Source organism: Bos taurus, chromosome 10, assembly GCF_002263795.3.
Source record: "Bos taurus isolate L1 Dominette 01449 registration number 42190680 breed Hereford chromosome 10, ARS-UCD2.0, whole genome shotgun sequence".
NCBI lineage: Eukaryota > Metazoa > Chordata > Mammalia > Artiodactyla > Bovidae > Bos > Bos taurus.
Genome location: NC_037337.1, coordinates 76,507,546 through 76,795,903, shown reverse-complemented (window position 1 = coordinate 76,795,903; position 288,358 = coordinate 76,507,546). Strand labels below are relative to the sequence as shown.

The window sequence follows — 288,358 nt, the reverse complement described above, 5'->3', positions numbered from 1 at the left end:
AGGAAACCCAGCAGAAATGCCTCATATTAGTGATTCAAGCTACCAGGAGGGCACGACTCTCTCTGAGCCCACCCATGTGTCTATCCACACATACTCTTTTCCTCCCAATAAACACTTTACTTGTTTCACTACTTTCCATCTCTATGTGGAAATTCACTTCTACACCGCTGACGGGCTAGGGCCTTGCCACTAGCCACTGTCCCTGGTGGTCTAGTGACCAGGATTCAGTGTTCCCTGCCGCTGCCTGACTTCAATCTTTGGCCAGGAAAACAAATCCTACTTCAAGCTGCTGCAGGCCGAGGCTACCTGAGATTGTTCCCACGATCAATTGCATCACCTCTCAGGTTCTGGGCTTCCTAATTGAGAAAATGGCTCATGTTCTAAATGATGTGGGAGCCAGGAGACCCAGATTGTGCTTGCAGACAGTAAAATTGTTCTCTACCTAATCTCCCAGACCTGTTTCCCTTTCAGCAACAGGAGAGGGTGCATGGCCAAGATTCCCTCCTGCTCCAAGATTCCTGAGTCTCTTTCAGTCCCAGTTGAGAAGCTCCAGGGAAACCTTGAGTGACCTGCTTAGGAGGCTGGGCTCAACAGGGCACAGACACCTCCTCCTGCCTCCCTGTTCAAAACTCTTCTGTGGTCTGCCTCCCCTTGAGGTTCAGAGCTTTTCATGTCTTTGTTATTTGCATTCACAGCCACACTGTAGGAGCCTCTTTTTCACTGCCCTGTGGGGTGGACCGTTTACTTTCTGTTCACACAAAGGCCCTGAACATGAAGTTGGTTTGGAAAAGGAAAGTTCTCTAGAAACCGAGAAATAGAGTTTCTGAGATCATGACCTCTGGAGTTAGACAGACCAGTCTTCAGACCTGGCTGTTGCTGCTCAATAGTTGTGTGATTTGGGGCAAGTTGCTCAGCCATTCTATCCTTGGTTTCCTGTAAAATGGGCATGAGAATAGTACCTATACCATTGGGTTGTGGTGAAGATGAAGTGAGAAGATGCCATGACAAATGTTTTGTTCATACCTGGTACATAATAGGTATTCTGGAATGTGCCCTGACTGCTACAATTGGGAATGGCAAGGTAGTTCACAACTGATACCTCACACAGAAATTTAGTATCCAAGTGTCTCCTTGAGCTTGTCCTCTACAATGACCCAAAATGCTCTTTGTCCCCTCTTTTCTTTTCTTTTTTCTTTTTGGCTGTACAGCCTGCAGGGATCAAACCTGGGCCCCAGAAGTGAAAGCACTGAGTCCTAACCACTAGACTGCCAGGGAATTCCACACCCTGCACTCTTGTTTAAAGATGTTCTTTTCTTTTGTAAACTACTTATTTATTTTGGCTGCACTGGGTCAACATTGTTTCTCTAGTTGCGATGCACAGGCTTCTCATTGCAGTGGCTTCTCTTGTTTCGGAGCACGGGCTCTAGGCACGCAGGCTTCAGTAGGTGCAGCATGTGGGCTCATTTTTTGTGGCACAGGGGCTCAGTAGTTGCGTCTCCTGGGCTCCAGAGCGTAAGCTCAAGTAGTTGTGGCGTATGGGCTTAGTTGCTCTACGGCCTGTGGGATCTTCCCCGACCGGAAGTTGAACTGGTGTCCCCTGCGTTGCAAGGCGGATTCCTAACCACTGGACCACCGGGGAAGCCTTAAAGATGTTCTGATGAAGCTAAACTCCCTTTCCCAAATTCCTCCAGGTGAGTCCCCATGGGTCCATGGACTCACAGTGCCACTATCAAGTCACTGGCTGGCATGGCCATCTGGGCTGAGGCTTTGGGAAAAGTGATGTGTGAGGGTCTACAGTAGGCTGAGGCCTCAAAGGCGTCCTTCACAGGAGCCAGTTCAGCAAGCAAGAGCTGGGAGGGCTGAAGTGTGACCTTGCCTGACACTTGGCTGTTTGCAGTTGGAAAATGAATAATTACTGCCTTTGCCCTAGAAATAAGCTACTGCTTTTGACTAAAACAAAAATAAAATCCACAAAAACATCCAGCAAACAGGCATATGGAATTGACCAGAAAGAGTACTAAGGTCTTAAGAACAAATTGCTTATTGATTGAAGCAAAAGGTCTTAACAAGAACTGGCTTCAGTACAAATACAGCTTTTGAGTCTGCAGCATCTCACTCCAACCCAAGTGACCTGCAGTAAGTGGTGGGGGCCATGGGGCCTATATAGACATGATGGTCAGGTATAGAGGCACTGGGCTCTGGTCACATGATTCACAAAGGGCCCCCTACTCTGGCTTTGGACATCATCTCTAGATGACAGGATTGAGAGACGTTGATGTTTGGGGTAGATCTCTAAGTCCAAGTTCCATCGCTGCCTGTAGAGCACTTCATGTCATAGATTTAAAATAAATCAGGGCATTACAGTTCAAAAGCATAATTACCTTTACTCTATTTTTCTGTGGCAAAAGTATTAATCTGTCAAAATTAAACTTTTAAAATATAGCACAGTTCCCAGCAACCTTTTGAGGGGGCACATTTCTTCACATTTTAATATTTGTTGTTGTTCAGTCACTGAGTTGTGTCTGACTCTGCCACCCCATGGACTGCAGCACACTAGGCTTCAATGTCCTTCATTATCTCCAGGGAGTTTGCTCAAACTCATGTCCATTGAGTCAGTGTTGCCATCCAACCATCTCATCCCCTGTCATCCCCTTCTCCTCCTGCCCTCAATCTTTCCCAACATCAGGGCCTTTGCCAATGAGTCAGCTACTAGGAACCTTAAAAAATTCACATAACTGCAGGTTACTCTCAACCTCTAAGTGGCCCTGGCCAAGACCTGCTGTTGAGAGCAAAGAATTCCTGCAAAAATGGTTTTTCCATTTTTCACATTGATTTTTCTCAGGACTTTTTTGCTTCTCGATAAGAGGAGACAACCCGGTAAAGGATCCGTCTCTTCTTCTCATTTAGAGGAAATCCATCTGCAAGAACAAGCCCTGAAAATTCCCCTTGTTCAACCAGACTGAAGGGCCTCTGAGCATATTCACACATGGAATGTCTGGCTCCCTCCCTACACCCACTCCACCAGGGTCTGAACTACAGACATAGCACATTTCTCTGTATTCCTGCCAGCTCTAAATCATGGCCTCACGTAGCACCAACTGGTTTTCTTTACCTCTTATGTAAATCTCCAAAGCCTGCAATAAAACACATCCAAATTCTCACTGGAGTACTTGCCACCTGCCCTGGTCCTCCTAAGATGAAGCTGTGATACTTGGCCTTGAAGTCTGGGAAGTTTTTGTTAATGTGACACACCTCAGAAATCAGTTTCAAGAAAAAAGGGTCAAAGTCTCCCTCTCGAACTTCCTCTCTTGAAGTTAATAAAAATGTCAGTGAGGACTATGTCCAGCAGGATTGCTGGCAGCCAATGCACAGTCGCAGATAAACTGCAGCCACGCCGTTTTCCCACACAGAGTGCCAATGTCTCACCCTTTAGAGACAAGCTTTTCTTAGGAAACACAGCTAGCACTAAAATCTCAAAAATCTGGGAGTTGATCCAGAGACCCCGGAGTTTCTGTTTCAGGGATGAACTGTTCACTCAATAAAGGTGTGTATCAGGAATTCCCTGGTGGTCCAGTGGTTAGGACTCCTGCGCTTCCAATACAGGAAACCCAGACTCGATCCCTGGTCAGGGAACTAAGGACACAAAAGTTTAGCATGCCCTCCCAAAAGGAAAAAATATGTATATTTTAAGGCAGAATTTTTAAAAGTTGGGGTACAATTCATATAATATAAAAACCATCACCTTAAAGTTTACAGTTCAGTGTTTTTTAGTATATTTCCTGTATTGTGCAACTATTACATCTCTCTAATTCCAAAGGATTTGGATTTGATTATAACAAAGAAATCTCATGTGAAGAGATTTTTTCTTTTTTTTATTATCTCCTCCCCCTACTAACCCCTAACAACCCCTGGGTTTTTTATGGATTTGTCTCTTCTGGACACTTAATATAAGTGGATTCATATAATATGCAGCCTTTTGTATATGGCTTACTTCACTTAGCATAATGTTTTCAAGGTTGTAACAGTACGTCATTACTTTTTATGGTTGAATAATATTCCGCTGTAGGGATAGACCGCATTCTATTCATGCATGCACGAGCTGATGGACATTTGGGTATTTCTGCTTTTTGGTTATTATGAATATTGCTGCTATGAACATTTGCATACAAGTTTCTGTGTGGACACATGTTTTCAGTTCTCTTGGGTAAATACCTAAGAGCAGAACTGTGCACACTATGGTGACTTTAACTTCCTGAGGAAGTGCCAGACTCTTCTCTCACTCAGTGCATGTTAACCAGCTCCCCTATCCTCTGTGCCAGGAGTCAACAGCACAGCGGTGGACCTGGCAACCCTGGCCACTTGCCCTCTGGGGTATGCAACTCAGCAGAAGGAGACATTAAACAGATTATTAAAAATAATGATAAAAAAAAATCACTAAAAAAAAAGATCACTTGTACACATTCCAAGAAGGGGAAGTTCATGCCACTATGAGACTCTAATACAGGGAGGCCTGACCTGAGGATTGAACCAAGGTCACAGGACAAGAACACAGGCACTCTTGAAACAACAAATTTGGGACCTGTGATACCAGAAAAACCTCCTAATTAACGAGAAATTGAAATGAAGAAGTTCTTGTAATTAAGTGGGGTTTTGAAATTTCTCACCATTCGGGGGCAGAGACGCTCCACCTGCCCCCATGGAAGGTCTGAAATGATTTATGGGAATATTTAGACATGGAAATGTGACAAGGGAACAGGCCAATAATGTTTGAGGATAATAATGAATAACCTCTCAGGCTGCCTTCCTCCTCCTCTTTAAGGCCCAGGAGAATTTTCTCCCTTCTTCACTTGTCCCTGCCTTCCTGACTCAGACCTTTGCAGCTTTCCCTTCCTGTGGCCCTTCCCAACAGCCACTTACAAAATCAACCACCTATTGTTTAAAGTAGCAGTTCAAATTCAGCCTCTCACAGGAAGAAGGGAAGCTCTGGAAATGTCAGCAATTAATTCCCAGGAATGTGAAAATTTAGTTTGATCTCAAGAGATGAACGTTGCCGTATTTCAAGTGGCAGAATTTTATGAAGTTTCGTTCCTGTTGAATGAATCTAAAATATGTGTACTGTGATCAAGGCACTGGGTTAGGTGCTCTAGGGAGATACAGAGAAACAGGGGTGTTGGCCTCAGTCCTGTCCTTAAGAAAGTGTCCACTGAGAGGGAAGAGCCTAATGAAAGATATACACCGCACATGTGAGTCCTGTGAGGCTGATGGATGATCCATAAGAGACAGAGTTATGTGGGGGAGGAAGAGAGGTCTCCTTGGGTTGTGTTGGGAACCCCAGACTTCACAAAGGAAGTGAGACTGAGGATAAACAAACAGGCTTTACACAGGCACCCAGCAGGGGAGATGACTTTCCGACCCAGCAGATGACAGGTGCAAAGGCCCAGCGGTAGAAATTTGAAAGATATGCTAGGTAAAACATAGAGCTTCCTGAATGATGTTTTGTTTTTTAAAGAAATGAAGACACCTTGAAATTTCTAGTTTTTATCAAATAGTCCCAGTAAGGTCTGAGGTTTCTCTTTCATCCCTGACCAAGGAAATATCAAACTATTGGGGTGCAACAATCAGAAAGAGAACACTGCTGGCTATTCAGTTCTTTTCCCTCGCTTCACTCCAAGTGTGGGAAACATCCCATAAGCTTAGGGTCCCTTGATGCAGATGACAGTGAATATATGCAAAAGCGCTCTCTTCCGGCTGATCTTGGCTGGTGGTGGTCGTTGGAGGAGCAGGGTGGGGCCTCTACCAGGGTCTCTGGGATAGGTTGGGATCCCTCCACCCTTCCACACGTGCATAGGTCTTACTTATCAGATGTGGCATGAGGCTTTTTGCCTTCCATCCTCTATTTTGTCACTGGTTGGTTCATTTCTGTCATCAGACAGAGTGCCTGATGAACTATGGACGGAGGTTCGTGACATTGTACAGGAGAGAGGGATCAAGACCATCCCCAAGAAAATGAAATGCAAGAAAGCAAAACGGCTGTCTGAGGAGGCCTTACAAATAGCTGTGAAAAGAAGAGAAATGAAAAGCAAAGGAGAAAAGGAAAGATATAGCCATTTGAATGCAGAGTTCCAAAGAATAGTGAGGAGAGATAAGAAAGCCTTTCTCAGTGATCAGTTCAGTTCAGTCGCTCAGTTGTGTCTGACTTTGCAACCCCATGAACTGCAGCACACCAGGCCTCCCTGTCCATCACCAACTCCTGGAGCCTACCCAAACTCATGTCCTTTGAGTTGGTGATGCCATCCAACCATCTCATCCTCTGTCGTCCCCTTCTCCTCTTGCCCTCAATCTTTCCCAGCATCAGGGTCTTTTCAAATGAGTCAGCTCCTTGCACCAGGTGGCCAAAGTATTGGAGTTTTAGCTTCAACATCAGTCCTTCCAATGAACACTCAGGACTGATCTCCTTTAGGATGGACTGGTTGGATCTCCTTGAAGTCCGAGGGACTCTCAAGAATCTTCTCCAACACCACAGTTCAAAAGCATCAATTCTTCGGTGCTCAGCTTTCTTTATAGTCCAACTCTCACATCCATACATGATTACTGGAAAAACCATAGCCTTGACTAGATGGACCTTTGTTGGCAAAGTATTGTCTCTGCTTTTTAATATGCTATCTAGGTTGGTCATAACTTTCCTTTCAAGGAGTAAGCGTCTTTTAATTTCATGGCTGCAATCACCATCTGCAATGGTTTTAGAGCCCCTCAAAATAAAGCCATCCCTCAGTGCAAAGAAATAGAGGAAATCAATAGAATGGGAAAGACTAGTGATCTCTTCAAGAAAATTAGAGATACCAGGGGAACATTTCATGCAAAGATGGGCTCAATAAAGGACAGAAATGGTATGGACCTCACAGAAGCAGAAGATATTAAGAAGAGATGGCAAGACTACACGAAGAACTGTACAAAAAAATCTTCATGACCCAGATAATCACAGAGGTGTGATCACTCACGGAATCCTGGAATGTGTAGTCAAGTGAGCCTTAGGAAGCATCACTATGAACAAAACTAGTGGAGGTGATGGAATGCCAGTTGAGCAATTTCAAATCCTAAAATATGATGCCGTGAAAGTGCTGCACTCAATATGTTAGTAAATTTGGAAAACTCAGCAGTGGCCACAGGACTGGAAAAGGTCAGTTTTCATTCCAATCCCTTAGAAAGGTAATGCCAAAGAATGCTCAAACTACCACACAATTGCACTCACCTCACATGCTAGTAAAGTAATGCTCAAAATTCTCCAAGTCAGGCTTCAACAATATGTGAACCGTGAACTTCCAGATATCCAAGCTGGTTTTAGAAAAGGCAGAGGAACCAGAGATCAAATTGCCAACATCCACTGGATCATTGAAAAAGCAAGAGAGTTCCAGAAAAACATCTATTTCTGTTTTATTGACTATGCCAAAGCCTTTGTGGATCACAATAAGCTGGAAAATTCTGAAAGAGATGGGGAATACCTGACCACCTGACCTGCCTCTTGAGAATCTGTATGCAGGTCAGGAAGCAACAGTTAGAACTGGACATGGAACAGTTTCCAAATAGGAAAAGGAGTACATCAAAGCTGTATATTGTCACCCTGTTTATTTAACCTATATGCAGAGTACATCATGAGAAACACTGGGCTGGAGGAAGCACAAGCTGAAATAAAGATTGCTGGGAGAAATATCAATAACCTCAGATATGTGGATGACACCACTCTTATGGCAGAAAGTGAAGAAGAACTAAAGAGCCTCTTGATTCAAGTGAAAGAGGAGAGTGAAAAAGTTGGCCTAAAGCTCAACATTCAGAAAACGAAGATTATGGCATTTGGTCCCACCACTTCATGGTAAATAAATGGGGAAACAGTGGAAACAGTGACAAACTTTATTTTTTGGGGCTCCAAAATCACTGCAGATGGTGACTGCAGCCTTGAAATTAAAATATGCTTACTCCTTGAAAGGAAAGTTATGACCAACCTAGATAGCATATTAAAAAGCAGAGACAATACTTTGCCAACAAAGGTCCATCTAGTCAAGGCTATGGTTTTTCCAGTAATCATGTATGGATGTGAGAGTTGGACTATAAAGAAAGCTGAGCACAGAAGAATTGATGTTTTTGAACTGTGGTGTTGGAGAAGATTCTTGAGAGTCCCTCGGACTTCAAGGGGATCCAACCAGTCCATCCTAAAGGAGATCAGTCCTGAGTGTTCATTGGAAGGACTGATGTTGAAGCTAAAACTCCAATACTTTGGCCACCTGGTGCAAGGAGCTGACTCATTTGAAAAGACCCTGATGCTGGGAAAGATTGAAGGTGGGAGAAGAAGGGGATGACAGAGGATGAGATGGTTAGATGGCATCACTGACTCAATGGACATGAGTTTGAGTGAACTCCGGGAGTTGGTGATGGACAGGGAAGCCTGGCATGCTGCAGTTCATGGGGTCACAAAGAGTCGGACACGACTGAACTGGACTGAACTGGACTGAACTGAACTGGTTCATTTCTATACTCCCCAGACTTCCTCACAGGAATCTTTGGAATTTCTGTGTTCCTTTCCCTTATCTGGGGCTTCCCAGGTGGCGCTGGTGGTAAAGAACCCACCTGCCAATGCAGGAGACATAAGAGATGCTGGTTTGATCCCTGGGTCGGGAAGATCCCCTGGAGAATGGCATGGTTTTTATTGAATAGTCCCAGTAAAGTCTAAGGTTTCTCTTTCATCCCTCCAGTATTCTTGCCTGGAGAATCCCATGGACAGAGGAGCCTGGAAGTCTACATTCCACGGGGTTGCAAAGAGTTGGACACGACTGAAATGACTTAGCAGGTAGGCACTTCCTCTACAGAACTGCTTCTCAATAGGGTTGCTGATGTCCTCCACGAGGAGTTTTGGAAAAGCATAGGTGCTGTTTTTGGTGGTCTCAATGCTGGAGAGGGCACTATTGACTTTTTAAAAATATTTATTTATTTTTATTTACTTATCTGGCTGCACCAGGTCTGAGTTGCGGCACGTTTTTTCTTGCGGCATGTGGAATCTAGTTCCTTGACCAGGGATCGAACTCAGTCTCCCTATATTGGGAGCACAGAGTTTTAGCCACTGGATCACAAGGGAAGTCCCCACTGCTGGGTTTTAGTAGGGATCACAGAGGCCAGAAGTCCTCCTGTGATTGTTGGAAAGTTCTGTAGGAATTGCCTTATATCTCCCATGACGTTCGCGTGTTCCCTGAGACATTCCTATTGGTAAAACAGCTTATTTATAGATTAACAATCTATTTCTATAGGCTTTGAGCTTTGGAACCTATTAATAACTCCACTTTACACATAAACACAATGTGATTTTGCAAACTTTTATATGCTCAGATTTCCCCCAAACCCCACCATCCTCCACCCCCACCCCAGGAATACAACTACCATGTAAACAGGAAAAATTGCACTTTGTCTTGTGTAGAGTTTTAGAGCGTTCACCATTTTGGAAAATCACACCACCCACAGCATCTCCACTTGTGCTTTTTGAGTTGCCCTTGGGACACATCTGTAGTAATCTGCACCTGTGCGGTTCACATTCAAAGTGATGCTGTGAACAGTGCAGGAATCTGACTTCTCTACTGTAACTGTGACAGCAGCCACACTGGAGAACTTACATTTTGAAAGACATAATACTTTATTATAAATTGGTTTCCTTTTCCCTTATATCACAGTTGGACATTTGTTACATCATATTTTCCAAAGATGCCACACCAATACATACCCCATGCCATAAGCGTATGCTTCTTACAACATGGTATTTATATCACTCTATTGAATTGGCAGCAGGGGGCATTCTGTGGTCTCTTCGTTTGTATTTGACTAAACCTTTGTAAAGACTTGACGAATAGAATGTGGTGGAAGTACACTGTGTGAGTTCTGAAACTAGGTGTAATGGTTAGTTTTACGTGTCAACCCGCTGGGCCACAGTGCCCAGATATTTGGTCAAACACTATTCTGGATGCTTCTGTGAGGATTTGGGGGGGATGAGATTAACATTTAAGTCTGCAGGCTTTGAGTAAAGCAGATTGCTCTCCATGATGTGGCTGAGCCTCATTCAATGAGTTGAAGACTCAAATAGAACCAAAGACTGACCTCTCCCAACAAGACGGAATTCTGTGTCAGACCGCTTTTGGCCTTGAACTGCAACATTGGCACCCCTCTCTGGATCTCCACAATACTGGCCTGCTTTGTAGATTTGGACTTGCAGCCTCCATAATCACATGAACCTATTCCTAACTAACTAACTAACTATATATATACACCCTTGAACACTGCAGGGATTAGGGCTGATGATCCTCTACACAGTTGGAAGTCTGCAGTTCCTCTGTATCCACAGTTCCACACCCGAGGATTCAATTAACTGAGGAATACTACTACAGTGTAGTACTGTAATGTTTACTCTTGAGAAAATATCCTTTTATAAATCCCTGGACCCATGCAGTTCAAATCCATATTGTTCAAGGGTCAGCTGTATATATATATACATACATACACATAGATATAGATATCTTCTAATGTTTTCTCTACCTCAATTACTCTGACAAACAGGTCATAAAAGGCAATGCAGCCTTCACCTTGCTCTCCCTGTTTCTCTGGGTACTTGCTTTTGGAAAGAAGCTGCCTTGCTGTGAGGAAGCCCAGACCATGTGTGGAAGCCACATGTGGATGTTCCCACCAACAGCATCAGTGAGGTTCCCAATTGAAAGCCAGTATCAATCGCCAGCACATGAGTGAAGGCACATTGAAATGATTCCAACCCCTAGCCTTCGTCAACATCTGCCATCTGAAGCCCCAGATATCACAGGGCAGAGAATAGTCATTCTCACTGTGTTTGATCTGAATTCCTAACCAATAGAAATCTTGAGATAATAAATAATTTTGCTTCAAGACTTAGTTCAAAATTTTAATCTAAATTATTCAGTACTTGAAAGACCAAGATGGATACGGTCTCTAAAGAGGGTAAAGATTAAAACTGCAAGGAAGGCTTTGCTCTTAAATCTGTGAAAACTAAATACACCCTCCCTAATCTACAGACACCACCACCCTCGGTGACTTCCTGAACGCGTGTTTTAAGTGATGAGCCAGAGTAGAGCCCAAACCACACCCTCCAATGTCCAGCTTAGAGAGATGCCATGTCCCCTCCTAGTGGCTACGCACCGGACCCTTAGGTCTGGCCTCCCACATGTACCTTCAATCCCCACCTGCCTACATTTGAGACACTGATGGCCAACCTTTAGGATAAGCCACTGGCCAGGAATACCTGGCTGCCTTCCAGAACTTCTGAAATGAGGAGATTTAGATGGGCCACCTCCGGATTCAGAGTGGAGCCCTCTGGATACCTAGAGGAAATCCAATCAAGCCCCAGGCTGTTCAGGAAGAGATAGATGCTTGCCCCAGCATGGGACAGGAAACCTGGACTGTGAAGCAAGAGCTCCATCCCGGGGCTTTGCTTCAGACTTCAGTGCTTTAGCCTGGGGATCTGAATTCAGGCCAAAGAAAATAATTCTGACTAGTGGTTGATCCCGAAGACAACAATGCCTATGATGATGGTGACAAGGTCTCAAAGCAGAGCAGCCAGGAGGGAACCCAGGAGGGACCCAGCCACAAAGCTGGAAAGCTAATGTTTGTACAATGACAGTTCTTCATCCCTCTGAAACATGTTCAGGCAATAAAGATAGCTAGAGGTTATGGAAGGCTTGCCATGTGCCAAGTATCAGGGTAAGCTCTTTACCAACATTGTCTTTTTTTTTTTTTAATTTTTGGCCCTATCTGAATTTCTCTGGTGGCTCAGATGGTAAAGAATCTGCCTGCAATGCAGGAGACCCGGGTTCCATCCCTGGGTCAGAAGACCCCCTGGAGAAGGGAGTGGCTACCCATTCTGGTATTCTTGCCTGGAGATTTCCACGGACAGTGGAGCCTGGCAGGCTACAGTCCATGGGGTTCCAAAAAGTCAGACACGACTAAGAGGCTGACACTTTCACTTCACTTCACTGTGGCATGGGGGACCTTAGTTCCCTGACCAGGGATAGACCCCGGGCTCCTTGCATTGCAAGGTGGATTCTTAACCACTAGACTACTGGGAAGTCCCTCATTGAATTCTTAAAATTCAATGAAGTAAGTAGAGTATTAGCTATACTTTACAGAAGAAACTCAGACTTGGTTTGCAAAGGAAGTCAGGTGTGTTGAATTTTAAAGCCCATCTTCCCACCCACTTTTGCTGTTATCCTGCTTTTAAAGGCGGAGCAACTGTTCCCCACTTAATTACTTGAGTGTGTTTCCCAAGTTCAAGGACACGCTGCAACATAACCACAGTACAACCATGACAGTCAGGAAATTGACACGGATTATCTCAAGGATATCGTCTAATCCACAGACTCATTCAGATTTCACTGCTCATCTCAGTTATGCTGATTACAGGTCCAGCATTCAAACCTGGATCACGGTTGCCTTCACTTGCCATGCCCCTTTAGTCTTTTTCAATCTAGGACAATCTCAGGCTTTCCTCACCTTTCATGACCTTGATATTTTGAAGAGCACAGGCCAGTCCCACTATGGCATGTTCCTCAATTTGGGTTTGTCTGATGCTTCCTCATGATTTATATATTTGAGGCAGGAATACCACAGAAAAATTGCTGTGCTCTTTTCAGGGCATTGTATTAGGAGGCGCATGACATCAATTTTTCCTCTTACTGATAAACACAGAGGGACTTTGAACCAAGGACTTGGAGTCCATATGAGAAGAAAGACTGCAAGAGCCTGGAATTCTGTCCCCCACAACGAACACTTCAATGTACTTTGACAGTGGGCCAACCGGACAGAGGCCAGACCTAGTCTGTGAGGGGAGCAATAGAATCACTTTGAAGTTATTAGGAGAGAACAGGTTGTGTTGGCCAGGACTCCACTCCTCCTAGGGAGGGAACCTGAATGGTTGGGAAGGAATTCCCCAAAAGCCATTTGGAGAAGAGGGTGAGGCCCCACAGGGTATTCTCACACAGCCAAAAGAGTCAAAAGCTACATTCTGGGTACGAAAAAGAATGAAGCTGATATAAGAGGGGAAAAGAAAACAGAAAGAGCAAGAGAGGAGAGTAATGGGAAGAAAACAACATCATCCAAAGGGCTCAGAGTATTTGCTTCATGTACCTTCATGGGTGTTTAAATATACATGCTTTGGAGAAAATCATAATTTGAAAAGGTGCAGGCACCTCAATGTTTATGGCAGCACTGTTTGCAAAAACCAAGACATGGAAGCAACAAAAGTGTCCACCAATTGATGAATGGATAAAGAATGTATACACAAAAACACCCAATGGAGTACTACTCAGCCATAAAAAGAACAAAATAATGCCATTTGTAGCAACATGAATGGATCTAGAGATTAGCATACTAAGTGAAGTAAGCTAGACAGAGAAAGACAAATATCATATGATATCACTTATATGTGGAATCTTAAAATAAATGATACAGATGAACTTGTATACGAAACAGAAATAGACCTATAGACACAGAAAAAAAAAAAAAAAACCTTATGGTTACCAAAAGGGGAAGCTGTGGGAAGGGATAAATTAGTCGTTTGAGATGAACAGACACAGACTACTATATATGATAGGTAACCAACAAGGACCTACCATTTGGTACAGGGAGCTATGTTCAGTGTTTTATAATAACTTGTAAGGGAAAAGAACTGGAAAATAGATATATACATACAAATGAATCACTCTGCTATACACCTGAAACTAACACAGCATTGTAAAGCAAATATACTTCCATTAAAAAAAGAAAAAGAAAAAAGAAGAATATACTTTATTTTGATGTACTTCTTATGCACTGGACTTGGAGCCAAACAACCTGTGTTAATCCAGAGCATTGGGTCAATTACTCAGTCTGGCCAACTCAGTTTTCTCATTTGTAAAGTGAAGAGAAAATACCTCCCAGGATCACCCCGAAACCCCGCCTCGTCACATATTCAGGCACTATTGATGGTGTGTCTGCTGTGTGACCCCATTGTTCCTTGGGCTGGGAATGCAACAGAGAACAATACAGAGAAGAATGCTTTTTTTTTGCCTCCAGGGAGCTGACATTCTGGGGGCAGCCTTCCCGAAAGTTCTCTAAACTGTCGGGCACTGCGCACAGTTAAGGAATTCCTGCTCTTCAGGTTATAGTGAGTGTGACCTGTGTGTTGCAGATGGGAACTAAGTCACAGCGGCAGTTTGAGCAATGGCGGCCCTTAGAGAAGAGAGGTCTCCTTCAATTCTGTTCAGACTGTGTCATCTGTAGAAGGAACCGTGCCCATCTGGAAATTTTTCAGAGCCGAGAAGAGCAGAAGAGCTCTGGAAGAATAGTCACCAAATTTCCCCTTACTCAGCCACAGTCACTGAGTCAGGAGCAAACTGGGCCTGTGTGTGATTTTGGGAGTCTGGAGACAGCGATCCTGTTAGGGGAAACATTCCTGCATTCAGTCTTTGGCTCCCTCTTGTCTTTCTGTCTCTGCTCCTTCCTTAAATCTGGGTCCTCGGGACTTCTCTGGTGTTCCAATGATTAAACTTCACCTTCCTATGCAGGGAGTACTTGTTTGGTTCCTGGTCAGAGAGCTAAGATCCCACATGCCTCGTGGCCAAAAAAAAAACCAAACCGTAAAACAGAAACAATATTGAAACAAATTCAATAAAGATTTTAAAGATGGTCCATATTTTTTTAAAAGATCTAAAAAAAATAAACTGGGTCCGCCTTGTGTGAAAGTGAAAGTGTTAGTCACTCAGTCATGACCAACTCTTTGTGACCCCCACGGACTGTAGGCCGCTAGGGTCCTCTGTCCATGGGATTTTCCAGGCCAGAATACTGGAGTGAGTTGCCATGTCCTTCTCCAAAATATTTTTTCTTCCATTTTATTGAGCTTAGTGGCTCAGTAGTGTCCGACTCTTTGTGACCCCATGGACCGTGGCCTGCCAGGCTCCTCTGTCCATGGGATTCTCCAGGCAAGAGTACTGGAGTGGGTTACCATGCCCTCCTCCAGTGGATCTTTCTGGTCCAGGGATCGAACCCCCGTCACTTATGTCTCCTGCATGACAGACAGGTTCATTATCACTAGCTCCACTTAGGAAGCCTCCCTGTGCCACACCACCTCTCTTTTCCACAACTCTGCTTCCTTTTGCTTCAGCTGTGCAAACTCTTATTTGGGAAATCTTTCCCATCCTTTCTAAACTTCTCCAATAGTCATGTGGTTTCCAATTCTGAAAGCTAAAAGTATTACACGGCACCAGAGGAGGCGGACATGAACCATGTAACATGGGAGAGGGCGAACACAATCCCACGGCTGAAGCATAAACTTGTTTCTCATTTTATAAAACATTCCATTAGTTGGTTCCCGAAATAGGAGCGTTGCTTCCTGGTTTCTATGGTGATTTAAAAAATTTTCTCAAACATTAATATCCATATGAGACTGAACACGAATTCAACAAACCAGAGCTCTGTGCTGGCCAGCTCTATTACTGCTGGTGAGGGACACTGCATCAGCCAAATGCCCGCCCAGCTCTGGATCGCAGCTGGCCAGGGGCACAGACTACAAGGCTCCTCTCCACCTGGGTTTCCGTTCTGATGTTAAATGAACCCAGCTGCTTGGCTTTACTCATATTCACTGACTTTTTTCTGTTGAGGATGTTATTTTATTTTTAAGGGCAGCTTTAGATTCACAGCCAAATTCAAAGGAAGGTACAGAGATGCCCTATATACCTCTTGCCCCTACAAATGCGTAGCCTCCTGTATTAGCCACATCTCCCACCAGAGTGGTGTATTTGTTACAACTGATGAACCCACATCAACACATCATAAGTACCCAAACTCCACTGCTGTTGCACATCCCATGGGTTTGGACAAATATATAATGACTTGTGTCCACCATTATAGTATCATGCAGAGTATCTTAACCACCCTAAAAGTCCTCTGTGCTTTCATTGATTTTTGGGGACATATTTCATCCTTCTCTAAACCAACCATCCTCAGAGGCATTGCAACTTCCCCTCTTCCATCCATGATCACCTTAAAGTACACTAGTGGTTTCTAGAATTTTCTCAGTGTTTTTCTACATGTGTCCGATGTAATGTATAGATTTTTCTGGGGAAGATCTGACCAATCTCCTCACTCAACTTTAATCCAATTCAACAAACCCTGAGGATGTGGTAGGGAGGATGGTCACAGACTCTAGAACAAGGCAGCCCTGGTCCACATCCCCGCTCTTGCTCTTGTCCTCCAGCATGTCACCCAATCTCTTTGTATTTCATATTCTTATCTGAAAAATGGGGATGATAATAATATAATCTATCTCAGTTACCCTGAGAATTAACTGAGTTAATACATGTATTGGTTCTGGGTAAATGTCTGGTATACATTGTAAGTGTTCAACAAGTAGTTGGCAAAACTGCTTACCCTAAGTCAGGCATTACCAGGTTTGGGGGACATAAAAAGGAATAAAAACACAGATTCTGATTTCAACAGCATTTTTCAAGGGAGCACCCCAAAAATACATACATAGAAAAGTAGCAACATTTTATACCCTTATCATGAATATTTCTAAACAAGCTAATACTACATCATTTTTGTGTTCCATATGGAAATTTGTTGCTATAGCATTAGCTTTGAATACCACTAAATAAAATAATTTTGTTTATAACTTTTAAATGCCACTGTCCATTAATTCATCAACATGCTGAGCATCTACTATGTTCTTAGCACTATAAAGGCACTTAGGATGTAAATGTGATAAAGACACAAAACGTTAACACATCATTCTTCCCAGCCTCCCTCTTCATCCTCTCTCCATGCCCCACTCAAAAGTCTTTGTGGCTGATACCTGGTTCCTGGGGCTTCAGAGTAAAGGGGAGAGCTGAGAATTAAGAGAAGTTGACTTAATCTACACAGTTGAGATGGGGGTGGGGAGAGGTGTGAGGATTTGAGTGAGTTTAGGAGAAGAGAGATTTTGGTGTGATGAGTAATAACTTTGGAGAAATATGTGAGTGAAGAGGAACTTTAGAACTTTTGATGGGCCCCAGGCAATATAATTCCGTCTTCCTTGCCTCTCATTGAAATGTCAGTAAAGACTGCTTTTTCAGTGCTTTTGAACGTGAAACTGGTGGCTCTTTTGAAAATGGTACCATGCTGAGACTGGTCGCACTAGCCAGCTTCCATGAAGGCCTCCAGGGAGCCTCATCTCCTGATATTCATGCTCTTGTGTCATTCCCTCCCACACTGAATAGGGATAAACTGTGACAGCAGTGCATGCTTCCCATACGGCACTAGCGGAGAAGAGACTGCCTGCCAATGTAGTAGACGTAAGAGGCATGGGTTCGATCCCTGGGTTGGGAATATCCCCTGGAGAAGAGTATGGCAACCCACTCCAGTATTCTTGCCCTGAGAATCCCATGGACAAAGGACCCTGGTGGGCTACAGTTCGTGGGGTTGCAAAGAGTCAGACACAACAAAACACGTATAACAACAGGATATTATAGAAAGGAAAGAGTGGATCACTTACAGTCGGGTAAGCCAGCTGCCATGTTATGAGGATACTTAAGCACTACTATGGGGAAGTCCATGTGAGTAAGAACCACCTCCCACCCCTACCAAGAACCGACACTAGAGTGAGTCTTCCCACAGTGCATCCCCCAGCCACCATCAAGGAACGGATCCTCCAACCTTGGCCAACAGTTCGCTGCAAGCTCATGAGAGATGCCCAAGTCAGAACCATTCAGCTAAGCCACTCCCAAATTTCTGACCTGTGCAAGATAGTAAGCATTTACTGTAATTTTTAAATTTTTAAGATTTGGGATAACTTGTTCTGCAGCAACAGGTAACTAAAGTGCTGAAGGGGAGGTGGTCCAGCTTTATTAAGGTTATGCAAGTGTGCCTGCGTTTCCCAACTCAGTCAATGAGTAGACACAGCAAGAACAATACTGGGATTTCACTGGTCTCTTGTCTCTTCTGCTGAGACCTGGGCTTACATTTCTTTAAATGAGCCTTTCCCCTGCCCCTATAGAAAAACAAAGAGTATGCTTGTTAATTGGGAGAAGAAGGATAATTCTCACAGGTGTTTATGAGCCTTCTTGTAAAAGGTTGCTGCTATGAGTGTGTGAACAATGCTGGGATTCCTGGCCTCCAGAGGAGAGGAATTCAATCCAGGGCCAGAGATGAGGCTTGACCGCTCAGTGCTTTTATGTAATAAAGTTTGAGAGTTGCACCAGGCCCCTCATCCACAACATGCATTTTGAGACAGCATTGGCACAGGGTGAGTCATCCTGGGCCATAAAACAATTGACATGAATCTTGAAGAGAGGCAAATTTCCAAGCAGATACATAGTTTCATTAACATAGCTGAAGAGAACATTTCCATGAGTAAAACATACTGGTTTGTTGAGCCATTATTGGTTCTGAGTCTTAGATGGAACCGACTTGAAGAAAGGCAGATTCTAAGGTAAGCACATAGCATTAACATAGCTTAAGAAAAATATTTCCATAAGAAAAACACACTGGTTAGCTCAAGCTTTGAGAAAAGTTAAGTTCAGGTGGAACTAGGTGTCGTCATAGCAACACAGACTTTTAAAAGAAACCTTTTAATTTTGTATCTGTTCAGTTCAGTCTCAATCCTGTCTGACTCTTTGTGATCCCGTGAACTGCAGCACGCCAGGGTTCCCTGTCCATCACCAACTCCCAGAGCCTACTCAAACTCAAGTCCCCAAGTATTGTTTCTGAAGAACTCACTGGACCAAAGTTGGGAGAAGCTCTGTGATGAAGCAGCAGGAAGATGCTTCTCTCCTCTTTGATGTTCTGCCCTTGCCCTGTAGTTTTATGAGGATTTTACTGACATAATTCCATTTGTACTCACAACCCTGTGTTCCCTTAGGTCTCAGCCATGTGCCATGTATTGGGTAGGGACACAATCAAGTGACAGCTGTTATTAGGATCCTCAGCATCCTTTAGTGATTCAAACTTTGTTACTTGGCTGGGCTAGGGAAGGCAGAGGATCCAGAGATCAAATTGCCAACATCCATTGGATCATAGAAAAAGCTAGAGAATTTCAGAAAAACATCTGCTTCATTGACTACACTAAAGCCTTTGTGTGGATCACAACAAACTGTGGAAAATTCTTAAAGAGATGAGAATATCAGACCACCATACCTGCCTCCTGAGAAACATGTATGCAGGTCAAGAAGCAACAATTAGAACTGGACATGGAACAATGAGCTGGTTCCAAATTGGGAAAGGAGTACATCAAGGTTGTATATTGTCACCCTGCTTATTTAACATATGCAGAGCACATCTTGTGAAATTCCAGGCTGGATGAAGCACAAACTGGAATCAAGATTGCCAGGAGAAATATCAATAATCTCAGATATGCAAATGACACCATCGTTATGGCAGAAAGCAAAGAGGAACTAAAGAACCTCTTGATGAAGGCTCTTGTCTTGGGCTCAGAAATCACCACAGACAATGACTGCAGCCATGAAATTAAAAGATGGTTTCTCCTTGAAAGAAAAGCTATGACAAACCTAGACAGCATATTAAAAGGCAGAGATATTACTTTGTCAGCAAAGGTCCATATAGTCAAAGCTATGGTTTTTCCAATAATGAGGTATGGATGTGAGAGCTAGACCATAAAGAAGGCTGAGCGCTGAAGAATTGATGCTTTTGAGCTGTGGTGTTGGAGAAAACTCTTTAAAGCCCCTTGGACTGCAAGGAGATCAAATGAGTCAATCCTAAAGGGGATCAACCCTGACTATTCATTGGAAGGTCGATGCTGATGTTGAAGCTGAAGCTCCAATACTTGGCCACCTGATTCAAAGAGCTGACCCATTAGAAAAGACCCTGATGCTGGGAAAGATTGAAGGCAGGAAAAGGGAACAACAGAGGATTAGATGGTTAGGTGGCATCACTGACTCAATGGACATGAGTTTGAGCAAGCTCTGGGAGATGGTGAAGGACGGTGAAGCCTGGCATGCTGCAGTCCATGGGATTGTAAAGAGTCAGACACAACTGAGGGATTGAACAACAACAACAAAGGCATGGCACAGGCTTCCCTGGTGGCTCAGACTGTGAAGAATCTGCCTGCAATGCAGCAGACCCAGGTTCGATCCCTGGGTCAGGAAGATCCCCCGGAGAACGGAGTAGCTACGCCCTCCAATATTCTCGCCTGGAGAGTTCCATGGACAGAGGAGCCTAGTGGGCTGCAGTCCATGGGGTCAAAAAGAGTCAGACATGACTGAGTGACTAACACTTCACTTTTCAGGCATGGCTACAGGCAGCTCTAGGTGAGATCATGCCTCACAATGTTTGGCAATGCTAAAGTTTGGCAATGCTGTGGAAGAAAATAACTCTCCAGGGAAGAGCTCTAATTAGTTGGGTGGGAGTCTCATGCTCACCTCTTGGGCTGTCATGAAGAGGAGACCAGGGAGCTGTGATAGGCAGTGCTGTGATCTGAATGTTTGTGTATCCTCAAAATTCATATGTTGCCATCCTAACCCCCAAAGATGACAGTATTAAGAAGTGGGGCCTCTGGGCGTGCCTCTATGGAGCCCATAAATGGGATTAGTGCCTTAGGAAAACTATCCCACTGGGATCCCTTGCCTGCTTCCACTAAGTGAGGGCACAGCTAGAAGGCAACACATGTGAACCAGGAAGCGGGCTCTCACCCAAACAGCCGTGCTGGCAGCCTCATCTTGGACTTCCAGCCTTCAGGAGTGTGCAAAACGCATTTCTGTGGCTTATAATCCACCTTATCTGTGGTATTTTGTTACAGCAGCCCAAATGGACGGAAACAACAGCTTTACCAGGATCACAGGGAGCTCGCCAAAGGAAGGAGGCATGCTCACCCTCAATGCAGTGGGGCCACTGCTGGAGGTCACACGGTACTGCCCAGGTAGGTCTGGAAACCGGGAGAAAGCCCAAAGCTCCACCACCTCATGTAGCCTGACAGAAAAATGCACTGTGGTCATATTACTCAGTTATAAAAACAGAATGAAATCATGCCATTTGCAGCAACATGGATGGATGTAGATATTATCATACTATTAACATACTGAAGTAAGTCAGATGGAGAAAGACAAATATCATACAATATCACTTCAAGGTGGAATCTTAAAAAAATTATGCAAAGGAATTTATTTACGAAACAAAAATAGACTCACGGGCTTAGAAAACAAACATGGCTATCAAAGGGGAAAGGGTAGGGAGGGATAAATTAGGAGATTGGGATTAATAGATACACACTACACACCACTAAATACAAAGCAGATAAACAATAAGACTTACTATATAGACCAGGGAACCATATTCACTATCTTGAAAAAGTGTGTGTGTATATGTATATATATAACTGAAACACCGGAGAAGGCAATGGCACCCCACTCCAGTACTCTTGCCTGGAAAATCCCATGGATGGAGGAGCCTGGTAGGCTGCAGTCCATGGGGTTGCTAAGAGTCGGACACGACTGAGCGACTTCCTTTTCACTTTTCACTTTCATGCATTGGAGAAGGAAATGGCAACCCACTCCAGTATTCTTGCCTGGAGAATCCCAGGGGTGAGGGAGCCTGGTGGGCTTCCGCCTACGGGGTCCCACAGAGTCGGACACGACTGAATCGACTTAGCAGCAGCAGCAGCAGCAAGTGAAACACTTTGCTGTATACCTGAAACTAACACAACGTTGTAATTCAACTGTACTCCATTTTTTTTTTAAGGCCTACTCTAATTAAAAATAATGCATTGTGGTCATGTAAAATGGTGCAATGAGCATATACCCAACTATATCCGAAATGTGGCGATTTTGTAGGACAAAGAGTCTGGTTTCTTCAACAAATAAGTGTGAGTAAAAGAGACGGCTCAGACAGTAAAGAATCTGCCTGCAGTGCTACGGACCTGGGTTTGATCCCTGGGTGGGAAAGATCCCCTGGAGAAGGGCATGCCCACCCACTCCGGTGTTCTTGCCTGGAGAATCCCATGGACAGAGAAGCCTGGTGGGCTTCAGTGCATGGGGCTGCAAACGGTAGGACATGACTGAGCAGGCATGCATGTGCACAGGGCTGAGTGCGTGTGTAAATATTTTCTGTGAAAGACCAGACAAGAAATATTTCAGGCACGTGGGTCACACGATTTCTGTCACAACTATTCACCTCTGCTGCTGGGATGTGAACACAGGTATAGACAATAGAAACCATTGGGAATGGCTGTGTTCCAGTAAACCTTTTTTTCTTTCCCCTGAAAAACAAGAGGCAAGTTGGTTTTGGCCATGGATTTGGCCAGGCCCAGCTCTAGTACAAAAAAAGAAGAGGAGCAGATAAGTGATAAAGGTTGGCAATGTTGATAATTGTTGAAGCGGGATGAGGGGCACCCAGTGGTTCATTAGACTATTTTCTCTAGTTTTGAATGTTTTGAGTATTTCCATAATAAAAAATCCAAGCACTCTGAAGAGATCCTTTTAGAAGGAAAGAACTATTTGCCTTTGACCTCTCTCCTTATCTCCCCACTTTATTTTTGCCTGTCTTTTTTTCAAATCTGTTTCACACGCCTACTCACACAAACACATTCCCATTCTGATATATTTTTAAATCAAAATGAACTTCCTAGACAGCCCAGTCCCGCAGAGGAATGCAGCGAAATTCTACGGCAAATCCTCACGGTGGGGTCTCATATTCTTTCCCAGGAGACTCACAGGCCTTTTCCTTTCAGAGGATTCGTGCTCGGGGAAACATTTTTCCTAAAATGGAGATTGCGAGGCAGGGCTGAGGCATACCGCCCTTAGGGAAGCACTGTTGTTTTCTTACTTCTCGGCAGGAAATAGGAATGTCCCGGAGAGGATTAGAAAATTTACCCGACGGCTCTGGTGAAGGGCTGGGAACAGGGACTGGAGGCTGGAATCTGGTCAGAACATCTGGGAGTTCAAAGAAAGAAACATTCAGCTATTCATCAGGCCCCATAAATTCTCTTTAAAAGCAGTTAATTATGAAGCAGAGAGAACAGAGTGAGCATGTTGTCAGAGCAAAGGAATTACATACATCTCACTTGAAGCTGCCTTGAAAGTCTAGGGCTGAGCACACACATCATTTCAAATCAGGGCCTGAAGATCTACAGAGGACAGAGGAGGTCTTGACCTTTCTGTTCCCAAATCCTTCAGCGAATGACAAAGTGAAAGTGAAAGTTAATCGCTCAGTCTTGTCCGACTCTTTGTGATCCCATGGACTGTAGCCTGTCAGGCTCCTCTGTCCATGGAATTCTCCAGGCAAGAATACTGGAGTGGGTAGTCATTTCCTTCTTTAGGGATCAGACCCGAGTCAGATTCTTCATGGCCTAAGCCACCAGGGAAGCCCAATGGAGGTAACATAATCATAGAATGAGATCATTTCAAGAGGCAAGTCCTGGAATTTAATACAGTTCTCTTAAATGTTAAAAACTATGTCTAATTATGTCTATATTCTGGCCAATATTCTGGCTCGACTAATCTCTCCCTCGAGCAACTGGCAGCCACAGGTCTTGGGTCCCGTGCACCCCGACTCTGGTGGCTGAGTTGCTGACGCTGGCACCAGTCAAGTTTGCGACTGGGTTTGAAGGGCAGGGCCTGCTGACATTCTCAAAGGGTCCAGCAGGTGGCAGTGTTTCCAACACCGGCAGAGCCGACCAGGGTCTACACTGAGGGGCTCTGGAAGAGAACAGAAGGACAAATCCACCAACCTAGATTGTTATTTTTTTAACTTACCTTTTTTTTACATTTTATTTTTTAAACATTTCATTAAAAATAAGAAAGGTAGGCTTTAGTGAAGATGATAGAAATAGGCAGGTTGCCTCCCTTCTCACGTCATTGGACGTCCTTGGATGCCCGAGCCCCCCTCTGTGTTGTTCCCAGTGGATCTGTCCTTCCGGAGACACCCAGGAAGATGATTTCCAACCCTTAACTTTCTCCACCTGTCCCACCCCAGCACCTACCATCAATCTGCTGCCCCACCTCTCTGAAAGCCAGCTTAGTGCTGTCCTTCTCAGCTGCAATTCTCCTGGGAGAACCAAGCCTCCTTCCTGGGGGAGGCTGTGAGGGAGACCGAGCCATCCGAGAAGAATCCTGGGGCCCCAAAGAGTAACTAATGGCCTACAGCTGTTGGCTGTAAGGAAAACCCATCAGGACTGATGGAGACTTTGCCAGGTTTGTGCCTGTGTGGCCCACCGGCAGCTACTGCAAGTTTAATTATTAGCAACAGTTGGGAAGTGTCTTCTCTCCCACCCACAGCCTCCATATAAATATTTCTTTCTACCATCTGTCACACTGACTGAAGTCTCCGTACTCAGATTTTGACAATGGTCAGGTTTTCAAGAGCTTCCTACTAAAAATGTAAATGTGGCAGGGAGATCATCAAACTGGACTATGAATGCTATGGCCATGGAAAGGGGCTGCTTCGGGGGATTGGTAACTGACAAGCATGTAGATAAATATGATAAGAAACTCCTTGGTAATTTTCCTAATGACAGTGGGAAACATTTTTATATACAAAAGCAGAATTAACTTTAAAGTTAATTAGAAAGTTGAACAGCCCCAGAAATTATGCTTTTAAATAGCAGTCCAATTTAAATAATGCCCCAAAGGCCAAAGTTTTTTTAAAAAATAATTGTACAAATTCTTGTTAAGTTAAACTATCTAAGCTTTGCTGTAATACTGATTTCTCTTCAATATGTGATGGTACAAGAACAAGGTTAAATGAAGGGGTAGTATTAAAAAGCAGAGACATTACTTTGCCGACAAAGGTCTGTCTAGTCAAAGCTATGTTTTTTGCAGTAATCATGTATGGATGTGAGAGTTGGACTATAAAGAAAGCTGAGCACTGAAGAATTGATGCTTTTGAACTCTGATGTTGGAGAAGACTCTTGAGAGTCCCTAAAGGACTCTCAAGTACATCCTAAAGGAAATCAGTCCTGAATGTTCACTGGAAAGACTGATGCTGAAGCTGAATACTTTGGCCACCTGATGCAAGAACTGACTCATTGGAAAAGACCATGATGCTGGGAAAGATTGAAGGCAGGAAGAGAAGGAGATGACAGAGGATGAGATGGTTGGATGGCATCACCAACTCGATGGACATGAGTTTGAGCAAGCTTCGGGAGTTGATGATGGACAGGTAAGCCTGACGTGCTGCAGTCCATGGGGTTGCAAAGAGTCAGACACGACTGAGCAACTGAACTGAACTGAACTAATTGCTGGGGAGTATTTTAAATTGCAGAAGTGAAAAATAATACATTTATAATTACCGTAGGCTTAAGTTTATTTTTATGGGGAAGATTTTTCTTCCCTAAAATTGTTTCTGGAACAGCAAGCTGTTTCCATTATTAAAAGTTGAAGTTGTTAGGAAAGAAGGAAACCTCAGAGATTTGGTTGGAGGGACAGACATCAGTGCTAGGAAATTTGGCAGAAGCAGCTAGGAAATTTGGAGGGGAAACTTTTAATGTCTAGCCTTTGCCTATTATCAGCTAACTTTTTTCTATATTGTTTAATGCCTACTATATGCCATGTGGTATGATAGATACTTTGTATACATCATTTTGTTTAGTAATGGGTCCTTTTTTGAATAAGAATCTGAAGTTTCACAAAGTTAAATTGTCCAAGGTCACCAAACTTAACGAGCACTGGCCAGGATTCACATCAGAATTCAAGCCCCAATTCAAGAGCTTCCTGCCCTTTCTACTTGGTCCCACCGCAGTCACACCAGAGTAACCCAGCATCACAAACCACGGGAAAGTGACCAGTGACTAGAGATTTCCAAAGATCCCCATAATACTATTTGTCTCAGGTCTTTATTGAAATGCAAGGACACAATTCTTATAATCCACTCTCCTAACTTCCTCGGCTATCAAATGCTCCCCTGTGAGAAATACTATACTTGGAAGGACTCTATATTTCTGTCCCCACAATCAGGACTAGTATTCTGACTTGGAGAATTCCACACAATGCAACACATTATTTAAAAGTAGGATTTGGCCTCTAGGACACGTGGTCATCAGAGCTAAGTTCTGATTCAGATTCCACGCCCTGTTTTCATTCTCAACACACAGAAGTTAGTACTCCTGGCAGCTCCCTCCACCTGACATACATATACAGGTTTGAGTGCCCACACACTTCTCTTGCTGACAGGCACCCTGGCTGTCCAGTGGCTCCAGGGAGGATAAGAGATGTTAACTAGTCCATCTTCAAGTGGTTACAAAGGGAATGCTGTTGTGTGCAACAAAGAGGCAGTTTGTTTTGCTCTCAGGCCTCGCTGAGCAGGGCCAGCCCACGGCATGGTTCCCATGTAATGGGGATGATATGTATTAAACTGGTATGCTTTCTTTCCACTTAAGTCATGATGTTCTGTGGCTCTCCACCCATTTAATCAACAGGTTTCTATGTTTCAGGGAGAGAGACCCAGTGAGAACATCCAGTTCATTGCTCAGCTTTGGCTGCCAAAGTCTTATTTGTTTGTTTTTTAAAGCAAACTCCTCTGTCCATGGAGTTTTTTTTAGGCAAGAATACTGGGGCAGGTTGTCATTTCCTACTCCAGGGGATCTTCTCAACCCAGAAATCCAGACTGCATCTCTTGCATCTCCTGCATTAGCAAGCAGATTCTTTACTGCTGCGCCACCTGGGAAGGCCATGTAATATATTAGTACAGTATTACATATATATATTTCAAAGACACACACATATGATACACATATATATCAGTGTATGATGACCTATGACCTCTGTCCATCAACCTATGACTCGATTTATGAACTCTTATCTATGACCTTTGACATATGACTTCCAAACTTTGACTCCGACCCAAACCATCAGCTCATGGCTTCTGACTCTTTGACCCTTGACCTATAACACCTGATCCCTTAACATATGCCTTCTGACTCTTAAACTATGACCCTTCACAATCATACCAAAAAAGTGAAATGACACAGCCACTGTGGAAGTCATTATAGCAGTTACTCAAAAACTTATGCATAGAATTAACATGATATGTTGATTCCTGACCTAAGACCTCTGAGGGTGAATCTATGACTCTTAACCTATGACTTTTCACTCTCAACATGTGACCCCTGATTTCTGACCCTTGACCCATTTCATCTGCTCCCACTCTGTCAGACATCTCACCTGTGACCTGTAACCTATGACTTCTGACCATCGAACTGTGATCCTTGAAACTGCAAGTGAAAGTGCAAGTCGCTCAGTTGTGTCCGACTCTTTGTGACCCCATGGAAGAGGAAAAGACCCCATGCTGCTGCCAAGTCACTTCAGTTGTGTCCGACTCTGTGCGACCCCATAGACGGCAGCCCACCGGGCTCCCCCATCCCTGGGATTCTCCAAGCAAGAACACTGGAGTGGGTTGCCATTTCCTTCTCCAATGCATGAAAGTGAAAAGTGAAGCACAGATCTCAATAAAGGCAGATAGAGGCCGGATTACAGAACCCTTAGAGTGAGCATGGGGCCCTTAGAAATGCTAAATCAGTGGCTGGACACCAGAATGTTGAAGGGTCAAAATCTGAAGCCCATCTTTAAGGGTGCCAGGTGTACATGGCCTCCACAGATTCTTACAACGGTACATGTGGGGCGTAAAACAAATACAACACTGGAAATCAATTCTATCCCAATGTAAGATAAAAATCAAGTTGAAAGGCAGAAAAAGGGGGAATGAAGAAACGCTGCTGCTTGTGGCTCTTTCCCCTAAGAACAATTTTAAAACCTGAGTTGATGGGCACTTCGTACTCATAAGGCCTGTGGGACTGTAAAAGACACCTGTCCTCAAGAGATGTCCTAGGGTAAACCATCGGGGAAAATTCAAAACAGAGCTGACTTTTAAGAAGCTGGCTTCAAGAAGTAAATTGTACTCACACTGTATAAGATTTTTTTAAAAAACACACGGAAAGACACTCCACTAACTATTAAATCAATGCAAATCAAAACTACAATGAGTTATCCCTTCAGACAGGTTAAATTGGCCATCATCGCAAAGATCTACAAAGAATAAATTCTGCAGACAGCATAAAGAAAAGGGAATCTTCCTGTACTTCTGGTGGGGTTGTAAATGGGTCTAGCCACTATGGAAAACAGTAGGCAGGTTCCCTAATAAACTAACATAGAGGTATCATGATCAGCAATCCCACTCCTGGGCTTAGATCTGGAGAAAATCGTAATTCAAAATGACACATGCATCCCTCTTTTCAGGGAAGTATCATTTATAAGAGCCAAGACATAGAATCAACCAAAAATGAAAGTGAAAGTCTCTCAGTCAGTCATGTCTGACTCTGTGACCCCATGGACTATACAGTCCATGGAATTCTCCACGCCAGAATACTGGAGTGAATAGCCATTCCCTTCTCCAGGGGATCTTCCCAACCCAGGATTGAACCCAGGTCTCCCATGTTGCAAGAGGAGTCTTTACCAGCTGAGCCACAAGGGAAGCCCAAGAATACTGGAGTGGGTAGCCTATCCCTTCTCCAGCGGATCTTCCCGACCCAGGAATCGAACTGGGGTCTCCTGCATTGCATGCAGATTTTTTTACCAACTGAATTATCAGGGAAACCGTAAAATGTCCTTCAACAGAAAAAGGAAGTCCAAGTGGTACATCTATACACTGGAATACTGCTAAGTCACTTCAGTTGTATCCGACTCTGTGCGACCCCATAGACGGCAGCCCACCAGGTTCCCCCGTCCGTGGGATTCTCCAGGCAAGAGTACTGGAATCGGTTGCCGTTTCCTTCTCCAGTGCATGAAAGTGAAAAGTGAAAGTGAAGTCGCTCAGTTGTGTCCGACCCTCAGCGTCCCCATGGACTGAAGCCTTCCAGGCTCCTCCATCCATGGGATTTTCCAGGCAAGAGTACTGGAGTGGGGTGCCATTGCCTTCTCCAATACACTGGAATACTACTTAGCCACAAAACAGAATGAAATAGTGCCATTGGCAGCAGCATGGGTTGACCAAGAGATTATTATACTAAGTCAGAGAGAGAAAGACAAATGTAAGATATCACTTACTGATGGAATCTGTAAATTCATACTGCTGCTGCTGCTGCTAAGTCGTTTCCGTCGTGTCCGACTCTTCTTGACCCCATGGACTGCAGCCTACCAGGCTCCTCTGCCCATGGGATTTTCCAGGCAAGAGTACTGGAGTGGGGTGCCATTGCCTTCTCCATAAATTCATACAAGTGAACTAATTTACAAAACAGAAACAGACTCACGGATTTAGAAAATCAACTTATGATTACCAAAAAAATTAGTTGGGGGATGAATTAAGAGTTTGGGTTTGACATATATACACTGCTACTGCTACTGTTAAGTCGCTTCAGTAGTGTCCGACTCTGTGCAACCCCAGAGACCGCAGCCCACCAGGCTCCCCCGACCCTGGGATTCTCCAGGCAAGAATACTGGAGTGGGTTGCCATTTCCTTCTCCAATGCGTGAAAGTGAAAAGTGAAAGTGAAGTCGCTCAGTCGTGTCGGACTCCTAGCGACCCCATGGACTGCAGCCTACCAGGCTCCTCCGTCCATGGGATTTTCCAGGCAAGAGTACTGGAGTGGGGTGCCATTGCCTTCTCGGGAAATCAACCCTACTCCAGTATAAAATAACAATTAAATTACCGGAAAAGTGGTGGTTGGGGGGGGCATGAAGAAATGCTACCACCTTGTGGCCATTTTCCAAAACAACAGCTTTAAAACCTGCACTCATGGGCACTTCATATTCACTAAGTCTGCCTGGCTGTAACTGAAAAACACCTACCCTCGGGAAATGTCCCAGACAGCTCATCGAAAAGAGTTCATAATAGCACAGACGGTCAAGGAGCCAATTTCAAGAGGTAAGTTTAACTCACACCGTTTTGAAAAAAATCACATGAAAAGATGTCAACATCGCTAAATATGAGAGAAATGAGTATCAAAACTTCAACAAGGTATCACCTCACACCAGTCAGAATGGCCATAGACAGAAACTAGAAACTGTACAAGCAATAAATGCTGGAGGGGGTGCAGAGAAAAGGCAGCATTCCTATATGGATGCTGGGAATGGAAATCGGTAACAGCCATGGTGGAAGACAGCGTGGAGGCTCTTTATACAATGAAAATGAGAATGCAATTAGGATACTTCCTGACAAAAACACAAAAGCAAACTCCAAATGGATTAAAGATGTAATCGGAAAAACAAATACCTTGAAACTCTTGAGGAAAATATAGGCAGAACACGCTTTGACAAAAATCACAGCAAGTTCATTTTTGATCCACCACTTAGAGGAATGAAAAATAAAACAAACATAAACAAGTGGGACCTAATTAACCTTAAAAGCACTTGTATAGCAAAGAAAACTATGAAATGAAAGAAAAAGATAACCCTTAGAATGGGAAAAAAATATTTGCAAACAAAGATACCTGCAAGAATTCATCTCCCAAACACACAAACAGCAATATATATATATAAGTTCGTGACATTGTACAGGAGACAGGGATCAAGACCATCCCCATGGAAAAGAAATGCAAAAAAGCAAAATGGCTGTCTGGGGAGGCCTTACAAATAGCTGTGAAAAGAAGAGAAGCGAGAAGCAAAGGAGAAAAGGAAAGATATAAACATCTGAATGCAGAGTTCCAAAGAATAGCAAGAAGAGATAAGAAAGCCTTCTTCAGCGATCAATGCAAAGAAATAGAGGAAAACAACAGAATGGGAAAGACTAGAGATCTCTTCAAGAAAATCAGAGATACCAAAGGAACATTTCATGCAAAGATGGGCTCGATAAAGGACAGAAGTGGTATGGACCTAACAGAAGCAGAAGATATTAAGAAGAGATGGCAAGAATACACAGAAGAACTGTACAAAAAAGATCTTCACGACCCAGATAATCACAATGGTGTGATCACTCACCTAGAGCAAGACATCCTGGAATGTGAAGTCAAGTGGGCCTTAGAAAGCATCACTATGAACAAAGCTAGTGGAGGTGATGGAATTCCAGTTGAGCTACTTCAAATCCTGAAAGATGATGCTGTGAAAGTGCCGCACTCAATATGGCAACAAATTTGGAAAACTCAGCAGTGGCCACAGGACTGGAAAAGGTCAGTTTTCATTCCAGTCCCAAAGAAAGGCAATGCCAAAGAATGCTCAAACTACCACGCAATTGCACTCATCTCACACGCTAGTAAAGTAATGCTCAAAATTCTCCAAGCCAGGCTTCAGCAATATGTGAACCGTGAACTTCCTGATGTTCAAGCTGGTTTTAGAAAAGGCAGAGGAACCAGAGATCAAATTGCCAACATCCGCTGGATCATGGAAAAAGCAAGAGAGTTCCAGAAAAACATCTATTTCTGTTTTATTGACTATGCCAAAGCCTTTGACTGTGTGGATCACAATCAACTGTGGAAAATTCTGAAAGAGATGGGAATACCAGACCACCTGACCTGCCTCTTGAGAAATCTGTATGCAGGTCAGGAAGCAACAGTTAGAACTGGACATGGAACAACAGACTGGTTCCAAATAGGAAAAGGAGTATGTCAAGGCTGTATATTGTCACCCTGCTTATTTAACTTATATGCAGAGTACATCATGAGAAACGCTGGACTGGAAGAAACACAGCTGAAATCAAGATTGCCCAGAGAAATATCAATAACCTCAGATACACAGATGACACCACCCTTATGGCAGAAAGTAAAGAGGCACTAAAAAGCCTCTTGATGAAAATGAAAGAGGAGAGTGAAAAAGTTGGCTTAAAGGTCAACATTCAGAAAACGAAGATCATGGCATCCAGTCCCATTGCTTCATGGGAAATAGATGGGGAAACAGTGGAAACAGTGTCAGACTTTGTTTTTCTGGGCTCCAAAATCACTATAGATGGTGACTGCAGCCATGAAATTAAAAGATGCTTAGTCCTTGGAAGGAAAGTTATGACCAACCTAGACAGCATATTCAAAAGCAGAGACATTACTTTACCAACAAAGGTTTGTCTAGTCAAGGCTATGGTTTTTCCAGTGGTCATGTATGGATGTGAGAGTTAGACTGTGAAGAAGGCTGAGCGCCGAAGAATTGATGCTTTTGAACTATGGTGTTGGAGAAGACTCTTGAGAGTCCCTTGGACTGCAAGGAGATCCAACCACTCCATTCTGAAGGAGATCGGCCCTGGGATTTCTTTGGAAGAAATGATGCAAAAGCTGAAACTCCAGTACTTTGGCCACCTCATGCAAAGAATTGACTTATTGGAAAAGACTCTGATGCTGGGAGGGATTGGGGGCGGGAGGAGAAGGGGACGACAGAGGATGAGATGGCTGGATGGCATCACTGACTCGATGGACGTGAGTCTCAGTGAACTCCAGGAGTTGGTGATGGACAGGGAGGCCTGGCGTGCTGCAATTCATGGGGTCGCAAAGAGTCGGACATGACTGAGCGACTGATCTGATCTGATATACACGCAATCTCAATTTTAAAAAATGAGTCAGAGATATCAATGGACATGTCTCCAAAGAAGGCATACAGATGACCGTAAAGCTTATGAAAAGATGCTAGGCATCACTAATTCTTGAAAGTGAAAGTGAAATTGAAGTTGCTCACTTGTGTCCAAGTCTTTGTCCCCGTGGACTGTACGTAGCCTACCAGGCTCCTCTGTCCTTGGGATTTTCCAGGCAAGAGTACTGGAGTGGGTTGCTGTTTCCTTCTCCAGAGGATCTTTCCAACCCAGGGATCGAACCCAGGTCTCCCGCATTGTAAGCAGATGCTTTACCGTCTGAACACCAAGGAAGTCCTAATTCTTAGAGGAAGGCAAATCAAAAGTACAATGAAATGTCACCTCACATTGGTCAGAATGGCTATCTCAAAAAATCTACCACAATAAAAGCTGGAGAGGGTATGGGGAGAAGGGAATCCTCTTAAACTGTTGCTAAGAGTGAAAATCAGTACATCCACTAAAGAGAACAGTATAGAACAAACAAACAAAAATAAATGGGACCTAATTCATCTTAAAAGCATTGGCAAGCAAAGGAAACCGTAACTCACCAAAACGGAACCTTCAAAATGGAAACAAGTATTTGTAAACAAATATACCAATGAAGAATTCATTTCCAAAGCAGACAAACAGTTCGTGCACTTCAATATTAAACAATTCATCAATCCAATAAATTAGGGGTGAAAGATCTAAATGGACATTTCTCTAAGGAAATGACAGAGATGACCTTAAGGCACAAGAAACGATGTTCAGCAAAGAACTGCAAATCAGAAGTACAATGAGGTATCACCTCACCCAGGTCAGAAAGGCCATCACCAAAAAATCTACAACAATAAATGCTGGGGAGGATGGGGAGAAAAGCGAACCCTCCTCCACTGTTGCTGGGAGTGAAAATCGGTACATTTGCTAGGGAGACAGCACAGAGCTTTATTAAAAAAAACTAAACGGAGAAGTAACATTGACCCAGAAACCTTGTATAACAGAAAAAAGATTATGTACTGCCAGGGTCCAGCCCCGGTGGGTCCAGGGAATTCGAAGCGGGGACGGCATCAGCAAAGATCAGGAAACAACTGCTTAATTAAACGTTAATTAAGGATATAAAGAGTAATAGAATAAGGATAGCTCAGTGAGGAAATTCAGTGGAGAAAAGACGCTGAATAATTCAGCCAGAAGGTGAGAGAAAGAACGACATGGGGAGACCAAGTTTCGGTGAACAAGGCCCGCACTTTATTTTCCAAAGTAGTTTTTATAGCTTAAGTTATGCATAGAGGATAATGGGGGAAGGGGTAGAGTCATGCAGTAAGCCAGACTTTCTTCCTGCAAACTTATCATATGCAAAAGTTTAGGTGATTTGCATCATCTTCTGGCCCGGAGGCCTGTTAACATTTTAAGACCCTTTCTTCAGAAAACTTATTTTTCTCTAAAGGTGATTAGTCAGGCGCCACCCTCAAAAGAATTAGATAAAGTTGCATTCCTACAGAGCAAAGGTGTGGTGGGCTATAACAAGAAAAAGAATTAACGCAAGGGTCCAAGGTTACAAACATTAAAGCTACTACTTACACCAATTATATTAATCATACACTGCCAGGGACACAGCAGGTAAGGGGTATGGAGACTTAGCAGCAAACATTGGCCCAACAAGTGAAAAACCCTTCACCAATACAATTTCTAATCAATCTTTTAACTGCTCAAAGGAATCTGTATTTAGACAGTTTAGAACATCTCATGCCTCTCACAGTTGGGAGGCTCTGAGCAATCACATGTGGCCGGAAAAACCTATTCAGGCAGGCTAGAGGACTTCCAAAGGAGTTTGTAAGTTGAAACACTCACACCCAGGAACTTTATTAACTGGAGCTGTAAGTTAACTCTTTTTTTCAGAGAGGGGTAGTGGGGGACAGCCCCCCGTAAAGTCAGAGGTGTAGGTGAGAGCAGAAAGTAGGCAGACTCTGGTTTTGGGGGTAGATGCTCGAGAATTTCCAGGGGGACTCCTGAGGCTCAATCCCGCCTTTGCGTGTGCCGAGCCTCCTTCCTCATGACCTTTGTCATGGGTGGAGCTCCTGCTCCCGGCAATGTACCTACAACCCCTTCGTGGATCACAGTCTTGTTGTGGCAAAGGGACTTGCAAAACTCAATGAAGCTATGAGCCATGCAGTGCAGGGTCACCCAAGATGGACGGGTCACAGTAAAGAACGTGGTCCACTGGACGAGGGATGTTGAACCACTCCGGTACCCTTGCCACAAGAACCCCATGGACAGTATGAAAAGGCAAAAAGATATGACACCAGAAGATGAGCCCTCGAGGTTAGAAGGTATCCGATATGCTACTAGGGAAGAGTAGAGAAATAGCACAAGAAAGAGATCTGGGCCAAAGTGGAAAGGACACTTAGTTGTGGTGAAAGTAAAGTCTGATGCTGTAAAGAACACTATTGCATAGGAACCTGGAGCGTTAGGTCCGTGTATCAAGATAAATCAGATGTGGTCAAGGTGATGGCAAGATTGAACATTGACATCTTAGGAATCAGGGAACTAAAAGGATGAGAGTGGGCCAATTAATTCAGATGACTATTATCTCCACTATTCTGGTCAAGAATCCCTTAGAAGAAATGGAGTAGCCCTCGTAGTCAACAAAACAGTCCGAATTGTAGTACTCGGGTGCAACATCAAAAACAACAAAATGATCTTGGTTCATTTCCAAGGCAAACCACTCAACATCATAGTAATCCAAGACTGTGCCCCAACCGCTGATGCTGAAAAAGCTGAAGTTGCTGGTTCTATGAAGACCTACAACACCTTCTAGAATGAACACCAAAAAAAAAAAGATGTCCTTTTCATCATAGGGTATTGAAATGCAAAAGTAGAAAGTCAAGAGAGACCTGGAGTACCAGGCAAATTTAGCCTTGGAGTACAGAATAAAGCAGGGCAAAAGCTAACAGAGTTTTGTCAAGAAAGCATACTGGTCATAGCAAACACCGACTTCCAGCAACATGAGACGACTCTACACGTGAACATCACTACGTTGCAGTCAGAGATGGAGAAGCTCTGTATAGTCAACAAAAACAAGACCTGGAACTAACTGTAGCTCAGATCATGAGCTCCTTATTGCAAAACTCAGGCTTAAACTGAAGAAAGTAGCGAAAACCACTAGGCCATTCGGGTATGACCTAAACCAAATCCCTTATGATTATGCAATGGTGGTGACAAATAGATTCAAGGGATTAGATCTGGTAGACAGAGTGCCTGAAGAGGTACGGACAGAGGTGTGTAACACTGGACAGGGGACAGAGACCAAAACCATCCCAAAGAAAAAGAAATGCAAGTAGTCGGAGTGGTTGTCTCAGGAGCCTTTACAAATACCTGAGGGAAGAAAACATGGCAGAAAGTGAAGAGAAACTAAAGAGCCTCTTGTTGAGGGTAAAAGAGGAGAGTGAAAAAGCTGGCTTGAAACTCAACATTCAGAAAACTAAGATCATAGCATCCAGTCCCAACACTTTATGGCAAATAGAAGGGGGAAAAGTGGAAGCATTCACAGACCACATGGTCAAAGCTGTGGTTTTTCCAGTAGTCATGTACACTTGTGAGACCTGAGTGCCAAAGAATTGATGCTTTTGAACTGTGGTGCTGGAGAAGACTTTTGAGAGTCCATTTGACTGCAAGAAAATCAAATCAGTCAATCCTAAAGGAAATCAACCCTGAATATGCACTGGAAGGACTGATGCTGAAGTTGAAACCCCAATACTTTGGTCACCTGATGCAAAAAGCCGATTCTTTGGAAAAGATCCTGATGGTGGGAAAGACTGAAGGCAGGAGGAGAAGGGGGTGTCAGAGGATGAGATAGTTAGATGGCATCACCTACTCAATGGACATAAATTTGAGCAAATTCTGGGGGACAGAGGACAGAGGAGCCTGGTGGGCTGCAGTCCGTGGGTTTGCAAAGGGTAGGACACAACTTAGTGAGTGAACAACAACATCTACAACACACACAACATTGTATAGCAATGTTACTCCAATAAAATTAAAAAACTATGGGGCTTCCCTGATGGTCCAGTCTTGAGTCTGCTTTGCAATGCAGGGGACACCAGTTCAATCCCTGGTATGGGAAGATCCCACATGCCCAAAATTTCATTTTTGTATGTGTGTGGTTGAGTAGTATTGAATCTTCTTTATCAGTTCATCCTTTGATGAGCACTTTGGTTACTTCCATATTTTGGTAATGGTAAACAATGCTGCTATGAACATTGGCATGCACGTATATTTTTGTATTAGAGTTTTAGGTCTTTTTTTTTTTTTTTTGGATATACACCCAGAAGTGGAGTAGCTGGGTCATATGGTAGTTCTATTTTAAGATTTTTAAATCTTTTAATATATTCCATAAGTGTTTATGATCTAATTACCAATGTATTTAATTTTTTTCAGTCACTTTTTAAAAAGCCATTGAGGTTCACAGTGAAATATATAACAGCCAAAAAAAAATAGCTTCCCTGGTAGCTCAGACAGTAAAGCATCTGCCTACAACACGGGAGACCTGGGTTCAATCCCTGGGTTGGGAAGATCCCCTGGAGAAGGAAATGGCACCCCACTCCAGTATTCATGCCTGGAAAATCCCATGGACCAAGGAGCCTGGTGGACTACAGTCCAGGGGGTCGCAAAGAGTCGGACATGACTGAGTGACTTCACTCACTCACTCAAAGTGAAAATATAATAGCAATTTCCCATATACTTCCTGCTCCCACACAGGCATGCTGCTGCTGCGGCTGCTAAGTCGCTTCAGTCGTGTCCGACTCTGTGCAACCCCATAGAAGGCAGCCCACCAGGCTTCCCCGTCCCTGGGATTCTCCAGGCAAGAACACTGGAGTGGGTTGCCATTTCCCTTTCCAATGCATGACAGAGAAAAGTGAAAGTGAAGTCGCTCAGTCGTGTCTGACTCTTGGTGACCCCATGGACTGCAGCCTACCAGGCTCCTCTGTCCATGGGATTTTCCAGGCAAGAGTACTGGAGTGGGGTACCACTGCCTTCTCTGCCCACACAGGCATAGTTCCCCTCATTCTCAATACCCCACAGAAGAGTGGTTCCTTTGTACCACTGGTGGATCTACACTGATATATCACACTAATTCAAAGACCATAGTTTGTTCACCTTATGGCTCATTCTTAGTGATATATATTCTGTGAGGTTGGTCAAATGCATAAGGACATGAATCCATCACTACAGTATTATACAGATTATTTTCATTATCATGAGAATCCTCTAGACTCAGATTATTCATTACCCCATCTCTGCAACCCTGGGTAACCACTGACCTTTTAGCAGTCTTATAAATATGACTTTGATATATAACATATATTTGGAATCATAATCATATACTATGAAAAACAGTTTGGAGATTCCTTAAAAAACTAGAAGCTACAATATGGTCTAGCAATTCCACTATTGGGTATAAATCTGAAACTTAACAAAACAAAAGCAAAAACACTGATTTAAAAGGATACTTAAACCCCAATGTTCATAGCAGCACTAGTCACAATAGCCAAGACATTGAGACAATCCAAGTTACCATCATCAGTCAACAGATTTAAGAAGATGTGGTATATACACCTATACAATGGACTATAACTCAGCCATAAAAAAAGAAAGAAAGAATGCTATTTAAGGCAACTTAGATGGACAGAGAGAATATTATGCCTAGTTAAATAAGTCAGATAGCGGAAAACAAATGTTATATGATCATTTATATCTGGAATCTAAAAAATAATACAAAAGAATTCATGTACAAAACAAAAATAGACTCATGGACATAGAAAGCAAACGAATGGTTTCAAAGGAGAAAAGGAGAGGAAGAAGGACAAGTTAGGAGTATAGTGCAGACTACTATTGGAGAAGGAAATGGCAACCCACTTCAGTATTCTTGCCTAGGAAATCCCATGGACAGAGGAGCCTGGCGAGCTACAGTCCATGGGTTTGCAAAGAGTTAGACACAACTGAGCGACTGAGCACACAAACTACTCTACGTAACGTAGATAAGCAACAAGGGTTGACTCTGCGGCACAGAGAATATTATTCAATATCTTATAACAACCTACAATGGAATGTAATAAAGAGAAAACCCAGAGGGGCTTCCCTGGTGTTCCAGTAGTTAAGACTTTGGCTTCCAATGCAGGGGGAGTGGGTTCAGTCCCTGGTTGGGAAGCTAAGATCCCACATGCCTGTGGCCAAAAAATAAGACATAAAACAGAAGCATTGTTGCAATAAATTCAATAAAGACTTAAAAAAAAAAATCCTTGTTACTCTCTCAGTTAGTTCCGCTCTCTCCTTCCCACACTGTGTACACTAGTCTGTTCTCTATTTCTGCATCTCCATTTTGCTCAGTCACTCAGTCGTGTCTGACTCTGTGCAACCCTATGGACTGCAACCTGCCAGATTCCTCTGTCCTTGGGATTTCCCAGGCAAGAATACTGGAGTGGGTTACCATTTCCTTCTCCAGGGGATCTTCCACACCCAGGGATAGAACTAGCGTCTCCTGCACTGGCAGGCAGATTCTTCACCACTGAACCACCAGGGAAGCCCTAGCTTCTACCAAACCATCCATATCTCCATAACATATCCTGGACTACTCTTCTAATCCTGCTTCCCTGAAGCGAGAGAATGAGGGAAGTCAAGGGCCCCAGATCTCCAGGACTGACCCACAAAACTCTGCAATCTTCTCTATAAACACCCCTCCTCCACTAGCTAATAAGGTATTTTAACTAGCTGACAAGCTGAGTTCTTGGGGCTTCAGCTCTCTTTGCATAGTGATGGGTGAAAAAAGTAGCACATGACCCCACTTCACATGCACTGTGATCGGTGCCGGGCCCAGGTGTTTCTGGGACCACAGTCAGGCTTGGGGGCTGAGCTGGGCTTGTACCCACCCATGTGGCCCTGGGCAAGTGATAATCCTCCCACGCCTCCGTTTTCTCATCTGTAAAACCCGGGAACAAGGGAGATGTCAGAAGTTGAATGAGCAAGAGATAGAGGTGGAAGTATATGGCTTTCAAAGTTACAACATTAATCAATGCAATATAGGGGAACTAGCAATTTAACTATAAAGAAGTGGGAGGGGTGTCACAGAGGTGGTGACATAATATAAATGCTTGCTTTGACAGTGGGACTCCAGATGTCAAGCATATTATTTAGAGATCAAGAGGTAGCCCTCGGAGGCAGTAAAAACATGACAGGTAAAAGCACTTACCTTTAGGGATCGGGATTCAAGGTAGGAAAAGACACAGCTGTAGTTTTTCATTGTTGGATTTTCCAAAGGTTTTGCTTTTTACTTTTACTTATTGATTAAAAAATTTGGGGGGATGCTGCACCACTTGGCATGTGGTATCACAGTCCCCTGAGCAGGGATCAAACACACACACCCAGCGCTGGAAGCATGGAGTCCTAAGCACTGGGCCCCCAGGGAAATCCTCCAAAGGTTTTGCTTTTTAATCCTGGTCATGTGTTACATTGATTTAACCTTTTAAAGAAGAAAATAGCTATACATTCTATGAGCTAGGTTTGTTACAGCTTGAAAAGTGAATTGGTTTCATCTGTTCTTTTCTCTGGAGTTGAATTTACATATCCTATGGAGACATTGGAAGGAGTTTATTTTTATAGCTCCTGAAACTGTAAGTTTCTGTAGTTCCTTGAAGTCTGTTTTGTATGTCTCGATTTATAATATGTTGGTAAATCATTCCAAATAAAGTCTCTTTTCTTGTAAAAATATGTAAAGAAACAGCACCAGATGACTCAGAGTTTGAAGTGGGTGTTTTCATCCCCGAGGCACTGAGCCGGGTGGCAGGCAGCCACGGCAGCCTGAGCAGCACCCGCTCTGCTCAGCTGAGCCTGGCCCTGACCTCAGAATCAGAATCTTGATCCCAGTCTGCAAATCCACCCCCACCCACACCCCAACCCCCACCTCCAGGCCAAACTGGAAAGCTTTGGCCCATGAACCTCAAGTCCACAGGCCTGAGGCCCCAGGGATAGGCTTCAAGGGACCCAGCTGTGTCAGTTGCTCAGTTGTGTGCGATTCTTTGCCACTCCCTGGGCTGTAGCCCCCCAGGCTCCTCTGTCCATGGGATTCTCCAGGCAAGAGTGGAGTGGGTTGCCATTTCATTCTCCAGGGGATCTTCCCAACACAGGGATCAAACTCGGATCTCCTGCATTGCAGGCAGATTCTTCTTCTTCTTTTTTAATTAATTATTTGGGGCTGCCTCAGGTTTTAATTGTGGAGCATGTGCTCAGTTGCCCCTTAGTATATGGGATCTTTAGTTACCCAACCAGGGATGGAACCCACATCCCCTGTGTTGGGAAGTGGCTTCTTAACCACTGGACCATCAGGGAAGTTCCAATGCGGGCAGGTTCTTCTTCTGAGCTGCCAGGGAAGCAACAAAACCCCAGAATTATATTTGCAATTGCATGTTTTTTCTGGAAAGGGTGTCCAGACAGTCTTCAGGTTGTCAAAGTCTTTGGGACCCTGGAACTGAAAAGGTTTTGCTGACTGTAACTCTCTACTATTCCTGATGAAGCAAGCTTCAGGGGTTTTTACACCATCATAAACAGAAAGGGTGATTCTCTACCCTTCCTTATGTTTCAGAGTGGTACCTAAGCACTCCAACTCTAGGTGAGAATGCCTGGATTGGAAGCCTACATCGACCATTTCCTAGCTGTGTGATCTCAGGCAAATTACTTAACCTCTCTGTGCCCCTATTTTCTCAACTATAAAATGGAGCAAATAATATCACCAACCTCACTGACTTGTTTTGAGGTTAAATTCTGGTGTCGTTTTTGGCCTTTATTTTGCATAAAGTCTCCTGTAACCTTCTTGAAGACAGGGGTCATATCTGATTCATTTCTGTATCTCAAACATCCGTCATCGTGCCTGGCATACAGCCGTGCTCAATAAATGAATGCATGGATCTGGAATTCAGGCTTTGCAAAATTTCTACCCTAACTCACCCCAATTACAACCTTTTTTAAAGCCTTTCATCCTTGATCGAGTGATTTTTAAGTGCCCAGTTCATCCATTTGCTTATCATCCATTCAATAAATGAATATTTATTTAGTCCCTACTTTGCGCACCAGGGATATGGCAGTAAAAAAAACAGCCAGGCCTCTCTAACTCATGAAATTCATATTCTCCTTTCATGGACATCATCTTTGTGGGGACCTCTGCCTGGCAGTGCCATTCTGATACCACTTGTTGGGAAAATAGTGGTGAAGGGCACAGACAAGACCTTTTAGATTTACAATCCTGATGGATAAATACATGCATGCTAAGTCACTTCAGCTGTGTCTGACTCTGTGACCCTACAGACCGTAGCCCACCAAGCTCCTCTGTCCATGGGATTCTCCAGGCAAGAATACTGGCGTGGGTTGCCATGCCCTCCTCCAGGGGATCTTCCTGACCCAGGGATTGAACCCACATCTCTTACGTCTCCTACACTGGCTGGCAAGTTCTTCACCACTAGTGCCGCCTGGGAAGCTCCAAATAAATTCATGGATATCAATAAAAGCTATTCCCACACTCAAATCAAAATACTCACAGCTCCCAGGCTGTTTGATAGTCCCAGAGCCCCTGTCTCAAGTACAGGGGCCCTCCTGGTATCCTGGGTTCCCTGTTCCCACGTACTGGGCTGCCTTCCCCTCCCCCTCCCCTTCCCTGGTTCTGACCCAGGGGCAGAGCCTGGGCTGGCTCGGGACACTCCAGTCTTGCCTGGGCTGTTGTTAGCACGGGAGTTAGGAGAGCCAGTACTGCTGGGGCGTGTTGGGTGGGGCAGGCAAGAGCTGGCTCTGGGTTAGCAGTAACTGGGACCCTCCAGGTCAAGTGCAGGGAGATACTGCAGAGGTTGTGAGATTAACCAGGGACCCAGGGTCACAGAGCTCACCACACATGTCCTTCCTGGTATTTTCTCTCCATGAACAGGTTTTTAACCATAAAATCCTTTGTAGCTATGGAAGGGAGGGAAGATACAGTCTGTTACATCAAATAAAATCTTGTTACTGGGTTATGAAGGCTCCACACAGAACCCAGAGGCTGAACAAATCAGCCCTTGACTCCTTTTTTCCAGTTGCCTCTGCCCACAGCTACAAGACAAACAGCTGTCTAGCCATCCAACCTCCTCCCATGACACAGCGGAGTCTCAGCACCGACCTTCAGCCTGTTTCAGCAGTTCCTCTGGGTCTCCCCCACCCTCTCATCTTCCACCCCACCTGACCTCGGGGCACCCAAAGCTATCTGCCTCAGTCTTCCCCTTCCCCCACCTCCTGCCTCAGGTTCTGTAATCAGCTATTTTTACTTCAGTGACTATATACACATGCATTGTGTTCCTTGGGACTGGGGTGGGGGAGCTGGGATTTAGGGGCTGCTTCACTTTCAGGAGGACTTCCCTGGTGGCTCAGCGATAAAGAATCCATCTGCCAATGCAGTAGACGTGGGTTCAATACCTGGGACGGAAAGATCCCCTGGAGATGGAAACAGAAACCCACTCCAGTATTCTTGCTTGGAAAATCCTGTGGACAGAGGAGCCTGACGGGCTGCAGTCCATGGGGTCACAAAGAGTCAGACACAACTTGGCAACTAAATCACCACGACCTTCAGGGGTCTGAATCAGAGCCGTCCAATCCACACCGACCTCAAGCAGCTCTGAGTCTGTAGAGCTGTCATTGTATATGCAACAAGTTCAGTCACGGTGCTGGGTGTCTTCTCCTGGGTTGGGAACTGGTTCTACTGGTTATTGGCCATGTGGGTCTCTGTGGAGAGTATGCTTGAGGGCAGAGTCTACACGGCGAACTCCTTGGGGACAGAAGCCAGGCCTCTACCTCTGGGAACCTCCCTCACCCCTTGGCATCTTGATGGTGAGTAGGAGGTATGGACGACCTTGCTGATGGATGGCTGATTAAAGCTGGGAACTAGCTGAGTCATTTGATTTCACCCCTGGTAAGAGAGGGAGGTAGTTGGCACTTTGGGGAGGGGCCCAGACCTTAATCATTCTTTGCTCCATATGCTGTCTCAGCAAAAACCCGAGGTTGCACAGGAATCCAAAGGAGTGGAAATTACAGGGAACGTCTTGCTTGTCTAGGCTCATGTTCCAAAGCGATGATAAAACATCCAGGTACACTTCCATTCACAGCTCAGAAACCGCAACAGACGGGGCCGAGTGTGGGCCGTAATTAGAGGCCACGGTGAGAGAGCAGAGTCATCCATCGGGCCCCGGAAAACCTCATCAAAGGAAAGCAACGCAGAATAAAGGCTCCCTAGGTTTGTTTTGGAAGAAAGGCTGGGATTTTATGTCCTGGCTCCTACACGTACAAGAGGCCTGGCACTGGCTTGGGCCATCCGAATAAGAAACCCGGTGATTATGTGCTGTGGGCAGGGCTGGTCTGGTTTCTCAGTGCCACATCCATTTCCCGTGGTGGGTGGCAGGTCTAGAAGGCACAGCGGTGCCAAGCTTTCTCAGCTCTCTTCTCAGTGTGGGGAAGTTAGAGTAAGGCAAAGAGCATAGTCTGGAAACGCACAGTGAGCCACTGTGAAGATGGTTTGAACAAGATGGCCAGGTTTCAACCAAAACTGCTAGTTCTTTACGAACAGAATCGAAGCCATGGAATATATATTCCAGTGGCAAAACCAGCCTGGGTGAAGAGGCACCGAAGGCAGGAAGACAGTGAAGAAGCACCTAGTCTGATCTGGGCCAGTGAATGTTTTGGCCAATTTTATTATCTATTCTGAGGACTGAGTGGAAGCACCCAGGAGTTTCTGAATCCTGTGAGAGGTTTAGGGTCATGGTCCCTGCTCTCTCCCTTGGCCCTAGCATCGGCACCCTCTGTTAAGGGAGAGGGCTCCTCTCCTTTGTCCCGCCAAACCAACTAAATACAAATGATCTAATTTGGTAAAAATGGTCATTGGATACCTGCACATTCAGGAGCTATGGGAGTGGGAGGTCCCCCCAGAATAGAACCTGGGGTCCCCACCATTTTGGGGCTCAAGGAAGGAGATGGTCACTGGGAAGGTCAGGGCTGGGAGGGTCCCACAGAAAAAAATTTGCACCATTTTGTAGTCCCACCAGTTGTGGATGAGTGTTCCAGTTCCTTCTCATCTTCATTAACACTGGGTTTGGTCAGAAGTTTTCATTCTAGTCATTCTGTTATTTGTTTATTTCGGCTGGGCTGGGTCCTTGTAGCTGAGCAGGCCTTTCTCTAGTTGCAGCAAGCTACTCTTTGATGTGGGCGAGGACTTTGCATGCTGGTGACGTCTCTTGTTGCAGAGCACAGGGCTCTAGGCACGCAGGCACGTAGGGGCACGCAGGCTTCAGTAGCTGTGGCGCAGCCGCTTGAGTTGCACCTCGGCACGTGGGGCCTTCCCAGACCAGGGATCTAACCTGTGTTCCCTGCATTGGCAGGCGGACTCTTAACCACTGTACCACCAGGGAAGCTGTCTAGTCATTCTATTGAGTGTGTCATTATATACAGTGTTTTTTATTTAACATTACATCATGAGTATTCCCCATGATAATAAATATTCTTTGGAAACACCAGTTTCTGTGGATGTATTATATATCATTATATGGGTGACCCATATTCAGGTTAAGTAATTCCCTCTTGGTGAACATTTAGCTTATTTGTTGTTTTCTCCGTAAACAATGCTGTTAAAACATCTTTATCAGAGTAAGTGGTTATTTCCTTAGGATAAATTATTCAAGTAATTCTTTCTTATGGTATAAAAATTAGTAAAATACAGAAGCAGAAAGAAAACATCATCTACAATTTCACCACTGTGAGAAAATCATTTTCAACAATTTGGGTTTCAATTTTCCAACTAACTAGCTGACCAGCTAGCACCTATACTTTTGAGAGTCCATTTTTTTTTTGTTCACTGCACTAAACTGCATCTCGAAATATGGTTAATTTTCTTCAAAGCTATGTCCATTTGAAAAAGTTATAAAGGAACATAGTCGAGAATGAACTTTATTAGGACTCGATACACATTGATACATGCATAGCATTTTGGTGCAAGAAAAAAGGATTCTAGCATTTCATCTGTCCAGTGGGCAGATTTGGATATTTTTAATTGAAAGGATCTGGCATCTGGTCCCATCACTTCATGGGAAATAGATGGGGAAACAGTGGAAACAGTGTCAGACTTTATTTTTCTGGACTCCAAAATCACTGCAGATGGTGATTGTAGCCATGAAATTAAAAGACGTTTCCTTGGAAGGAAAGTTATGACCAACCTAGATAGTATATTCAAAAGCAAAGACATTACTTTGCCAACAAAGGTCCATCAAGTCAAGGCTATGGTTTTTCCAGTGGTCATGTATGAATGTGAAAGTTCGACTGTGAAGAAAGCTGAGTGCCGAAGAATTGATGCTTTTGAACTGTGATGTTGGAGAAGACTCTTAAGAGTCCCTTTGACTGCAAGGAGATCCAACCAGTCCATCCTAAAGGAGATCAGTCTTGGGTGTTCTTTGGAAGGACTGATGCTGAAACTGAAACTCCAATACTTTGGCCACCTCATGCAAAGAGTTGACTCATTGGAAAAGACCCTGATGCTGGGAGGGATTGGGGGCAGGAGGAGAAGGGACGACAGAAGATGAGATGGCTGGATGGCATCACCAACTCGATGGAGATGAGTTTGGATAAACTCCAGGAGTTGGTGATGGACAGGGAGGCCTGGCGTGCTGTGATTCATGGGGTCACAAAGAGTCGGACACGACTAAGTGACTGAACTGAACTGAACCTTAAGGATAATCACCTACCTTAAGGGCGTGCTTGTGTGCTAGGTTGCTTCAGACGTATCTCACTCTTTGAGATACTATGGACCACAGCCTGCCAGGCTCCTCTGTCCATGAGATTCTCCAGGAAAGAGTACTGAAGTGGGTTGCCATGCCCTCCTCCAGGGGATCTTCCCTACCCAGGGACTGAATCCTTGACTCCAGCATCTCCTGCATTGACAGGCAGATTCTTTATCCCTAGCGCCACTTGGGAAGGCCCACTGTAAGGGCAATCCCCTACAAATCTCAGGGCATACTCTAGAGATATTATCTCTAAAAATCTCAACTGGGACTTCGATGGTCGTCCAGTGACTAAGACTCTGTGCTCCCAATGCAGGGGCACAGGTTTGATTCCAAGTCAGGGAACTATGAATAGATCCCACATGCTGCAGCTAAGACCTGAGGCAGTAAAAAACAAAAATAAATATATTTTTAAAAAGGAAGAATGAACTGCTAGACACGCTGTCTCTGGACCCAGGGAGAATTTCCTAAATGCTGGGGGTGTACTAAAAGCAGAGAGGCTCTGCTGGAGCATGGAGACAGGCCCTGACAGGCGAATGTCTCCAAGCCTTCAGGCTGGTGAGCACGCAGGGGAGGCACGAGGCAAAAACCACCACTCTCCAGAAGGGAAGAGGGAAGAGAAAAACCTTTTTTTTCCATCCAGGGGTTATAGCTATGGGAGTATAGATTCAAGCAAGCACTTAGAAGCAACACTTAGAAAATGTACCTGTGTTGCTTTTGTGACTCCCCTGGTGCCTCAGACGGTAAAAGCGTCTGCCTACAATGTGGGAGACTCGGGTTCGATCCCTGGGTTGGAAAGATCCCCGGGAGAAGGAAATGGCAACCCACTCCAGTACTCTTGCTGGAAAATCCCATGGATGGAGAAACCTGGTAGGCTACAATCCATGGGGTCGCAAAGAGTTGGACACGACTGAGCGACTTCACTTTCACTTTCTGCCTTTGTACTTCCTACATGCCAGGCACTGGATTCAATGCTTTATGTGCATTTACTCCTTCAGTATTCACAGTGGCTTTATGAAATCATTAATACTTTTATCCTGATTTTTTAGACAAGGAAATAGAGGCTCAGAGAAATTAAGTAACTTGCTTGAGATCACACAGCTCATATGTATGGCCTGAGGCTCTCAGACCAGAGCCCTAATTATATGGACCCACACAGCCCCGTAATTCCCAGCCCCTCCCCTGTCTCCCGTACTTGGCAGCTCTCTGACCTGGGCCCCAGTCATACAGGTAGCCTCTGCTCTGTTCATTGTATCCATATGTGCGTCTATACCTGGTCACACTGGTACTTTGGAAAGTATAACAGCCGGATGGAAGAAGTATGAGTGATTCTCCCAGGGCTCCCAGGTGAGGGAGGCAGCATTGTGTGGCACAAAGGGCATGGGCCTGGGGGTTAGAAGGACTGAGTCCTAGCCTGAGACCTGCCATAATAGCCTAATGACCACGGGTAAGTCATGTGCCTTTCCGGATCTCTGTCAGTTCCCCAGCATCATTTCCCCATTTGATTACAAGGCCTCCCTTGGGGTCCTTGTGGGGACTAGCTGAGACCATGTATTTCAGTACGAAACCCCTGGAGCCACTCAGCTGCCAGAGCAAACTGCTTGAATGGAGTCCATGGTCTGTCCACTTGCTGGTTGTGGAATTCTAAGTAATTTAACTTGCTGGGCTTCAATCTCTCCTCTGCAGAATGGACCCACCTCATAGGGTTACTGTACGGTCCAAAGAGATGATGCCTGGGACAGAGTGAGCAGTACATACATGCTGTGATTATATGAATAACACTGTAATCTATACCTGCGCCTACTTAGGCTGGTTTTCCCCCTGTCATGTAAGCCGCCATTCTGCCTGTGTCACCCATGATGATGGCATGAATTTCCCACAGGCCTCTGGTTCTCTTCAGAGGTTTGCCACAGGGCAAGACATGCTTGGTATTGTGGTTGGAAAGTGTTTAAACACAGGGCCAGGAAGAGAGCTGACTCCTGCTCACTGAGGTGAAAGCCTCCTGTCTCTTTCTTCATTGCACAGTGATTTTATTATCATGGGCAAGATGCTGTCCCAGAAATACTCCACACCACGATAGTGTCTAGGGGGCTTTTCAGGTGGTGCCAGTGGTAAAGAACCTGCCTGTAATGCAGGAGACGAAGAGACTTGGGTTCCATCACTAAGTTGGGAAGATCCCCTGGAGGAGGGCCTGGCAACCCACTCTAGTATTCTTGCCTGGAAAATCCCATGGACAGAGGAGCTGGTGGGCTACAGTCCATGGGTCTCGAAGAGTTGGACATTACTGAAGTGACAGTACACACGCACAGTGTCTAAAGTGAAATTCTATTGTGTATGTGTTCCTTCCCTGAAACCAGGGAAGAGCCAGGACTACATAGAGTGAGAGCAGGAAGGGAGGGCGCTGTAGAGACATTACTCATATGCTCTTCATTTTAAAGACTGCTGAAGGCATGGTATCCTTGCCCCTGTGTTTTAATAAAACAGCCTCAGTGGCACATTGCCTCAAAACCTGCAGGCAAATCACACTGATTCAGACCAGGTGGACTTTGTAAAATGTCAGCATTTTTGACTTTGCATTCAATTCAAAATATTTTCTAATTTCCCTTGTGATCTCTTCTTTGACCCATGGGGTACTTCCAGAAATCTTTCTTTTATTGATTTCTAGCTTAATTTCACTGTGGTTAGAAAATATACTTTGATGTCAATTATTTTTAAATTGCGAAGGTTTGTTTTTCAGGTCCAGGTTATAGTGGGGTATATCTCACGTGCACTTAAAAAGAGTGGGTGACCACCCTGGGGTGGAGTATCTTATAAAGATCAATTAGGTGAAGTTGGCTAATAGTTTTGGTCTTCTCTGTCTTTCTCATTTTTCTATCTGCTTATTCTTTCTTGCTACTAGAGAAGAGTCTTGAAATCTCCAATTATAATTATAGATTTCTCAAGTTTATCAGTTTTTATTTTAGATATATTCAAGCTCTGTTATTGGGTGCTACACATTTAGAATTGTTATGTCTTCTCAATAAAATTATTTTTTATCTTTATGTAATGTACCTATCCTTGGTAATATTTCTTATTTTTTAATATATTCAGCATTCTTTTGATTTATCCTTCTTTATCCTTTTACTTTTAAACAATTTGCATCTTTATATGGAAAGTATGTTTCTTATAGGCAGCCTACAGTTTGATCCAGCTTTTTAATTCAATCTGATAATCTCTGACTTTTACTAGGTGTGGCGTAGACTATTTATACTTGATGTAATTATTGCTATGTTGGATTTACATCTATCATCTTGCTAGTTGTTTTCCATTTGTCATAACTTGTCTTCATTTCTTTTCTCTCTTTTTCTCTCTTCTTTTGAATTAATTTAGTATTTTAAATTATTTCATTTTACCTCCACTTAAACCATCTTATGGAGAAGGCAATGGCAACCGACTCCAGTACTCTTGCCTGGAAAATCCCATGGATGGAGGAGTCTGGTAGACTGCAGTCTATGGGGTCGCTAGGAGTCGGACACGACTGAGCGACTTCACTTTCACTTTTCACTTTCATGCATTGGAGGAGGAAACGGCAACTCACTCCAGTGTTCTTGTCTGGAGAATCCCAGGGACGGCGGGGCCTGGTGGGCTGCTGTCTATGGGGTCTCACAGAGTCAGACACGACTGAAGCGACTTAGCAGCAGCAGCAGCAGCAAACCATCTTAATTGAAAGTGTTCTCATACATACTGAAGTCTTTTGACATACTAATTCATTTAATGCATTATATATTTTTTTTAAGCACTATGTTTTATTTATTTATAGCTCTACTGGGTTTTCGTTTGCTGAGCAGGCTTTTCTCTAGTTGTGGTGATTGAGGGCTACTCTCTAGCTGCAGCGGTGTCTCTTGTCATAGTCTTGTAGAGAACAGGCGCTAGGGCACAGGCTCAGTGGTTGTAGCACACAGGTTTAATTACTCCATGGCTTGGGAGATCTCTCCGGATCAGGGATCGAACCCAAATCTCCTGCATTGGCAGGCAGATTCTTCACCACTGAGCCACCAGGGAAGCCCTATTTTTAATTTTTTTTTGGCTGCTCTGGGTCTTTGTTGCTGCAGGTGGGCTTTCACTAGTTGCAGCGGGGACTGCTGCTGCTGCTGCTGCATCGCTTCAGTCGTGTCCGACTCTGTGCGACCCCATAGACGGCAGCCCACCAGGCTTCCCATCCCTGGGATTCTCCAGGCAAGAACACTGGAGTGGGTTGCCATTTCCTTCTCCAGCAGCAGGGACTACTCTCTAGTTATTGTGTGTGGGCCTCTCACTGCCGTGGCGTCTCTTGTTGCAGAGCTTGGGCTCTAGGTGAAACGGGATTCAGTAGTTACAGTGCTGGGGTTCAGTAGTGGTGGTGCACAGGCCTAGTTGCCCTGAGGCATGTGGGATCCCCCCAGACTAGGGATCAAACCTGTGTCCCTTGCACTGGCAGGCAGATTCCCAACCACTGAATCATCAGGGAAACCACCCCCTCCCTGCCCCCGACTTTTTATTTTAATTGAAATAACAGTGGACTTTGGAATTGGTCAAAGCTGAATTTGAAACTTGACTCTGCTAACCTGACTGGCCATCTGGCCTCTGTCAACTTAATCTCTATAGGATTCAATTTCCTCATTTGTAAAAGTGGATAATCATTACTACTCTTCTGAGTATGGTAAAAATCAAATGAAAAAAGTTTACAGTATCTAATGCTTACTTTTTAAAAAACGCACAATTTGAGAGTTGTAAGTTAAGTTTTATTTGGGGTGAAATGAAGTAATGCTCAAAATTCTCCAAGTCAGGCTTCAGCAATATGTGAACCGTGAACATCCAGATGTTCAAGCTGGTTTTAGAAAAGGCAGAGGAACCAGAGATCAAATTGCCAACAGCCACTGGATCATCGAAAAAGCAAGAGAGTTCCAGAAAAACATCTATTCTACTTTATTGACTATGCCAAAGCCTTTGACTGTGTGGATCACAATAAACTGGAAAATTCTAAAAGAGATGAGAATACCAGACCACCTGACTTGCCTCTCGAGAAATCTGTATGCAGGTCAGGAAGCAACAGTTAGACCTGGACATAGAACAGACTGGTTCCAAATAGGAAAAGGAGTTCGTCAAGGCTGTATATTGTCACCCTGCTTATTTAACTTATATGCAGAGTACATCATGAGAAACACTGGGCTGGATGAAACACAAGCTGGAATCAAGATTGCTGGGAGAAATATCAATAACCTCAGATATGCAGATGACACCACCCTTATGGGTGAACTCCGGGAGTTGGTGATGGACAGGGAGGCCTGGTGTGCTGCAATTCATGGGGTCGAAAAGAGTCGGACACAATTGAGCAACTGAACTGAACTGAAGAATAACTAAAGAGCCTCTTGATGAAAGTGAAAGAAGAGAGTGAAAATTTTGGCTTAAAGCTCAACATTCAGAAAACTAAAATCATGGCATCTGGTCCCATCACTTCATGAAAAATAGATGGGGTAACAGTGGCTGACTTTATTTTTTTGGGCTCCAAATTCACTGCAGATGGTGACTGCAGCCATGAGATTAAAAGATGCTTACTCCTTGGCAGGAAAGTTATGACCAACCTAGACAATATATTAAAAAGCAGAGACATTACTTTACCAACAAAGGTCCATCTAGTCAAGGCTATGATTTTTCCAGTAGTCATGTATGGATGTGAGAGTTGGACTATAAAGAAAGCTGAGTGCCGAAGAATTGATGCTTTTGAACTGTGGTGTTGGAGAAGACTCTTGAGAGTCCCTTGGTCTGCAAGGAGACCCAACCAATCCATCCTAAAGGAGATCAGTCCTGAGTGTTCATTGGAAGGACTGATGTTAAAGCTGAAAGTCCAATACTTTGGCCACCTGAGGTGAAGAGCTGACTCATTTGAAAAGACCCTGATGCTGGGAAAGATTGAAGGCAGGAGGAGAAGGGAACGATAGAGGATGAGATGGTTGGATCGCATCACCAACTCAATGGACATGAGTTTGGGTAAACTCCAGGAGTTGGTGATGGACAGGGAGACCTGGAGTGTTGCAGTCCATGGGGTCCCAAAGAGTTGGACACAATTGAGCGACTGAACTGAACTGAGGATTATAGCCCAGGAGATAATATTTCAGATAGCTCTGAGAAACTGCTCCAAACAATAAGGGGAAGATCAGTATATATGTGATCTTGATGAAGGGGAAGTATATGAAATCAAGCACATAGTTTTGCAGAAGGTTTCTGCTTGTCACAAATAACACCATGAAGGAATTCAGTGCTTTTCTAAATACAAGGAGATGGTAGAATTGGGCTCATAAAACCAGCTCCTGAAAATATCTATCTTAAGACCTGTCCTGCCAGTTTTTCCAGAACACAGTGTGCCTCATTTCTCCACCCTGAACTCCCTTCAAAGGGTGTTGAAAATCAGCAGCTGCAGCAACACATGATTTAATCCTTGTAGTGGTAGATGACAAGTACCCATGGCAAGTGACAATTTCCCATTGATTCTAGCATAGGCCTAGAACACAATAAAGGATTAATTAATGCTATTTACTTTCATTGTATTTGTTTTCTACACAGCTCTGTCTCTAAAAGAGATTTGATCTTTATTAAGGAAGCAAATGCATGCATGTGTGTTCAGTTGCTCAGTTTGTTCTACTCTTCTCGATCCCATGGACTGTAGCCTGCCAGACTCCTTTGTCCATGGGATTCTCCAGTCAAGAATTCTGGAGTGGGTTGCGATTTCCTGTGTGCCTGGAGGGAATCTTCCTGACTCAGGGATTAAACCTTGCATCTTCTGCATTGGCAGGCAAATTCTTTGCCACTGAGCCACCTGAGAAACGCAAAGAAGCAAACACCTGGCCTATTTACCACCACTCCTGTATCTTCTTCAAGCCCAGCGTACACGTTGCTAACAAATCACAGTGCTGTTTTAAATAAACAGCGCGTCCTTCCTTTTTTCTTTTTAATGTATAATCTTCCTTATTGTATCAATCAGTTAGAAATGGGCCAAAATATAGAATCCATCTACCACCAAGGACTAATCAACCCTAAAGTCTTTTCAATACATTTATCATTTTAGTTGGGTTAAATCCCCTCTTCCTCTGATGACTTTTTATCTTTGTTTATTTATTAAACATTTTGCTAAGGAATTAATGCAAGGGAAAACTTTAGTTAGTTCAGCTCCAATGATTTCAAATGCTGAATCAATGAGGTTTTTATTTGGCATCTGTGAAACCAGACACCGAAGAAGAGATGGAGGAGAAAGTAGAGTTGTTGGCCAGAGGTCAGGGGCAGGGCCTCAGACTGGCCCATCAGGCTCCATTTAGAGCCTGACACAAGCATGTGATGAGGGCGTGGTGTCTCGTGATGGGCACCAACTATTCTTCCTGGGGCCTCGGGTGTCACTTGGCTACAGATAGACAAAGAACAATCTGTCATTTGCTTTGAAAAAAGCCTTGACCTTGCACCATAGCAAAGCACCCAACAGTCCTCGTTCAGCTGCTTCTCCCCCACCCAGCCCTGAAAATAAAGCCTTCCTGTTAATGGTGCCAGGCCGTGTGCCATTCCAGGGACTTGCTGGTGCCCAGGGACAGATATGCAGCTCTGTCCCCTAAGGATCCTGAGTTTACTGGGTGGGGACCAGCCTGGTCAGTGGCGCCACTGCTGTCCTCCTTGTAACCCCAGGAAGGGCCTATCTTATAACAGGATTCAGTTATTGAGGAAAACATCAGCAAGAGAACAAACTCACTGCCTGGAGGGAGGTTAGGAGAGATCCCTGGAACCCCGGCTTGACCTCACTCCACAAGACACCTGTGTCCTCCTTCATGCTTTCCTTTCTCTCTTATTTCTTCTACTCTTCCTGTCATAGAAGCCTTCAGAATGAAACCAAGCAGGACCCTGTGGGGTTCCTGGGGCCTGGAAGCCTTTCCACGTCCTCCGTTTTTTGTTTGTAGGTCAACCACGGGTACATATAACAATACCTTTGAGCTCTTCTGCAGAACTAAAACCCACAACAAATGGAAGATGCTAACCACTTGAAATCATCCTCAGAGAAAATCAAGAGACAACTTGCAGTCGGATTAAAGAAATCAGACAAGCTCACCAGAAGATCACCTAGCCAGATTAAAAAAGGAAAACAGGCCTTGCACACACCCTGATCCTTATCAGCAACCCCACCCTTGAACCATGGCTACTCATTCTTTGCAACCCCATGGACTATAGCCTGCCAGGCTTCTCTGTCCATGGAGTTTTTCAGGCAAGAATACTGGAGTAGGTTGTCATTTCCCTCTGCAGGGAATTCTTCCCAACCCAGGGATCGAACCCAGGTCTCCTACATTGCAGGAGGATTCTTTACCATCTGAGCCACAATATAAAACTCCTCACAAAATGCCCCCAGGTTAGGACACACAGATTTTGAGGCAGTGCCTTCTGTGTCCCCCTTTGCCTGGCAAAGGAATAAAGCTATTCTTTTCTACTTCACCCAAAACTCTTTCTCCGAGATTTGATTTGGCATCGGTGTATAGAGGTCATTTTAAGCATTAGTAACAGCATGCAGAGGGGTGAGATTTCTGGACATTTCCCTTATTATATGTAGAGTGTTCTATGCTTTCACCAGTTTGGACCATAATGATAAAGAAGAGTGTCTACTCTTCATATACTCCTATGATTGGGCAGATGTGACCAGAACCCTTACAAATAAATGAGAATCCAGAAAGAGTGCCTTCTCTTCTTATTTATCACAGACAGGACTTCTTTATCTGGCATTTACTATTTAAAAATTATTTTGGTGCAAATGTAAAAGAATGGCAAAAAAATAAATAAATACATAGATGGATGCACACACACAAACCAAGATTCTTTTTTTTAACATTTATTTTGATTTATTCGGTTGCACTCCAACCCTATATTTCAAATCCTAAAAGATGATGCTGTGAAAGTGCTGCACTCAATATGCCAACAAATTTGGAAAACTCAGCAGTGGCCACAGGACTGGAAAAGGTCAGTTTTCATTCCAATTCCAAAGAAAGGCAATGCCAAAGAATGCTTAAACAATCGCACAATTGCAGTCATCTCACACGCTAGCTGGGAGAAGGCAATGGCACCCCACTTCAGTACTCTTGCCTAGAAAATCCCATGGACGGAGGAGCCTGGTAGGCTGCAGTCCATGGGGTCGCTAAGAGTCGGACATGACTGAGTGACTTCACATTCGCTTTTCACTTTCATGCATTGGAGGAGGAAATGGCAACCCACTCCAGTGTTCTTGCCTGGAGAATCCCAGGGACGGGGAAGCCTGGTGGGCTGCCATCTATGGGGTCGCACAGAGTCGGACATGACTAAAGTGACTTAGCAGCACACGCTGGCTTGGAGAATTTTGAGCATTACTTTGCTAGCATGTGCTGCTGCTGCTGCTAAGTTGCTTTAGTTGACTGAAGCAACTTAGCAGCAGCAGCAGCAGCACATGCTAGCAAAGTAATGCTCAAAATTCTCCAAGCCAGGCTTCAGCACGTGAACCGTGAACATCCAGATGTTCAAACTGGTTTTAGAAAAGGCAGAGGAACCAGAGATCAAATTGCCAACAGCCACTGGATCATCGAAAAAGCAAGAGAGTTCCAGAAAAACATCTATTTCTGCTTTATTGACTATGCCAAAGCCTTTGACTGTGGATCACAATAAACTGTGGAAAATTCTGAAAGAGATGGGAATACCAGACCACCTGACCTGCCTCTTGAGAAATCTGTATGCAGGTCAGGAAGCAACAGTTAGAACTGGACATGGAACAACAGACTGGTTCCAAATAGGAAAAGGAGTTCTTCAGGGCTGTATATTGTCAGCCTGCTTATTTAACTTATATGCAGAGTACATCATGAGAAACACTGGGCTAGATGAAGCACAAGCTGGAATCAAGATTGCTGGAAGAAATATCAATAACCTCATATATGCAGATGACACCACCCTTATGGCAGAAAGTGAAGAGGAACTAAAAAGCCTCTTGATGAAAGTGAAAGTGGAGAGTGAAAAAGTTGGCTTAAAGCTCAACATTCAGAAAACGAAGATCATGGCATCCGGTCCCATCACTTCATGGGAAATAGATGGGGAAACAGTGGAAACAGTGTCAGACTTTATTTTTTGGGGCTCCAAAATCACTGCAGATGGTGACTGTAGCCATGAAATTAAAAGATGCTTAGTCCTTGGAAGGAAAGTTATGACCAACCTAGATAGCATATTGAAAAGCAGAGACATTACTTTGCCAACAAAGGTCTGTGTAGTCAAGGCTATGGTTTTTTCAGTGGTTATTTATGGATGTGAGAGTTGGACTGTGAAGAAAGCTGAGCACTGAGGAATTGATGCTTTTGAACTGTGGTGTTGGAGAAGACTCTTGCAAGTCCCTTGGACTGCAAGGAGATCCAACCAGTCCATTCTGAAGGAGATCGGTCTTGAGTGTTCATTGGAAGCACTGATATTGAAGCTCAAACTCTTCAATACTTTGGCCACCTGATGCGAAGACCTGAAAAGATCCATTTGAAAAGACTCATTTGACTCAAAGACTTATTTGAAAAGACCCTGATGCTGGGAAAGATTGAAGGCAGGAGGAGAAGTGGATGACAGAGGATGAGATGGCTGGATGGCATCACCGACTCTATGGACATGAGTTTGGATAAACTCTGGGACTTGGTGATGGACAGGGAGGCCTGGCATGCTGCGGTCCATGGGGTTGCAAAGAGTTGGACACGACTGAGCAACTGAACTGAACTGAAAGTGAAAGTGAAGTCGCTCAGTCGTGTCCGACTCTTTGAGACACTGTGGACGGTAGCCTACCAAGCTCCTCGGTCCATAGGATTTTCCAGGCAAGAGTACTGGAGTGGGTTGCCATTTCCTTCTCCAGGGGATCTTCCCAACCCAGGGATCGAACCTGGGTCTCCCACATTGTAGGCAGACGCTTTACTGTCTGAGCCACCAGGGAAGCATATGGGATCTATTTCCCTGATCAGGGATCAAACCCGGGGCCCCCTGCATTGGGAGTGTGGAGGCTAGCCACTGGACCACCAGAGAAGTCCCACACACCAAGATGATTACTCTGAGTTGTTAGTGATACTTTTGAAATCTTTCTGCAAAGCAGAGGTACAACTTAAACCTATGACCTCTGAGTTCTTTTGCCTCAAATACTGCATCATGTTCATGTCTATCTAGAAATGTCACCGATCTTTGCCAACTTGACTTAGGCAAAGTAATAATGGTAATGTATAATGACAATCCCCTTGCCCCTGGATCCAGTAGAAACTGTCACTCTCTAGACCTCCTCTCAGCGTCACGTCAGAACTTCTCTCCCCTCCCCTCTTTCTTCAAAGTTCACTTAAGCGTCTGGGTTTCCGGGAGCCTTTGATGATTCCTAGGAAAAAACCATCAATCAGGCTCTGTTCCATGGCAGTTTGCACCTGAAATGTGCCTTCTGTCACGTAATATTAAAATGAACTCATTGTCTTCTTTTTCTTGTTAGACTGTGAGATCTCTAAAGGCAAGAGTAGTTTGTCATTCTAAAGGCCTAGCTACATCCTCAATAATGGTTACTTGAACTGAATGGAATTTATTTGAATTGAGTTAAAATGGTTCATTAACTCAAATTTTGGATATGGATTTATCTGTGGCTCAGCTGGTAAAGAATCTGCCTGCAATGTGGGAGACTTGGGTTTGATCCCTGGGTTGGGTAGATCCCCTAGAGAGGGGAAAGACTACCCAGTCCAGTATTCTGGCCTGGAGAATTGCATGGACTGTATAGTCCATGGGGTTGCAAAGAGTCAGACACGACTGAGTGACTTGCACTTTCATTTCACAGTATGACAGGAAGCCTATACGATAATATATCTGCAGTATCAAAAGAACAAGGAGCAAACATTCTCTTGTGCCGTGTCCAAGTTTGCCGCCCATGTGACTGTACATGCGTACTGTGGGCAAGACAGCCACATTGAATGCACGAGATTTATAATTTTGAGATACAAGAATGTGATAGAGTGAGGCAGTTTTGAAATGATGGCAAAAATACTGTGAGATGTTTTGCATAGACACCATGTGTTGTTCACAGAGTTGACTCAAACTAGAACCATAAATTTAACCATAGTTTGAGATAGCCTCAGAAAAGATTCATGGATCCCCTCCAGGTACATGTTCTAGAAGTTTTACTATCCTTAGTGGTCAACCAGTAATCACACCCTTCTCAGGACTTTGCCTGCATCATCTCATACTGTCCTCCCCACAACCTCATGAGGCAGACAGTATTGACCTCCTGCGTCTTAGATGGGCAAATGGAGGCAGATCGAGGGTAAGTTAGGCTCATAGATACTAAGTGGCCAAGCTGGGATCTAAACCCAAGCTAGTTCCAGAGTCCACAGTCTCTACATTCCAGGTGCTGAACACAGCTACCCAGTACAACTAATCTACCTCTAGCAAACATGTCCTTGCTTGCATGCATGCAAAGTCACTTCAGTCGTGTCCAACTCTGTGTGACCCTATGGACTGTAGCCCACCAGGCTCCCCTGTCCATGGGATTCTCTAGGCAAGAGTACTGGAGTGGGTTGCTATGCCCTCTTCCAGGAGATCTTCCCAACCCAGGGATTGAACCCACATCTCTTATGTCTCCTGCGTTGGCAGGAGGATTCTTTATCACTAGTGCCACCTGGGAAGCCCAAACATGGCCTTAGATCCAAGTTAATCCAAATTACTGAATGGTTACCTCTTGATTCACCAACTCGATGGACCTGAGTTTGAGCAAAGTCTGGTAGTTGGTGAAGGACAGGGAAGCTTGGCATGCTGCAGTCCATGGGATCACAAAGAGTTGGACAGGATTGAGCAACTAAACTGACTGACCTCTTGATTTCCAGTTGTGTCTTTAGTGCAAAAAAGATATTTAGCACTCTATAATCACACCATGAATATTTGAAGAGGGTTCTAAAGCTCTGAGTTTTATTTCTGCAGTTTAAATTAGCTTAATTTTCCTCCCAGAGATTTCCCCTCTTTTCCTATTTTATAAGTCACCCACATTTTTCAGGGCACATCTTAATTTTTTAGACAGACTTCCAAATTATGAAGGCCCAAACTGGATAGGAATATTTTCCAGTTAAGGCCCGATCAAGGCCATATGTGGGAAAAGTATTCAGTTTTGCTTATCTTTCCTCATTAACATTCCAGCATCATGTTGTTTTGTTTTCTCAATAGTTTCTCTACTACTGACTAATTCTGTGCTAGTGACATAGTTGCTAACTTTGAAAATCTCATCATAATTTTTTCACTATAGTTCTTGTGAGCCACTTCTCATCTTGTATTTGCGGTATGGCTCATTTTTTAAAAATGTGTCAAGGCCAATTTAAAAGGGTCATGGTGAGTTAAGTTCTCACTATTTGCTGCTGCTGCTAAGTCACTTCAGTCATGTCCAACTCTGTGTGACCCCATAGATGGAAGCCCACCAGGCTCCCCTGTCCCTGGGATTCTCCAGGCAAGAACACTGGAGTGGGTTGCCATTTCCTTCTCCAATGCATGAAAGTGAAAAGTGAAAGTGAAGTTGCTCAGTCGTGTCCGACCCTCAGCGACCCCATGGACTACAGCCTTCCAGGCTCCTCTGTCCATGGGATTTTCCAGGCAGGAGTACTGGGGTCAGGTGCCATTGCCTTCTCACTATTTAGGATGTTAGCAACTCCACCTAATTTGGTATCAGCCACCAACACAAGATGCTTATTCTCAACTCTATCATGTGGGTCACTGATAAAGTATTTATATAAGTCTTTTCCCATAAATATATTTTCTGGTTTCCAGATTGCCTGGGAGTGTTGAACTGAGTTCATGTTTTAATCCTTTCCAAGAACTATACTTGATTATCTGAGCTTTTTGCTGACTTATGAAAAAAAAAAATCATGATTTACTTCCAAATTGGAAGAAATACTGATGTTTGGCTACTGCTCAGTTCCTGCAAGACAACCAGAATTGAATTTATTCTAAATACAGGAGGGAAAGCAATGTTCTTTGGAAGCAAAAGCTTGGCCTGCACATCTGGAACTTCTTGTGAGGGCTCTGCTCTCATTTTGTTTCTAGACTGGCATTCCTTTTAGTTATTGCTAAACAGAGAAAAATTACAGTCTGGTAGCAAGCCAGGGCGACTATAAATTTAAGGATTGGAAGTCTTTAAATACAGGTTTTTATACTGTTTATTTTATATATTGTGTCCTAGAAAGGAGAACACAGGCCTTCTTTTATGAAGGAAATTTTATGGCTTTTTCTTTGTTTTCATGTTTGCAGGGTCAACTGATGCATGGCTCGTGCCAATAAATCCCAGACCTGGAGAACCACCTGGAGAGTTTGGAAAATTCACAGGGTCAACTTCTCCTTATATTTCCTGAATCTCCATCTTGTAGGTGGTGTGTTTTTTTGATCTTTCTGTTTTTGTTTCCTCTAGTTTTATTGAGATATAATAAACATACAGGTTTCCCTGGTAGCTCAACTAGTAGAGCCCACCTGCAATGCAGGAGACCTGTGTTCCATCCCTGGGTTGGGAAGATCCCCTGGAGAAGGGAATGGCCACCCACTCCAGTATTCTGGCCTGGAGAATTCTGTGGACTGTATAGTCCATGGGGTCCCAAAGAGTTGGACACAACTGAACAACTTTCACTCCACTTTCAAACATATGGCACTGCACAAGTTTAAGGTATACAGCATAACGACTCAACTTACATACAACATGAAAGTGTTATCACAAGTTTAGTGACCATCCATCCTTTCATATGGCTACAAAATTCAAGAAATGGAAAAAAGTATTCTTCCCTAGTGATGAGAACTCCTAGGATTTACTGTCTTAACTTTTACCTATAACATACAGCAGTGTTAAATACATTTATCAGGTCATACATTACATTCCTAGTACTTATTTATCCTTTAACCTGAAGTTTGTAACTTTTGACTACCTTCATCCAGTTCCCTGCTCCACCCATCCTACCCACCCCCTCTTCCGCCTCTGGTAACCACAAATCAGATCTTCTTTTTTGTGGGTTTGTTTATTCATTTTTGAAGTACAATATACTTGACCTACAACACTATATTAGTTCCTGGTGTACAACATATTGATTTGATATTTCTATATATTTCAAAATGATAAAATAAACAAAAAATAACCACCATGAGCAGTCTAGTTACCATGAGTCACCATACAAAATCTCAGGGTCTCTGGCTGTGGGACTCAAGGTCCCAGAGCTATTGCTGGCCTGCTGGTAGGTGGGGTCAGATCTGGACGGCTGGCCACAGGGCCGGGGTCCTGGGGCTAGCACTAGCCCTCTAGTGGGTAGAGCTGGGTCCCAGCATCTCTGGTTGTGGGGCTTTGGGAATCCTAGAGTTGATGTTGGACTGCTGGTGGGCACGGCTGAAGCTTAGGGAGTCCCAGGGCTGGTACCCCCTGCACTCTTCCCACTGATGGGTGAGCCTTTGTCCCAATGCTAGTAAGTCCAATGGTGGGCAGGGTGGGTCCCTGGGTGGCTGGGGGCTCAGAAGAGCCTGGGGCAGTTGACCTTCTGGTGGGCAGGGCTGTGTCCCAGTCCAGCTAGCTGCTTGGCTTGGGGAATCCCAGGACTAGTACTGGCTAGGTCTGAGGCCTGGGCTCAAGAAGGAGGATTCCAAAATGTCAGTTGCCAGCACCAGCATCCTTGAGACAGATGAGCTCCCAAGATGACTGCCGCCAGTGTGTGTGTCCCCAGGGGGAGCCCCACTTGTCTGTCTCTTCGGAAGGCTCTCCAAGGTCAGCAGGTCAGTTGACCCAGGCTCCTTTCAAATTCCCGCTTCTTCCCTGGGTCCCAGCGTGTGAGATTTTGTGTGTGCCCTTTAAGAGTGGAGTTTGTTTCCCACAGCCTGTTGATCTCCTGAAAGTAAGCCCCACTGGTTTAAAGCCAAATGTTCTGAGTGCTCATTCGCCCAGTGCAGGACCCTCTGGCTGGCACCCAGAGTAGGGTTTGGACCTTTCACCTCTTGGGAAGAACCTCTGCAATTGTGATCACCCTCTCATTTGTGAGTCGCATAGCTGCGGATGTGGGTCTTGACTATACCGTGACTCCACCTCTTCTATTCATCTCCTTGTGTCTCCTTTATATTTTTAGCTGTAGAAGATCTTCTCTGCTAATCTTCAGGTTGTTCTCATTGACAGTTGCTCTATAAAGAGCTATAATTTTGGTGTGAATGTGGAAATAAATGAGCTCAGGGTCTACTTACTCTGTCGTCTGGGCCACACTTTTGCAGGTGGTATTGAGGTATGGGGGAAGGACATCTCTATTTTTTAAAACCTCCCCAAACTGCTTAAATCATTTATAGTTAATCTATGTAATGAAGCAGTCATTTAAAAAGGGAATAAATCTACATGTACATATGCAGAAAGATCTTACATTAGCCACACCGAATGTTTCCATTTGACATGAAAGTAAGTTCCCATTTGATATGAAATTTGTCCTATATTTTTGGTATTTATATATACTTATATACATACACTTCCCTGGTAGCTCAGAGGGTAAAGCATCTGCCTACAATGCAGGAGACCCAGGTTCAATCCCTGGGTTGGGAAGACCTCCTGGAGAAGGAAATTGCAATTCACTCCAGTATTCTTGCCTGGAAAATCCCATGGACAGAGGAGCCTGGTAGGCTACAGTCCATGGGGTCGCAAAGAGTTGGACATGACTGAGCGACTTCACTTTCACTTTCATATACATACACTTACAATGTATATTGTGTACATTAAGATGCATCACCAGAGGTACCTGTTAATCAGACAGAATACCACATGTAGTATCAGAGCACCTGTTCCCAGTGTAACTAGTGAGATGATGGGTTGTAGGGAAGAGAGAGGGTCCCAGGGGAGGAACCTGGAAGCCTAGCATCTCAACGGGGCTGGGAGCAGTGCTTATTTATCAATACCAACTGGCACGGAAGTATTTCATCATTTCCACAACTGGATGAGGTTTAGTCTCACGTTTTCATTCATAAAACAATCCTGGAGGGATTCCTAATAACCTGAAATAAGCAGTCTATCAATCAACACTGGCTGATTCAAGTAGAAAGAGAATTTACTAGGAGCATATTAGGTAAAATCACCAAGAAGGCTCAGAAAATATCAAGAATTAAAGAATGGGCAACCAGCCATAACCACAGACAAGACTACACTGCTGAACTAGTCCAGTAAGCCCCGTGCTGCCACCACCCCTTGTCACTGGAGGCTGCTGCTGGCACCACGCCACTTGCAGACTTTGGGAGAGCACTTCACACATCATCTTTCGACATCACCTTACCCTCTCACTGGACTGTGATCCCCATGAGCATAGGAACAGCATCTTATTAATCTCCCAATTTCCAGTCCCCATTTCAGTCCCTGGCACAGAGGGAACAAAATGCTGAATGAAATAAATGAGCAAATAGAATTTAATTGCCAGGTATTGGCCAGGTATTAGACTAATATCAACCCACTCCAGTACTCTTGCCTGGAAAATCCCATGGACAGAGGAGCCTGGTAGGCAGCAGTCCACAGGGTCTCGAAGAGTCCGTCACAACTGAGCAACTTCACTTTCACTTTTCACTTTCATGTATTGGAGAAGGAAATGGCAACCCACTCCAGTGTTCTTGCCTGGAGAATCCCAGGGACGGAGGGGACTGGTGAACTGATGTCTATAGGGTCACACAGAGTTGGACACTACTGAAATGACTTAGCAGCAGCAGCAGCAGATTAATATAGGCAGAGAGGGGGAGAACTGTACCTGGCTGTCTGTGTCACTTTAGAGCCTCAGAAATGAATAGGTATACATGCATTTTTACCCTTCATTCCTCCACTATGGTTGGTTGAATGTGGCTTCAACAAAAATACATGGCTTGGGTTTTGTGGTGGATCCATTTCTGCCTCTTTCTCTAAAGTGAGCATTCTTTTTAGCAGAGATTTGTATAAAACCATGGTGCCGTGAAGTTATCTTAATTTCAAATGTAAGAGTCCAGATGAAGTGAATTTAGGAGTCAGTTGTACCTGCATCTTTTAGGACTTCTGTTTCAATTGCCTGCACACATGAAGGAATATCCAGCCATACCTCTGAGCCTTTCCTAAGGAAGCAACTCAAAACCAAATATGGTTCACGTCGACCAGGATTCTGGAGAGAGGAAGAAGAAATAAACCTTACCTGAAGAACTGCACAATGGTTTTCATAGTAGCCACAGAAAGCCAGAAGTAGAGAACACACATCAGAATTCAGTCTCCACTGGACCTGCAAACACCCTATGTAATTCTTCCAAGTTTCATCTGCTTTTTTCCAGGCCATGAGAAGAGTTGGAAGATGAAGGATAATAACATGATAATAACAATCGTGATACAAAATAGTGGATGGTCTTTTGTTTACTTATGATTGTATACTATCCACTCACAGAAAAAGATCCAATAAAATTAATTATAAAAAGTATAAGCTCAGAGAAATGAAAATTTATGTTCAAACAAAAACTTGTACATAAATGTTGATAGCAGCTTTATCTATAATAGCTCCAACCTGGAAACAACTCATATGTCCTTAGAAGGACGAACTAAACAAGTTGTGGTACATTCACATCACAGGATACAACTCAGCAATAAAAAGGAACAAGCTAGTTTTCTTAATTTTTATTTTACATTGGAGTATAGTTAATTTCAATGTTGTGTTGGTTTTAGGTATACAGCAAAGTGATTCAGTTATATATTTGCATATATTTATTTTTTCAGATTCTTTCCCATATAGGTTACTACAGAGTCTTGAGCTGAGTTCCCTGTGCTATACAGTAGGCTCTTGTTGATTATTTATTTTATATATAGTAATGTATATGCTGCTGCTGCTGTTGCTGCTGCTGCTGCTAAGTCGCCCCAGTCGTGTCCGACTCTGTGCGACCCCATAGATCAGCCCACCAGGCTTCCCCGTCCCTGGGATTCTCCAGGCAAGAACACTGGAGTGGGTTTCCATTTCCTTCTCCAATGCATTAAAGTGAAAAGTGAAAGTGAAGTCACTCAGTCGTGTCTGACTCTTAGTGACCCCATGGACTGCAGCCTACCAGGCTCCTCTGTCCATGGGATTTTCCAGGCAAGAGTACTGGAGTGGGGTGCCATTGCCTTCTCCAAGTAATGTATATATATTAATCCAAACTCCTAATTTATCCTTCTCTCCCACCGTTCCCCTTTGATAACCATAAATTTATTTTCTGTCTTGTAAATAGTTTTACAAAATAGTCAGTTTTGTAAATAGTTTGTTTTGTAAAAGTTCATTTGTATCATTTTTTAATATTCCACATATAAGTGATATCATATCGTATGTCTTTGTCTGACTTACTTCACTTTGTATGATAAAGTCTAGGTCTATCCATGTTGCTGCAAAAAGCATTATTTTTTTTTATGTCCAAGTAATATTCTATTGTATATATCACATCTTCTTTATTCATTCATCCATCCCTGTCTTGGCTATTGTAAATAGTGCTTCAAAGAATGAGTTATTGATACATGCAACATCCTGGATGAATTCCCAGAAATTATGTTGAGTGATAAAAACCAATGCCGAAAAGTTAGCTACTGTATGATTCCATGTATATATTCTTGAAATGACAGAATTATAGAACTGGAAGACAGATTAATGGCTGTCAGGGGCTGAGGGTGGAGACAGGAAAGAGGTATGTGGTGATAAATGGGCAATGTGAGGAATGGAATGTTTTTTATCTTGACTGGATCAATATCAATACCCTGGTTGTGAAACTGTACTGTAATTGTGCAAGATGTTACCACTGAGAAAACTGGGTAAAGGGTTCACGGGATCCCTCTGTACTATTTCTTAGAAATTCATGTAAACCTGCCACAAAATTTTAAAATTTAATTTTAAAAAGGAACAAAAGAAAAGATATAAGCAACACAAAATTGGGAAGATAGAAAAAAAAATCTGAGAGATTGAAGCTCTAAGTTCTTATGATTAAGCAGTAAATTTATTTCTGTGCTTCCTTGAAGCAAAAGATAAAGAGGAAACCATGATAAGTTAAATAGTCTTGTTCTGTGATGAAAGAAATCACAGAAAATTTTAGAAGAGACTTTCTTTTCCCTGGCAGTCAATTCTAGAAGAGAAATTAACTTAATCTTAAAATAGAACCTACAGGGCACAAAAAAAAATCTACAGAATTGAAGCTGACTCAGAACTCAGGTGCTGTTAATTTTTTAACCCTTGATGATCCATGACTTGGTTAAGGAATCTTAGAGAAAAAAAAAAGATACAACTTTCCCAGCTGGTCTTATATAGAAGTGGAGTAGATGATCACCCAAAAAGTATGGCTTCAGGGAAACCAAAAAGACACTTCCCAGCCCAGCTATGTATTTCCTTCCTATGCAGTGTCTGAAAGTCCACCATTTAGAATGCACTTCGGCTAAGTGTTTTTGCTAAGTAAGCCTACTTACTTACTTAAGTAAGTAAAATTACTTACTTAAGTAAAATTTACTTAAGTAAAATTCAGAGACTGCACCTTGCTCAAGTAGTACACACAGAAGGGGCCTCTGGGCATCTAAGGTAATCAAAGGAACCTGGGGAAAGAGCGTCACACCCTCTGATTTCCCTCCTGTGACTCCAGGTGCCTTTCCTATTAAGGGCAACCCCCAGCCTGTGCTTCACATCCCAGCCCTCAAGGTCTCACTCAGCTCCTACAAACATCCCCTTCCTCTACCGGATCGTCTGTATCAGTGTACAGACACATTCCAGACTCCATTCTCCATCTCCCACCCCCAGCCCATCTCCTGTCTCTAAAAAGCCAAAATCCAAGACAATCCAACACTAAAATTGCACCCCCTTGGTCCTGCCTATCCCCATGTATACTGCCGCATTTCTTTCCTCCCCTTCACAGCAAACCTTGCATTGTCCATGGTCTTTGTATCCACTATCCACTTTCTCACCTCAGCCCATTTCAAGGGGGCTCCACACCTTAAGTTTGCACAGTTGTCCTCCCCGTCCCCAAGTCTGACGGTCGTCTCTCTCTTGTCCTCTAATTCCCTCTGCAGCATTTCTACCTACTTATTCTACCTACCAGCTGCCTACTTATTTCACATCACATTTTTCCCTCTGGTCTTCCATGACTTTTCCTCTTGCCTCACTGGCTAGTGGCACATTCTGAAGTTGAGTTTTGTTGCTGGAGCAGGGAAGGGTTTGCTGCATGTTGCTTGCTCCTCCTCCATCCTCTCTCAACTAGAGAGTGATCTAAGCTGGTCCTTTGTCTTCTCCAGCTTCATTCTCCTTAGGTCATCTTACCCAGGCCCATGGCCAGTTACCTCCAAATCTGTATCCCCAGCTCTCCCTAGAACTCCTGATCTCTACATCCAAAGGCCAACTCATATCTGCATGGGTGGCTGGTTGACATCTCAATTAACATTCCCAAATAGAATTCAAGATTTTCACCCTCAACCTATTCCTCGTACACTCTCCGCTGTGGAAGCACCAAACACTCGACTGCTCAGGCCAAAAAGTTTAGAGGTTTCCTTGCTTTCACTTTTCTCATCCTCAACATTCAATCCACCAGCAAATCCTGTCAACCCTTCCTTATCCAGAACCCATCCCTAGTTCAAGTGGCCAGGGCCGCCTCTGTAGCCTCTAATAGGCCTTCCAGCCTCCACTCTCCATCCTCTACCCCAGCCCTATTTTCCACACCATGGCCACAGCAGTCCTTTCAAATGAAATTGGATCATATTACTCCTTTGCCTAAAAATTCTCCATCTGATTCCTATCCCAATTAGATAAAGTCCCAACATCTTGCCACAACCCACAGAGCAGAAACTGTCTGCTCCCTGCTAACTCCCTCTCAATCCATCCTCTGTCCGGAGGGGGCTCCAACTGTGTGGAAGGGCACAGACTATGTCTGCCTTGTCATGGAAGTATCCTCAGGGCTTCGTGCAGAAGTACACAACAAATATTTGTGAAATAATTAAGCAATGAGTTGGGCTTCCCTGGTGGCTCAGATGGTAAAGAATCTGCCTGGGATGCAGGAGACCGGGGTTCGATCCCTGAGTCGGGAAGATCCTCTGGAGAAGGGAATGGTAACCCACTCCAGTATTCTTGCCTGGGGAATCCCATGGACAGAGAAGCCTGGAGGACTAGAGTCAGACATGACTTGAGTGACTAACAATAAATAAATGCAATAAAATAAAAGCAATGCTTTAGTAAGACAAACTGACAATTCTACACTGGTAACAACATCTCTGTAACTCAGGATCCTGGCTTGAAAAGCCAGGAGTGTAACCCCCATTCTTCATGGTTTGCTGTGAGAACTAATGGAAAAGTTTTCTCCAGCTCTAAAAACCCACCCACTTGTTCTTTAATGGGTACATGTTAGTGTGCAGCGTGCGATGGCATTTAGGGCTCCTCCTTGCTTTCTTCTCTGTGCACAGTGAAAAGACTCTTCAGTCCTCAAGCAAACACTCCATTTGTGCCATGTAGGTCTGCATCAGCGTGTGATTATTGGCCATGGTGAGGCATGTATGTGAAGGAAAAAGGCTGCATGTGGGGGAGGAGATCATTACCCCCTAGTAAAGCAGCAGCGTGCGGCGAGGAAGCTGCACGTTCATCCAGAGTCAGTGGGCTCAGGGAAATCACATGGAAGAACTCACGCCCCTGAAGGTGGAAGCGTGTCCTAAACCCGCTGCCCTGCTGCTGGCAGGGTCTCAGGTTGGTCCCCGCTGTGCGGGCATGTCATTGATTTACTGCTTTTTGTTACTGTTCTCTTTTTCTGGAGGGTTTGTTTTGCTTGTTAGTTTTACACACTCATGCAAGGTTTGGTCTGCACTCATTGTAAAGTAACAGGACTTGGGAAGATGGTATAAAAATCACCCTGCAATCACATACAGAGAGTTGATACCTACTCATTTTTTTTCTTGATTTCCTTTCCACTGCCTGCCTTTTTTTCCCCTTCTATAACTATTTAAGTTCATGCCTCTAAAAATGGATGGAGTGTTAGAAAACAATAACACCAAAACAAATTTATCAAATATTCTTCAATATCAAATATCTCCTTAGTAGTAAATTTCCCTTGTACATGTACATATGTATACACACATTATATATAATATGTGTGTCTTAAACTAATTGGCTTATTCAAATCAGGATCCAAGCAAGGACCTTAGATGTCCTCTAAGTCTCTTTTTTTAACCTAAAGTTTTTCTTTATTCCCCTTTTCATTTATGGAGGTTATTTTTCACGTATATGTATGGCTGAGTCCCTTCACTGTTCACCAGAAACTATCATGACATTGTTTGTTAATTGGCTATGTGCTTGCATGCATGCTAAGTCACTTCAATTGTGTCCAATTCTGTGCAACCACATGGACTGCAGCCTGTCAGGCTCCTCTGTCCAAGGGATTCTCCAGGGAAGAATACTGGAGTAGGTTGCCATGCCCTCCTCCAGGGGACCTTTCCTACCCAGGGACTCGCACAATCAGCTATATCCCAATACAAAATAAAGTTAAAAAAAAAAAAGGGCTATTTTTTTTTCTGCAGAGTTTCCTGCATTAAAATTTTTCTGATGCAAACTGTCATATTATTTAGCATATTTCTCCTCCCTTGAATTTCCTATAAATCAAATGTTAGATTTAGAGGTTCAATCTGCTTTGGGTTTTGTTTTTTGCCAGGAACACCTCATAGGTTAGGGTTAGATCTGAGGATCAGATGTCTCTCGTGATGTTAACCACTTCTGATAATCATTGTGGGGACTCATTGTTCCATTAAGGTTTTGCAAGATGGTAAGATTCTAATTCTATCATTCCTTCTACACTTTTTTTCTGAACTATTTCTATACAGAGAAGTTTTCCCCTCAATCAACCATTTGGTTGCCCTGGGTTACACCTGGCTGCCCAGATAGTGCTAGTGGTAAAGTGTCCACCTGCAGATGCAAGAGACGTGGGTTTCATCCCTGGGTCGGGAAGATCCCCTGGAGGAGGAAATGGCAACCCACTCCAGTATTCTTGCCTGGAGAATCCCATGGATAGGAGGAGCCTGACAGGCTACAGTCCATAGGGCCACAAAGAGTCAGACACAACTGAGCATGCATGCATGAGGTACATTGTGAACGAAAGCAATGCCTGCCAGGGAAAAGGTCAGTTCAGTTCAGTCGCTCAGTTGTGTCCAACTCTTTGTGACCACATGGACTGTAGGCTTCCCTGTCCATCACCAAGTCCCAGAGCTTGTTCAAACTCTCATCCATCGAGTCGGTGATGCCATCCAACCATCTTATCTTCTGTCGTCCCCTTCTCCTGCCTTCAATCTTTCCCAGCATCGGGGTCTTTTCTAAGGAGTCAATCCTTCACATTAGATGGCCCAAGTATTGGAAAAGAGGCAAATTCAAATGCACTAGCCACGCTGCTTGATAAGAGTGTTCATAAGAGCGTTGGTTCAGGAGGAGGTGGAGAGACCAGTGGACACAAGAAGTTTCCACGCCTCTCCAGGATCCTCATTGTTCTGCACAGATGATTCTGAGCTGACTCACTGCTGAGCCTGTAGTCTCCAGGTCACAATTTCGCCCTACCTGCATGTTCCCTACTGCTGTTATTAAGGTTCATCCTGACTCTGTAGGTCAGCTCTGAGGACAAGAAGTTTACCCTATACTTGAGTCCCTGATAAACCTTGCAAGGCAATGAGCCCTGAGTAGACTATCAGTAAATGACTGATGACTGTCTGTAAATTCAAGAAAACTTCTTTCTTTTATCACTATCATCAGTTCAGTTCAGTTCAGTCACTCAGTCGTGTCTGACTCTGCAACCCCATGAATCGCAGCATGCCAGGCCTCCCTGTCCATCACCAACTCCCGGAGTTCACTCAGACTCACGTCCATCGAGTCAGTGATGCCATCCAGCCATCTCATCCTCTGTTGTCCCGTTCTCCTCCTGCCCCCAATCCCTCCCAGCATCAGAGTCTTTTCCAGTGAGTCAACTCTTCGCATGACGTGGCCAAAGTACTGGAGTTTCAGCTTTAGCATCATTCCTTCCAAAGAAATCCCAGGGCTGATCTCCTTCAGAATGGACTGGTTGGATCTCCTTGCAGTCCAAGGGATTCTCAAGAGTCTTCTCCAACACCATAGTTCAAAAGCATCAATTCTTCAGCACTCAGCTTTCTTCACAGTCCAACTCTCACATCCATACATGACCACTGGAAAAACCATAGCCTTGACTAGACAAACCTTTGTTGGCAAAGTAATGTCTCTGCTTTTGAATATGCTATCTAGGTTGGCCATAACTTTCCTTCCAAGGGGTAAGCATCTTTTAATTTCATGGCTGCAGTCACCATCTGCAGTGATTTTGGAGCCCAGAAAAATAAAGTCTGACACTGTTTCCACTGTTTCCTCATCTATTTCCCATGAAGTGATGGGACCGGATGCCATGATCTTCGTTTTCTGAATGTTGAGCTTTAAGCCAACTTTTTCACTCTCCTCTTTCACCTTCATCAAGAGGCTTTTTAGTTCCTCTTCACTTTCTGCCATAAGGGTGGTGTCATCTGCGTATCTGAGGTTATTGATATTTCTCCTGGCAATCTTGATTCCAGCTTGTGCTTCTTTCAGCCCAGCGTTTCTCATGATGTACTCTGCATATAAGTTAAATAAGCAGGGTGACAATATATAGCCTTGGCATACTCCTTTGGAACCAGTCTGTTGTTCCATGTCCAGTTCTAACTGTTGCTTCCTGACCTGCATACAGATTTCTCAAGAGGCAGGTCAGGTGGTCTGGTATTCCCATCTCTTTCAGAATTTTCCACAGTTTATTGTGATCCACACAGTCAAAGGCTTTGTCATAGTCAATAAAGCAGAAATAAATGTTTTTCTGGAACTCTCTTGCTTTTTCCATGATCCAGTGGATGTTGGCAATTTGATCTCTGGTTCCTCTGCCTTTTCTAAAACAAGCTTGAACAACCAGAAGTTCACAGTTCACGTATTGCTGAAGCCTGGCTTGGAGAATTTTGAGCATTACTTTACTAGCGTGTGAGATGAGTGCAATTGTGCAGTAGTTTGAGCATTCTTTGGCATTGCCTTTCTTTGGGATTGGAATGAAAACTGACCTTTTCCAGTCCTGTGGTCACTGCTGAGTTTTCCAAATTTGCTGGCAAATTTAGTGCAGCACTTTCACAGCATCATCTTTCAGGATTTGAAATAGCTCAACTGGAATTCCATCACCTCTACTAGCTTTGTTCATAGTGATGTTTTCTAAGGCCCACTTGACTTCACATTCCAGGATGTCTGGCTCTAGGTCAGTAATCACACCATCGTGATTATCTATCATATTATCATATTATCACTATCATAAGCATCCTCAAAAGCACTTCTGAAGTTTCTCTGGTCACAGGGCTGCATGGAAAGCCAATTTCACCTTTCAATAAGCTTTTATTTTTTGTTGTTTGGAAGTGACTTTTTTAAAAGTCTTTATTAAATTTGTTACAATATTGCTTTTCTTTTATGTTTTGGTTTTTTGGCCAAGAAGCATGTGGGATCTCAGCTCCCAACTAGGGATCGAACCCTCACCTCCTTCACTGGAGGGTGAAATCTTAACCACTGGACACCAGGGAAGTCCCCACACTTAAATGCGTTTTAAATCAGTGATGGACAACACCATCACAAGTTGACATGAAGAAGCCAGAAACCTGAACCAGCCCTAAATGTATATACAAACTACACAAATATACTCAAAAGGTAATCTATTACTGCCAAATTGCCTTCTGAAGGCTCATAAAGAGTATATTCTCCCATCAGTGTATGAGAACACCTACTTCCCCACCCACTTGCCAAGATTAAACATTATCGCTTCTCGGACTCTTTGTCAATTCTAGAAGTGAAAATGGAATCACATGTTGTAATTTATACTTCCAATCAGTAGTGAGAATGAATACTCCGTCACACTGGTCATTTGTCTTTCTCCTTTTGTGACTGATTACCTATTCATAACTTACGCTGTAGACACTCCAGAGCACTCTGCACTGTACTCTGCTGGATGGGGTAGATGTCATCACTCTGCAAGAAATCAGGGACACTTTTGGAAAAAAAAATCTATTGTTAAAAAAAAAAACAGAAAATACATGTTTCAAGAAAAGTCATGCATAATCCTACTTCTCAGAGAGAATCACTGTTAGTAATTTAGTTCTTTTTTTCCAGACTTTCAACATATATAATGATATGTGGTTTTTACACACATGGGATTTTACTATCTTCAGCTTTTTGTGACCTGTTTTCCTCACAGGAACTTTTGCAATTTCTTCAAAGAATGAAAAATCAATAAAAGAAAGACAGAGTCCATTAATAGAAAAATAAGCAAAGGATATGAATAGGTTAATGATCAGGTTCTTGTGTTCATATTGTTTTTCTCCTATCACTACCAGCCTGGGGAGCTTCCCAGGAGACTCAGTGGTAAAGAATCTGCCTGCCAACACAGGAGATGTGGGTTCCATCTTGGGTGGGATAGATCCCCTGGAGAAGGAAATGGCAACCTGCTTCAGTATTCTTGCCTGGGAAATCCCATGGACAGAGGAGCCTGGTGGGCTACAGTCCACAGGGTCACAGAGTTGGGCACACAGAGCACAGCAGCACACCAGGCTGGTGGGTCAGAAGTTACTGAGGCAGATGGAACTCCTATCATAAGTACCTAAAAAAGTGTTTCAACAGGTTTAACTGGGATCTGCAAAGCATTCTGAGATTCTGAGTCAAAAGATGGACAAATAGATTTTATCAACTAAGAACAAACACCTAGAGACCATTTGCCTTGACCTAGAATTTATGATAAGGTACTGTTATTTTTATTATCTGTGATACGAGAATGTAATTCCTTGGGTTGAGCAATGTGTTTACTCCAAGAAACTCATAAATCAAATTATTTCTGTGATAAATCAGAAAAGGGGAAGCACAAATGACCACTATGAAGAACTATTCATCCTTCACTTCAGTCGCTCAGTCATGTCCGACTCTTTGCGACCCCATGAATCGCAGCACACCAGGCCTCCCTGTCCGTCACCAACTCCTGGAGTTCACTGAGACTCACGTCCATCGAGTCAGTGATGCCATCCAGCCATCTTATCCTCTGTCGTCCCCTTCTCCTCCTGCCCCCAATCCCTCCCAGCATCAGAGTCTTTTCCAATGAGTCAACTCTTCGCATGACGTGGCCAAAGTACTGGAGTTTCAGCTTTAGCATCATTCCTTCCAAGGAAATCCCAGGGCTGATCTCCTTCAGAATAGACTGGTTGGATCTCCTTGCAGTTCAAGAGACTCTGAAGAGTCTTCTCCAACACCACAGTTCAAAAGCATCAATTCTTCAGTGCTCAGCCTTCTTCACAGTCCAACTCTCACATCCATACCATGACCACTGGAAAAACCATAGCCTTGACTAGACGGACCTTAGTTGGCAAAGTAATGTCTCTGCTTTTGAATATGCTATCTAGGTTGGTCATAACTTTTCTTCCAAGGAGTAAGCATCTTTTAATTTCATGGCTGCAGTCACCATCTGCAGTGATTTTGGAGCCCCAAAAAATAGTCTGACACTGTTTACACTGTTTCCCCATCTATTTCCCATGAAGTGATGGGGCCAGATGCCATGATCTTCGTTTTCTGAATGTTGAGCTTTAAGCCAACTTTTTCACTCCCCTCTTTCACTTTCATCAAGAGGCTTTTTAGTTCCTCTTCACTTTCTGCCATAAGGGTGGTGTCATCTGCATATGTGAGGTTATTGATATTTCTCCCGGCAATCTTGATTCCAGCTTGTGCTTCTTCCAGCCCAGCGTTTCTCATGATGTACTCTGCATATAAGTTAAATAAGCAGAGTGACAATATACATCCTTGAAGAACTCCTTTTCCTATTTGGAACCAGTCTGTTGTTCCATGTCCAGTTCTAACTGTTGCTTCCTGACCTGCATCCTTTCTGTTAATGAAAAATGTAAATTAGAACAAACATATGATTCCATTTTTCACTACCATAGAATTGGTGAGGATTCCAAGGAGTGGTAATGCCCAGGTGAGGGGTGAGTATTCTCATACGCAGACAGAGGTAGCATGCTTTAGGGATGGCCTTGGGGAGGAAATTTGGCAATCATAAGGTTTAGAGAAGGTGTGTGATCTTTGAGGCAGCAATGTCATTTGCAGGCCTTTATCCTAAGGAAAAAAGCAGTATGTATGCAAGAAAGTAGGGGATTGGGCAAGGACACAGTGACCTATTCATACCATAGATCACTGTCATTTAGTCACGAAGTTGCGTCCAACTCTTTTTCCACCCCATGGACTGTAGCCGGTCAGGCTCCTCTGTCCATGAGATTTTCCAGGCAAGAATACTGGAGTGGGTTGCCATTTCCTTCTCCAAGGAATCTTCCTAGCCCAGGGATCGAACCCACATCTTCTGCATTGGCACGCAGATTCTTTACCACTGAGCCACCAGGGAAGCCTTACCATAGAATACCACAGGGTAATTAAAATCATGTTTTAAGGGGACTTCCCAGTGGCTAAGACTCCATGCTCCAAATGCAGGGGGGCCCAGGTTCAATTCCTGGTCAGGGAACTAGGTTCCACATGCTGCAACTAAGACTCAGCGCAAGCAAAACAATAGAATATTTTAAAAGTAAATAATTTAAATGTTTTAGATGAGTACTGGCTGACACAGGAGAATGTTCGAGATGTATCACTTTGTGTAGGAGGGAGGTTGCCGACAAGGGTACACAGCATGACCTCATTTTTTGTTTGTACATATATGCACACAAATTATTGAAAGGAGATTTACCTAAACATTAATGATGAGTTATCCTGAGTGATGAGATTATGGCATTTTTTTTGTGTTTTCTAAGGTTCTTTTTTTTTTTTGCCCTGAACAAGGATTAATTATGTAAATTAGGCAGATGGTAGCATTAAAAATCATTCCTAGAAGTACAGGTTGATATGGGGCAACTACAAATAGACTCTGATTCTAAATAGCTCCAGTGTTCTGACACGGGCCAGCTGGGGTGGGACAGGTGTTCCCTGCCAAGGTCCTAGGTGTGGCAGCCATCTTTGTGCCAGGTTTCAGTGTGACCTGAGCTCTTGGGTCCCAGGGCATTCTCCTACTGCTCTGCTCAGACCTCTGGGTTAGAGACAGGACAAGTAAAGGAAATGAGATCAAACCATTCTGTACAAAGAGGATGAGGGGGGCCGAGGTACAAAGCAAGTGGTATAGGACATCAAGCCACTTGGCATGGCTCACCCACCTAGACTGCCTCAGGCACTGCCCCACAGACAGAAACTCTAGGCAGAGAACAGCAGACCCGCTGCCAGACACAGACTGTGCTGGAGACATCCTGCAAAAACAAGGGCATAGTTCACCCTGAAACCGCTTGCTTTCTGCAACCTGAAACTTGCTCAGAGGGAGGAGAGCTGAAGGGCAATGGTCCTGGAAGAGGCACATTTATTCTTCTTTCTCGGTAAAAAAATTAGCTAGAGTTCTCTGGTGGCATTAGTGATAAAGAATCCATCTGCCAAGGCAAAAGATAAAAGAGACACAGGTTTGATCTCTGGGTCAGGAAGATTCCCTGGAGGAGGGCACAGCAACCCACTCTAGTATTCTTGCCTGGAGAATCTATGGACAGAGGAGCCTGGCGGGCTACAGTCCATGGGGTTGCAAAGAGTCGGACCCGACTGAGCAACTTAGCACGCACACCCCGGTGGCCTAGTGATTAGGATTCTGGGCCCAGGTTCAATCCCTGGTCAGGGAACTGAGATCCTGTAAGCCTTGCAGTGCAGCCAAAAAAAAAAAAAAAAATTACCTAGAGACCAGAATGCCATATGCCAAGTTCTAAGTACGTTGATTTGTATCTATGATGGAACTGAAGCTCAAAACAGAGGTAAGGATGGAAATGCTGACATGGTTGGCCAGGCTGAATCCTAGAAGAGGGTGACAGTTTACATGTTACAGAAGCCTGCAGGGGTCAGCCTGAGAATAAAGATTGGATAGAAAACATTTTGCAGCCCTTGGAAAAGGTTAAGAAATAACATGATCTTTCCTACATGAAGAAGTCTTCACTACTTCCCTAACCAAGCCCACAGCCCAGCTTAACTGCACAAGGCCCCATTGCCACCTGGTTTTTGGGTCTGAACCCTGTTAGAATCCCAGGAAATATCCCCTGATACTCCCACCCCATCTTTGCCTATCCAGACCCCTCACATCTTCCAGGGGTCTTGGAAGATGTGCTCCAAGACCAATGCTCTATGCTCATCTCCCAGTCTCCTAACCTGAAAGGCTCTCTCCTTTAATACCTATTGCATTGTGTTTCTTGATTTCTGACTTCTAGACTCCATTCTGTACATGTGCTTATCTTATCCTTCCACTTTTGTCCAGAAAGCAACCTGAATAAAGACCAGATGTGGTCCAGCTCTATGCCCACATGTCAGGTTTGACATAAGTATCTGCTGAACGTTTTTTTAAAAGTTTTTAAATTTTAGAAGTTTTAAAGAAAAGTAGCAAAGATATATAGATAATTCCTGTATCCCTACATCCAGTTTCTGATTATTAACATCTTATATTAGTATGGTACATTTGTTATTACTGTTGCTTGGTCGCTAAGTTGTGTCCAACTATTTTGCAACCCCATGGACTGTAGAGCACCAGACTCCTCTGTCCATGGGATTTCCCAGGCAAGAATACTGGGTTGGATTGCCATTTCCTTCTCCAGGCGATCTTCCTGACCCAGGGATGGAACCCATGTCTCGTGCATTGGCAGGCGGATTCTTTACCACTAAGCCACCAGAAAAGTCCATGGTACATTAAGGAACCAATACTGCTACATTATCATAAACTATAATCCATATTTCATTAGGATTTCCTTAGGTTCTGCATAATATTCTTTTTTGATGTTTGTTTCAGGATCATATCCAGGGTACTAGATTAGATTTAGTCATCACATAACAATTTCTCAGACTTTCCTTGTTTTGTTTTTAATTAGGATATAATTCACATACCACAAAATTCGCTCTTTTATCAGGGATGGTCTATTGACAAAGTTGTGTAAAATCAGTATTATCTAATTCCAGAAATGGTATGGACCTAACAGAAGCAGAAGATATTAAGAAGAGGTGGCAAGAATACACAGAAAAACTGTACAAAAAAGATCTTCACAACCCAGATAATCATGATGGTGTGATCACTCATCTAGAGCCAGACATCCTGGAATGTGAAGTCAAGTGGGCCTTAGAAAGCATCACTATGAACAAAGCTAGTGGAGGTGATGGAATTCCAATTCAGCTGTTTCAAATCCTGAACGATGATGCTGTGAAAGTGCTGCACTCAATATGTCAGCAAATTTGGAAAACTCAGCAGTGGCCACAGGACTGGAAAAGGTCAGTTTTCATTCCAATCCCAAAGAAAAGCAATGCCAAAAAATGCTCAAACTACCACACAATTGCACTCATCTCACATGCTAGTAAAGTAACGCTCAAAATTCTCCAAGCCAGGCTTCAGCAATATCTGAACTGTGAACATCCAGATGTTCAAGCTGGTTTTAGAAAAGGCAGAGGAACCAGAGATCAAATTGCCAACATCCGCTGGATCATGGAAAAAGCAAGAGAGTTCCAGAAAAACATCTATTTCTGCTTTATTGACTATGCCAAAGCCTTTGACTGTGTGGATCACAATAAACTGTGGAAAATTCTTCAAGAGATGGGAATACCAGACCACCTGACCTGCCTCTTGAGAAATCTGTATGCAGGTCAGGAAGCAACAGTTAGAACTGGCCATGGAACAACAGACTGGTTCCAAATAGGAAAAGGAGTTCTTCAGGGCTGTATATTGTCACTCTGCTTATTTAACTTATATGCAGAGTACATCATGAGAAACGCTGGGCTGGAAGAAGCACAAGCTGGAATCAAGATTGCCGGGAGAAATATCAATAACCTCAGATATGCAGATGACACCACCCTTTGATGCAGAGACATCAAAGCCTCTTGATGAAAGTGAAAAAGTTGGCTTAAAGCTCAACATTCAGAAAACGAAGATCATGGCATCTGGTCCCATCACTTCATGGGAAATAGATGGGGAAACAGTGGAAACAGTGTCAGACTTTATTTTTTGGGGCTCCAAAATCACTGCAGATGGTGACTGCAGCCATGAAATTAAAAGACGCTTACTCCTTGGAAGAAAAGTTATGACCAACCTAGACAGCGTATTGAAAAGCAGAGACATTACTTTGCCAACTAAGATCCGTCTAGTCAAGGCTATGGTTTTTCCAGTGGTCATGGTATGGATGTGAGAGTTGGACTGTGAAGAAGGCTGAGCACTGAAGAATTGATGCTTTTGAACTGTGGTGTTGGAGAAGACTCTTGAGAGTCCCTTGAACTGCAAGGAGATCCAACCAGTCCATTCTGAAGGAGATCAGCCCTGGGATTTCCTTGGAAGGAATGATGCTAAAGCTGAAACTCCAGTACTTTGGCCACCTCATGGGAAGAGTTGACTCATTGGAAAAGACTCTGATGCTGGGAGGGATTGGGGGCAGGAGGAGAAGGGGACAAGAGAGGATGAGATGGCTGGATGGCATCACTGACTCAATGGACGTGAGTCTGAGTGAACTCCAGGAGTTGGTGATGGACAGGGAGGCCTGGTGTGCTGCGATTCATGGCGTCACAAAGAGTCGGACACAACTGAGCGACTGAACTGAACTGAATTCCAAGACATTTACAATCACCCAAAAAGAAACCCTGCTAGCAGTCACTCCCCATTCCCTCCTCTCTAACCTACCTTGTCTTTATGGATTTCCCTATTCTGGACATTTCATACCTTTATAATCACAGAATATGTTGCCTTTTCTGTCTGGCTTCTTTCGCTTGGTGTGATGTTTTCAAGCTTCATTCACCTTGTAGCATTCCTTTTTATGACTATATAATATTTCCTTGCATGGATATACATATTTTGTTTATTCATTCATTAGTTGTTGATCATTTGGTTTGTTCCACTTCTTTGTCCGTTGTGAATGATGCTTCTTTGAATATCTGTGGGCCAGTTTTGATGTAAACATGTTTTCAATTCTCTTGGGTATATACCTAAGAGTGAAATGCTAGGTCATGCTTAACTTTTTGAGGAACTGACAGTTTTCTTAAGTGGTTGCAACACTTTACATTCCCATCAGGAATGTTGTGAAGGTTCTGATTTCTCCACATCCTCATCAACACTTGTTCTTCTCTAGCTTTTTGCTCATAGCCATCCTAGTGGGTGTCAAGTAAGATTTCACTGTTGGTTTAACAACTAAAAATGTTGAGTGCTTTCTCATGTGCTCAGTAGCCACTTGTACATCTTCTCTGGAGTAATCTTTATTCAAACTTTGCCAATTTTTAAATTGAACTACTTTTTATTGTCAAATTGTAAGAGTTTATTATGTATTCTTAATACTAGACCCTTATCATATATAGGAGTTGCAAATATCTCCTCCCATTCTGTGGATTGTGTTTTCACATTTTTCTCTATAACAGCTTTATTGATAAAACAAACAACGTATATATTGAATTATATATCCATCGCTAACAGCTTTTTAAAAATATAATTCACATGCTATGAATTCATCATTAAAACGTACAATTCCATTTTCTTAGTATATTCAGAAATTGTGGTACAATCATTACCCTAATTTTCTATTTTATTATTTTTATTTGGCTTCACTGGGTCTTAGTCGGAGTGTGTGGGATCTAGTTTCCCAACCAGGGATTGAACCCAGGTCCTTTGCACTGAGATTGCCGAGTCTTAGCCACTAGACCAACAGGGAAATCCCCCTAATTTTTTTAATGTTCTTTGAAGTACAAAAGTTATTAATTTTGATAAAGTCCAATTGATCAATTTTCCTCTGGCTGCTTAAGCTTTTGATATTATTCATATTTAAGAAGCCATTACCTAGCCCAAGATCAGGAAAATTACTCCTACCTGTTAAGAGTTCTCTAATTTTAGCCCTTATATTTAGGCTTACAGTTTACTTGAGTTAAATTTTACATACAGTGTAAAGTAGGGACCCAACTTCACTCTTTTGCTTGCACATACTCTCTCACTTGTTCACGATGATAAAATCAGCTGGCATGTTGTAAGCTTCTTTTGGAGGGACTTTCGTGGAAAAGGACCAAGGAAGGCCTTGGGCCAACAGCATGCCAGGAACTCAGTCCTGCCAACAACCACTTGAGTCATGCTGGAACCAGATGACCTCTCTTGCAGCATTCCCCACCGCTGCAATCAGTTATCCGAATATTCGATCCCTGTCTTTCTTCCCCAAGACTGTCAATTCCAAGTCAGAACTGGCTATATCATTTCTATACTGAATTCCCAGCGCCAAACATGGTACCTAGCACAGAGTGAATGAAAAAAATGAATAAACAATGGAAGGAATTAATAAATGAAGGACAATAAAGCCTCACAGGTCAGAAAGAAGGCAGGAGAAAAAAAAAAAAAAAGCCCAGTGCCTTAGTAACACAGTTATAAAAGTCTCAAAATTCCCAGGACTTACTTAAAAAAAAAAAAAACAAAAACCATAAAAATAAAATCATGTCAACATGTTCCAGATAAAAATTTGTTATGACAGAGTGCATTATAACCAAATTCTCTGTGTAAATAAAAAGTTCAACAGGGGTTAGTTCAGGATTTTTTTCTTTTCTCCCCGCCTTTCCCCCCTGCAGGATCTTTATTTGAGAAAAACGTTGCAATTTTAACAGGAGTAATTGGAGCTGACCTGGAACATAAGGGATGACAGTGAAGCCAGGCTGTATGTTGCACAGAAGATGCCCCACATGATCAACAGGCTGGAGCTGCTGTTCCTGTGCTCTTGATATTAAATCTGGGGAACCTTTAGCTAAATGCAAAAAGGAGAATTTTTGAAATTTGAGGATAAACCCGTGGCCACAGGAAGGTAAATTCACCAGTTGTTTTAGTCGGTGAAACTCCTACAGGACTTTTTAAAGGATAATACTGTATACAATCAGTGGTCAAAAAACAGCTTCCTCCAACTGGCTCCCTGCCAGGGCATGCAGGGCTCGGCTCACCTTTGCAGTCTGCTCTTCTTCCTCTCCGCCTCGCACACCCTCCCCGCTGTACACCCATGACTCTTTCCATCCTCGGTCACAGGACATACCTTTTCATCTCTGTGCCTTTGCACACTGTCTTTCTCTGACTGGAGGCTCCTGTTTAGTGCCACCCAGTCCCCACAACACCAATTTCAAAATCTGAACGCTCCTGATTCCTCTGGAAAAGTGAAAACTGAGAGTGAAAGTCACTCAGTTATGTCCCACTCTTTGCCACCCCATGGACTATACAGTCCATGGAATTCTCCAGGCCAGAATACCAGAGTGGGTAGCCTTTCCCTTCTCCAGGGGATCTTCCCAACCCAGGGATCAAACCTAGGTCTCCTGCATTGCAGGCAGATTCTTTACCAGCTGAGCTATGAGGGAAGCCCGATTACCCTGGAAGTCAGGGCTCTACTGATCTGTCCTCAAAGGGTACTTGGATTTATCTCTTTAAAGGTCTCTAACTCATTCAATGTTGTTATCACTAGCAGGTATGTGTTTTACTGAACTTCTCTTTACTACCCAGACCAGAGGATATGGTCTCTGTCTTGATGATCTTTTTTCCTTACATAACCCAGCACAACGCTGTGGATGGAGCAGGGGCTTAAAACGTTAAGTTTTGTTAAATAAACAAATGAAAAAAATCAATGAAATGTACATGCTAAAAGGCCTTTAAATGAGTCAGATGTACTTTATATCCCAATGCCAATAATAATATAGCCATAGAAAGAGACTTAATGTTAAAAATATTTTATTTTGCCTTTTTATGATATATTGTTTCAGATGTACCAATTACTCTCTCTCATAAAACAAAAAGGAACTCAAAAATGAAAAAACAGAATGTTTCTTCACTAGTCCACTAACACACTGGCTAAACGTCCTAATTGTTGTTCATTCCCTAAATTGTGTGTTACTCTTTGTGACTGCAGCACACCAGGCCTCCCTGTCCCTCACCATCTCCCAGAGTTCACTCAAGTTCATGTCCATTGCATCAGTGATGCTATCCAAGCATCTCATCCTCTGCCTCCCTCTTCTACTTTTAGCTTCAATCTTTCCCAGAATCAGGGACTTTTCCAGTGAATCGGCTCTTGGCGTCAGGTGGCCAAAGTACTGGAGCTACTGCATCAGTCCTTCCAATGAATATTCAGGGTTGAATTTCTTTAGGATTCACTGGTTTGATCTCCTTTCTGTCCAAAGGACTCTCAAGAGCTTTCTCCAGCATCACAGTTCAACAGCATCAATTCTTTTAAGGTGCTCAGCCTTCTTTACGATCCAACCCTTACATCCTTACATAACTACTAAAAAGACCATAGCTTTGACTATACGGACCTTTGTTGACAAAGTGATGTCTTTGCTCTTTTTTTTTTTCCCTTTGCTTTTTAATACACTATCTAGGTTTGTCATAGCCTTCTTTCCAAGAAGCAAGGGTCTTCTAATTTCATGGCTGCAGTCACCAGCCTGTGATTTTGGAGCCCAAGAAGAAAAAAATCTGTCACTATTTCCACTCTTTAACCTCTACTTGCCATGAAGTGATGGCACCAGATGCCATGATTTTCATTTTTTTAATGTTGAGTTTTAAGCCAGCTTTTCCACTCTCCTCTTTTACCCTCATCAAAAGGCTCTTCAGTTCCCCTCACTTTCTGCCATTACAGTGGTATCATCTGCATATCTGAGGTTGTTGATATTTCTCCCAGCAATCTTGATTCCAGCTTGTAGCTCATCCAGCCCAGCATTTTTCATGATGTACTCGGCATATAAGTTAAATAAACAGAGTGACAATATACAGCCTTGTCATACTCCTTTCCTAATTTTGAACCAGTCAGTTGTTCCATTTAAGGTTCTAACTGTTGCTTCTTGACCCGTATACAGGTTTCTCAGGAGCCAGGTAAGAATGATCTGGTATTCCTACTCTTTAAGAACCTTCCACACTCTGTTGTGATACATATAGTCAAAGGCTTTCGTGTAGTCAATGGAGCAGAAGTAAATGTTTTTGGGGGAATTCCCTTGCTTTCTCTATGATCCAACGAATGTTAGCAATTTGATCTCTGGTTCCTTTGCCTTTTCTAAACCCAGCTTGTACATTTGGAAGTTCTCCATTCAAGTACTACTGAAGTCTAGCTTGAAGGATGTTGAATATAACCTTACCAGCATGGGGCTTCCCTGGTAGCTCAGTCGGTAAAGAACCCACCAGCAATGCAGGAGACCCCAGTTCAATTTCTGGATTGGGAAGATCCCCTGGAGAAGCGATAGGCTACCCACTCCAGTATTCTTGGACTTCCCTTGTTGGCTCAGCTGGTAAAGAATCCACCTGCAATGCAGGAGACCTGGGTTCAATCCCTGGGTTGGGAAGATTCCTTGGAGAAGGGAAAGGCTACCCATTCCAGTATTCTGGCCTGGAGAATTCCATATACTGTACAGTTCATGGGGTGGCAAAGAGTTGGACACGACTGAGCGACTTTCACTTTCTTTCACTTTACTAGCATAGGAAGTGAACCCAGTTGTCTGGTGGTTTGGTGGTTCAGATGGTAAAGAATCTACCTCCAATGCAGGAGACCCAGGTTCGATTCCCAGGTTGGGAAGATCCCCTGAAGAAGGGAATGGCAAGTCACTCCAGCATTCTTGCCTGGAGAACTCCCTGGACAGGGAGCCTGGCAGGCTACAGTCCATGCGGTCACAAAGAGTTGGACATGACTAAGTGACTTTCACTTCTGAACATTTTTTAACACTGCCCTTCTTTAGAATTGGGAAGAAAACCGACATTTTCCATTCCTGCGGCCACTGCTGAGTTTTCTAAATTTGCTGACATATTGAGTGCAGCACTTTAACAGCATCATCTTTTAGTATTTTAAATAGCTCAGCTGGAATTCCATCACTTCCACTAGCTTTATTAGTAGTAATGCTTCCTAAGGCCCACTTGACTTCATACACCAGGATGTCTGGCTCTAGGTAAGTGACCACACCATCATGGTTATCTGGGTCATCAATACCTTTTTTGTACAGTTCTTCTGTGTATTCTTGCCATCTCTTCTTAACCTCTTCTACCTCTGTTAAGTCTTTACCATTTTTGTCCTTTATCATGCCCATCCTTGCATGAAATGTTCCTTTGATATCTAATTTTCTTAAAGCGATGTCTAGTCTTTCCCATTTTATTGTTTTCTTCTACTTCTTTGCATTGTTCATTGAGCAGTATAAAAAGGCAAATGTCCTAATACATTACTCTACACAGTCATGTAAAGCCAAGGAAGTAATAATTAACAAAGCAAACTATTAAATATAGGAAAATGAGTTTTTCAAAAGCTTCCTAGAATTCTTTAGTCTACTGTTGAACTTTTAGCAAAATAATTTGGATAAGTTTTAAAGTTTAATAATAAACACTAGTCATATAAAGTGATTAAGTCAAAGTAGTTTACTTCAAATATAAGAATTAACTACAGAAGTGGAATGTATAGATTATTTAGGGAATGTTGTTTGAGAGGACAGTGTTCTCATGACTAAGTCCAGTGTATCCTGAATCCTCATGTTATTTCTTTCTATCAGGGAAGACGGTTTCCCAGACTTCATGCTTTCTTCTGGATCAAGAGGGATAAGGGTATGCGGGTTGAACTGACATCGAGGCTCCCCCAAGATGCCAACTCTGTGGAAAGAATTATTGGTATAGATGAATCTTTGCTGAGGTCAAAGACTAAGGCATATGGTTGTGCTTTGTATGTGTATAAAGCTAAGACTGATAAACACACACACACACAGATTTATGCACCTATTTTTTTTTAAGCTTTCCCTATTTCTATGAACCACCAATGTAGTCTTAAATATGGGTCCAAAAACTTGACACCTAGCAAGATTTCGTACATTTCCCAAAGATTATTCTTCTAATGGGAAAACCTCAGTCTTACAAAGTCTGCTATTTACTTCACCAAATTAAAACTGTTTGAAGTCTAGTATAACTTTCTAGTTTTTTCTAGCCTAGATGCGTATACCAAGAGCTGATCTGGAAAGAAAACAGGTGGACAGGAGCCAGGGATGGTAGGAAGACTGTTTCCACCTTTGTTCAACTTTCTGGCAGAAGTGCTGTTTCTGAGACCCTGGCCCTCCTGGGTCCCAGCTACGAAGTGACACACAACACTCCGTCTCTCATTCCTCTCCCCCGGGGCCACTTACATTGGCATGTGCAAAGAGTCCAGAGTTTCCCTGGGTTCTTGCATCTGGGCTGGGAATTTCGTGCCTATTTGACGGTACTTTTTCTCAGAGACATTCTGAGCTTTTTCTCTGAGAGAGGGCAGCAGAGTGGACATGACTGGAGAGCGCATGTTAATGGCTTTCTTAATCGCTGGGCGTTTTGCCATCATTCTCCTGGCAGGGAGAAGCAGGGATGACATTTAGGTCACATGATCCTGTTTTCTAGCAATGTCCTTGAACTTAGGAGAGTCAAAAGGTCATACCTGAATTGTACAAAAGTCATGCGCTTCTTCTCCCCTCCTGACTCTTCATCCTCACGCTTCCTTCGAGGAATGTTGAACATGTTGGAACGAAAGAGCCTTCCTATTTCTTCCTCAATCTCTGTGAAGTGTTGACGTCGGAAGACAATCCAGGCTACGTATGTACAGAATGTATAAAAGGACTACGACAGAAGACAGACAAGAATCACAGTCCACAGCTATGCCATGACAAATGACACGGGAAACTCCCGTCTATGGAACACCGCTAAGGAGATGTAAACCAAGATGACCCAGTCTCTCCACATGCCTGAAGAGCTGTGGGAACTTTAACACGTACTCACTTTGGCAGGAGGAAAATCAGACCAAAGATTTAAGGAATGGCACACAGCTTATTAGTATCCTTTTTAGAAGATATTTACTAAAAACATGTGCCTGAAAAATAACTATTGGTTACTGCTATACTTCATATTTCATGTCAAAGAGCAGAGTCCCCAAAGGTAAGTGACTCACCTCAAAGAATTTCCAGTCTTTTTGTGTATCTGATATTTTTCCCCTGAAATAAAACAAATTACAACTATAGGTTGAAAGGAAGTCCAGTATTTCAGTGATCCAGGCAATCCTTTATCTTCAAAAGGCCTCTTTGCAGATTATTACCAATGGTCTCATAACTATTTACTCACATAAATGCTATCAAAAAGGCACTGTGAACGAGTGCCAATGTCTTTTTCTTCAACTTCCTAGGTTACCTAGATCAAAACCCCTAGTGTTTGCTTAATCAATATATCCTGTGAGAAACCATAATGGAAAAGAACATGAAAAATGATGTTTATGTGACTGAATCACTTTGTACAGCAGAAATTAACGCCACATTGTAAATTAACTACACTTTATTAAAAAAAATAAAGTGGGACTCATAAAAAAAGCTAAAATAAATTAATAGAAATTCAAGATATACATAATCAGTATAAATTCAGGATAAACAAGCCAGCGAGAAAATGTACTGTTCCAAATATATCTGGTAAAGTGTATGTTAAGGAGGTGAGGAGAGGTGAACAGTGGTGAAGAGGCAACACAAGGTGTTGGTAGGAATGGAAATAAAGAACTAGAGACTGAGTTTAAAATAAAGAAAAAAACATCTCAAACAGTGGTTATGGCTATCGGATGCAAAAAGAATCAGAAAGAAAACAGACACAGGTTGATAAGAGGGTAATCCAGTAGAAATATAATACAACCCACAAATGTGACTTAAAACCTTCTAGGAGTCACAGTAAAAAGAAACAGGTGATATTAATTTTAATAATATACTTATTTTACCCCCAAATATTATCATTTCAATATGTAATCAATATTTTAAATTATCAGTGAGTTATTTTATTCACTTTTAAACTTTTTGTACAGTGCATATTTTACACTTACAGCACATATTCATGTGGATCAGCCACATTCCAAGCACTCAATAGCCACAGGTGGTAAGTGGCTGCCATGCTGGTCAACAAAGAGGCCTTACATTCACCTGGGAGGGTGGAATCCAAAGGAAAGAGGGGGAAGCCAGGCTGTTGGTAAACTCAGAGACTGTCATGGTCTGTTATATGGTTTCTTTTTCCTTCCTGCTAAATGCGACTCTTAGCTCTAAACCAAATCATATTTTCAGTCAGTCCTGAAGGGGTGTAAAGCCTAGAGCCAGACATATGGGGTTCTGTGCTGGGGAGAGAAAAAAAAAACCTGTGTTCCCACTAGGCCCCCTGCTGCCTTTAGGTTTAAAAGATGGTCAAGGCCTGCTCTGTACAAGGGAAGAAAAATTTCAAAGGTATGTGCTTGGGGGAGGGAAAAGAGGCCTTGGTGCAAGTGACTGAAGATAAGGGTTGGGGAGAAGGACTTAAAGATGACTTAAGCACCTGACCTTCAAAGAAACCCCTTTGTCCCCATTCCCATCCCCACCGCCAGTCTCTTTGGTCATCGGTCAGGTGACAGCTGCACTGAGAGCAGAGGACGAGGGTATACCTTCCAGGGTAGAAGTGGGGTTGGAGCCAGAATTGGCCACAACCAAAGATCAGATCCAGTTCTATGGGCTTGTGCCATTTGGAGATTTTCTTATCTATCCCGGAAAACACAGAGCGCTTTTACTCAACAAGTTCATCAAAATTTTGCTGAAGATTTTGTAATATCAGGATTTCACAGATGTATTTAGAACAGAAAGACATGTCCTCCTACTTCTCAAGAATCATGAAAGCACCAAATTAACAGCCACTAAATTACTGGTTCTACTGAAATCTTTATCTCCAGAGATAAACAGTAGAAGGTGTTCTAGTCCAACATTAAGTATGCATACATTAGAAAGAAAAGTCAGAAAATACACAGGAGAATAGAAGCTTGTTCACAACAGGAAGAAGTTAAAGAATGATATGTTAAAATCAATTCATAACTCATAACTGGCAAAAATGTTGTCCTTGTCTTCTTGAAATAAAAACAACCAAAAAGAGCAATATAAACTTCATGCAAGGATACAATCAACACTCATGGCCAATTAACAACTTTTTCTGGTAAAGTCATGTTATAATCTGTTTTACTCAATATCCATTGTTCAGCAATTTGGCCTATATAAAATTTATTATGTGAATGGGGGTGGTGAGCTAAAAAACTGATTATTCTCCAAAGCAGGTGACATTGCCCACAATGGCAAAAAGACCAACATCTCCAGGAAATGTAATGAGGCAATCACTTGTAAACATGAGTTCTTTTAAAAGTTTGTATAAAAAAATACAATGTAATAAAAATGTACTTAAAAATGTTTTTTAGAGTATGTGTTTTTTTAACCTTGTTATAGATAGTGTGTCTTTCCCCTATCCTAATTCATATGTTGAAGCCCTTAAAACCCCTCCAAAGTGATGATAATTGGAGATGGGGCCTTTGGGAGATAATTGAGTTTAGATGAGGTCAAGAGGATGTGGCCCCATAATGGGATTAGTGTCCTTTTAAGAAGAGGAAAAGACAGTAGGGAGCTGTCTAGATTTGTTACATTTTCCCTTTCAACTCCAATTCCAGTCCCTACGGAATATTGTTCTTTACAGTATTGGACTTTACTTTCACCACCCGACACAGCCACAACTGAGTTTCTGCTTTGGCCTAGCTACTTTATTCTTGATAAATCTAGACAGTATATTAAAAAGCAGAGAAATCACTTTGCTGACAAAGGTCCGCATAGTCAAAGCTAGTTTTTCCAGTAGTCATGTACTGATATGAGAGTTGGACCATAAAAAAAGCTGAGCGCTGAAGAACTGATGTTTTTGAACTGCAGTGCTGGAGAACACTTTGGAGGGTTCCTTGGACAGCAAGGAGATCAAACTAGTCAATCCTAAAGAAAATCAACCCTGAATATTCCTTGGAAGGACTGTTGCTGAAGCTGAAGCTACAATACTTTGACCATCTGATGTGAAAAGCTGACTCATTGGAAAAGATCCTGATGCTGGGAAAGATTGAAGGCAAAAGGAGAAGAGGGCAGCAGAGAATGAGATGGTGAGATGGCATCATTGACTCAACGGACATGAATTTGAGCAAACTGGGAGATAGTGGAGGACAGAGAAACCTGGCGTGCTACAATCCATGAGGTAGCAAATAGTCAGACATCACTCAGTGACTGAACAACAACAACAAACCAGCGCAAATGAATAAATTTACTTATATAAAGATATTCAATGTAAAAACAGCAAGCAGAAAACTGAAACTACACAAGTGCACACAAGAGGAAAGGTGAAGCACACTGGTACCTTATGTAACAGAATAACCACAGTTGCTATTCAAAGTAGTAGGTGAGGTTATATAAGCAGAATACTAGAATAAGGTTCACAGAAAAAAAATGTGGAACACAAAAAAGTATATACAATACAAATATTGGTATTTTGAAAAATGTGGGGGAATGTGGGGAGAGAGAAATTATGAATTGGGTTCTTTGCCAATAAAGTTTAAAAAATTTTTTTAAGTCTGGCCATGACCAGAGACAGGTCTTGAGCTTGTTGTGAAATTAGTACTGTTGTGATGTTGTGAATGTTGGTAATGTTGTGAAATCAGAGAGGGAGATTTTAGGTTAAGAATTGCAATTTTCTCTCCTGTGATCCCAAACTTTCCTGTGATATGACAGTTTAAATTTTAAATTATATTAGTTATTATAAACTGTCGTCCTAAGGTAAAAAATTATATCCTTCCACAAACGGGGTCATTTTACTACTCCTACCTTACTCATACCCACAACTGTTTCTGAAAAGCAAGCAGCACAAGGGCAGAGGACACACCCAATACCCCTTCAACACTGGCCCATCACTCGGCTTCTCACCCAACGCAGCCAAGCAGCCCTCGTCTGGCAACAGGAAAGCAATATTTCATCAAGCTGATATCATTTGAGATTTTTTTTTTTTTTACTGTTCTTACTTTAATTTTTATTTGGAAGATAATTGCTTGATAATATTGTGTTGGTTTCTGCCATACAACATCGTGAATCAGCAGTAAGTATACATATGTCCCCTCTGTCTTGAACATCCCTCCTCATCCCTCCCCTCTAGGTCATCAGAGCACCAGGTTGAGCTCCCTGTGTATACTGCAACTTCCTACTAGCTCTCTACTTTACGTATGGTAATGTGTATGTTTAATCCTATTCAATCTGAGAGAAATTTAAACCCAAGTGGTAGCAGGCTGTTAAAACATCTGTCACACCTGAAACTAACACAGCATTGTAAATCAACTTTAATTGAAAGAAAGAAAAAAAAAATCAGCTGAGATTCTGGGGTTCTTCCTAGACTTACTTGGCTCTCTCCAACACTACATCACATGAGTTTGGGACAGTCTCAGTTGAGCCCACTTATTCTGTACAACAAAGAATAAGCCTTTCTCAAGGGTACCGAAAGTCAAAATTAAGGGTCATAAGGATGTGGATATACACACAAGTGAAGATCTAAATGGGTGCTTACTTTCCGCAGCTCATGTGATGCTTATCGGGCATTCCCAAGCCCAGGACGAGGACACAGTACTTCTGTGCCAAGTATTTCTGTGCTGCTTCTAACTTACTGATAATCATTTCCATTTCTTTCTTCTCTACAAGGCCTCTGAAAAGAAAAACAATAATCTGGATTAATTTCTTTTTTCTCTTCAAGGCCCCTGAAAAGAAAAACAATAATCTGGATTAATTTGGTAAATGTCTTTATCAACTAGTGAAAAGTCAGAAGTATAAACTATTTTGAAACAGAAGTGAGTCAACACATCTCATTTATCGTTTCTTTTTTTTTTTAATTTGAGCTGGGGCAGAGGAAGGTCCTCCAAGTCCTTTGACATTTATCATTGTAATCAGCATCTCAAGTTTATGCCAAATATTATTAATTTATTTATTTTTGGTTCGCTGAGTTTTCGGTGCTGAACACAGGCTTTCCCTAGTTGCAGAGGGTTACTCTTCCGTTCCAGTGTGAGGGCTTCTCATTGCAGTGGCTTACAGGCTCTATAGCCTGGGCTCAGTAGTGTGGCTCATGGGCTTAGTTGCTCTGCAGCCTGAGCGATCTTCCCAGATGAGGGATCAAACCTGTGTCCTCTGCATTGACAGGCGGATTCCTATCCAGTGTACCATCAGGGAAGTCCTGAGTATTCATTTTTTAAAGATTCTTTATATATTGTGCTATGTACTCTTGAGAGTCCTCAGTGTTCATTGGAAGAACTGAACTCTAATACTTTGCCCACCTGATGCGAAGAGCAGACTCATTTGAAAAGATCCTGATGCTGGGAAAGATTGAGGGCGGGAGGAGAATGGGTCGACAGAGGATGAGATGGTTGGGTGGCATCACGGACTCAATGGATATGAGTTTGAGTAAACTCCGGAAGTTGGTGATGGACAGGGAGGCCTGGCTTGCTGCAGTCCATGGGGTCGCAAAGGGTCGGACACGACTGAGTGACTGAACTGAAGTGATGTACCCTTAATTTTATACACAGCCAGTCCTAACTGAGAACAGCTCAACTAACAAATTCCCTATCCTAGTTTCTGAGGCAGTGAGCAGCCCACTTTCCTGCTGTTTTGCTATAACAGCCATGGATACTTTTTCCCACCTTAGCTTCCTGAGGGTTTTCCGACGTTACTACTACGTTTGGGGGCTCAATGTTTGAACTACTCAACGTTTGCCCAACCTCAGTTCTTTGTTTGCTAAAAAGGCACTAGTGAGGAACTACTCTGGGAACTTTGGCATCAATTACAATCACCTCCCTGCTTGCCTGTAAAACACAGCCCCATCCAATTGAATTGCAAATGTACTTTCTAAAAGACAATCTGTTTTTAGGTTACAGCATGTCTGAAGCCTAATTTTAGAAGCTTCGCAGTACAATATAGTAGGAAACAACATTGCCAACGATATATTCCAATGATTGCTACTGAAAAGCGAAGTGGCACTGTCTTGTTTCCTGCCCTTTTGTTTTCAGAAAGATTTAAACCAGATGAAACGCACTTCAAACAACAGGAACAGCATACCGCCCCTTCTGTTGTTAACCACTAGACTAACCACAGGAGGATAAGCTGTGGGGAAAGGGAGTGGGTTTAAGGATAATATAGATGTCTCCAAGCACAAAACTTTATCACACGTGGTGAGAAGGCCTGTGAATTATCAGAATAACATGAGCTTCTGCAATAGATAAAAGGTTCCAACTTTAAATGCCCAAATATCATATAACCCAACACATACTCTCCCACGAGCACCCCAATGACCATCACTGTTTCCGGCCTCCCTGTTTCCTTCAGAAGCACCACCTTCAGCCTTCACCTCTACTTTGCCAGATCTGCCAATAGTTAATCTCTCCTTTTGCTGCTGAAAACAAAGCAAACCAAACAATAAAGAAGAAATGGTTTGAAATGTTTAGGCAAATGGTTCTCAAGTCTTAATAAGTGTAAAAAATGTCACCTGGGGTAATTGCTACCCGTCCAAATTCCCAATGCCAACTCCTCTTTCAGATTTTGGTTTCATTAAGTCTGGGTAGAGCCTGGCATTTAAAACAAACCCAGGTATAATCCTCTGGAAAAAATTTTGGTAATAATTTCAAGTGCCACACAATTGGTCATAAGTTTTGATTCAACAATCTCTCCTGGAAATTTCTTTTTAAAAAAATCATCCAAAGTTAGGGGAGAAATGTAATACATGAAGATATCAATGCAATTATTTATGTCTATCAGAAAACCTGGAGACTCCAAAAATATATAAAATAGAGGGATAATAGGAATAGTAATACAGGCTATAGTAACACAGGCAGTTACTGTTTAAGGACTTGACAAGGATCTAACATATGAGTCCCTGTGGGATTTAAGCCAGGTACCAAAGTCTGTCCTGTTATCACTATACTACATTGCTTCTTAACAGGCAGATCTATAAGTCACTAACATACAGTGGCTTGATGGAACATTATGCCACCATTAAAAATTATAATTATGAAGCTTGTAACAACTTGAAAATACTCATGATGTTTAAAACTGCATACATAATTGAAACTTTGTTTGGAAGCTATGGAAAATCCATGGACAGAGGAGCCTGGTAGGCTGCAGTCCATGGGGTCGCTAAGAGTCGGACACGACTGAGCAACTTCACTTTCACTTTTCTCTTTCATGCATTGAAGGAAATGGCAACCCACTCCAGTGTTCTTGCCTGGAGAATCCCAGGGACGGCAGAGCCTGGTGGGCTGCCGTCTATGGGGCACGACTGAAGCGACTTAGCAGCATTAGCATTGGAAGCTATAAGTCCTAATTACAAATGGATAACCATCTGACTAGTAAGGGATGAGAGCATACCCCACAGACATGGACTGTAGAGTTAAAGATACGTGTGTTCTAGTCTCAGCTCCACCACTAACTTGGCAGGTAACCTCCAGCCAGCTATTTAAACTCTCTGAGCCTTAGCTTCATCATCTGTAAAATGGGGATAAGACTTCTTCTTCTGGAATGAGGTCTTTTAGTCATCTAAGATCATCAAAGTGTATTTTTGATATCTTTTTATATCTCTTCCCGCTCTCCTCTCACAGGTTATAGGCTTTCCTTCCAAGTGCCAACCACTAGGTTAGGATAAAATGCATTATCTTATCTAATCTGGACAATAACTGAAAGTGAGTGCTACTATTATCTCTATGTTAGACCTCATTATTTTGACTGAAATTAATTTTTAAGTTATGCCCAGATATCTCAATTTAATTTGTTTCTATTATAATAAATAAACCAATCAACTAATGGAGACTTGAAAATGAAGTCATGCTGTTTTAGAATCACACCACAGAACCATTACTTTTAAGGCTTGAATTTTTCAGTCATTCTGTAACTGATTCCTTCTATGAAAATATACAAATATCACTGAAAAAAAAGTGAGTGTTAGTCACTCAGTTGTGTCTGACTCTTTGTAGCCCCATGGACTGTAGCCCCCCCAGACTCCTTTGTCCATGAATTCTTCAGGCAACAATACTGGAGTGGGCAGCCATTCCTTTCTCCAGGGGATCTTCCCAACCCAGGGATTGAACTCAGGTCTCCTGCACTGCAGGCAGATTCTTTATCATCTGAGCCACAGGGAACCCCCAACCAAATATTACTGGGTAATTTTAGTACATTTCAAAAATAACTAAGAAACCTTTCTTCTCTGTTATCTATTCTTATAGATTAAGAACTGAAACAATGTCTCTGGCTTGAGTAGCAATAACCTGCAGAATTTGAAAACACTATACAAAATAAAAGCTAATATGCTACCAAAGTCTAATAAATATTCTCTTTGGAAACAGTAAGACTCCTCAAAGTTTCTGAGCCCACAGCTGGCTTGAGCCCCTCTGCTACCATAGAAACACTTCATGATCTCTGGCTGCTCTGGTGGATGTTGCATATTATAATGGCTTTACTGGAGTAGCAATGTTTGAATTATTTATTTGGTTCCTTAGAAAACTGCTATCCCAATACATTCATCTGTCCACAAAATGTTTCTCAGGCTGCTTGTTTATGTGCAAGGATTTTGCATTTTGAAAACATTCCACAGCAACAAACTGATGACTCTTATCCGGCATTCCTAAGAGCTAAATCATTGGGTTGGTTCCACATGTACTGGGGAAGGCACTGGGAAAGTCTCATGGCTTGCAAAGGTCACCATGCCTGAGAGGCATTGTTCCGCTTGGGACGCTGAGTTCCCAGATTCTTGCCCTGTATAGCTCTGAGCCACCTCCACCTAAAGTGATTAAATTCTTCATATGTAGCCTATGAAATCTTGTTTTCTTCTGTGATGTGGAATATCATTTGGGTCATACCTATTAATTTTTTTTAATTCTTAGTTTTTTAAAATTAGATGCTTACAAACCCTTTAGCAAGAACTTTGTAGGCATGAAAAACAGAAATAATATCTACATCCACATTGTTCAATATGGCTGTGAGCCACATGTAGCTGCTAAGCACTTTGAGCAGCTAGTGCTCACCTATTCCTCAATTCCTCTGAATTGAGGAATATTATAAAATAGACCTTATTTCAAAAACTTGCTAAATAAAAGTAAAGTATTTTATTAATAACTTCCTAACATTGACTACAAGTTGGAATGACAATATTTTTGAGTCATTGGATTAAATGAAATACCTTGTTAAAATTAATTTCACCTCTATCTTTTTGCAATTTAAAAACATAGCTATCAGAAAAGTTTAAATTACATACATAGCTCTCAAAAGTTGAGCATACTCTTCTATTGGGCATTGCTGGTCTATATTATTTGGAATATTTCATTAACAGAATACCCATCTGAAGTATTCAGTGAGCATTAAAACTGGAGAACTCCTCCCTGTAAAATGTTTAATAATAATACACATTTTATTTTTTATCTTATACGAGAAACATTAAATAAACATTTTATCTTAATAATCCAAGATTTCTCAATTTCCATCATCTCTTTAGCCTACACAAAATTTAGTTCTAATACTGGCAGTGATAAAGCTTTAAAATGCACTATGGGGAATTTCCTTGTGGTCCAGTGGTTAGGACTGGTGTTTTCACTGCCAGGGCCCTGGGTTCAATCCCTGGTGGGGAACTAACATCCTGGAAGCCCTGAGGCTCAGCCAGAAATAAATAAATCAATTTTTAAAAAATTCTACTTACACCATATAGCTTTTGGGTTTCTTTTCCTGTGAGATTTTTTCCAAGTAATAATATAAGTAGTACAACAATGCCATAAGGAAATTGTCAAGATTCTTATTCCTATGAGAAGATTAAAAGAAAATAATGACAACGTATTTCAATCATGAAGCTAGTCATAAAAAAAATACATGGGCACACAACACAAGAATAAGTAGAAACACATGTCAGCATACCCATCACACAACTAGTTTACATTTAAAATTCTACCTACTATAACTGTTGAAGATATAAGAAATCTGACTTTTGTAAACAAAACTTTTTAGGAGGTCACAATTCAATTACAATTTTGCTTATCAGTTAGTTTTCATTTTTTAAAAGTTTTTATACTATAGGTAACTTTGTTGTTCAAAAAATGTACACAAATGTACGAGGTAAAAAGGCTCTCCCCTCACTCTTTTGTCACCATCCCACTCCATAATGGTACCCTCTGTTAAGAGTTTGGCATGAATCCATCCTAACCTTTCTAGAGCACAGACAATCACATATAAGGTCCTCCCCTACCAACATACATACATATGCATGAATATATGCCTTAATTTTTTTGGTAACAAATGGGACAATGCTGTATACACAAGTCTTTGCAACTTGCTTCTGTCACTTATCTGTGTAGGCTGGACCTCTTTCCATGATACCATGTATAGATTTTTCTCATTTTTTTAAACAGCTGGATAAAGTATTCTGTGGCTCATAATTTAACTAATCCTGTACTGATGGATATTTAGGTTTTTTAAAAATATTATAGACATTGCTGCAGTACTCATTCTCATAGCCACATTTTTGAGTAACTTTCTAGAAGTGAAAATGCTAGGACACAGAATATCTGTACATTAAAGTTTCATAAGTTTTGCTCTCCAAAAAGACTGTATTGATTTACAGTCCTACATCATTTGTTTTAAAACTAAAAGCCTTTGTTTTCTTTCCAAATATTCTTACAACAATTTTTGCTGCTTCCTTTCTAGCCCCAGATGGAAATGTTTACTGTGGCATGCTTTCCTTAAACATACCTTGAGAGCAAGATGAAGATGAGCAGTGCAGACTTTTTTTCCCACGATATTAATAATTACCTGTCCTAGGCTGGGTTCTCTCAGAAACTTGCCATGAGACAGATGTGAGAGTAAGTAGTTTACTTGGAAGTGATCAGAGTAAACATCAGTAAGGGAGCAGAGAGGTGAGACAGAAAAGGGGTGCTAACAAGTTCATTATCACTGTGTAGTTCGGTCCCATGGGGGACTCTGGGAGGCAGTATAGAAAACTCAAAGTTATCCTGACAGGTGGAAGGTGGGCTATTTACCTGCCAACTCTCCCTCCAGCCCATCACTGACTGGAGGCTGCTTCTGGGACGCTGACTCCCTAGTGCCCCAAGCTTACCCTGTAGTCTGGCTGAGTGTGCTCCTGCCATAGAATAAAGCATCAGGCAGAGACTCTCAGATGTTTTCCATAAATGGTGTTCGCTGAAGGCTGAGGGAATCTGAGGGCGCTCCCACAGTTCAGGATACGCATCTTCCACTGAGCGGTCGCAAGTGCAGCTGTCACGTGGAGCACCTTCCACGAACAGCCACCTGTGACAGCAGGACTTCCAAACTTGTATCTGAGGAAACTGACCCTTAGGAAGGACAAGAAGCTCTGCCAGAGTCACACACCTAGTACTTGGGGCTACCAGACACAATTAGTGGAGAACACTGCTCTTCAGTAAGTGAGCATACCCTTTAACTAACATACACACAGTGCATACTCATTGGAACTCTGACAATATGCTCTCCATACTCCTTGACCTCATTTTGGGCTCCTGTGACCTGACTTTTTCTCCCTGTGGTCTCAGTTTTTGAAACAGAATCCTGAGAGGATGGCTAGCACAGAGCCAGCTCTTTCTCCTAAACTCAGATTTTTCATCATTTATCAGATGGAATGACTTCAAAATAAAAGATAAAGGATCTAAAATGTCTCACAAGCATTACATACCTCATAAATGTTGTAAAGGAACAGATACGCGGCATCTCAGTATCTTGTAGCAAAAGCAAAGCCACAACTGAAGGGAGAGAAGATGGACAGTTGAAAGAGGGACAAAGTGCTGCGTTAGAGGCTGACACCAGGGAACACATGTAAGGATGATGACACAGTTACTCACATTTAGCATCATGGAGTGTAACGTTGCCCTGCTGACTCCGTTTCTCTAAGCCTCTGGGTGACTTATCGTCTCTTAGGGCAAACCTTTTATCTGTCAACCTGTTAGGGGATATGACAGTCTGTAGTGGTGCTTTAAAAATTTTTTAAAAAATTTTTTGCTATTCTGGGTCCTTGTTGCTGCAGGGGTTTTCTGGTTGCACAGAGCAGGGGCTACTCTCTAGTTGCAGCGAGCAGGTTTCTCACCGCCACGGCTTCTTTTGTTGGGGACCACAGGCTAGGGCATGTGGGCTTCAGCGGTTGCAGCACATGGGCTCAGTAGATATGGCTCCCAGGCTCTAGAACACAGGCTCAAAAGCTGTGGCACACGGGCCGAGTTGCTCCACAGCATACAGGATCTTCCCAGATCAGGGATGGAACACGAATCTCCTGCACAGCAGGTGGATTCTTTACCACTGAATCCCTAGGGAAGCCCTTTAGTAGTACTTTGAAAGGTTTTAGTTGTATTTAATATATCCTGAGGCACAGAAAGTATTTGCTATAAAGTAAGAAGACCCTGAGTGTTATACGTGGGATTCATGTAATGTAGGATCATTTTGGAATATATTTTATTAAACATTTTTATACTATGCTAGGGATAGGAGGAATGCATACTGCCTGACATAAAATGAAAATACCAATTTCACCCAAAATAGAATATTTAGCTCATGTGTTTTTGGCATATCTATCATTTTCAATTCTTTTTAAAAGTATAAGAAGCTGAAAATTCATTTGTAGCCAAATTATCACAAGAATACACTATTGGGATGACTAGCTCCCATCATAATTGTGAAATAGTGCATCTTCTTTCCTTGATGCGTATTTGCATTTCAACTTAAGATGATGGGAGTGATATTTTCTTAAGAGTTTGTAGAGGCTTAAGCCATTCTGCTAAGAGGCGCTATTAGCAACACTGCCATGGTGGTAGTTAAGCTACCTGTCTGAAGCTGGACCATCAATTTCAACAAAGTGAACTGCTTTGCCTTTCTTTCCTCTTTCCTTGAATTCCACTGCAGGTGTAAAACTGTAAAAGAAATGAGAAAATTAGGAACTTAATCTTTTCTTGGGAGAAACTAATCAGAGCATTGCCACAGCTTATGGAACCTTAGGACTGATACGTATTGTGAGTGTCCTGGAGAGAATTGGAGGCACATCCACACTTAATCCATGTATTCACAGGCGGAACCACCACCTAGGAAAAGATGAAAAGATCGGACTTTGTATTCAGCATCTACATATCACTAGCCCCCAGAATACCACCATAAACAAATCATTTCATCTGGAAATCCAGCTGTAACTTCACAAGAAATAGAAGGCTTGTGATCGATTTGGAAGGATTTTTTTGATTTACTGAGTACTTGTTAGATGCAAAGTGCTTTGAAGTATGATCTCATTCAATCCTCACAGCAACTCTATGAGTAAAATATTGCTACTGTCACAATTTTTCCATTATGAGAAAGACTGAAGTTTAGAAAGAGATTAAGTAAACTGACCAAGATCACTTAGCAAGTGCCAGAGCCAGAACCGGGGCCAGTTCTCTAGCTACAGAGCCATGTGCTTATCCACCAGGCAGTCCTGCCTCCCAAGCAGGACTCAGTTGTCATCTCTGTGGACTCTTCTAAAAGCCTGATTATCTCTAAGGTTTCAGGACCCTTTACTTAACTCAGGATTTCTTAGATTCTTTAGCTTGTGTACAAGCATTATTGACCAGTAATGGGCCTAACAAACAATGGACCACAATTAAGCAACAATAAATATATACTGAGGCCATACTCTGTGTCAGGCATTGCTGTAATATCAAAAATAAGTGTTGTCTGACAAGAGTGTCCACTTTCACTACTATTATTCAACATAGTTCTGGAAGTCCTAGCTACAGCAATCAGAGAAGAAAAAGAAATAAAAGGAATCCAGATCGGAAAAGAAGAAGTAAAGCTCTCACTGTTTGCAGATGACATGATACTGTACATAGAAAACCCTAAAGATAGTATCAGAAAATTACTTGAGCTAATCAGTGATTTTAGCAAAGTTGCAGGATACAAAATCAATACACAGAAATCATTTGCATTTCTATATAATAACAATTAAAAATCAGAAACAGAAATTAAGGAATCAATCCCATTCACCATTGCAACAGAAAGAATTAAATATCTAGGAATAAACTTACCTAAGGAGACAAAAGAATTGTACACAGAAAATTATAAGACATGGATGAAAGAAATCAAAGATGACATAAACAGATGGAGAGATATTCCATGTTCCTGGCTAGGAAGACTCAATATTGTAAAAATGACTATACTACCAAATGCAATCTACAGATTCAATGTGATCCTTATCAAATTACCAATGGCATTTTTCACAGAACTAGAACAAAAAATTTCACAATTCATATGGAAACACAAAAGACCCCAAATAGCCAAAGCAGTCTGGAGAAAGAAGAATGGAGCTGGAAGAATCAACTTTCCTGACTTCAGGTTACACCACAAAGCTACAGTCATCCAGACAGTATGGTACTGGCACACAGACAGAAATATAGACCAAAGGAACAAGATAGAAAGCCCAGAAATAAACCTATGCACCTACGGGTACCTTATTTTTGACAAAGGAGGCAAGAACATACAATGGGGTAAAGACAGCCTCTTCGATAAATGATGCTGGGGAAACTGGACAGCTACATGTAAAAGAATGAAATTAGAACACTTTCTAACATCATACACAAAGATAAACTCAAAATGGATTAAAGACCTAAATGTAAGACCAGAAACTATAAAACTCTTAGAGGAAAACATAGGCAGAACACTCGATGACATAAATCAAAGCAAGATCTTCTATGACCCACCTCCTAGAATAATGGAAGTAAAAGCGAAAGTAAATAAGTGGGACCTGGTTAAAGTTATAAGCTTTTGCACAGCAAAGGAAACTATAAGCAAGGTGAAAAGACAGCCCTCAGAATGGGAGAAAATAATAGCAAATGACACAACTGACAAAGGATTAATTTCCAAAATATACAAGCAGCTCATACAACTCAATGCCAGAAAAGCAAACAACCCAATCAAAAAGTGGGAAAAAGACCTAAACAGACATTTCTCCAAAGAAGACATACAAATGGCTAACAAAAACATGAAAAGATGCTCAACATTGCTCATAATCAGAGAAATGCAAATCAAAACCACAATGAGATATCACCTTACACTGGTCAGAATGGCCATCATCAAAAAGTCTACAAACAATAAATGCTGAAAAGGGTGTGGAGAAAAAGGAATGCTCTTGCACTGTTGGTGGGAATGTAAATTGATACAGCCACTATGGAAGACAGTATGGAGATTCCTTAAAAAACTAGAAATAAAACCACCATATGACCCAGCAATCCCACTCCTAGGCATATACTTTGAGGAAACCAAAACTGAAAAAGATACATGTATCCCATTGTTCATTGCAGCACTATTTACAATAGCTAGAACATGGAAGCAACCTAGATGTCCATCAACAGATGAATGGACAAAGAAGTTGTGGTATATATACACAATGGAATATTACTCAGCCATAAAAAAGGACACATTTAAGTCAGTTCTGATGAGGTGGATGAACCTAGAACCTATTATATAGAGTGACGTGAGTCAGAAAGAGAAAGATAAATATTGTATTCTAACACACATACACAGAATCTAGAAAAATGGTACTGAAAAATTTATTTATAGGGCAGTAGTGGAGAAACATAGAGAATAGACTTACAGACATGGGGAGAGGGGAGAAGAGGGTGAGATGTATGGAAAGAGTAACATGGAAACTTACGTTATCATGTGTAAAATAGATAGCCAATGGGAATTTGCTGTATGGCTCAGGAAACTCAAACAGGGGCTCTGTATCAACCAAGAGAGGTGGGATGGGGTGGGAGATGGGAGGGAGGTTCAAAAGGGAGGGGGTATATGTATACCTATGGCTGATTCATGTTGAGGTTTCACAGAAAACAACAAAATTCTGTAAAGCAATTATCCTTCAATTAAAAAAATAAATTAAAAAAAACCCATTCTCTGATTACAGTCAAGGCACAGATTCTCAGGATTATTAGGAAATACTTAATAGGAAAACAAAAAAAAAGTGTTTTAAAGACCAGTAGGATGAGGTTCCTGCCTTATAAAGAGTGCATTTTATAAGAGAATTGTGGTGTCTACCAAATACATTAGTTTAGCAGCCACTGTGGATTATGATGTTTATTTTTCTGCCTGAAATAATGCCACACTGGTAACATGACCTAGAAGTTTAATCTCTGCCCACAGTTACAGGTCTCTTTGTTAAGTGTAGATATAGTAGACAGCAGCACTTGTGCCCAGACTTTAATCATTCTCTAAGCATGCACATACACTCTTATCATCTCCTTGTCAACATACGTTTTGAAACTTCCTTTACATTTTTTCTGGCATTGGTTGCCCACAAAGTCGTAATTTTAGAGAAATACCTGCCATGGGAATAATAAAGTTAATCAGTTTGGTACTTTCTTCTTCCAGTTTTTGCCAACATCCTGGCAATATTCAGATTGAAAACTAGGTTAGAATCTAAAAGCATGTATATACTTTTAGATATGTCACCTCAAGGGAATGATTTTTTTCTTTTTTTTTTCAGAACATCGACACTAAGTTGGTTAGTGGATGACTCCTGAACTTTTCATTCTTTCTTTTCTCTTCTTATCACTGGTCTCCATGGATTGGGTATTTAGGGGGAGGGTGTGCTGAAACACTGAGGGAATGGTGAGAAAAAAAGAAGTGAAAGGATACCAAATGGTGATAGTGGCCATCTCCAGAGATGGGGATCGGATAGGACAGAGAGGCGGTACGGTGATGAAGGGAGCTATCTTCCCCAGCTGTATGCTTTTGTATTATTTGAAGTTTTTTTTTTTGTAATAAAAAGAATTTGTGTCGTGTGCGTGCTGTTATGTATGACTCTTTGTGACCCTTTGGACTGTAGCCTTTTAAGCTCCTCTGTCCATGGGATTTCCCAGGCAAGAATACTGAAGTAGACTGCCATTTCCTCCTCCAAGAATAAAAAGAATGTATTGATATATTACCTGCATACCTTAAAAAATGTTGATAGAGGTATAGAGAAAGAAACAGTATGTGGTCAGTACATTCTATTGACAGACCATTTAGATAGTCTTTAACAAGATGGTCAATTCCTCTAAACATTCAGACATTTTCTAACAGCTCTGTGAAATCCATTCTGCTTGCTGGATATCTAATGTGCAGCATTGATATTAATATAACCACCTTAAACAAGAACACTAAGCTGTTTTCAGTTTTCCCTTGGACCATCAAAGTGTTTGGGGCACTTATAAGCCATTGGCTGTTAACTCTCCCCCCAGGCTAAAGAAATTTCAGGTCACCAGCCCTTTCCATGGTTTCTCTTCTCTAGAAGATGAGAGAATACAGAAACACCCAATCTCAGTTAATGTCAAATGAAACTGCTTCTCTCCTAACCTTGTTTCAGATCTATCCCTACAATTCAACATTTCTTCCCCTGTTAGTTTCCCTGAGTTAAACTGGAGATGAGAGAGCCTTATGGTAAGGAAAAGGACACATTTGGGATCTTACAGATCAGGTCTGTGAACTAAGTCAAGTGAACTTAGAATTATAAAGTCATAAGATCATAGAATTTGGGGTTAGAGGACATCAAAAAGATCATCCAGTAGATGGGATGTCATTTTACTGATGGAGAACTAAGGCTCAGAGAGGCTGACCATGTCTCAGCATTTGAAACTTGTGGCAGTGCATGCCCTTAGCCAACAGTCTGACATTTACTGCTAAACCTTCATCTTTATTTTTATGACCTCTGGACATGTAACACCTTCCCACACTTGTCTGAGTGGCTTTTAACTTGACTAAAGTCATCCTCTGGTTCAGATGGTGAGATGGATTCCTCCTTGTGAGTGTCCTGCCATAGCTCTGAAAGCAGCCTATGCTCACAGTGCTTTTGGAATCACTAAGAAGCAGCACTAGTAAAAATTGAAAATTGTCCCTTAAATTGCACCTCTGATTGGCTCCCAAACCACATTCTGACCTAGATCTATACTTTCTTCCAATCTTCATAGTCCCCCCTTCAATCTGGCAACCTATTTAGACCACGTTGTGTTGATGTGCTTTCCTGATATTTCTAGAACAATCATGTCATTTTTCCTTTGCCCTGAAACAAATGAGAAAAAACAGTCATATTTTCTCCTAGAACTCATCACTAAGATGCAGAGGGTTGGACCACTCTTGGCTTCCACACCATTAGAGCTCTTCAGGGGTTACTAGAGTCTTTTCTTAAGCTATGTTGAAAAATAAGTCCAAGGCTTCTGGAGGTGTAGTTTCCTGTGCGTCCTCAGGGGAGTCCATGACCTTAGCAAAGACTCAGACAGGGGCTGATTCTCTCTCAGCTGGAAGAAGAAGGCACCTGAAACATGAAACAATAGAACTACAGACACTGTCAGAGAGATGCATGTCTTGTGGGCCAACTCACCTGTGAATAAAGGTATTCCTTTCTGTAAGAGATCCTTTGATGCGGACCATTTTAAAAGTCTTTATTGAATTTTTAAAAATATTGCTTCTGTTTTATGTTTGGATTTTTGGCCCTGAGGCATGTGGTATCTTAGCTCCCTGACCCGGGATTGAACCCATGCTCCTGCATTGGAAGGTGAAGTCTTAACCACTGGACAGCCAGGGAAGTCTTCACGGTATTCCCTCTTTAACAAATAAGAAAGAAATGGACATGCAAGCTGATGAACTATGCAATGCCCTCATTAACTCCTCAGAAGCCATTATTATTTAATTTTCTGAATAAGGGAACTTACAATTAACAAGGCTAAGTAACTTGACAAATTATGACCACCAAATTAGTAGCAGAACCAGGATTTGAACCCAGGTCTCCCTCCAAACCACTCTCCATGGTCTTTTTCTTAAGAAATAATGACCATCCTTTCCCTGCCCATTACTGTGTCATTTCATGCATGGAGGTAATGGGTATACTGCTATATTCTGATACAGTTATCCTCCTCAGGGTATAATCTGCAAAGGTCAGACACTCTGCCTGTGACTAGGGCACTACTTCTCTGAAAGGTAAGAGTCCCAGTGTCATTCATCCAGGAAAGATTCCAGGAACTGCAAGATGGGGGAGAGGAAAAGGGGTCATCTTCTCTTGACCTGAATCTGAGAGTACCTAGATGTCTGTGAACTCCTGTTGGCTAGTGGGTGTAAAAGGTGACCTACCTACCCTAGGTGGAGGGAGACCAAAACCATGGAAGAAATCTCCAAGGTCTTAAATTGATGTGCTAGAACTTGAACACTCCTGAGATCAAGCTGTTAGTTTGCAAAGCAGATTATCTGGGTACATGATACTCCAAATTCCCTCCTACAGCCCCCATGTCCTCAGTACAGTATGCACTTGTTCAGTAAACATTTGGTGAGTGCCTACTCTGTGAAATTCTGGAGATGGTTTCAGGGATGTGAAGATGACTAAGACAGTTCCTGCCACTGAGGGCTTACAGTCTATTGGAGGGAGATACTGTTTAAAGTGGAAAGGATTTTGGCATCAGATAAATCTTGGTTCGAAATGTCAGTTCTGCTGTTCTGGCTGTGTGACTTTGGCTTAATTGCTTAATCTCCCTGAGCCATGTTTCTTCATCTATGTAGTGGAGAGGAGATATTAACACTCACTTTTCAAGGCTGTTTTAAGAATCAGAAAAATATGCAAGTATCTGGGACATAACAGGTGCATAGTAGATGGTGGCTAGTCTTGTTAGTTTAGCAAAACACTTTTAACAGAGTCAATATTTTCCCAGTGGAGAATTAAAACGTTCTAATCTTCCCTAGTAGCTCAGTTGGTAAAGAATCTGCCTGCAATGCAGGAGAACCTGGTTCAATTCCTGGGTAGGGAAGATCTGCTGGAGAAGGGATAGGCTACCCACTCCAGTATTCTTGGGCTTCCCTTGTGACTCAGCTGGTAAAGAATCCACCTGAAATGTGGGAAACCTGGGTTTGATCCTTGGATTGGGAAGATAAGATCCCTGGAGAAGGGAAAGGCTACCCACTCCAGTATTCTAGCCTGGGTCACAAAGAGTCAGACGTGACTCTCACTTTCTTTCTTTCCTCTAATCTAATAATTTTACCTTGTAAAATTTACTGTCTATTGCAGCAGGTATAACATGGTTTCGTTAATGTAAAACTCTATTTCTATAACTCAAAAAAGCAATTTTATAAAGTAATTAATAATAGAGTGTTAACCAAGTAGACCTAGATTTAAAACATCTTAGTCACCTCTGAGCTGTGTGATATGGCCAAGTCTGTTAGCTTTCCTCAAACTTCTTAGCCCTTTGACATCAGTTTCTTCATATGTAAAAGTGGATTAACATGCAGCTGTTTCAAAGGGTTGATAAACTGATTAGCACAGTTTCTGGTACATAGGAAGCAGCTGATAAATGTCATCAGAAAGTGATATCTGGAAGGCTGCCAAAATAGTTCTCTCTAGATGGTGAGATTTCAGGAGACATTCATTTTATTCTTTGTACTCTTCTGTATTGCTTGAATTTTTTTTTTTTTACACAAACACATGTAATTTCCCTAAAAGCTATAATATAATAAAATTTTGTTAAAATTTACCTTCTGAATTCAAGTGTTTTGGTTTCATCTTTCCAGTACCACGTCCCTAATCGCAATCCCAATTGCTGTAAAATGAAATGATTGCAGCAAAAATAATTAAATGTTCAATTTAAAATCAACATGTCATAATGAACTTTTAACAGTAATTCTCACTAGTTGCTCTTTAACGCTATAGAGCCTTAAACTTTACTACAGGTTCGCACTCTCCAAGGCTGAGCAGCTACCAGCTCAGAGCCTTTCCTCTCCGGGGATCCCAGCCGGACCGAGGAGGACTGCTTCCTCCGAGGGTTTCTTATTTTGCAGACAACCCATCAGAGGTGGTGAGGTGGAATTTTCCTACATCTGGATATCAGCGTGGGGAGCCGGAATTCAATTCTGACCGTTTGCTGAACACACCTCCATCATCTGGTTTTCGCAGACCACTTTGCCCAGGTCTCGTCGAGTGCGAATCGCCCCAGGCTACGGCGGCGCCGCCCGGGGAGCGCGGAGGGCAAGGCCGCGGCTGAGGCAGTGTAGGCGCCGCGGCCCAGCCACCGAGCCCCGTCGCGCGCCGGAGGTGGGCGGGGGCCGCGGGGTCGTCCTTCCACCCGCCGCGGGGTGGGGTCGGCCGAAGCTGCACTTACATCCGACTGGGCAGACTGCGCGTACAACCGCCGCCGCCTCGAATAAAGCTCCGGAACAGGACTCATGGTCTCCCGTGGGCCGCTTCAGAGCGTCGCCTGGAAACCGTGACTGGGGGCGGGGCCGAGGCTGGGGGCGGGACCCTGCTTCCTACGCCACTGCGGCTGGTGGCCGTAGCTCCCGCCTCTGCCGACACCCCGGGCTGCGGTGGCGCGCTGGCCTCTCACTGCGAAGCTGCCCGAGGGTTTCTTGCTTAGGGGTCAGTTCTTCGTGCCTTCCCACCGAGAAGCCAGCCACGTCACTGGCTTTGTTTTTAATTAGAAAAACTAGATTCAGTTCCATAGGGAAACTCCCTTTGTTCCCAAGTTTGATAGCACGAAATGAAGTTTAAATCCAGGTTGGAGAAACAAAAAAAATCCGGACTAGGACTAAATTGATTGGGGCGGGGTGTGGGGTGGGGTGGCGTGGCGTGGCGTGGCGTGAGTGGCGCAACCGTGGAAATCAAGGTTTTTGATGTGGAAGTCGTTTGAAGATACCCAAATGATCGGTGTTTGAGGATTCTTAAGGAGTAATGTATGTAAAGCATCACCCTGAATTAAAGTACTGAGAATTAGTGTTGCTGAAAGCAAAGAACCTTGGTTTGTGTCAGTGGGTATTCAACGGTGTCTCTCATTTGTGTACAACTCTTTTGCAACCCCCCATGGACTGTAACCCATTATGCTCCTCTATCCATGGCATTTCCCAGGCAAGAATACTGGAGTAGGTAACCATTTCCTTCCCGAGGGGATGGAACCCCCTCTCTCTTGCTTTGGCAAGTGGATTCTTAACCACTGAGCAACCTGGGGAAGTCCACGTTCAACTTCATTTCTGCATTTACTTTTCAAACCATGTGTCTTGTAATTTCTTCTTGCAACTGAGTTGATACGCAGATTGTTTGGTATTTTCCCCCTTCTAACACTGATGGTAAGCAATGCTAAATGACACTATATGACTGGGAATGCCTCATATATTCTGCTTTTGTTTTAGCCCCACAACTTAATTAGCATTAAATAGATGGTCAGTAAATACCTGATTTTATTTTCATATAAACTTATGAATCCCACATTGGTGGGATGATGGATAACACCCATTTACTAGTTGGTTTCTTTTTTTTTTTTTCGGCTGCACCCTACACACATGTGGGATCTTAGTGCCCCAACCAGGAATTGAATTTGGCACCCCCTACATTGGAAGGTGGAGTTTTAACCACTGGGGAAGTTCCTCACATAAACTTTACAAACAAGAGCAATAGACACTCCACTGCTTCCCCTTAACCCCACCATCCTAGTCTACTTGGTAACACACAATCACTGTTCACAGTAGTATAAAATTGTAAACACCTAGATTCATGATCCACTCTCTTGAGTCCACTGCTGGTAACTGCTCCAATTGGCTCAGATATAAGGAAACCCACCAGTACACTGGCAATGTTGCTTTGAGGCTATGGCCTTAAGAGGCTGGCTTATTATAAGATGACTCACTTGAAAAGAATTCACCAAAATATCCCAGTCTTCAAAAGCTTTTCTCCAACCTGGGTATTTAACTTTGGGTGGGAACAAGGAGAAATACTGAGTTGAAGCTCCAAAGAGGACCAAAGAAGAACAAGGACTCTGGGTGGTACCCATTTACCACACTTCCAGGCAACCTCTTCAGTTTAGCTAAATGAGTGAAGAAATGCTAATAGAAAACCAAAGATTTTTTATACCTTACCGTGTTTAACTTTAGGCTGTCTAACATACAAAACTAAAGGTAAAAATAAAGGAATTGAGAACCCAGAACAATGACCTACATAAAAGTTACATGACAAGTTACCACAGCTGTGCTAGAGGGCCATGGTAATACTTAGAGGAAACCCTGGATAACTCTGAATGTACCATCTTATATTTCTGTGTTACTAGACCCTAACGAAAGAGGGAGTAAAAATTGTTTTTATGACTCTAAATCATTATTTTTAAAGTGACCCACTCATCTAGATTTTCCACCAGTTTTTTTTTTAATGAGATTAGAAACTCACAACCTAATATGGAAATATAATTTTCTCTTAAAAAAAAAAGTCATGATGCAATGAAGTAGGGGAAAGGTGCTGTCTAAATATTTAATAATTTCAAATGTCCTGTAAGGATTTTTTCTTTTTGGCCTAATTAAGTTCTCAAGATCACAGAACTAAGAGCATATGACATAAAATTAAGTTGACTGTCTCAAATTTTAGGCCCAAGATATTAACTGGGTATTATGCATATTTATACTATGAGAAAATCAGTGGACAGATTTTCAAAATGTTACGGTTCTACTTTTAAAACTAATATATAAGAAACAGCAATACCAGTATTTGAATTAGCAATTCCATTTCTGGTGCTTATTTCTCCAATCTTCAATTCAAACATCCTAATCTGTACTAAAAGGGATGGAGGAAGAGTCTGACTTTTTCACTAGTTTAAGGGAAAAACATTTCAACATTAAATTTTAGAAATACATATATCCTAAAATATCTCCATCCCCAAAGTTGTAAATACTTAAGCTGTAAAAAGAATAAATACTGAGCTCTTCTTGTAAAGATCCGTAATTTTTCTTAAAGGATTTAAATTTTATATCTAATTTTAATGCTTAAGGAAAGTCCTTCAGAACAGTTGTCTCATACATTAAATATACAGAAACAATTGAATATTACTGTTGTTCTATATATATATTCCTTTAGCAATTGTCTTGTGATCATATGGATTTGAGATTCTTTAAAACTTCAGTTCCAGTATTCAAAAGCAAGAGAAATATGCCTCACAACTTTTATAAACTACATCCAATTGAAATATCTTATCATGAGCTCAGTATTTGATGTTCATAAGAGAGACCTTTTGATTTCATCTAGTCAGATTATATTCATGTTTAAGATTATACATAGAATAAAGATTTTTAGTTCTCCTTGACATACAGAATATATTATGTATTTTAATATGCATGCTAAATTTAAAGATGTAAAGAGTACTAGTATCTCCTAATGCACAAGTCAGGTGCATTAACTTCCATTATACATATAAATTAATATGATAAAAAATTTAGTTATCTTGTTTTGAAATTTCATACAACCGAAATACTCAAAACAATTTTGACAGGTGTCTAGATTTATTGCCTCAAAACAGGGACAAATGTTAATCAGACATTCAAGAAAGAAGAAATTAAGTCCCCATTCTGAGAAATGTACTTTTTCAATCCCTAAGCATTCTATACATATTTCATTAGCTGTAGTCATGACCACTAGTCCCTAGCATAGTATTACTTTCAAGGGCAAGTGATGTTAATTATTCCTTAAACTGTAATTTAGCCTCATCCTGAACTCAAGTACTTTTTCCATTGTCATTTGACTATGGCTGATCTAACATCTGCTAAAGGGTTCCCATGAGTTATTGAGTTACCAGCTTCAACTGACCCTGGAAACATGAATGGCTACTTTAGTGGCTTTTTATCTTAAGCAATATTTAGATCTAGGTAAATTTGAGAAGACAAAAGAACTCAAGAGTTGTACAAATTACTTTTCAAAATAACAGAAAATGAAGTATCTACATAGATTGATGTTAGTGTTACAGCAAGTTACCAGAGGTCAGGCAAAGGATCAGAGAGATTACCATTTGGCATTTTTCTGATCCTTTAGAAACTAATCTTCTAAAATGAGGTCTAAAATGAGTCAAACTAATACCAAACTGCACTTAAAGAAAGACCCTATTATACTTTGTATACTTTGAAGTTAGAGCAAGGGATAAACACTCAATAAAGAACAAAAGGTTAACAGAATGAATGTTATCTTGGTAAAAACTCAGGTGAAATGTCACTCTAAGGCTACTAATTACCAAGGTAACTTGTCAAATATTTACGCAATGCTATCTGCAGTCAATGAAATATCCTTAATGCTTCTTTGCTGAAAACTTTCCACTCTGGCAACAGCACTGAAAAACTCAAGTTATGTTCACCTTTCAGAGTGTAAGGAACAACTCTTTTTCAAAAATGTTTATTTTGAAGCAATTTTACAACTGCCTTTTTATCTCCCCCCACCCACCCAAATGCGACTTGTTAAAAGAAAAAAATTCTATGTACAAAGAGTCAGCTCTTACGTGAGAGGACTGTGACCAAAGCTCAATATTTTTAGGCTATTTTGTTCTCTAGTTTTTATATTTCAAAAATTCCTCTCTCTGCTTGATATGGAAGAGTCCACTACTAAGTTTAAAATTAGCTTCTATATGTCACTGTCATGAACAACATGAAGTAAATCTACATCACTTGGAAGGAGATATTAAATTGTCTGTATGGTGAAAACATGAGATTAACTATGCATTTTCCAATCAGCTTTACTGAATTTCTTCCAAATTCTCCTTAAAGAGAATAAATCAGTACAAAGCAGATGAGTCAGTCCACTAAAATATAAACATGAACCCCCTTCTTCCAAGGATGTGGATTTTTAAAACTTAAGCCCAGGACAGTGCATTTCAAAGGGTTATATTTCTATCTGTAATAATCTCAAATTGGAAATATTGGGAAATGAACAAGTTGCATATTGACAAAATACAGGACTATATTGCAGTTTATCTTTTAAAAAAAGAAATACATTCTAGTGATTTAAGGCAGGTATTGAAAAAGCACTATGATCGTCAAATCAGAACAACAAAAAACTATTATCTTCCTTTACCATCCAAGTAATTTAAGTGCTGAAAACATATTATTTTTGAATGTGCCATATGCCCAGAATTTGAACTGTTTTACTAGAAAAAGTTAACAAAAGTTTGACTGAATTTGGACTCAATATTAAGTGGCTTTAACCTTTGTTGGATCTTGTTTCAGACACCTGTATGCAGCAGAAAGCAAACTTGTTTCATATTATGTTAGGTTATTTTCAGAAGACAACTCCTTTTGTTTACAGAAAGGATCTTTTTGTACTTAACCCTGGAATACAGCTTGTATTTTGCTGGAATATTCAGGTGGATTTTCACTTGAACATTTATGCCAACTCTGGTTTCTGTATTAAAAGGAGGGTAACGTTTACCCAGATCTTCTCCCCTTAAGTTGCTGGTAATTGAAAGCAGGAAACTCATCTGAGAATTAGATAAGATTGAGTTAGACAAATTTCACCCTATACTTATACCTTAAAGACATACATGGGTAAAACAGTAAAAAAAAAAAAAAAACCAACCAAAATTAAAAACTCCAAGACAGTAATTTTTAGATCAATTTCAGCTTTTTACTTTTAAATCTGTATTTATGTGTTTGCAAAAAGTATGCTTTCCTTAACATTACTGCAATGTTCACCTTTCTCTTCAAGTAGTACATACAAATAAGCAATTCAAGCTTCTATGTAGTTTATTGTTACCAAACTTCTACAGAAACTGTGTGAAAACTTCAGGTTTCCCCTCTCAAATCTCCATGCACAAACTAAGCTAACCAAAAAACGTTCAAGTCAGCAAACAAGCAAAATGCATTAAAGAGATACCTCAAATAATGTTTCTAAAAAATCAAACTTTAGAACTAATCTTTTATCATTCAACTAAGTTGTTGCACCTTTCCTTTCATATGCATACACCGGTTAAACACTTCCAATAATAGATCTCGTATTTGGCACAAGGACATTTCAAAGAAGAAACAGAAACAAAAGGAAAAAGAAAATAGAAAGGAAAAGAGGTTTTTACGCTGTCTTGAGTGCAGGTTTAGTCCACTTCCTCGATGGTCGGTCCCCCGGATGCTCCTGAACCGCCGCCGCCGCCAGGGCCGCCTTGGTATAGTTTGCTGATGATGGGGTTGCACACTCTTTCGAGCTCTTTCTGCTTGTGTTCATACTCATCTTTTTCCGCCATCTGGTTCCGGTCGAGCCAGTTGATCACCTCCTGACACTTGTCGAGAATCTTGTTTTTGTCCTGATCGCTAATTTTGCCCCTCAGTTTCTCGTCTTCCACCGTCTGCTTGATGTTATAGGTATAGGACTCCACAGCGTTTTTGGCGGCTACTCGGTCGCGATTGGCCTCATCTTCCGACTTGTACCGCTCTGCCTCCTGCACCATCCGGTCAATGTCATCCTTGCTCAGACGACCCTTGTCGTTGGTAATGGTGATTTTGTTTTCTTTACCGGTGCTCTTGTCGGCGGCGGTGACGTTGAGGATGCCATTGGCGTCGATGTCGAAGGTGACCTCGATCTGGGGGACCCCGCGGGGCGCTGGGGGGATCCCGGTCAGGTCGAACTTGCCCAACAGGTTATTGTCCTTGGTCATGGCCCGTTCGCCCTCGTACACCTGCACCAGCACGCTGCTCTGGTTGTCTGAGTATGTGGTGAAGGTCTGCGTCTGCTTGGTGGGGATCGTGGTGTTCCTTTTGATGAGCGGAGTCATGACGCCGCCAGCCGTCTCGATGCCCAGGGACAACGGGGTCACGTCGAGTAGCAGCAGGTCCTGTACATTCTCTGACTTGTCCCCAATGAGAATGGCCGCCTGCACCGCGGCTCCGTAGGCCACCGCCTCGTCGGGGTTGATGCTCTTGTTGAGCTCCTTGCCATTGAAGAAATCCTGCAGCAGCTTCTGGATCTTGGGGATGCGAGTGGAGCCGCCCACCAGCACGATCTCCTGGATCTGGCCCTTGTCCAGCTTGGCATCGCGCAGAGCCTTCTCCACCGGCTCCAGGGTACCGCGGAAAAGGTCGGCGTTGAGCTCCTCGAAGCGAGCGCGGGTGATGGAAGTGTAGAAATCCACGCCCTCGTAGAGCGAGTCGATCTCGATGCTGGCCTGCGTGGACGAGCTCAGGGTGCGCTTGGCGCGCTCGCAGGCGGTGCGGAGTCGCCGCACCGCGCGCTTGTTGGGTGCAATGTCCTTCTTGTGCTTGCGTTTGAACTCCTCCGCCAGGTGGCTCACCATGCGGTTATCGAAGTCCTCCCCGCCCAGATGAGTGTCACCAGCCGTGGACTTCACCTCGAAGATGCCGTCCTCGATGGTCAGGATGGACACGTCGAAGGTGCCGCCGCCCAGGTCGAAAATGAGCACGTTCTTCTCGCCTCCCGCGCAGCCCTTCTTGTCCAGACCGTAGGCAATGGCCGCCGCCGTGGGCTCGTTGATGATGCGCAGCACGTTGAGGCCCGTAATGGTGCCCGCGTCCTTGGTGGCCTGGCGCTGCGAGTCATTGAAATAGGCCGGGACGGTGATGACCGCGCTCTGCACCTTGCCCCCCAGGTAGGCTTCGGCGATCTCCTTCATTTTAGTGAGGACCATGGAGGAGATCTCCTCGGGGAAGAAGGTCTTGATCTCTCCTTTGTACTCCACCTGCACTTTGGGCTTTCCTCCCTCGCTCACCACCCGGAACGGCCAGTGTTTCATGTCTGACTGCACTGTGGCGTCCTCGAACTTCCGACCAATCAGCCTCTTGGCGTCGAAGATGGTGTTGGTGGGGTTCATGGCCACCTGGTTCTTGGCTGCATCGCCGATGAGGCGCTCGGTGTCGGTGAAGGCCACGTAGCTGGGGGTGGTACGGTTGCCCTGGTCGTTGGCGATGATCTCCACTTTGCCATGTTGGAAGACCCCCACGCACGAGTAGGTGGTGCCCAGGTCGATGCCAATAGCCGGGCCGCGGGCAGACATCCTGACTGAAAGACAGGCAAGCAGCGTTAGACGAGAACACCTGGGGCAGAAAATCTGCGGCCTCAACTAACGGTCACCTAGCACCAGACTCCGCGAACGCAACAAGCGTCTCTCACTCCCCTCGCTCGGCTCCCCACTCTTATAGTCGCCTCCCCGCCGCCTTTTGGAAACTCTCGGAGCCAATCCGCTCTCGGGACCGCCCGCCACAGGCTTGCCGGGATCGGAGTGACCGGCCTGAGGCCCAACAGACTTCTAGATGGATAAGGGGCGGGACTCCGGGGCGCGCTAGGACGCGAGGGGCGGCCGTTATGCAAATGAGACCCCTCCCACGTCCCCGAGGCGGTCCGCAGTCTCCGCGGCCCAGGAGCGGCCTGCAGCTTGGGGGCGTTAGGCTCGCGCCTCAGGCCAGGTGTACGCGCTTTTTCTCAATTTTCACCTTCCCTGAGGCAGGATTCGTCGACGTCCGTTGGATTGGCAGGGCAAGAGGCCAATGAGTAGCGCGAATTCCCAAGCAGGGCGGGAGGAAAGGATTGGGGCGTGGCGCTGGGAGGAGTCGCGGAAGCAGAACCTGGAAGAGGGAGCCACCTAGTCGGTTCGCTCAGTTCTTAAATCCTGAAATGTCGGTCAATTACTAGTGTCTCGGCCAACCTAGCTCGCTGGGGCGGGGCAATTGGTTCTGAGCTGGTGGCAGCAAAGAACTAGGGCCAGAGCTGGCTTTTTTCTTCTGCCCGCTTGTGGGCGTTGGCTTGGCGGGGCCTGGGCGTGAGGGCGGCTATGGCCCAGGGAGGAGGAGCTGGGTGGAGGACTGAGGAAGATGAAGTTTCTAGGACGGGCAGTCGGCCTCCTGTAATTTAATTTTCCGTGCTTCGCAGCGTCTTGGTGTGAGCTCTGGATATCTTATCTGGCGGCGGGGGCAGCAGGAGACCGGGAGAGCTACGGAAGAGGCTGACCATTTTTCCCTGCGCGCGGCGGCCTACAGAGTGGGAGGGAGGCATGGGCGTGGTTGCAACTCGTCCCCTTTCTTGACCTCACTTTCCGTTTTCCCTGCTTGTTTTACTTACCCCTTTAAGCTTCCTAGTTTCATCTCCGTGTTCTCTCGCCACTGCTTTTGTTATTTTCCGTTTCAAGTGCTTTATCCGCTGCTTTGAGTTCTCCGGGAAGCCTGTAGTCAAACCACACACGTTGAAGTATCATAAAATAACCCGGTCTCAACGCCTCTCAGGATTCTTTTAACCCAGGCGGTCGTAAACTCAGCTTAGTGAGAACTCTCAGAGTAGGTAGATAGAAAGGAGCGCAATTCATTCTGTCGTGTTTAAGAGGAATATGGGATAGGTGATAGAAGCAGGCTCCTATAAATGGGCTCCGGAAGGAAGACAGTAACAAAACAACAGTAACACTTCACCTTATGTGGGGAAGCTGGAGACATTCATTCAGCTTTAACAAGTCCCAGGATGTGAGAGTAAGACGACGAGTGCAATAGTGTGTCTTTATGAGGTTGACAGCTCAATAGAGGTAAAAATAGCTCAAGAGAAGTGCTATGGGGGACACAAAGGAGGGAGCACATCCAGTCGGGAAACTAATGCTCCCGAGGGCTTCCTGTAAGAGGTGACATGCCAGCCTCTGACCTTTGTCATTCTTTGCATGGGTTGTAGCATGGGCAAAGATGAGAGTAGTGTGTGCTGGGGGCAACTACAAGTTGAAGGTTGGTGTCAGTACATGAGGAGGGATACAAACAAGAAATAGTCTTTTCAGGTGGACAGGATATGCCATGATCTTTTCCCTGAGGCTATGGGGCCGTGGAGAGAAACATCTCTTGAAGGAAGTTAATGTATGGTTCATATTCAAGTTCTTTGAGACAGTGCTGGAGAAAAGCTTTTGAGAGAAACAAAAGTTATCTATAATTTAAAAAATAACGTTGACAGAATCCTATAAAGTTAACCAATGGATATTTAAGTTTCTTTTATCTAGTTGTGTATGTAATTTCCAATTTTTAAAAGTACATTTGCTATTAATTTGTTAATGTCATTTCACAATTCCCATCTCTTTTTCCATTAAAGAAGTTAAGGAAAAAATTTGAACTAGGCAAACTTTTTTAAAAATTAGGAATATAAGGATCAAACCAAAAATTTATATCGAAGTTGCCTTAAATGGTAAGTACGGATTTCTTGATTTTATTCTTAGAAATTCTTGCCTTTCGTGCAGTTGGAGAGCAATACACAGTCTTTATGGAACTAATGATATGTGATTTAGAGATAGGGCCCAACTACAACTGAAAGCAGAAGAGAACTATGAGAAACACTGACTCTTCAGATCTGTTGTATTCAGTCCTCACACACCTCAAACAAAGCAAGATTGTGAAAAAGCAGACATGCCAATTCTTATACACAAAAACCAAAATTAGAGCTTCAGAAGGGAGAGGTTCTTTTGTATAGTAACTATGTACTATCTCTCTGCACAGTTATTACATCTTGCCATCTAACTACCACATTCATCGTTAATACAACTTTCTGAAACCACAGTAGCAATTTTGTCTGTATTTTCATTAGCTGTATGTTTTTTTTCTGCTCTAACTTTTTACTCAGTAAATTGATGTTTCATAAGTTTCATACTTTAAATGGCATCCTGAGCTTGTCCCAAAAAGACACAGTGTTTGCATTTTTATTTCATATGAAATAAATTTTTGCAGTTCTGGAGCATTATCATATACTGACCTTTCTTGGATTTTTAAATATTTTTCCTCATTTGTATTAAAATTTTTTTTTCTATTTTATGATTGTGGCTCATAATTCCTTAAACTTGTGGCACATTAAAAATGATCAAACTTAGCAAACTTGAAATGATATTCATCAACCTAAGTAATGGTGTGGCAAAACAGGTAAAGCCCTACCTACAGGTGGGAATGTAAATTAGTACAGTCTTTCTGGAGGACTATGTGACAATATTTTTTCTTTACCTTAAATATGACCATACCCTTCATTTAGCATTACTCTGTGGGATTTATCTTAAGGAAATAATGGAGCATGTAGGTATATTATTTATGATAACAGTGATAAAGGGGAAATGGCTTAAATATCTGACAATAAGAAATAATTATTTGACCTATAGTCATGAATTAAACGGAGAAGGCAATGGCACCCCACTCCAGTACTCTTGTCTGGAAAATCCCATGGATGGAGGAGCCTGGTAGGCTGCAGTCCATGGGGTTGCTAAGAGTTGGATAAGGCTGAGCGACTTCACTTTCGCTTTTTCACTTTCATACATTGGAGAAGGAAATGGCAACCCACTCCAGTATTCTTGCCTGGAGAATCCCAGGGGCAGGACAGCCTGGTGGGCTGGCTGTCTATGGGGTCACACAGAGTCAGACACAACTGAAGTGACTTAGCAGGTAGCAGGTAGCATGAATTAAAAATTGTTTATAGGATTTTTAATGACACAGGAAAATGTTCTTGGTATAATTAAGTGGAAAAATTAGATACAACAGTTTTGTATCATCTTATCCTCTGTGTAGGATAATCATATATATGAGAATTGCATCAAAATTGGTTATCTCTAGAGGGTAGGATTATCAGTAATTTTTCTAAATTTTCTTTTTTACAGATGATTTTTAAAGCTTGGCTATCAGCATTCAACTGAAATACAATTCACTAATCCTACTATTTACGTAGAAATTACTACTGATTTTCAACAGGTGAGATCTGTTTGGCAGATTATAAATACTAGGGTGTTTCAAAATATTTTTAAAATCCAAAGACTGAGATTTTACACAGTCTGGATAAAACAAAACCTATATGTCAAATTTTCTCTAATGAACTCCCTAAATCCAGAAGAGTACCTGGAACACAGTAGTAATTCACTTGTTCAGTGTTTATTAAAAGTGACCTGAGACATTAAAAACTGGAAATAATAACTTCACTTTTTCCCTATATAAGTGGAAGATTCTTTGCTTGCCTCTTACATTTCTGTACTAAATAATACTGCAGAGACCAAAAATTGAAACAAATTCACATCTGAAAATACTTGTACCTAGAGATACAAAGATGAATAAGATGAGGTCTAAAACTGTGTGCTTGTGGTAGTAAGGCCTACCCTAAGGAGATTACCTGAGCAAGAATACATTTTTTCCAGAATTACTAGTAAAGAAATTTATGGATATTCTGAAACCCTCTCATTCCCTACCTAGGCACAACCTTCATAAAGGTTGTGGACTGAAAAGGTAATGTTGCCCTGAAGAGAGGAGTGGAGTCAGTAGCAGCCTATAATTTGAGAACCTATCAGCAAACTGGAGTTCAACTTCTTATTATATTTAAGATCTCTATGAATACTGCCATTTTATAATTCTTTGGATGTACCCGGTCCCAAAACATTTCTCCAATCACCTGTTATTAAAATTTCACCATCTGTTTCTTTGAATCTTGAAAAACTCAATCTTTAAAAGTTCTATTTGAATTGTAGGTACACAATAATTGGAATACGACACTACTTTGCCTTGTATGGAAGGCTAAGGCTCCCAAACCTGGAAGAGAGACTTTTCTAGAAAAGTGAATCTGTGTAATAGCAGACAAATTGTACCTTCTTCGGTTTTGTAGAGTGCTAACCTCGAAGACAAGACTCTTGTAGAAGTCAATGAAATAATTTAAAAGAAGTAAAAGTCGCTTAGTTGTGCCGGCTCTTTGTGACCCCATGGACTATACAGTCCATAAATTTCTCTAGGCCAGAATACTAGAGTGGCTAGCCTTTCCCTTCTCCAGGGGATCTTCCCAACCCAGGGATGGAACCCAGGTCTCCTGCATTACAGGCGAATGTATAGCATTGCTGATCACTTGAAAAAAGAAAAACAATTTTTTAAACTTCTTAAACGGAAATTTAACAAAATGAACTACATTGATAAGGTAGCTATTTCTCTGAATAAATTGTTATTTTGAGAAATAGATTAACGCTCTAAAAGAACTAAATACTGTGTCAGTTAATTTTTATAAATAATTACCTATTTTTATATTATGAGGAAACCTAATTTGTTACCATCTGCTTGCCATGAGATAGTACTTTTCTAGTCATTCTGTATTGAAAGAAACCAGGATTTGGAAATAAGAATTTTAGTTAATTCTTTGTGTACTTCTTAAGGTGCTCAGGAATACTATAATTAGCTATATCAGATACTTTATTATTCTGGTATTATAGAATGAAAGGAACAGATAACTTTTCAGCCAAATAATTTTTTAAAAAGAACAAGGTTAGAAAAGTACAGTATAAAAAAAGTAATATAAAGACATTTTAAATTCTGAACATAGAGGAGGAAATTTTATTAAAGCGTGGATTAAAAAATGTAACAAAAATTCTCTATGTAACCCAATACTCCATTTTATACTAATATACAGAAAGTAGTCACATTATAGAATGCACTTATTTATAATTATTATAATTTATTACATTTGTAGTTTAGTACAGTCAAAATTTAAGTCATATTTCTCCTGTAAATCTAATTCCACCAGTAATCAAAAATTGTTGAGTTTCTACTATATTGATCTGGCACCTTGAATTATTGATAGTGTTCTTTTATCTTTACTGTTTTCTGTTTACTTGTTAGAAGTCTGCAATTCTATATACTTGTTCATATTTCTAGAAGAAACTGGCTATAGTTTTTGGTTTTTAGACTGTAACACTTCTCTAAGTTTGTTTATTTCTCTTAAAGCAGATGAATTCTTATGAATTTGAAGTCTTTAGTGGATTTCTCATCTCTCTTCTCACCCCTGTACCCAGTATCACATTTTAATTACCTTTTTCTGATTTTTAGTCTAATTATTAGAATATTCATGTTATTATCCTGCTTTATATCTAGAGATGTTAAATGACTTAAATTCTGCATCTGCTCTTAAATATGCTCTTAAGTTAGATCTCTTTATGCAACTCCCTATTAAAACATTTGAAAGCATTGGCATAAAAACAAAATAACCATTTCTGAATATATACATCTTGATATTGCAGATGAAACAATGATTATGATGATAATATTGAGTTGACTATGCAGTTAACCAAAACTACAAATATATTCACAATATGCAAATAATATGGCTGTAAGATTAATATGGTTGAGAAATGTATGTATATGTATCTTCAGGTTAAAATATCATCAAACATTTCATTTTCCCATGAAAGCTTTTTTAAACATGTTAACAGTTGTTTCATTCAATACTTAGTTGAATTTTGTCTTGAAATTTGAAAACTGAGAAGCATGGTATTATGTATTAATAACAAGAATAAATGTTTAACAGAAGCTTATTCTGCCTATTAGGTTACATTGCTAAATTGAGAAGGAAATGTGACTTGACACATTCTTCTTGGTTGTCTGTGATCTGTGAATATATACCACCATGGAAGTAATACCACTTCTGTTTTTTCTTAAAGCAACAGACTTAAAAGGGAGCCTCATTAATATTAATAATCAAGATTTGTGACTGGTATATACAGTGAAAAAAAGAAAGGCAAATGTCACATTACACTAAGCAATAACTAGATTATCTTGTTAAAATATTGGTCTTACACGTAACGTCTTCTTTGTACCCACATCTTTTTATTTATAACCTGAACTACAGATTTGGGATATAATTTTTGAAACTAACTACATTTCATGATATATAAACTGTAATGTATTTTAAGTTTAGAATTATATGTGTTTACACAGATAGGTGATTATCTTACTTTATAATGTATTTCTAGTAGCCTAACAAGCCCTTTTATTTTAGGAGGGGCTCTTGAAGATAATTAGCATATAAAGTTTCATTTCAGTGTAGCTTTAATCACTGATGTTGTTGTTTTCTTTAGCAGATTTTTTACAAATAATAGGAGAGTCACTGAATCAATTTTGTCACAACAAAGTGATTCCAAAGAGATCTTTACTGAGTTTTCTTGGATCCTTGCAACAGGAACTTTTGGGGTTGATGAGGTTTGTCAGAAGACAGAAAAGATGGTGTCACTTCAGATCTGATATTCCTGGGTCTGGACTTAAAGATTATCTGTTGATGATTGATTCTTCCCCATGTCCTCTCCAAATTCAGATCTCACTTCTCCAGAGGTTTAGAAGGCCCTATTTGACCACTGCCACACAGAAAAAGACAAAACTCAAGAAAAATAATATTGCAAGTTGACTGCTCTACAAGATACAACATAAATCTTAGGTCAGAATTTCATGACTTTTGGCACCAGGCCAGCACACTGTTAATTGAACAAAAAATGAGAACAAAAGCACAGATCCTAAAACTTAGATTTAACTTCTTCCCAAATGTAATTCACTATACCCTTTAAATATAAGGTATTCTTTTCACCAATATAATTTTTCAGCTATTGGGGCAACTTTTTCTTACAAGGGCTAACAAAGAATGGGTAGGACTCATAAATATGAAACAAAGAGGAGGATAGTCAGGTAAAGTAGGGAGGAAGGGAGCAGTTAAAAAGTACTTTCCTTCAAATAAAATAATTTTACAATGTACTTGTTAATAGCAAATCTCTGAATTAAACATACATCTAACAAGTTCATGTTCTTTTTATGAGTGCCTTCAGCCATCAGACTAACATTGTTCTCTTCAAATATTGTTTTACACTCTGCAAATGAAGTACACCCACACACAAAAAGGAGTGTTCCTTCAAATTCCTATATTCATAGCACTCCTAACCTGCCCCAATGATTCTGGGTAGAATTTTATTTTTTGCAGCAATGATTTGCCCTAATGTTGTAATAAAAGAAATTTTTTATTTTTTCCACATCAAGGAACACATAAGCATTTGAAAGAAACAATGACTTTCATAATCGAGATGTTTATATTTCTGTCATCTAAAAATGAGCTCTGCTGATTCTGCTATAAGGAATTGGTTTAAGTAGAATAAAAATAACATAGTAACTTTCTAAATAAAGCTTAACTGGGATTCATGAGATGTCTACCCATTCTTTTCTCAAATAGGTAAGTACAAAGTTATTCAAATGCTCCCACATAAAATTACTACTATTCCTGACTCATGAAGTCATGTTTTTTTACATTTTTGTCATCCTTCAGTCCTAGAGTTTCCTGTGATTTTTTACTTATTACAGTGGTGATTAGTACATTGATACATTTAATTTACAGGCAAGTACTGATTTATAATCTTCATACAGTCTTTTTCTTGCCAGCAAGTAAGATGATTAAAAAAAATTATAAATGGCGTCCTGCCCACTAGTAATCTGTGGTGGAATTTGATAGAAAAGATGAACAATTTTGTCACTAATAATGGATTAGTGACAAAAACCTTAGTGATTTGGTTCTCCTAAATATAGTAAGGGAGCAACTTAAATGAATTTAACTTCTTAATGCTAAGTCAACTAAGTATATGCATATGTGTTATTAAACTAGTTTAAAATTAGCATGAATTTATAAGCTGCTATTGTCATTTAGTTTATATTTACCAATATTTAGAGACACAAACATTCTAAATCCTTGCACTTTAGCCTCTTGCCAGCATATAAATTTATAAGTAGCTAAATTTCACTTGGTCTAGACTCAACCCATATGTTGGAGCTTTCCTGGTGGCTCAGTAGTAAAGAATCCTCCTGCCAATGCAAGAGACACTGCCTCAATCCCTGGTTCAGGAAGATCCCCTGGAGAAGGAAATGGCAACCCACTCCAGTATTCTTGCCTGGGAAATCCCATGGACAGAGGAGCCGGGAGGGCTACAGTCCATGGGGTCACAAAAGTCATGATTTAGGGACTAAACAGCAACAATCCTTATTACCAAGGAATAAGTCCTTGAGTTTGATAGAAGGCAATGAAAGTGGGCCACCTAAAAGATTATATATTTTGTATGGAATCTTCACCATCTTCTAGTCTCACCTTTTAAAAAAAATAACATTTGGCAGATGGTAGATCATTAAAGTAGTAGGCTTTGTTAAGTAACAGTAAAACCTATTGTATAGGTTTTAGAAATCAGGCAATAGATGCATGAAATTAAAATCCAATTAGATGGGGAGGGATGTTGTTTCACTTAAACCAGTTGACTATTCCATTTCTTAAAAGTTTGCTGCTAGGTTAGGGTGGATATACAATTGTTTCCTGAAATTATCTTTCATTTCTTTCACAAGTAAGATTGTAAGCTTACACTAGAAATACATAAATACTTTTGGTAAATTGAATTACAGATGGCTAGAATAACTTGTTTTTAGACAGACTTAGATTGCTCTGTAAACTTTAATCCTTACAGAATGATAATTAGGGATTTTGTTTTGTTTTTTAGCCAAAAAATGAAGAATTTCTTATCCATATCACCTGCTAAGGCAAAAGAGGAAAACATTCTAGGGTCCTGATTTGAGGGGGGCACAATGGAGGTTTTCAAATGATTTATCACATAACCAATAAAAGGAAATGGTGACTGGTCAGAGAGGTTAAAACATAACAATCATAACAGAGGCAAAACATCACAGAGGTAGAAATATAAAGGAAAATTAAAACAAGAGTATTTAATATTCATTTCTAAAACATCATTCTGAATGATCTACTCAAAAATGTTTTGCTTCTGACTGATATATTTTCACATTATTCAATATGTTCATTTAGGTACCACTATTACCAGCTATCTTACCAGGCACAGTAGATGACAGATGAACAAGGAGCACAGAATCTCCTAGGAGCTCTGTCATACGTGTTACCTGAACTGAAAAGGCTTTTCTTTGTACTTCCTGGTAAAGTATGTTGCATAATGGTTAAGTACAGGAATGTAGTAATCAAATAGGCCTAGTTTCAAATTTCAGTGCTAGTATTTAGCTTCTGTATGCTCTTAGGAAAAAGACTCAGTCTCACTGAACCTCAGTCCCCCATCTGGAAAATTATTGATAGAATACTTACTTCATAAGGCCATGAAGATTCATTAAAATTACATCTGTATCAAGTGTTTAGCAGAGTACAAAGAGTGTTAATGAAATGGATGATGGGATTACTGAGAGCCCTGGGATGGGTAGTTCATAGACTTCCAAATCTGGGCCACAAATTGTAACACCAAATCTAACTTTACTTGCTTCAGTTCCCTGGCATTCATTCTATCACCTTGTTTACTGCACCTCAGGTATCAGGAGATGGGAGACATTCCACAAAGGTATGTTCCCACAGAGCCTTTTGGTATCCTGGGATCTTAGGCATTGTCAAAGCCTTCAGAGCACTTCTATCACTGAGAAGCATATGTCACAAAGGAGGTGGGGGTGGTGACAAATGATGAGCTAATCAAAGTAGATTAATGGCAAAAAAAAAAAAAGTGTAACTCAAAACCCATTTAGAATTAAATACACCAAACTACTTTATTCTCAACTATGTATGCATATACATATTCAGGTTTTTCTCTTCTGGTTGGTACTAATTTAGTGTTTTGTTAACAAGTTTTATGTTTAACTTAAACTGTTACACTGGGTCTTTAGGGAATTTTCCACAGATCTATTAAATACAGAAGTTCTTTAGTGATATATAGGAACATGTATTGTTTAACCAGAGAATGTTACAAACCACCACCAGCTTCTCTTCCCACTTTCTATAAACGTTGGAATATTATCTCACGTTTATGCATATCCTTGGCATGTTCATAACAGCTGTTTCATTAGGCATTCTGCAGCTCTAATGGAATTAATCATTATTTTAGCCTATCAAATTCTATTTTTACTCACTACACTTTTTTTTTTTTTACCTCAATGTTTCTACCTGGCTCCTATTTTTGTTCTTAACCACAATACTTGTGATTTTTACTTGGTCTATAATATTTCCTTTTAATTGGTGCTGGCTGCTCTAGAAAACTATCCTTATTTTAATTCTTTAATTTTTGTATCTTGCCCTTGGAGTGCTTCTTTTTGTTTATACTCAAACTTTAAACATTAGCCATTTTACTCATGTAAGTCATTTCTCTGAATATTACTTTAAAAATACAGGATTAAGACAAATTTCTGAGTCATAATCCACTAATCTCTGAGATTCTTAGTCCTGTTTACTAAAAATTATCAACATCTGAGCTGTGCTGGAATTGGTGGCAAGATTTTTTGCTGGAGAACAAAAGGCCCTTTAAGAAAGACCATATTTGTAAGAAATAACAAGATTCCATATATACCTATCTAGATTTCCCCTTCATTTTCACATTTGGAGCCTAATCACGTAAATTACAAAGACAGTAGGAGGAGGCAACATCCACAGCCTCGATTCACTGTCTTCATAGCACTGGAGGGTAAGAAGCGGTATTAAGTAGGCATGACTCTGTAGCTCCACTCCGGGAGAGGGAAGTGAGAGAAAACTGGGCTAGAGAGGTGTCGGATAGTTTTCACTCCCCCTAGTTTTAAAAGGAGGCATGTAGTCATTAAATGAACTCTTAATGAGGAACATTGTACATATACTCAAAGCAGCTTATACTGCTGTAGCTAGTTGCAAAACAAAAGGCATGTGTCCTGTGTAACACACGGGGAAAACACATCCTGTGGTGTGGCTTTGTGAAACTATAAACATCTCAGTTACGTAAAATTATGTTTAATGTTTATATATATGTTTATATATTTGCTTGCTAATTGGCTGTTAGTACATTTCTAAAACTAAACCCCTTTCCCAATGGGTGTAGAAATCATTTTTTACAGAGTGGTAGTATTTAGATAGGCTTCCATTCTTTAAAGGCTTCCCAGGTGGCTCAGTGGTAAAGAATTCACCTGCCAATGCAAGAGACATGGGTTCAATCCCTGGGTCAGGAAGATCCCCTGGAAAAGGAAATGGCAACCCACCCTGGTGTTCTTGCCTGGAAAATCCCATGGACATAGGAACCTGGCTGGCTACAGTCCGTGGGGTTGCAAAAGGAGTCAAACACAACCTAGGGACTAAACAACAAACTTGTTCTTTAATGGTGGGAAAACCATTGCAATACAGGCTTTGAAGAGGGTCATGGAAAAAAGTGGTTCCAAAGAAAGTGATGTCTGCTGCTGCTGCTGCCAAGTCGCTACTAAGATGTTATATACTTTGGAAATATGGTTTGAGATCTATTCTCTGATGGTCTCTGGATTTGTTACAGAACTTTTATCAGGTTTTCTTCAGTAATGTATATACATTTTTCATTTTAAGTTGCATTTCAGATTTAATAATTTGATAAACTACTGTATCCACGAACTAAGATGAATCATTTTTCTTGCTTTTTCTGCTATACAGCTTTTTAAAAAAAATCCTGATTTCTCATTTGTCTTTTTGTGTATTTCCCCCATCTCTACTTCCCATTATTTTGCTTTAATACTGTATGGCTCCTGTAGTATTTCAATTCTTACTTAACACCTCTCACCATGTCCCCACAAATCTTTGAGCACACACTGTGGTCTTCTTCTCTTTCAACTAAATCTATGCTAGTCAATATGTCTCTCAGTTCTCTTGGCAAACTTGTTCTTTTATGCAAATTGTATATAAAAATATGACTTGCATATCTTTAAAATGTGATATAAACAAAAAACAATACTGTTAAATTACTGTTCGTAATCACAAAATTATACTTTTAAATATAGGAGTTATTTAAAATCCCTTTCATTATGAGAAGGGTATTACTATGCAAGTAATTTACATTAAAACACATTCTATCCAACAGATGTGTGGATTTGTGGGCTGGTTTTGCCAGTTTTAATTCACATGTAATTCATGTAGACCTCGTGTCAGCAACAACTAACAGTAATACTACTTTATCTAAAAAATGATAAACTATTTACATTTATATGTTGTTATTATTTTATAGTCCTCAAATTTTTTAGTCCTTTACAGAAAAAAAAGCATGTTGATAAAACTGTAATTTTCCATAACACATTTTCTCCAAATCTTAGTATAAAACACAAGACATGTTTTTTTTGCACACTCTACTTTTATAGAACAACCAGATTTGTGATTGATTTCTTTATTTTATTAGATTAATCAATATACATGGCAGCTTTCTCAAATCTCAAAGTTCCAAAAGTATGTCATTTTAAAGGTGAAAAATCATTTTCCTTTAGATGTCATCTTCCTAGAAAGCTATTAAAGTCTATTTATAAACAAAAATAATTGATAAACTAACACATTTTAGAAATCAAAATATTTTAAATTATTTTAAATGAATACAAGATATGCTTTTTTAATTAACTATCATAGTTAAATTTAATATCACAAAACAAAACGACTTGTCCCCACTAATTTGTCAAGTGGAGTAAAGTCATTGGGTTTTTACACTTAATATAAGTTTTAAATGTGATTATTAAATGATAATATTTTATCAATTATAGGAAATATTCATTTATAGGAATTTCCTTAGGTCCATCAATCTTTTTAGGCCAAGTTTGAGCCCATGTCAACCTTCAAGGTTAGATTCAGCACACCTAACCTGCCTACTAAGTTTTCAATTTAAGAATATGAATTTCACTGGTAAGAGGGAAATAAACAGTGGCTAAATCATTGTTCAACTTACAGGAAAAAAAAAAAGCTAAAGTAAATGGGATAGTTTTAAATAACTACTTAAAAATATATATTTTAAAAATTTAAAACAGGAATGGCCAATGATATTGGGTTTAAAATTTCACAAGGTAGCCTTAAAAAACAAAATAAAATAAAAATTGTGACATCATCACCTTATTGATTAAAAAAAAAACAACCTAAGCTTCAATAGTCACTGAAGGGGTGACAACCACTTGTAATCTACATTTAAAAGTAATTTTAATCATAGCTAAAACAAACTAAAAACAAAGAATTCTATTAAGAAATAACAAAAATGATAAACATTTAATAACACCTAAAATGTAGATACTTAAGATCCTAAACAAAAATATTAAAGGTAAAAGGGCCTTGAAAATTTTTTTCAACAATTCCATCTTATAAAATCATTTTCTAAATAGCTCATATCCTTTGCTTTGGTGTTTTGTCTCCTATCAGCTAAACATTATACAGTAGAAAATCACTTATGTTCTTTTCAAATGCTTGGCATTATAATGTGATCTCATATCTTTCCTCAAGTTAAATTTTGCTCCACATATTCCACATGTATACAGATGAATATCCATGTGCTGTTCCAACTGTTCATTATTTGGAAATATCTGAAAGCAGACCTGGCATATAGTCTCACCAGCAGATAAATGAGAAATCATATGCCGTACATGGTCATGTTTTCTGAAGTTGCCTTGATCACAAATGGAACAGACATACCTGGCCATGCCTTTGTGCATGTCATTGTGCAGGCGCAATTGACGTTCTCTTAAAAACTGCTTCCCACATGTCTGACAAACAAACTGTTTTTCCTTGGTATGAACAGTATAGTGTTCTCTTAAGTGACACCGCTGATAAAATCCTTTCCCACACAGGTTACAAAAATGCTTTCGTCTGTGATCTCTTTCATTCTCTTCCATGATGGCACTCTTAAACACATCTTGGTCTAGGCAGCTAGACATATGTTCAACCACTAGATTTTCAGTTTCAAATCGCTGGCCACAATTAGGACATCGAAAAGGACAGGCAGAATGTTTAAATAACTGCTTCTTTTGGATACTGTTTATCTGGAAATGATTGTCTCTAAAATCATCCAACATTTCAACAAACATATCCCTTATTTCTGACTGTTCATCAGGATTCTCTTCCATGTCCATCTTCTCCTCGGCATTTCCTAAACCATTCATCGTCAGATCTTGGGGCTCTCCACATCTCTGGGCATGCTCCTGAAGCTGTCTACCCTTCACAAGTATTTGTCCACATTTGCCACATGCGCAGATATTTTCGATGTGTTTGGCTAAGTAATGAGATGACAGGTCCTCCTCAGTTATTGTGAGCCCACACAGCTCACAAGAAGCATTTTCAGTATCCTCTTGTACAGGACTGCTGTTGTTCGGGGGCCTCATATTTTCTAAACCACCTCTTTCATCAGCATTTATTGACATCCGAGGTTTTAGAGTTTTCCTCCCACTTTTTTTAATACTGACATCTTCTTCAACATAGTATCTATAAAATGGCTCTTCAGCTTCATCTTCTAACTCATCATTGTCAGTGGACTCATTACAGTCTTTATCAGTAACTTTAATAATGTTAAAGTCTTTCAGTTCATCTGTAGGAATATCCTCTGGTTCCATCTTAATGATGATTCTTTTCCTCTCAGCGGCTCTGCTCTTTTCTTCACTGGCTAGTTCAGACTCCACTGTGCTACTTTTCCTGCTTCCAGTGGTTGAAGCCGAATCATCAGCAGCCTGGCTTGTGTCTCCTCTGTATTTGTCTGTCTGTGCAGAAAAGGTTTTAGAAGAATCCTTTTCACCAAATTCAGCTTTGATATTACTGTCTTTTCCATCTCGAATATCCACTAACCTATGATAGGATCTTGTGTTTTGGTATGAATGTCTGTTAGTACAGGTTAGCACATGCTCATCTAGTAATTTTTCACAGCTAAAGCCAAATCCACAACTATCACAGGTGAAACTCCGTCCAAAGCGTCGTGATACACGTTCTTTTGGAGTAGATAATTTGGACACAGAACTCTTTTTACATACATCAAATAATGGCTCAGGAAAATTACCTAATTGCAACGACTCTTCATCAGGCTCTCTATTATGTGGTGTATTCACTGTTGAACTTGGCTCTGCACACCACCTATTAGCTTCACTGCCATTTCTAGCCACAGTGTCTTCATACATTCTCACCCCAAATATCATTTTGCTGTTCTGTTTGCTAGAAGCAGAAGATGAACATTTTGAACTAGAACAATCTGCATCCTGTATGTCTTCTAAGCAGTCAGGGACATTGTACAGCTGCAGGTAGTTCATTGCCACTTTAAACTGTTCAAAACTGGAAGGAGCTGTCATAATTTTTCCTAAATACATGAACTGCAAAATGAGATCAAAACACTCAGCACTAATTTTCATGTTGCTGAGATTCAGTTGTGCAGTACTATGCTGATGGTTCATGAAAAACATTCTAAAATAGGAGCTACAAGCAGCTAGAACAGCTTTGTGTGCTTGAAAGTAAATGTCATCAATCGCAATACAACAGTCACAGAGAAAACCCCATTCCCTTTGGTTGTTTAGCTGCTGAAGGACGTAGCTGCTGTGGCTGGGCTTTGCCATCTTCTATTAATTAGAGACCTATGTAAAACAAAAACATTAAAATCAGACAAGAAATCAGAAAAGCACTTGAAAAAAAAGAGCTGTCCATTCTAACGTAGTAAAACTCAATTAATATATACCTGAATCACTTTTAAAACTTAAAGGTGAAGATACCCAGCCATTTATTCAAGCTTCTCATTTTTATTTTAAGAAATACAAGCAAAGGTATCAAAAGCAAAACCCATCATTTTGGTTTCATTACAACTCTAGGAGGAAACATGCAATTTCAAACTAAATTTGAAAGGAAAAAAGACACTAGTTTTAAAGTACTTGAAGAATACAGTGAAAGCAAGTAAAATAGCAATTTGAATTGAAAGTAATTGCCAAATATTAAAAAAAAAAAACTTCAGGTGATTGATATAAAGGAATTATTGCTCATCCTTAAGTGTGATGCAGGTATTTTGGTTGTGTTAAAAGCATCCTATCTTTTACATACACATACTGCTGTGTTTACTGATGAAATGATACATCTAAGATATGCTTGAGAATAATCCAGTGGGGTGGGTATAGGCTATAAATGATACAAGATTGGTCCTGTGGTGATAACTATCGAAGCTAGGAGGTAGACATAATTCTATTTTTGTATGTTTGAAAGTTTCCTTAGAAAAATTCTACTCACTAAAGCTTATTAGACTACATGCAAATGGTACCAAGCAAATAGGTTTGGTCAATGCCTGTCTCTTAATTTATTAGAGAAGGAGTAATTCTGTATAAAGAAACAGGGGACCTATTTGGGAAGGAGGTATCTGTCCTTAGATTGTAAATTTTTCTTCATTTTTCACTCATTAAAAAAAAGGTATACAAAAGGAACACATGCTTATTGAAAAAAATTAAAACATAAAAGTACATAAAAACACACCTTAGGTCACATACCTCTTTCCAGAGATAACCTCTCCGATTATTTATCTTCAAATTTGTTTATATGTATACCTACAGAGTCAACAGCTATTGAGTATCCACTACATGCCAGACAAATAGTTTTGCTTTGGTTTTTTTTAACTTTTTTTTTTAACCTAAATGATACTGTACTGTACATATCTTTCTGCAACTAGTTTTCTTCACTTATCATCATATAAATATTTTTAATGTACAGAGCTGATGCTGAATAAAGACAGGAGCCCTGTAAGTCCAATTATATTACAAAGCTAAAATAAGATCCAATGTTAGCCCTGATTTTTAACCTGTATAAATAAAATTTCAGTATCTATCTTCTACTTGAAAATAAGTTCCTATGCAATTTGACTGAACATAAAAAGAACAACTGAACAAGCTGTTCACAGAAATAAAACATTCATGTCTCCACACCTTTTAATCTCTGCAGTGATAATTAGAAATTATCTAAATTTACTTACTTCTACTTGCTTTTTATCTTTTTGTCACAAATCACATGTGGGTCACATACCCCTTCCCCCTACTGCCTAAAGATCACCCTGCTTGTTTTCTTCCTGCCTGAAATCAGAGTTACACAGTAGGGACATGCCCCTGGTGAAATGAAGATGGCTTATGAGACCTACTGCCATCTTTAAATTGAAATGTCTGGACCTTTTCTGTAAGCCAGATCAAGTAGTATTACAAGTAGGTATAGTATTCCAACCTTGTGTAACTTAGATATCTGTATCAGAATTGAGTCATGTTCAGTATGTAGCTATATACAAAATGCAATGTATGCTCAGGTATTTATCAGTGTGTTATTTATAACTCGAAATGCCCGATAATATGGGAGTTGTAAGTAAACCAAGGTAAATCCACTTCCAAAAATTCACTGTCATGTGGCCTTTATGAAAATTATATTCATGAATGAAGGCTATAAAAAAATGAGAAAAGTTTTCAGGATGCAAAGTCAAGTAAATAACCACAGACTATGAAGTTATATAAAAATTACAATAACATAAAACAACAACAAATCCTTATTTAAAGAGTTAAAACACACACTCACACACAAATATTGACCCCCTCCAAGCCCATTTTATGTAGGATGAGATTTCTAGGTCTATAGACATTTTACAGCAACGGTCCCCAACCTCCAGGATCTAATGCCTAATGATCTGAGGTGGTAGAGCTGATGAAGTACATAATAATAAAGTGCATAATAAATGTAATGCACTTGACTCATCCCAAAACTACCCCCCTGACCCCAGACCTTGGAAAACTTGCCTTCCACGAAACCGGTCCCTGGTGCCAAAAAGATTGGGGACACCACTGTTCTACAGGATTCAGAGAGACCTTTAATGAATAAAGAGGTAGAAGGATAGATATTATCTCACATTTTCTTCTAATAATAAGAGTTGTTAAAAAATGAAACAAAGTCATCTAGAGGATAATGACTGTCCCATCTAGAAGCAGGGAAGAAATTCTGTTGGGGACAGTACAGTGAAAAGGCTTTGGGTCAGACAGGCCTGAGTTCCAACTTAGCTTTGCCACCTTAGATGACTTGGTTGTCCTCACTGACCCCAAGTGTCCTGAACTGTCAAAGTGGGGATAATTACACCTCAAAAATCGTATCAAACATGAGGCTTCACAGGAGCCATGTGTGGAATGTTCAGTACTTGGCACATGATAACTAATGGAAGGAATAGTGGCAGTTGTGATGGTAGTGTCGCTTCCTTAAGCACAGGAGCGAAGTCTGACTAGACAGTCTTAAAATTTCCTTCTAAGTAAGAGCCCATCCGTATGAAAGCCAGCAGTTTATCTGTTAAAACTTTCAGGTTTAAATGTCTTATGCTTGAAATAATGACATTAAGAGCTTAAAAGTTCCAAAGACCTTTCTAATCTAAAGGAAAAGCAGTTTTATGGTCAGCAACCACAATGAATGCAGCCACATAGACCAATATGATAGGCACATCTGTAGCTACAGTTATAATTCACTTAAATTAGTGAACATACATTCTGTGTTAAACAAAATACTAAAACGAGAATCGACAGCATTTTAACATACATTAACTCAAAAATCTGTTGAGTATTTTGGTGTACCAGGCACTGTATAAAGTACTGAGAATCGGCAACAACATAGGTATCCTATAATCTCAAGGATACATCACTGAGGGCAACTTATTGCTCTAGATGAGTTACTTCACTCAACACATACTCACATACTATGCATGAAGGCAATGTGCTGTGATGGACAGAACAAGGGCTCAGGGTCCAACAGACCTGAGTATGAATCCCACCACCACCACGTCTCTGTATTTCCATCTTCCCCTCATACAGCTGCAAGCTGAACAAGTACCTTTTTGTCAAAAATTAATGCTAATACTACAGCTCTTAGGCTGATATAAAACTGTTGTTTCTACAACATTACAACCAAGTTCTGAGTCAAGCTGATTTTAGGGAGAGTAACCTTTACTAGCAACCATTCACACATTAGCATGAACAACTCTCTTCTTGTTACATCTCATTCAGAAAAGCTTTAAGGCAGCTTAATAACACCAAAACAAAAACAAACAGAAAGGCAGGAGGTGGAATCATGGGTGAAGGATCTAAATTCCTGTGAGACTTTTAGCTTATGTCTTGAGAATAATTTTTGCATTAAAATCTTTATTTTCACTCACTTTTATTAAACAATAGTTTCACTTGGAGACTGGGGAGCGGGGGGCGGGGTAGGAAAAAAAAAAAGTTTCACTCAAATTCCAAAAGAAGTTTGCTCTTTTTTTATATCCTTAATAATGCTACCCCCCAAAAACATAGTGAACTTTGTTACAGTAAAGCTTGTTACCTGTTTTTAATAAATGTTTAGATTTCAATTCTTGTTTTTATAATGACATTCTGTGATTGCTTTTGTTTGTATATTACTACTAGCTGCATCACTGGTAGAGCAAGTTTGTACAGCCACAAGTCAAAGGGCTAGGGCTGAGAGCAGAAACTTCAAAGTTGATCCAAAGCTGAGGGTTCTCCTAAGGCTAGAAGGAAACCCAGTGTGGATGTAGTTCTCTAGAGGAATAAGGAGTTAGGTGATGCACTGGATTTTTAAAATTTTAGTTTGAAAAAGTTTAACCAGCTTTCTCAAATTCAAAACCAGCTACCAAGCACATTAAGAATATTCAGTAATTTAGATATTCAGAGGCTTTTAGAGCTTAGAGATCTAATCTGGTCAAACAGGCTTATTTCACACAAGGACAATGACGTAGTGCTGTTAAAACAATGTATTAAGGAGGGTTAACTGTGGTAAAGTAGGAACTGGGATTCCTGACCATCCAGATGGTACTAACCACTAAACAGTGATTACTACATACTCCTTGCAGTGTGCCCTTCTGCAAAGAACAGTCAGCAAGGATTGGGCATGAGTCCTTAACATGAGATTTATTAAGATCCTTGCACAAAATACTACCCAATCTGAACTCCCATCTGTAATGTGGTTGTGTCTGTATATGTGCATCTAGTCTTATTCAGTAGATGTGTTCCCTAAATTATACTTTAAGCTATTTCAGAAAATTTCTCACTGACATAGTAAGGTTTCAGAAATACTTTTCCTTCATTGCTAAATCTCTTAAATGGAAAAAAACAGTTTTGCTTGATGTTTCTATTGCCCTGCTGCTGCTGCTAAGTCGCTTCAGTCGTGTCCGACTCTGTGCAACCCCATAGATGGCAGCCCAGCAGGCTCCCCCGTCCCGGGGATTCTCCAGGCAAGAACACTGGAGTGGGTTGCCATTTCCTTCTCCAATGCGTGAAAGTGAAGTCGCTCAGTTGTGTCCGACTCTTCTCAGCCCCATGGAATGCAGCCTACCAGGCTCCTCCGCCCATGTGATTTTCCAGGCAAGAGTACTGGAGTGGGTTGCCATTGCCTTCTCCGATAAGGCGAATCAGTCAGTTCAGTTCAGTTCAGTCGCTCAGTCGTGTCCGACCCTTTGCGACCCCATGAATTGCAGCAAGCCAGGCCTCCCTGTCCATCACCAACTCCCAGAGTTCACTGAGACTCACATCCATCGAGTTGGTGATGCCATCCACCCATCTCATTCTCTGTTGTCCCCTTCTCCTCCTGCCCCCAATCCCTCCCAGCATCAGAGTCTTTTCCAGAGTCAACTCTTCCCATGAGGTGGCCAAAGTATTGGAGTTTCAGCTTCAGCATCAGTCCTTCCAAAGAACACCCAGGACTGATCTCCTTTAGAATGGACTGGTTGGATCTCCTTGCAGTCCAAGGGACGCTCAAGAGTCCTCTCCAACACCACAGTTCAAAAGCATCAATTCTTCAGTGCTTAGCTTTCTTCACAGTCCAACTCTCACATCCATCCACCCTCTAATCTGTGTCAATGACTTGCATTACTAAGAACACTCTTCTGAGAACCATTTACACAGCTCAGGGCTTCCCAGGTGGCTCAGTGGTAAAGAATCTTCCTGCCAATGCAAGAGAGGTGAGTTCAATCCCTGGGCTGGGAAGATCCCTGGAAAAGGAAATGACTACCTACTCTAGTCTTCTTGTCTGGAAAAATCCCATGGACAGAGAAGCCTGGGGGGCTACAGTCCACAGGGTCACAAAGAGTCAGACATGACTGAGCACACACATGCAGTTGAGTTTATAGTTCAGCATCCCAATCTCTGAACTAACAATTACCTCTGTGTCTCAAAGGTAATTGTTAAGTACATATATTCATTTCCTCATATCTATTTCTATGTCTTATATGATAAATGTATGTATATGGATTTGACTTGAGGGCTATAGACTAGATTCTTAAGAAGCCTGAAATGTAGTGAAAGGATTCTCTTTGCTTATAAACCAGAATATCAGAATGTATTAAACACCCACCATGTTCCTAACACAGCATAAAGCACTGAGGTGGGCGGTGGAGAAGGATGGTATACAGTAGAGCTAATTACATACGAGGGATTACATTTTATTTTTTTATTTTGCTGAGCGGTGAAGCTTGTGGGATCTTAGTTCCTCAACCACAGACTGAACCCGTGGCCCTGGCAGTGAATGTGCGAGTCCTAATCACTTGACCACCAGGGAATTCCCTGAGGGATTACATTGTAAACCAAGAAACAATTTGAGAAAAATTAAATACTAAATTATATTCAATAAAGCTCAGTAAGAGTTTAGAAAGAGAAAAGCATGAATTGTACTAGAACAGTGGCCTTTAGGAAGGATTTGACTAAAGTCTCCACAAGTGAGGATAAGAAAGAAAAGTAGAAAGCAAGGGGAAAGACATTTCAGATATCTGCACTGGTGTGTATGTAAACAATTGGGGAGAGGTACACATCAGCAAAAATAAAAGCTTGAAAATGTAATGGGAGGGAAGATAAATTTGTTTCACTGACCTTACTATCAAGCAGGTGTGTGTGTGTGTGTGTGTGTGTGTAACATATATCTGCTTAAACTGGAGCCTGGTATGTCAACAGTAAGATATATAGTATTATATATAAAACATGTATATGTGCATGTAAATATGTATATCATTTTATCATTTAATCCTCATAACAATCCTACAAAGTATGTTCTAAGACCCATTTCCAGATAAGAAAACAGAACACAATGTTCTATAACCTTCCTAAGGCCACAGAGTACTTGGTGAGATTAGAACACAAGCAATATGACTTTTCAGCTTGAGATCATAGCCTTAATGACTTTGCCGCCTATAAAAATAAGGTCACCTTGGCAAAGTTCTTCCTAGAATACCATTTTCCAGGGTATACAGTGTTCCAATCTCTAAATTTAACCTCAGTAAAATTCTTTAGGTTTTCTCCTTGAGATTTCTAGGAAGAACTGGTTATACAGGTTTGTTTCCTAAAGAGAACACGTTTTAATTCAAGGTGCTGAAATTGGACAGTCATCATCAAGTTTAGAAAATTTTATTCACTTTTTAGAATAGGCATCCTGACTGATTATTAGACTGCAAATTCAGTACTTAGTACAGGACGTTCTGAAATTTTACTGGGTTATGCTCCAAAACTTTAAGTTATTTGGAACTTAAAACATATTCCCATTGAAACAAAGCTATAAATGGTGGCTCCATTCTGTCCTCACACCATAAAGTCTTTAAAAACCCCAATGAGGCTGTGTATTAATTTGTCCTAACTGTGCTGTGCTGTGCAGTGCATGCCGTGCTAAGTCAATTCAGTCGTGATTCACTCTCTGTGACCCTATGGACTGTAGTCCACCAGGCTCCTCTGTCCACTCGATTCTCCAGGCAAGACCACTGGAGTGGGTTGCCGTGCCCAGCTCCAACGGATCTTCCCCACCCAGGGATCGAACCTGTGTCTCTTAAGTCTCCTGCATTAGTAGGCAGGTTCTTTACCACTAGCGCCAACTGTTCTGTAGTAGTATTAATACTTGCACCTTTAGCACTAACAGAGAGACTATACAGCAATGCCTACTACACTCAGCTCTCCAAGACCAGGACAAGACTTAATGGACTTTGTGTTCCCTGTGCCTAGCACGATTCCCATGGAGTTGGCACTTAATGCATGCTTGTTAAATGAACATATTAAATAAGACCCCAGGGAGCAGACATTGATAGATTTGAATACCAGCTCTACCACTTACCCAACTACAAATTTTCTTCACCTCTCTGAGCCTGCTTTCTCAACTGTAAAATAGAGATAACCATACTCCTCATGTAACTCTTATATAAACCAGAGATGAAAACTGTCTTTCTAATCCAAGAGCAACAGAATTTTTCTTAAACATTAATGTCATCATTGTGAACAAAATTCACAGAATTTTACCAAGTGATCAAGTTCAACCTGCTGCTTTATAGATGAGAAAACAAACAGGCCCTGAGAAATTAAGTCATACTCAAAGTCCAATCTAATTTTTTAGATGACAGGACAGGACCTTGGTCTCTTTCATTCTGGTCTGGGGCTCCTCCTCCAATTCCAACAGCTGCCCCACATACAGCAACACCTGGCTGGCTACTAGCTCCTCTGCACCAGTTTTGTTTTTCTGAAAAATAGGAACTGTTCAAATTTGCAAGGGTTGTTCACACCTACACAAAACAGCCTGAGGCTGTTATACTTTTGGAGAGTGTAGTTTGTGGGGTGGTTAGTATTCTTCTGTCTCCTTACTTGTCCAGGCCAACTGCTGTCACTTCTAAAAGGTCTGCTGATCTCCTGTAGCCTACTACTTCTGTTATGGGTTATGAAATTCAACAAAAACTCATTGAAACTGAGTCTACATAAATAATTTAATTTTCTGTGAGGACCTAGGGAAGTGTTTTATGAGTATGATAAGGTTTTAATTCATGCACTTTGTTTAACCTATCTTAATTTTTGATAGGCAACAAACTGCCTTACTCTTTGCTGACGTTGTCAACCAAATAACTTCTGAATAACTGAGGTTATATGAAGGTTATATGAGGTTACTGAAGTCAAGGTGCTAGGTCTAGGAAATGAATTTATTCACACAGAATGCAAAGGAAACATAGTGACTCCTGAAATATTCTCTCTCTCCAGGAGAAAAGCATTTAATTCAGTCTTCATTTTGATCTGTTCATCCTGAGGAGGCAACATGGCATCTACTGACCACCAGAGGGCACTGGGTGAACAGCAGGCTTGTCTCAGTAAAAGGCAGCTTCACCAGGAAGTCCCTTTTTGCACGTGGCATTCATATTCTTAGGGTTCATTTTGTGGAACCCTATTCTTCAACATACTCACTCTGTGACTTTGTCTGGGACCCACCTAAAATTGCTCTTCCCCCACCTCCATCATGCACTAACCACCCAGGATACTTGTGAGTCACCTAGGACTTCTGCCTCACAGTTAACTAAGTCTTGCCAATTTTCTCACTAAATATTTCTCAAATTTGCCCCTCTATCCCATCCTTACTTTTCCTGTCCTTTGAGGCATCTATCTTTACTTCTAAATTATTACAATAGGCTCCTTAACTGGTCCCTCATATCTATCCTTCACCCTCAGATGATTCATAAAGAACAAAAATCAGACCCTGTCATTCTGCTTCTGAGTCCTTTCACATACCCTCAGATTGAAATGCAAACTCCTTAAGGAAAGCATACAAAAGCCCTTCCGGTCCACCCATCTAGTCTCCTCTGTGGTTACTGCTTCAAACTTCAGACAAGCAGCATCAAACTGCTTGCCACCTCCCCCATCCTCCAACTCCATATACTTCATGTATTTCTTATCTCCATTTTGATTCATGCTAACTGGTTTTTAGCTGTTTTCAGCTAACTGTCTGAACCCACCACGTATCTTTTAAGAATCAATCACCTTCTCCAGAAAGTATTCTGTAAGACCTCCCTCTCCCACTGATTTAGGTTTTGATATTACTGTGTATTATCTCCTTATTTTGCACTGACTATGCTATTTTTTAAATCATCAGAACAGCAACATAAAGCAGATGTTAATGCACAGACTAACCAGACTGCCTGGATTCAAATTCTGGCTCTGTCACTTAGTAGATGTATGAACTCAAGCAGGTTACATCTAAACTGTGCCTCAATTCTCTCATCTGAGAATGGGGATGATAATCCTCCCTAGGGCTTCCCTGGTGGCTCTGGTAGTAAAGAATTTGCCAGCAATGCAGGAGACCTGGGTTCGATCCCTAGGTCGGGAAGATCCCCTGGAGAAGGGAATGACAACTCACTCCAGTATTCTTGGCTGGAGAATTCCATGGACAAAGGAGCAAGGAGGGCCACAGTCCATGGGGTTACAAAGAATTGGACACAGCTGAGCAACTAACACACAATCTTCCCTAGGGTTTAGGGTTACTATAAGGAGGTGTGTCATGGAGCAACTGCTAAATAAGAATCAATTGCCACAATTATCCATATGTTGCCACAATTATCCATATGTTGGTCTCCCAACTAGACTGTGAGCAACTTGAAGGCCAGGACTTTGGCTTGTTCAATTCTCTGCAGCATGGTGTGTACCCAGTAAATGTTGCTGAATGAAAACTGGTCAAGCAGCTCTAAGACGATGGGAGGGACTATCCAGCTTCCTTCTTTCTGAAGAAGGCAAGTCCACATACATTTTTTAATTGTATTGTTTTCAATTGTGTAGCTCCAAGTGTTAAATTTTTAATTCTAACCAAAATCCTGAAAACTTCACACACCTTGAAACCAATAAAAAGAGTATCATAAAAAGTATGTTCAGGGGCTTCCCTGGTGGCTCAGTAGTAAAGAATCCGCCTGCCAGTGCAGGAGACTGGTTCAAACCCTGATCTGGGAAGATCCCACATGCTGCAGAGCAACTACGACCACGTGCCACAACTATTGAGACTGTGCTCTATAGCCCAGGAGCTGTAACTACTGAGCGCACGTGTCCTAGAGCCTGTGCTCCAGAACACGAGCAACCAGCCCAATGAGGAGCCCGTGCACCATTACCAGATAGGAGCCCCTGCTTGCCACAACTAGAAAAGAGCCTGTGCAGCAGTGAAGACCCAACACAGCCAAAAATAAATAAATCATTATAAACAACAACAAAAAGCACCTGGCCTCCAGAATGTTGAAAAAATTAAAGTAAAAAAAAAAAAAGTTATGTTCATTCTAAGAAGCTTAACTCCATTTTTAAGTCTTAAGTCTATTTAATATTTCCCCTCATCTCAAACTAACTGACACAGCAAACGCCTTTGTGCTTTCATACAAATAACGTATCATTCAAACTGGGATGCTCTATCACCACACTCAATGGCAGGGATTATTATGATGTGGTTCCCCTGCTTCACTGTAGGCTCCCTGAGATCAGGGCACTATCTTAGTCATCTCTGTGTCCCAAGCCTCTAACAGTTGCCTGACATTTAGTTGGTATTTGATCAGTTTTTGAATGAATAAGTGTTGAAGAAGGCAAGTTTTATTTTGCTTATGAACTTTTTGCATTATTTCAATTATGGCTACTTTTATATAATAGTCAAAAATTAATGTGATTTCCCATACAACTGATTTTTACAACAACGCTGAGATAGGTATTTTTACTATCCTCATTTTGTGAAATGAAGAAACAGGTTCAGTGGTTGATACTTAAGTGCTCATCTTTTAAGATGGGACTCAAACTCTGACTCTTGATTCAGAGCCCTAAGTTTCAGTGTTTGCAGCCAGAAAACACTCTTTCTGGCAATGACTATTAACTGAAGTGTCCCTTTGGACATTCTAAGCCTCCCAGAGTCACCCCATTCTTATAAAGCCCCATACTGCAGGCAGAATGCCCTACTCTCCCCATTTCCTCTTCCATCTGCTGACTCCCACCGCCCATCAAAGGAAGCCCTCCTCTAATACAAAAGATTTAAAGTGAGGATGGAGCTCTTCAATTATCTCTAAAAATGATCATATCTCAAACAGACAACAGAAAATCTGGTTGGAGATTTAATTCTTTTAATTTTCCAATTTTATTTTGAAAGTGATTTTAAATTCAAATCACAGAAAAACAAAACAACAAAAAAACTCATGTCCTCAACACTATCAACCAATGTTGTTATTTAACTTCTATGTACTATTTCAGCAATTTGTTTTCAGAATATCAGCTACTTCACAGTTTACTCTTCTTGAAAATACCAGGCTAAGAAATGAGTGATTCTGTACTCTTAAGACTTCTTATATGTGCCACAATATGAGTATACTTAGAAATCTAACTTAAATATGTACTGTCTCCTTCTAGGCCACATCTGAAACCCACAGTCATTAATCTTCTTCTTTTCTCTAGTTTCCTTTCCTTGATGTTTGCCATGTTACCTCTGGATACAGATCCAGAGGGACCTCTCACCCTGTATCAGCACAGTGATATCCTGGCAGTGGTCTTAATGATAAGTATAACTATTCCTCCCCAACTATAAATTATGAAACTCTTTACAAATGTGAGGGTTTGGTTTTGCTTTAATGAGTTTGGCCAGTATAAATCAACCCATCAAAGGCTTGACACCAACATTAACATTAAAGTGTGAGAACTAGCCTGCCAAGCTACAGTAAGTACTTCATAAGGACAAACCTAAAATAGCAGCCCTGTTATATTTAAACTCTCATGTCTGTTACTTAATCATAGAATTTTAAACCACTCTAATGCAAAACTTTCCCTTTTTCTCTACCTCGCCAATTCTCACCAACCAGAATAGTGAACAGACAGCCTGAGTTCATGAGTCCATGAATCATCAGGGCTGTCCCTAGCCAGGGTGAGGTGCACACAGCAGCACAGTATGACCAAATGTTGCCCTCTCCCATTTTAAACAAGGAATTGACTTAACAGTGATTATCTCTAAGGAGTGGGAGTCAAACTTACTTTCATTTTTGTTTTTTATGTACTTTGGTATAGGTTGAATTTTTATAAAGAAAATGAATTTTATATTAAAAAACATTTCTATTCTGAGGGAAAAAAAAAAGACATGAATCCCTTTTAATTTGGTTCCCATAAGAGTATTAGAATAATTTCAATTTTTACGGTAAGAGATAACAGCACAAGAAAGTGTCAGGAGACAAGATCCTACAGGGACCAAAGTGACCTCTCAAGCAAATTTTTGTTTTCAGATGTATCTCAATTTTTTTGAGCAGAAAGAAAGACAACAGTTTGTAGCTTAAAAATTAAATTTATGGAAAATTTTCTGTATTTTTAATCTCAAATGGTTCTCTCTCCCCTTTGGACCAGAGCTTAATAGCAAAGGCTTAGCACTTCTCTTGGATGGAGGAGAGGCCTGAAAGCAGGCACTTCTTTTCTCTTGCATATTAGAATGGTTATTCTGCAAGGCACAAAGAGATACCCTTAAAAAGCTCCATGAACTATATCTTCCCCAGAGCCTGGGAAAAGAGAATGAGGAAACAGTACAAAAATTTAGCTGCATTAAAGTGAAATAAAACACAAGGTCAAGAGCAAGTGTCTGAGACTGCTCTGCCCTGCTAGGGTCCTGGTTAAATATGATTTCTCTTTGACAACGATGCATCAGGGCTCCCCCTTGCCTCCAATTTATGCCATACTGGGGTACGAAGAATAGAAAGGCTTCAGTAAGATTGCTTAACTCGAGCAGTTGTTATTCTATACCATGAAAATCTGGTTGTAATAGAGAAACCTGCTTTTAAAATGAATATAAGATGCTGATTGAGGGTTCTACTTGCAGACTATCATTATTTTATCAATCTCTGGGAAAGTATTTCCCCATCACTACGGTTCAATTTTTTTCTGTTTAAGATAAAGAAGCCCCATCTAGCTTCTTCCAAACCCATTCAGGTATTTCTGAGACTTTATATCTAGCAAGTGACTCAAAAGTTTTGAGGTTCTGATGGCCAGCCATCATTCAAGCTTCATCGTTTTGTATTCCAAATCTCATCATATCCATTTGAAATGACAAAATTTCCTAATTTCAAAGAAAAATGTGATTGCTTAGTAGTTATCATGAGAACGGCATCCTTCACCAAATCTGCTCTGGAGTGCCTTGAACTTGAGCTCAAACGACTGATTCTAAGTCTCAAAGAGCCTGGGACCACATCTTGGGATCGAGTGTCAAAGGGGAAATATTTCGTTGCTGGCATAGTTTTCCTGACGTGATACATATTGCATGGGAATACACTTAGGCCAGTAAAGAACCTGCGCGTGCATACCAGTTTGATTTAGAAATATTATTACATACAAACGCCGTACTGTCCCCAGAAAACATCAAGGACTTTCATCAACATCTCCCTGACGCTCCCAGCTTGGAAAATGTCATGTCAGCCTTTCAGATCACGCAGATGCGCTGCTTAGGTACGAAGGGAGACGGGGTGAGTGGTGAGCTCAGACCCAAACCTACATATTTTAGTGTTAACTGCTCCCGATCTACATCCAACATATTTACCGAACACTAACAGAACTCTAGTAAGCGCCCACCACTGGAAAGGACAGCACTTTCTTCCCAGGAAACGGATCTTTCCACTAAAAATCCCCAAACCCGAGACCTACCACTTTTTACTGAACAAAACAGCGAGTGTGACGGCAAGAGGGGGTGGGAAAAAGCGTGGCAAGAATTTGCACGGCTCTTACGCCTTCTCCCTCGGAGCGCGCCCAAGTCTGCGGCCTCGGGCTCCGGGACACTTCCCCTCCCACCCGCCAAGGAGCCGCGGCTGTAAGTTGAGAGAAGCGGGCTCTGGGCACGTCAATCAACCGGCTCCTCCCGCCTCCCGTCTACACCTCCCCTCCCCTCCCCCCTCAAAAAAAGCAGAGAAAGAAAGGGAAAAGAAGGTAACTAATTTGGGAACTAGTCTCCGTGGGGGCTTCGCCTCCGACCCAGGGAGGCCGCACGTCCCCGACTGGGCGCGCTGGCGGGCGGCGGGATCAAGCAGGCGGCCCGGCAGTCACCCGTCACCGGGTCCTCGCCGTGCGCCCGCGGCGCTCCGGCTCCCCGCACGGGTCGGCGCCGCTCGGGTCCCGCACTCCGCTGAGCCCGCCGCCCGCCGCCCTGCAGCCCGGGCCAAAGTTGCGCAAATAGCCCCATAACTGGCAAATACTCACCGGCCGCAGCAGGAACCGGGGCTGCGGAGATTTTAGGGAGTTTAAGGCAAATCGGCAGCGGGAAAGGCGGGCGGAGGCGAAGGGGCCGAGAGCTGCAGTGGCGGCGGCGCGCGGCGCTCGGGCTGGGCTGCGCGGAGAGGCTCTGGCTCTGCCAGGGACTGCGCTGCAACAAAGGACTTCCGCTGCCGCACAGCCGCGCCTGCTGCACCGCACTGAGCCGGCCCCGCTTACGCGGCGACTCCGGGTCTGCCCACCAGTTCGCTGCGGCGTCCGCCAGCCTTCCCCTCCCTCTCGACCGCCCACCCACTCCGCCGCTGGCTGCTAGGGGCACCCGCGGTCGCCTGTTTGTTGCAACAAGTTTCTGCGTCGGGCTCCGAGGAGGCTGGCGCAACCCGCACCGCGGGGGCCGGCGCGGCGGCGGCCTGACCACCCCTCTCGCCCCTTTCCCAAGGGTAGGCTTGGGACCTCCTCCTCCTCCTGTTTGCACAGCTGGATGGGACTGGGCTCCTCCCGGCTCCCCAAGGGCAGGCTGCTGCTTTCCCACTCCGTCCAGATGTCAGAGCCCGGCCCCAGAGGGCCCAGCAGCTGGGACCCTCCCTCACAGTACGTTTCTAGCGTTTGGGGGGCGCCGGAACCCTCGTCCAGTCCCGTGCGCTACCGGTCGGTTCAGGGTCGCCCATTCCCCGCACCTCCCCCACGCCTGCCTTCCGTGGGCCTGTCCGCCTCTGGCCTTGAGTCACTTCCCCCGCCATGCCCCACCCCGCCCGACCGCCTCCCCTCGTAGGCTCCCGGGGCTTAAGCTTCCCTGGCCCCGCGCCCTCACTCCTCTTCCCGCGAAGACGCGGGTGCACCCTTTCCCGCCCCCATCTCTGAATTGAGGTGGTGCCTGTGTTTTTGCACACCCTGGGGAAAGTCCCCGGGTCACGCGGTTGTGTGTGGGGGAGCCTGTGACGCTCAGGTTGGTCTCCACGCTTCCGCCTACAGAGTCACGACTAGCAACCGTGGTGAAGGCACCCGGAGAGCGGGCCGACCCCCGCCAAGCCAGTTGAGCTGGCGGGCGAGCGGGCGGGACGGCGCGCACGTATGCACGCACGCACGCACACTTCGGCCCCCGCGCCTCTGGTTCCTCAGCTACAAGGGGCGCGGTCACGTGGGGCCCTTCGCCGGGCGGCTGGCGCGGGAAGCCGCGCGAGAGCGGGCCGCGGGGTGCGTGAGCCGGCGCCGCCGCGTGACGTACGCGGCGCGGGAGGCGCCCCTCCCGCACGGAGAAGTCGGCCGCCTGCCTGCCGCGGCGGCCTCTGGGTAAGCGACGCGGCCCGGCCCCTGTGGGCTGCCCCGGGCTCAGTCCCTCCCGCCGCGAGCCGCCTGGGGCGGCGGCCTGCAGCTGCGCCGGTCGCGGGACAGATGCAAGTAGCTGGGGAGATGGGTGTTTCTGGTCCGTTTGAGATGTCAATCAGGGCACTGGAGGAAAATGGCAACCGTCAGTGAAAGCTGGGCGGAGGATGTCCAGAGCGGCCTTTGCCCACACCACCCGGCCGCCGGGCCCGACGCAGGCCGGGACTGGGCTCCGGGGCGCTTCAAAGGGACGGAGACCTTCCGCCTGGGGATCCCGGGGCGACTTGGCGCGGGAAGCCCCTACGGGCCTGCGGCATTCCCCAGGCTGCTGCACCCTCGACCCCTCTCGCCAGTGGGCGGGTCTCCAGGTGCCACTTGCGGAATGCTTCAGGCACTGTCCTGCGTCTCCCCTCCACAGCCCCGTTTGTGATTACCCCGTCTCTAGGGCAAGAATTCCCCCTCATCTCCATAATTCTTTTTTCAGATTATTTTAATCTCATTCTAAGTCAGTTTTTCTTTTTAAAGCCTGCTCCATCTATCGCTGACTTCTTCAGCACTATTTGGAGAAATCAAGCTGATGTCAAATTGCTTAGGCAGCGCCTAAGCGCTGTACCTGGAAATTGACAGCAGCTAACATGTTTCAGGCAATGGCACCCCACTCCAGTACTCTTGCCTGGAAAATCCATGGACGGAGGAGCCTGGTAGGCTGCAGTCCATGGGGTCGCTAAGAGTCGGACACGTCTGAGCGACTTCACTTTCACTTTTCTCTTTCATTTGTTGGAGAAGGCAATGGCAACCCACTCCAGTATTCTTGCCTGGAGAATCCCAGGGACAGCGGAGCCTGGTGGGCTTCCGTCTGTGGGGTCGCACAGAGTCGGACACGACTGAAGCGACTTAGCAGCAGCAGCAGCAACATGTTTGATAAATTAACGCCCCGGTTCCCCCCAGTGGCATGCATTCTCTTGAGACTCCTCTTTGGCAAAGCTGTTATTCTCACAGGATTTTGTGAAGTATGTAAAGTACACCTTAGAATAACAAGTCTTAAAGCCGAAAGGGGCCTAATAGAAAATGCAGTTCATCCCTCTCATTTTACAGGTGAGGACACCAGGCCAAAAGACTGGCTTGATCGAAGTCCTATACCTCTTCAATAACTAGATTCCAGGGCTCTAGATGTCTTGGTCTTCACAGTCCTCACCACACCAGGAGTACGATGCCTATTTAACCCACTCACTGTAGAGACTTATATGCTAGAGGTGATTATACTTGATTCCGATTATTGAGAAATCAGACTTGGCTAGTGTGATGACTCTGGCATCTTAAGGAATGTGGTTGGCACTATTTCTAGGTGGAATAGACTGCCTATTAATGTACTTTGAGCTCAAAGCTCCTCCCCCTCCCCCACACAAAAACATTGAGCTCTATTTTCTGCAAGAATAACCAAGATGTGCAGCATTAGTTGCTTCCTTGGGTAAAGGCACCAGAGATCACTTTGGCAATCTGAATGTGCTTTAATTCAGAGTGAACTATTAATCCATTATCAGACGTCAGCTCTCTAATAGGGAACAAAACAGTGATGGGATAGGAAGCAGAATAGATGAGTTCTGATGGCTGGGAGGTTTTCAGGAACCAATAGAACATCACAGGGATAGTCAGCAAGAAGACAGGAGGGGACCGCACATAATTTGCTACACCTTTTCTCCCAGCGCAGCTCTGAATGTCTTATTTGGAGGTAGCAGAGATGGATTTGGTCCTTGTTTATTGAGTAAACAGCCCAACAGCAACCTGCAGTGGCCCGCTGCTCTTTCATAGATGAATTATGAATACTTAGCAAAATGGAGGTAGTATTGTCTCCCATCTTACAAGCGAGGAAACAAGCTCAGAAAGGTTTACCTGGCTTCAATGATGCTGTCATTTGCAGTAGAATTCAAGGCTAAATCACTTTATCTCCCAAGTTTGGTCAGTGCTCTTTTGCATTAGATCTTGCTACCACTTCAAGCCAGGAAGGGGATGAGTGAATCGCCTGTGGCTGATTTATTGGCGCCTGTGGTTGCCCAGAGAGGCTGAGCAGGACTTTCAGCTGCCCTCTACGCCTTAGAAAGTAGAGCTGTGTGCTTCCACCCTATCTCCTGAGGGGAGTGCGGAGGAGCCAGGCTGTCTAGCTGGGGAGGAGGGGCCCAAGTGCCTTGGCCATAAATTATCCTGGTCAGGGCTGTGCTGGGAAGTGTTGCATAATGCCCTCCCCAACACTGAACCAAAGTGATTTATTTACTATGGTCCGTAGATGGTGCTTGACCATCTTGTTAAAGAAAAACTTGTACATTTTAGTAATAAAGGCCAGAAAAGAGTTGGGGGTTTTATATTATTGCAGGTTTTTTCCTTGTCTTAAAAAGCAGTGCAGGTGCTCTTATCTTGATAAATTATAAAGTACTTCTATACCACTTCCTGTGCCCCCTTTCTGCTTATTTATTCCAAATTGCATGTGAACTTCAGTCTCTTGAGAAAAGAATGCTAAGAAAAATACTGTTCCAGTTTATAGTTACCAGCACAGGCTGTGGAGTCAAATATAGCTTTTGATCCCCACTTTGTACTATTTGCTTGTTGTATGTCCTAAGCCTAGGTTTTTTCTTATCTGTAAAGTGGAAATAGAAATAATACATATAGTCATGGTGTGGATTAAAACAGATAGTGTACATACAGCATTTAGCACAAGGCCTTAAACATACTATTTACTCTATAATAATAGCTATTAATAACTGTAACAACATTTCTTCTAGGCTAGAAAAGATATTGCTGCTTGAATTTGCTTAGGGAGAGTGGAGGAAGAGGAAAGAAAGTGTTTGAAGCAAACAGTAGTTTCAGGATTATTGGTTGAATTTATTAACACATCTGCTTTCCTTTTCTAGCAGGATTTTTTTTTTTTTTTTTCTTTTTTAATCTTACCTGGAGAAAATGTGTTTATAGTGTTAAGTTAGTTATTTTTGAATATTTTTCAATTCATTATTTCCCTGGTTACAAGTCAATCATACAATGGCTCTTTAATTCCTCCTGAGAAATCCTAGGCACTTTAAGCAAAGGGTTTCATTAACGCATGTGGATAATGTGTGTGTGGAACATTGCGTGGCAGAGGAAGCGTTGGTTCGCCTATATTCAGAAGTTATAATCATTCTTGTTTGTACTGTGTTCCAGGTCTGTACCAGCGTTGTTGTTTTCCAGTTTTCTCCAGCTTTTTCTTTCAGAAATGCAGACTTCATTTTTTTTTTAGTGGACCAAGAGGAAACTTTTCCTTTACAGGGTTCTGATATTTTTAAGATCCAGGAGCAGTTTGCACTCACCGGTGTTAGCTTTCACGTTTGCCTGGCATTGCGGCTTTATCAGGCATCCCACGCGTTGGTTAGATGGGGGTAGAGATGTAGAAGGCTGGCTGTGTCTACCAACAGGCAGCAGGCCCCAAACTAACGTTTCCCCTGTTCCGTTAAAGGTTTCTAGAGCTTAACTGCTCTTCCTGTACCATCTACTGCGTCTGCTCCTTGCCCTCTTCTCTTACATTCTCAGGGAGATTTTCATTAGCAAATGCCTAGAATTACTGCAGGGTTTACCTCACACAATAATTTTCAGATTTTGAAATTTCCCTGTCATTTTCAGATACTATAAAAATAGATATAATAGTGTCTGAGAGAGTAAATATACCTCTTTTTCCTAAGTAGTTTTAAAAAGGAAGTTTGAAAATGATGTGTTCTTCATCTGCCCCCAAGACCCATACTACTTTGGAAATATGTGTTTCTTGATCTGGCAAATTTTTAGTTTACAGTTAAAATTAGAATTACAGTGGTTGATTTTGGTTCATTTAATGTAATTCGTATAATTCCCACATTTTAAGCCCTTCTTGTGAAATAGCTTTTCTCTGTAATTTTAGTGTGTGAAATAGTCTCTTGGATTTCCTGGGTCCCTTGTTCTTCTAATGCAGTGGTTCTTAATTGAGGCATTATATTAGAATCACCTGTATGTTAGTCACTCAGTCGTGTCCAGCTCTTTGTTACCCCACGGGCTGTAGCCTGCCAGGCTCCCCTGTCCGTGAAATTCTCCAGGCAAGAGATACTGAAGTGGGTTGCTGTTACCTTCTCCAGGAATCACCTGAGGAGGCTAAAAAAGGCTCTGTGCCTCACCCTCAGCAGTTCTGTTTGGGTTAATCTGGAGTAGGACTCAGACATCAGTACAGCTCTGCATAGAAGGTTTTACAATGCGGTTAGAGCCACTATTCTGGGGTGAAATGATTTCTGCAAACATTCTTTCTCTTGGTTATAAAACATTACACTGCCACAATCATGTGAAGGTAAATTAAAAAGTTAAAATCATTGTATAAAGTCTTAGTAAGTAGCACTTTGGATATTTCTGCTTTTACCTTTGTATTTATAGCCATGAGTAAGTATCTCAAAAAAGCTGTACACATTCCTAGGCCAACTTTCCTGTCTCCGTGTCTTAATAATTAATAATAAAGTTACACTGGTAGAAACCACAAAGAAAATAAGTGTTTTCCAGAGAAACAGATGTCTTACTCCTTTTGTTTATTCTTTTATTGAAGAGTCTTATAGCCTGCCAGAATGAAAACTTGCATATTGTAGGACATTATTCTGGCTGTCATAGGTCTGAGAGTCCAGATCTGAGAGTCCAGTCTGTCTATTATAAAATATTTTTTTTAGTAAATTCAAAGATGTTGGATATCAAGCTAACGTTGAAACTGTTCTAGCTTACTTAGATTGAGCTAATCCAGAGTTATTACAGTCTAGTAAGTAAACATTTTTTTGTAGTCTCTTAAATATCAGTGCTATTATTATAAATATCGCTTTGATAACAGATAAACCATTTTAAGATGTAGCAGCATTACATTTGGCTATGCATTTGTAAATATAATGGTAAGTTATTTTATTGCCACCTCTCACATTTTAAATCTCCACGAAAATTTCTCACATGTAACTTCTAAGATGTTTCTGTACACATAGGAAACTTTGACTCTTCCATATACTAAAGAAAATCAAATAAGTAGGCCAAAAATGATGAACAAAGGCTATATTAAAAGCCTCTCTAATAATTTGTAAAGTGAGTTGTATTGGAAAACGTCCTGAATTAACTATGTGATGTTTTGGTTCTATTAACATGAGGTAAAGTCTGGTTGTGCTGCCTTAAAACATGAAATGTCTATAATGCAAACAAGTTTGAATGAACTTATATATATATATATATATGACTTTATTTAACATATTTGAGTTTATTTCATTTTATAAACATGAAACATTTATCCCCTTATTTGATTCAATATATTTGCAAAATCTGCCATCAGTATATATGTTGATAGTTCTAGATGGGGATTTTGAAGAAAGGGTACTGAGTTTGAGGTCAGACTTGAAGTTCTGCCAGTACCATTTAACAGGTAGTTATCTGATTTTGGTTACCTTTCCTGCCTTCTCTGAGCTTATGGTTTCTTAACCTGAAAATGGAAATAATACAGGATCTGCTTTAGTACCTCACAGAATCAAAAAAAGATAGTGTAGGAGAGAGGTTCTCAAAGTGTGGTCCATGGACACCTTGAAGTTTCCTGAATTTCTTTCAGCGGTTTACAAGTATCTCGCTTTTGCCAAGGCAATTTCTCTTAATACATTTGAACCAAAACATCATGTGGCAATAGATTGATTGAAAAGGCAGAGAAAAGAATCCAGCTATAGTTTTTAAAGCCAGGTATTAAAGAAGATTGCAAAATATAAGTGCCACCCTTCACAGTGGATAAGAATCTACCTACCTAGTACAGGGGACACAGGTTCAATCCCTAGTCTTGGAAGATTCCACGTGCTGCAGAGCATCTAAGCCCACAGGCTGCCAACTACTAAACCCATGCTCTAGAGCCCTTAAGCCGCAACTACTGAGACTGTGCCACAACTACTGAAGCCCACATGCCCCAGAGCCCACGAGCTGCAACTTCTGAGCCCACATGCTGCAAATACTGAAGCCCAAGTGCCTGGAGTCTGTGTTCCGCAACAAGAGAAGCCCACGCACTGCAACGAAGAGTAGCCCCAGCCTGCCGCAACTAGGGAAAGCCCACACATGTACACAGAAAGCAGTGAAGACCCAGTGCAGCCAAAAATAAGTATTTAAAAACCGATGCCACCCATCTCACTTAAAAGAGTTATGTTTGAGAATGTGTGTTACTTATATTAATATGTAATGGGTTTATTGTTATTTCAAACATTAAAATTTAAAAAATTTCTCATTCTAATTCTGAATATGATAGTGATGAACATAACCCACATAACAGCCCTTAGTACTTTTCTTAAGAGTGTAGATGGATCTGAAGAACAAAACTTTTTAGAACAGCTAATAAAGGGTAATGACTGAGTAGTTCTGTCAGGAAAATTCTGCAAGTGAAAATTGTAAAGTTGAAAAAAAGTTTGAAAACGACTATATGGCATTACAGAGCGACAAAAAAGCAAGCAGAAACTGGAATGAGATCTATACTTGGAAGAATGGAACCGTTGTGAATAATTTTCCATTTTTATGGCTTTTAGCCTGAGAAAGGCCCAAGTTGGGGACATGAGGACATGCCTAAAACTGTGATAGTAATCTGTAGTCTTACTTGCTTGAAGAAAAGAGGACAGAGTTCAGAGTGACCACATAGGTAGAAAGTAGGGAGGAAAATCCTAGAAAGGTTGTCGAGGGGACCCCCAAATAATGTGTATAAACTCAGCTTAAATCTCTTGCCAACCCTGAAATGTATATGTGTGTTGAGCAGCCTCCAAACAGCACACCTAACACAGAAAAAACCCCAAACCATAGTGGAGGCAGAACTTGGGAGTTTAAGTTCAGCCTAGTTAATTTGCAAAAACAAAACAAAAAAACATTGGTGCTGTTGGGAAGAATATTGTAGTACCTAGAGTCTTTAGTAATGACAGTGTCTAAGATATTATCCAAGATGATGAGACACATGAAGAAACAGGAAACCATCATCCTAATTGAGATTGACCCCAAGATGACCCAGAGGTTGCATTTAGCTGAGAAGATTTAAAGCAACTACTGTAACTGCTGAAGGATATAAAGGAAAATAAGGTCATAATATGTGAATAAACTGGAAATCTCAGCAGAGAAATAGAAACTTAGAAAAAAATGAGATGAAAATTTTAGTCCTGAAACTATATCTGAGATTAAAAAATGGGTTAACAGGAATGATGAACTTGAAGATAGGTAAATGGAAATGATCTTATCTGAAGCAGAAAGAGAAATGACTGTGTGTGAAAGTTCTCTGTAAACTTCAACACTCTATATTAACAGATCAGATCAGTCGCTCAGTCGTGTCCGACTCTTTGCGACCCCATAATGGGTTTCTTTCAAGGCCTAAGCTTACCTCTTTCCTCTGCATATGGACTGACATCATAGTTTGTAAATTGGTGCCATCGAGATTCTCTCTCCTTAGCTCAGCTTTGTGCTTTCCACAATCAAAAAAAAAAATCCTTTTTTTCCTCCACAGCTCACTGCTGCATTTATACTTTTGATTCTGTTCTTTCCAGCTTCTAGAGATTCTACCCCTCTTCAGCCTGGAAGACTTTGATCTGCCCTTCCCTCAATATCCTGTTCTATCTGTACCTATCCTCAATGGCCTCTGCTTTCTAACATTCTAACATCCCCCTGCAATCAGATACTTTGCTCTTTCCCAGAGTGTTGAGGGAGGTCACCAGAAACCTTGGTCAGCACACTTGGGGGGTGTTTGTAATAGGTCTCTGCCCCATGTTTCTCAGCCACTTCTTTCATCAAGGTTTCTTGCCTTTTCTTGTGTTAGTCGCTGAGTCGTGTCTGACTTTTTGTGACCCCATGGACTGTCGCCTGCCAGGCTCCTCTGTCCATGAGGTTCTCCAGGCAAGAATACTGGAGTGGGTTGCCATTCCCTTCAAAGCATCCACCTTTTCTTTACCTCCCTCAATAACAATATATTTTCTTACTTCTCTTCATCTGTCTAGCTGTATCCATGTTTCTCAAGGATTCATTTCTACTTTTTTCATATTTTTTTACTTGGTAATCCCATCCATTCCTGGTGACTTCAACCCAGTTATTTTGGAGGACCTCCTCTCCAGTGCTGCCTGTATCTCCACTGGTAACTAAACATTTCTACTCAGTTGTCCTAGGGTGACACCTCAAACTCACTGTATCCAAAATGAAGCTTCTCTCTCACCAAGCCAGTTTCCGTGCCTCTCCTCTGGCATTCTGCTATACTACCTGTATATCAACACCTTGCACGTGGCAGTTACTCTGCAAAAAGGATCCTGAGGAAGGAATGAATTCTTCCAGTTGCCCAAGCTGGAATTCTGAAACTCACTTTTGATTTGATCTTCTCTGTGACTGACCACATCCAATTCTCTGCTGATGCTTGTCAGTTCTCCATCTGGTATATCTTCTTGTATTCCTTTCTTCATTCCCACTGCCATTATTTGGATGTTACAAAAGACTACTTGCTGATCTTTATTGCTCCATGCCTTTTCTTTGTTAATCTTTTATATTTGTTGCTAGTAGAGCAGTCTTGATTCTCAGGCCTAATGATCATGATTTTACTCATTCTGGTTTTTTTCCTGCCTGGAATGCTCTGTTCACCTCCATTTTCATCTAAATCCAGTTCAAATGGTTTATTTCTCATTGGGTTTCCTGTCATTTATCTCCCCCTCCTGCTGTCCAATTGCTCTTATGGCACTTACCACTTTTGCTTCATGTCATAATTGCTCTTTTTTATGTTTTGTCTCCCCTGTTAGCTTATTGACTGCAACATCATTGTAATTTTTTTCTGTCCCTGTGCCTTGTATGGTGCATGCTTTCAAATACTTTCCTTTATTAAATTTCTCTTCACAAAGTATTTGTTTGATGAGTGAATTTAACTGTTATTCATAGACCATTAACCACACATTTTTATATATGTGGCTTTTTAGTGTGTGCTATTTTCATTTCTACATGGTTCAATAGTTCACTATACTAATGCACTATTTATATACACCATATGTATATATATATGTATGTATGTGTATATATATATAGAGAGAGAGAGAGAGAGAGAGATAGAGTGAACTGTTGAAAATGTTTTCGATCCAAGGCATGTGTTTTGGAGACAGTTTGTAAGACTGGTTTAAAGTACTTCAACCTTAACTATTTTATTGAATCTAAGACTTGTTTTTCACATATTGAAATATCCAATATAGAGTTTTAATTTGGTTTTTTAATCTCCTTATAAATTGGTGGTATTTTAGAATCAGGGAAATGTGGTAAATACAATAAATAATGACTTGATTAATTGGCCTTTTGGAACAATACCCACAACTTGGATTTTTTATTATGTTTTTAGAGGATAGGCTCAGGTCACTGTAGTTTCTGTTATCTTAATTTCTTATTTTATTTCTGCTTAAAAGCTTTTAAAATGAGATAGAAAGGGATATGGGTTTTGTTCTGTTACTCGAGGGAGGACCAGGGGGAAGCTATTATGTTTGAATTAGAATTTTTTAAAGTAGTATGTGAATATAGAGTTAAAAGATGTTTTAGGATTCTTAAAGTATAATACTATTCATATAAAAACCTTCTTAAGGGATATATGGGACTTCCCTGGTGGCTCAGATGGTAAAGTGTCTGCCTACAATGCAGGAAACCCGGGTTCAATCCCTGGGTTGGGAAGATCTCCTGGAGAAGGAAATGGTAACCCACTCCAGTATTCTTGCCTGGAAAATCCCATGGACGGAGGAGCCTGGTAGGCTACAGTCCATGCAGTCACAAAGAATAGGACATGACTGAACGACTTCACTTTCACTTTCAAGGGATATATACATATGCAGTAGAACTATGATGATGTACAAGAGAGTCATGAACACTAAATCAAGATGGTGGCTGCCTTTGGAGGCAAGGAGTTGGGGGTGGTAGGGGATAGACTAAGGGAGAGATGCAGTGGTTTTCTTCCCTGTTTGTGATTGTTTACTCTCTATGCCTGGGGCCAGGTGGATGGGAGGTGGGTGCTTGTTACATTGTGCTCTTTATCTACTTATCTGTTTGAAATACTTCAGCATATTCAAACATGATAGTTCCCCCCCCCCCCACCCCGCCCTTAACTCCCTGTTCTCTAGTTTTCCTGGCAGAGGTTTCTTTGAACCTTTCCAGACATGTGTACATAAACAAGAATATATTTATGCATAAATTCTTATCCCACCTTTAAAAATAAAACAACCACTCTACCACTTTTTCATAAATAGTAGTCTTCTCTACACAATTTTACATTTTGCTCCTTTTTAACTTAATATGTATTGGAGATTATTCCATAGTAGTACATTAAATACGTGGTTTTAACAAAAATAGCTCTAACTTTTTATCAGTAATTGCTTTTGTCTTTACCAGTTTTAAATGTTTATTTTGCTGTGTCACATTTGCTTAAGTAGCAGGAATCTGGGTTTCTCCCTGATTCTTCTTTCCAGGTATTCCTCTGAGACTTCCCAGGGTACTTGATGACTGTTCCCTCTGCTCCTTCAGTTGGTGGGTTGTGTCTTTTTCTGGGAGGTGGAGAGGGAGGACCCTGGGGGTCTGGAGTCCAGTGCCCAGGTTTGAATCCCCAGCTCTGCATCTCACTAGCAACATGATCTTGGGTCAGTCAACTCTCTGTGCTGATTGTTTCCTCACCTGTAAAATGGATTGATTATTTCCTTTCTCACAAAATTGTATTGAAAATTAAATGAATGAAAAATTCCTGACACACAGGAAACATTATAAACTGTTGATGATTTTTATTATCCATCACTCAGCATTTTGCAGCCCAAGCTACTGCCAGTCTCCAGACAGCTAACCCCCCACTCTTATCACTGACCTCCTTAAGACTTTGATCTGTCTGGTTAGTGAGAAAGCTTCATTCTTTTTTTATGCTATGCTAAGTCACTTCAGTTGTGTCCGACTCTGTGCGACCCCATAGACGGCAGCCCACCAGGCTCCCCCGTCCCTGGGATTCTCCAGGCAAGAACACTGGAGTGGGCTGCCATTTCCTTCTCCAGTGCATGAAAGTGAAAAGTGAAAGTGAAGTCGCTCAGTCGCGTCCGACTCTTAGCGACCCCATGGATTGCAGCCTAACAGGCTCCTCCGTCCATGGGATTTTCCAAGCAAGAGTACTGGAGTGGGGTTCCATTGCCTTCTCCCATTCTTTTTTTAGGACCTGCTCTTTTAGGGAAGGTTCTCCCAGACCCCAGTGATGCCCTTTGTACTACAGCTGCCTTCTCTTTGAAGCACTAGGGCTCTGCAGAGTTGAGGTGGAGAAGGTGGACGGAGAGGATGGCAGAGCCTCCGGCTTCCAGGGTGCCCTCACATGTTCTTGCTGCTCTGCTCACACTAGGCTTCTCCACCACAATTCTTTTGCATGTTCTTCCCAAGGCATGATTTTTTTTCCCCCTGAGACCAGTGGTCCCATCCAGTATTCTACTTCTTTGGAAACCTCCATGCTTGTATGTGTCTGAGTCTAGTTAAGGTCAGGGCTTAGGTTCTTTCCCACTGGGCTCCAAGCCCCATGTGGCTTGACATCTATTTTAAGGGCTTCTGTGACTGATAAGTTTCCCAAACTTTATATGATAGTTAGGTGGCCAGTTCCCCTGAGTACACAGAGGATCCCTAAGGAGCAGGGACAGCTCTTGCCTAGCCAGGACACACTGTAATGTTATTTAGAGTCGACATTTGAACAGTAGTTTCCTTTACAAGGTGCTTTTCACGTAACTTATCTCATCTGGCCCTGAGGCAAAGATCCGTACCTCATTCCCATTTTTGCCAGTGAGGAAACTGAGGACTAGAACACTGAGGTCACATAGATAAGAAAAGGACAAACTTCCTCTTTCACATCTTTGCACCCACAGCAAGTAACTTTCTTACCAGATTTTAAAAAGGCCATGTGTTACCTGTTCAGTACAGTTGATATCAGTTATCATAATTTAATGTTAGCTAAGTTCAGGGTTAGATTAACAGTATTGAAAACTTGAGTAATTTCATTTAGATTTAGGTCTCCCTGTCCTCTGTAGGTTTGTGTGAACAATTTGGTAAAAAAAAAACCAACTATATTGTCCTTTTTCTCAGAGCCACAATGGACACAGCTAGCCATAGCCTTGTTCTTCTGCAGCAGCTGAACATGCAGCGAGAATTTGGTTTTCTGTGTGATTGCACCGTTGCTATTGGAGACGTCTACTTCAAAGCCCACAGAGCAGTGCTTGCTGCTTTTTCTAACTATTTCAAGATGATATTTATTCACCAAACAAGGTAAGGAGGTGCTTTTGTAAATCAGAAGAATTTTTAATACCGTGATATAGCTAAGCTTTATTATAACATCATTTTTGGGTATTCTTTTTTATGGGATCACCTTAGGAAATAATAAAAAATTATCATTTTTTTACACATCTGTAATTAAGCTCTGTATAGGATCCATGGTGGAAGATAAGAATGAAAACAATAAAACAAGTTTATTTATTTGTTTAATCCCATAACCAACCACTAAGCATTTATCTAATGTAAATTCTACCGTTATCCATACTTTTTTTTAGAGAAAAAGAAACTGTGATTGAGTTATTAAGTAACTTGTCCATCTAGGATGGACAGCTAATAAATGAAAATAATAAATGAAACTCAAATGCAAATCTGTGCTCTTAGTTACTAAGTTTAGTTGATTTCTGTTCCTTAATATTTTCATAGCAAGATTTCAGTGTCATAACTCCACCCACCTGGTGCCGGCAGAGGAGCCCTGCCGGTGGGCAGCAGAGTCTGTTCCACCCTTCTTTCCTCTCTGGGCTCTGCCTCTCTGCGGGCGGCGGTGTCCTCAGCCCCAGTTTCTGTGGCCCTGCCGCCGAATCCGACCCTGGGTCGAGTGGCGCCGTCCCCACAGAGGGAGGGCCGATATTCCATATTGTAATTCAAAGGTCATTTGTTTCAAATATTTTTTAAAAATTTAGATTAACTCAACATGATAGGTAGAGGGGTATAAAATGGTATCCAGATTCTGAGCTTTTGGTAAAAAATAGCTTTAATGCATCTTAGGTTAAAAGTGATGGAACACTATGCTTTTTTAGAAGACTTTACATTTGGCATTTCTCTGGCAGTCCAGTGGTTAAGACGCTGTGCTTCCCCTGCAGGGGGCGCAGGTTCGATCTCTGGTCAGGGAACTAAGATCATGGGCCAGGTGGCTTGGCCAAAAATAGAAAATAGACATTTATAGTCTAAGAGAGAGGTAATGCATGTAAGGAAAATAATTGCAGTGTAATTGATCTCTTTGTGCCTCAGTTTCCTTCTCTGTAAGACACTAGAATAGTATATCCACTTCATGATGTTGAGAAAAATAAATGGATTAATAATACTAAAATGTTTGGAACAGAGCTTCGCACTGTTAGCTGCTACTATTAATTGTGTGATGTGTATAGTCGAAGTGCTGCACAAAGTAGACTGGAGTGTCAGCCTTATTTTGGGAGGATTAGAACAGGTTTTACAGAGGTTCTGAATCTTAAAGGATCAGGAGGAGTTTTTCAGATGTTATAGAGGAATGCCAATAATTGCAATTGTAGGCAGAGGAAAAAAATGCAAGAAAACATATGCAGATATGAATCAGGCTAGCACATTCAAAAAATGGAGTAAATCAGAATGATTGGTATATATGATAAAAAGGGGAGAGGAGATTAGAGTCAGGGACAGGTCATGGGTAGCCTTTTTTGTCACACAAGTTTCCTCTCCAACTTAAGTGTCAGTGTAGAAACTAGATTAGGAATGCTGCTTTCACGTCAGCCTCGTTTGAGAGCAGTGAGTTGGTTAGCTCTTGAAGCACCTGTTGTGTACCAGGCACCATGCTAAGCTCAATTCAGGAGATGAACAGGTAACTGGCCTGCTCTGTGATATTTCTGCTGAGTAACTAAAATTCCTCATTTAAAAGACCTCTGTGCTGATGTTAAAAAAAAAAACAACCCTGCCACAGACCATGGCAGTGAGTGGGTCAGAGGTAAGAGTGAAACCCAAGAGGGAATCCTAAAATATCAGGACTAAAGAAATGGATTGCTGGCATACAGACTGCTTTCTGATGTGTTGAGGCAAACTTTCGTTTCAGGGAAGGTAAGTCCATCAACTGATTCCATTGTTCCTTGTTATCCAGCCTTTCCCTCAGGTTCTCTTTATCTTAATTTTAACAGAGTGTCTCCTGATTTCTTGTTACACAATTATTTCCATCTATCTTCTGAATTCTAGATTCATATGTGAAAAATTGGGCTTGAGATTAAAGCTTTTCAAAATTACACTTGTGTTCATTTGTGATCTAAAGAGTAGATATATTAATATATTTGGAAGCCAAAATAAGGTGAGTATGATTAAATTCTATATGGTACCAATTCCAATAAGCCCTTTGCAATTTTTAAATTATTTTTTGTTGTGGCAAAATATATATAAACATAAAATTTGCCATTTTAACCATTTTTAATTGTACAGTTCAAGGGCATGAATCATATCCACAGTGTTGCGTAACTATCACCATTACCTATTTCTAAAACTTTTCATCACCCCAGAAAGAAACTAACCATTACATAATAACCCCTCATCCTCTCCACTCTCAAGTTCTCAGTAACCTCTAATCCATTTTCTGTCTCTGAATTTTCCAAATCTAGATATTTCTTACAAGTGGCATCATATAAAATTTGTCCTGTTGTATCTGGCTTATTTCATTTAGCATGTTTTCAGGATTCATCCATGTTGTAGTATATATCAGAACCTGATTCCTTTTTATGGCTGAGTAATGTTCCAGTATACATATATACTGCATTTTGTTTCTTCATTCATCTATTGATGGATAGTTGGGTGGTTTTCTGCTTTGGTTAACGTAAAATGCCATTGGTTTATGGATTTCCATTTGAACCCTTGATTTCAGTTCTTTTGGTTGTATACCCAATAGACTGTTAAGTTCCTTAAGGGCAGGGTATCTGTTTTATTTGTTTTTCTACCTCCTGCATGCAATTTAAGTGCCTGTCACTTAGGAATCACTAAATGTTGAACTAATCAGACTATCTGTGTTTCTTAACTTTAGGCAGTAGATTGAATAAGTGAAGACTTGGTGCTGGGCCATAAATCTGGTATACAATGAAAATCTGAGCTTTTGTTGTTGTGTTTCATCAAGGCAGATTGTCAAATTAGAAGTTAGGAAGAAACTGCTTTAGCCTAAGACTGTATGCTATTAACTAAAAGGCCAACTGGGTTGTTTCATTCTGTGTGGGTCTGTTTTTTTGTTTTTAACAGTGAATGCATAAAAATACAACCAACTGACATCCAGCCTGACATATTCAGCTATTTGTTGCACATTATGTACACGGGGAAAGGGCCAAAACAGATTGTGGACCATAGTCGTTTGGAGGAAGGGATTCGATTTCTTCACGCCGACTACCTTTCTCACATTGCAACTGAAATGAATCAAGTGTTCTCACCAGAGACTGTGCAGTCCTCAAATTTATATGGCATTCAGATCTCAACGACCCAAAAAACAGCTGTCAAACCAGGGCTGGAGGTCAAGGAAGCTCCTTCCAATAACAATGGAAACAGAGCTGCTGTCCAGGGTGACCACCCCCAGTTGCAGCTCTCTCTTGCTATTGGGCTGGATGATGGCAGTGCAGACCAGCAGAGGGCCCATCCTGCCTCCCAGGCCTTGGAGGAACACCAGAAGCCCCCAGTGTCCATCAAGCAGGAGAGATGTGACCCAGAATCTGTGATCTCCCAGAGCCGCCCCTCACCTTCATCAGAGGTGACAGGCCCCACTTTCACTGAAAGCGGTATCAAAATACACTTATGCCATTACTGTGGGGAACGTTTTGATTCCCGTAGTAATCTAAGACAACATCTCCACACCCACGTGTCTGGATCCCTCCCATTTGGTGTCCCTGCTTCCATTCTGGAGAGTAATGACCTTGGTGAAGTGCATCCACTTAATGAAAATAGCGAGGCTCTTGAATGCCGCAGGCTCAGCTCCTTTATTGTCAAGGAGAATGAGCAGCAGCCCGACCTCCCAAACCGGGGTGCCACAGAGCCTTTGCAGATCAGTCAAGTGTCTTTGATCTCCAAAGACACTGAGCCAGTAGAATTAAACTGTAATTTTTCTTTTTCAAGGAAAAGAAAAATCAGCTGTACCATCTGTGGTCATAAGTTTCTCCGAAAGAGCCAATTGCTGGAGCACATGTACACACACAAAGGTAAATCTTATAGGTTTAACCGATGCCAAAGGTTCGGTAATGCATTAGCCCAGAGATTTCCGCCATATTGTGACAGCTGGTCTGACATCCCCCTGAAAAGTTCTCGTTTGTCGCAAGAACAGTTAGATTCGTCCTGTGCCTTAGAGTCAGAACTCACACAAGAAAATGTGGACACTATCCTGGTTGAGTAGCAGTTTCTCCTTCAGAATTTTTATATCAATTCTGAAAAAGGAAATCCACATGTGGTTTTTTATTCATAAATTATTTTCCTCCTCAAGTTCTTTACCATTTATCCATAGTTCTAAGGTTGTATATACTACATCTTTTTATTGTAAAGATATATCGATACATTGCTGCCTAAATGTAACCTTCTAATTAGGGCTGTCTTTTCCTCAGTTAAATCACAATTTAGAAATGAGAAATCAATGTGGAAGTATGGAAGTTTTTTCAGGTTGTAGAATCTGTAAAAGCAAATTGAATATGAAATAAGTGTAATCTTTTTTAAAGAATGTTCTAAACTATCACTTTTGGTTAATGTTCCACATGAATTAAGCCCCTCTGAGGATTATTTTAAAATATTTTCTGCCATATAGGAAATTAATAGTTATATTAGTATATAAATATGTTATAATGTATGAAACATTTGTTTGAGGGTATAACTATACCAAATCATGAATAATTTAAAATTACTGTTTATTTGCTAGTTCTGCAACATCTTGCATGCATGTGTGTGCATGCTCAGTCACTCAGTCAGATACTGGGGTTTGATTCTTTGTGACCCCACAGAATGTCTGACTGTGACCCCATGGACTGTAGCCTGCCAGGCTCCTCTGTCCATTGGATTATCCAGGCAAGAAAACTGAAGTGGGTTGCCATTATGTGATTTTATTTATTTAACATTGAGCATACCTCATTTTCAATAAAAGTATTTTATTTAAAAGAGAGAAAAGGAGAAGAGTCAGAAACACACAAAAACTTAGTAAGATACATACATGTAGTAAGTGTAGATGCCGCCGGTGTTAGAGACAGCAGTTCAGACAGATCTGGTGGACTGACACCCTGGTGGTGTTACCTTAATCTAGTGTTTTCTTAAAGAAATTAAGAGCAGTTTGAGATTTTTATGACAAGAGGTTTATATGAGCTTAAGAGGAAAATGGTAGAATACAAATTATCTTTCTATCCATAGTATCAGAAGATTTTATAGATTGAGTTGATATTAATTTCCTTTACTTTTTCCCCTTTTTAGCTAAGGAATTTATTTTTTAATATAAATTTATTTATTTTAATTGGAGGCTAATTACTTTGCAATATTGTATTGGTTTTGTCATACATCAACATGAATCCACCACGGGTGTACACGTGTTCCCCATCCTGAACCCCCCTCCCAGACATTAATTTTCTAACAAAAACCTGAAAAGGTACCTTTTCAGTGGCACAGTTTTCACTTTTTTTCTGGTACATAAAACCAGCAGAGTAGATACAGTCAGTGTACTAGAACTATGTTTAAAAATCATGACCAGCCTTCCCTCTGTGAGTCAACTTAATTCCCCTTTCTAATAGTGAAACTTACAAAGCTAAAACCCCAGAAAAATTAAAATTGATGGACCGCACGACAGATTCTTCTGCTGTGTGTAGCTGGGAAAAAGCTGGTCAAACTTCACCACAGAGGATAGATCTAAATTGTTTCTGATATATTTAAATTTTAAATACTAGATAGTCAAGAATAACCAAAGAGAGAGGCTTTAGAACACCCTCGTCTTTTTTGTATGTTCCCCTGTTAAATTCTAACTCTCACAAGTATGTTAGTAAATTTAATAAATTTGGTTTCTACAGCTTATAATTTAATTGCATACAAAAACTCTTTAATCTCCCTGATGACTGCACACTTCATAGTTCCTGACATCAGAGTTCCTTAAGTGTCTGAGTTTAGTCAGGAAAGAGCTCAGAGAGAAATCCATCTCATTTTAAGGGTGCAAGGATTTCTCTGAGTTATCAGTGAGTTTAGGTAGATTATGAAGTGGTAAGTTTTTCTTAAGAAGTGAATGAAGAAAACCAATGGGCATTATCTAAGGTGGTTGAACTTCTGTCCTAGAAAAGGATGTGAAGCCTCATGGGGTCAGGATTAACGTGCTAAGAACAAAATCTAAGTAGCTATTGATAGAGAGTCAGTTGTATCAGTCAGTAGTTAAAACAAATGCATTGCTCTTTAGTATCAGAACTTCATATAATCATATTCTTAAATCATTTCAGCAATTATTCAAACTTACGCTGTCCTCAATGACTTCATCACATACGGTGAACACAAATATTAACATTGATTTCATGTATCTTAGGCTATTCTGGATATATTCCCTAGCCTCCTTCAAGTAAAATTTTATTTTTTCTTGTTTAGATAAAAATTTTCATGATTTTTCTGTTCTGTTTCCTTTCCTACTTGGTCAGTCATTAGTCCTTGACACAAAAAGTATGTGTCGCTTAAAGGATGGGATTTAGTGTGCATATGAGTTGTGGATAGGACAGCAGTTCAAGGCAGAGTCTGGATGAGGCAAGAGTTTGCTTTTGGCTGACTGTCCATAATAGACAACATTAACTTAAAGCAGACATTTATCTACTTTGTTGAGTGTTAAGAAAGGAGTGGCTAACTGTATTTTTATTCTTATTCATAAGGTTCTTTTTAATATTAGGAATTCAAAGCAAGTGTTCTTTCCTTCATCTTCATAGTATTCTGTCTGTATTAGGAAGTGGGAAAATGAATACTCCATTTTATAGGAAAAAATCCCCAAACCTGGCTTCCAGAGAGCCAGTGAGTAGTGGTATGGGGAATGATTCCAGTTTTATCTTTTTCATTTGTTCAACAGGAATATTTTAAAAATTATTTTATAATTAATATTGTGCCCTGAGTATTTTTAAAGACATGATTCCTAAGAAAATCTACCTTGTATAAAAAAGTTCCTCCAGCTAAACACTTTAATTTTGACTACATCATTTATAAAATGGAGCTGTTATCTTCGCCATATAGTATGGTCTGCATAATGATTGTCAAACTCTTAAAACTGGAAGTGCTGCGTGCACCTTAGTGTGTCAGGCAAGTACTAAACAGACATTTCCTCTTTGGATCAGCTTAGAGTTTTCCCTTTTTTCTAGGTCCCACAGATAGTTGTTTTCTGGAGGAAAACTGACTGTTGCAGTATTTGTTCTTGTTAGCATATTGTTAAACTCAGTATCTGATAAGTGCAGTCTGCCTTATAAGAAAACCAACATTCTGGATTTATCTCTTGAAATTATTATTTCTTTCTCTGAATTATTATTCACTTTTCCATCTGTAAAGTGTGTGAAAGCAATCCCTACCTCACAGGGGTGTTGTGAGGATTTGTTTTAAAATTGTGGTAAGTTATATCAGAATTATTGATAAAAACCAACCATATAGGGACTTCTCCAGTGGTCCAGTGGTTAAGACTTCACTTCCCAACGCAGGGGGTTCCGGTTCAATCCCTGGTCAGGGAGTTAAGATCCCACATACCTCATGGGTCAAGAAACGAAAACATAAAAACAGAAGCTGTATTGTAATGAATTCAATAAAGACTTAAAAAAACCAACCATATAAAGAAAATTACATTCTGCATTCTTTATGGTTTTAGCGAAACCTTTAACTTTAGTATTCCAACTCATAAATTCTAGAATGTCTTCAGAAGCGGTCATGTACTATTTAATACTCAATAATTAATTGGCAAAATTTTTACTTTTTAGAAATACTCTAGAAACAGCAGAGTTGCTAGAATTCCTATTCTACCTTAGTTTAATCCTAAGTATTTCTCTTTAGCCTTTAACAAGAAAGATAGTAATTCTTTGGCATTATTGGGAATGAAAACTTTCCAAGTTCAATGTTATTGAAAGTTCCCCCAAACATATTTATATATAGGAAAAGGAACAAAAGCAGTTGAGAAAATACCATTTTCATTTCTTTGATGTGCATCATCTAAAAAGTAGATAGAGACAGGGAATAGAGTAGGGATAATAACAGTAATGTATTATGTTCTATCAAAATAGTATTGGAAAAGGCTTCACTTAAAACTGAAGGAAATACTTATTAATCATGGGAAAAGATAGTCTGGAAAATGTATAATTCCATTGATGTTTATTTGCACAGGTGAATTCTTGATATTGTAACTCAGATCCTTGAGAAGTATCCATTTTTTGTCTAATTGAGGTAAAAACTAGGCCGTGTGAAGAAATTTCATAAAGTAACTTGTATCTTTGTATGTTTTAAACTAAATGTAGCTCTGTGGTTTTTTATTATAATTTTTAAATTCCTAAGAATGAAATCTGTAAATTATTATTCTTTGCTGTACTTCTGTATGTGTATGGTTGGACTATCTGAAGACTGGTGAGATTATACAGTCCTTAGCCTGTCTGTCTTAAATGTAAGGAATTACAAACTGTGATTTTTGTCTTCAAGACCTGAAGAATCCTTTGTGCTTCAGTGTGTATCTGTCCACACTTGATTATTTAGTAGATATTGTTCCAGTGCAATTAATGGACTGTCATCAACTCTTCTGTTTTGTGCCAAATAGTCATTTAGTCAGATTAAATCAAATATCAACTTAAAATGCTTTCAAAGAAACTTGGACTTAAAAAATTTAAACCAAAAAAAAAAAAAAGGAAAAGGGAAATTTCCTGGTTGTCCAGTGTTTAGGACTCTGTGCTTTCACTGCTGAGGGCCTGGGCTTGATCCCTGGTTGGGGAACTAAGGTCCCACAACCTATGTGGCACAGGCAAAAAACCCCCAAAACCTGTACAATGAAAAAGGCCCCCTGAAGAAATCTTCAAAGTACTACTAACACATAGTAACATACAATACAAGAGACTGAAATCAATAATATATTGTATGCTTAAACTCTTCCACCTAATGTATTGTGAGTTTGCTTCAGAAATATTCTTTCAGAAAGTTTTGTATTCTCCATTTGGAATGAAAACAGTGAATTTCATGTATTTTATCATGACAAATAAATTAATGTGGCTTGATCATAAACAAAACTTTTTATTAGCTCAGCTTATAGAATGTGTTCTTATTTTACAGCAGTGTCTGCCAAATGTTGTCTTCCTAGTGTTGAGGTAAGTAGTCTCTGTATCAGGTAACATTTTGGATGTGTGATGCAAAAATGCATCAGTGGGTCCAATTCTTGTCAGCAATAATCTGTGTTAATAGAAAAGTTGTGTCCTCATCAAGTGCTTGTCAGCTGGTATCTCTGGAAAGGTAGTATCTAGTAATTTCCTGGAAGTTTCTTGCTTTGCTCCTTTCTCTCTCCCCTTTTTACTATCCCTCCAGTAGTGGAATCTGCAACAGCGATTTTTAGCCAGGATGTATTAATTGGGGTTCTCCAGAGAAACAGAACCACACTGTGCGAGTATGTGTATGTGTCTGTGTTTGTGAGAGAGGGAGAAGGGAGAGAACGAGATTGACTGGTTGATTATAAATAATTGGCTTATGCAAATATGGAGGCCAAGTCCCAAGATCTGCAGGTGGCAGGCTGGAGACCCAGGGAGCAGGTGAGGTAGTTCCAGTCCAAACTTTGCAGCTTGAGACTCATAAAGGCAGGAAAAGCCCACTGTCCCAGCTAATAGGCAGAAGTTCCATTATTCTCAGCAGGGTCAGCCTTTTTGTTCAGTTCAGGCCTTCAGTTGATTGTACGAGGGCTACTCACATGAGAGAGGAAATCTTCACTCAGTCTACTGAGTTAAATGTTAACTCATTCAGAAACAGAGACACGCCCATAATAATGTTTGACCAAATTTCTGGGTATCCCGTGGCCATGTCAAGTTGACACATAAAGTTAATTATCACACTGGGTGATCCCCCCTCACCATGGTGACATTTAGCAGTGTGGAGATATTTGTCACAACCGGGTGGGCTAGAAGAAGGTTGCTGCTGGCATCTAGTGGGTAGATAAATCAGGGGTACTCTGAACATCCTACAGCACAGATTATAGCCCCCACAACAAAGAATTGTCCAGCCAAAATGTCAGTGGTGCCAAGAATTAAATTTCTATTTGTATTAACTTTATCCCATCTTTTCAAAGATAAAAATGTGATTATTAAAAATTGTAGATGTATTAAGCAACAGGACTGTCTAAAATCTACTCATATAATCTTTGAATTAAACAATTGTGTCCCTAATAAGTTCTCTGTGAAATTAAAATGTGATCATAAGTTGTAATTTGTATAAATATTTAATTTGGCCAAAAGGTGGCACCAGTGTACCTTTTAAAAGCCTTTCACAGAGCTTTGACTAGGCTGATAAAGGTCCCTCTAGTCAAGGCTATGGTCTTTCCAGTGGTCATGTATGGATGTGAGAGTTGGACTATAAAGAAAGCTGAGCGCCGAAGAATTGATGCTTTTGAACTGTGGTGTTGGAGAAGACTCTTGAGAGTCCCTTGGACTGCAGGGAGATCCAACCAGTCCGTCCTAAAGGAAATCAGCCCTGAATATTCATTGGGAGGACTGATGCTGAAGCTGAAACTCCAATACTTTGGCCACCTGATGCAAAGAACTGACTCATTGGAAAAGACTTTGATGCTGGGAAAGACAGAAGGCAGGAGAAGGGGACAACAGAGGATGAGATGGTTGGATGGCATCACTGACTCAATGGACATGAGTTTCAGCAAACTCCAGGAGATGGTGAAGGACAGGGAAGCCTGGTGTGCTGCATTCCATGGGGTCGCAAAGAGTCGGACATGACTGAGCGACTGAACTGAACTTTATGCTCAAATTTGGCATCACTATTTAATTCAAATTTATTTAGTACTTAGCTTCTTTGGGATTTTGTCTCACTTTATAGAGTCAAGATTAATGAGAAGCTTCCTAGCATTCCCTAATATATTAGGTACTGAAATATATTGACATCCTGCTTTGATCAAGATGCTCCCAATTTACCTGTATAGCAGCAGGTAACTTGAAAATATCATTTAGTATGCTTCTTATATCAATAATTTCTAAGGATGCTTGTAAGTCTTTAACATTAAGTGAAAGTGTTAGTTGCTGAGTCGTGTATGACTCTTTGCGATCCCATGGAATGCAGAATACCAGGCTCCTCTGTCCATAGAATCCTCTAGGCAAGAACACTGGAGTGGGTTGCCATTTCCTTCTCCGGGGATCTTCCCAACCCAGGGATCAAACCCGGGTCTCCTGTATAGCAAGCAGATTCTTTACCATTAAGCCTTAGGCATTTTAGTCTCAATCACATTTGTTCCTTTAATCAGGCATCAAACTCAGTTTTTAGTGTTCTGATGGGTTAGTAGATAAATCCAGGGACATATGAGTAAATACTTCCTAGTTTCTTACCTTTTGTTTCTTTCCTTCATATGCACAGCCAGTGAGGTTAGCCTGTATATTATTTTCTGGAACTTACTTTATTTTCAACTGTGATTTAACAACTGACTTTCTAAGGGTGTTCTTTTTCCGTCTTCATTTGCTTCCTTCCAGCCAGTTTCATTCTCTGAGTAGGCTGAGACATTCTCTCATAGAGTTCTTGTGCCTTCCAGTGCTGAGTGAATGCAGGCTACCCTTTCCTCTCCACCGTTTCTGCTTGCAGTAGTGCTATTAATATTATCCTCGGGCTTTGTGCCTCATCACTAAATACTTCTCTTACATTTATTTTACAACTGATTAACCAGCTTGGACAATGAACCTGTTTCCTCCCAGACAAATTCTCTTCCAGTGTTAATTTATATAATGTTGAAATAAAAGATCTTCCTTTAAGCTGCTAGAAATCTTGGTGTCCTTTCATGTCAGAAATCTGAAGGAACAGCAGTGCTATGTGAGGGCTGCTCTGTACAGCAGTCCTGGCTCTCTTGGGAAGTGGAGGAGAAGCTTGTGCAAGAAGGAGGCCTTCATCATCTGAAGTCATCTGTTGTATGATCTATGTTATTACTCAGTTTCGAGAAGGTTCATGTTAGATTCTTGCGGACCAAACAGGCCCTTGAGGAATGAGATCTTACGAATTTAGCTCTGCCACATTTTTCTGTAAGGGAAGCCATATGGTACTTAGTCCAAACCATATGTAGGTAAGTATCTAATTCTTAAAAAATAGTTTTTTTGATAACTGGCATTTGTACCAAGTGCCTTGTAGGGAGGAAAATCTAAAGAACCTATGGTGTAGTTCTTTAGGAAAAGGATACAACATTTGCAGAGATAAGAGAAAAGGTTTTGAAATGCAGACCAAAGGTTCCAGTGGAGTGCATCTCAAAAAGATTTTTTTACTGGACCAGTTCTCATTTCCCACAGTGCCCTTCTTTTACATATGTGCACACAGTCCATGCTATGAGCTCAGTGGTACCTGTCATCTATCACAGCATTTCAAAATTTGGGAGGAAAGGCATATAAATGGAGAACACCTTTTTTAAATGCCGAACGTCTCCTGTTTCACTGTTAACCACAGTTTTTCAGATTTCTCCAGTTGATGGTTAGCTTCAGACCCACCATGTAGAGCCATGCAAATTATGCACAATAACACTAGGGGGCGCCACTCACCAAATGCATACTTCTGGCGTTAGGCTTGCAGTTTGCACAGCTGTGCGGGGCAGCCCTGTCTTTCCTTATCCTGATTTAAATGTTCATTTAAGAAGCCCTTATTTTGAATTTCTGCAGCAAGTGACAGTTTTCACTTGTCTAGCCAGGAAATTATATTAAACTAAAATACACAGGTGGTATAAAGAACAATGAAGAAAAAATGAATACTCCCTAGGTGACTCAATCATGTGTTTGTTAAAATTTGTAGAACTGTGCACCTGTAGAACAGGGTGGATTTTACTGTATGTAAATTACACCTTAATGAAGAAAAGATTAAGACCACCCAGATAAATATAGAAAAGTCTTAAAGTTTAATGAGCCATAATGATTATCATTCACTATTAATCCTTCCATGGGTCAGAAGAAAAAAACAACAACCACCATCTAGACATTAAGAGTACAGAGAAAAACTCATGAAACTAAAAAGGTGATTCTGAAATTCACTCAAATCAGACAAATTCCTGATGAGGCTGTGGCACATCTGGATAAAAGATCAAAAACTCAGGTGGAGTTTTTCACCTGAATTGAATTGTGAGTGACCAATTATTTTGGCATTTGGTGCATCTCAGCTTTACACAGAGGACAACTAGTCATTCTGATCAGGGAGATAGAAACATGAGTTTCAGTTGACCTGTTTAAAGGAGAGGTGATACTCTGTTTTTATACTACAAATGGCTGTTCCACATGGAACCTCTGCATTGTAGTTTATATATGAAGATATTTGATTGACTTGAGCATACACGCCTGTAGCTGCATTAGTCATGACTGTGACTGGTCACAGATGTGGTCCAGAAGCCCGCTTGTCACTGTACTGACCAGACCTTCCTGTGACCTGCAGATACCATATGGATTTGGGATTCAAAGGTTTGAGTACAAGTATACAAATGACTGCACCTGCTTTTGTCACTCCTAGATGGAAGAAATGGCCATCCACTCCAGTATTCTTGCCAGGAAAAGTCTATGGATAGAAGAACCTGGTGGGCAATAGTCCATGGAGTTGCCAAGAATGGGATGTGACTGAGCATGCACAAACATCTCTCAGGAGTACAAAATTGGAAGACCTGTTTTTTTGGCCACAGTTATAGCTGAGAAAAGTATAGGAAAAATTTAATCCCAGCCCCAGAATTGCACTGTCATAAAGATCAAGATAGAGCTTCCCAGGTGGTGCTAGTGGTAAAGAACCTGCCTACCAATGCAGGAGATGTAAGAGACGTGGGTTCAGTCCCTGGGTTGGGAAGATCCCCTGGAGAAGGACTTGGCAACCTACTCCAGTATGCTTGCCTGGAGAATCCCGATGGACAGAGGAGCCTGGCAGGCTACAGTCCATAGGGTTGCAAAGAGTTGGACATGACTGAAGTGACTTAGCATGCATGCAAAGATCAAGATAAGGCCAAAAGTCCTATTTGAGTCTAGCCATGAAACAAATTGTGAAGAAAGTGCATCTAGTCTTGTAAAATGCAGAAACTGCTAGACACTGCTACCATTGCTGTTACGATAAGTTAGAGACAGGTTTAAGTTTAGGAGTTTTCCACCCTAGGAGGCATCCTCCCCTCACCTAGGTTTTTCTTAACTGTTTGTGGTATCTGTGCCCAGCTTTGCTGAGGATTTTCTGTGAATGTATAGTGTGCTCATGTACAGATAAATATTTACTCACTCTTTTTTCCTAAGTTCAGAAACTTAGCCTCCAATGATCTCAAGCTTCAGGGAAAAAAAGGTATGTACTTCACAAAGTGATTGGGGGCTCCAGACTTAGCATAAAGGGCAGAATTGCCTGTGAGGACAAGTGTTGCAAAAGGTTATGTACTATTCTCTTAAATTAGAAAGATGTGACTTAATAAAAAATTTTAATTCCACAAAGTGTGAAATATTAAATACCGTATATACAGTGTACATTAACAAGACATTTTACTTCAGAACTAAGTTTAGTTTTAGGACTTTTAAGATGTTATCAACTTTAAATTGATCCCAAGGTTTGGAAAGCACATTCTTTCCTAGAGCCTAATTATTGTCATTGGTCTGTGCTTCAGAAAAACAGGGTTGTCAGTGTTTAGGGAAGAAAACTGGTGTCTTAGTAAACAGAACCTTTGAAACATCCAGCTTTAGCAGGCACCATCTGAATAAGCATTTTTTTGCATCAAGGTTGCTTAGTTATTTGGTAACCATATAGATTATTAACAATGTGTCAGTTAATACAGAAAATACAAGAACAGCAAGAGATGAAAGCAAGTGTACTTCTGTCAGGCTCATAGATGGCATCACAGTCAGAATTGCCCTTTAGGTGGAATTATTTCAGTGAAACTGAATTCAAGTTCAAGGTGTTTTCTTTCTCTTTGCTGGAGGTGGGCTCTTTTAGGCATGTCATCATAAAATCTGGCCAACACTCAGCAGAGCAAAACTTTTGGTGGTGCTAACTCAGTTTCCATCTGTGATCTTTATGGTTTTAGGAAATTAATGTACTATACCATGTTTCTCTTAAAAGACCTGGGTAAATAAACATGAACCAATATCACATTTATTTTATATTAATATTCAGTACATATTATTAATTCAGATTAAAACTTTTTTACAGAGTATTATTTCTTTAATATTTGCATCTGATCCACAGTAATATAGTACTAATTTTAATGAGAAATACAAATTAGAACTTTTGCTTTCATAATAGCTCATCCAATTAACATTTTTACAGACAAAGAACTACTATAAATATGTAACATTGTGCAGGCTTTTTTCCTGCACCTGTTCACAAATCAGAAGGAATATCCTTTAAAACTACTTAGAAACCAAATGCTATCAAGCTGCCCCTGTACTTATATGACCATCTCCCCACACCTGACAACATGAATTCCTCTCTTTGGTCTCCCCCGCAGTGCATCACAGTGCTCGTCCCTGTGGCTCTTTCCTTAACCCTGGTCCCAGTTTCAGTTGCTGCTGTTTCCCAGGTTGGGCTTTTCAAGGGCAGAGAGCCTGTCCCCTTTATCAGTGTTTGGGATGTGTCATACCCAAAACATTGAATACATTGAATTCAACCTAAATTTAAGTAGTTGCTTTCTGTTAAATTTTTTGTTAACTAAGGATTACAAAAAAATCTTTTCAAAAATGTACCATAAAATGTACTATATACTGAAAATTCGAATTCTGTATACTAAGAAACTGTAAGTTACACAGTAAAACATCACAGGAATTTGAACCTAAAGAACTCTAAACCTTAAATAAAGATCTTTAAAAATGCAGAAAGGGCAGACAGAGAAGTCCACCCCTAATGTATTGAGTATCAGGTGAAATTAAAAAGCAGACTTCACACATCTGAATAAAGTTGACATTAAGAGGATCTCTTCAAACAATAGGATTCTGAAATCTAACAGTTACGTTAAAAATTCTGCTGTAAACTGTCCCCCCCTCAAATTAATTCTTAAACTATAAAAAATAAGGCAACTTGAAGTTAGAAACTTACAGATGAAGTTAACTCTGGATTTTTTGCAGAAGCCAGATTGGACTGGTGCCCTCTCACAATCTGTATTTCTAAAAGCCTTTAGCAGGAAGGTGAGTCACGCATACTGGTGAAATAACGTATTCTCTCAGAAATACATCAATCGAGTGTCTAAGACTTCACTAAATAGTAGACCAATTAAGATCACAAACTTCGTGCTGTCAAATAGATTATCTTCGAAGAAAATTATGCAGACAGTTTTTCTGAAGAACTCTATTTGTGCCACATGCTTATTGTTCTTTGAGGTGGAGGAGGTGGCAGGGAACCTAATTTCTACTTGAATGTTCTTTTGTTTCCTGCTGCCTTTACTTAAATGTTACCAGGGACTATTTTTATACCCTATAAAGTACTTTGAGAAAATGCTAAGTGGCTAGTGCTACACAAAATAGAGAAACTGAATCCCAGCTAATTGATGAATGTTCATTAAAAGCAGCATTTATACCACAGCAAATTTAAAGGAAAATTAATGTTATTAAATTGCATTTTAAGTGATATTTTAATACTATCAAGTGGATGTGAATTGAATAAGAACCTATTTACATTCACTTCATGTCTTACATATAAGGTCAAATTGCTTAAAATAAAAAATATTTTATGAGAGACTCCTAAGTCATCTGATTCTTGATTATTTCTATAAGAGCAAAACAATTTAGATCATCTTAGAATTCACAGTAGTAGAATTTGGCCATGTAGCAGAATAATCAGATTGAGACCAGTGCATTTCTGGATTCCTTTTTCAAACTGGAATCCTACTTACTTAATTCACCAGATATTCTCAATAGAAAAGATGGAGGAGAAACCATTTAAGAATGAATGCAAATAAAGTACACATTTCATCACAAAAACACTCAATTATAATACATTCTAACCAAATATGTATCACACCACAAAGGGAAGAAAAACAGCAGAAACCTAGGACTACTTAGTCTTAGAAAATATTCATTACACATATTTATCTCACATGTTTTTAAAACTCCCAAATAAATACACCTAAACATTTGAAAATATTTTCAATAACTGGTAAGTGCTATACTTTTTGCTCATTCATGAGAAATTACTAAAAACTTACAATCAAGTATATTGGCTTGAGCCATCCTTGCAGTAAATGAAGGCAGGATTCTTCAAAACTCTGTAAAACGCACCAACTTTAGTCAGTTTTTTTTTAAAAATCGCTCACTTTTAAATATGTAGTTGCTGGTAGCTGTCCAAGTCCATTAGCACCACATATAGTGAATTAAAAAGTATTTTTAGGGAGGATGACTTAGCAGTCTTTCGTTTAAGAGTTATATAATTAAAAGAAATTGATTTCTTGGGTCATGTTTTGAAAGATCCACTTTTCATCTTGCTAAATTGAAGGACTGGTAGTTTCCTTCCCTGCGCTCCCTCCCCGCAAGATTATAAGCATGAAGGGAGGAAAATCTGGGGAAATACTTTTACACTTCAACAAACAATCTTGCTAATAATATCCATTATCTGGTTTAGTTCCAAAGCCACATTCTTCTGCCAGAGGTCTCAATAGGTACTTAAAGGAAGAAACTAGATTCTAAGGGACAAATTAGCACATACTTTCTGTATGCAATCCATAAATAATGCAGGAAGTCACCAGATCGTTTTAAATCATCTAATATACATTCTTTTCTTTAAGAACATACGAATACCTTTAACAAGTACCTTACAACTCAAGTGAAAGTTCTTAGCTATTTCATCTACTTTCAGAGTGACACTGTCACTCAGTAGGGGACTGTACAATGTGAACCCTGACCTGTGAGGTAGGGAAGTGTATTGCAGTCTTATGGCTATTTCACACAAGGAAAGGCTGAAACAATTACTTTTTCAAAAAATATGGCAATCACTGAGATCGATGATTTAAATAACTAAATAAAACACTAGCCCTTCTTGCTATATTAAGTTCATTTTTTTGTGTAAGGGATTAGCTGGACTAAGTACTGATGAAAAAGTAAATTTTCAATATTCATGTAAAATGTTTACTGGTGTCTCTCAACACATAGGCACAATGAAAGAATACTACCATTTAAAATATAATGTACTTTAGTAATAACTTTCTACTTTCTATTCAGCTATGTATTTGGCTCATTCTTGAGCAAGCATGAGTAATATTTTCATTAAATTATTGTGATTTCCTAATAAATCACAATCCAACCAGTCCATCTTAGAGGAAATCAGTCCTGAATATTCATTGGAAGGACTGATGTTGAAGCTGAAACTCCAATACTTTGGCCACCTGATGCGAAGAGTTGACTCATTTGAAAAGACCCTGATGCTGGGAAAGATTGAGGGCAGGAGAAGGGGACGACAGAGGATGAGATGGTTAGATGGCATCACCAACTCAATGGACATGAGTTTGAGTAAGTTCCAGGGTTGGTGATGGATAGGGAGGCCTGGCGTGCTGAGTCCATGGGGTCGCAAAGAATCAGACGCGACCGAGCAACTGAACTGAATTGATTGTGATTTCCTAAGACTTTTACTGCCAGGTTGGCTTTGAATCCACTCTCCCCTCTTCAAGGAGAGATTGATGAATATAGTCTCCAGAGATTTAATCTTGCAAGATGAATCCTGTGTCACCTGTGATTACTTGTTACTTGGGAAGTTTGTCTTCTCCTGGATGGAAAATAACATTCCACTTTTTGTTTTTGTTGTTGCTTTTTTTTTTTTTTTTTAGGTTTTCAGCAGGTGGTCTTGCACAAGTGGATTTACACAGGTCTTTCTGGGGTAGAAGAAAGATGGAGAGGGAAAATGCACTCCCTGTATCCACACCTTTGCACTTGGTAATTACTTGCCTGTTTGAAGTAGTTTGTGAATGGCTTTTGTAAGGAACTTGAGCAAGACTAGAAAACCACTCATGTTTAATCAAACTATATACATATATATTTTGGTTTGCAGTATTGTTTTGAGGTAAGGCTACTGCCTAGGAGTGTAAGTCCTAGGCAGTAGTCTTACTACTATAAATCACACATTCACAAAAACAGTTCACCATATTCATCATTTCAAATAACATAAAAGTGCACTGTAAAAAAAAAGTTGTTGAAAACAGAATGCGATATTAACCTATACACAGTGTTGAACTATCAAAAGGAAACCAGGCTTTGTGACATCAGAGGACATGAAAGAGCTTATGGCATACTGCAAGTATTCATTAAATGTATCTTCTCCCAAGCACTCTAATCTCCAGAAACCATTTTAGCAACTCCCCTGATGTCACTTTTCATTGCAATTTGTACTGACTTCCTCCAATCCAGAAATGGCTGCATTTCAGTGGTAGGGAGGGTTTTATAACTTGATTCATTCTTTAGCACTTGACTTCTAGGTTGGAATCGTGTTGGGTTAAATTCCAGATGCTAAATCTCTCATTTGTTGCTGAAAAAAGAAATGCCACGAATATGTAAAATAATTAACTATTAAGCTTTTGTTTTTCCCTCCCATGATCGTCACTGTAGACGATTGTTTATTGTATTATCATCAGAGGCCATTTCATTAACAAGCTGTTCTATAGACAACTGGATAGCATTCTTGACAAGAGAAGAAGCTGTTTCTATTAAGAGTGTTTCATATTGTTCCGAAGTTCTACCCTCAAAACCACTGTCATTAGCAAAAACCCCTACTTGCTCATTTTCAATTGAAATTAAGAATGGCTTAGGGACATTTTTAGATTTCTTAACATCAAATTCACTGATTTCAGTGTCTGTGATAATAATAGCAATTGGCTCCATTCTTTTGCTTTCTTCTGGTTTGGGTTTTTCTGCAGTGATCTCATTTTCTTGAAAATCCAGTTCCTGGCTCAATTCAGTATCTTTTGGCTTACTCTCCTCAACAACAATCTCTCTACTTTCATGCTCCTTCCAATCTGGTCCACTTTCTAGGACACCATTTCTGGCTTCTTCCAGAATTTGTTGATCTGGGACTGCAGATGAGGGAGGAACTTCAGAACCCACTGGGAGCTCCTGTTCTGTGTCCGAAGCTTCCAATGGGCTCACGTGCTGAGGTTGAATGCTTTGTTTTTCCTCAAGCATTTCAGTATCTTTTTCAAGGATTAGAGTTCCTGTTTGAATAGCAGAATGACCCATATCTAACTCAAGTTCTACTGAAATCACTTTCTCTCCAGGAGAAGTTATGCTGTTGTTCACATTTGATTCACAGACCTCATCGTCCCCTTTTTGTGAGACATCTTCCCTTACATCCTGGGGCGACTTGCTCTTTGTTGCCTGGTCATCTGATTGGGTCTGAGTTTTTGTAACCAGATTTTCAGCCTCTTGGACTTTGACACTGCGGTCTGAGTCTTCTATGATTTTGGAGTGATTACTTCTTTTCTCTCCTTTTGAGAATTTTATGCAGGGAATCTTGAGTCTGGATTTTGCCTTTTTCTTAGAAGGATTAGCATCCTCAGCATTGATTTCAGATTGCAGTTTAGCCTTAAAGGGCTTTTGCTGCTTTGAAGACTCTGACCTTTTCCTGCGTGTTACAAGGCGTTTGATTGAGTCCCAGGCCCCACCAGGGCGCTGTGGCTGATCAGAAGCTCGTGCTTCTGGAGGACACTTCTTTGCTGCATCAGCAGCTTTAGAGCTGGCTTTGGGCTTCATTGCTTTGGCTGCTTTTTTTCTTCTCTTGAAGCAGAGCATCGATGCTTTTTCCTCCTGCCTCTCATCCTGAGGTCTAATTTCTGCTGATCTCGTCTCATCCTTGCTTTCTACTTGTATTTCAGAAACTGTGATCTCCATTTTCACATTACACTTTTCTTCCTCTAGAAAACTATATCGTCTCTTCCTTAGCAGTCTATTATGACAAAAAAGTGGGCAAAAATATCACACTGAGTAAAATTTCTTCCAGATGTAATCATTCCTTTCATCTTACTCCATATGGTCATTTTAGGTGGTTTCTCCAGTTATACAAATGCCTACATTCTCTATTGTAATTTCGCTAATTTCTTCATGAAAGCCCTTTTACTGGATAGATTTTTGTTTTATTTAAGGAGCAACCTGATAAGAGAAAAGAGGGATATTTTATTTCACCATCAGTCTATTGTTTTCTATAGAGACTATTTCAGTTGAATGCATATGATTCTACCTGGCATATTTCCCACATACTAATTTACTGAAATGACTGGAGAATAAAAGTTGGGGTTTGTTTTTGCCCTATCCAAAAGACTTCATTGTGAATTTATTTTACTCTTTTTTGTTGTTGTTGTTAAAACTTCATTTTGGATTACTCTGTAGATCTGTTATTATTTTATCAATTCTGGAGTTGTGCTGTTTCTATGAATTGTTTATGTAATTCTCTGAATTGCAAATTAAGAAACAAAAATCACCATCACCACCAAAAACAATAAAAAACAATGAAGAGCAGGGTGATAAGCAAGCTAATGTAATTTTTTATTACATGCAATAAAGAGTTCTGAAGTTGCAAAGATCTTAGAGATTATTTGAGATTATTCAAGTCAAGCCAGGTGAAAAAACTGAACTCCAGTGTGGGCAGCTGGCCTGTTGAAGGTCTCAGTTAGATGAAGTCAGAGCCAGAGTTAGAACTGAAGACTTTGACTCTCTAATGTTCTTTCCAGTATACCATAAGGTTTCTGTTCTAAAAATGTATGTTCCATGAAGGAGGTGCTACTTTTCATACATGCTCGTGGGAAATTTAACATTACTGTCATTCTCTACTTGTAAATTTGTTTGTATAATTTTAACATTTTTCCTAAGTATCTGCTGTTCAAACATTTTCTATAATGAGCACATAGTTGAAGGTCAGAGTGAATGATGATAAAACAGTTGACATTTATTGAGCAATTCCTATGTATTAGGAAGTGCTAAGCACTTTTATATACATCTCTAATCCTCCCACATTAGAGGAGGTGGTGCTATCACCATCTACAGATGAAGAAATCTAGGCCTAGATAGGTTAAGTAACTTGCTCTAGATTATACGGCTAGTTGATAACAGAGCTCAGATTCAACCCAAGATTGCCTGTTTTCAAAGCTTGTCCTCTGAAACTGGGCTTTAAGAGTTTCATCAGAAAAATGAATTGTTTGGAGATCCTAATCTGCACTAGACTCACTAGTCAAAAAATTTTAAAACTGCTTAATGGTCATGTAACCATAATGTAACCCATCGACTCATAACTGAACCAAGACTCAGAATGAGTTCTTGCTATTTTAAAATCAAGCTTTTGAAATTCTTTGTATTTTATTATCTTGGCTCTGGAACTAATCTGAAAGCCAAAAATAAGTTGATAAGATATGCAATTTGCAAACTAATTAGTGACATAAATATAAAGGTATATTTTAAAATCAATCCACAGAGTGGTATGAGGGTACCAATGAACAGAGATGTGAGGTGGTCACCTAACAAAAATCCTATGAATTTTAGATGGATGTCCTAAAATAAGCAAAGGGACTCTTTCTTTGTACTGTTTTTTGTTTGTTTTTTAATGTAAATCCTTCACTGTTGAAGGTTTATTTGGGTAGCCCCTGATTCCATGAACCATAGAAGGAACTGGAACTCTGAAAATCAGTTCATCATCTAAGTAAATATCCTCTTAGGTTGAGTCTTATATACTCCATTCCTCTGACAGAAAGACAGTCATCCTACAACAATGATGAAACTAAAATATGAACATTTTTACAATGTCCCTCCTCATATGCTTCCAAACACAAGAACCACAGCTGATTATAGCTCTTTAAATCCCCTCCCTTCTTGTGAATTCTCAGCGCCTGAGAGTTTTTATTAACCAGAGGATGTAGAGCCAATAGAAATATCGAAATTAGACCATGTTTAGAAATGTATCATTTGAAATTATCCTAGATTGCCCAAAGACAACTGCTTGAGAAGCTCACTTGAATGTATATCAGATGAAGAAATACAACAAATATCCAAATAAAACCTAACTGAAATGGGGAAGGTGCAGGGCAGCGACACTAAAACTTTGCATAACACTAAGCTGCAACTGATTCGTCCTTAACCTGCGCAGATGGTTTTATCGCCTCGGCAATCTTAAAGTCCCTGTTATAATTTCCTGATAGAACCGCAAGTTTACTGCCACAGAAAATACCCCTCCCCATATTCCCGTGAGCAGAGAAGCAGCCGCTCTCTGGGGAAAGTAGTGAGTCTCTCCCATCTCCCGGTGCTGACGGCGAAGCTTCCTCCTGGAGGAAGGCGTCTCTCCTTCGCCTAGATTGTGCCTTTGGCAGGAGCCAGAGCGCAGGAGAAAGTACTCAAAAAGGAAAATGCTGGGGCGTGGAACAGGTAACCCAGCTTCAAGTTCTCTGCACAATGATAATGGCCAGGATCCCCACACCATATTTCCCCCCAAAAGGGCAAGGAATGAAAAGCTATCAGCAACACCTGCTCCTAGGAGGAGATGTAACACGAAGAGGTGGGCAGACAGAGCCAATGAGGGTCGCTCTGGCTGGAGATGTCTGCGGACAAATGACCTTCCTGATTCTCACCCTGGCCACCTTGGGTGGTCCAGCGGGCACCTCCCGCCTACTCTGCCGCACAGGCGATCAGCGGACCGGACACCTGCCCGCACCCTCTGCCCCGCAACCTCCCCGCCTTCCTCACTTACCGCGGGGTCCCTGGCCGACGCAGGGCTGGACGCCGGGGCACGCAGAAGCCACGGTCGCACCGGGAGCGAGCAGCCCTCTGCAGAGGGACCGCAGCCCCGCGGCGCCCCCTCCCCAGAGCGCGGGGACCGACAGGCGGCGGCACCAATGCGCGCGGAGGGGGCGGGCGCGGGGCGGGGCCGGGCTGGGGGCGGCGGGGCGGTGAGGGTAGCAGATCCAGAGGTCTCTCCATCTAGCAGCTCGCCCGGCCGCTGAGACGCCGACCGTCGCGCTTCCAGCCTGGCGGCAATCCCCGCCGCGCGACCTCACTGGGGCCAATGAGAGCGAGCCGGCAGATGGGGAAGGGACCCGGGTCAAAAGCCTCCTCTATTTTTTTCTCAGAGCAAAGTAGTTAAATCCAATTTTGAATGACACGCATCCCATTATAAATCCCCCCACTGAATATTTAAGTCACAGCATACAGCACATTTTAAAAGTAGGATTCAAAACTTTGCAGTGAACCTTGTTTGGAGAGAAAATGACATTATGTGAATTGAGAGAGAAAGAGAGAGAAAAACAAAACAAAAACCTCATTACACCCAAACCCACTCCTGGGAAAGTTTTGGATATCAAGGTTCACGGCCAAAGGGTTTCAGAACCTCAAGACATAGTAGGCTCTTCTCTCCCTAAGTGTCTAGATGTGATGTGAAGTCGCTCAGTCGTGTCTGACTCTTTGCGACCCCATGGACACCAGGCTCGTCCGTCCATGGGATTTTCTAGGCAAGAGTATTGGAGTGAGTTGCCTTTTCCTTCTGCAGGGAACTTCCTGACCCAGGGATTAAACCCAGGTCTCCTGCATTGTAGACAGACGCTTTACCGTCTGAGCCACCAGGGAAGTCAGTGCTTAGAAGGCGGGTAGAAATGATCCAATCTGTGTGCTGAACACAGTTCAGAACGCAGGAACCCAGCTTCACCCATCCTTTATACCTTGTATAGATTTCCAAGATTAAGTGGCTTACAAGTTACCCGTGTTTCCCTTCAGTATGTTCCTAGATGTCTGCTTAACCTTGTCCCTCTCAGTTAAGTGGAGGGTGGAGAACTGGAGCCCTGTTCCTCACAACTCCAGTCCTGATCAGAGCAAGGGTACTGGCATTATCTACTCTCCTGCCTGACTGGAGGGTAGATTCAGTTTAGCTGTTGTGTATTTTGACACATTTTGAGTCTTTATTTACAGATTCTTAAACTTTAGTGAAAAGCACCATAAGCATTTATTTGAATACATAATCCATTGTGTGCTATATATTAACACCAATGAAAGGTGTTGCAGTGAGTGACTTGCTTTGGGTTTAATATGACATACAAGGGCACTCCTGGGAGCTCCAGAGGTGAGGTCCTCCAGGATGCTCAGCTCCTCTCTCCTCCTCTGGCCCCTCCCATGCACACCCCCAGATGAAGAACTCATTAAGATGGAGGGAAGAATTTCTGAAAAGTAGTTGTACTTATCTTTTTTCTTTTATAGGATCATGATACTTTATAGGTAAACCTCAGTTACCCATTTGGGGATGTTTTTCCAGGAATATATTTTACTTTTGTTAAGATTCTATAGCTTTATCTGAGACTTATTAAGCAAAGAACTATTAGCACACAAAGGTAAAGCTGAATCTAATCTGTCAAGATCTTAGAGACAAAAGCTGTAAAACAGGAAAATCCATAAGCATTTATAAGCACCAATTTATAGTAGTTATAATTAAGAGTTCAATTTCTTTGTTTATTCAGCAAATATATGTGAAGATGTCTCAGATGGGTTACTGACCCTGCTGTTAGTTTTGAACTTTAAACAAATCAAAAGAAATCCATGTCATTCATAACTAACTGAGATGCTATTATTGAGATACAAATTTTCCTAAATCTAGCAGATTTGGGAGTTTGCAGCAATTTCAAGCAAAAATAAGATGAGCTTATCTAGATGAAGACAGGGTAGAATAGCTGTCTTATTAGGAAGTAACTGGAAATGAAATAAGCAACAGATTAAAACAATAAAGGTCATCTTAATGACATAGATCTTATTCCATGGGCTTTTCTTAAAAAAAAAAAACTCATAAGTGGTTTGGGGTGAGAGGTGAATTGATTTTGTATTTGAAGGGCAGATTTCTTTAAGGTGTATTACATATAACTCATCTCCAACCTCCAAGACACACACAGTATAGAATCATAAATAAAATACTGTATTGTGGTTTTTCTTTAGAATGTAACTAGAACCCAATGCTAAGTCAGAGTTTCAAAAAATATATCCAGTACCTCATACATGAAAGAAACCTGTCATCCTTGAACTCATTTAAGTGACAATTAGTAAGTAAACCCGTATCATTGTCTGCTATTCCATTAGTAGCTTTTTATTATATAATGAGAAACAGGCTCTAAATATATCTTCAATCTGATGAGATATCCAGTACCTCATACATCTGATGAGATATCCAGTACCTCATACAATCTGATGAGATATCCAGTACCTCATACATGTGATGAGATATCCAGTACTTCATACATGAAAGAAACCTGTCATCCTTGAACTCATTTAAGTGACAGTAAGTAAACCCATATCATTGTCTGCTATTCCATTAGTAGCTTTTTATTATATAATGAGAAACAGGCTCTAAATATATCTTCAATCTGATGAGAAATTACCCTACCTACAGCTTATCTTGTTAATATCACCAGATACAGTGTGCCAATAAAATCGCTTGTTTATCTGATCTCTACAGATGATACCATTTCTCCCATTCTAGTCCCTATCCACCCACAGCCTGGGTCTGCAGTTACCAAAAATGGTTTATAACTCCTTGGTAATAATTCTTACATGTTATGAGACCTCCTGGGAATAAGCCCTCCACTTCCCTTCCCCGGTACACCATTAAATGAATATGGCTGCAGCTCTCTGCTGGTTTGATCTGTTTCCGGACACCACCAGGGTTGCCCCAGCCAACGTAAACTCGACACTAATTCTGCTGCAATCTGCTTTACTTGACAGCACATAAACATTTTCTTCCTTGAATTGAGAATGTATATACATCTTCATTACACAGCAAGCCTCTGTGCAGATCGGAGGAGATGCAATCTGTTTATCAGTAACATTAAAATATAGGGAGGGAAACCATTAACCACTCAGGGTCAGAGCAGGGACAGGGAGGTCAGTGATCTTGAAGGATGCCTAGGCCCAAAGGAAAGACACTAGTCCTTCTCTGGCTACACACACTATTCCAAGGCCACTAATGCTTGGCAGTAAGACTTTTTTTTTTTTTTTTTTTGGCAGTAAGTCTTGAGTTCAGGTCTTCAGATAGCCTGCAGTTATATTTTGTTCTTTATGCCTTCTCTTGACCTTCAAATACTGGGTAAAAAACCTATTTATTGTATTGAAAGTGAGTTGCTCAGTCGTGTCCAACTCTTTGTGACCCCAAGGACTATACAGTCACTCTCCAGGCCAGAATACTGGAGTGGGTGGCCATTCCCTTCTCCAGAGGATCTTTCCAACCCAGGGATCGAACCCAGTTCTCCCACATTGCAGCTGAGCCACCAGGGAAGCCCATTTATGTATTAGGGCTTTGTTTATAATCTTTGTCTTCCCACCAGTTGTGTTCAGTATTTCTAGAAATATTAAAGATTAAGCCCACACGGCTGGGGCTTCCTTGGAAGTCCAGTGGTTAGGACTCTGTGAGTTCCACTGCAGGGGCCACGAGTTTGATCCCTGGTCTGGGAACTAAGACCGCACAAGCTGTGCAGCACAGCTAAAACACACATACGACAAACAAAACCCACATGGCTTTTGGTGATACGAGAAAGCCTAAATTTTAAAGATGATCTTCAGGTCACCTAGACTAACAATACACTGCTTTACTCTCTTGTTTACAAACTGAATTCCCAGCAGGTCCCATTCCAGATGAGGTTTTATAGGACATTAAAAAAAAAAACCCACTGGAAATAGTGAACTCTGTGCAGACGGCCCCGGGGATGCTTTCTAACAGGAACTGACATCACTGAGTGTGTATGATGCGCCAGGAAGCGTGCAAGGCGTGATGGAGCTGGGGCTCCGTGCTTTGACCCCCTCTGCCATATGCCTATGCTGTCGTTTCTTTAGACTGTGAAACTGACAGTATTACAACATTGATATGAACAACCTAGGGGATTAAAAATAATAAAACCAAGGACACCAGGAAAAACACTGCTCTGCAATGCTAACTGTGCAGCACTGGCACCAGTGTGGATGTGACATCTTCTGGAAGGGCCCAATGCAGGAAGAGAAAGGGGAAAGAGAAGGAAAAATGGCACAACAGAGATGGACGATAAACAAAGAGAAGGGAAAACATTTGAGGGGGAAAAAACATCCTGTAGGGAGGGCTAGAGAGCTCAGGCACAGGGTAGAAGCTAAATAATCATTCGCAGAGCCAAAAGAGCCATCCTACGGTTAATACTGTATAACCATCCTTCCCGAGGACTTTTAAAAATGAATGATGCTGGGGGCTTCCCTGGTGGTCCAGTGCCTAGGACTCTGAGCTCCCAATGCAGGGGGCCCAGGTTTGATCCCTGGTCAGGGAACCAGATCCCACATGCTGCATCTAAGACCTGGCAAAGCCAAATAAATAAATAAATAATATATACATTAAAAAAAAGAATGGTGCTGAAGCTGTGATAGCAATGGGAATTCTAAGGAAGTTCAGGATAAAAACCTATATAAGCAATACTTTCTCAGAGTTAAAAAAAAAAAAAAAAAGGGCAATATTTTGGGCTTCCCTGGTGGTCCAGTGGTTACGACTCCAAGCTTCCAGAGCAGACGGCATGGGTTCAATCCCTGGTTGGGGAGGTTTCACATGCACACAGTGTAGCAAAGGAAAAAAAAAAAAAAAGTAGTTCCCAAAAAACTAGACTGACTGACTGACCAAGGTAATGAGGCCAAGAAAGCATTAAAAAAAACAACAACTCTCTCTCTATATATACACATATATATATATGTACATGACAAAAAGGCATGTTCTCCAAATTCCATTTCTCCCTCAGCCCTCTAAGGAGGTCTCCTTATTATGTGTCCTCCCAGAAACACACAAGCACGCACGCATCGTTCCCCCTTTAAACACAACGTATCCTAAGGTACACACTAGCACTGGCTGCTTCTGTTGTGGCAGAGGTCTCCCAGATCACAGGGGAAAGCAGAGCTAAGGCAACAGACTGTTAAATGCTACAATTTCTATTTGAACACGGAGACTGAAAAATTATTTACTTTTATTCCAGGGATTCAGTAAGGTAATTAGACGTGTACATGATTCAGGTTAATTTATACACAATGATGCAAATTAAAACTGAAGAAAGGCTTCTGGGGAAACTCCCACTACTCATTTCAGAAGACCTTTGGGGGCAGGGACTGACTTCTCTTGATTTCCCCACACTTCCTGACAGGAAGCCTGAATAAACAGCAGCCAAACTTTCAAACCAGCTTCTTGAAGACGGACAATCTAGAAAGACAAAGAGACAAGAAACAGTTTTCTCTAAGCACTGAAATATCTCCTCTTCCTGTCCACACCACACTATCATCTTCTACCGCTGCTGAAGTTGTTAACACTGACCTCCTTCCTCACTGTCAACACTTCTGTCCACAGACCTGAAAACAACGTACAGGATTTACACTATGGCTGTGTGAATACTGTCTAAGTCCAGACCAAGGATGTGTAAGTCCAGACCAAGCATGGGCCATGACATTTCCAACGTCACACATGCCTCCTGAAGAACAGCGCTTCCCCAGCACCAAGCACAGGTGTCTGTGCTTCTGTGACAACCATCCGTACAGCTGCCTAGATGATAGCCATGGTTGGCTTCCACCTGGACCCTGACTTTCTTAGACAATGTGAGAGCCTTTCTTTTGCATAATTACCCTTTTGACACCCTTGTCTTAGCTCTCTTTAGTCTTTCCTCCCTCCTTCTATTGCATCTGGGACTTGTAACTCTGGGTCACTTGCAGTCCTCAGGACTCCCCTTCATTAAGTCCAGATTAAGATTTGATCTTCTGAAAACCATGTCTTCCTTTGTCCTGGTTTGGTCCTCATTTTGCTGGAGTAAACTGCTAAATCCCTTCCGAGGAAGGGATGTGGGAGCAGCAAGCCTGCGCCTGTCTGAGAACACCTGGACAGTTTTAGTGGAGTGTAAATACAGGTGGCAAGTCACCTTTCCTCGTGAGTGTGGAGGGCTTTCCTCCACTGTCTAGAAGCCTCTTACTACTGGGAAGACAAGGGTTCAGTCTAATTCTCACTTCTTTCACAGGCCAGCCATTTTTTCTTCTCTGGAGAAGGGTTTTTAGGATTTTCATCTTTAATGTTTTTGAGATTTCACCTGGTATGTCCAGGAGTAGCTCACTCATCGTGAGGAGTACTTTGAGGCCCTTCATTTAAGACCCCAAGAATTCCTGGACTGCTTCCGCTTCCTTCTCTCATCTACTTTCTAGGACATTTACTCACTCCTGCCTGCCGTCCATTCAGAGTATACAGACCTTCAGCTGCTCCTGCCCTCCAGTGTGCCATCAGCTCCAAGCCCAGAGTCTCCTGGGGCTCCAAAGAGGTCTAACCTTCACTGGGGTCCCTCCACAATTCATCAGATGGTGCCTCTCCCCTTGATGCTGCTAATTTGTGATGAACCCTGCTCTTCTTCCAAAAATGTAAGGAAATATAAATATTTCACTTACTGGGTACTGCCAATGCTCACTACTACGGCCTCTCCTCTCACTGATGTCTGGGAAGGAATCTTAAATTATGAAATCTGCATTTTCATAGCTTTAGATGGAATCCGATAATTCATAAATATGCCTCATAAGGAAAAAGCAAAACTTCTGCCAGTAATGACTTACCTGTTTAGAAGAGCCCATTCACCTGCTCAGTTTCAGGGTCCAAATCAATATCATAGAAACAGGGCCGAGTAGGGAGTCCAGGCATGGTGCTCATCTAGGAGATGTGAAATAGCATTAAAAACAAACTAAACCGGGTCTTTTCCTTCATGCTCCTTTCAGTTAGAAAGCCCAAGACACAATATTATTTTACAGTTATCCATAAAGCAGTACTCTTCGTGTTACAAATTAAAAACCAAGTCACTGATTCTGTTCTGATCTCAAGAGAAAACCCTCGAGTCCTCCAGCAAACCAGTCGCCAGTCTTCCCTCTGGGCTCCCACACGGACAGCTGCAACAGGAGGCTGAGGGTGAGTTTGCACCTTCGCCCCACAATGGCAAGTGCTGGGAGGCTAAGCCAGTTATTCACCCCCTTGGTTCTCACACTGAAACACCAAAAGGAGGTGCAGGCTTGTCTGCTATTTAATTTTGTTTTAAAGAGTCTTGAGATGATACTGGTATTATATATTTGCTTCAGTAACAAAAGATTAGCAATCAGTATCCTTTAACTTGGGCCATGACGTTGCTGGACACAATCTAGATGGTTTTACAATCACTGTTACTACTAGTCCAATCTGGCTTTCTAAAACTGAGCTTGCAATGCTTATGGATTTTATTTATACTTGTTTCTTCTGAAGAGTTGGCTTTGACAAATACCTACTTAGATATAAATTTGTAAAGTCTTGTCAGTGAAAACTCAGTATATTTTAACCTGGAACAACATCCTTTATAAAGAATACATACATACAAGTTTCAAATCAGATCCAGACAGGAGGCGAGACTAAATGGAACTTCTACAACTTTACTATAAAAGTGTCATAGAAAAGGATGAGTCACCTTCCATAACACAAAATACATATACTTTAGAAAACCTGATTCTGACATCTGAGTGTCAGTCAACACTCCTGAGAACACACTATATGGAGCTCATGTTGGTTTTTAGTCTCAAATTCTGTAAGAGAAGCAAGTGCTGAGTGTGGGGACGAGGAAGAAAAAGGGAGCCTGAAGATGACATTATAAAGATAAAGGACAGGTGCCCACTGATGTAGACATGCATGTGCAAGTTGGCAGAAAATTCTGAAGATGTTCCCCCAAATAGTAATTAGCAGGATTTTCAGTACTTTTATTCTTTTCCAAGTAGGACTTTTTCCCCTTAGACACTGGTCATATCGATAATCAGAAAACAGTTTTAAATAAGATTATATATATACATATAGGAACTTAGATTAAAAAAAAACCTCCAAAAAGAAACCACCACCCCGTGAATTAGTACATAAAACGTTCAAATCCTCTAAGCCTCATTCAGGCCCCAACAGCAATTAGGCAGCAGGAAGAACAGTCATCATCAAGCCATCTAGATTTTGTGTGGAAACGTGTTGGTCCAAGCGGGCTTCTAATGTGAGTTTGTCTAGATGAGACTGCTGTGGAGCTGGGCAGGCTGTGCTCCTTTCCGAACTGCAGGCCTGAAACTTCCAGTTTCGCTTTTGTCTCCACAGCCACCCTTCTGCATGCACACATCAGAAGTGACAACACTGTTCTGCTTCTTCAGCTGCCAGCTGCTAACAGTTTCTCCAGAATCAATGTACGTTCTACAATATCCAAGGTGCTGGATAAATGGTTTAGAGTTCTTATTAAAAGGGGATTTTGACAAACCCTGAGCATTGATGAATGCTGTCACCAGAGCGAGGCCTCTGGCCTCTGGAGGGGCTGAGGGACACTGGCTTGCAGGCCCGTCTGGCCACCACTGTGACGTGGTGACGCTGCCCCAGAGCGCTGCGAGGAGCAGGGCTCACACCTCTTGTTGTTGTTTGGTCGCTCAGTCATGTCCGACTCTTTGTGACCTTTTGGACTAGCCTGACAGGCTCCTTTGCCCATGGAATTTCCCAGGCAAGAATACTGGAGTGGGTTGCCATTTCCTTCTCCAGGGCATCTTCCCAATCCAGGGATCCAACCAGTGTCTCCTGCTTGGCAGGCAGATTCTTTACCACTGAGACACCTGAACTATCCTGAGGCCCAAACCAGCAGAGCTGAAAATGAATTTGGCTTTAACCGTCTGTACTTCCGACTGTAATATTGCCTCCTACTGCCTTCTTACTAAACTGAAAGAAGTTCCAAAAGGAGATGTATTGATTTCTTTACTTGTGTACTGGCTTAGTTCACTATTTCAATCCTGTTATTTCAGGTAAGAAAAAGCTGCAGATATACTGGTTGGCCAAAAAGTTCATTTGGGTTTTTCTGTACATCTCAAGCGAATTTTCTGGCCAACCAAATAGGCTACTGGGCAGATCTGTGGGGGAGACCTGGGCACAGGATCAATACAGACTTTGGGACAGAGTCCAAACTAACTAACAAAGTCAGTCCAAATCATGCCCGTAACCTCTCCTCTACTTCCCAATTAGCAATTTTCCTCCTAAAACATGTATGAAACCTGTAAGACAAGGAAGGATTTGAAAATTAATTCATCTCAAAGCGTAAATAATCAGCCATAGAAAGGAACGCATTTGAGTCAGTTCTAATGAGGTGGATGAACCTAGAACCTATTATACAGAGTGAAGTGAGTCAGAAAGAGAAAGATAAATATTGTTTCTAATGTACATATACAGAATCTAGAAAAATGGTTCTGAAGAATTTATTTACAGGGCTGCAGTGGAGAAACAGACACAGAGAACAGACTTAAGGACATGGGAGAGAGGAGGAGAGGGTTAGATGTAAGCAAAGAGCAACATGGAAACTTACATTACCATATGTAAAATAGATAGCCAATGGAAATTTGCTATATGGCTCAGGAAACTCAAACAGGGGCTCTGTATCAACCTAGAGTGGTGGGATGGGGAGGGAGATGGGAGGAAGGTTCAAAAGGGAGGGGGTATATGTATACCTATGGCTGATTCATGTTGAGGTTTCACAGAAAACAACAAAATTCTGTAAAGCAATTATCCTTCAATAAAAAAAATTAATTAAAAAAAGAAGAAAAAAGCATAAATAAGCCGCCTTATCTTTCTTATCTATAGCTTCATTTACACTTTAAGGGGCAAATTCTTTACTCAAGAATGGTTAATTCCCTGAATTTCAGGCATAAGCTCCAGGCCTATTGATAAGACCCAGGAGGTGCAGAGTCTCAAACAGGCTACTGGGAGGACTAAGTTAGTCTGTAAAAGGTGCCCAATAAAAGTCAGCTGTGATTATATACAACAGTACTGTACAAAGCCTATGAATTAGGCCCATCCGGGATTCAGACAAGGTCACACTGCCACCGGGAAACAATTATTATTCAGTACAAGCAGTCATGGCATCATCCTTGAACTGAGACCAAGATGGTCCACGGCTAGACAATTTATCGTAATGGGTCCGACTCCAGCTTTCTCCTTAGCAATGAACTCTGCTAATTAGGCATTTATGTAATGTTTACAGTAATCGATTTAAGAAGCACTGATGAACAAGCGGTCCTCTCTGCTTGCAGCACTCACTCACCGTTCCCACCAGAGGGTACAGAAAGCCGGCCCCCACGCTGGCGCGGATGTCGCGAATGGGCAGGACGAAGCCAGTGGGCACACCTTTTAGCTCTGGGTTGTGAGACAAGGACAAGTGTGTCTTGGCCATGCAGATGGGCAGATTCCCAAAGCCCTGGGCAAAGATGGGAACAGAAGTGGGAGAAGTGAAAAGCTGGCAATGCAACGCAGAACATCTGGGCACTGTGCTTCTGCAGTTTACCTGAAACACCCAACTCCCTTTATGTCCATGTCTGTGTCACCGCTCTCCTCCAGCTTAGTCATTATAAATTAAAAAAAAAAATCCTTCTTGGGCAAAGGAGTGGAGCCCGCACAACTATATCCCACAAATGAACATTTCACTTTCATTTATATAACCGATTAAAATGATAGTCTGGAGCAGAAGTGAAAATATCACTCAAGGCAGGCTCTCAGTGCTTTAGTAAGACATTTCATGTTTCCTCATGACTTTTCTACACTCACATACCACCTCAGGGAAGATAAAGAACTTGGGACTGGACCACCTAATCCATGCTCAGTATTTAAGAGGGGAGATGGCTGCCGCCCAGAGGAGGACAGCAGTGCCTGGTGGGGCTGGGGGAACGCGGGCATTCTGCCTCCAAGACTTGATATTTAAAAAGAGCTGAAAGAACACACCTACCTGCTTTGTGTAGACCTCTGCTTTGTGCTGGGCTTCAGGGAGCAATTCGATGTTGTCAGCTCCATAGATCTTCTGCGCAATAATTCTGATTTTGTCCTCAACTGGGAGCTAATGAGAGAGAGAGGGGAGGGCATGACTAGATACCTGTGAGGACATGAACCTTTACTTACAGTGGTATTCCGGGTCAGAGTCCCTGAAACGGCCACAGATGTTTATACATATACAAGGATGGGCAAATAGTTCAAAGTTTACTGGATTAGAAACGTTTTTTTACTACAAGGTCCCAGATCTTGTAAGCCGAAACTGTCCCACAGGTGTCAAGTTACTGTATGTGTGCATGTGTAAGATTTTACTAGGTACATCATAAACAATATTGCTCAAGAGTAACTATTTCTTCGTAAATAAAAATAACGCTCTAATACTGACCATCAGTCTCCCATCAAAGCAGACTTGGGATACTGTTTATGAAATAAGACAACTGATACCCATTCACAGAACCCCCAGTGTGTACAGATGCTCCCTTTAACACAAATGACTGTCAACTGCTGTTACTTTGGAAATAGTTATAAAAACAAAATCATCCCCATATTTAAACAACAATCTAATGACTTATACGATCAACATACAACAAGGATGGTGGGAAAGGATATGTTTTTCATGGCACTTGTGTAGCGGATAGAGGCCAGGGGTCCAACCAGTGACCTCCAGGTCTAATGAGGAAGCCCAGAGCTGCTTCCTCCAGGGCAAAAACCTTCAGAAGTGGCGTCTGGCCTCTGAAATACTCTTGCAGCCCAGCTCAAGTCACTAAAATTCAAGAGCAAACAGCACAAGGAGAAACTGCCCAAAGGAAATGGGAAAGACAGCTACTCTCACAGGTAACCTGGGGGAGCAAATCACTTAAATTAGGCAGTATGTGACTCCATGGCCCCTAGCAACTAAGGCTAACATTGGGCGAGTTTTGCTTTCTGAAAAGAATAATTACGAAAAGAATTACCTACGAAAACAAGTATTTCCTTTTGAACTAAACTGTGATCATTTATGAGGGGGCTTTGTATAATGGACATGAATAAAGTGAAGCTATTCAATTGTGGCTTTATAAAGATTCAATAGAGATTACTTTCATAGCCTCTTATAACTGGAGCTCTATAAATGCCAAGGCACATTCAGAACTCCTGAAGCAAAAGTACTTTCGTTGAGGAGTGATTTAAGACCAACAGATGCTGAATACGACAAAATGCGACAGCTTCCCGTCTGTCAGATACAAGTTCCAAGTAGAAACGGGTTATGAAGTCCTCATTATCCCACTTCTTCCAGGCCTCCTTCTCACCTCCAAGGACTGGGGTTCCTCACTCAGGCATCGTGGATGCGGGCTTAGAGAAGGTGTCTATAAATGCTCTGTATTTGTGTGCAAATTTCTGTGTATGGCATTTCCCCCAAAGACGTTTGGTTGAACAGGTTTTCAAACCAGTCTATAAAACTAAAGCTCAACAGGAAAATGTCCATTATCAATAGAATGTTAATTAACTGTAATTAAGATATAAGCAGATTAGATCTGCGAGGGACAAAGAAAACAAGAGACTGTTAAAATTCATGAGCAATAGGGTTTGCTTCCTTCTACCTTTTTATGGCTATTTTTGAAAGTCTATGGTCTAGATAACACAAGCAGAACCAGCTGCAGTGTCCATGCCGTGCTCCTAACGAAGCTGGCAGTTGTTGCTGTGGGCGGACTGCTTAATGTCCAATCGCCTTCTGAAGTATATGGACAGAGAGCTGACAGCAAAGCACAACCCTGTAATAAGAACCACCACTTTGTGAACTACCTTTATTGTACCCCAGAATAAGCAGTGCTTCTGCCTGCGCCAGACGTATCATAATTTACTCAGTGACAGAAAGGACGCTGAAGCCTGCCAAGGTACTCTGGTTTCGCGCCTGAGTGCTTCTCTGAACCCCAGGCACCCCGTACCAGGAAAGGTGTGCAGAACCACACTGCTTTCCCCTATGCTGGGAAGCAGTCAGACGACACTTCTCAGCTTGATGTAGCCCAGTGCCAGTTTGCAGTAACACGGCTGGTGCCCTGCTTTAAAGGCTGTGGTTCTCTATGTAAGCCTTTCTCCTGCCAGAAAAGGGGCTGTACTGTGAGTCTTTTCCAAAGTTAGGACGTGAGCCAACCTCCTGGGGTGTTCTTGTCTGGATGCCCTCCTCGGTCAGAAAGCAGCAATGCACATTGTTAAGAAAGCTGTCTGGAGTTGGGCGTCCAGGCTGTGGTCATGTAACTCACCTCCATGAGATGCAAACCCACAGGCTGAAGCTGCTAAACATGGCTCTGAACAGAAGCCTAAACAGAAACTTCGTTGTGCTTTTTTGGTTTATTGTTTTTGCATACAGCAGTTAACCCACCTTGAGGTCATAGAGAAGCTGGAAGCTGCTGGGGGCCGCAGCTGCCCTCTGGACGGCCTCAGCCAGCGCCAGGGCGCCCTTGCCCCCTTCTGCCCAGTGAGTGCACTTCACGGCGTCAAAAGCACCATGTTCTTTGGCGAGGCGGCTGACAAGGTCCAGCTCGGCCTCCGTATCTGTCCTATAAAGGCAGAACTTCATGTTAAAGCACTGAGGATGGGGGAGAGGACAGAATTTGTCATGTTTTTGCCATAAAAATCCACGTGCATTACCCACTGATAAACAGACATGAACAGTAACACTGCTTGGGTTTGAACCCTGACGCCACAATTTACCAGCTGGATGACTTGCAATGTCTTGGTGTCCATGTGGGTAGAATGGGCATAATCACTGCATTTCATGGGATGTCATGAGGCTTAGATGGCAAACACACGCAAGGTACTTAGAACATTCCAGGCACATCATAAGGAATCAATAAACACTAGCTTCTCAAAATTTTTGTTTCCTATTTTGCTGTGGCTAGACCATCAGAACAAGATCAAAACCAGCATGAGAATAACTAAACAACCCATGCAAGTTCTCTTACAGGAACATTTCCAGGTCACTATGCTTAACAAACTGTCAAGACACTCTCCTACCAGACCTGGAGAAATAATGGAACTGTAGGCCCATGACCTTATCTTAGCACAAAAGGCCTTTAGAGACCAGAAAGAACATTTAAGTTCTGGCCTGTGTGTTACCCACTTCACCTGGTGAGGATGGGCACCCACAGGAGCCAAATCTGACTCCGCATGCTCAGCAGGGAGGGTGACAAGTCCCCTGTGACATATGCAGCTCCTGTCATATGGCAGGCTCTCATCAACAGCTCCCAAAGCGAACGCTTGATAACTGACAGCAGCAACTGAAGAAAAGAACAAAGCTAAGAGCTGGGCTGCACATCCGCTCCAGGAGACGTCTGCTGGCCATTTCCCACAGTCTCCCTCAACTCTTTGTTTTATTAATTTATTTTTTAATTGAAGGATAATTGCTTTACAGAATTTTGTTGTGTTCTGTCAAATCCTGCCTCAACTCACACCCCATACGTACTTGAAGGCGTTCACAGCCACTACCACTGGCACGCCAAACATCCTGGCATTTTCAATTTGCTTCTTCAAGTTACTGAAGCCTTTTCCAACCAGCTCCAGGTCCTGCAGAAACAACAGAGGGAGGTCTGGAAGGTTAGAGAGCAGAAGTTAAAACAGCTGCAGGTTCTTCTTAAAAGAGAAACTGTCTCCTTGAGCCAGCAGCCACTTGCTGTCAGGACAAGCCGACAGAGCGCAGGGGCGGTGATGCGTTCCCCAGGCCGCTCCAAGTGACCTGCGACCCTGGAGCAAGCTGTGCTCATGGCCTGGCTGCCCTGAAAGCTGAGATCTGCCTGCGCATCTGCCTCACCATGCCATATCTCGAGCTTATTTGCTGTTTGAAGGGACTCAGATGCCCTTAAATTATATTTGCAACCCGTTTTATAATAGACTGTACGTAGTCCTACGGCACAACGGCACACACTGGCTGTTCGGGATGGCACAGACGCTGCCATCAGAAGGCAGGGCCTGGCATACGGTGCACAAAAAAGCCAAAGTGTCAGTCACTCAGTTGTGTCCAACTTTTTGCAACCCCATGGACTACAGCCCCCCCAGGCTCCTCTGTCTAAGGGATTTCTTAGGCAAGAATACTGGAGTGGGTTGCCATTTTCTCCTCCAGAGGATCTTCCCAACCCAGGGATCGAACCTGGGTCTCCCATACTGCAGGCAGATTCTTTACCGTCTGAGCCACCAGGGAAGCCCTGTGCATGGCATTTGTCAGAAAATGTGGTGTCATCAGGAATGCTTCAAAAGGTTTAAATGAACTCAACCATAATAAGCCTTGTATCAGAAGTAAGATAAATACCATCTTTAAGAACCAAATACTATGAAATTGAAAGGAAAGTAATTAAGGAAGCATTTTAAAATATGCTTCCTGGAGCACTGCCTGCAGCATGAGAAGACTGCAAACAACACAAACCTCCTCCAATAGGGGACTGAGTCAGTGAATTATGATATACACACTCAATAAATATGTATCATGCACATGTCATGAAAAGTGAGATAATCTGTATTAGCACAGAACCTCTCAAAGATGTACTAAAACTGTGAAACTATGAATAGCTTAATTAATGCTATTTTTGGACAAATAAAAAAATACATGTGCATATGCAGGAAATTTTAAATGTTGAGAGATATATACACTAAACCGGGGACTCATATCATATATATTATAATCTTAATTTTTTTATAAAGTGTATGTTATTATATAAGCTTAAAATTCATTAAGTATTTTAACAATGAAAGTATCATGGTCTCATATACAAATATGTACCTAAGACCATGGGTAAAACCCAGCAGTAATAGTGCTTGGTTTATGGACTCCATAAAACCATGGCAGAAAGGGTAAGATACAAGCACAAAACAACCGAGATCATTATAAACATGATTTATGTTTTTTTTCCCTTTAATCACTGAAAACTGAGATTAGAATTTAGTTGACATTCTAAAGAGCACAGCTAATTCTTTACCTCTAGTCACATGAAAACCAATTAATATGTAAGACTGATTGAGAACAGTTTTAAATAAGGCGAATTTCTTAAATGAAGACACCAGCTGGGCCAGTGAGGGGCAGTCACTCTAATTAGACACAGGAAAGGCTGCGGGGTGGCAGGAGGGCCAGAACTGTGAATTCCCCTCCTACGCATGAATCACACAAATGACCATAAAAGGCAAATCATAACTCAGAAGACAGGCAGGCTGAAGGCACCAGCAATGCTTTGCTAGCTGCTTTTGAATTACTTCATTTGGGGGCTGAAAAGTGACCCTGCACTGTCTGACAATTTAAAAGCCTCCAAAAAAGGCAGAGAACTTGAATCAACGGTGATAGCCGCTGACCTTACCGTCTCACATGGTGCCCGCACCTCTCTCAAGACCACCCCAAACTGGCGCCAGAGATGCTTCTCGATGGTAAATGATACGAACATGAGAAGCTCTACACTCAGAATTCTTTGAGCTCCTGCTTACTGCTATAAACCATATCAGTTTATGAAAACCTTGCTTAGAAAAATAACCAGGGTGCTGATCCCATCTTGGCCCTTGACTATGAATTTAAATCTGCAGAGAAAAAAGCATTTGAGAAAATCCCCCTACTTGCCTCTGATTTGAATGGCATTTACAAATCAACCGGTCAATGCAGGGAAGACAAGGAAACTTCCACTAGATTAGTGCATGGTTCCTTATTTCTTTGTAGTGGGGGGTATCCTACAAATCATAGCTTCCCTCTTTAGCCCTGGCCTCTACGCTCTGAATGCCAGTAGCACTCCCCACCTCCAGTTGTAACAATCAAAAATAAATGTCTCTAGACATTCCCAAATATCCTAGGATGGGGGAACTGCTTCTGGTTGAGAATCAACCACTGGTCTAGGGGAGTGGTTTTACCGGTAGCCTATGTAGGCAACTGTTTTATGAGGCATTTCTTCCCTGTTTCATTTAGTCCAGTTGTTCAGCACACTACGGGCCCCTTGCTCCCAGGAACAGCCCTGGGTCATATGACAACCCACTCATTTCCAGATATGCCAGGCTGAGAAATGCTGACTTGGAATGTGGTGCATCCTAGGGCAAGCAATGAGAAGTGACTGAAGTTACCTCCTCTATGTAGGCCTTGGGAAGCGGAAGTCCAGCAGTAACCTGGAAGATAAAGCAGCAAAGTCAGAGGCATTTTTACTTACAGTAAAATTTTAGCTTCTAACAGTGCTTTGCCATCTGTTCAAAGCCAGAAACTGCATCCTTGGGGCAGGGGGCTGGGGGGTGGGGTGGAGGATATACAGCAGTAGAAAGCTGTTTCCTGCCTTAAGGATTTAGAGCAAATGACCAAAACTACGGCACAGAACAAAAGTCACTGCTGTGAGCAGGGTGGGAGACCTTCATGAACTGAATTAAAGAGAGAAGGGACGAATCTATGAAGGCGGGTGGGGGAAGCAATGTGTTTCCCTGCGAAGCACACAGCAGCGGGGGTGGAAGTAGGGCAGAGTATAGGGAAAAAGGCAGCTGTCAGCCCTGCAAGAGCCACCCTGAGACGTCCGCTGTGGAGTCTGAGATGCGCCCAGCAATGTATTCATGAGCCGGTCCACCAAGCCAGCCCACACCTTGTGGAGCTGAAATGGTGCGTGGGGGCTGAACTGGGGCACGTGAGCAGTACAAACAAGAGGGAAACAACACACAAAGATTTTCTTCCTCTACGGTTACAGAGGTACCTGGTGGGGCCTACTGTAAGCACAGGGAAGTGCATGAGGGTGCAGGCGCCGGTCCCAGGGACCCGGCTGGGCAACGGACTAAGAACCCTTCCGAGTGCTCTGCTCCCTTTCCTCAGAGACACCACAGTGCTCCACCTCCAAAAGGGGCCTCAGAGAAGTGGGGCAGGAAGCTGGGACCTGATCCCACTCTCTGGGCCTCACATGGCTCCAGGAGGTACAGGAGCAGCGGGCCAGCCTCCCAACAGAGCTGTGTGAAAAGCTCTCCTCTCAGTGCGGCCAGGTGACACGCTCACGTGATTCCTCAGACCATGAGATCAGGAGGAAGGGAGGCACAAGGGCGTGAGGATGAGTGAGAGGATGGAGGAGGAGAAACGCTGGTTATGATAAGGAAGAGAAAGGGAGTCCATCCTGCAGCCCAGCAGAAAGGGACGTCCTGGGTTAGGAGGGCCACAGGACGAGGAGGACCAGAGAAGTGTGCTGGGCTGTGGCGGCGGTGGTTCTCCCCTTAGTGGGGACCTAAACCTTTCCTGGGGTCCAAGAGGTCAGGACTACTTCCATAACCCTAAGATATTATGGCTCTTTTCACTCTCATTCCCTCAGGATGTCTACAATGGATTTGCCCACAGATTATGCGACATCACAACAGATCAAATGCTGAAGATGAGAATCCAGCAGTCTTTGATTAAGCCAGACACTGAAGAGATCTGAAAAACATACAATGCCCAAATGTTGTTTTGGAAAATAGAGTCACTTAAAAAAACTGTTTATGTAAGCATTTCATTATGTTAATATTTATGCTAAAATTTAATTCCTACTTTGGTAAATATCAGTATACACAACTCACCTAAACAAAAGTTCTTTTAGGCCTTTAATAATTTTAAGTGTGTCAGGAAGGTCTGAGGCCAACATTCTTGAGAACTGCTCTATCAGGAAAAGCCCTGATCACTACACTAAGAAACAGTGATTTTCTTCTGCAGATGAGGGAGGTCTTACTGCTCAAGCTACAAGACCAGCTCCCAGAGGACAGGAATTTAATACTTCATCAACTAATTCCTGAAAGAGAGAGCCGTATCTTCACATGTACACGCTGAAGAAAAGGTTACAACAGTGACAGTGTTCGTCACTCAGTCGTGTCCGACTCTTTGCCGCCCCAGACTGTAGCCCACCAGGCTCCTCTGTCCATGGGATTCTCCAGGCAAGAATACTGGAATGGGCTGCCATTCCCTTCTCCAGGGGATCTTCCCGATCCAGGGATCAAGCTGGGTCTCCTGTATTACAGGTGGATTCTTTACCGTCTGAGCCACTTGGGAAACCCAACAATAGAGCAAAAAGTACAATTTCTAAGCAGTGTGAATAGAGGAAAACACAGTTTCAGGATAGAGCTGAAGGAAAACCGTGATCACCTGTTTCCCCCATCACTGGAGGCAGTCCCAGCATACCTGCCCCTCTTCTCCTCCTCTCCCCAGCCCAGGCTGTTATCAGTCCTGCCTGGCACGCTGACCTCTATCTCAAGCTAAATGGTTTGACTGGCTGGCTGCCAGCAGCACCATTAGAGGGAATGGGACTCAGATGTAAAAAGAACAGTCCGAACAGAAAGGAGTTTTTCGGTAAATATAGCCAAGCACATGTCCTTGGAGGGGTTTGGATATCATCAGGTGTTTTCCTCAGAAAGGTAGGCCACGAGGCCAAACTTGGCCCTCTCCAAGAGCAGGGACTACCTGTGAGTGATGAGACGGCCAGCACAAGAGCCATGTGGACGTGCCCTGCTTTGGTACCCTAATAATCTTAAGGATAAGAGCAGCTTAATGAAGAAACAGGCAGGAGTCATCAGCTTCCTTTTAGCCTTCAGAACATGTCTGAGAATCAGACCCTTCCAATCCCTGATTCTCACCGTGGGGCCACCTCCGTGCATTTTCAGAGCCCTGACAGTGGCGACAAGCACCACCACGTGCGGGCGGAGACCAGAATACCGGCATTTGATGTTAAAGAACTTTTCCATTCCAATGTCTGCTCCGAATCCTGCTTCAGTCACTGTAAGGACAAAAGCAACTGTAAAAATGCTACCCCAGCTCCCTTGATGCTGAAAGAAAAATGGTCTATCACTGATTTTGCAAAAGTACTTGCCTACAAACCCTTCGGGACCGACAAGCTTGAGTGCAATCCTGTCTGCAATGATGGAGGAATTCCCGTGTGCGATGTTGGCAAACGGCCCAGCGTGAACAAACACTGGAGTGCCCTGTGGAAAGCAAGACATCGTGAGCAAAGCTGCCGATCCTGCTTCAAAAGGGACCATTCGGTCAAGGGGAACCAAAATTAGTTGGCATCCAAAAGAAAAAGGGCAAGTATGAAGCCACCTCTTTTATATTTCAGTGCAGTCCCAGTCATAACTGTGAGAAGAATGGGAATAGAGAGATGATCAGGAAAAGAAGTGTCTCCCTAAGGACACTGTGCTTTCCAACCAGTCCAGGACGGCGGGAGTCACTCTGCTCACCTCTAACGTCTGCATGAGATTGGGCTTGATGGCGTCCTTCATAAGGACCGTCAATGCTCCACTCACTCCCTACAAAACAAAAGCACAAACGGTTAATTCCCACCAGGAAAAAACCCTCCCTTTTGAAGCCAAAATTCAACATTCTTAGGTTTTCCATTTTTGGCCATCTTGGACTAATGAATATTTTTACCTAAACTAGACCAGTCATTCATGTACTTATAAAGCTACCAAATACCTTAAAGAAGAATAGAGAATGAAAATGACATTCACATGTAAGTTCTGGAAAAATGTGTAACCCTGGAAACAAGCATCTCAGTGAAGCTCTGGTTACTGATCCATGTGGGGAATCCATTTTAGACAGCATGAAGACACTAGTTCCTAGAATACTGAAGTATAGGTAATTCTGTGGTGTCTGGACTGAAATGGCTATAAACCAAATTTAACATGTGTGTCTTGGGGCCTCTCCAAATTTAACCTGGGGCTTCTCCTGTGGCTCAGTGGTAAAAAAAAAAAAAAAAATCTACCTGCAATGCTGGAGCTGCAGGAGACACAGGTTTGATCCCTGGGTTGGGAAGGTACCCTGGAGAAGGGCATGGTAACCCACTCCAGTATTCTTGCCTGGAGAATCCCATGGACAGAGGAGTCTGATGGGCTACAGCCCATAGGGTTGCAAAGAGTTGGACACGACTGAAGCGACTTAACATGCATGCACGTCCTGTACCTTAAACTGAAATTTACCCAGGAGTTCAACATCAGCTCTCATATATCAGGACCCTCTTTTAAGCCATCCAACCACGGATGAACAAACTGGTATCAATGTAAGATAAAGGTATAGATTTCAATTTCCATGAGTTTCTAGGTTTCTGGTTTGGTGTAAAAATTTAAAGCAATTTTTGTTTTTACATACAGAAACTGTGAAAATAAACAATTAGTATTTCCCCCCTTTTCTGAATTCATCTGACATACCACTAATTGTAGACCAACCATTTTGGTGTGTGTCAACACAAACAGGCTTTTTAAAAATTAATCTAGAGATTATCTCATTTCAAACTTCATATTACCATGTAGACAGTTCCGAAATAATCCTGACGTGGACAACTAGCCAAGTAGGATCATTAGAAGACCTGGTTGAGCTGTTTCCAATATGGTCATCAGTGTGGATATGGGGCCAATGAGCCTCATGATGAGAGGTCTCTGTGCAAGGAGGCCTGTTGCAGGGAGGGGCCAGGATGGGACGCTAAAGACTTGGGACTCTTGATGCTCTCTGAAACTGAAGTCAGACACCCTCTCTTGGAAATATTCACAGGTTGAATATAAATGCTCAAACCATCTGAAAACTGTGGTCTGTTACTGGAGCATACTGCCTGTCACTCTCTGTGGAAGTGTTTTTTATAAATTTCATATTTATTTACCAAGTAAAAAGATCATATGACTTCATTAGTTAACTGCAGTATCTTAACTCCACCATAGTTTGTGTTATCGGTAGCTGCTGAGAGAGGCTGGGAATACAGACACAGAGGAATCACCCCGGGACCCACCAGATCCTCAGTACTGATGGGCTCCCCTTTCTTGCTGGACGCCACCACCATTTTGCCCAGTCTCTCTCTCATGTCTTCTAGAGAACTGGTGAGAGCCAGGACAGCCATGATTTCACTGGCCACGGAGATATCAAACTGGGCCTGTTGGCAGGGAAAAGACACAATAAGGAAAACTGTGTTAAACCTAGAAGTGTGGATTCTCTTTACATCCTAGGCTTAAACAAATAACTTAAAAGGACAGAATAAAAGAACAGTACACGAAGAACTTAATGAAAATAAATAATCCCCTAAGAGCAAACAAGTTTGTAATTAAATATTCCAAGACTTTGAATAGACAGTTTTTAGAAATAAAAGTCCTAGAAGGACCAACAATCCTTCTGGAGGCAGCTTGTGGTTCTGTGATTACGGTTTCCCTAACATACAGGGACTGACACGGAAGCTCTCACACTAAAGAAACATACTGCAAGACGGCCACAAAAAAGAAGCCATTTTAATCAATTTGTGTGCAAGGATATTCACTGGGGGCTCTCCACCTCTAGGAGAAAATGTTGGGGGAAAATACATAGGTGACACATGGGGTTTACTGCAAAAGCTGTCAAGAGCGCTCAATGCCACACACCTACTCGCTCCCACTTTAAAAGGAAGAAGGCGGAACAACACCCGGCAGAATCAATCGATCGGGAAAGGACGGAGGAGGAGAGAAGCAGCAAGGATCCAGTCCCCATGAACTAATCTACTTAGAAAGGAACACTTACCGTCCGTGAGTGCCCCTTCTCCGTTGGAGCCTGTCCGATTGTGATCTTCCTCAGGAATCTATCGTTGGTATCCAGCACTACAGGACAAAGGGAAGACGCAGAAGAAAGATACAGTAGACACAGTAGAAAGGAAAAAGGACCACAGAGTTAAAGGAACTTGTAGAATTGTAAAGCGACAAGTCTAACTTAATGACTATTTGATTTCAAATTTTATGGTAAAGCTAGAATATGGGTTCAAGTTTAGAAATGATGTTCACGTACTGTTAATGTGCAGGAATCAAGGACAGGATTGTAGAGTGGCTTTGTTTACGCTTTCTAGAGAATTCAAACAATTATTAATAACTAGAAATCTGGACTCTGTTTCAAAGCATATTCCAAATTCCACAGAAAACAGAGCAGGTCACACTGTTTCAAAAGGCCAAGGTTTGTGCTGTTCCATGGGATGACTCACTGATTTTACACAACCCTGAGAACCACAGGGGCCATAAACACAGGGCAAGGGCAAGGCCTTTTGAAGCAGGCTGGGTGACAGACCAGCTCTTTCCTTAGTATGTGCAGATGGAATAGTTTCCATTCTGATGGCACAACATCGATCCAATTGCATACCCTTGGAAAACACGGCTTAGATCAATCTGCTAACTACTCTTAATCCCACCGCCTAGGTCTAACTATGGTGAACATTTTAATATATTCCCAATTTTTGTGGACTTCTCTGGTGGCTCAGACGGTAAAGCATCTGTCTATAATGCAGGAGACCCGGGTTCGAGCCCTGGGTTGGGAAGATCCCCTGGAGAAGGAAATGGCAATCCACTCCAGTACTATTGCCTGGAAGATCCCATGGACAGAGGAACCTGGTAGGCTACAGTCTATGGGGTCGAAAAGAGTCGGACACGACTGAGCGACTTCACTTTTCACTTTCACTTTGTTTTTTGTATGACATGCCAAAAATAGCAACAAAACACAAAACGAACAACAGTGGCAAACCCGTTCACACTTTTAGGGTGCATCAAAGAGGAGAGGCTTTTTTAAGGTACTGGATAACATGCTAAATTTTTTCCCATAATACCGTATTTAAACACTAAGAGCAGCGTCTTGTACAGCACTTGGAGACACACATACACCCCATTTTGACAGTGAAGGATGTAATGAGTTGTTGGAGTTTATCCTTTTTTTTTTTTATAGTGTCAAGTTCCTTGTATCTAATTTCTGTGTATAAAACAGCCAATGGGTATGATCTATTTTTTCCCTTGTCTACTTCTACCTTCTCAGAAAGCATGAAATTACATATAAAGCAAAGGAAAAGTGAAGGAGATACCAAATTTTCAAACTGGATCTTTACTCCTCACAAAGTATTATACCATAGGGTTAAAGCTACTGAAACAAAGGAAGAGAAATATCAGTGTAGATTAGATGCTAAGAGAGTTACCTTAAAAATGCCATTAGCTAGCACAGTTATTGGGCCAATCACAATCACAAAAACAGTCAATAAATTACTTGTTAGCTGCATTCTGTGCACCTGGATAAAAATTCCTTCTCAGTAATGATAGAGTTTGCATGGATGCACTGTTGGTACAAAATAAAAAACTAAGCCATGCTGGCTGATATAAAGAAAGGCAACATATGGCAGGGAAACCAGGCAACTCACTCTTCAACTTGCTAAATGTTTAGACCTACAAGGCTACCTATTTTGTTAAAAGAGAGTTTAACAAAATGAGGTAAAAATGAGTAGGCAAGCTCCAGAGCTACAAGAAAAATCAAGTCACTTATGCCAGACAAGAATTCTAAGAATAAAGGGCAACATGATTCAAGAAGTGATTAAACATTACTTCTGTACTTCATGACACCGAAACTTGCCGTATAAAATGGAACTTGCAAAAATGTTACTTCTGGTTTGTGCATGAACTTCCTTAAAACCATCCTCACACCAATGAACACTGCAAAGCCAGCAAAATGTCCAACTGACCAAACAAAAGCAGGTTTGATTACAGCTAATAAGGAGAGAGACTGGTAGAGGTGGCCAGGAAAAGGAGTAAGTTGCCATCTTGGTCAGCCCTTAACCATGAACACAAGAATACCCAAGCTCTGGACCTCCTGTTTTACCACCTTTTAGGGAGGGCATGGGGTGTGCGGCATAACTGAACCCATGGGGCGTACGCCCTGCTCTGGTACCTCTTTGCCAAGTGATAGTTTCTGGATCAATGTCCAATCTTGCAAATCTGTTTATCTCTTCATCTGTCAGTGTGGCAGGGTCAGTCTTTTCAATGCCTAGTCTCTGAAGAGATAAAAAAATTAAAACAAAAATAAGACAAAACAAACAAAGCAAATAAATTTTAAAAAAGATTTTTATCCTTAGCTCCAGATAGGGTCCCCTCTAGGAAATATGAAAGTGAAAATGAAAGTGAAAGTGAAGTTGTGTCCGACTCTTTGCGACCCCATGGGCAGCAGCCTGCACCAGGCTCCTCCGTCCATGGGATTTTCTAGGCAAGAGTACTGGAGTGGGTTGCCATTTCCTTCTCCAGGGAATCTTCCCAACCCAGGGATTGAACCCAGGTCTCCCGCATTGTAGACAGACGCTTTACCATCTGAACCACCAGGGAAATCTTAAATATAAACCATATATTTTAGGTTATAAGTCTAGGAAATATAAACCATGTTAAATTCAGAAGGGCAAATTATGATCCCTTTAGCTAAATCTTTATTAATACCACTCACACATGTACCAAGGCATGAGTAACACATTTGTCCCTATTACTGAACACCAGAGGCATTTCCCTAAACCAAAGCCTTATGTAAGCACAGTGACCAAAACATGTCATACTAATTCACCATATGCAAACATATTGAAAGGAAAAGAAGTGCAAAGCTTTTTCAATCAAACAACTGAGAAGTCCAAGTCAAATGCAAAACCAGAAATGGCCAAAACAAGTAGCAATCAATAAAAATCAATGGAAATCACTTTTAATGTTTTTTTAAAAAAATAATATGCTAATCTTTTGAAATATATAAAGGGATAGTCTTTTCAATGCAGAGGAAAAGAAAAAACATCGCTCTAGCACAGTACATGCTTTTGAAGTAGTCCTATTGTTTACTGCCTTCTTACTGTTTCAAAAGGCACAAGAAAGCTTTGTCTGTTCCTCCTCATGGAAGTTGAAAATTTGTCTATTTACAATGTGTACCGTGGTCACATCCTGAAATGGAAAATTCCTTTAAAACATACCCTCCTTTTCTCATAACTCTTAGTAGAGCTGAGTGGCCCCAGCAAGCCCTCTCTTCCCGTAGTTTCCTTCCTATGCCAATAGGACTTTGTTTTCAAACCTCAGGTGTGTTTTCAGAGTTGGTGCTCACGGGCTTGTCAAACAGCCTCACAAGCCTGGAACGTGCTATTGTTCACAGAGGTCAGCAAAACCCTCAGTCGCTAAGTTGTGAATCTGTGGTTGATCATCCACTCTTATTTACTTCTTTGGTTGCACTGGGTCTTGGCTGCGGCATGCGGGACCTTTGATCTTCATTGCTGCATCTTTAGTTGTAGTATGCAAACTCTTGGTTGCAGCATGTGGGACCTAGTTCCCTAGGCAGGCATCGAACCCAGACCCCCTGCCTTGGAAGTATGGAGTCTTAGCCACTGGACCACCAGGGAAGTCCTGACAACCCACTCTTGACTAAGCCAGGGGGTTAGACTGAGAAAACAAAGTTCAAGAGAGAAAGTTTGGGAACCAGGAAACAGGGGACCAATGTTCTCGTTCTAACCTGTTGAGGGGTTCTGTGGCCACGGACAAATCCCTCGTTTTCAAACCCTAGAGCTTTTTAAAGGATCATTTAAACACTGAGTCCAACCCCTCCCCACACATTGACAGAAAGTTCTACCAACAAAGGTTAAGATCAGTTGCCTGCTCTTTCCACCATACTTGCAGAACACAATTCTCTGACATAACAAGGTAGGAGCTGACTTATTTTCTGCATAGTGTTTTTTGGGAGGTGTGAAAACAAGAGAAGCTAAGCAATATCAAACTGTGTGAAAGTCAGTTTTTCTCATGTCTAGAGAAAAATGCATATGCATCAATGTGACAGCACTGTACAGTAAGTAGGGCAAAATGCAAACAATGACTGCATCTGGGTACAGGGGAGCTTGTGTACTACTCTTACAGCATCAAAATATAAGTTGCAAAAAATTAAAAATAAGGTGAGTGTAACTAATATTGGTAACAAGGCAGCACATACCATTTACTGAATGCTTACATGTGCCAGGCAGTCTAATATTTATAGATGTACAATATTTCTTGCATATGTAAAAGTAACACAGGAATATACTTTTGAGTTTTATTTTTAAAATTCCCTTGTGCTACCCCTTTATAGTCACACTGTCCCTGACCCGTAACTGCTGGCACCCACTGACCTGTTCTTCATCACTATAGCTCTGTCTTTTGAGATTGTCATATAAATAAATGCAAGCATACGGTATGCAACCGTTTGAGACATTTTCTTCCACAAAAACATAATGCCCTTGGGATTCATTCAAGTTGTTGTATCAGTTCATTCATTCATTCATGGTACGGATGTACCAGTTTGTTTATCCATTCATTCACTGAAGGCCATTTGGATTGTTTCTAGATTTTGCAGATTATTAATAGAGCTGCCCAAAAAATTCATGTTTTTATATGATACACATAAAAGTTTGCATTTCTCTTGGGGAAATACCTAGAGGTAGAATTTCTGGGTCATACAGTACAGTGTATGTTTAATAACTATATATTTGCATTAGAGATTCAAATAAAATACAGAAGTAATAACCTTGCTAAGCTCCCAATGCTGGGATGAGCAAGTATTGAAACTCCAGAAACTGCCATGCTGGCATCCTGACTCCTACACCCATGCTGTAAAGGAAGTGTCATTCTTTTTCTTAGCTGAGGGCAGGTTGTCATATTTCTGCTTTTTTCACTAAAAACTCACAGACAAATGAGAAACAACCTCTGCCACCAATCTCCGCTGTGTATATCATGACCTTATGATTACTAAACAACCTGTCCAAAATAGGCTACTCTAAGGAGATTATCAATCACCTAATTTCACATAATAACAAAAAAGAACAAGGAAAAGGCTTACCCGCAACCTCCGGATTTGGATATCGGAGAACTTTCTCACTCCATTTACTGATGGCACCAAACGATTAAAAAGAGCCTTAAAGAAAAGGAGCGCAAGAGTTTTTAAGTGAAAAGAACCTCACTGCCTGGCTACCTGCATTATCAGCACCCATTGGGCCAACATTAATTCAAACCTTCTGAAAGTGCCTGTGGGGTCTGAGCAGCCTACCTTGTCTGTCTGGGTCTCTTCATGGAACATACGGGCATCGATGGCTGCGGCCACAAGGTTATTAGCTGCAGTGATGGCATGGATGTCACCAGTGAGGTGGAGATTAAACTACAATAGGGTGGAAGCCACATCAGTCTTAAAACTTCTTTGTATCTTTCCAACAGTCAACCTATCATGACCAAACCTATCCCTATGGTAAAGCCAATGGAAAACTGACGGGAGCACAGCTAGTGGACAAAGACCCAACAGCCCTTGAGAACAATGCCCATCTGTCCTCAGAAGGAACTGGGACCTTCCCTAAGAGACCTGGCTAGTAACCACAAATGCCACACCACTGGGATCAATAGCGACACTGGATTAGAAAGGACACACTCATGAGCTTTCAGCAGTGAGCAAGGAGTACACTGGAGCTCCATTCCTGTATGCTGCTCCCACTTCTGTGGTTAGTACTTGGAATTCACTGCATGTTGGTTTTCCCCTCTCTTGTGCCACATCTGATCGCTTGCTTAATGTGATTTCCACTGAAAGCCAGGCTTTGAAGTCCTTGTCATATCAAAAAAGTAAGATGTTTAGAAGTTTACAAATTAAGATGTTTTTCTTCTAAGTATTGCTTCTGCTGAGCAAACGAGTCGTTTGTCTACTAAGATCTCTGTGACAGACTTCATTTCCAGGAAGGAAAATCTATAATAAAAGATCTGATTCAGCCAAATCCTGGACTGCGTTACCTCTTCCATAGGAATGACCTGAGAGTAGCCACCGCCTGCAGCGCCACCTAGAGGACAGGTCAAGGGTGAGGACTCAGGTTAAGCACACTTCTTCATAACTTGAAAATCAAATGAAAGCAAATTGGTTTTTGTAACTGCCTCACGTATTATTTACTTTTTACAAATATTTGGACAGATTTGAATAAGTGATTCTTAATTTTCTTTACCAAGTATTATTTGTTTACTTTTTACAAACATTTGGACAGATCTGAACAAGTGCTTCTTAATTTTCTTTACCAGACTAAACCACTCGCTCTTGTTCATGCTGAATAGTCTCTCAACTGAAATGTGACTCTAACTGACAAAACCATGAACACATACATACCTACTCATTATCTTTAAAAACAGGTTCCCCGTGATTCCTAACATTTGTTAAAAAACCCAGCCGACGGTTACATAAAGACAAACCTGTTCAATTTCCTACCCTCATAACTGTTATTCTGGCATTTTAAAAAAAGGAATATTTAAAATACACACACCAACATAAACACAGAGACTGCAATTCTTCCTAAATAGGACACATATGGTGGAAAACAGCTTAAGTGCTAGATTTTTGCTGGCCCATACTGGGTTCAATAAACAGGAAAAGGCTCATTCTGAGCTAAAAGGGAGTTGTTAAGACAAGCTCAAAAGCAGAACTAAGTCAACGGGCTTATAGCTAAACAACAGGCTGAAGAAGGGCAAAGGTGTACCCATATCAACATTTGTGGTAATGAGAGTAAGGAGAATATATGATACCCTATCACCAAGCGAATGATGAAGCTAACTCTGAGCTAACCCATTATAGTTAGTAAAAATATAATTTTAATTTTAATTACAAAAAGATGTTTGGAGTATTGCTGCTACCAAAAACTGAAAGTGAAATACAGTTACTGATGTTGTGTTTTCATCTCATCAGAAGAAACACTGTGTTGATGGTATTATCTTAGACCTTGAGATAGACGCGGGGGCTCTCCCTGGGACTCGATGATAGTGCCTTGACCAAGCTCCTCTGAATTCCAGCTGTTACTGTTGTAAGTGGTGATAAAACTATCTTAGAAGAAATAGGCATAAACCGCTTAGCAAAAAACCTGGCGTGAAGCCTAATACTCAACAAGTGTAGGCTTTTCTTATTCCCTCAGTGTGAAACATCTGTGGGGTTTGTCTTTGTCTCTAGAAAAGTCAGCATGGTGATCAGCAGTTGGGACCGTGTGCTCAGTTGCGTCCGACTCTTTGCTGCCCCATGGACATTAGCCAGCCAGACTTCTCTGCCCATGGAATTATCCAGGCAAGAATACTGGAGTGGGTTGTCATTTCCTCCTCCAGGGGATCTTACTGATCCAGGGATTGAACCTGCATCTCCTGCATCTCCTAAATTGGCAGGTGGATTCTTTACCATTAGTGCCACCTGGGAAGCCCCTGGGAAGCCGTTATGATTACCTTTACTTTTTACTATGACAATCGACTATCAGTCATATAAAAGCACTCCTGGCTATGTATCACCCAATCCAGGAATCCCTGTGCGGTGTCAGACAGTGACAGTAGGAACTGGGGTGAGATGATGAAAGCTTTCAGCAGAAGTACCATGACGGGGTGTAATGAAGCCCCATCTAGTGTCTAAACGAGTTGAAGACCACTGCCCCATAGATGTTCATGGGCCAAGTGGGCCAGAGGACTAAAGGAGAGGCAGGTGCCCTCTGGCCGCCCAAGTCTGGTCCCACTTATACATTTTATTCCTCCTCCAACTGAAAATAAATAATTTTTTAAAAAATACCTTTTATCCCAAAGGTGGGCCCCTGAGAAGGCTGTCGCACACATGCAAAGACATTCTGATGGAGATGGGTGCCAAGGGCCTGCACCAACCCAATCGTGGTTGTGCTTTTCCCCTCTCCCAGGGGTGTTGGAGTGATTCTTCAAGATGAAAGCAGAAAAGGAAAATTAAGTTTAGATAAATTAAATTCATGTGTATCAGTAAGTCAGATCTAACAGAGCCTAGAGAATGACTCTTAGTCTGAATAATCAGAAAGATGAAAGACATGAAAGGGATCTTTTCCAAAAATCTTAGTTGTAACTTCCTCCCAGTTTAAAAAAAAAAAAAAACCTCCTGCAGTTTAGCTCTTCTGACTGTGAGGGGCAAATATACTTTACCTTGTAAGAGACACTGCTATAATCTTACATAATTTCTCAATTTTAGTCTCAAAAACTAGCTTTTAACTCAGTAAAACAAAAATATAGATGAATGCTCAACAGATCTACGGAATTAATGATTTGGGGCTAAAAAGAAAGGCACTTTCATCTGAAGATCAGGTTTTAAGACTCAAACTCTTCCACCTACTAGATGAATGACTTTCACAAATTTTCTCATCTCTGCAGGGTTATAATCTACTCTTACCTCACAAGGTTGCTGTAAGGATCAAATCAGTAAAGACATATGAAAATGCCCAAACCAAATTAAAAGAACCTCCACAAATACATGCTAAATGCGAATGCAACCTCTGGTAATAATAATCAGTATTAAGAATCAATTGGCAAATGGACAGAAGTCATACCCAGTTACCACCACGTATTTCCCATCAGGCTGGTGCTTCAGCCGTTCCAGCGCCGACAGCAGAACTTTAGCCTTGGTTTCACCATACAATTCTACCTCTTCAGTGCGCAGACCAACTTCTCGAGCCAGGTTACCAATGGGCTTTGGCTTGTAAGACCGTGATATATCAATGTCACTTAGAAGAAATACAGAAAATACGAATCAACCTTTATGAATCCCATCGTAGTAATGACTCACTCCAATCCCCTTCAGAAGGGACATACACATTAACCATCAGTTAAAAACCTAACAATCCACGGAGTTTTAACACAGTAATTTTTTTTTTTAAACAGTAAAATATTTTACCTTGGCACGGGTGTCTTCAGGTTAAGTTTGTTATACTGAATGATCCACTTTCCTGGCTTGAAGTTCTCCAAGAAACGCTTTGCACTCTCTACTGTGCTCTAAACAAAATGACATGAATGGAACTGAGAAGAGGTGATGATTTTCTAACCTCCACCTCAATTCTTTATCCTGGTCACTCAAGTTCAATTACAAAATGAACAGCTTCATGATCCGATTATTAACACGCTTCAACTGTAGGCCAGAGTCTACGAGCAGCCAGGACGCCCTGGGCTGTGTGCCTCGCCCCCATCAGCTGGTGTATGTTACGAAGGGCAGTAAGCCAAAACAGACCGAGCAAAGCCTTAACATACAGGGTGTTTACACAGTTTTTATACATACAGGGTGTTTATACAGTTTTTATACATACAGGGTGTTTATACAGTTTTTTTCCCCCTGAAGTTTTTATACAAACAGGGTGTTTATACAGTTTTTTTCCCCCTGAAGTTATCACATTCCAGAGGAAATTAGAATCGTGCTACCCCTGATTCCCTTTATTAATATGCCTGATTCTACTTCTTTGGTCTTTCATTTCCTTTTTTTCTTCCAAATATTCGCATCCTTACTCAGATTTTGAGTAGGTTCTATGACATTTCTACTTGAAGAGAAATGCACTCCCTAGAATTCTATCAGTTTTGTAGAACTATTATAGAAACTTGCACCCACACGCACCTGCATTAGCATCGCCACTGTCATGGGCCCGACGCCACCAGGAACGGGGGTGATGAAGCTTGCCCTCTCCTTGGCTTCCGTGTATGCTACATCACCCACAATTTTCTTCCCATTTGGTTTTGTATCATCTGGTCAAAGAGGTTTAAAAAAAAAAAAAATCAAAGCCCAGCCTCAGAATCGCAATCCTGGTGTTTATGTCTAAGTTATGTGATCAATTATTACAATAGCTTGTTCCAAAAACTTAGTCGAGTTTAGGGGGTGCTGGCCCATCTGGTTCAAGTGCCTGCTTTACTTTTAAAAAGCTGTGGGGTAACAGGTATTTGCTATTTCCTAGGGAGAGACTTACTCTACCTGCAAAATTCCCCAAGACGCTTAACTGGTTTTTCAGAACCAGGAGAATCCTTTTGTCATCTGTCAGGTGGCCAATAAAATACCAACTGTTTTGTATTCTTACAGCCAACCACCCTGTATATAATAAGCACCTTTTAAAATGTTAATTTGCCAAGGCCTTCAAAGGAATTTTTTGGGTGCACAAAGCTCCAGCTACATCACAGCTGCTAGATACGGTTTCTACAGCAACTGTCACATTTGGTAAGCTCCAGGCATGGAGCTGGAGGAGCAATTCAACATCCAATTCCAAAGACGAGCAGCTACTTAAATGTATGCAGAAGGCAAAGAATATAATTACACTCCCCTTAAAAGGATACAAGAACAACTACGAATCTCAGCAGCAAAGAATAGCTATTCAAGAGAACAAAAATCCCACGATGCATCACTGCTCACACACGAACCACGTCCTACACTTGGCTTCAGAGCACTTCTGGGAGGGGCTGGGGACAGGGCTGGACCTTGAGGCTCTCAGGCTTCCAGGCAGGACCTGGTAGGATCTTAGCCATTTCATCTTTTTGAACAGAACACCAGAAATAAGAAAGAAAGCCTTGCTGCTGCTGCTGCTAAGTCACTTCAGTTGTGTCCAACTCTGTGCGACACCATAGATGGCAGCCCACCAGGCTCCCCCGTCCCTGGGATTCTCCAGGCAAGAACACTGGAGTGGGTTGCCATTTCCTTTTCCAATGCATGAAAGTGAAAAGTGAAAGTGAAGTTGCTCAGTCGTGTCCGACTCTTAGGGACCCCATGGACTGCAGCCTACCAGGCTCTTCCGCCCATGGGATTTTCCAGGCAAGAGTACTGGAGTGGGTTGCCATTGCTTAGGTTCAGCCAAAAACCCAGAATTAAGTGACCTCGGCTCTAGGATCAGCTCTTCTACTAACCTGGAGTCCTCAGCCCCTATGGGCTCCTTACTCATGAAAAGTCCAAAGGGATAAAGAAGGATGAACACCACCTATTTCAGAGGCTTGTGAAGACTCAAGAGAGAAATTGTATTTCTTGAAACTGAAAAAAAAAACCATTCTCCAAACATAAGGGTTTCTCTTCCCATTCTAGATGTGGTGGTTGGTTTAGTCGCTAAGTCGTGTATGACTCTTGTGACCCCATGGTCTCTAGCCCACCAGGCTCCTCTGTCCATGGGATTCTCCAGGCAAGAATACTGGAGTGGGTTGCCATTTCCTTCCCCACCCATTCTAGATACATATTTTCTATACATACTCTAAGGGGGCAGGGTACAGAAATCCTTACGATGGTTTCAGGTTTCTAGATTATAAGGCAACAAGTTATGGCAACAGGAGAACATTTCCTACCATAACCACAAAGGTCGTTTCAAGATGCCAAGGAAATACAATTCAGCGCTGCCTTCTGTATAGGTTTCAACTTTCTAACACCAAAGTCAGCTAAAAATACCCCTACACCTCCTTCTCTCTATGAATGTTAGTCCCTTTCTCCCTGTGTTTCTCCATACGTACAGGAGATGTATCAATGACTGCACAGCTTAATGCTGAACTGGGTGAGCTCAGCTCTGCCCCTCCTTCAAACACCATCAGGGCTAGCCTCAGTGCCCTGATATACGCATGGGCTTCCCTAGCGGCTTAGATGGTAAAGAATCTGCCTGCATGCAGGACACCAGGGTTCTACCCCTGGGTCGAGAAGATGGACAGGGTTTCATGGAGGGTGTAATGTGGTCAGAGTAGCCATGTCTTGATCTAAGCATATGGCTTCAATAACCAACACACATTTTGGTTACTTATCCCAGCCCCTGAATTTGCTTCATCAGGAATTATTAGCACAAAACTACTTAAGATGAGCTGAGGGAATTCCCTAGAGGTCCAGTGGTTAGTACTCTTGTGCTTCCCCTGTAGGGGCACAGGTTCAGTCCCTGGCTGGGGAACGAAGATCCCACAAGCCTGACAGAATGGCAAAAAAAAAAAAAAGACGCAGCTGAACGTTAAGTCCTTCGTGTGTAATTTGGGGATCCTATTAACAGGGTTCAGCATAGAAGCCACTACACTAAATAGATTGAGACTGGATGGGGGGGCAGTGAGGAATCTGTTCCCACTTTTATAACCCTGCCAAATAAAGCACTATTAATCCAGCCCTTCTCAAACAATCTTTAGTAAGCCAAGCAGACAGAACACTTTCACATGTTTCTCTGGCCAGCGCTTTCTGCTATGCACTTGAATCTTAAAAAAAAAATTCCGTAAAAAAACAACAACAAAAAACCATACCTTAATTCATCCTGAATTTGGAAAATGACTTAAGACATTATCCCTGAATGGACCATGCAAATGATTTAAATAATCAAAATATGAACTAAGAAGTGGCCTAGCTGTGGAACATGGTGCTTTAAGAATGAACATTTGCAAAGAGCAGTCTTAGGTCCCCCTGCTCATCCATGGATTGGTAACAGCAATCCTGCCCTCCTTGGGGAACAGTAACATCCAGGCTTGTTGATGCTTATTCACCTAAATGACCAGGACCAGAAAAAAGTACAGCTGACCAGGAGGAAAGATACTGCTTTGACTATTCATATTTCATCTTCTATGTGAGAAATAAATGTGAAAGGGAGGTAAGTTTCAAGTGTAAGTCAGCATTTCATGCCAAACTGTGAGACTTGAGAACCCTACCCAGGCTTTTCTTTCATCTCTCAAATTCAGTCCCAAACAGAAAAAAGCCAACAGCAGAACTATGTTACAGAAGATGCAAGGTTTTAAACACAAGGAGCCTGAATGTCACATTGCAAGTACTGAGAGCGAGGAGTTATAGGAGAGCAATGTCTTTATCACCCGTCAGATAATTACACTACAAGACAATGAGTGATCAATTGTGAGCTACTGTCTTAAAATCATGGTACCGAGAGTGGGAGGGAGGTTAAAAACGGAAGGCTTGACAGTGACTAATGTTCCTGGCAGCTTAGTGTCAATATTTCAAACCTGAGCTGGGAAGGGAGAAAAAAAGAATATTCTTGCTATAACTCTCTTCAACAATCCAACAGATGAGGGCCTGCTGTCAGCAGGCCTAAGCTGGACATGAGACTACAGAGACCTGCCCCGAGGCACCCATGGGCAGACAAGTGGAGAAAAAGAGACATATACGATGAGAGAAACACCAAGTTCTGTGGGACGGGAGGGAGAAGAAAAGCACTTTCAATGGAGAGATCCTCTTCTGATGAAGGGAAATAAGACAAGGTTTGAAAGGAAGAATGGACATTTCAGACAGAGAAGAGGTGGGCAGGAATTTGCTGAAAATGAAGATGACAGATGAGTTTTATTCGACTCTGTAGCCCAAGGCCTGGAGTGGTGCCCCATGCACAGAAATGATCGCTTGATTAAAAATTGTTCCCTTTTTAAACTCACAAAGTATGTACACAAGTATCACTAAACTGTCCTTTCAGCTTTTATGTTTGAAAACTTCATCAGAGAACAGCCTGTCCCACTACAGACGCAGAGGAGCTGCAAAGGAAAACAGGCATGTGTGTGTGTGTGTGTTGGGGGGGCACATGGTCCACTTTACAATAGTTAAGACAGGTATTCACTAAATGCATGTGAGAAAAAAGCCCACAGAGGTGGCCGAAACTAGTACAGGGCTGAGGAGTCTGACAGGTGACACGGGAGAGAGAGGCTCACAAGTCCACGTCAAGCCCCCAAACCTGGCAAGAGCACGCAGATGGACCAGAGTGGGAGGCAGCTGGTGGTAGGGAAGCCAGGGAGACATTTATGGTAGCACATCCACTGGAGAGGGGGACACTCAGTGGTGACACTGAGAATGGATCTATACGTGGAATGATTGGGAGGGAAACTGAAAGGTTTCAGATCTGCGGGAAGGAAGAACGGTGATGATATTACTAACCAAACAGGGCCATGAGGAGTAACTTAGGGATGAGGATTCAAGGACAGTTACAGACATGACTATAATGTTAGCATTATCCTTGGTCTAGAAAAGGTGCAGGTCAAACACCTCTGCAAATCCCTAACTGGAACTCTCTTGACACTATGTATCCTTCTCCTGGAGTTTCAGAGCAGTTTGTAAAGATCACACTACGCTTTAACTGTCCTTTGCTAAAATCCACTCAAGGTGAGGCTTCTTCCCTGGTGGCTCCAGTCTACAGAGAATCCGTCTGCAATGCAGGAGACCCGGGTTTGATCCCTGGGTTAGTAAGATCACCTGGAGAAAGAAATGGCAACCACTCCACTATTCTTGCCTGGGAAATCCTATGGACAAAGGAGCCTGGTGGGCTAGTCCATGCAGTCGCAGGAGTTAGACATGACTTAATAACTAAACACCACCCCATCTCTAGGTCATCTTGGGACTGCACGGCACAGTGGCTAAAATCACAGCTTCTTCCTGCCAAGAGGCAACTATGCCATCTACTAACTTCACGCACCCAAGGGCAGGCTGATCGCTCTGAACCTTAACACTTCAAGCCTAAAACAGGACAAAAGGTTCTTGCTTAGGCTTCATCTTCCTTGTCCCAGCCTGCCTCCAGAAACCACCTTCTTCCCCGCAACACTTACCTGTGACGTAATTGATTCCACAGTCGATGACTATCGCCCCAGGTTTGATCCACTCCCCTTTCACCATTTCAGGTTGGCCAGCTGCAACCACCAGGATGTCACCTTTACTTATCTAGAAAAAGATGGTTCTGACTTCAGAAACTTAACAGTGACACATAAAAAAAAAATGTAGAAGCGGAAAGGACACCCCTGTTTTACACGACATTCTTCGTCATCTGCTATTTTATGCAGGCCGCATAGTCTCTGACAGCTCTTTGTATACTGTGCTCATTCCTACACATGTCAAAACCTCCCCTTTCACTAGATATTTTACTGAATGGGGAACCTGATGAAAACCTGCAAGGTAGGGAGGCGTATAGGCTTAGAGCCACAGGCCTGAAACAACGTCCCTGAGTTACATGCCTCTTCCCCAGGAGGTGGGAACTACCACCTTCCACAGAACATTGCTTGGGGAGGATTAAAGAGATGCTGGGCCTCTCCTGGTCTCTCCCCACGTTTACGAGCCTGCACTGTCAATGCGATGTGTCTGTATGAGAATTCCTGAGCCCAGGTGTCAAGAACAAGCTGTGACTGAGGTCACAAGACCACCGTCCACATCCTCCTCTAGACACCTCCACCTCTGAGGCCACCCCGTCACGTATCCGGGATCTGGCAGCCTGGGGTCAGTCTCAGTTCCTATCCAGCTAACCCCTATCTACCGCGGGATGGACTGGTGGAGAAAAATACAGTCAGAACAAAATCTGTATAAATTTGGGCAAGTTTTAAACCTGAATTTGTTTCTTCATCTTGTAAAATAGACAAGAATCATAGAATTGTTAGAGGGGTTAAATGAAATAATGACGTAAAGTACACGACAATTTTTGGCACTGAAATGTTAGCTATTCCCGTTACGCAAGAACCCCCACCACATGGGAATGTGCATGCAAATGTGAGCATGCGTGTGTGTGCACGCACACACATACCCCTTCCACTCCACTCTGGATCCCTTACCTCCTCTTTCAGATTGGCAGTCTTGGAGTGGCAGGTGGTCACTGTGGCATGGTTCCATAGAAGCAAGTCATGCATTGGGGCACCAACGATTTTACTGCGCCCGACCACCACAGCGTGCCTTCCAGCAATTTGCACCCCTGAAAGACAAGCCAGAGAGCATCAGAGAACAGGGGAAGCTGCCCTCCTTTGCAAGCCACCTAAATGGGAAAATTCTGAACAAGTGCACAAAAACAGGTTCTTAGCATCAAAAACAAATCTTCCTAAAACCATCCCTTCTTTGGCAACTCAGGGTTTCAGCTACAAAATTGGGACTTGCCCATGTGGCCTTCTTGCAAGTGGGTTTTGGAGCGGAGCTTAAGCCAAGATCCATTTACTGAGTCATAGCAGAGTGGGAAGAAAACCTACACTCAAAGCAGAAAGAAACGCTGACATACAGCTTAACAGCCATATGGAAGCAGAGAGCAGATTACATTACCTGGGAAAAAGTTATAAGAAATAGGGTGCGTGTTAATGGAGTGGAGGAGAGAAATGAAAGAAATTAAGATTCGTATCAGTAATTCTTTAGTTCCTCATCCAAATTTCTCTTTTGGCTTAGGGCCTGAGCCACAGGGTTATTTGCAGGGAAGTGATAAAGGGGAACCTAACTGTAATATAAAGCTTTCTTTTTGTTTACTGAGTACTCATTCTTCTGGCACTGTCCCAACATCTCTCAGGACCAACATACTCTCTGCAATAGAGTTGATATGGGTGAGGACCCAAGTGTGGACGAATGACTGTATTTCATCCCCTGGCCAACAAGATCCGTCCCATCACTCTTAGGCACAAGGATGGAACAGGCTGGAGCTGCTCCGGGAGACCAAGCAGAGCTGAGAAGGAGCTGCCATGCAAAGGCGAGCAGAGATGAGGTCTCTGCTAAGGCCCTACACCCAGTCCCACTGAAGCCAACTCAAGGCAATTTGTGTTCAATTTATGCTTCTTGTGTAACATTAACTCTATCCAAAAATAGGGAAGTTTCTATATAATGCTAACACCATGAACATCTAGAAGTAAAGCCCTCAAATTGTGAAGTGTTTATAAGGTAACTTTCTATACTTTTTAGGGTTCAGCAAAGGACTTGAAGCTCACTAGGGCAAACTGTTGCTTCAATATCAACAAGAGGGAATATCCCTGGTGACCCGGTGGCTAAGACTCCTCACTCCTATGTATGGGGATCTGGGTTTGATCCCTTGGTCAGGGAACTAGATCCTACATGCTAAAACTAAAGATCCTACAGGTTGCAACTAAGACCCAGTGCAGCTTAAATAGATAAAAATTAATTAAAATCAACAAGAGGAGGTGGAGGCCCTACAGCTGCTGCAGCCTAAGGGACTGGTTTCCATCGAGTTGTAATACACTGTAGGCTAAACAAGTCATAGAGGATAAATTTAGTTGTAGGATTGATCAGCAATAGCTGTCCCAAGGGTTATACCTTGACCTTTCCTTGCCAGCCACAGAAAATTTTCACTTATGTTAGCCAACACTTTCCACTTGAAATTTCTGATCCACTTCCTCTAAAAAGGGCACACTTCCTTGTTAAAAAAAATAACCTTTGCTAAAAAGTATTCATGATGAAATTAAAATACCAACATGTTGACTAGGTACTAGGGGGTTGGTTATTCAAGGGATTCATTTGCTAGAACTACAATAGCTCAGTGGCCCATTTTGGGGTGGGGATTTTTCACCCTACAGACAATATGAATTTGTATTACCAAATTGGTTTTTCCACACACAATAATCTGCTTTGAACTCAAATAACTCTGAGTTCAAATCTTGGCTCTGCTGCCTCTTGGACAAATGACTCGATCACTCTGAGAATGTCTTCTCAGCTATTAAACAGTAAGAGTACCTACTTCATAGGGCTGTTGAGAACGTTAAGAATTTAAGTCAAGAAGCCCCTAGCATACAGGTCCTTATGCCAATCAAGCCTGCTTCTTTAGGGCCCACAGCGTATCTCCCCTAAACCTCCAAAGGTATAGACCACGTTCCCCAAAAGGTGCTTTGTTTCTGTTTTTACCTGTCTCCTTGATGAGTTCCAAGCATCCTTTGGGTGTACAAGGGATGAAACAGTTACTAAGGTCCCCTCTAGCAAGTTTTCCAGCACTGATGCTATTCAATCTAAAACAAGGAAAGTGATAGGTATTTTTACTCTTTAGAAACAAAATGACATGTTCCTCAAATAGGAATATATTTTAATCGGAATCAAGCAACGTGGTGCAGAAAGCCAAGCCAACTCACCCATCCACATCTTTTTCGGGGGCGATAGCATTGACCAACGTTTCAGTGTTAATGGGATTCTCTGAATCTAAAGGCAGCTGCACTATGAAGCCGTGCACCGTGAGGTCTTCGTTCAATGATGTGATGCACTTTAACACCTAAAAGTCACACCACATACCAGTTAATGTACCATGGAGCAATCACAAGGGTAGAGAAACACTTCCCAAGCCAAAAGCCAGGCTACCTCACCCCTGCCCCCTCCATACACCGAGAGTTTAACTGTAGCTTTCTCACCTTGCATTCTAGAGCAACTCTACCTTAACACAGAAGGTCATCTTCAGGTGTCTGGTAAGAAATCCATCAAATAAGAGAGCTAAAAGCTTTACTAATCTACTGCTACACAGTAAAATTCATGTTATCATCATCTAAACCAAGGCTTTTGTGATGACAGAAATGTTCTATAATCTGTACCTCACAATAGTGGCTCCCGAAGTACTTGAAATGTGGCTAGTTCGGGAGTTCAAATTTTATTTCATTTTAGTTAAATGAGCACATGGGGTCAGTGGCTGCCCTGCTGGACTGTGTGGATGTAGAACATATCCACGACCTCAGAAAGTCCTTTTTCCCTCCTGTCATGTCACAGCCAATCCCCCACCTACCGGCAACCACAGTTGCGGCTTGACTCACCCAAGATTTGTTCTGCCTATTCTTGAACAGCATGTAAATGAAATATACGTTTTCATTTTTAAAGTACACAAAACGACAGGCCAACGATCAGTTTTTAATGAACATCGCAAGTGATTTGGAAGCAAAACATGGGCAATTACACTGCAAGTACCCAACATTCACAGCTGGCACTGCCCCATTTACTGATTTTCAAAGATTTTCTGGAGGCTGAATGTGCAGACAAAGAATTATCTGGAGGTCTCTTGTGTGCTGAATGTATCAGCCCCTAAAGTTCTCTGAAACTAAAACCAGTAAGAAAAGCACTTCAGCTGCCCTCTTAATAGCCGACTCCTAACTGCTCACCTCAGATTCCGTGGCCGTCCGGGGTAACTTAATGTGCGTGGCTTTGATCCCGATCTGCAAGAATGAACATTTAAAACGGATACATGGCAAAAGGACTTGAGACATGGGCCTGTTTCCTCTGCAGATGTGACTAAACCAAAGCAAGTGAGGCGGGCGTCATTCCACCCTCACATGTCCTGAAGAATGAGTCTCCTGCTTTGATCCCCCATCCTTCCCTTGTTAACTGTTGCCACCGAACTGAGGCACGTTTATGTTCTCTACGCCTGCTCTTTAGAATCAGATCACTGACTCGAAAACACTGCAGGGCCAACGACAGGCCCAAGCTCTGTCACCCATTTCTAACTTGAAAAATAGATAACCTGAAGTCTGCTGTGGGTGATGAAAGTTTTTGTGGGAGGAGCGCAAGGGGTGACAGACAGGAACCGGAGACGGGGAAGGGTGGGAGCTGAGGTGGGGTGTTGGCACCATTTTTCTGGGCTTTACCTCCTCAGCAGCCTTCAACTTCATATTTATATAAAGATTAGAGTCATCTCTGTTGCCAACCTGGAATAATAAAAACATGCAAATCGGATGATTAGGGAAAGGCAAACTGTATGGCAAAGCTTATAAAATTTCAGTTTTGATAAAAGCAATGTTTAATCATGAGACTCCTGCTCCCGAGAACTTTTACAGGAGAATAAGGAGGATGCCGGGACAGCATGGAGATGCGAATACAGCAGGCAGTACCAAACAGAGCAAAGCACGCCTGACCCTCAAAGAAAAGACACTTCAGCACCTGCTCTGGAAACTAACTGAGGGAGCAATGGCCTGCCTAAACCATGGGGAATCTCTGCTTGCCAGCAAGCGGATGAGCCAGAGCAACAGGGCAGGGGGGCGGAGGAACTGTCAACATGCAAGAACACACCGTAGCTCTGGTAAGACATCTGCCCCCTCTCCCCACATCTGGGGGCAGGGCAAAGCTCTCAGGCTCAGCCACAGAAAAGAGGAATCAGCGAGGGTGCACCGAACTATTCCCAGCTCACACACAACACTCGCTTATGCCAGGCAAAGGGCAGTCTGCAGCCCTCAAGACAGAGAGGAAAGAGTATACAGAAGCCAACTTCTCCGACCCACCATGCTAGGTCTCAAGATGGTCCCTGTTTCTTTAATCATGGATATACATAGGTTTTCACTGTAATCACTTACCTAAAAAATTTCCTTTACAAATATTTCCCCCAGTGCTGACATTTGCTCTTTTCAATGATGAAATGTCCTCTCGGGGTGATTTATCACAATAAGTTTGGTTTCTCCCCAAACTGTAGAGGGAAAAACTGTAGGTCCCTTGACACCAGAGATAAGTGATGTGTGGCTGCTTTACACAGGGCAACTCTGGAGAAAGCAGCTGGCCCTAGGAACAGAGCAGCTCCGGGCTTAGTCACTTGATGCTGTTCCTGGAGGCTCTCCTTAGGTTCACGGAACACAGGTTCACAGAACATGGCCTAACTGTTCACTTCATCACTTCAGTGATGAAGTTTTGCCAGTGCTAAGCTGAATTTCAAGACAGCCAGAGGAGTCCAGTGAAGGGTATTTGGTTTTCTGCACCTAAATGCATTAGCTGCTTACTGGGAGGATTTCCCTATGATTTTAGGGAAATTTAGGGATTTTAAGCTCATCTTTCCTGTCCTTTTCACCTTTGCCCCTATCATCCAACCTTCACTGATTTGGTTACCAGATTTAATACCTTACGGGATTTTTAGATCAAATAAAAAAGGTAAGAGTATTTTGTTTTTCCTTATATTGTAAACAAACGATGCCTCCTGCCATTCCAGTTCTGTAAGGATCATGTCATTAGCCACCACAGTCACTGATCTGCAAGTCCACCCTGAGAGGAATTCAGGTTGCAGTATTCCATGTTTTGGATGTGTGGGCCCCTCAGACAGTTAAAATGTGTGTCTTAGGAAGAATGTCAATGACCCCAGATTCACGCATCTTCTCACACACAGAAAAGCACTAAAATCATTGAGATATCTGATCCTGGCGCCCGCAGTTAACCTTTCACTGAGATCCTCACTGCCTGTATCCCCAGTCCACATTCACAGATGTATACTGGCTCCTCCTCCGAACTCTTTGGAACAGTTTCTCTGAGCAACTGGAGAGACTACTGCTGTCTCCTGGGGTACAGCCTTCAGTTAGACACTGAATAAACGACTCACAGCTCTTAGGTTGTATGTTTTTTAAGTAGACCATATTCATAACTATAATTAGTTAACTGAGATTAAATGGTTTTTATCACTCCCTGCTGTTTTTTTTTTTTTTTTAATAAATTACAACTGTTCTATACTTTATCTTCATCTCTGATGTAGCTGAGATACACCTGTAAGTCACTTTTCCTGGAAAGGTGTGGGCTATTCTCCCGAGTCCATGTGTACCTGAAAATCTCTCTCTGCCGTCTTTGCACTCAAAGGACAAATTTGGCCAAGTTTGGAGTCACAACATTTTCCTTCAGGGTTGCTGTCTTTGGCATTTAGTATTACGAAAATCTGAAGTCTTTTGTTGTTGTTGCTATTTCTGTCTGGATGTTTCTGAAGGAATTTTTCTAAAACTCCAAAATGACCACTAGTTTTTAAAAAAAGCTTGAGAGTTACGAGCATACATCAAAGTCTGATTGTAATCCTAAGGCAAAGGAAAACGCCTCTTAGGATCCAGGTGAAACACTCAGCATAGGCAGCTAATAGGGAAAATGGTTACACAATCATTCTCAAACTGGACGCAAAAGGAATGTTTAGCTGAAGAACAGTCGATTTCTTGACTGACAGTCGAGTGGGTGGATGGCACACTGGTTTCCCAGAACAAATCTTAATCCCATTATAGTTTATATTAAAAAAAATCACTTAAGCATTTTATCAGAAATACCAATTTCTTCTTTGAAGGAGTTCAATTACATCATCCAAAAAAGGTCCTATTGAGACAGAAGGGAAGGGGGCAGGGCACAACAGTTAAAAGAACGACAACCGTTAAAGAACAGGATACCACAAAAATCGGTTAGAATCCATTAGGTACAGGATGGCAGTAGAGCCATCTACTTCCAGTGGAGCCTGATTATATGCTCACTGCAATACATTAGCAAGCTAAATGACACACTCACAGGCACCACGACAGTTCCCAGGGTGACCATAAAAGGCCAAAACGTGGGTAGTGGCCCAATTCCTGGAAATCCCTGCCACTTCTCCAAAGTAACTGGAATAATCTTCCTACTTCCTAGCCTAGGAAATTACCCAGCCCTGAGAGCTGAACAATTGATGCTTCGAACTGAGGTGTTGGGGAAGATTCTTGAAAGTCCCTTGGACAGTAAGGAGATCAAACCAGTCAATTCTAAATGAAATCAATCTTGAATATTCATTGGAAGAACTGATGCTGAAGCTGAAGCTCTAATATTTTGGCCTCCTGATGCAGAGTTGACTAACTGAAAAAGACCCTGATGGTGGGAAAGATTGAAGGCAGGAGCAGAAGGGGATGACAGAGGATGAGATGGATGGATGGCATTAACGACTCAATGGACATGAGTTTGAGCAAACTCCAGGAGACGCTGAAGGACAGGGAAGCCTGGCGTGCTGCAGTCCATGGGGCTGCAAAGAGTCAGACACAACTGAGTGACTGAACAAATCAAATCACATCATAACAAGTACAACCACAGCACATGAACTGAGAACTTTCAGATGTACAAGCTGGATTTAAAAAAAGGCAGAGGACCCAGAGATCAAATATCTGCTGGGTCATAGAAAAAGCAAGAGAATTCCAGAAAAACATCTGCTTCTGCTTCACTGACTATGCTAAAGCCTTTGATTGTGTGGATCACAACAAACTTTTGAAAATTCTTAAAGAGATGAGAATACCAGACCATCCTACCTGCCTCCTGAGAAACCTGTATGCAGGTCAAGAAACAACAGTAGAACCAGACACGGAATAATGGATTGGTTCAAAACTGGGAAAGGAATACATCAAGGCTATATATTGTCACCCTGCTTATTTAACCTATATGCAGAGTATATCATGCGAAATGCCAGGCTGGATGAAGCATAAGCTGGGATCAAGATTGCTGGGAGAAATATCAATAATCTCAAATATCAGATGACACCACCCTAATGGCAGAAAGCAAAGAGAAACTAAAGAGCCTCTTGATGAAGCTGAAAGAGACTGAAAAAAGCTGGCTTAGAACTCAACATTCAAAAAATGAAGATCACAGCATCCAGTCCCATCATTTCATGGCAAATAAATGAGGAAAAAATGGAAACAGTGACAGACTTTATTTTCTTGGGCTCCAAAATCACTGAGGATGGTGACTGCAGCCATGAAATTAAAAGACCCTTGCTCCTTGGAAGAAAAGCTTTGACAAACCTAGACAGCATATTAAAAAGCAGAGACATTGCTTCGCCAACAAAGGCCAACATGCTGATAAACACAGTCAAAGCTGCAGTTTTTCCAGCAGTCATACACAGCTGTGAGAGCTGGACAATAGAAAAAGCTGAGCACCGAAAAACTGGTGCCTTCGAACTGCGGTGTTAGAGAATATTCTTGAGAGTCTCCTGGACACCAAGGAGATCAAACCAGTCAATCCTAAAGGAAATCAACCCTGAACATTCGCTGGAAGGACTGATGCTGAAGCTGAAGATCCAATACTTTGGCCACCTGATGTGAAGAGCTGACTCACTGGAAAAGACCCTGATGCTGGGAAAGATTGAAGGCAGGAGAAGGGGACGACAGAGGAAGAGATGGTTGGATGGCATCACTGAGTCACTGGACCGAGTTTGAGCAAGCTCCAGGAGATGGTTAAGGACAGGGAAGCCTGGCATGCTGCAGTCCATGGGTCACAAAGAATCAGTCATGACTGAGCAACTGAACAAGACAAAAAGGTCTTCCGATTCCTGTTTTACAACGTAAAATATCCTGGATACTGGTTTATTCATTAGTTTTTCTTCTGCTCCAGGGAAAAGATTTTATAGGCAAGACTTAGGTTGAAAGCTACAGAGTGTGTGACTTTCTTCAGATTGGGTGGTGAGGAAACAGGGCAGTGCTCTAGGAATCTTGTGCTCAGCTTGAAGTTACCATCCTTCACTTGTGTGGGAGCCTTAGTTCTGAAGAATAACTCAAAGCTACTTTTATATATATTTCCTGAGAAGGAACCAGGACCCTGCCCCAAGGCTGTGCTGTACTACTGTTTCCAGACAGTCCCTCTCCTGTGTTTCTACATCCCCTCCCTTCCCTGATAAGCAACTGTTTGAATCTGCCCTATGGGAGGCTGAATTAAGCCTATTTCCTACAAACGAGAAATGGGGGACACAGGAAGATTTGTACCACATGGGACCCCACAGGCTTCTGCTTGGTTTCATTACTGTGTCTACAGGAAGACAGCTCCCATTTTGTGTGGGGAGGGGGGAGGGTAAGATAAAAATTAGAACAACCAGAAATACATACAATCACTTGAACTACAGAGACATTACATAAACAGTACTGTCATTCCTTCTGCATAGGATGGGCAGTGTGTGTGGCTGGATTGATTGTGATCAGATCTGCATTTTGACAAGGGTGGCATCTGCAGGTAAAAGGACAGACTGGAAGCATCCAGATCAGAAGTTTGTAAGCGTGTGACTAGTGCCCGAGTGGGGTGGGAGCAGCAGAAATCAAGAGGAGGGAAAATGGACTTCCCTGGTGATACGGTGGATAAGAACCCGCCTGCTGATAGAGGGGACATGGGCGTGATCTTTGGTCCAGAAAGATTCCACATGCTGTGGAGTGACCACGCCTGCACGCCACAACTCTTGAGCCTGTGTGCCCTAGAGCCTGTGATCTGCAACAGGAGACGTCACTGCGATGAGAAGCCTGGGCACCACAGCTAGAGAAAGCCCAGGCACAACAACAAAGACCCAGCACAACCAATAATAATAATGATAGTAAAGTAAACAAAATGATTTTTAAGATAAATAAATATACGAAAGGAGGGAAGAGGTCTCAAGAGCTTATGATGTGGAGAGCAGAGAGGACAAGACACAGCTCAGGTTTCTGGTTTGAGTATGTGGGGAAATGGTGGTGCCAGTCCCCAGGGTGGAAAAAAAAAAAAAGAGGTCTGAGGCAGCACAGATGTGATTACAACATAATCTGTGAACATTGCATCATAGAATAACATTGCATCATAGAATGACATTGCTTCTGGTGCTAAAGTGCAAGATTAAAATATTCTACCACTGTTTTATTGGCAAGAGCATAGGAGACAAGTTGCAGAACAGCATTTATGTAACAAAAACACTTTGCAATCAATAAGTTTAAAATAGGAGCTTGGAAGTCAATTTTAAAAACAGGGAAAAAAAACCTTCTCTATTGCTACAAAAAGGGTTTTACAGAGACAGATTTCTTGTCTATGACATTTACTCTTCATACAACAAACAATTCACAAGTATAAGCCAAGAAATAACTGGTCCCACAAATGTACCAAGTGTACACCCACAACATATACCTTTGATTCTTAGCAATTTGTAAAATAAAAAAGGAAAATCCATCAAAGCACAGAACAGACCAAGCAGAACGACAGGCCTTCGGTGCTTTTCTTGTCAACTAAGGCCTCTCAGATAATGTATAGCAATGGGGGGGATATTATTCACTCTGAAATTCTTAGAGAACATGGAACAGAACTTAGCAAGGAATTAAATGATATATATGGAGACACACATACAGAAAGAAATGAGACGTGAGGGACCAGGTGTTTCGAACGGAATTTCAAATGCAAGCTATCAGTTTCTTGTCGTCCCAATAAACCCTTTAGACATTCATTTGTACATCTGTCCACATGACACGTATTTATGAAATACCTTCTGCCTTTTTATTGAAGGCCTCTTACTGGATGAACCTGGAGCTCTTGGAAGAAATCTTGGCTAGGAAGTATTCTCCCAAGCAGCCATGGGCCTGGGGGCTCACTTACAGAAAGAATAAGGTAGAAAAGAGGTCTGAGGGCTGAGCATTGGCATTTAAATGGTCAAGGTAACAGGAACAGCAAGCAAAAAGATTAGAGAAGGGAGTGATGTCCTGGAAGCCAAGAGTCTGGAACTCAGATGAAATTGTGCAGGGCAATGGTTCCCAAAGTGTGGATCATACACTCCTGGGGAACCCCAACACCCTTTTAGAAGACCTGCTAGTGCCATCATAATACCATGATGTCATTTGCCATTTTCATTGTATTGACATGTGTATAAGGCTGCAAAAGTTATGGCGGGTAAGACTGCTGATGACTTAGTAAGAATCAAGACAATGGCCCCAAACTGTACTAGTCATAAGGATATCCTTCACTGTCACACACACTCAGTAAAAAAAAAGAAAACAACACACACACCAATTTCACTTAGAAGTGCTCTTGATGCAGTAAAAATTATTTTTATTAAACTTTGATCCTTGAGTCCATGTCTTTTAAATACTCTGCATAAAGAATGGGGAAGCAGTCATAAAGCACTTGGGCCATAAACAGAAGTGGCTGTCACCAGGAAAAGCATTTGTGCTTTCTTGCCTTGCAAGCAGAACTGGCCAGTTTTTAATGAAACACCAAATTTACTCGAAAGAACAACTGACAAACAATGATTACTGGGGCTTGAACATTTGGCAAATATTTTCTCAAAATTGGATAAAGCGAGCCTGCTACTCCAAGGAAAATAACTAATGACAAAATTGGAGCTTTCAAGCAAAAATTGGTATTTATGTACTTCCTATGAGCTTGACAACTTCTCAACACTTACAGGCTTTTCTGATGAGCTTGTTGGTGACAGTAATGATTATGATTTTTTAAAATATCACATAATAAAATGTATTAACATTTGGGAGATTTGTATAATTCAGTGAACCATTATTTTTCAGATGAGGAACGAAGAACATAACAAAACCACACACAGGTAAGTATCCATTCAAACTGTAACATAAAACTAGATTCTGACTTAACAAAATACGGAAGCTCACTAATAACAGTTTCAGATTTCACACTGCAACTACCTTTTTAAAATTTTACTTACTGAATCCTTATAGTACTAAAGAAAAACAACCACAATCATCTGAGAAGAATATCAAAAGAACACTTCCTTTTACAACCATATGTCTGTATAAGGTCAGATATATGTGAAGGTTCTTCATATATTTCAATCAAACCAGCAGAGGAAGAGACTGAAAAGTGGATAAGAATCCAGCTGTTCTCTATTAAGCCAGACAGTAAAGGGTTTTGCAAAAATGTAAAACAATGCCCTTCTTCTCACTCCAATGTTTCTAAGAGTTACTAAGTCATAAAAATACTACTTAATGCTAATATCTAGTGAGCTTACTATTGGCATTTTAAAATATACAAGTATCTTTAAACTTCTTAGTTTTCATTTCTTTTTTTTTTTTTAGTTTTCATTTCTAATATAGTAAAATATCAATGGATAAATTCATATAAACAAAAGTTCCGAAGTCTTAAATTTTTTAGTGTAAAGGGGTCCTAAGACCAATGATCAAGAGATGCTGGATTAGGGAAAAGTACCCCCAAAGAATAGCCAAGAGCCAGGGCAGGTCCACATGCAGAAGTTGAGCTGAAGAGGAGTAGCCTGCACAGAGAAACTGAAAAGGTCTGAGGCTTCACAGAAGCCAAAAAAGAGGGAGAACTTTGATGTGCTTGTTGTCTTAAGTACTACTGAGAGATTGAGAAAGGAAGAAAGATACTAGTGGAAACACACTATCATAATACCTGTAAAATTGCCAGGCCTGGTATGAAACCAGGTACTTCCTCCTTCATCTGAATGACTTGGTTCTTCAGTCTCTCCTTTATTTGCCTAGAGAAAAAGGAAAAGACTGGAGTTAAAACTTAATGCTTCAAGTCACAAATAAGCGATATGTATTATTAGGTACGTTGAAATTGAAAAAACACCTTCACTAAACAGACATTAGGAGAGGGCCAATGGCACCCCACTCCAGTACTCTCGCCTGGAAAATCCCATGGACAGAGGAGCCTGGTAGGCTGCAGTCCATGGGGTCACTAAGAGTTGGACACGACTGAGCAACTTCACTTTCACTTTTCACTTTCATGCATTGGAGAAGGAAATGGCAACCCACTCCAGTGTTCTTGCCTGCAGAATCGCAGGGACGGGAGAGCCTGATGGGCTGCCGTCTATGGGGTTGCACAGAGTCGGACACGACTGAAGCGACTTAGCAGCAGCAGCAGTGTGTTTTAAACTAGTTGTCCCATAACCCATGGCCCAGTCAGTGTCAGTGAGAATTAGAAAAGATCTGTGCCTGCTTGAGCCCTGGAAAACTGATGGGTGGTATAGAGTACATACGACATCAGATAATGTCTGTTTGCTTCTCCATAAAACACACTAGTTGAATATATGAAATAGATCATCTAGTTGAATACATAAAATAGATCATCTAGTTGAATATATAAAATAGAACAAGGACAGAGAACTCATTATTCTGTAATAACCTAAATGGGAAAAGAATCTGAAGACTAGACATATATATATATCACTGAATCACTCTGCTGTGCACCTGAAACCGAAACATTGTAAGTCAACTATACTCCAGCATAAAATTAACATTTTTAAAAAACATACAAGTTTACAGCATTCAAAATCATACAGGGAACAAACAGAAACTTGGACCAACGCTTTTGGAAGGCTGCTAATACTCATCTTTTTCAGCCATTTCCACTATCTGAGTGCTACTGGAAAAAAGTTTACAGGAAAGAACTCAAGCTCACACCTTCTGCTCAACCTGCCCTACCTAGTCACAGGGTATCTACAGAGTTTGAATGATAAGTCAATGAATCCCACTCTGAATTCAGCATGAATTTACAAATTATATCCTAGTTCACAAAAGAATTTCTCTTACTAAGTTGAAAGTATAACCTCTTGTGAAACAAAGATACATCAATTTACTAACATACAGCTTCTCTACAATAGGACATTAAGTAAATGCCATTACATCCGTAAGTAAACATTCAAATTAGTCTAAACTGTCCAGTTACAATGCAGTTGTTAACTTGAACAGGATCTGTCTCTCCTGAAGGACCAGTTTTGTCATTTGTCTTCATTTTAACTGCAGTTGACAAACAAATATGCCCAGATATTCACAGCATCTCTTCCTTCATTCTAATTTGGTTACTCCCTCCCCCAGCTCTCCACATTTTACATATATCTGGCACAGGAGGACTTCTCTGGTGGTAGAGTGGATAAGAATCCACCTGCCAACGCAGGGGACATGGGTTCAATCTCTGGTCTGGGAAGATTCCATATTGTGCAGAGCAACTAGCCTGTGTGCCATGACTACTAAGCCTGCACTCTAGAGCCCACAGGCCACAACCACTGAACCCATGGGCTACAACTACCGAAGCCTGCACGCCCTAGGGCCTGTGCACCATGACAAGAGAAGCCACTGCAAGGAGAAGCCCATGGACTGCAATGAAGAGCGGCCCCCACTCGCTGCAACTAGAGAAAGCGTGAGTGCAGCAACAAAGACCCAGCACAACCAAAAACAAAGTAACCCCAAAAAAAAGCACAGGAGTAGCAAAGAATAGATTATTCGGGTTAGCCTAGTAGATGGTAAGAATGTTTAGGGATACAAGAAGTTAGAACTAGGACTGCAAAATCTTGTAGCTAGTAGCCTTGTTTTTTCAAATCCAGTATTCTATAAATCATACAGTTCAACACAAGTATTCTGACTACTGGATTTCTTTTACTGGGATTTTAATGAACAGAGGCACAATTCTGCTCTGACACAAGACAACAGGAAACACTAGAGTTGCCAAGTCCTCCCTGGGCTGCCGCTGAAACTCCCCAGCAGCCCCAGCCAGAGTGGTTTCTCCTGCACGAGGACTTAAGTGCTGCCCAAGTTGCTACAGAGAACAAGTCTCCACTCTCTCCTCTCCCTTTCCTTCCCGCAACCACCGTCATACCTAACACAAAGTGCCAGGCAGAGGCTTCTACTGGTTCTCCTTCCCCCTCCCCACCCAAAAAAAAACCCACAGTGGGGAAGGGAGTCCTAGGAGGGGTAGGTGTTTAAAAAAGAAAAAAGCAATTCCTAGCACTATGTGACACAGTAAGGTGAACCAACAGTGAAAAACGAACACATCTGAGACTCTCAATAACCCCCTGCGGTAGGCAAGGGAGAAAAAGCGTTCTTATTCCTGTTCACAGATGCAGACACAGGCGCTAAGCAGTCGGGACAGGTGCCTCTCCCAGGGCCAGTTTACAGAAAGAACAGGTGCAAAAGGCCCCCAGTGGGTAAATGAGGTCCAAGAGGAAGCAGTAATCAAATCAGGTAGATAGTCCTTTATTCTGAATGTGATGGGAAGCCATTTGAGGGTTTTCAATGGGGCTGACGTGATGGAACTCTAAAAAAACAAAAACACTTTTTGGCTGTGCCCTGTGACATGTGGGATCCCAGTTCCCCAACCTGGGATGGAACCCTCACTCTCATTGGAACCGAAGCATCTAGACCACCAGGAAAGTCCTCGGCCTTACATTTTTAAAGGATTATTCTTGCTGCTGAATTGGGAATACACCCAAGGGGGAAAGATGAGAATCAAGGCATCAGCAAGAAGTTACTGCAACTGTAAAATCCAGGCCAAGAGGTGGTGGTAGCTTAGATTACGGACGGTATCAGTGGTAAGCTGGCAAGAAGTATGTATTCTAGATATACAAAACATGAAACACAGAGGAAATACTAGGAATACAGAGGACTCTGAGTTTTGGGGGGGTTGTGAGATGGAGCTGGAAAGACTGATGGTACAAATATTTTAAGGACAGGACAGTGAATTTATTTACCAAATCTTATAAGGATTCTAGAATAAGTAAGCATTTGAGACCCAAGGAAAGAATCTAGGGACAAATAAAAATAACACTTAAACTCAGCAGGTAGTAAGCTGTAGGAACCCAGTACTACAAGGTAGTTTAGGTGGAAAATGTTGTTTCAGCCCAGGAAGTTAAGAGCAAAGAACAAAATGTTCTTTATTTTCTATGCTATAATTTAAATGGGTCTAAGGGTGCATTTTTTTTTCCCTAAAAGAAATTATAGCTTGAGATCACTTATACTGCCTCCCTTAAACTTTTTCTAAGAAGCAGGATCATTTTAAAATTTTCAGGGATATTCTTCCAACTACAAAGCTCTGTTTAAAAGTTAACACTTAGGCCTCTTTATGAGACATGATTAGAATATCAATGAGATGGTCTAACATGCATATAAAGCACAGTAAGCAAGACCTAGACAGCACAGAACGCTAAAGCATCAGGTGGGAGATCTGCCCTGGTGAGGGGGGCGGTGGGGGGCAGAAATTAAGATAGTTATAATTAGGTCTCTATAAGTCCCTTAAATTTTTTTTTTTTTCCCTGCTTGGCTTTCTTGTTTGGCCAGAAACTGAAGTACCTTAAAATGAAAAGTGGAAAAACAAACCCAAGTGTCAGGTATGTCTGAAGTTGAGACTATAAAAGAAAAAGATGGAGAGAAAAACTAATACTCCCTTCCTTGTCTACCTTTATTTTAGGGTCATAAAGCTGTGATGAATTAAATAGGGGGAAGCCCTTTACTTTTTTATAGCTCATTTTTAGAAAGCTTAAATGTATAATGGAAAAATTTTCAAATCACTGAAGCTTCCTCAATCAACAGAAACTTCCTTGATTGCAGACACCTCTCATTTCTATCCATGGCCCTGCAAGTTACATCATCCTGGTAAAAATTTTGGGAGCAAAGCAAGGCAAAAGTGGGCATATGGAGATACATCCCTGATCCCTGAATAGAACTACACATGCTGGTCACATCATCTTCCATCAACATACCCTAAAATCTAAGGGAAGACACATCCCAATCTTTTTTTTTTTTTTTTTTTTAACATCCCAATCTTGATGTAGGAAAAATGAGAACTAGAGTGCCACTGACATGAGCAGGACAAAGTAGCAGTAAACCACCGAAGTCTCTCTGGTCCTGAAGGACAGGTACTAGTCCTGAGCCGAGAGTCATGGCCAATTAAACATGAACAGACACAGATGCAGTTTAACCAAGTTACTACTGGCATCTAGTGGGTAGATGCAATTACATACCCGACAATGCACAGGGCAAAGCATAGCAAAGAATTACCCAGCCCTCATGGTAACAGTGCCCAAGGCTGAGAAACTCTGCTGCTGGCCAATAAAATGCAATGTTCCGGGTTACCTTTTCTTTCTAAGCTGCAAAAATCAAGGTGGAATCATTTATAGCTCAACCTGTCAAAATTTGTTTGACTCTCTATGGATCTGCATGACTTATCAGTTTTTTCCAAGCTGACTTCTACCACATCCAAGTGTCAAAGACCCTAGTTAATAAAAGTCAAAGGTGTACGTCCCTGTAGAATCTTATTACTCTTGAACAGTCCTAGTCAAAGTCTAACATCCCTAAAAAGTCACCTAGATCTCTTGCCTCAAGTCTTGTACAATTACTCTTGAAAAAATCCATTACAAATTCCAACTCATTCTGTTTCACAGGAGGGCCCATTTTTAAATTCTGGACATTTTATGCCTGAGGAAAAAAAAAAAAGCATTGCCAAAATATAACCCTAACAAAGACATTTCAACAGAAGCTATAGGTAGGAAAAGGAGGCAGAAAAGGATATTTAGCTACATGGCTAAGAAATCTACATGATGAAAAAAAAGCTGCCCAGTCAACAAACACGGAAATGTTAACACAGGCTTAGAGGAATTTGTAAATGATCCTTAAAAAGTCCACTGAATAGGCCTTTAGTAGTTGATCAGAGAAAAAGCAAGAACATTCATCAACATGTGGGGCTTTTCTAAACCAGGACACACATTTCTCTCTTTCCCCTCAAGGAGGTTGTTAAGATTTTAGAATGCAGTAAAACACAAATGTCTGATTTTATTTGTTTTATTTTCATTTCGTTCATTTGCTGTTTTATTTTTCACTGGAGATCTCATACTGCTAAAAAATTCTTCAAATTTTTTGGAAAAACTTAACATGTAGTTCCTTGTAAAAACAATTGAGGCCACCTAGTGTTCCAAGAAAGGTATATACTTCAAATTCCAAGTTAAGTTTAATTGAATTAAATTATTTTTCTTGTTAAAGAACATATTTGCAAACAATGCGACTGACAAGGGCTTAATTTCCAAAATATATAAACAACTCATACAACTCAGTAACAACAACAAAAAACAATGCAATCAAAAAATGGGAAGAAGACTTAGACATTTCTCTAAAGACATACAGATGGTCAATAGGCACATGAAAAGATGCTCAACGTTGCTAATTACAGAGATGCAAATAAAAACTACGCTGAGATATCACATCACGCTAGTCAGAAGGGCCATCATCAAAAAGTTTAACAAATGCTGGAAAGGGTGTGGAGAAAAGGGAACCTTCCTACATTGTTGGTGGGAATGTAATAAATTGGTGCAGCTACTATGGAAAACAGGGTGGCGGTTCCTCTAAAAACTAAAAGTAGAGTTGCCATGTGATGAAGCAATCCCATTCCTGGGTAGATATCCAGTGTGTATGTTAGTCGCTCAGTTGTGTCCGACTCTTTGCAACCACATGGACGGCAGCCCACCACGCTCCTCTGTCCATGGGGATTCTACAGGCAAGGATATTGGAGTGGGTTACCATTTCCTTCTCCAGGAAGATATCCAGATAAAACTATAATTTTAAAAGATATACATGCACCCAGAATCTGCCTGCAATGTGAGAAACCCAAGTTTGATCCCTGGGTCAGGAAGATCCCCTGGAGAGGGAAATGGTAACCCCCTCCAGTATTCTTGCCTGGAGAATCCCACGGACAGAGGACCTTGGTGGGCTACAGTCCACGGGGTCGAAAAGAGTAGGACACAACTGAGCAACTATACTTTCACTGTTCAGAGCAGCACTATTCACACTAGCCAAGATACGGAAACAAGCTAAATGTCCATCAGCAAGTGAACAGATAAAGAAGATGTGGAAAAAAAAAAAAAAAGAAGATGTGATACACACACAATGGAATACTACTCAGCCATACAAAAGAACAAAATAATGCTGTCTGCAACAACATGAACGGACCTAGAGATTATCATACTAAATCAGAAAGAGAAAGACAAATATCATATCACTTATATGTGGAATCTAAAACATGATACAAATGAACTTATCTACAAACCAGAAACAGACTCACAGACATAGAACAGACTTGCGGGTGCCAAGGCAGGGCAGGTGCGGGAGGGATGGATTGGGAGTTTGGGAGTAGCAGATGCCAGCTATTCTATATATTGAATGGATAAACAAGATCCTACTGTACAGCCCAGGGAACTACAATCAGTACCCTGCGATAAACCATTATGGAAAAGAATATAAAGTAGAATGAGTGTGTGTATGTATATATATAGACACATACACACACACATACAGAACTGAATCACTTTGCTATACAGCAGAAACTAACATAACACTGTAAATAAACTATACTTCAATAAAATAAATGTAAAAAATTACCTTATTGTTGATACATCATTTTTAGTGAGAAATAATATCAAGCACTACGTTTTATCAATATGCATATCAACTAACACCAGTACTCTTTTATTATGTTTAAGAACAAAATATTTACAATGATTATAATTTTATGCAAATATTTACTAAACTTGACAGGTACCTCAAACATATATTTGAAAACTTAATATGAATCTATTTTATGCTCCAATGAGAATTTATAATGTAAAATTCTTCCATCCAATTCTCTCCAACTCTCTAAGACCCAAGGGAACGGTGACTTACCTGATACTTATGACATGAAAACAGCTAACTGGTGTAAAGTTCTAATAAACCTCCAAATTCTCAGTGAACGTAAAGGTCATCATTAATCCATATACGCAGTGACAAAATAAATGCTTTTGAGGTCTCCAGATCAGGGTTTATGGATCTCAACATGACTGACATTTGGGCTGGATAATTCTATGTTGTGGGGACATCCTGTGCATTGCAGGATGCTCAGCAGCATCCCTGGCTTCTCCTTCTAGATGCCACCAGCACACAGCCACTCGCCATATGACAAGCAAAAATGTCTCCAGACATGTCCAAATGTGGCCATGGAAGGAGGGACAAAACTGTCACCATTTAAGAACCACTGACCTAGAGGAAACTACAAACTAGACTGAATTGGTGGAGAAAGGCTTCATAACGGGCTTCCCTGGTGGCTCAGTCAGTAAAGAATCCACCTGCAATGCAGGAGACCTGGATTCGATACCCGGGTTGGGAAGATCCCCTGGAGGAGGGCATGGCAACCCACTCCAGTAGTCTGGCCTGGAGAATCCCATGGACAGAGGAGCCTGGCAGGCTGCAGTCCATGGGGTCACAAAGAGGCGGACACAACTGAGCTTTATAAAAGGTAGGATTTTAAAAGCAGACTAAAAGTGCATTAACATTAGAGAAAGGTCACACAGAGGAAAGCATTGTCAGAGGGTGCACACCGCCAGGTACAGTCCCACCTTTCCCCCTGCCCTCACACAGGAGTGGGGGCAGCTTCTCCTCAGACCCAACAAATTGGTGATGCTGGATCCGAGTACAGTATTGCTGGACTTTACATGTCTTTCAAAACGTCAGGCGACCAGATTCTTACGTGTAATTACACACTAATGTGTTGGGAAGTAATCCAATTTTTAAAAATAAATCTGTAAGCCCAACGAAACACAACTACATCTGGCCTCCAGGGTACCATTGTGTAATCCCCAGCTGGCAGCAAGAGTTATGAGACGTGATGGAGTGGCCCCAAGTCTCAGGATCTGCAAGCAAGGGCCCAACACCCAGAATTAGTCCTATTTCAGGACTGTCTAACCACAGATCTAAATGTTAGAGCAGATGACATTCAGCAGGCCTCTGGGTCAGCATCCGAGGGGAATGTGGAAAGAGTGTAGAAAATACTGGGGTCTCCACCAGGAGAAGAGGAGAGGCCAACAGCTCTTAGCTGAGAAAAGGCTTAGAGACCTGATCTTTCTGCTTTTAGAGAAGACTTAAGGACAGTCTCAGAGAAGGGGATGGCACCCTACTCCAGTACTCTTGCCTGGAAAACCCCATGGACGGAGGAGCCTGGTAGGCTACAGTCCATGGGGTCTCTAAGAGTTGGATACAACTGAGTGACTTCACTTTCACTTTCATGCATTGGAGAAGGAAATGGCAACCCACTCCAGTGTTCTTGCCTGGAGAATCCCAGGGACGGGGTAGCCTGGCGGGCTGCCGTCTATGGGGTTGCACAGAGTCGGACACGACTGAAGCGACTTAGCAGCAGCAGCAAAGGACAGCCTTGGGTAGGAACGGCTTAGGTCCAAAAGGCTTCTTACTTACTAAGCAGAGGTTAACATCCAAAGGAAAAATCATTTATCTTAAATCATGCAAGGCGGTGAACTCTCCTTCCCCATAACACTGGCAGGATCATAGCCCCACCTCCTTCAAATCTTTGCCTACAAGTCCCTTTTATAATGAGTATGAGGTTAATTTCCATATTCAAAATTATAATCCCCGTTAATCAGAAGTCTGCCCCTCTTCCCTGCCCTGGTTTTGAAAGGCTTTGGCAAAACCTTTAACAAAAACACTCCCTATTTCCTGAGGCACATCAAGCATCAGCAACCCAAAGCTGTACCTCTCCTGCCCAGGCTTGAAGGCAAGAACTTTTCAGCAAGTGGGAAAAAAAAAAAGTTTAGCTAACAAAGGAGGGTGGTTTGACTGGTCTTCAACCTGTCAAAAATGACTGTGACTCTGAAAATGATTTTCTGAGGTGACTCAGTTTGATTCATTCATCTTTTAAAAGGGAGAGCCAAATCTAGCCAGTAAAAGATTGCAATTCCTTTTAGCAGGCAAATAAAAAGCCCTTGGAGAGGAAGGAAAATAGGCTGATGAGGGTCTGCCACTAGCCTTAGAACTCTTGGTCAAACAAGTCACTTCTGGCTGCAGTTTCATAAACTGCAACATGGAGGAAGCGGTGATCTGGGTATCGGAGAAACCCTGCCTGTGGCACGGTTAGTTGCCCTCTCCCTTAAGGTCAAAGGCTTACAGGGTGCCAGGACCCACCTTATGGGAAATCAAGGTGGGGGAAACTCACAAAGCAGAGATGCAATGGCCTTCTGCCCTGTGGATCAGATGTCAGAAGGTACAGCTGTAACCAGAGAAGCACACAGGACTTCTTCAGAGAACCTCATATACTCGTTTAATCCTCTCGGCAACCTCAGGAGATAAACACCATCATCATCGCCCCCACTATGCAGAAGTGGAAAGTGAGGCTGACTGACTTGCCCAAAGCCACACAAGGCTGTAACGTTTACCCTATCCAGCCTCTCCAGGAGTCAGCTGGAGAAGGGAGCCTGTTCCCTCCACTCCAGGGACCCTCCTCTGTGCCAGGACAGCCTGATATCCCTTCTTCCAGAGGGTTCTTCATGCAAATGGGGATATAAACAGGGACTATGTACCTCTACTCAAAGCCCCTTGTCCAAATTCCAATCTGCCTTATCCCCACACTCCTGGTGGGTGAGGACAGATACACGTTCTTGGATGATAAGCCCTAGCAAAGATTTTGGCTGGTGCCATGGTCACATAAATGACTGCCAGTCCAGACTGCCACAGTCCACCTACAACACACCCAATAGCCTGACTGGGTGGCCTAGTGAAGAACCAGTGGAAGGCCCCACTTTCAGGAACTCCTGCTTGCTCTCCTGCACAGGCTCTCAGACTCAAGCCAAGGTTGAGATTGATAGTCACCGTTCCATGGAACTTCCAAAAGGTCCACACTCTGGAACTTGTTACAGGTAAATCTTTTCAAGCACAAAAAGGCCTACAGGTACTTTACCTGCAGGACAAAATGAAAAGCTTATCAATTTCACTGTGGTGAACAAACTCTTTTTACAGAAAATAGTTCTTCTAGCCCTGTAGCTAAACATATAATCAAGGTTCCATTTTATCTTTGAACAGTAGCATACATTCTAATTTTAAGGCTCAAGATGATAAACCAGCGTTCACAGATACAGTTTGGATAAATACAAACATCATCTGTTTACTCAACATGTACTAAGTACCAATTTATTGTAACTTAACTATGTGCCAAGGACTGCTCTAAATGCTCTACAAGTAATGACTCATTTAATTTAACAATCCTATGAATTAGGTGATCAACATACAGATGAGAGGGCTTCCGAGGTGGCATTAGTGGCATTTGAAAAGAACCCACCTGCCAATGCAGGAGACATGAGATGCAGGTTCAATCCCTGGGTTGGGAAGATCCCCTGGAGGAGGGCATGGCAACCCACTCCAGTATTCTTGCCTGGAGAATCCCATGGACAGAGGAGCCTGGTGGGCTACAGTCCACAGGGTCGCAAAGAGTCAGATACAACTGAAGTGACTTAGCAGGCACACACGCATACAGATGAGGATGTTAAGGCAGTAGGTAAACGAAGTCACCCAGTAATCCTGGAGGGAGCACTCCGTGACCTCCCACAGGAATCTGTGTTACCGGCATATCAACAGGGTCTGCTCCACCCATAACTCAGAGCACCTTCTCTTGGTGGCCTGACAAGGGGCAAACCATCTGTCTCTTCACAACCGGCCTTTCTAGAAGGAAGGCTTAATCAAAAGACTTAATCCCTCCAGGGAAGTAACAGGCTCAACTGCAAAAGGAAAGTTCAAATAAATTTGTACAACATTTCATTAGGCCCCTCTGAAAAGCGAATGGTGGTTCGCTTCTGGTCTAACAGCTGTTATCAGGGTAGTTTTTTGACACTGTCTATTTTCCACCCTTTGTATCATTTCTTTAGGAGCTCCTCCCTGAAGCCAGGGGGCGCTCTCACCACCAAGGTCAGTGCACTTTCACTCAGCCTCCCCACTCACCTTCAGCTTCTCTGAGGCCATCACTGCTGACCCCAGGGCAGTCATTTAATAACTGGCGAGGTCAAAGTTCCATGGCACAGGCTGTGTTTTTGGTGAAGAATCCTCTTCTCTGTAACACTGGCAGGCTCACAGCCCCACCTCCTTCAAACCTCTGCTAATAGGTTCCTCTTACGCTCTCATGTTCAAAATTACAAACCCCATACCCCCACGCCTCAGAAATCTCCATCCCCTTCCCCGCACTGGTTTTCTCTTTGGCGCTTCTCACTACCTCACACCCTGCTTTAACGAGTTTTACCATCTTCATCTACCCCTCAGGGCACAAATTCTACCAGGGTAGGGATGCGGGCTGTCTTGATGACTGTTATACTCTTGTGGCTTTGAAGAGTACCTGGCAGATAGGAGGCACACAGATATTTACTGAATGAATAAATATCCCCAAAGACACCTTGGTCCCTAACCCTCAGATCTCCCCCAGTGTTCAAATCCAGGCTACAACCTTGGAAACTCCCCTAAGGAAGAAATGGAAGTGTTCCTTCCAAAGAGACGCAACTGGCAAACAGATCCAGGTTTCCCACAGGCAGAGAAGACATTTGGAATGATGAACTCTGCCCAGTCCTGGCTACCAGAAAAGGAGAAGTAAAAGTAAAAGTAGACAAAGTCTAGGATGGCCTTCTCAGCAGAACTGGAGGCATGGCAATGAGAGGAAGACTAGTGTAAAGAAAAAAAAAATCACTTATGAAATTCCTTTTAGAGAAAGTGATAAGCACTTGATGGTGAGAAACACCATGTACTGGGTGAAGACCCTGATTCTAAATCAGCCTCTGCCGTTAACCAGTCGAGCAATCTTTGGCCAAATCATATCACTTTTCTTGCCTCAACTATTTCCTCAACCGCAGGATAGGATGGGTGTGAACTCTATTTTAGAGAATTTCTCACCATGGGATTCTTGGTCTGCCCCATTCTTCCTCCCCCGTCAAAGAAGAAAGCAAAGTGTTATAATTCAAACACTACATCAGGACAGAATCTGCCCAGGGAACTTGACATTTTGCAAGTTTGTCCTGAGAGAGACTTCACAGGAATCTGATCTGCAAATCTGGGGAATGAGGAACCCTTCGCCTGGACCCCAGGAACCCTGGCTGCACTTACTTTCCTCTGAAGAGTGTCCCTGGCCCAGGAAAAGAGGGAAGGTAGGGACACCCTGCAGCCCCACGAGCTCAAGCTCTAAGACCCACACCTTCTTGTTCAGGACGCCAAGAGTCCCAGGCCTGCCACAGCCTCAGCACTTGGAGCTGAGGGACTGCACTACTGCATGAACCAAGCAGGCTGTCCCCCCTCTACAGCTTCTCCTCTCTGCTGTGAGCTCTACCTGCTCCTGGATTCAAGCTCTCCATGAAAGTCAAGGTGCCATGGCTGCGTCTGAAAGAGCCATTTTATGAGTACATTAAAGAAAAATCCTCTGTAAGCACAGAGTCCTTAGTCTTAGTGCTTGTTTATGAATTGTATTAGGCGGAATGATCTGATTGCTCAACCATGGGCAGTGTAAAAGGTCAGCTATGTGACTTCTGAGCAGACGAGGGAAAGGAATCCTTCCAGTACCTGGAACAGTCCTTTTCAGATCACTGCCATTCTCCTCTTCAATTATGAAACTTGGACTTAAGAGTTCAAGTGAAGTTACTCAGTCGTGTCCAACTCTTTGTGATCCCATGGACTGTAGCCTACAAGGTTCCTCCATCCATGGGATTCTCCAGGCAAGAATACTGGAGTGGGTTGCCATTTCCTTCTCCAGGACATCTTCCCGACCCAGGGATTGAACCTGGGTCTCCTGCATTGCAAGCAGATGATTTTCCTGTCTGAGCCACCAGGGAAGCTCAACCTAGGAGTTAAGGGTTTAGATAAGTGGTCACGATGCATTAGAATCACAGGATGAGCTTTTAAAAGATTTTAAAAATATTGAGTCCAGTGGTTTATTGCTAGCAACTACAATTAAATCAGTCTAGTGTAGGTACCAAGCATGAAGTGCATATGTGCAGGTGCTCAGTTGCTCAGTCGTGTCCTACTCTTGTGAACCCATAGATGGTAGCCCGCCAGGCTCTTCTGTTCATGGGATTTCCCAGGCAAAAATACTGGAGTGGGTTGCCATTTTCTCCTCCAGGGATTGAACCCTCTCACATACCTGCACATGCACAAAACTATCTTGGAAAAGATTGGCAATTTCTACTAAAACTGTTCATATATGTGTCCTATTACTCTGCAATTCTACTCTTCGGGATCTAACCAACAGAAATGTATATATTATATGCTCCACCAAAAGACATGTAAAAGAATGCTCATAGCACTATTCAATAATCATAATCAACCAAAATGAGAAACCAAAATGTACGTGAATAAGTAAATAGTGGCATATTCACATAGAATACAAAACAGCAACGAGAGTTAATGAACTACAGCTACATGTAACATGAAATAATTTCAGAAATACAGGGCTGATTCAAAGAAACCAGACACATAGAAGACTTTATACTACTTGATGTCATTTATATAAAGATCCAAAACAAGCAACACTAACCTGCAGTGTTGGAAGTCAGACAGCGATTACCTTTGTTGGAGGGTGGTGATGGGATGGGAGTGAGAGAGGAGTTTCTGGAGAGCCAACAATGTTATTTCTCGCTGAGTGCTACTGAAGTTTAGCAGTGAAAAACTCATTGAGCTATATACCTATGACAGGTGCACTTTTTTGTACACGTTCATATGTAAATAAAAAGAATTAACAAAAACAAAAAGCTCCCCAAGTGATTTTAATTTGAGAACCACTAAAATAGGTCTCAAGGCAACTATCACTGTCAAAAAGATAATGAATCAATCACTTCTGTATACATTAACTAATTACCAATTGTTAACAGCTAACATGTATTGAACACTTATTCTGTACCAGGAACAGTTCTAAATTCTCTTCAGTTAGAAACTCATTCAATTCTCTTAATAATTCAAAGGCCTAGATATTATCTTTATTTTACATTTGAGAAAATTTTGGCACAGAGAGGTTAGCTAACTCACTTAATGCTAAAAACCTAGTAAGGAGTGAAAGGTTTCCAGGTGTTATGGATACAGACAGAAATAAGGTGATGCACATATCTGCCCTTATGGAGCTTACAAACATATTTAATTTGCTCTCTACTCAAACCAAAACATATCCAGTGAGCACCTATTCTCAGTAGGCTGCCAAGAAGCAAACCTAAATTATCTCTTCAGCCTCTCTAAAACGAAGATTTTATCAAGAAAAGCCTCTGATTAAGGGAGTGGGTTTGAATATAAGCAACCAAACAACAAATATCAAGCACAAGCAATGCAATTTAGGAAATCACATGCAGAAAAGAGCTCAAATGTTAAGTACTGTGATTTCTAATCTAGAAGTTCCGGGTTCCTCCTCACCACTGTGAGAGATCCACCATCATCTAAATTACATCTCACCTTCTTTGTTCCCCTCTACCTTCCAGGAAACAATCATTATGGCTGAAGGTGGGTTTCACCACCAGTGACTCTATAATTCGTTCAAAAACCTGTACACACAAAATTAGGGCTTCATGGGGCAATTATTGTTGCCAGCTGCGGCTGTCACTAAATAACAGGTGAAGTCCAAGGTCCCAAGAAAAACCTGCAGGTGGATCACAGAAAATATATCCTTCCCTCTTCTACTTTCATCTCTTCCCCTCACTCCACTCCGGTCAACTCTCAAAACAAAAAGCTGCCAGGTGTTACTCCCAGGGAATTAAGGCTGGCAATCATATCCACTAATTAAGCATCCAGATTTCCCGGTAGAGTAGAAATGGCAGAGCTCAAAAGGAATGTAAAATATTGTCAGGACTCAAGAGCCAAACCAGAAAGTAACTCTAGGGTCAGGACACAGGAGATAGCTGTTAGAGGAGCATGAAATTGAGGGGGAAAGAAATGTTTATTAGATTTCACTTAGCAAATGATGACTCTGGGGTAGTAGGAAAAAGCTATGATCTTGGATGGAGACCCTCTGACACTAATCAGCCTGGTAAACTTGTAAAGTCTTGCTACCTCATTAATCTCAGTCTCCTCCCCTCCAAATTACCGGGGAAGGGAAGTAACTGGATTTCTGAGTGGGATGCTGCAGGCAACCCAAACATACTCTTCTGGCAGCTGCACTTCTGGGAGAATAGTTGTCGAGCTGAGGAAGAGAACTTGTCCCAGAAGCAGAGGAGCCAGCAGGCACGGCCACCAGGTACCCAATCTACAAACGCAGATCATGTCCGGGGCGCATTTTTTTGGTTTCAGAGACCCAGTCTTCAGGGGTGAGGGGTTCAAGACAAAGTCCTCGCTACCCACTCCGCTGGCCTGACTTGCGCCATAAGTCTCCCTCCCGCAAAAAAAAAAAAAAAAAGTCCTTGGGAACCTACACACCCTGCTCACAGTCCTCGCCTCCAAACCCAACACGCCCTAACAACAAGGACAGGTGCTTACGCGGAGACCACCTTCCCGTTCAGGATTTCCGCCGGCGCCATGACCTTTAAAAGTCCGCCGCTCACAATGGACACCAACAAAATCGAGGTTCGACTCGCTCCACTGCTGCGCGGGACAGCCCAACACACGTGTCTAGGGACCGCGCAGGCCGACACTTCTACTGCGCCTGCGTCCCCGCCTCCACTCGCTACGGATGAGAATGCGCGTGCGCAGTCCAGACGGACGGAGGACCCTTAGGCAGCTTAGAGCTGAGGAGTAGAGGGTTTGAAGTGCAGCGGGAATTTGAGGGACCTCTGTGTAGACTGGCTGGAGGACATGATTGGCTGCTGGAAGGATTTTTTTTTTTTCCAGAATGCGCCATCGTGTGGGCGGGGATCCAGCTGAATTGGGAATCAGCCTAGAATCCAGACCTTAGGGGGCGGAGTCGAGGCACAGGTTAGCGGGAGACCAGTTTGGCGGGCGCGGGAGGGCAGCGCCGGCTGAGGGCGTGGAATCTGTGCTGTACCATTCTTACCGGGTTCCCGCGTAGGGAGCTTGGAGGCGCCGGGCTGGCTTGCAGGTAGACCTGCGGAATGTGGGGAGGCATCCGGCGTTTTCGTACCGCAGCGCCCCCGTCCTTTCCCCCCCACCCCCACCCCGGCGTGGTCAGACTGAGGTCGCGGTCCCCACCCTCATACTGAATCGGAGAGTCTGGGTGGCGCCCCTGACTTCTTTTCAAGTCTTCTCAGGCGAATCTGATGCTTGGCCAAGGTTGAAACCCAGCCCGCTGTTTCAGACCCGCGTAGCTGGAGCGCCATGTTGGCTCCCTCAGGGTCCGGGTAACCCCCAGGACAGCCATTGCAGGGAGGGTGGTCAGCTTTGCAAGTCTAGGTTTTATCAGATGCCCACACACAGATCTGGGGTTGGAGAAAGGACAAGGGCCTTGCAGAACTGTGTGGCCGTGTGACCTCAAGGGCGGACACTCTTGGAAGGCAACTGGGATGTTTAGAAGGACGAGTTCTGCAAGTTTCTGATTGGTTCCAGAATCGTCCCACAGATACTAAAGTCCGCAAGTGCTGAAGTCCGTTATAAAAAAACAAAGTAGTGTTTATGTATAACCGAAGCACATACTCCTGTGTAAATTACATCATCTGTAGATTACTGATACCGTGTAAATGCTATATAAATAGGTGCTGGTATGCTTCAAATTCAAATTTTGCCTTTGGGCACTTAATGGAACTTTTAAAATTTTTGACCAGGCTTGGCTGACAGAGCAAGTGGAACCCAAAGATACTAGAGGGCCAACTATATAATAACCTAAAAAATGTAAGGACCTCTGAAGGCATACTGTTACGTTATGTTCCATGTGAACAACAGATGAAGAGAAAAATATGTTCCCTGAAAATTATGGGTAGTGAAAGTTTTGTGTTTATAATGCCAAATAGATATTGACTGCAACTGTCTGTTTTGCTGAGAAAGATGACATAAACCCCGAATTGCAGATTGAGAAATAGAATTTGAAGGATAATTTTCAAAACTGCATAGCTGTTGCTGGAATAGGGACCAAACCTGATTGTTTAAAATATGTTGCCTTTGCCACTTTAACAGCCTGGTTTTCAACTATGATATCTCTGTGTGACCTGTACAATTCATTCACTGAGCAAATAGTTATTGAGTGGCTACTGTGTCAACAACAGAGAGACACTGCTCTAGGTGATAGGGATACCACGGTGAACCAATTAATTCCCCACCCCCACTTCCCAGCTAATATTCTGGGAGTCAATGGTCAAAGAAATATGTACTCTAATTTTAGATATTAAGAAATACCATGTTTTACCAATAGACAAGCTAAGAGGATACGGAATGGTGGTGGGAGGCAGGAGAGTGCTGTTTTAGAAATGTGTTAAGAGGAAATTCCCTCTGGGGAATCTGAGGTGCGGAAACCTGAATGAAGAGAGGAAGTTAGGGTATAAGAGAAAAAACCAAGGATTTGGTTTGAGCAGCTGAAAAGGTGAAGTTCCATTACTGAGCTGAAATAAGTTTTTAGATGCATCTTAGATGTCTGATATTTATATAAATGAGATCTGCGATATTTGAATCCATGAAATTGGAAGTGTGCCCAAGACAGGAATGAGTGTAGGTAGAGAGATGACTGAAGACTGATACCTAGGACACTTCAGTGTTTAGAATTCAAGGAGATATGAAGAGAAACCAGGAAGGAATACTGAAAAGAGTCCAGCGTGTTATGAGAAAAACTTTGAGAGCATGCAGCCTTAGAAGACAAGAAAGTGTTTCACAGGAAAAGAGGTAACTAATTCTTCCAAATATATTGCAGGTTGGTCAAATGAGATAAAGACTGAGAATGGATCATTTTACAGAGAATAAAAAGAAAAAATATTTTTATTCAAATGCTGTTAATGGCAGTTGCTTGAAAAAAATGTGTATCCTTTCTGCAGAAGTACCATTTTTACAAAAATACTGAGGGTTATTTGAGAATATCTATCAAAACTTTAATGTGGGCTTTCTTTGATCTTGTAAGTCCACTTCTAGAAATTTACCCTAGAGTAATAAGTACATGTATACACAAAGATATATGTATAAGAGTGTTCCTCACAGCATCAATGTCAATAGCAAAAAGCAAATCTCCATCAGGATGGATGAAGTTGTTAAGCAATGGATATACATCTATAGATGCTGTGTAAGATAGCTTTCATAAATTATTAAATCATCAAGGCAGGTTATCCAGTAAAATGTGTAATATGATTTCTATTAATATATTCAAAGTACACTGTCTCTGATTACGTTACCAAAAATGACCCCTCACTTAGCTACTTGTTACTATCACAATAGCCTATTTTATTCACAGCACTTATCACTATCTAAAATGATTTCATTTATTTAGTTCGCTATCTTTTCTTTTTCCACCAGAATTTTAGCTTTATTAGAAATTCCCTGTCTTGTTCATGGTTATGTTTCTGCTGCTTAGGGATGTAATTTTTAAAATCTAGTTTTAGAGGAAAAAAAGGATATTTCTAATTTTCCTGGTTTAGTTATTAACTCTTACTCTCATACTTATTAATACTACTTATTTTAGCCCTACCTCATTTTTATTCACACTAGGATTACCTGTGTAGATTTTTTAAAATATTTATGCTTAGACCCCACTGTAGACCAATTAAGTCAGAACTTGGGGTAGTGTCAGAGTATCAGTATTTTTTGAAGTTGTCTTTGAGATTTTAATGGGTGGACAGGGCTGAGAACCACTAGATTAGATGATATTTGAAATATAAATATAGTGATTCTAATATCAAGAACACATAATAGGGACATGCTTTCTTAGAATACCAGTTTTTCAAACAAGTCATGTTTTGCTTTTACTGTGTTCCATAGTAGATGGAGTCATCATTTTTCTCCTCCTTTCAAAGTACTTCTTTGTTTATTAGGTGTAGGTGTTTGACCTATTCCAAGAATTTCACAAAAGAAAGACCCAAAATATGAATTTCACCTTTGCTGGAATATTTACTTTTGGTGGGATTACTTTCCTAAGAGTTTGCTAAGTTCTCTCATGCTTGATGAAGCCACTTTATGTTTTTCACTTCATTAATTAGGAAAATAAAGACTCACAGGCCTTACTTTATCACTTTAGAAGGTCCCTTTGCTATTCCCTTGACCTCTGTGATGCGTTGACCTAGCAACAGCTCCTTTGATGTACAAACATTCTTTTGGCAAATAGTGCAGGGCAGTCCCTCATATTGAACAATTCAGATTTCTTCTGGGAACTGAACTTGGAATTGGAATTTTCTCTTGTGCCTGATATGGTAAACATTTATGGTTTTTACTTTCTACTAAATGAAGCATAGCATACTGTATTTTTCTAATGTGAATATTGATAAATCTTACGAATGTTGTGAAAGAATTCAGTAGTTATGTACAGACCTAAAATCATAGAATAATTGTGTCATATGGCTGTATTTTATTTTTCATTTGAGACTTCTATTATATTTTTATTATATTTTTGTAAGGTAAATTTGGAAGAACAGTATTATCACTTATATGAGTTAACTTTGTATTTAAGAGTGGTGTTTTGTTTTTTTCCTGTTGGGTTCTTTAGTTGTTCAAACTGTGTTTTGGGGGCCTAGTATGTTCAAGCTGGTCTTAGAAAAGGCAGAGGAACCAGAGATCAAATTGCCAACATCCGCTGGATTATGGAAAAAGCAACAGAGTTCCAGAAAAACATCTATTTCTGCTTTATTGACTATGCCAAAGCCTTTGACTATGTGGATCATAATAAACTGTGGAAAATTCTGAAAGAGATGGGAATACCAGACCACCTGACCTGCCTCTTGAGAAATCTATAGGCAGGTCAGGAAGCAACAGTTAGAACTGGACATGGAACAACAGACTGGTTCCAAATAGGAAAAGGAGTACGTCAAGGCTGTATATTGTCAGCCTGCTTATTTAACTTCTGTGCAGAGTACATCATGAGAAACGCTGGACTGGAAGAAGCACAAGCTGGAATCAAGATTGCCGGGAGAAATATCAATAACCTCAGATATGCAGATGACACAACCCTTATGGCAGAAAGTGAAGAGGAACTTTAGCCTTGTGATGAAAGTTAAAAGAGGAGAGTGAAAAAGTTGGCTTAAAAAGCTCAACATTCAGAAAACAGAGATCATGGCATCTGGTCCCATTGCTTCATGGGAAATAGATGGGGAAACAGTGGAAACAGTGTCAGACTTTATTTTTTTGGGCTCCAAAATCACTGCAGATGGTGATTGCAGCCATGAAATTAAAAGACGCTTACTCCTTGGATGAAAAGTTATGACCAACCTAGATAGTATATTCAAAAGCAGAGACATTACTTTGCCAACAAAGGTCCGTCTAGTCAAGGCTATGGTTTTTCCCGTGGTCATGTGTGGATGTGAGGGTTGGACTGTGAAGAAAGTTGAGTGCCGAAGAATTGATGCTTTTGAACTGTGATGTTGCAGAAGACTCTTGAGAGTCCCTTGGACAAGGAGATCCAACCAGTCCATTCTAAAGGAGATCAGTCCTGGGTGTTCATTGGAAAGACATGCTGAAGCTGAAACTCCAGTACTTTGGCCACCTCATGTGAAGAGTTGACTCATTGGAAAAGACTCTGATGCTGGGAGGGATTGGGGGCAGGAGGAGAAGGGGATGACAGAGGATGAGATGGCTGGATGGCATCACCGACTCGATGGACGTGAGTTTGGATGAACTCCAGGAGTTGGTGATGGACAAGGAGGCCTGGTATGCTGTGATTCATGGGGTTGCAAAGAGTCGGACACGACTGAGCTGAACTGAACTGAGTATGGAATGATAGAGATAAACCAGAAATAGATTCTGCTCTTAATGTAGCTTTAATGTAGTAGGAGAGATCAGATTTTTACCTCATACAATATTGAATGACATAACAATCAAAGGAAATGCATAGATCATATACTCTTAAGAATTAGGAAGAGAGAGAGATTATTCTCACCTTGCATGAATCAAGGAAGGAGATGGTACTTGAGATACTGTAAGATTAGTTCATGCTTCTGGGAATATATTTTGGCCCACATAGTACCTTGTTTCTTAGAAGCAATATAAATGAAACTCGTAAGTTGTTTTTAATAGAGCATAAGATTCATAAAATGGTAAAGAAATTTTTAAAAAAAGAAGAGGATAGGATTCTTAAGAAAATCTTTGTCTCCAGTATGATCCTTGTTCCAGGACTGAGGAGCAGTTTATTCCTCCTTTTCAGTTCACCAAAACTTAAGTGAGTTCAGTTCAGTTGCTCAGACGTGTCCAACTCTTTGCGACACCATGGACTGCAACAAGCCAGGCCTCCCTGTCCATCGCCAACTCCCAGAGTTTACTCAAACTCATGTCCATTGAGTTGCTGATGCCATCCAGCCATCTCATCCTCTGTCGTCCCCTTCTCCTCCTGCCTTCAATCTTTCCCAGCATCACGGTCTTTTCCAGTGAATCAGTTCTTTGCATCAGGTGGCTGAAGTATTGGAGTTTCAGCTTCAACATCAGTCCTTCCAGTGAATATTCAGGATGGACTGCTTGGATCTCCTTGCAGTCCAAGGGACTCTCAAGAGTCTTCTCCAACACCACAGTTCCAGCTTGTGCTTCTTCCAGTCCAGCGTTTCTCATGATGTACTCTGCATATAAGTTAAATAAGCAGGCTGACAATATATAGCCTTGACGTACTCCTTTTCCTATTTGGAACCAGTCTGTTGTTCCATGTCCAGTTCTAACTGTTGCTTCCTGACCTGCATACAGATTTCTCAAGAGGCAGGTCAGGTGGTCTGGTATTCCCATAGAGGAATTTTCCAGAGTTTGTTGTGGTCCACACAGTCAAAGGCTTTGACATAGTCAATAAAGCAGAAGTAAATGTTTTTCTGGAACTCTCTTGCTTTTTTGATGATCCAACAGATGTTGGCAATTTGATCTCTGGTTCCCCTGCCTTTTCTAAATCCATCTTGAACATCTGGAAGTTCATGGTTCACATACTGTTGAAGCCTGGCTTGGAGAATTTTGAGCATTACTTTGCTAGCATGTGAGATGAGTGCAATTGTGTGGTAGTTTGAGCATTCTTTGGCATTGCCTTTCTTTGGGATTGGAGTGAAAACTGACCTTTTCCAGTTCTGTGGCCCCTGCTGAGTTTTCCAAATTTGCTGGCATATTGAGTGCAGCACTTTCACAGCATCATCTTTTAGAATTTGAAATAGTTCAACTGGAATTCCATCACCTCCCATTAGCTTTGTTCATAGTGATGCTTCCTAAGGGCCACTTGACTTCGCATTCCAGGATGTCTGGCTCTAGGTTGATGATCACACCATCACGATTATCTGGGTCTTGAAGGTCTTTTTTTGTATAGTTCTGTGTATTCTTGCCATCTCTTCTTAATATCTTCTGTTTCTGTTAGGTCCATACCATTTCTGTCCTTTATTGAGCCCATCTTTGCATGAAATGTTCCCTTGGTATCTCTAATTTCCTTGAAGAAATATCTAGACTTTCTAATTCTATTGTTTGCCTCTATTTCTTTGCACTGATCACTGAGGAAGGCGTTCTTTAAGTCTATTCTTTGGTTCTTAGAAAAGGAATTGATATAGTAATGATTTTAAGTATCGAATAATTAAAATGAGGAAGAGACTAAAGTTTCATTAGAGATATTTGTTCTTTAATAATTGTCTTCAGTATTAATAAATCTGGAATAAGTAATAGAGGAATTTCAAAATAGATTTCCAGGGTTAGTAAAGAAAACCAGGGTTTCATACTTTCAGCTCAATATTCTTCAGCTCACACCCTCTTGATATTTTTTGTTCTGGAACTGTTCCATTTTCTGGGAGATACCACCAGCAAAGGAAACTCATACCCTATTTGCATGCAGCCCTCTCAGTGCACAGTTTCTAAATGCCACATTTCCCCCACTAAAGTTCATTCTCTGATCTTAAAAAAGAAATCTCCATCTTATTGCTTAATAAAATATATAGATAATAATTTGGAAGGTGTCTTTCTTCTATTTCTCTTATTGAAAAGAAAGATAATACATGAACTGGGTAGGGAAAATGGATTTAAGGCAGTATTGAGTTCTTAGGAAATTGAATTTATAAAATTCATAATGTGAGGTTACATTTTATGTTTCTCTGGGACAGAGCACTATGAGCTATCACATGTTACATTAACTCATTTTAGACACTAGCTTTTGACTGAATCTTGAGGGATATAGTTATATTTCCTATAGACTCAGAAATTGAAAATGAAGGAAATTTGCAAGTCAGGTATCTAAAGATATGATTCACAAGTAGCATTTAAGTATGATATAAGTGCATATGTGTATATCAGCAGGCTATTTTCAACCAGTTGTAATTTAAGCACTGTTTTGATACTGCCTTTAGAAACTAGATCTGTCTTATCTCCAAGCTACAGGTTCAGCGGGCAGCTTCTTCTGAGGTCTGGCTAAACTATAAGGATCTGACGTGGAACCTTCGCAGAGACATTGCTGTGGGCGCTGGCCAGACCTCAGCATCTTTTCCTGACCACTCTATGAAAACTCTTCTTGGAAGCACCTTGGTTCACCATTAGTAGATCTTGTTCATGCTTCTTTTATCTCCAGCATGTCAAGCCCTGTCCAGTTTTTAAACCACTCAAATCCAGGGAAGCTGGCTACTGCCCAAAGCAAAGGACCCCGCAAGGCTAAGCCGTTGGAAGTCAAACATATATCAGCTTACGCATCTCGGAAAAATAGCTCAGGGGTAAGTTGTACTCTGGGATTTATTTAATTTTTTCTGTTCTCAGGAGGAAGAGGTAAAACAGCGTCTTGCACAAGCAAGAGCTAGCAGAAAGGAAAATTCAGTTCTGTTTGCCCCCTCGCCTGTGGAGCACCCTTCCAATGCACGACTCAAGACATGAGTCAAAGATCTCACTTCCAGTTCCTGACTTAACTCTAGAACAAGGAGCAATGAAATTTCTGAATCTAATGGAACCTCAAAGTGAATTTTACTTATTTTTGCCTTTTTGGTGATTCTGATATTTCACCAAGGCCCACAGTCCCAAAACAATATAAAGGGCCTCTGAGTTAATTTGATCCAACCCTATCATTTTGCAGATTAGCAAACTGAACACTGGAAAGAGGCCACAGTGATTTAAGGGCAGAACTGAGTAGTCTGACTCTCATCACCTTTCTGTTGTCCCATATTACCCCCTTGATATACAGCCTTGTTTTATTAGGGCTGGACCCTGATGAGACTGTTTCTGGAAATTAAATACCCTCTTGGGTCAGATGATATTTTTAAGACCATTAGACAGATCCATCTATTCTTTAGCTTGTAACTCCTAGGAGATGAAGTCTGAGCTGTGGGGTAAGGATGGGGGCTTAGGGGACTGGTTTATTTCCATCCCCTATTGTCTTTAAATGAGAATAATTAACCTAGTTTCTTCCCTAGGAAAGGAAATGTATTACATTAAAAGTAAATAAGTCAACAGATGAATGGATAAAGAAAATGTGATACATGTATTCTTTAGAAGAATATTCTTCAGCCTTTAAAAAAAAGGAAATCCTGCCATCTTCAACAACATAGATGAACCTGCAAGACATTCTTACTTAGTGAAATAAGCCAAACAAAGACTAATACTACATGATCTCACTTATATGTAAAATCTAAAACAAACTTACAGAAACAGAGTGGAATGGTGATTTCCTGAGATGGTGGGAAGAAGGAAATGAGATGTTGGTTAAAGGGGACATTATTTTTGCAAGATAAATAAGTTCTGGAGATCTAATGTTCAGCAATGTGACTATGTATATATATATATATATATAGTTAATAATACTGTATTGTATCCTTGAAACTGCCAACAGTTTAGATCTTAAATGTTCTCATCACAAAAAAAAGAAAATGGTAACTGTGTGAGGTGATGGATATATTAATTAGCTTGATTGTAAAGATTATTTCACAATGTATACAAATATGAAAACATTGTCACATACTTTATATATAATTTTAATTTTCAACTATACCTCTAGAAAGATGGGGAAAAGAAGTAACTGATACAATGAAGAAGGACATTGTTCTACAATCTCTAACTCATTTAAAGTGCATAAATGCTCATAAATACCTCTGGGAATATAAAAAATTGTTTTATCATTTTCCACAAGTTTTAACACCATAAAATATATATTTAAATATTGGTATATTATGAAGTTTATAATAATAAAATTGTCTTATTATCAGCATGTCCTCATTTAACTATGAAATTTATTTTAAATCAATTATAAAACAAAATGCTTGAGTTTGCAACAAGTAAGTTTAAAAATAGCATGTTTTCCAAAAAAAAAAAATAGTATGCTTTCTTTGGGACTGTGTGTGTGTGTGTTAGTGGCTCAGTTGTGTATGACTCTTTGCAATCCCATGGACTGTAGCCCGCCACACTCTTCTGTCCATGGGATTCTCCCAGCAAGAATACTGGAGTAGCATGCCATTTCCTACTCCAAAGGGATCTTCCCAACCCAAGGATCAAACCCATCTCTTAAATCTCCTTCATTGACAGGTGGAGGCAGATTCTTTATCACTAGCGCCACCTGGGAGTGAAGTGAAGTCAAAGTCGCTCAGTCGTCTCCGACTGTTTGAGACCCCAGGGACTATACAGTCCATGGAGTTCTCCAGGCCAGAATACTGGAGTGCGTAGCCTTTTCCTTCTCCAGGGGATCTTCCCAACCCAGGGATCGAACCCAGAAATCGAACCAAGATCTCCCGCGTTGCAGGCAGGTTCTTTACCAGCTGAGCTGCGTGGGAAACCAGTGCCACCTGGGAAGCCCTACGGAAAAGTATAGAGACTAATACATTTCCCTCCAAATTTGCTTTAGTTGTTCTTTTAAGAAAATAAAACTTCACTCATAAAATTGAAGACCATTTTGTAACCTCTCATCCTTCTCCAGTCTTGGGTTGCGTGCATGTGTGCATGCTGAGTCACTTGAGTTGTGTCCAACTCTTTGCCACCCTATGGACTGTAGCATGCCAGGCTCCTCTGTCCATGGGATTCTCCAGGCAAGAATACTGGAGTGGGTTGCCATGCCCTTCTCCAAGGGATTTTCCCAACTCAGGGATCGAACCTGCGTCTCTTATGTCTTGTGCATTGGCAAGCGCGTTCTACACTAGCACCACCTGGAAAGCCCCTCTTGGGGTGGGTAATATAAATAAATTTAACAGTAGAATCAGACATCAGCCAGTAAGAATCGTTGCCACTCTTAGCTCTAGGGCAGGTCCTGGGGCCTCTGCTGCTGAGTGTTAGTCATCTTGGTGAAGGGAAGTGAGTGGATCCAGGGTCTGGGGTGGTGAGAGATGAGGGTGTTAGGGTAGCTACTATTACAAGTCTATGTGGAAGTACTGCTGGACCATCCTGGACCTTTTTTTTTTTTCCTTCTTCTTTTCAGAGATAATTTCTGAAGTAAGCGTATAGCCTTTGTGTCCATGTTTTTAATGTTTAGATATATGTGAATGCTTCTTATATTGTTTTGGCCATTTAAAAAATTACATTAATGATATTCTACTAAACCTAACTTTCTACCTTGCTATTTGCACTCAGTCTTTTTGTTGTTCAGTTGTTCAGTTGTGTCCAACTCTTTGCATTCCCATGGACTGTAGCACGCTAGGCTTCCCTGTCCTTCAGTATCCCCCAGAGCTTGCTCAAACTCATGTCCATTGAGTTAGTGATGCCATCCAACCATCTCATCATCTGCCGTCCTTTGATGTCCTTTTGTCCTCCTGCCTTCAATCTTTCCCAGCATTAGGGTCTTTTCCAGTGAGTTAGCTCTTTGCATCAGGTGACTAAAGTATTGGAGTTTCAGCTTGCATCAGTCCTTCCCATGAATATTCAGGGTTGATTTCCTTAAGGATGGACTGGTTGGATCTCCTTGCAGTTCAAGGGACTCTCAAGAGTCTTCTGCAACACCCAGTTCAATAGCATCAATTCTTTGGCGCTCAGCCTTATATGGGTGTTTTCTGTTTGTTTTTTGGTAGTCTTTTTTGTTTATTTGTTTTATTTAATGGACTTTTAAAAAAAATTGGGAGTATAGCTGCTTTATGATGCTGTGTTACTTTCTTTGTATAATGAAGTGAATCAGCTATACATATTCGTATATCCCCTCTGTCTTGGACCTTCCTCACACCTTCTGCTCCTGCCATCCCATTCATCTAAGTCACCACACAGAGCACCCAAGCTTAGCTCACTGTGCTATACAGCAGGTTCCCACTAGCTATCTACTTTATACATGGCTGTGGACACATGTCAATCCCAATCTCTCAATTCATCCCCTGCCCTGCCCGTGTCCATGCATCTGTCTGCTATGTCTGTGTCTCTATTCCTGCCCTGAAAATAGATTTATGTTTTTAAGAGAAGTTTTTTTTATTCATATAAATTTAGTCTGTGCGTGATAATTCCTGCATAGAATTCCAATACAAATTATATTAATATATCAATTTTTATACATTTTAATTTTTTATTATATAAGCAAGCTTCAGCGAGCTTCACATACAGCATCCCTCCTTGTTCATTTCTTCTAAACTATGAAATAAGAAAAGAATTTGAAAGAACTTATCTATAAAAATTGCAGGTTGAATATTTCTTATTTTTATAAATTAAAAGCCTAATGAAACATAATGGTTACTGTTTTTTCTTTTTGTTATTGGTGTTTGAAATCTTAGCAATATTGTGATATGTTAAGAACTTAGCACATTTTAATCAATTTTCTCTTTTGTTTTATATCTCAGGTACATTGTCGAGTTAATCATGCTTAGTTCATGGTACAATATCATCTTTCTGTACAGGGCTCCTCTTGCTTTACTTTTTCTCCATCTCCATTTCTGTCTCATCTAATACATTTGATGTATGTCTTTGGATATAGATGCATCTTTTAAAAATATGTAGTTTTGTTTTGTGAATGGATTTTAAAAAAATATACATAGGAAAGAACTATAAAATGTATATGCACAGGCTAGGTAATAAAACAAATACCTGTAAACCCACCACCCAACATCTTAAAACACTCCAATACCTGAGAAGCGTCCTCTTTGCCACTTACTAACTGAATCCCTTTATTCCTACCTACACTTACAAATAGTGGCTTTTATGAGTTTTGTGTCAATCATTCTCTTTGCTTTTCTTCCAAGTTTTAGCACTTATATAAGAATCCCTAATAAATATTAATTTTATGTTTAAAAGTTTACTTAATGTAATTATACTATTTCTGTCTTTTTGTTACTTCTTTCACTTCATGAGATTTGTGTCACTTTGTGCGCATTCAGTAATGATTCTATTGTATAAAGATACCATAAATTACCCATTAAATCTTACTTGACATGTGGGTTGTTTTCAGTTTTTGCTCTTTCAAGTAACATTGATAATCTTTGCTTTTAACTGGAAAGTTTAGTCCGTTTACATTTATTGATGTTATTGATTATGTGGGTGTCTTTCTATCAGCGTATGTATAATCTACTTGTCCTGTTATCTTGTTTCCTTTTCTCTCCTATCATACACAAAAGTGATTGTTTTTGTTTTGTTGTATTGCATTTATTTCTTTTTTTCTCATTTTTTTTTCTACAAGTTTAAGAGTTATATGCTATATGACTATTGTTTTAATAGTATATTAGTGATTTTAAAATATATAATCAGCAAAGTTAACAGAAGTTTTTATGGTTACTCTTGAGAAATCTGAATATTTTATTATAATGCTTTAAACTGTTTTTCTCCTCTCAGTCTATATGCTTTTATTTTGTCCTGCACTGGTTCTATTCTTTATTTTCAACCCCATAAATCACAGTTTTAAAATTAATGTTTATGTAATTATGCTCACATAATATTTACTGTTATTTTTTATTCACTTTTCTTTCTTGTATCTCAGACTTTGTGAGTTCATTTTCTTTCTTTAAAATTCTCTTAAGTAAGGGCCTGTTGGTGGTAAATTCAATTTTTGTCTAAAATGTGTTTATTTTACTCTTAATCTTGGAACATAATTTAAGTAGAAATTCTGGTTGGCACTTACCTTATGTCTTTGATTTGAACAAGTAGTCCTGTCTTAGCCACTATTTTGAAATTTGAAAGTATGCTTTTGGCTAACCAAGCCATATATGAATTAGTGGAAATTTTAAGATGCAGCCCAGTTGCAGAGATGTGAAAATCTGTGCCTTTTATACTCAGTGAAAGACGATATATTTTTTATTAGTATATTACAGATATCATTTCACTGTTTCTCAGCTTCTGTTGCTATTGAGAAGTTGCTCACCTGTCTAATTGCTATTTCTTTGTAATTATGTCCTTTCTATTATCTGTTTTTTAGATCCCTTTGATGTTCTGTAGTTTCATTATGAGTGTGTTGGTAAAGAAATTTTTTTGACTTACTTTTCTTGGGACTTGCTGGACCACTTAGATTAGTATCTTTCAACAATTCTGTAAAATGATCAAAGCATTATTTCTTCAAATATTGCCTCTTCATCATTCTATAGAATATAGCCTTCTTGGACTCCTAACAGACATATGATAGACCTTTTCATTTTAATCTCTCTGCCTTAAACTCTCTTTCTCCATTTATTTGTTCCTGTATGCTCAAAATTTTGCTTCATATTTGAGTTCACTCGTTCCTCAGCTGTGTCTAATTTGCTTTTCAATGTGTTCGTTTAGTTTTCAAATTAAAGTTATTATACTTTTTATTTCAAAAAGTTGTTTTCCAATGTTAATTCTTTGTGGTATCTTGTGACTTAGTCATATTTTCAAAAGTTCTCTTTATTTTTTAAAAACATTTAAATATAGTCATTTTGTATTCTCTTTTTCAGATCTGCATTCCTAGTATCTTGGTAAGAATAAAATTTTAAAACCTGATAACTTCAGAAAAATGCATTTTGTTCCTTTAATACAATAAGTACTATGTGATACATTTATACACTTTTTAGGGATTTAGATTAATATATTTTACTTGGTTTCAGTTGAATCATATAAACTTTGTTCTTAGCCAGTTATGCTAATTAAATTTAGAATATTATATATACTCTTTTGGTAAGAGGAGGAGATATTGTAATACAGATAAATCTCCCTAATTTTTACTCTCAGTAAAGAGTGAAAGAAACACAAAATTGATGTTGATTTACTGAAATCAGATTTAAAAAAAAATAAATTTGTATAAGATATAAGCATAGGAATTTACTTATAATAAAAATAAAACAAATACTGGTAAATCTTTCACCAGTGACCTTATAATAGTTTAAGGGTCTGTAAAGGCTTTATTAAGTGTGAATTAAAATTTTCTGACATTTTATGTGTGTTTTATTTTCTATACTCTCAGAAATTATGTTTATTAGATGTGCTGCATTTACTCATGGCAGGTATTATAAGTTGTTAGGTAAGAATTTTTAGAGAAATATAAAGTAGACTTTTAAGTTAACATGTTACTTGCTACTTTTTGAGACCTATTTCATTTGTTAGGATACCACCTCAAAATGAATATTTTAAAGTTGTATTTTAGAGTTACTTATTTGAGTTTGTGAGCTAAAACAGTGCAGTTTTTATTATAGGGTACATGTTTAGCTGATTAATTTGAAATTTCTTTTTGTAGGCTTGTCTTAATCCACCTATTGAAGTGGTTCCCACCAGGAACCCAGTCAAGTGCAACAAAAGGGCAGCTGATTCAGTCCATCCTGACCTTGCTGGTTTGTTGGTGAAAAACAAGAATCTTTTAGCTGAGGTATATGGATTACTTGAAAATAAAACACCATGGGAAGTTATATCCTCTGTAGGGAGCGAAACATTCTGATAAAAGTCTCCAAGTTTTATCTAAACTCAGTTTTGCTTTTTTTCCCTCAATACTGAACCCTTTTATCACTGAGGGGCACTAATGTAGATCCAAATCTATCTTTTACCAGAGAAATCCCTTTGGAGATGTTACATATTGCTGCTTTTGAGTGACTACTGAATGACGTAGGAACTGCCCTGCTCAAAATGTACATAATAATAATCTGTGTGTGCATGCTCAGTTGTGTCCGACTCTTTGTGACCCCAGGGGCTGTAGACCACTAGGCTTCTCTGTCCATGGATTTTTCTAGACAAGAATACTGGAGTGGGGTGCCATTTTCTACTCCAGGGTATCCTCCCAACTCAGGGATTGAACCTGTGTCTCTTATGTCTCCTGAACTGGCAGGCAGATTCTTTACCACTGTGCCGCCTGGGAAGATAATAGTTAAGGATGAGTTCTCACTTTCAGTAAAGTGCCAAATGGCAAATATTACTAATCTTATTAAATACTTGATGAAACATCTGAGTAGTATCAACAGATGAAAAAGAAACCACATTTGTAAGAAGTACCTTGACTTTGATAGATTTGATACCCTGCAATGAACTAAAGGATACTTGTAGGAATTTTTTAGCTGAACTCTAGCACTCCAGTATTCTTGCCTGGAGAATCCCAGGGACGGGGGAGCCTGGTGGGCTGCCATCTATGCAGTCACACACAGTTGGACACGACTGAAGTGACTTAGCAGCAGCAGCAGCAGCAGTACCCTAAAATATTTGTTGCAAGAGATTGGTAATCAAGATTGGAATCCCAAGGCTGTTGTCGTTGTTAAAGGTAACATAATGTGGCTGCGAGTCTGTATTGCCTCTATGGTTACCTTTAAGTAAAATGTTCTAAGTGCTGATATTGTGAGACATTGGATAATGCCTTTTGAATAAGTAGCTATCTGTTGTTTCTATATTGGTTTGCTTGGGCTGCTGTAATAAAGTGCCATGGCCTGGCTGGCTTAGTTAACAGAAATTTACTTTTTCATAATTCTGGAGGCGAGAAGTCCAATATAAGGTGTCAACAGGGCTAGTTTCTTCTTCTTTTTAATGTTTCCCCCAGCTTTATTGCCATATATCTGACATAACATTGTGTAAATTTAAGATGTACAGTATGGTGATTTGACGTACATATGTGTTGTGAAGTGATCACCCCAATAAGGTTGGTTAATAACATCCATCACCTCGCATAATTACTTTTTTTTTTCATGGTAAGATGGTTAGTTTCTTCTGAGGCCTCTCTCCTGGGCTTGTAGATGGTCATCTGTTTTCTGTGTCCTAACTTGGTCACTGTGTCCAGGGGTTCATGTGTATGTCTAATTCATAAAAAACCTTTAAACAGATTTAAAGAAAATATGTAAGCTATTCATATAGAATTTCCAAGTACTTCTTAAAAACAATTTTTTACATGTACACAAAGCATTTGGTACCTACACATAGTTTTTGTTTGCCAAAGGTTCTACAAGGTCTGCAAAGGTTCTAAAAGGTTCTACAAGGCCTCATTGTGAATTGATTTTGGAGACTGTATACATGAAAAAGTATTTCATAGCTCATATTGGCATTTTCTAAATTTAATAAAAATCAGTGACAATTTAACTCCAAGCTTTTTTAAAAAAAAAAAAACAATTCCCTGGTGGTCCAGTGGTTAGTACTCCGTACTCTCCTCCCAAGGGTCTGAGTTCAGTCCCTGGTCAGGGAACTAAAGTATTACAAGCTGTACAGCCAAAAGAAAAAGAAAAAAAAAAACTTCAAAAAATAAAATAAATAAAATAAAAAACAAAATTTTAAAAAGTATATTGATTACAATAGAATACCTTCAGCTTGAGTCATCTTTCCCTTTCCCAATAACCTATTATTTAATTTTATAGTAACACAATTGTCTTGATGAGACAGTTTTTCTATTCATGCATACATTTAAGTCTTTCTGTTATAATTATCTCTTTGTGGGACATACAAAAATAATTACCATGTGTTTCTGTCCAATAATGGAGAAACAGGTGCAAAAAGCTATATTTAGAAAAAGGCAGATACAGAAGGGATAAATATTAAAGAATTTAGTTGGTAATTGGATTGTCTAGTTTAGGGAATATGATATTGAGCTAAAACTCTTGCATAGTGCTAGGTAGGCTGCTGTAGTAATAAAAGTTAAACAGGGAATTCCCTGGTGATCCAGTGGTTAGCACTTGGCACTTCCACTGCAGGAGGCCTGGGTTAGATCCCTGGTCTCAGAACTAAGATCCCAAGAGCAGTGAGGCTCATCCAAGGGAAAAAAAAAAGTCTAACAATTTGTTAAAAAAAATTACTGATAATATGTATAATAAGGCCTACTGTCTTAAATTTAAGATAAAATTAATGTGTTTTGCCAGTATTTTTAATTTGATTTTCAAGGAAACTTCTATTTGTGAGGGCAATATGACTATTTTTTGCAGATATTTTTCTTCCCTTAGTGTAGTAACAAGGCAAATAATATAAAGGTGGTAAATGTACCAGTTCTGGAGGGGGTGAATGGAGGCAATATAAATTTTGCAGCTAAAGAAAAAAATCATGAGAACCAATTATTATTAATTTTAGTTGAACTTTTTATTGAGATAATTATAGATTCATTTGCAGTTTTAAGAAATAATACAAAGATATTCTTTGTAAACTTTTCACAGTTTCTTCCAAATTTTGCAAAACTATAAATGTAACAGCCTAAATATTGACATTGATGCAATACAATCCACCAGTATTATTCAGGTTTCCCCAGTTTTACTTGTACTCGTTTGTGGGTATTATGTTCTAAACAGTCAGTCAAAATACTGAACAATTAGTTTTAACAGCACAAAGATCCTTCCCATTGCCATTTGATATGCACATCCACTTCCTTCCCATCCCAACTCCTGGCAACCACTGATCTCTTCACCATTTCTAAAATGCTGTCATTTCAAAAATGTTATATACCGGAAAAAAAAGTTATATACTGAAAAGCTAAACATATTACCATGTGACTCAACAGTTACACTCCTAGGTAGAAACACAAGAGAATTAGAAATATATTCACATAAAAACTTGTAAATGAATGTTCATTATAGCATTTTCTGTAAAACCAAAAAGTAGACACAACACAAATATCCATTGATGAGTAAATATGTAAAATGTGGTATATCCATATAGTAGAATATTATTTAGCCATGAAAAGGAATGAAGTACTAACTGATGCTCCAACATAGATGAACCTTGAAAACACTATGCTAAGTGAAAAAAAAGCCAGTCACAAGAGACAGCATATTATGTAATTCTCTTTATATAAAATGTCCAGAATAGGCAAATCCATAGAAACAGAGAACAGATTAGTGGTTGCCAAGGGCTGGGTTGGAGGTGACTACTAATGGGTATGGGATTTCTTTAAGGGATAATGAAAATGTTCTGGAATTAGATCACGGTGATGGTTGCACAACTGTGAACATACTAAAAACTGAATTGTATATGATAAAGGGTGAATTTACAGTGTGTGGATTATATCTCAATTTAAAAAGTAAAAAAAAGTTCAGTATGGCTACACAACTCTATGAATGTACCGAAAACCATTCAGCTGTGTACTTTAAATGGATAAATCTATGAATTGTACACCAATAAAGCTGTTTTTTAAATGTTTTGCAAATAGAATCATGCATATACAACCTTTTTAGATTGGCTTGTTTCACTCGGCATAATTTCCTGGAGATTTGTTCAAGCTGTTGTATCAATAGTTTGGTCCTTTTTATTGCTGAGATTGTGGTATGTATATACCACAGTTTGTTTAACCATTCACTTGTTGACAAATACCTGGATAATTTCCGGTTTTTTAGCTATCAAAAGTAAAGTTGCTATGAACATTCATGTACAGATTTTTGTGTGAACATAATTTTTCATTTCTCTGGGATAAGGGCCCCAAAATACAATAGCTGGGTCATATGGTATTTGCATATTTAGTTTTATAAGCAACTGCCAAGCAATTTTCCAGAGTATCTGGACCATTCTGTCTTCCTACCAGCAACATATGAGTAATCCAGTTTCTTTGCATCCTCACCAGATCTGGCATTGTCCCTGTTTTGTATTTTATATATTTTAATATTTAATACATGGGGAGTATTATTGCACTGTGGCTCTTATTTGCATATCCTTAATGGCTGGTGATGTTGAATCTATTTTTATGTGTTTGTTTGCCATCCGTATATCCTTTCTGGTAAAATTTCTGTTAAAGTCTTTTGCCCATTTTTTTAAATCAGATTGTTTTTTGAGAATTTAGAGTTCTTTATGTTAATATATTCTAGATATAAATCCTTTGTTGACAGTTTTTATCAACAAGCTCTATTTGAGTTTTGGGGTACCTAAATTTCGTTAAGTTCTAAATATATTTCAGGTTTCATTATGTCCAAATCCAACATCAAAGTTATAAAAAACTTGGATTCTTTAACATCAACAATAACAGGCATACCTCTTTTATTGTGTTCCACTTTATTTCACCTCACAGATTCTGTGTTTTTTATAAATCAAAGGTCTGTGGCAGCCTTGCATTGCTCAGGTCTGTCAGGGCTCTTTTTCCACCAGCAACTGCTCACTTTGTGCCTCTGTGTCACATTTTGGTAACTCTTGCAATATTTCAGACTCTTTCATTGTTTTATTTGTTGTGTTGATCTGTGACCAGTGATTTTTGATGTTACTATTGTAATTGTTTTGGGGCACCATGAACTGTACCCATATAAGATAGTGAGCTTAGTTGGTAAATATTGGGAGTTTTGACTGCTCCGTTTACCTGCCATTCCCCCCCTCTCTCCCTCTCCTCTGGCTTCTCTATTCCCTGAAACAATATTAAAATTAGGCCAATTTATAACCTTACAATGACATGTAAGTGTTAAAGTGGAAGAAAGAGTTGTAGATCTCTCACTTTAAATCAAAAGCTAGAAATGATTAAGCTCAGTGAGGAAAGCAAGTCAAAACCTGAGATAGGTTGAAAGCTAGGCCTCTTGCCCCAAACTGTCAGCTTAGTTGTGAATGCAAAGGAAAAGTTCTTGAAAGAAATTAAAAGTGCTATTCCGGTGAACACACAAATGATAAGAAAGTGGAACAGCTTTATTGCTGATATGGATAAAGTCCTTGTGATCTGGAGAGAGATCAAACCAGCCCCAGCATTCCCTTAAGCCAGAGCCTAATCCAAAGCAAGGCTCCAACTCTCTTCAGTTCTAGGAAGGCTGAGAGAAGTAAGGAAGCTGCAGAAGAAAAGTTTAAAGCTATCAGAGGTTGGTTCATAGGTTTAAGGAAAAAGCTGTTTCCATTATGTAAAAGTACAAGGTGAAGCAGCAAGTGCTGACATAGTAGCTGCAATAAGATCCAGACGATCTGGCTAAGGTCAAGATGAAGGTGGCCACACTAAACAACAAATTTTCAATGTAGACAAAACAGCCTCTTGTTGAAAGAAGATGCCATCTAGGGCTTTCATAGCTAGAGAGGAGAAGTTGGTGCCTGGCTTCAAAGCTTCAAAGGACAGGCTGACTCTGGTTAGAGGCTAATGCCGCTGGTGACTTTCACTTGAAGTCAGTGATCAATCCAGTCTTAGAACCCTTGAGAATTATTCTAAATCTACTTTGCTTGTACTCTGTAAATTGAACAACAAAACCTGGATGATAGTACATTTGTTTACAACATGGGGTAACTGAGTATTTTAAACCTGCTGTTGAGTTTTACTGTTGAGAGAAAAAAAGAGTCATTTCAAAATATTATTGCTCTTGGTCACCCAAGAGCTCTGATGGAGATGTACAATGAGGTTAAATTTGTTTTCATGCCTGCTAATACAATCTCCACGGATCAGTTGCTGCTGCTGCTGCTGCTGCTGCTAAGTCGCTTCAGTTGTGTCCGACTCTGTGCAACCCCATAGACGGCAGCCCACCAGGCTCCCCCGTCCCTGGGATTCTCCAGGCAAGAACACTGGAGTGGGTTGCCATTTCCTTCTCCAATGCAGGAAAGTGAAAAGTAAAAGTGAAGTCACTCAGTCATGTCGGACTCTTAGCGACCCCATGGACTGCAGCCCACCAGGCTCCTCCATCCATGGGATTTTCCAGGCAAGAGTACTGGAGTGGGGTGCCATTGCCTTCTCCCCATGGATCAGTTGTCTGCCGTATCTCTGAGGTATGCCTGTAATCCAAGAGTGGTGTTTTTGTTTTCTTTTGTAATTCATAAAGTCATGACTTTTTAATCAAAATATTTCTCAATCACAGTTTTTCATTATACAAGCTGTAATTTTTTCAGACTTTCCTGAATATTCCACTACATGTATCAAACTATCTTTTAAAAAAATTTTTGTTTCAGAAAATGAAGTCGCTCAGTCGTGTCCGACTCTTTGCGACCCCATGGACTGTAGCCTACCAGGCTCCTCTGTCCATGGGATTTTCCGGGCAATAGTACTGGAGTGGATTGCCATTTCCTTCTCCAGGGGAATCTTCCCGACCCAGGGATCGAACCCAGGTCTCCCTTTTTGTAGACAGACGCTTTACGACCTGAGCCACCAGGGAAGTCCTAGTTAATTTACAGTGTTGGGTTAATTTCAGGTGTACAGCAAAGTGGATCAGTTATACGTGTGTCTATTCTTTTTTAGATTATTTTCCTATATAGGTCATTATAGAATATTGATTAGAGGTCCCTGTGCTATACAGTAGGTCCTTATTATCTATTTTCTATATAGTAGTGTGTATATGTCAAATTCAGTCTCCCAATTTATCCCTCTCCTCTTTACCCCTTGGGAACCATAAGTTTAATGCTGATGAGATTAAAATTATTTGTTCCAAATCCTTTGTGTCAATTTGATCTGATTTTTAAAATTAATTAATTTATTTTTGGCAATGCTGGGTCTTTTGTTGCTGCGCACAGGCTTTCTCTAGTTGTGGCTCGCAGGCTTTATTGCCTCGCAGCATTTTGGGGATCTTCTCAGACCAGGAATCAAACCCATGTCCCCTGCATTGCAAGACAGATTCTTAACCACTGGACCACCAGGGAAGCCCTAATAAGTTTTTTAAAATGTATTTAATATTGGAATCTACTGTTAGGAGATTCAAAAATCCTCATTTTGTTGTATAATGTATAATTTAAATGCTCATAATGATTTAAAATCATGAATTTTCTAAAACCAAAATTATAAATGACCTTAAAATAACACTTTCCTTTTCTCATTAGCTAAGAAATCTTCGAAACAAACTTCTCATAAAAGAAACTTCATTGCAAGAGATGAAGAGTGAGCTAGAAACTTACAAAGAAAATAACGTGCAACAGTCATTCCAGATAATGTCCCTGAAAGACGACATCAAGGACTTAGAGGAACTTATTGCTTCTCTAACCAGAATTAAATCTTTGAAAAACACCAGTATTCAGAGTCTTGAAAGAGGCAACTGGGATCTAACTGAAAGAATTACAGAACTAGAAAATCTTCTAAGGTAGGGAATTTTCTAGTTTGTTTTCAAAAATTTCATTCATTTTTCATAAGCTTGCAAATATTATATGAACTTCATATTCCTGACTGATCACAGAATTTAAATATAACAAAATTTAACATGCCTGACTCAAAATTAAATTTTTAATTAAGATATAATTTCCATTTCATTAAAATTCACCCTTTTGCAGCATACAATTTAGTAGTTTTTAGTATATTCACTAGGTTGTACAAGCATCACCACACTCTAATTCTAGAACACTTTCATCAACCCCTAAAAAAATCCATGTCTACTAGTAGTTACTCCCCAATCCACTCTCTCCAGTTTCTGACAACCAGCAGTCTACTGTCTTTCTCTTTGGGCTTGCCTTTTCTGGACATTTCATATGAATGAAATGTTACAATATATGGCCTCTGTGTCTAACTTCTTTAATTTAGCACAATGTTTTCAAGATACATCAATGTTTAGCCTAAATCAGTACTTAATTTTTTTATGGCTGAATAATATTCCGTTATAAGGTTATACCACATTTTGTTTGTCCATTCATCAGTTGATGAACATTGGGCTGCTTCCTTTGCAAGGGACTTTATGAATGAGCTGCTATGTACATTGTTGTGTGAACTCTTACATGACTGTAAGTTTTATTTCTCTTAGTTAAATGCCTTAGGAGTAGAATTGCTGGGTTGTAAAGTAACTCTATGTTTAACTTTTTGAGGTTACTTCTGAGCGACTTCCAGGCTGTTTTCCAAAGAGTTTTGATGAAGCTTACCTTTTTTTTCTTTTGTCATTTTGTGTCTTTGGTGTTATAGCAAAGAAACCTAATCTCGTATCACAAAGATTTACACATATGTTTTATTTTAATAGTTACTGTTTTAATACTTAAAATTTTATCTTTGATCCATTTTGACTGTTTATTCATTTATTTTTGGCTGGCTGGTTCTTCACTGCTGTGTGCAGGCTTACTCTAGTTGCAGTGAGCAGAGGCTACTCTGTAGTTGCGATGCGTGGGCTTCTCTTTGTGGTGGCTTTGCTTGTTGTAGGTGTGTGGGCTTCAGTAGTTGTGGCTTATGGGCTCGATTGTTGTGGCACACAGGCTGAGTTGCCCCATGGCAAATGGGATCTTCTCAGACCAGAGGTCAAACCTGTGTCCCCTGAATTGGCAGGTGGATTCTTAACCACTGGACCACCAGGGAAGTCCCCACCATTTTCTTTTAGATTAATCGAGTTTTTATTACTATTTTTCTCCTGTGTTATTTTTAAATATCTTTTAAATTATCATTAACTTTTTAACTTAGACCTTCTGATTACAATTAAAGTCTAAATTAGTGCTGTTATGTTATCCGAAAATAGAAATCTTATAACAATGTAACTCTATTTACCCATCTTACGCTCCTGTACTATTGTTATGATACATTTTACTTTTCCAAATGTTATAAATCTCATAAGATATTAATTTCCAGTATTAATTTCTATTGACCCCCACACTCACTCCTGGTGCTCTTCATTCCTTTCTACAGTTCTGTGTAGCCACCAGGGATCGTTTTCCTTTATCCTGAAAAATTGCCTGTAGTTTTTCTGCAATTTAATGCAGTTCTTCTAAGGATGAATTTTTCCATTTTTCCTTCTGAAAGGTTTTTTTTTTTTTTTTTTACTGAGAACTCTAGGTTGCCAGTATTTTTTCTTTCTGCACTTGAACGTGTTCTTCAGTTATCTTCTGACTGACTTACTTTGACTGACTGACTTTGAAAAGCCAGTGTTCAGTCTTATAGCTATATGTTAGAAGGTAATATATGCTTTTTTATCTGACTTTTAATTGGTAGAAATTTGATGATGATATGTCTTGGTGTGGCCGCCTTTGTATCTATCCTACTTTGGATTTGCAGAATTTACTTAATCTATCAATTGATGTTTTTCATCAGGTTTCAAAAATTCTTGGGAAGTATTTTTTAAAGTATTGTTTCTATCTCATTCTGTGTCTACTGTCATTCTAAGGCTATAATTACAAGGAATGACCTTTTGAGTGTGACCTACATGTCTCCAATATAATTTTATTGAATTATATTTTCTCTTAGATAATTCAGATATTTTCTTTGACCTGACCCATATTCACTAATTCTGTAGGATGCAAATCTTCTATAGAAAAGAATATAACAAACATGGAAGGTAGACTGAAACTTTAACTTAGCTTCAAGGTAGAAAATATTACCAAACCTATCAATTGTTAATCAAAACAAGAACCAAATAATTAGTTGTTTGTGTTTGATAATAAAACAGGTTTTTACATATGCTGTTTTCTGTTTCCATTTCTAATTCCTTTACCTTTCTTGAAACTCTATTCAGGGATTCAGTTAAAGAGCCCATGCAGGTGTTACTAAAATGGGAATACAGTTGTCCTTCATCTCTTGTGCCTCAGTGTCTGCAGGGGAGGGTTCTAGGACCCCTGAGAGTACCAAAATCTGCACATGCTAAATCCCTTATATAAAATAGTACAGTATTTGCATATAACCTATGCACATCTCTTGTGTACTTTAACTCAACTCTAGATTACTTGTAATAGCTAATCCTATGTAAATGGTTGCTTGTGTAAGATAAATTTAATTTTTGCCTTTTGGAACTTTCTGAAAAAAAATTTTTTGAATAGTTTCAATCCATGGCTGCTTGAATCCATGGATGTGGAACTTGCAAATACAGGCCCATGGTAATTGTATCCATGTGGAACCTCCTGATCATCACGATATTATCATAGGAGCAGAGATGTATTCATACTTAAATTTCCTCTTGAAAAAGAGTGGTTTCAAGATTGACCTCTCCCAGGGGAACTACTACAGACTTAACATGGAATCATTCTCTCCATTTCTCTACCATTTCTCATCTCTTCCTAGAATTAAGCCGGGAACTTGCACAGCTCGTTTCATAAGGAATACATTTTTATTTGGTACACATATTTAATTTATTTTAAGTGGGGATATTTCTTGTTATTATTTGAAGTTTGAAAAATTGGTTTCATGATATTGTTACCTACCAATATCTTACACAGAGTACATCTGATTGAAAGAAAAAGAGCAGAGCGAAAAGCAGACCTTTTGGAGAAAAAGTTAGCAGGTGCTAACAGATTCTCCCCTTATATGAGTATGAAAGAACAAGAAGATTCCTTGGATAGTTTCATGACAAAGGTGAGAACAAATTTGGATTGATTTTTGAAGAAAAAGGATTTTTGTTACTTTATGTTATTCCAGGAGATAATTGGCCAATGTTGAGTGGTTTGTTGGTCCTCTTCTTGTGGAGGATAAAAGGAAGCAGTCCAGCATGGTGAACCGAAAGCGTTTCTGAAGTATGGAGAGAAAGTGCAAGGCAGATCTGAAGGTCTCTGTGATACTAAAGAGGAGGTTAGAGGGAATGCAGCTGTGAGAGAACTGGGAGGAGGTGGTGGTTAGAGAGTGAAATATTGAAGTTTTAAATTTCTGGTATGGGGTAGTTCTTGCTGCTGACAAAATCTGAGTTTTTGGATTTGTGTATAAGGATTGAGTAGGAGTGTAGAAGAAAGTCATTGAAACTGAGGCACAAGGGTCACAAAACTAAACTGGTGGATCATCCACACTGAATATTGAAATCTAGATGTATGCATGAGTTGGGTTTAGAAGGAGGAGGTTAGCCTGGTCCCTAGTAGACAGCAATTCACAGGATGAATAGAAGTTTTATGGAGGAATGCTGAAGGAGGATGGGAGATGAATTACTGTCAAGGAAGTGGTAAAAGTTTATTCTGAAATCCGTAGACTATAATTGTTTATTATATGCATGCTAAGTTGCTTCAGTCATGTCCAACTCTTTGCAACCCCATGGGCTGTAGCCTGCCAGGCTCCTCTCTGTCTGTGTAATTTTTGAGGCAAGAATGCTGGAGTTGGTTGCCATGCCCTTCTCCAGGTTTATAATATTCTGAATGTAAAATAAGTTCCATTGTGATTCAATTAATGTGAAGGGTTCCACTTAAAAAATTCAGCAACTACTTTCAGAGTTTAAAGTAATTCCAATTTTTAATTACCTCTTTCAAGTAATTCACAGTAACCCTTTCTATGTTTTTCACTTCTCTGTCATATCTCTGAAAAACTCTCCCACACCAGTCTGTGTAGCTCTGACCTTTTCTTCCACTGCTCTTTTATTCTACCTCTTTTTTTTTTTTTTCCTTCCTGGGCTTTTAGTGAGACAAACCCATCATTACTTCAACAACTCTAGCTTCGCTTCTATCTCCAAGTTTCACATGACAAAAAGTCCAGAAAGTAAACTTATTTACTCAGTTTTCAGAATTGAAGGTGAAAAGAAGAATTTATAAAGGCAGAATCTTCCTGGGAGAGGGAGGGTGAAGGAGTAGTATTGCGTTATCTTCTATTTTTTCCTGTTTACAATGAAAGCAGGGCGCTTACAAGGGAACGGTTGGGGGAAAGAAATGTGACTTATCTGTGCTTTTACATTATCAAAGCTGTTACTATTAAATGATGTTCTATAATCATAATTAAGTCTTTATGAAAATATCCATTTCCCTGCCAACTTTGCACTTAATAGTCTTAGCATTCATTGATGATCCTTGCCTGAATCAGTTATTTTGTTAGGAGAACCAAAATGCTGAGCTGTGAAAGTCTATCTTTCCTTCTACATGTATTACCTCAAAATATTCTGTAAACAGTTCCTTCATAAATTGGAGCAGTTGGTTGGCTACTTCTCTAAGTTAAACTTCCTGTGTTCTCAAAATACTTTCTCCATAACATCAGGTTTTTTGCCCTTCCCACATGCCCCCAAAGAGGTATTTTAATACCTCTTGATGTTCTAGTTTACTCTTGTGAGTATGCTCTTGTCTCTCTTGTAACTCTGTAACTCTTTGTTTCTATAGAAAGCCTTTTCTCCTCAAGTTCTGTATTATGACTATACTGTATTATGACTATGACTATATTTCAAAAGGACAGAAATAGATGTCTCGATATTAAATTCCAAATGAGAAGTTTAACACGTGTGTTGGTATATTTAGGATAAGGATGAAGCTATCCTGGTCAAAAATTTTGAGAGAGACAACACTTTTTGCTCTGAAGGACCAAAAGATGGACAGAAAATTTGGGATAAGTGTCAACAAGATTTGATCCATGAGGAAAAACAAATACTTGAGTTAGACAGACCTCCACGTTCATACAACTGGGAAACTAAAATAGCGCGATCCCACTATCAGAAATTCCTCAGTCAGCTGTCTGCTCTTCCCAGCAACAGTGCTGAGCCCACACCAGCCATAGAGGAAGCTGTGAAAGAGAGCCTTCTGGAGACTGGTGCAAATGAGCAGTCTTGGAAGTCCGTAAGTGTATCGACAGATGAGTTCCTCTTTCAAATTAGTTTTAAGATGTGGATTTTGATGTTAGTCGTCAGTGAACCCTGTGGCCCTGATTGTATTTTTATTACTATAGTGATAAGAGGGATGAAGATGTCCATTATCACAATAGGGGTATTTAAGAGCAGAGAGGCCGGGTATGAATTCCAGCTCTACGATTACTGAATGTGTGCTTTGGGGCAGGTTATTTATGTTCTCTGTGCCTCAGTTTTGTAAATTTTGGTGGGAGTGGGTTTAGGGGGGATATAGTTTGTGTACCACAGAATGGTTGTAAGGATTAAATGGATTAATACATAATAAATGCTTAGTAGAGGTCAGTGTAAGCTCAGTGAATGTTAGCTTAAACATAGTGGTGTGGTGAGGATAATGCTTCTGTCATGACCAAACACTGGTCAGTTTAGTCAGTGCAGTGAAGTAAATTATCAAGTCAGTCATTTGTGTGAATTTACTGGTCACGTCTGTCAAGATTGATCCAGCAAGTTCAAGTGGATATATCTCCTGTTATGTTCAAATTATTGTAGTAAAATTTCATCACTCTTCATCCTGACATTCAAGTGAAAATAGGTATTGCTTAAATTCAGTTTGTTAGTAAAACCTGCTACACAGTAGTATGCTTATTGTACAGTTACAATTTTTTTACACACTCTCTCCTAAAATTCATTATACTATTTTATTTCTCAGTATTCACTAAAATGTCTTATTTTTGTATATCAAACCTTTGTTTCTTTTTTTTAAAACCAGCTTATACATGTTGAGTCTTCTTAAACATCTTCCCCACTCATCTATTTAGTAACTTAGTGTTCAGTTCAGTCGCTCAGTCGTGTCCAATACTTTGGGACCCCATGGACTGCAGCATGCCAGGCCTCCCTGTCCATCACCAACTCCCGGAGTTTACTCAAACTCATGTCAATTGAGTTGGTGATGCCATCCAGCCATCTCATGCTCTGTCATCCCTTGCTCCTCCTGCCTTCAATCTTTCCCAGCATCAGGGTCTTTTCAAATGAGTCAGCTCTTCGCATCAGGTGGCCAAAGTATAGGAGTTTCAGCTTCAACATCAGTCCTTCCAATGAACACTCAGGACTGATCTCCTTTAGGATGGACTGGTTGGATCTCCTTGCAGTCCAAGGGACTCTCAAGAATCTTCTCCAACGCCACAGTTCAAAAGCATCAATTCTTCCATGCTCAGCTTTCTTTATAGTCCAACTCTCACATCCATACATGACCACTGGAAAAACCATAGCCTTGACTAGACGGACCTTTGTTGGCAAAGGAATGTCTCTGCTTTTTAATATGTTGTCTAGGTTGGTCATAACTTTCCTTCCAATGAGTAAGAGTTTTAATTTCATTACTACAATGTTAATATAAGTAGAACTTGCACATAGTTTTGAAAATAGAAATCATGGACCATTGGGGTGTTTTATCTATTTTTTTTTTTTTTTCCCTACAGAGAGCTGAAGTCCTTCAGCAGGAAATGCAGATGCTCACTAAACGATTGGAGAAGCAATCTCATCACTCTGAAGAAACTGCTGGAGAAGTATCCGACACTGAGGAAAAGTATATGGAACAAAAAAGACTCTTGAAATGTCTGGAAGGAAAAATTGCTATTAATGACCTTTTTCAAGGGAAATTAGACTTGGACATGAACAAAGTAAGAATTTCTTGAAGTATAAGGCATTTTTTTGACAATGAAAATGATCATCTTATATCATTTAAATGTTCAAAGCTATTAATACTATTTGTACTTTCTTAATAGTGGGAAAGGGAGGAAATTTTGCTACAAATTTTGAACCTTCTGATTTTATCAAAATACCTCTCATTCCATTATCTCCCATTTTTCTACTGTACACATTTGATATTTATTATAAGGGCATTTGTTTACATATATATTTTTAAATTGGAGGATAATCGCTTACAGTGTTGTGGCGGTCTCTGCCACACATCAGTGTGAATCAGTCATAGTGATATAGATATTCCCTTCCTCTTGCGCCTCTCTCCCGCCCCTTCCTCCCCTCTAGATCATCACAGAGTGGCAGGCTGGGCTCCTGTGCTACACAGCGGCTTCCTGCTCGTTACCTGTTTACACAGGATAGTGTATATATGTCAGTGCTACTTTCTCAATTTGTCCTACCCTCTCCTTCCTCCACTGGGTCCACCAGTCCACTCCCTGCATCTGCATCTCCATTTCTTCTCTGTAAATAGGTGTATTAGTACTATTTTCCTAGATTCCATATACATTAATAAACAATGTACTTCTTAATATACTTTTAAAAAAAGATTAGAGGGAAATGAATTCAAAGAAATGACTCTCTAAAGATGGAATTTTAGCTACTGTGTCAGGGAAGGGGCTGTTGGTGAAATTCCTCAATAATTACCTTATAGACCATTTCCTTTTCTATTTTTTGCTTCTCTGCATCTATAAAGTCAATCCTAAAAGTGGAATGGGACTAGGTAGGATTTTTTCAGGAGATTTTGATTCTATTTCACTACCTCTTCACAGAATCGCATGTCATACCCATCCCCATGCTATACTATTTCTATACTTGCTGTGCCCCAGAGTATAAACTCACGCACTCACTACTGAGTCTGTCATTCCATCCGGTCATTCATTCATTCATTGATCGCGTATAGTTTGATCACTCAGTTTTTAAAACCTTCCAGCACTTGGTAAAGTGGTATTGGCAATGGACTCCAGAGCACAAGGATGAATCCAGCTTCTACCTCTGCTCTTGAAAATGTAGTTGACAATGATTCATTTCCACATAGATATTTTGAAATATATTATGTTAAAATTTAAGACTATATAAATAGCACATGCATTCCACAACCCTTGAAACCATGCTAAAAGATTTGACGAAAACAATAATAATCTTCTCTAACCCTCTTTCTGCCTATTCACCTCAGTAACCAGTGTGTCTATATCTTCTATAACTATTGCAGTGATTATGGAAATATATGAGTATATACATATATGTAAATGTTGACATTTTTACAAAATTTGGACTGTACTAGTCAAAATACTCATCTTACTTGATAAGTAAGTACTTCATGGTCTTTCCTTAGATCAAAAGATACAGGTTTAACTCATTCCTTTACAGTTGCATAATATTCCATACTCTATATATAACTTATTTAACCAGTTCCCTATTAAGAACTATTGATGGTCATTCTCTTATTCCTACTTTTTATGCCACTACAAATAATGCTGAAATAAGTATGTTCACACATATGTATTTCCACACTGGTGCTTTCTCCCTCTATGGTGGGTGTGTGTGTGCTCAGTCACTTAGTTGTGTTCTACTTGGCTACCCCATGGACTGTAGCCCACCAGGCCCCTCTGTCCATGGAATTTTCCAGCAGGAATCCTGGAGTGGGTTGCCGTTTTCTAGTCCAGAGGATCTTCTCGACCCAGGAATTGAACCCGCATCTCTTTGCACCTACTGCATTGGCAGGCAGATCCTTTACTGCTAGCGCCACCTGGGAAGCCCCCTCTCTCTATGGGATTGAGTTCTAAATGTGTTCAATTAATGTATGAGTTCAATATAGTGTATGAGTATTTTTTTTCCCTTTGGTTGCACCACATAGCTTGCAGGATTTTCGTTCCCTGACCAGCAATCAGATCCAGGGCCCTGGCAATGAGAGTGCTGAGTCCTATCCACTGGACCACCAGGAAGTTTCCTCAATATTTAAAAGTTTAATGGCTTCCCTGGTGACTTAGATGTAAAGAATCCACCTGCAATGCGGGAGACCTGGGTTCAATCCCTGGGTCAGGAAGATCCCCTGGAGAAGGAAATGGCAACCCAGGCCAGTATTCTTGGCTGGAGAATTCCATGGACAGAGAAGCCTGGCAGGCTACAGTCTATGGGTCACAAAGAGTCGGACACGACTGTGCAGCTGAGCTCACACACATGTACCACCTTACTGAATTTACTTATTAAGTCCAATAATTTAGTTCTAGGGTTTTCTTGACACAGTTGAATATTATAGTTTTATAGGAAACAATGTATTTCTTTTAGGTTTTCAACTTATTGCCACTGAGTTACAAAGTAGTGTTTAGAATTCTTTTCATGTTTTCTATATCTATGCATTCTGTATGTTTCTCCTTGCTAATATTGTGTGTTTTCACTTTCTCTTTTTCCTCCTTAACCAGACTTGCCTGGGACATCTATTTTATCTTTCCAAAGAACTAATGGTTCTTTTTTATATGCATTTTACCAGTTTAGTTTTGATGTATACATAAGGAAAATATACGGTACCTTTATTAAATCTATACCCCTTGTTTCTCTTTTTCCTTATGTAAATATGCTCTTTTTGGTGGGGGGTGTTCCCTTGTTTTAATTCATAAAAACAGCAAAGGCTGTAAATATTCCTCTGTAAGTTGTTCAGTATATTTTTATATGAAGTTCTTTCACTGTATAAGTGTTTATAATTTTTCTATTAATTTTCATTTCTTCTTTGAGCTGCAGTTATTTAGAATTTTTTATCTTTTACACTTATATGTATATATTACTACTACTACTACTAAGTCGCTTCAGTCGTGTCCGATTTTGTGCGACCCCAGAGACGGCAGCCCACCAGGCTCCCCCGTCCCTGGGATTCTCCAGGCAAGAACAGTGGAGTGGGTTGCCATTTCCTTCTCCAATTCATGAAAGTGAAAAGTGAAAGTGAAGTCGCTCAGTCATGTCTGACTCTTAGCGACCCCATGGACTGCAGCCTACCAGGCTCCTCCGTCCATGGGATTTGCCAGGCAGGAGTACTGGAGTGGGGTGCCATTGCCTTCTCCGATGTATATATTATATATACATATATATTTTTTAAATTAAATATACCACGAGTCTTCTATTGAAAAGCAGCAGCCCATTTCTGTACTTCCACCTATCCTATTTCCCAGAGGGAACTACTTTTAACCTTTTTAGCTATTGCTTCTGGTAGTAAACTCCATTTTCTTAAATGATTTGCTTATACTGCTATGTGTGCTGTGCTGTGCTTACTCAGAGCTCAGTCATGTCCAACTCTTTGCAACCCCAAGGACTGTAGCCTGCCAGGTTCCTCAATACATGGGGATTCTCCAGGCAAGAATAGTGGAGTGGGTTGTCATGCCCTCCTCCAGGGGATCTTCCCAACCCAGGAATTGAACCAGGATCTCCTGCCTTGTAGGTGGATTCTTACCAGCTGAGTTATCAGGTAAGCCCTTATATTGGTATATCCTGAGTTATTTGTTTTAGACATTATCTGTTGACTTCCTATTATATGATAGATATAATTTTATCTCTTTCCCCCTCCACCTTCTATTGTCCCAGTATAGCTATATCAGTATTTTTAGCTAGACCCATAATCAGCATTTACTTCACTATGACACTAAATAATGTTTACAAAATGCCCAGTATTATACTCTTGTGACATTTCCTTTCTTGTAGTAGTGTGTGTTATTTTTCCTAGAGTTAATAGTTTTCTTGTATTTTCATATGTATAATTTTCAACATTCACTTATTAATTTTTCCCCAATATTATGTCAGATGATCTTATAATCTACAAAAATCTCCCATTCTTTCTCATCCAGACTCCTTAATTCTCTTGCATCAGTCTGGACTGTTGCTCTGTGGGCCTGGGCACAGCTATAATCCTGTAACTTTTCTTCTCCAATCTCTTGGTTAGGTTGCACTGTTTCCTGAATCTTTTGTCTTCCTTTCTTTTGATGTACTTTCTTATTTTGCTGGGGTACATCTTCTAATAGATTTCTAAGAAATGGTATCTTGGAGGGAAAAATTCTTTGAATAAATTACATGGTCTTTTTTTGTTATTGTTTACTGTCAGGATCAGTTGATAGTTGGGTTTAGACTTTATTTTCACACAGATTTGAAGGCATTACTCCATTGTCTTCTGATTTCCAGTGTGTTATTAAGAAAAATGGTGCCATTCTCATTCTTATTCCTTAATATGTTACTTGTTTTTTTTAATGGATTAAGACATTTGTAATAACATTTTAAGTAACTTTTTTCTCATTATAAAATTAATTTATGTACATTAGTTCTGTATGTTTCTCTTACCTAATAGTATTTTCATTTTCTCTTCCTTTTTTAAAAGTTAAAAAAATGTATTTATTTATTTATTATTGTTGGCTGCACTGGGTGTTCAGTGCTGGGTGCAGGCTTCTCTAGTTGCAGCAGGCAGGGGCTATTCTCTAGTTGTGCTGCACAAGCCTCTTGTTAAGGTGGCTTCTCTTGCTGTATACCATGGGCCCTAGAGCAAGTGGGCTTTAGTAGTTGCGGCTTGTGGGCTTAGGTTTCAGCATACTGGCTCAGTAGTTGCGGCTTGTGGGCTTAGTAGTTGTGCCACATGGCTTAGTTGCTCCATGTGTGTGGAATATTCCAGGACCAAGGATCAAACCTGTGTCCCCTGTATTGGCAGGCAGATTCTCAACCACTGGACCACCAGGGCAGTCCTCTCTTCCTTCTTTAACCAGCCTTGCCTGGAGTATCTATTTTCTTATTGGAAGAACTAGTGATTCTTTAAAATATATTTTATTAATTTTTAGTTCATGTATAATGAAAATATGCATATCTTTATTAAATTTGCACCTCTTCTCCATCTCTCTCTTTTCTGGTAGTATCTTTATAAAGTATAAAATAGTAGAAAGGATACAATTAAAATAGCCAGTAATTCTACCACTTTGAGATAACCAGTGTTAACATATAGGTATATTTTACTATCGGAGAAGGCAATGGCACCCCACTCCAGTACTCTTGCCTGGAAAATCCCAAGGATGGAGGAGCCTGGTAGGCTGCAGTCCACGTGGTCTCAAAGAGTCGGATACAACTGAGCGACTTCACTTTGACTTTTCACTTTCATGCATTGGAGAAGGAAATGGCAACCAACTCCAGTGTTCTTGCCTGGAGAATCCCAGGGATGGGGGAACCTGGTGGGCTGCCATCTATTGGGTCGCATAGAGTCGGACACGACTGAAGCAACTTAGCAGCAGCAGCAGCAGAGATAGGCATAATTTTTCTTCATCCTGCTTCTTTCATTTAAATATATCATTAGCATTTTCTCTTAGTAAGTATTTTTGAAAACTTGATTTATAAGAAATGTATTAATCTGAATGGAATCCTAGATTTCTGATTTAAAAAAGAATGGATATGTAACAAGCAACGAAGGTTTACTGTATAGCACAGGAAACAGTAGTCAATATCTTGTAATAACCTATAATGGAAAATAATCTGAAAAATAATATATGTGTATATGTATAACTTAATCACCTTACTGTGTACCTGAAATACTGTAGGTCAACTATAACTTCAATAAAATGTATATATTAAGGGGAAAAAAAACACAAAAGAAATATATTAATTCTTAATACATGAAATGTATTAATTAATCACATGTAATTTAATTCTTTTTTGACATTTGTATTTCTTCATGTTATAAATACTGTTGTAGAGGATATCTTTTTGCTTGAACCTTTAAATATTTTATTATTTCCTAATCATACCTTATTAGAAAAGTTGAACTAAGACATGCTATCACGTGGTGTTTATAAATTGTCTGCTTAACTGTACCTTTGTTAGCATTAAGCTATCACTTTTCTGTCACATTTTATTTTCTGAATTATTATAATGCATATTTATGGTGAAAACTATCCTATTTATATAAGAATTAAGTCTATAATTTATCAGTCTAGAGCAGATCTGGTATGCTAGTGTGGAATACCATCTTAAAGCATAGCTTCTTTGTTTCAATACTGTTGATTTCTGTAAAGGAAAACTCTCAATCTAAGATTTCCCAGGTGGATGAACATGGCAAAACATTCGAGCAGCTAGAGAAAGACAACAAGCAAGAAACATTACTGAATATTCAGCAGAATTTTCAGACTGTTACAACTCAAAGATTAGAGGAGAAAATTCAGAAACTTCAGAAACAGCTCAGTGACTTGAAATTGTCAAATAAAAATATGAAAACTCAACTGACAAGAGTAAATGTCCTTAAAGTAAGTAAAGGATGTGAGGCTTTCAAAAATTCACTTAAGCTTTGTTCTGTTACTGTTTTTGCTGTATGTTTCTCATTGAACTTAAAAAATTATTTTACACCCATAAAAATAATATATATAATATTAAACATATAGGATAATAAAGTTAGATGTTGTAAATCCACCACTCATCTTAAGAATCAGAGTATCTTTGGATCTTCGCTATATCAAGCTTCAGTTGTAGTATTTCGAAAGTACATTTTATGCCTGAAACCAAAGATGCACTAGATACTTATTGGTCAACTTTTTTTGCCCGTTTATCAAGAATATTTAATCTTACTGTATCCAGTTATTCTCTATTTCTGTGTTTGATTACCACAGACTAAGACTCTCGAGGACATGGAACATGTGTTAAACCTCTTTAAATCCCAAATGCCTAGTTAATAAAAGTTCTCATTAACTATTGGTTATTGATGAACATAGTGGAGAAATGTCCTCTTAATTCATAAATTGTGGAATTTTCTTTTTCTACATTATCTAGCTCGTAAAAGAAAGAAAGAGAGAGGAAGAAAGTAAAAAGCATGAGTTATCATGCATCATGCCTGTCTGTTACTTAGAAGAGATCTAATCATAGTCTTCTCCCTTTCCCACAACCTCTACCCTCATAGGACAAAACAATTGAGAAGCTCAGGGAATCTCTAACAAAAGTTGAAGCAATGAAAGGGAAGGCAGTTATGGAAACAGACCTGAAAACTACAGTAGACTCTGATGAGCAAGAAGCAAGATGGGATAAAAAGAAGATCCATCAAGTGTTAGAAACTGCCACTCCTGAGCTCAGCACAGCAAAGAGCACACTTGAAGAAGTACCGGGAAAACAAGAAAAGGTTTGTTTTCTTTGAATACTATATTAAAATTCTTTAAGTTGAAGTGATAAACACCAACCTCAATTTAGACTACCCTAACTTAGACAACGGAGAAGGCAATGGCACCCCACTCCAGTACTCTTGCCTGGAAAATCCCATGGACGGAGGAGCCTGGTGGGCTGCAGTCCACGTGGTCTCGAAGAGTCAGGCACAACTGAGCGACTTCACTTTCACTTTTCACTTTCATGCATTGGAGAAGGAAATGGCAACCCACTCCACTGTTCTTGCCTGGAGAATCCCAGGGACGAGGGATCCTGATGGGCTGCTGTCTATGGGGTCGCACAGAGTTGGACACGACTGAAGTGACTTAGCAGCAGTAGCAGCAGCAACTTACACAAAAGAGAATTGATTGCCTTGTTAAACAGAGTTAAACAACCAGAGCTCCGAGAAGACAGAGATGCACCTGGGCTATGGATCAGCACCTGGAATCTTCAGTATAAGGCCTTTGTCACCATTTCTTCTTGGCATCTCTCAGTGAACTTCTGTCTGACTGACAGCCACAGGGTTAGAGTTTCTGTGACAGGAAAGAGAATCTCAAGAAAGGGTCTTAAGAGCCCTGAACAGTTTGGATGTTAGTGCTTTTCTGTTTTCTTCTTATCACAATTTTGAATGCGTATTTGCCATTTATCTATTCACTTTAAAATCCCTTTAATTGCCTTGCGCTCTCAATTTCAGGTGTTTCTACTTTAGGATATTTAGGGGGCAGGGTTTACATACTAGGTTTCTTAACTCAGTACCACCTTCTTCTGTTGACATGATGAGTGGAGCTTCTTAAAGTTTACTTAGGAAGTCAAGCCTTTTATTTTGGGGCAGGGTTTATGTGATGTCTGTTTCTGTAGTACTCTCTTGTTTATATAAATCCCTAATTTCCAGTGCTTGCTTTTTCCTTTTCCTTTATCACTAAGCCTCCTCAGAAACCTTGCCCTCTAGATCTGCCTTTTCTGCTCTCACATACTTTCATGCACCTTTCTTTTCCTTCCACAGACACCGGTGTTCTGATCCACCAGTTCTCAGACTTGTTTTTAGTATTTCCTCCTTTGTGAACTGTCCCGTATCTGGGACACCGGAGGAAACTAACTGCATACTCCAGCTTGGGTTCTCAACTAGCCTTTGCCGGTTTAGAATATTTATTTCCCCACTTATATGCAGAATGAAGTCTGTGGTAGTCTCTACTTGTGCTTTAGGCATGATTTATGGATGATTTTATCTGCTCTCCTGTTGATCACTATAGAGAATGGGCAGAGAGAGATGTACTTCGGGGACTCTATTACCTACAGCAAATCAGAAGCCCCCAAAATAATTACCTCACGGATGAAAAGCAAGCAGCAATAAAATTAAGTTTATCCTATAAAATTGTAAAACTAAAAACAAATCTTAAAATACAAAAGTAAGTTTAGATTTCTTATAATAGAGTTTTTTTAGCTTAAAAATATATTTGAATGTAGAATATGTTATACTTCATAAAGAAATGTTTAATAAAACTAAATTTCTTAATATTTCATTGTACATAGTAAGGTGATCAAAACTCATGACATATCTTGATTTTGGGGGGGTGGTTCTTTGTAGCTTGTTGACTTTCGAGAAACTATTATGAAGATGTTGGGCTTTAACATGAAAACAGCAGACAAGAAAATCATCAATCACCTAAGGCTTATTATACAAGTATATGAAGCATCTGACAAATCAAAGATGGCTTCTGAGTGTGAGACTGGACAGGATAATGAATAAAGAATTTCTGCAAACAAGAACTCACAAATATGGACATTTCCTCTAGCGTCTTGAATATGGTTATATTATGAATAAAATGCATTTGAAACTTTTCAGTTAAATCTGTTCTCTCCTTTGATATTTGGCAATTCACTTTTCTTTGTTGCAATCATGTTCTACATACATACAAATACATTTATTTGTGGTCTAGTCTGGATTGTTATTATAATGCATAGTGTCTAATTATATTTATTAACTGTATTTTAAGCAGAACTAACCCTTAGTTGGAATATTCGTATCTACGTTAATGGCTTGTGTCTAGAATGAATGGTTTTTGGGGTATGTCCCCTTA

The 288,358-nt window shown here is 41.2% G+C and overlaps 7 protein-coding genes, 1 long non-coding RNA gene and 1 other non-coding gene across 35 annotated transcripts; 4 read left to right on the top strand and 5 right to left on the bottom strand.

Annotated features, from left to right (window-relative positions):
- Positions 1-62,798: 62,798 nt before the first annotated feature.
- TRNAC-ACA (transfer RNA cysteine (anticodon ACA)) lies at positions 62,799-62,870 on the top strand. Its single transcript has one exon. It is a non-coding gene; the product is annotated as a tRNA-Cys (tRNA).
- A 22,836-nt stretch (positions 62,871-85,706) lies between these two features.
- PPP1R36 (protein phosphatase 1 regulatory subunit 36) lies at positions 85,707-108,431 on the bottom strand. Of its 3 annotated transcripts, XM_059890891.1 has the most exons (12): positions 108,321-108,431; positions 107,698-107,762; positions 100,178-105,496; positions 100,011-100,097; positions 99,039-99,136; positions 98,873-98,939; positions 96,875-96,973; positions 91,718-91,852; positions 87,270-87,312; positions 86,763-86,941; positions 86,482-86,673; positions 85,707-85,957 (listed from the first exon to the last, which is right to left on the bottom strand). In XM_059890891.1, the coding sequence occupies exons 3-12, from the start codon at positions 100,225-100,227 to the stop codon at positions 85,774-85,776; spliced, it is 1,134 nt and encodes a 377-aa protein (XP_059746874.1). In that variant the 5' UTR covers positions 100,228-105,496; positions 107,698-107,762; positions 108,321-108,431; the 3' UTR covers positions 85,707-85,773. The 3 variants fall into 3 exon arrangements, with proteins under 3 accessions (XP_059746874.1, XP_015328753.1, XP_005212132.1); XM_015473267.3 differs by lacking the exon at positions 100,178-105,496 and having other exon boundaries at positions 108,094-108,431; XM_005212075.5 differs by lacking the exon at positions 100,178-105,496.
- A 5,125-nt stretch (positions 108,432-113,556) lies between these two features.
- On the bottom strand, positions 113,557-116,064 carry HSPA2 (heat shock protein family A (Hsp70) member 2). The gene has a single exon (NM_174344.2). The coding sequence runs from the start codon at positions 115,950-115,952 to the stop codon at positions 114,042-114,044; it is 1,911 nt and encodes a 636-aa protein (NP_776769.2). The 5' UTR covers positions 115,953-116,064; the 3' UTR covers positions 113,557-114,041.
- A 55-nt stretch (positions 116,065-116,119) lies between these two features.
- Positions 116,120-125,854, top strand: LOC132346396 (uncharacterized). The gene is made up of 2 exons (XR_009496230.1): positions 116,120-119,640; positions 120,405-125,854. It is a non-coding gene; the product is annotated as an uncharacterized lncRNA (long non-coding RNA).
- ZBTB1 (zinc finger and BTB domain containing 1) lies at positions 122,826-146,627 on the bottom strand. Of its 4 annotated transcripts, none has more exons than XR_009496038.1 (3): positions 146,413-146,626; positions 126,014-132,045; positions 122,826-123,044 (listed from the first exon to the last, which is right to left on the bottom strand). XR_009496038.1 is itself a non-coding variant. In XM_059890437.1 (3 exons), the coding sequence occupies exons 2-3, from the start codon at positions 132,025-132,027 to the stop codon at positions 123,008-123,010; spliced, it is 1,935 nt and encodes a 644-aa protein (XP_059746420.1). In that variant the 5' UTR covers positions 132,028-132,045; positions 146,413-146,626; the 3' UTR covers positions 122,826-123,007. The 4 variants fall into 4 exon arrangements, 3 of the variants coding, with proteins under 3 accessions (XP_059746420.1, XP_005212037.1, NP_001179930.1); XM_059890437.1 differs by having other exon boundaries at positions 130,130-132,045; XM_005211980.5 differs by lacking the exon at positions 122,826-123,044 and adding an exon at positions 134,221-134,289 and having other exon boundaries at positions 127,805-132,045.
- A 107-nt stretch (positions 146,628-146,734) lies between these two features.
- ZBTB25 (zinc finger and BTB domain containing 25) lies at positions 146,735-181,447 on the top strand. Of its 7 annotated transcripts, XM_059890567.1 has the most exons (7): positions 146,735-147,015; positions 159,853-160,032; positions 163,033-163,976; positions 169,054-169,088; positions 174,210-174,255; positions 176,022-176,081; positions 178,709-178,797. In XM_059890567.1, exons 1-6 carry the CDS (start codon positions 146,906-146,908, stop codon positions 176,072-176,074), a joined length of 1,368 nt encoding a protein of 455 aa, XP_059746550.1. In that variant the 5' UTR covers positions 146,735-146,905; the 3' UTR covers positions 176,075-176,081; positions 178,709-178,797. The 7 variants fall into 7 exon arrangements, with proteins under 7 accessions (XP_059746550.1, XP_059746553.1, XP_059746551.1 ...); XM_059890570.1 differs by lacking the exons at positions 174,210-174,255; positions 176,022-176,081 and having other exon boundaries at positions 178,709-181,447; XM_059890568.1 differs by lacking the exon at positions 178,709-178,797 and having other exon boundaries at positions 173,455-177,188.
- On the bottom strand, positions 175,038-183,681 carry AKAP5 (A-kinase anchoring protein 5). Of its 2 annotated transcripts, XM_005211928.5 has the most exons (2): positions 183,601-183,681; positions 175,038-181,019 (listed from the first exon to the last, which is right to left on the bottom strand). In XM_005211928.5, exon 2 carries the CDS (start codon positions 180,759-180,761, stop codon positions 179,475-179,477), a length of 1,287 nt encoding a protein of 428 aa, XP_005211985.1. In that variant the 5' UTR covers positions 180,762-181,019; positions 183,601-183,681; the 3' UTR covers positions 175,038-179,474.
- A 5,145-nt stretch (positions 183,682-188,826) lies between these two features.
- MTHFD1 (methylenetetrahydrofolate dehydrogenase, cyclohydrolase and formyltetrahydrofolate synthetase 1) lies at positions 188,827-249,387 on the bottom strand. 2 transcript variants are annotated; one of them, XM_059890505.1, is made up of 29 exons: positions 244,163-249,387; positions 243,697-243,784; positions 233,693-233,777; positions 225,448-225,507; positions 224,965-225,018; positions 223,957-224,093; positions 223,736-223,836; positions 221,683-221,819; positions 220,693-220,804; positions 215,789-215,916; positions 215,081-215,178; positions 214,737-214,910; positions 213,962-214,098; positions 212,170-212,216; positions 211,445-211,552; positions 211,238-211,312; positions 208,307-208,409; positions 206,138-206,214; positions 205,383-205,523; positions 203,845-203,913; positions 203,478-203,589; positions 203,245-203,384; positions 200,746-200,787; positions 198,125-198,225; positions 197,042-197,219; positions 194,645-194,752; positions 193,967-194,119; positions 190,461-190,554; positions 188,832-189,078 (listed from the first exon to the last, which is right to left on the bottom strand). In XM_059890505.1, the coding sequence occupies exons 2-28, from the start codon at positions 243,702-243,704 to the stop codon at positions 190,465-190,467; spliced, it is 2,775 nt and encodes a 924-aa protein (XP_059746488.1). In that variant the 5' UTR covers positions 243,705-243,784; positions 244,163-249,387; the 3' UTR covers positions 188,832-189,078; positions 190,461-190,464. The 2 variants fall into 2 exon arrangements, with proteins under 2 accessions (NP_001076946.1, XP_059746488.1); NM_001083477.1 differs by lacking the exon at positions 243,697-243,784 and having other exon boundaries at positions 188,827-189,078; positions 249,304-249,360.
- A 96-nt stretch (positions 249,388-249,483) lies between these two features.
- On the top strand, positions 249,484-288,119 carry LOC100297513 (coiled-coil domain-containing protein 170). Of its 14 annotated transcripts, none has more exons than XM_010809548.4 (12): positions 249,484-249,738; positions 251,463-251,589; positions 257,408-257,546; positions 263,619-263,639; positions 264,395-264,523; positions 271,798-272,054; positions 275,089-275,224; positions 277,069-277,383; positions 278,864-279,064; positions 285,170-285,397; positions 286,045-286,260; positions 287,866-288,119. In XM_010809548.4, exons 2-12 carry the CDS (start codon positions 251,483-251,485, stop codon positions 288,025-288,027), a joined length of 1,911 nt encoding a protein of 636 aa, XP_010807850.1. In that variant the 5' UTR covers positions 249,484-249,738; positions 251,463-251,482; the 3' UTR covers positions 288,028-288,119. The 14 variants fall into 14 exon arrangements, with proteins under 14 accessions (XP_010807850.1, XP_024853850.1, XP_010807854.1 ...); XM_024998082.2 differs by having other exon boundaries at positions 249,484-249,862; XM_010809552.4 differs by having other exon boundaries at positions 249,484-251,589; positions 285,197-285,397.
- The last annotated feature ends 239 nt before the right edge of the window (positions 288,120-288,358 follow it).

Bases quoted from the DNA above. Each gene is read 5' to 3' on its own strand.
- PPP1R36 (XM_005212075.5), bottom strand. From the start codon at position 108,386: ATGAGTCCTGTTCCGGAGCTTTATTCGAGGCGGCGGCGGTTGTACGCG. The intron at 99,137-100,010 runs GTAGCTTAACTA...ATCCCCTAACAG, and splicing joins GATGGTCCAGCTTCAGACAG to GTTGACAGATAAAAGGTTTG. The intron at 98,940-99,038 runs GTGAGTAACTGT...CTCTCCCTTCAG, and splicing joins TACACTCCATGATGCTAAAT to TTGTGGCTTTGCTTTTGCTA.
- HSPA2 (NM_174344.2), bottom strand. From the start codon at position 115,952: ATGTCTGCCCGCGGCCCGGCTATTGGCATCGACCTGGGCACCACCTAC.
- ZBTB1 (NM_001193001.1), bottom strand. From the start codon at position 132,027: ATGGCAAAGCCCAGCCACAGCAGCTACGTCCTTCAGCAGCTAAACAAC.
- ZBTB25 (XM_059890566.1), top strand. From the start codon at position 146,906: ATGGGACTGGGCTCCTCCCGGCTCCCCAAGGGCAGGCTGCTGCTTTCC. The intron at 147,016-159,852 runs GTACGTTTCTAG...CCTTTTTCTCAG, and splicing joins AGCTGGGACCCTCCCTCACA to AGCCACAATGGACACAGCTA. The intron at 160,033-163,032 runs GTAAGGAGGTGC...TGTTTTTAACAG, and splicing joins ATATTTATTCACCAAACAAG to TGAATGCATAAAAATACAAC.
- AKAP5 (XM_005211928.5), bottom strand. From the start codon at position 180,761: ATGGAGATCACAGTTTCTGAAATACAAGTAGAAAGCAAGGATGAGACG.
- MTHFD1 (NM_001083477.1), bottom strand. From the start codon at position 249,344: ATGGCGCCGGCGGAAATCCTGAACGGGAAGGTGGTCTCCGC. The intron at 214,911-215,080 runs GTAAAATATTTT...ATTTCTTCTAAG, and splicing joins CTGAAGACACCCGTGCCAAG to TGACATTGATATATCACGGT. The intron at 206,215-208,306 runs GTACCAGAGCAG...TTTGTCCTGTAG, and splicing joins AACTATCACTTGGCAAAGAG to TGCTGGATACCAACGATAGA.
- LOC100297513 (XM_010809548.4), top strand. From the start codon at position 251,483: ATGAAGAGAAACCAGGAAGGAATACTGAAAAGAGTCCAGCGTGTTATG. The intron at 277,384-278,863 runs GTAAGTGTATCG...TTTTCCCTACAG, and splicing joins ATGAGCAGTCTTGGAAGTCC to AGAGCTGAAGTCCTTCAGCA. The intron at 285,398-286,044 runs GTAAGTAAAGGA...CTACCCTCATAG, and splicing joins CAAGAGTAAATGTCCTTAAA to GACAAAACAATTGAGAAGCT.